The sequence below is a fragment of the Schistocerca nitens genome, chromosome 2 (genome assembly GCF_023898315.1).
Source record: "Schistocerca nitens isolate TAMUIC-IGC-003100 chromosome 2, iqSchNite1.1, whole genome shotgun sequence".
NCBI lineage: Eukaryota > Metazoa > Arthropoda > Insecta > Orthoptera > Acrididae > Schistocerca > Schistocerca nitens.
This window is the reverse complement of record NC_064615.1, coordinates 279,561,175-279,849,532: the sequence shown is the minus strand read 5'-3', so window position 1 is coordinate 279,849,532 and position 288,358 is coordinate 279,561,175.

Here is a 288,358-nt window from a genome sequence, read left to right as displayed (position 1 = left end):
CGTCTGGTCCATACGTAGGAAATGTGTTAGGATATGCAGAATGCAAAACCTCGGGTGAATACCCTGTCTGTAAGGGAGCGGTAAAAGGTGGATGGCGGGCGAGCGCGGGAAAATGCACGCGGGCACTGCGCGGCACAACGGGCTCAGCGGTACTTGGAGTTTGGCACTGGTTTGAGCAACACCTTCTGGAGCGAGGAGGCTCTCCTGGAAGACGTAGTATCACTGAGCCTCGGGTATGTCGTTCCAACGCCCGCACAGCATGGCAAAATTCCATAGGTACTAAATGGAAAAGTATTGCGACGCTATGATGAATTAAAGTGCCGATACGTCAAGACCCATAGCTGTGGTTGTATGTGTGCTCTGTGGTTCGCCATCTCGTCGCCTGCCAACCGCCGCATCGATACAAGCAGGTTGAAACTTTTAGTACTGTATTCGTATGGACCATAGAATGAACTGTTTAATAATAACCTAAATTTTACCAGAACTTTCCCCTCATTTAATTATCCTTACAACTAACCTAGATAGGGTCCTTTCCAAATGTTGTGCAATCCGAGTGTCCCGAATTGAAAAATTAAATTTTGTGTTAATAATAATTACTTGCAGACCTAGCTATGTTAGAATGGTGTTTAAAGAACTGATTTGTTAATGAACCAGTAAATGAATAACGAAGGTCTAACGAAGTTGAAAGATAACTTTAATATTGATATAGTAATGAAGTTTAATTATTTCGAAACAGATATAAAGGTATTTAAATAAGCAGTAAATAAGATAAAAAGAGTAGTAACTCATATACTGGAAATCTTGAACGCATAATAAAATCAGTAATCATTTTTTTAATATAGTTTCAGGACCCCCCCTTTTTTTTCATTTGAATTCTGAAGTGTTCTAAATTGAATTGACCAGCAAAAGTTAAAGTCAATATAAAAGCCAAAATTTATCAGTGTTTTATCTTTATCAACATTGACATTTTGTGTGTGGCTCGAAACTACTATTTCTAGGCTAACTTATGCCCGATTTTGATCAGATCAATAGACAGTACGTAGTTTTGTAGTATACATTATAGTGTAGTGTTATGTATTCATGGTTTTTCCATTTCAGTACAGAACGTGAAATCATCAGTTCAATAGATTTTCTGGTTCTAAAATTTTACTATGTTATGCAGTGTTACTACGTGTTGTTTTGCATGAATATACACCAACTTGTACAGGGAAGAAACTCAGTTAATGCCTAATTAGGCTGGCGACCGCATTATTATTAAATTGGTAGCATCTTCAGTGTTCCTTTTGTTCCTTACTGACGTTAATTGCATTTTGAACTTACTTGACGGATCATTGTTATTACAGAGTGGGTGCAAGTCTGATTTGCCAGCATTCAGGTACACGCGGTCGATATCTATACGAAAATCCTTTCTCATAAGGTGAAGCCCGTTCACTTACCATAGGACAGGCTTTAAGGAGCATTGTGTGTGTCACTTGCACGTTACAAGTGGCTCCCGGTGACAGGACATCCAGTTGTTTTCGGTCACAAATTAACGTGAATACCGAACAGTGGATGTTCAGTGGCACGAATTGAAATAATATTCAGTAAAGTAAATAGCAGTGAAGGTCAAGTACGGTAGTGGGGTGTAATTTGCGTTCAGTATGGACAAGAACGTAGACAGAGGCTGGCAATGACATGAGTTTACGCGGCCAGATAACAGATGGCGTTAGTGGTAGACAATTGGCGTACATAGAATACCACGAACATGTTAACGAACAGATAGAAATGTTGAGATTGCCTAGAACACAGCAAGGAATAAAACATGAAATAGAGGGTGACTTTGTAGATGATAGTGCGTATGTGAATGAATCCACTGACATGTTTGATTCACTACAGATAAAGAAAGAACCGAAAGAAAATTTTGAAGAAGGATCGGAACACACCGATTCCGTAGAAGAAAACAGTGTGAAAATTTTAAGCATGAACGACTTATTTGAACGATTAACCAAGCAAATTGCAGGACAGAATGATCAGCTTAAAACACACGTTGACGAGCTTAAAGTACAGGGCGAAGAACAAGGAATTAAAATTAGTAAACAAATAGAACAGGTAGAACAAAAAGTGGGTAACTTAAGTTCTGCAGTAAATTCTATGAAGTCTGAAATTGACACAATTAATAAAAATATGAATACTATGCAGGGGGAAATTGACAACATTAACAGTAGGTTTGATGTTGAAATTCTCAACATCCAAGAGAAAGTAGAGCCTCTAGTTGAAACAAAAGTAGACGGAAAAGTTTTCGGTCTTAAAACTGAGATCGTAAGCGAATGCCAACATGGAATCTCACAGTTGAAAAAGGCAGTTTCAGATACTGAAAGAAATTTAGGCGAAAAAGTTATCGGGTGTGTGCAAAAGTGTGAACAAAACACATCGAAAATTCAAGGCAAAATTTTCGATCTCGAGAGTAAAATCAAAGATAGGTGTTGTCTGTAATGGCACGCCACTTACGAAGCTGTTAGAAGGTGAGGAGCGCTTCGATCCCGCCAAGAAACATAACGGATGGTATCCATTGGATTTCATCAAAAATTGCGAGAGGATGTTTCCTGAACACTTGTCTGGTTAGGAGAAGATAAACGTAGTAATTAGCGCCTTAGCAGGTGACGCTAAGCGCTGGGGAATTAACTTGAATACCGAACTAATGACGTTCGAAGAGTTTAAACAAAAGTTTACGGAAGAATACTGGTCCGAACAAAAACAGGATCATTTGTGGTGCGGGTATATCATGGCCAAACTTCATGATAACAGGGGCAGGAATTCTTTGAAAGATTTCTGCGAATATTGGTACCGAAAGTTGACACATTTAAGAGGGAGAAGATCCGATTCTGAAATCGTATGGGAGCTATATAAAAAGCTTCCAGAAGATTCGAAGAGATATGTGGGAAGCAATCATCGCAGCTTCCAAGCGTTTCTCGAAAGGGTCGAAGACGAAGATCACTGGCGCGAAAGTCGTGCCAATTATCAGAATTTTAGTAACAGGAATAACCGCAATAATGACGAGAGAAATGACGGCGATGGGTTTTGCGTCAACATGTTACAGAGAGGTAGAGGCAGAGGAAGAGGAAGAGGGGGTTATCCAGGTCGAGGTAGAGGGTACACCGCGCAAAATAATAACGACGTGGGAAACTGATTTCCGCGAACGTTGCGGGCCAAATGGAAGCGGACAGAACATACCGGCCCCGCTTTAAGAAACATTACTGGACTGACAGTGAAGTTATGAGACAGGTTAGGGACAGGCGTGGAACGACGCAGCGTGTTGTGGCGAAGCAAGCGTCAGGTGCGTGCGCAGATGAGTCATCTTCGCTGCGCAGAGCAATACATGTTAACAGGCGAGTGGAGCATCAGAGGGCAACGGCCCAGCCTAGCAGAACAGCTGTTCGAAGAGAAGCCGCTAGCAAGGCGGCAGAATTAGGTATAAATATTGCCGTGAGAGCTGGTAAACACATTACGAGTGGTAATTCCATGGCGAAGGAAATAGTAGATGGAACAGTGGATACACAGAGAGGTGCGGTTAGCAGTGTTAGCAATGAAGTAAATGGCGAGAATGAATTAGCAGAAGTAACTGATTGGCGTGTGCAGATCGACGATCTGTACAAGGGCCACAAGCAATGTGATTCGGAGGATTTTAAGAAGGAATATGAGGCAAGGAGGTTAATTAGTGAAAAAGGAAATAGTAGGGACGTCGATAAGGTGACGTGGCCCGAATTTGAAGAGGAGAGAGTAAATAGCGCCGCGCAAAGTACGCGTGTTGCCGATAGGACGATGGTTAAAGATAGGAAGGAAATGGAGGATGAAATCCTAAGTATTGACGAGGAAGCAACTTCTGTTAACGATCAGCCAACAGTACAAGCTGTTACCGAAAGGCACCATGGGGAAGGGGCAGGTAATTACCTGAAAGTAATTGAAGTCCACGAGGATTACACTAAATATGAAGTAACAGTGGATGTGAGTAAAGCTGATAATGAGGTCGTTTTGCCTAAAGAGGATATTGAGTTAAAATCAAAGCCTGACGAAAATGCAGAGGAAGAACTTAGTGCCTGTCTCAGAAAAGTTTTTATGTTAGAACCTGAAAGCGATCCAGAATGGTCGGATTCGAACGATAGTTCAGACGACGAGTATTTCGGTACTAGTGAAAATAATGGGAATACAGCTAATTGCGATATTGTACCTACCGATGACGAAGTTTCAAAACAAAACCCAGATGTTGAGACCGAACACAGGAAAAAGGAGCCACCGGACGACTCGGTGTTATTGTTACAAAGAGTTCAAGTATTTAATGACTTTGAGCTCCGGGAACCAAAGAAACCGTCAGATATAGGTGATGTGCAGATCAAAAGCATATCTTGCGACGATGTTATCGTCGACCCGGATTTTCTTAGGGAAGAAAACAACAATGAAAAGCATTTGACGGTTAAACAAACTATAATACCAGTTGAAATTTATAATGTGAAATTGCAAGTATTTCTTGACACAGGATCTCAGATAAGTGCGATCTCCCAATAGTTTTTCGAACGCATCTGTGATAAGCCTGGACTAGTGATTATGTCAGTGACTGGTGTAAAAATTGTTGGTGCTACTGGCAAGACTAGCAAGCCGGTAAAGAACCAGATATTGGTTGAATTTAGTATAAAAGGACAAAAGTTTGAACACGATTTTTTGGTTGTGCCAGACTTGATTACTGAAATGATTCTGGGTATAGATTGGCTAGATAAAGAAAAAGTTATTATTGATTGCAGCCAGGAAGTGGTCAAAATTAATAATGCATCTACGAATTTGGAAATAAAATTTGAGGAAAATGGGAAGGTGGTCGATTCAGAAATTGGTTCTTTATTGTTGGAGATCGACGAAGGGAATGATGGTTTGACAAACATGTATGAAATGTACCATGTCCAGAGGTTAATAGATGAGAGTAACAGGCAGGGGCATGATTTTAAAGAAATTGTGGAAAATTTGAAGGAGATATCTCATGATCAAAAAATAGAATTGCTTGACCTTTTAGACAGTAATAGCACCGTATTTTCGGACAAACCTGGCCTAGTTAAGAACTTTGAATACCAGATTCAGACATTAGAGCATAAACCTTTCTTTGTAAGACCGTTTTCGGTACCCATATCAAAGAGGCAGGCTGTTCAAGTAGAAATAGATAAAATGATAGAATGGGGTGTAATCGAACGGAGTAGCAGCGAATATAATAGTCCCCTTATCATCGTGAATAAAAGGGATGGGGGAGTAAGAGTAGTCATTGATGGCAGGATATTGAACAAAATTGTAAAGAAGGAAATAGACAGACCTGAAAATCTGGACGAAATGCTCCAAAAGTTTTATAATGTGAAGTATGTAACCAGTCTGGACATGACCGCCGGATACTGGCAAATCCCATTGAGCAAAGAATCCCGTAAATATACCGCTTTTCTATTCGCCGGGAAATGCTATCAGTATAAAGTAGTGCCATTTGGGCTTAGCACTTCTGTGGCGGTATTTATTAGGGCACTGGACTTTGTATTAGGGAGAGAATTGAGTTCCCGGATAACCATTTATGTAGATGACTTACTGATTGCTACTGAAGAATGGCAAGAGCATTGTGAATTATTGCAGAAAGTTTTGGTTGCTCTACAAGCAGGGAGCATGACACTTAAGTGGAAGAAATGTGAATTCGTGAAGTCAGAAATAAAGTTTCTGGGGCACATTATTACTACGACCGGTATTGGCAAGGACCCGGAAAAGTTAAGTGCAATAGCAGAGTGTCCAGCTCCTAGAAATAGAAAACAGTTGAAGGCCTTTTTAGGCTTATGTGGGTTCTATAGAAAATTCGTAAAGGGGCAAGCTTTTAATAGTCCTCATTTGAATAATCTCCTTAAGAAAAATAGTGCTTTTGTTCGGACTGAAGGGTGCATGAGAGATTTGGAAAATTTAAAAAGTGTACTCTTGAATGACAATATTTTGCATCACCCCATAATGACAGAACCCTTCCACATGAGTACTGACAGTAGTGCTTATGGGTTTGGTATAGAAGTTTTTCAAGAAATCTGTGATGGCAAAGAAATCGAACACAGGACTATCGCATTTGCAAGTAGAACTCTAACAAAATACCAGAGAAACTACACTATATCGGAAAAGGAGGCTTTAGCCATTATATGGGAATTAAAGAAATCCGCCCGCATCTCGTGGTCGTGCGGTAGCGTTCTCGCTTCCCCCGCCCGGGTTCCCGGGTTCGATTCCCGGCGGGGTCAGGGATTTTCTCTGCCTCGTGATGGCTGGGTGTTGTGTGCCGTCCTTAGGTTAGTTAGGTTTAAGTAGTTCTAAGTTCTAGGGGACTTATGACCACAGCAGTTGAGTCCCATAGTGCTCAGAGCCATTTTTTTAAAGAAATCCAGTAATTATCTGTGGGGCCATAAGCTCATCACACATACTGACCACAAAGCTTTAACTTTTCTTAAAGATTGTCGTTTACTTAATGGCAGGCTAACTCGTTGGGCTTTGTACCTACAGCAGTTTGATTATGAGATTTGCTGTGTTAAGGGTACTGAGAATTACGTGGCAGATGCTTTATCTCGATTGCTTAATGGTATGAGTGAAGTGGCCGATGAAAATGATGAAGAGGATACTTTCCAGATAAGGTATATGAAAGAAGTTTCAGGAAAAAGGAAAATTGAGCAAATATGTAAAAATATGAGGTACCATCAGAATGAGGATCCGACATGGAAATCCGTGAAGGTAAATTTTGACAGTGTGCAGAATCCTCAAATTAAGAAATACTACAAAATCTTTAAGGGCATTTTATACAGGAGAAAAGATTTAGTCACTGAGGAATGGAGAGTATGTTGGCCACACCAGTTTGATACTGATGTTATAGACTATTTTCATTTAGCATTGGGGCATAATGGGCCAAAGAAATGTTTGGATAAATTTAATAATGTAATAGTGATTGTTGGTAGTGTCAGTAAGAAGGTAAACGAACGAATTAAGTTTTGTGATGTCTGTCAAAGGGCCAAAGTACCTAACAGAACTAGTAGAGGTCCAATGCAAAGTACATTACCTGAGGACACCCTAGAATTATTATCAGTAGATTTGTATGGTCCCCTCCCGAAGACTTCGGGAAACTGTGCATATATTCTAGTAATTTTGGAAATATTCTCAAAGTTTGTGAAATTATACCCCTTGAAAAAGGCAACTGCAAAAGCTTTATTTAATAGGATGGTCGAATACTTCAGAACTATCGGGAAACCCAAGTCAGTCCTATCTGATAATGGACCCCAGTTCATATCCAAAATTTGGAAAGAAGGAATGGAGCAATATGGTGTGGAGGTTAAATATACCTCAGCCTACCACCCAGCTAGCAACCCGGTGGAAAGGTACATGCGAGAAATTGGGAGATTGTGTAGAACGTACTGCAGTCATAACCACAGAGCCTGGGGCAGATTTATATCGGACTTTGAGAATGTCATGAACACCTTACATCATGAAACTACTGGATTCCCACCGGAAGAAATTTTGTTAGGCAGCAGAAGTAAAAGTTTAATTGAGGAAAAACTAGAGTTTCCACCTTGTACAAGTTTGGGGTCGAGTCAAAAGAAAGAATTAGTCAGAAAAAGGGCAACGTAGAAAGCTGAATCTAGATCTAAAAGACACGATAAAAACCTGAAAGTTTCAAAATTTAAAATAGGAGATTATGTTCTTTTAAAAACCCACGAAAAATCTAGTGAACTGAACCATGAAATTTCCAGATTTAAATATATTTATAATGGACCGTATATAATACAGAACATTCCACATGATAATGCTTACTACCTGACCTACCCAAAATCCAAGAGAGCTTTAGGTGTAAGAAACTTTGTGGACCTGAAACTGTACGTTCCTAGGAGTGAGTGACCTAAGTACAATCAGAAAGCAATTTGCAGTAAATGTGCTGTATCTTATGCTGAAACTATTTTGTTTTTAATCTAACAAATTTTTGTAAATGTATGTATACTAATGTCAGTGTGCTAATGTACTTATGTCAGTTTCAGATCACCAAATGTACTATAAATGTAAAGGTGTATAGGAAAAAAGGGCTGAAAAGAAAAAGCAAATGCTGCAAGCCAAATAAAAGATGGGACTGCCAAAAAATCAAAGTGGGCAGTATATGAGTCATAATATAAAGTACTGCCAAACACCAAAGATGGCAGATAAATAGACAAAGGAGAATTGTAAGTGTGGTGCAGGTGATGTGATAAAATGATGCAAAATGGACTGCCCAAATCTGAATAATAGGCAGCAAATAGATGTAGTGATTTTTCTAAATAATATTGTGAGTTTATTAGGAAATAAGGAAATGACTGCCATTTAATGCAAGCAGCAACAAATTGTTCTATAGTGTATATAGGCATTTGTATCTGCCTTGAAGTTAAGTGTTGTGTTCCAAATTTTGATTTTTATTTATCTGAAAAATTTAATAATAATGAGTAGTTTGCTACTTAATTTATGTTGTGATAGGAGGTTGGACTGTGCCAAAGGCACTTAAGTAAATGATAGGTAAATGTTCTTGATATGTTAAAAAGTATAGATCTATATAATGTGAGAGAAAGGACGTTTTGTGATATAAAATTTTATGATGGCGCATTCACACAAAGATTCAGAACCCCTGTGTAAATATAAAGTCAGTGTTCCCATCAAATTTACACTTCGTGAAATTAACTAGAAACAGGGGCATGTGTAACAACAACGACGCTGTACTGTTGTACATATAAGTAAATTTTTTCCATCTGATTTGTCGATAAATTATTGTAATTGGTGTTCTGATTTTATTTCTTTTTTGTTTCATGTCATTGTGTTAAGAAAACTGTAAACAATTTTCAATGTAAAAATTAATGTTTATGTCAAATGTCAAGCAATATTGTAATAGAATAGAAATGTAACAAATGTTGAAACTGTTGTAAGATGTTTAAAATTGTAACTGTGCGTCTGGTCCATACGTAGGCAATGTGTTAGGATATGTAGAATGCAAAACCTCGCATGAATACCCTGTCTGTAAGGGGGCGGTAAAAGGTGGATGGCGGGCGAGCGCGGGAAAATGCACGCGGGCACTGCGCGGCACAACGGGCTCAGCGGTACTTGGAGTTTGGCACTGGTTTGAGCAACACCTTCTGGAGCGAGGAGGCTCTCCTGGAAGACGTAGTATCACTGAGCCTCGGGTATGCCGTTCCAACGCCCGCACAGCATGGCAAAATTCCATAGGCACTAAATGGAAAAGTATTGCGACGCTATGAAGAATTAAAGTGCCGATACGTCAAGACCCATAGCTGTGGTTGTATGTGTGCTCTGTGCTTCACCATCTCGTCGCCTGCCAACCGCCGCATCGATACAAGCAGGTTGAAACTTTTAGTACTGTATTCGTATGGACCATAGAATGAACTGTTTAATAATAACCTAAATTTTACCTGAACTTTCCCTTCATTTAATTATCCTCACAACTAACCTAGATAGGGTCCTTTCCAAATGTTGTGCAATCCGAGTGTCCCGAATTGAAAAATTAAATTTTGTGTTAATAATAATTACTTGCAGACCTAGCTATGTTAGAATGGTGTTTAAAGAACTGATTTGTTAATGAACCAGTAAATGAATAACGAAGGTCTGACGAAGTTGAAAGATAACTTTAATATTGATATAGTAATGAAGTTTAATTATTTCGAGACAGATATAAAGGTATTTAAATAAGCAGTAAATAAGATAAAAAGAGTAGTAACTCATATACTGGAAATCTTGAACGCATAATAAAATCAGTAATCATTTTTTAAATATAGTTTCAGGACCCCCCCCCCTTTTTCTCATTTGAATTCTGAAGTGTTCTAAATTGATTTGACCAGCAAAAGTTAAAGTCAATATAAAAGCCAAAATTTATCAGTGTTTTATCTTTATCAACATTGACATTTTGTGTGTGGCTCGAAACTACTATTTCTAGGCTAACCTATGCCCGATTTTGATCAGATCAATAGACAGTACGAAGTTTTTTAGTATACATTATAGTGTAGTGTTATGTATTCATGGTTTTTCCATATCAGTACAGAACGTGAAATTATCAGTTCAATAGATTTTCTGGTTCTAAAATTTTACTATGTTATGCAGTGTTACTACGTGTTGTTTTGCATGAATATACACCAACTTGTACAGGGAAGAAACTCAGTTAATGCCTAATTAGGCTGGCGACCGTATTATTATTAAATTGGTAGCATCTTCAGTGTTGCTTTTGTTCCTTACTGACGTGTAATTGCATTTTGAACTTACGTGACGGATCATTGTTATTACAGAGTGGGTGCAAGTCTGATTTGCCACCATGCAGGTACACGCGGTCGATATCTATACGAAAATCCTTTCTCATAAGGTGAAGCCCGTTCACTTACCATAGTACAGGCTTTAAGGAGTATTGTGTGCCCCACGCGCACGTTACAAACACAACACTAAACTCACAGAACCAGTATACAATGAAAGGGGCGTGCTCATGTGTAAAGTGCTTGAGAAAGCCAAAAATCATTCATCCTGGTGCACACACGACAACTACATACTGCTCCACGACGACACATGTGGAATAATAATATCACAAAATCTTAAACAGAAACAAACAGTAATTTAACGTTGCTTCTTAAATACAACAGTAAACAAATAACTGGAAATTGTAATACAGTAATTTAATTGGAGTCATTATAAACGGAATTATTACATACATAGAATAAACACATATCGCAAGCCACTCAATAGGCTTGTTGGAGACTTAAATGCACAAGTCGGCAAAGAATGTTATTATAGATATATAGCAGGAAAATTGCTTCCTCATTACAGAACCAACGCAAACTGGCAGAGACTCTAAGATCTAGCCAGACAGCATGAAAGCACTAAAATCTAGTTTCTTCAAAAAAACTTCATTAAATCTAACTATATGAAAATGGTACCACCAAATTCGAATTGTTGTGCAAAACAACTCGATCACGTTGCTATAAGTAGACATTCAGCAATGGAGGAACTCAACGTAAAAGATTTTAAAGTTACCAGTTAGGATCCACACTACTACCTGTCATTAAGTTTAGACCAATATTTATAAGAAAGTACTAACAGCAACACAAAAAGTGTTATGGCGTACAGTCAAGCGCCGGCGCGCCATTCGGGAACGAGAGGGCTGTAAAGGAGACGTCAGCCAATGGCACGCTGACAGACCGCTCTCCAATACGACAACGCGACAGCCAGCGGCCTCTATGCGAAAACAGAAGTGCCGCGGTCAAGAATAGCGACCTGAATAGAAGCGTCAAAGCTCATTACTTCCCATGTAAATTCTATGCAGCTCATACGAGGAATTGTTATACTGAAGAACATTTATTATTTTGCATGTCGCCCTTTGCTTGCAGCATATCTATGTAATTCTCAAAATTAAGTATTGCCATTTACATATAGTAATAAAATTCATTAATACGCTTTGCTTGAATTGTTGTCCAGCATCAGAGGAAACGGGTTTCCAATACACCCCCTACTCGATGACTAGGCAGAAGCTTTCAAGAAGAAACGATGGCAAAATTCTTTTTGAAAAAAGAACACCGAAATGTTGGGAACAACTTCAAAAATACACTATACACACTGCAAAAGAAACTATTTCTGTTGAGAGTAAATGGATACATGGTTGGTGGAATGATGGGTCTGAGGAGTTAATTATAAAGAAACATGGGCTTCCAATATCTGTAACGCAAATGAAGACGACAAGAAGAGGGAAAATTTCACAAAATCCAGGAAACTTCCAAGAAATCAACTAACGTGAAAGGAATCGTATTTCAAAAAGAAAAACACAAGGATTGTCTATAAATATTCAAACACATTTGAAAGTAAGACAACTATCAAGTTAACAGTCTTCATAAATAACTGAAAAAACAGTGCAGCAGGGGAGGACGATATATTTGCTGAATTATAGAAACACTGAAAAATTTCTCGGGTCACTTGTCGCATCAAATTCGGATTGAATTCCTATTTTTCGATGACATCCACCATCATGTTGGTCATATATTAAAACAAACTGTCGTGAACTGGCAGTGTTCCCTCCTTTACTCTCACACAACGGCATTCGACTGGCTGGATAATGTCATGATGGCGCGGACATAGGTCGCACGTCCTCAAGTCCATAGATTTTGCTTGCGCTCTGTATGTGGAATTGCTTGCAACGCCAACCATCGCATCAGGCGGTGAATTGCGAAAAGAATTCCTCTGCGTTTTTTCCTTCTTTAGCGCACGCTTCCACGCATTTGTAAGTGCCTAGCTGGTGTCTCTGTTGAAGTTGTTTTCACAAAGTCTGATTGCAACAGTATCTTTGTTCACAGAGTCCCAATAGTCCGAAGAGCGAGCAATAATTCTAGTTTGTTCAAACAAAATCTTGTGCTTATTTATAGGGTGTGTTCTCCCACTACACATTTATCGAAATGCCTGTATTTAAAGTGACACTGCCACTCGATGCAACGATCGTCAACTGTCCGTATAGAGTGGTCTAATGCTAGCGGAACTGAAAAGTAACGACTGATATCGTTGGAGAAGAATAAAGAGTTAGTTGTCTTACCAGCTAACAAGGGGTTTGTTACTGGAGCATAGTACTTAGTAGATTCCAAAACGGGATCCCACATCGGCTACTTAAGAGTGCGGGTTTCACTGACGAAGAATTTAAGGTCAAGACCACAGAGGCCACCCAGGTTGTATGGTTTGCCTAAAATACACAAAGATAGCATCCCATTAAATCCAATTATTAGTGCTATTGCCTCTCGTACACACAGGCTGACAAAGCAACTGACTAAACTGTTGGTGCCTGTAGTCGATCGCTGTAGACGTCACATTAAAAATTTACAAATGTTTTTTGATATCATAAAGCAGATGAGGACTGACCCGAATGAAGTCATGCTTAGCCTTGACGTGGTCTCCCTGTTCACGAAGGTACCAGTGGAAGGTACGTTAAAACTGTTGGCCACTCACTTCTCTCCTGAAATTTTGAAATTATTTCGAAACACTTTGACGACCACATACTTCTTTTACAGTAGAAATTACTATGAATGACTGACGGAACAGCCATGGGTTCGCCACTCTCACCAATTGTAGCTTCTTTTTCATGGAAGATTTTGAAGAAAGATGGTGGAACAACAATGCTACCTTCCAGTCATATTACTTCTTCAGATACCCATCTGGCCACGTGACAGTGGGGCGTAACAGCAGTTCGTTTATCGTTTGAATGGTATACATCCCTACGTAAGATTTACAGTGAAGGTGGGGAAGGGCCTGGGCGAAAGTAATTCAGATCGACGACTTAGCCATTCTGTGTACAGAAAACCGACGCATACAGATTTGTATCTCAACGGGAGTAGCTTTCACCATCCAGCTCTAAAGAGCCATAACTGTTTCGGACATCGATCACTTCGGTTCCGAGATTAAGCATATGATGACGGTGTTCAGAAGGAACGATTATTCCATCCGTGACATTAGATCAGTGCTGTTGAGGAAACTAAGACGTGACGCCGTGCAAATGAGCCAAGAGGACCAACACTAGCGCTGCTTCCATTCTGCGGTGCAAACACAAGCAAGATAGAGTCCTAAACAGGCAAGGAATCATATCAGTCTTCCGGCCACTCATAAAAATTGAAGAAATGTTGCAACCCACTAAAGATAATCTTGGCCTGAGAGTGCTGGTAATTTAATGAAATTCCTAGCTAGTGTGGTAAGAGTTACCTGGGCCAGTCTTATACGGACGGTCGCCGATCATTGTGTAGAGCATCAACGTCACCTTTAATATGAATGGTATAGAATACTATCTGTGCATAACATCATCAACACCTGAATCGTGAAATAAAGAAATAACACTTGTAACTGAAACCTGAAAGTGGATCTCTTACAGAAACTTTCAACAAGTTGTACATTCTAGCCGATTTCCTCAATGTAGAACAAAGGAAAGAAAATGTATATCTGTCTGCGTTTCTACTTATCTATCAATCTAACTATAATGTGGGGCCATAGTACATAAACAGGGTGTCCCAGAAATGTTCTGGAAACTGTGAAAGGTAGTAGAGGGTGTCTTGAGAAACAAATTGAGGATACGAACCTGTCCGGAAAAGTCATCCTACGACGCTAAAGGGGGTTGAAGTCATAGGCACCGGCGCCTGCTACTACGCGACCCCTTCAGCAGCAAACGTGGTTTGTACCCTGACAGACCATAGGCAGAACGTCTCCGAACGTTGTTTGTTATTCACTGACGGCTAATGATTGCCACGATCACCAGTGCAGAAGATGGAGCTAGCTGCTGCGTACACAGACCTTATCTCCTATGAATGTGATGCTCTGTTTCCTTGGTAGATGATGTTTGCAGACACAGGTTTCCATTTGAAGTTTATTTTTCTCCTGGAACCCTCTAAAATCTCAAATGTTTTGCGGTATGCAGAAGAAAATCAAAATACGAAGGAAAAAATGTGTCGGAATCCGTCATCCACCAAGGCAACAGAGCATCGCATTCCTAGAAGACAGGGCCTGTCACTCAGCAGCTAGCTCTAGCTTCTCCACTGGCAATCGTGGCAATCAGACGCTACCATGCTACAAGCGGTATGGCAAGACATTCCTCCTACGAACCGCCAGCGCAAAAGTCACGTTTGCTGCCAAAGGGGTGGCCTAATAGCAGGCGCTGGCACCTATAAGTTCTACACTCTGTAGCGACGTTGGATGACATTTCCGGACCCAGGTTTGTATCCTCGGTTTGTTCCTCATCTGAAAGCATTTGAAGTTTGTAGAAATATTTCTGAGACAGCCTTCGTACGAAGCAAAGACGCTGTCCTGACAAAATCACATTGCATCACAAATATGAAAGAAACTAAATTTTCAATTCTATTGCTTTTACTTTTTGTGCTATATATTTACCGTCTCTGACGATCTGCGCGTCTGCTTCAAGTAATTCTACGATATTTTCGCTTTCAGAGGGGACACGGCTCAATTTTGGGTCCTTTCCTCCATTGTTTATTTGCATCTTTTCCTCTACTGTTTGAATTTTTATACCTTCATCAATTCATTTTGGTGTATTGTTACTTCATTTCGTAGTTAGCGACGAGCTAACTAGGTACCTTATAAAGACGCCACTGTCTTGGGTGAGTTTTACCTCCTGTTTCTAGTTGCTGGATTCCACATGCGATTGTCGTCTATGTTGGTGAATCTGGCTTCCATCCTGAGCGTGGCTCGAACTGGTTACCTCTTAGAAGGAACAAAACTAGTTCGTTAGAGAAAGACAGAATATGAGAGAGAGAGAGAGAGAGAGAGAGAGAGAGAGACCGGCAGATCGGATTGGGAAAGAATGGTGAACGAGAGCAGTGATGCTCAGGTAAACCTAAACCCAGACGGCAAAACAGAGATATGAACCACGGAATTCATACTGCTAGTCCAGCGCGCCTAAGCGCGGGGTATCTTCGTCCGGTGATGATGTCTGCGATAGTACGTTCTTGTATCTCACAGCACGACTAACTGGGGGAGATAGCTGTGGTAGCAACTCTACTTGCATAACGCGTAAGAGATATGCTTACAGGGAACGGAATGGACTTCGCGTTATCTCGCGAGTGTTCCAGTTTTAAAGCAAATGAAGAGCCAGAACACGTAGCTCCTAGAAGATATGAGGACAGTCTGCAGCAGAACACGGGATCTGGAGAACCGCTGCGACACGCCTCTGTTCCTCCTTCTTTCCACACCGTTCTCTTCTGTCTTTTCTCTCACGCCGTCTCTTAGACGGCTCAATATAAACAAACAACCACACTCGCTGGACTGAATACTAGTCACCCCTTTAACCGAGCATATTGGTCACATCTGGATCGCTGTAAACGCTGTAGCACCGGTACCACGTGGTCATGTCGACCTCCACCTGTGACGTAACTGGTGACAGTAAATCTCAGATGGTGCAAGATGTTCGAAAACCTGAGAAAAATAGGGGTAAGCTATAGGGGAAAACGGGTTATATACAGTATGTACTAGAACAAAAAGGGAAAAATAAGGCTGGAAGATCGAGTTCGAAGTGTTGGGGTTAAAAAATGTGTAGTATAATATTGCAGTGTTTCGCCTCTACTATTCAATCCATACATCGAAGGAGCAATAACGGATATAAAAGAAAGTTTGCGAAATCGGATTTAAATTAAAAGTGAAAGGATATCAATGATCAGATTCGCTGATGTTACTTTCTTAAGTGAATGTGAAGAAGAATTACAGGATCTGCTGAATGGTATGAACAGTGCAAAATATGGACTGAAAGTAAGTTAAAGAAAGACGAAAGGAATGGGGAGTAGCAGGAATGAGAACGGGAAGAAACTTATCATCAGAAATACTGATCACGATATAGACGAGGTTACGGCAATATACTACGTAGGCAACAAAATAACTCATTATGGACGGAGGGAGAAAAACATAGAAGTCAGGCTAGCACTCACAGAAAGGGCATTTGTTGCCAAGAGAATTCTGCTAGATCATACACAGCCATTAACGAGGATTCCCTCCACCCGCACAAGTGGAATGCCAATAATTAGGATTAAAATTAGAAACGTATTTGATGCGTTGAAGTCATACTCCCGTCTCGGCCTCCCTACATATTTACGACAACACAAGAATGTGTACAGAAAAGTGAAGACCAAAATATTTAATGCAAGGACATTGCGAGAGTCATAAGTTAACTGTCTGAAAATAAGGTAAATCGCGATAATGATAAAACGTGTACCTCATTTTAGATGTAAATTAATTTAACATAATTTAAGAAGACCGTCGCTTTAATACACTTTTTGTAATCATCGTCCATTGCAAATAACGTTCTGTTCACCTCTAGGAGAATTTGTTCGGTCGTCGAAACTCTATTGTGAATTACATCACGATGCAACTGCATGCAGCACTACACCAGACAAAGAGGCACTTTGATTACAAATGCAACGCTTCATTATCACATGCATGTGGTTTCGCAGGCAGGGAAATTTACCATCAGGTTCTGTGGCCGAATACAAACGAGCAGCGGCAATTTATTTTCAGCTTTCGTGTACAATACAGGAGTCATGTTTCTAATTAGCGCTGTGTAAAATACGCTAAAAGTCCAGCAGTTCCTTTCCACATTAAGCTGTCGCTGACTAGGTTCTACACAGAGACCATAAATATCATCGGAAAAGAGTTAAAATTGGCAAATCCAGCAACACATGCGGAACACCCTGGAAAAAGATATTTGTCGAAAACGTGAACTCACATAACACTATGCGGGACATGCAATTTCCTCCCTGGTACGTGAAGGTGTTCAGAAAGCTCACATCTGGTCTTGTACAATGAACATGCACATAGATTATTTCGTGCTTCGTATGACTCTGAACAGGCGTTCAGCCTACACCAGAAAGTATGTTATGGGAGTGCTCAGCATAGAAGTTTTCATTATCGGAAAGCACAAGCGCCTTTTATAAAATTTTGTCACGAAGGAAATGTGCCATTCAATAAATATCAATTAGGAATATAAAACGACAGTTTTAAAGGACGTCAGAGTATAATACACAGAGAAGAAACCACAATAGGTAAAACATAAATGTAAAAAATCTTTACATGCGTCAATTATAAAATTGAGATTATTGCAAAAAATTTAAAATATTCTGAACTAATTAAAAGAATAGGGAAGGAATTACGAAACCTGGAGTAGACTGTGGTATATTCAACATGTTTTTCCACATACTTTTTAATGCGACTAATTCGGCAGCATCAGATTATAGTGAAACCAATGAGGAGATAACCACTTGTGTCAAACTAATGGTTAGTCAGTTTGACACTTCAGTTAAAATATGAATCTAAAGTTCAATAAACCTTGAATTTTAGATGTTAAAACGCTCCAGCATTCCTAACTATGCAGACTAATAAAAAATTGACATGGAAAAGTTATGTTGGTGTAATGGTAAAAACCTCCGTCTTTCTTTTGCTATGACATTTTATATCGAATTAAATGTTTAAAAAACTGTGTGTCATGTATATACTATATCACTTGTCATTTGTCTTCAACGGCTTGGAAATAAACAAATGTACTGTGATCCACTCTACAGAAAACAAGAAATCAATTAGGCAATGACTGGAATAAAGAAGAGGCAACCATGTAAACCTCTGTTTAAAAGCCGTGATGTAATTACAGTCCTTTCTATCTATATATGTAAAACAAATTATGTCTGCTTGAGTCCTCAACTGTCGTAGAAAATTCCTTTGAACGTGGATATCATGCGAAACACATGTCAGATTTTAAACTCTCACATTCACCCACTGTTCGACAGTACTTTCTATTACAAAACAATGAAACTGTACAATAAAATTAGAAACAAATATAAAGGATCCTCTGAAACAAGAAAAAATATTTTTGTGTACTGAAATGTTATTATAATGCAGATGAATTCATGATTGATACTTACTCATAATCAAAATTGTAATTTCTGATGAACTGATATAATTATTGTAATTTATTACTTGATTTACTCCGATTGTATGCATTATTACTGCACAAAGCATTATGCGGATATTAGTATGTTATGTAAGAAATGTGTATTAAATTAAGGAAATATCTGGATGGATTTTGGAAAAATAGATGAGGCAATGAATACGCCTAGAATCTAACAACAATTCCGCAAATGATACAACTGAGAAAGATACAACAGTTAAATATGTAGCCTTCAAGAAAGCGTGCGAAACACTCGTGAAAGAATTCAGTTTAGGTGAAATAAACATTAAGAAATACTTCGTCTTAAGTCAGGTGTTGTGGAGAATTCTCCAAAAACATTGAAATAAAGCATGAGTCAGGCAGGAGGAATGGAATGCCACCTTTCCTTTTTGATTGAGTTGTGGAAAAGGCTATCAGAGAGTGGAGGAACCCAACATGAAAGGAATCAAAAGGACAATATCTATGTGGGCTACCTGGCATTCTAAATGATATTTTTGTGGTGACAGACGCACCAGATAATGTCAAAATCCAGGTGGAAAGACGAATTGTGAAATTAAAAAATATCGGTTTAGAATATTCTTCCCCAAGGGCAGAATTACTAACAATAGCGACAGAGGGGTACAACGGCATAGTCACTAGGTGGCGCCACACACACTACAATCATGCTGACAACCAGCCTAACCCAAGAAGAACAAAAGAAACACAGTTAGCTATATCTAACTGAAAATTAAGTCGTCAGGGACATTGCATTGTCTTACCTAGTGCAATGGCTGAGAGGTTAAATTATTTGAACATATTATGGTACATAGTTGGCCAACGTATAAGACATTTCTGCCGCGCCGGTAGCCGCACAGTCAGAGGCATGGGTGTGTGTGTTGTCCTTAGCGTAAGTTAGTTTAAGTTAGATTAAGTAGTGGGTAAGCTTAGGGATCGATGTCTTCAGCAGTTTGGTCCCATAAGACCTTACCACGAATTTCCAATTTCCAAGACATTTCTATAAAGAGAAACAAAGCGAATGGCCATAGAAATGTCAACCGTCAACCTACGATGACGATAATTATTGTAAGGGGAAGAAAGAATAAATATAATAGAGTAGATACTACTAGAAATATAGGTACATTACATACAACCATGTGTAAAATCTAATAATGCCATTTAAAACAGAAGTGGACAGCAGTATCAAAATATTAACAAATTTATTAAAGTGGGAAAGTGGTTGGGGAGGAAGGCAAAGGGGGAGGGTATAAGGTAGGTAGAGGAAGGGGAGTGGTATGTGCTGAGGGGAGTAGGGGGACGCTGGGGAGAGAAGGAAATGGTTGAGTGATTATTAGCGAATAACAGAAGATCGTAGTCACATCAATAACCAATCGAGGATACAATCCCCATAAAATGAGACAGTATAAACCACGATAATTTCGTATGTAGGAAATTGTAGCGATGCAAGAGGTACCAAATTTGTCATAAAAGTCCGTAAATTACTCAACTGATAGTATTTTTCAGTACAAGTATTTCGTTCATTCCAAGCACGTATCAATTCGTGGCGTCATCGTGCAGACATGAGTTGACAGTAATCTGAATCCGTTTTCGCAGACTAATAGTTTCTTTCACAGAATAAAATTTTATTGATTACGAAATACAAGTTCTTAAAGTTTATTTAGAACAAGATATGTTTAACTACTCATTGCATGTCATAATTTATCTGTTTAACATAAAAAGTGTTTTGATTTTTGTATGCATGTAAAAATTGTGAATTCATGTGCGGCTTTTACTCTTAGACGAGTTACCACTTAGAGTGCTAAAAGTGCACATGTACGGTTCGCTGACCTATGCGGTGAATTTCATTTTGTGATTTTGAGCGGAATAGAGATAAATCCAGTTTCATTTTGACTTTACGTGAGACAGGCACATCATGTTATTACAAAAAGTTGTTTAGCCCATCAGGGAAAATTGAAGCCAGCGCGCTAGATTTGAAACACGTTACACGCTAGATCGTGATTGAGCTTTCCATTAAATCACGTATAATAATTGGAAACGTGCTTGGACTTAATGCACGAAGTCTGAAATTACTTTTCGAGACAAATACTGATTTTTGATAAAAACAAACCGAAAATTTATTCAAAATATCGAGGTTCTGTTTTAAATAGGACACATATCACCTTGTTGGTCACGTTGCTTAGCAACACTGTCATGCAAATCAATTCATTCATTACAACGATTTGAGACGTGATAAGTCCCATTACACCCACAAACTGTTACACGGAATTTTCTGATCGAGTGATGGTATAAGAGTGTTCTTTTCCAGAAATGCCAAGAAACCAGCGGTTTCAAAAGTTAAATTACCAACTGTTGTGTAGCTTCATTGATATTGCATTTCACTGACGAACACTATTCTTACTGATAAATGAACATCAATTGCAAGCAGATTTTGTATACTCACCAACACTGCCAAGCAGCAGTTCACATCACAACCAGTAATAAATGCCAGTATAACCTCATTAAAACAGAGCAACAGCTTCCAATTCTAGGACAAACTGTACCAGGTAAACTGTACCAGCTGGTATGTGGGGTCATGGCAGCAAGAACAATTGTGGGTAAAATGTTTATAATGTACAACAGAGGAAACCAGTACAACAATAATAATTCTTTAAACAGGAAATCATTGAATACATTCTAAAACTGTCTGCAGTTTTAGTTAACGTGTTCATTTAAAACAATATGTGGGTAAGCCAATCGATGCCTATAAACCTCCAACTCTTCCAAAATGCCTAATTCTGTACTCTTGTTTCGATATGCAAAATAGCTAAAGATTCATCAGTAACGACTAATGGATGAATCTTGGTGGCGAAGTATTATTCTCATAACTGTGTTCTCTGAAAGAAGTTTAGAAAGCTCGACCCGTTAGTTCGTTGTATAAGCAGTCACAAGAGCCACAAATTATTCTGAAAACTCTTGGAAGTGAGTCCCTAATTTACTGACGTGCGTCGAGCAGAAAATAATTTCCTCTGCGTGTGAAAATCAGTCTTTACATTCGCTTTCTTAAATGCATGTCCTATGTGTTCACAAAAGGGGCCAGAATATGACAGTGAAAAGTAAGAGTTGCAGGTGGAAGAAAAAATACTAACGGGCTTACATATATTATGCATAAACCCTTCAGTGTCTACCCTTATTAGGTGCCTACATCTATTTTTCCTTGTCTATGCATGCCCTACTTGGGTTTAACTTTGTTAATCCATAAAACAGAGAAGAAGAAAGCCTCCTTGTGTGCACCCGTATGGCTCGAATTCGTAGTTACAATAATAGCTGCAGGTGTCGCCTTACGATAAATGTCAGGCTCGTACAGCGACATACTTTATTTGACTGCAAGACCGAGGAAATTTAGGCTGTTATCCCTCTCAAATTCAGCTATGATGCTTATGTAGATTAAACGTATCTAACAAATCCAGCATATCTTGCTCATTACTATTTAATACTGTGAAAATATCTTCCACATACCGCATATAAATTAAACTGATATTCTTCAGTGGGTAAATACCGCCAATTTTTTTTCTCTAAATGGTTAATAAAAATGTCTGCCCACCATGTCTCATGTCTGAATGCCTGACAAACTGGACCCCATGGCTAGGCTATCTTCCTAATTATACGGCTTGTTGTTCAATGAGAAAAAATTAAACGAAAGTGTTAGCTGGATCAAATCCTACAGTTCTGCAACTTCCCCTACATCCATTTTTCTATACATACAACGAAGGATGTATAGAACCTCTTTAATAGCGATTCTCATGAAGAGGTTCGCAATATCGAAAGAAGGAAAAGTCGTATCACATTGAATTTCTGTATTTTTAAGCAACTTCAGCATCTCATGACTTTTCTTTGCAGACAAGTATTAGTATAAGTGAACCCAGACTTACGCTTAGAACAGCAGAAGCTATGAATGAGATAATCCGGTCCCTAACAACCATTAGCCGAAGGGTGGATAGACTGATTAATTTTATGCAACTTCATTTACGGGCGGAATACAGGAATTCCATAGGAAATTATTTGAATTTTTATTACCTTTTACAGCTAACTGAAATGTTTCTGTAATGGACACCTAGTAACTTCTAGTGTATTATTTGCGTGAAAGAGTGCCTTAGTTTTAGACACATATTCCACATATTCCACATCAAAGTAGCAGAGCTACCTTTATCGTGCAACGACTACCTTCTTATCAAGCAGCCTGTTATACAATTTACTGAAAGTAGAAATAAGAGAACCAGAGAAACGTCCAATATCTACAATAGCAGTTTCCCAAAATTTGTAATCTGAAATTAGGCGCTTCAGTTCAAAAAACAGGAAATCTGAGAAGGAGCATGATAATGTCTACAATTTACAGTACCCGCAGCCTCCGCCATTTGCTTAGTTCTTTAGGCCATCCTAATTCCTTTCTTCAAATATATTTGATAAAATATATTCTTGACATATAGGGCACTGTTGGGGAAATTATTTAGCCTAATTAGTGCATACTTCGGTACCACATCATTAACTAACCACTCACTTTTCTTTTTGGTACACCTTAGTTGAAATCCGACACACCACAACCTAACAAAGGTATGTATGAACAGGTACAGGACATAATTTCCACAATGCACAATCGAAGACTTTCATTCTACGGAAATTTGGATATAGTGGAATATTACACTCTGACGAAGCAAATCTTCGGTACAGTTATAATTCTGAAAGGATAACCACCATGGTTCGACAAACACTAAATGACCTGGAAGAAACAAACTGCGACATATTAGACGCACATATCAGGAATTTATTTAGGTAAATATTTGAGAAATCAGTCTTCAGGAAACAGAAAACAGCCCCATAACATCAAACATCTTCGGAAACAGAGTTCAGCATCTACGGAAGAAAGTGAGAGCAATGAAATGATCGTATTGCAAGTCTTTTTGAGGGAGCAGAATACATGCATCAAGAATTGAAATATTTATTTAATCTCCTCTGTAAAGGGGCTGTTGTAATAAATAAATAACAATAACAATGAGGCATATAGTAGTTCTGTACTTTAAGAAGACAGCTAGTAGAATTTGTCGTTATATTAGCTAAACACCACTGACGAGTCGCCAGTGTCTCGGTCTCATAATCTTCAGGGACGACAGTAAAACTATCAAGTCAAATCAAGTCACTGTGGCATTGTCTGAATTAGTTAAATCTATACTCTGAATAAAGATGACTGTTCTATAGCACTGCCTGAGAGACTGTTTGCTTTATTTATTTCCAGAAATTCCGCTGTGCTTCGTCTCTTAACCTTACAGTGACACTCTGTTTGTAGCATACATTAACAAACATCTGAGAATAGTAAATCATCACCGGAGTACCCAAATAAGGCACAAATATCTGTCTTTATGGCACATAAAAAGTATGTAAAACCATTTACCACTCGAGGGAGTTAAAGAGTTACAGGCGTTTGCATCGGCGCAGGCGTCGATACCAGCTGTACACTGTAACGTGGTGTTAATTCATAAAAAAAGTTGGAGTGTGGTGCCAAAGACAGCAGCTTTCGTCTCATCGGCGTGGTCTGGAAGACGTAACTGCAATATTTGTTTTCTAAGAGTTAGTTGTTTAAATTTTCAGTAGATCATTCGAGCTTTTTTCTTTTTTTATCGAAACGATGTGGAGCGAATTGGTTGGCGGAATATGTATACATTATTAGTCCTGGCACTACTGAATACATTAGTTTTCAGTCCTATTCACGCAATTTCAGTTGAAGCTAGTGTTTTCCGCTATTAATGTAGGGACTTGTGAAATGGCCGGTTAACATAACCTGTTCCAAGCCAGTGTGGTGTCGCGGAGCTTGTACCAACTTCTCTCATCGTCTCTCTCTCTCTCTCTCTCTGTCTCTCTCTCTCTCCCTCGCTCGCCCTGTGTGTGTGTTTTGGTGTATGTGCGCTTGTAAGTTCAAAGGCCAATAAAGGCTACACGTGCTGTCGGAGTTGCCACGTGGTGTTGCTGTGTGCCGACAGTTCTCGCCCGAACAAAGGCGCCGCTAATGGCACGTGTCACGTCACGAAAATCTTCCGCCGCTGCCAGAAGATCAAAGCTGGTTCCTGACAGCTCTTCATAACCAAGGCACAAGCAAGGAGGCATCATGTGACATAGACAAGCCTGCCGCTTAATGTTATATTGTGCCTGTTTATGTCTGTCTACATCTACATTTTTATGACTGCTCTGAAGGGAGTTCATCGGACCACGTTTAGGGTATTTCTCACTATCGAATAGCACGCGCTGAACGAACAAATAAACATTTCCGTGCGTACTGTGACTTCTCTTCATTTATGACAATGATGATTTCTACCTATGTAGATGGACGTCAACAAAATTTGGAGGAGAAAGTTTGTGTTTGAAATTTCGTGGCAACATCTCGCAGCAACGAAAAACACCTTTCTCTTAATGATGGCCACCCCAACCACCATTTTAAATCCGTGACAAACTGTCCCCTATTTAGCGATAATACAAAAGTAGCCGTCCTTCTTTGACTGCATCGGTTCTAGTAAAGGGCGATTAAACGTAGTTTAGGGCTTGCTGATAAGTGATGCCTCCGAAATTGTTATCCTTTTCTCAGTATCAGATGAAGTATCTAAATGTCATCGGTATCACTCGGTCGACTTTCCTGCAGAGCGACGCAAGTTGGGAACCCCTGGCACAATAGGGCTCCGAATATGGCGGCGTGTAATGCTGCAAAGCCAGAGAAACAGCTCAGAAAACTGATTGCACGAATTCGAATAGTTCGTTCACACGTGTTCAGGCTATTTCAGCATGACAATGCCAGGCCACAGAGGAGTGCTGCGATGTATACAATAGTCCGACGCCTTCGTTTCGCTGTCATCCATCATTCTCCTTACAGTCCCAACTTGGCCCCATCCAAGTTTCGTCTGATTCCAGAACTTAAAGATAACCTTCGAGGACTCCACTTTCATTGTGATGAAGCGGTGCAAACAGAGTTGAAATTGTACCTCCGTCAACGAAGTCAAACATTCTACATGAAGATATGAATAAACTAGTGTCTCGTTGGCAGAAATGAGTTCGTGACCGTGTTAAGAAATAACAATGTAGACATGAAGAATAGAGATGTATAATGTACACATAGATTTTTTTCAAAAATCTTTAAGAAGTTCCACATAAAAACTTCTGAGGCATTACTTATTAGCACACCCTCGTAACACCTACATGTACATCTACATCCATACTCCGCAAGCCACCTGACGGTGTGTGGCGGAGGGTACCCTGAGTACCTCTATCAGTTCTCCCCTCTATTCCAGTCTCGTATTGTTCGTGGAAAGAAGGATTGTCGGTATGCTTCTGTGTGGGCTCTAAACTCTCTGATTTTATCCTCATGGTCTCTTAACATCGTTGCATCTTCTAAGTGTTTGTCAGTGCAACGCAGTCTTTGATTCCCCTTCCCCATTAAATATTCTATGTGACCGTTCCAGCTGAAGATGTTCGTATTAGTAGGTATTTAGCCGACCGACCGTCTTTTGATTTGTGTGACTTACCGTGTGATCGCAATCGAACGTATTTCATTTCGTACTCAGGGGTGTGACTTCATACTTTTCACTGGTCTGTTTAGAGTCGATTGACACTTTCCCCACTATACAGACAGCTTGTCTATATCAATTTGCAGTTACATTTTGTCTTCTGATCACTTTACTAGACGGTACGCAACAGCATCATCTGCAAAAAATCTAAGACCGCTCCTCATATGGTCTTCTAAATCGTTTACGTAGATTAAGAACAGAAAAGGACGTATGACACTTGGCGTCAATTACTACAAACTGTCACCTTTCTGAAAGGAAATCGTGAATCCAGTCGCACAACTTACATGATATTCAATAGGCTAGCAGTATGATTAGAAGCCACTTGTGAGGAAGGATGTGAAAACCTACTCTAAATGTAGAAATATGGGATTAGTTTGAGATCTCCTGTCGATAGCGTTAATTACTTTGTGGAATAAAGAGCTAGCTGCTTTTGAGAATAGGGGTATGCTCTGAATCGGTATTGACTAGGACTATGTGTCAATAGCTCGTTCTTTTTGTGGTAACTCGTATTTTTCGAACAGTGTATTATTTTCAGAATCGTACAGGAAATCGAAGTCAGTGATATGAATCTGTAATTCAGGTGATTAGTTCTATTTCAGTTCTTAGTCCTGGTGTGACCTTGCTCTTTCCTGTGTTTACGTACGGTAGCAGCGTTTGTATACGATTGCTAAGTATGGTTCCATCGTATCAGCACACCATGAAATGAATCTAATTAATGCACAGTCTGCACCGGATAATTGCCTTACGCTTCTCAAAGTGCATTGCAGTACTAACTTCTACGTTTAATGCTGTATCACAAATTAAACTGGCAAGATAATGTTGCTACTAACATCTGATGATTAATTGTTACTGTATTTTCACGTTGGCATTTTTGTAAGTGACATTCAGTTTACCTATCTTGTGCCACTCGAGTTCCCGCGGGAACTGTAGCACTCGACCCTATGTAGCAATATGTCTTGGTAGTCAAATCAATTTGTTGTTTTACTTTCATGTGACATGAGGTAACGGCATCATCGTGAGAGGCAAGACAGCCTTCTATGGAATTTGGCCTCTTGTGAAGAAATATTTCGCTCTACCATTTTTATTGCCGAATGTTCCAAACGTGAATTACAAATTTCATTACCTTTGATACTGCGACCTTACCAGCTCTTTCAGATTCTGCGTTGAGTATCTTCTTAATCGTTCTGTAGTTACTCACCGTAAATATCCTGCTCATTCCATCCATTTAATCTTAATGGAAGTGACAACGTGTCGTTTATTATGTAGATTATGTAATTCACATTAGAAGCTCATCAACCAACGCCAGTTTCTTTCACTGACCCAAGACTTCATCGACTGAGACACGATTCATACACGCCCAAGAACGAGAAATTTTACGATTACAGACAGATGGCTGTGAGGGTAAAGCAGACGGATCCTCCAACAACTAGTCCGTACTCGTAATAGAGCAGGATCGTCGGGGGTCGTTTCACCTTCGCCTCTGGGAACGAAATTTCTTGAAGTACTCGATTCCATTTACTTTCGTTGGACAAAAACGCGGCGGATGTGTCAGTAGAAGTATATAGAAAGTGGAACGGAAGTATAATTAATTTTGGAGGGGAACTATAAGATCAGTGAAGATATACAGGGTGGTCCATTGATAGTGACCCGGCTAAATATCTCACGAAATAAGCATCAAACGAAAAAACCACAAAGAACGAAACTCGTCTAGCTTGAAGGGGGAAACCAGATGGCGATAGATGGCGCTGCCATACATAACGGATATCAACTGCGTTTTTTAAATAGGAACCTCCAATTTTTATTACATATTCGTGTAGTAAGTAAAGAAATATGAATGTTTTAGTTGGACCACTTTTTTTGTTTTGTGATAGATGGCGCTGTAATAGTCACAAACGTATTAGTACGTGGTATCACGTAACATTCCGCCAGTGCGGACAGTATTTGCTTTGTTATACATTACCCGTGTTATAATGGACCGTTAACCAATTGCGGAAAAGTTCGATATCGTGTTGATGTATGGCTATTGTGATCAAAATGCCCCACGGGCGTGTGTTATGTATGCCGCTCGGTATCCTGCACGACATGAACCAAGTTATGAAACGTCCCCTTACAAAAATTAATGAAGTACTGTGCTGATAAACCTCTTACATTATTTGATTTTCAAACAGCTGAGCAAAACTGAACGTACTCAGACATTTCTCTCTTTACTTTTTCTGATTAACACTAAACTGACAAACAGTATCTTTAGCGCGACGCAATCTGACTTTCAAAAATCCCTACAAAAGAATGGTCCTGACTAACAATAACCTATGCCTTTCATGAATGACTTACCTCACAGCAATCTTCGTTACTCGAACTACTGCAATACAGCGAGCGCCAATACTGCCAGCTAAATAAAAGATTCTAACTACTGAAGGCACTAACTACTGATAGGCATAGTCAGCAAATGAAAGACTTTCATAGAGAACAAACAATATATTTACCGTAATAGTGTTCAAAGGTCATAGTATATATCAGTTCATGACATCCAGTCTTATAAATTTACTCTCTCTGATGGACACACGTCCAGATCATCCGCTCTCAAAACTCCGCCATCTCTCTCCCCACATCCACCACTGCTGGTGGCTCACCTCCCATTGCGCAACGCTACGCGCTGTTCACAGCCAACTGCCCAACACTACAATGTGCAAATTCCAACAACGCAACCATCCACAGACTGCACACAGCACTGCCAGTGATTTTCACATATAGCGTTACGTGCCGTTACCAACATGAAAACCTAAACAGCCTACTTACATAGCCCCCATGCTCCGCACAAAAATTGTACAAATTGTTTTGGGCAGTGGCCAATACAGATTCGAAAAATTTTTTCATAATGAAAATAACAAAGAAATCAAATGCACACACTTATTGATACACTGTTGGTCAAAAGCAAAAATTGTTCTCATAAAGACAGCCCTGATCATTTATCACAATAGTAACTACAGTTTTTTTTACAAAGTCTCATTAGTAAAAGAAAATGCACATGGAAGTAGTGGATTTCCATGCAGTCTTGAAGAAGTAGTGTTGTCCTTCCAACGGAAAGAGAGTGCTGACTCTTAACATGCAGACAGGTAATGGGCCACAACAGTGAAAACCCACAGCAGAGTCAGTCGAAGTTTTGAAGAATATTGGTAGGTAGGTCATCACAGAACACACCCACTGTAGTCCTGGTAGAGATTATGGTATTAGTGGGTCACCAGAGGTGCAGACCCACTGCAGTCCTCGTAGAAATAATGGTACTGGTGGGCCATCAAAGATGACACCCACTGTAGTCCTTGCAGAAATAATGGTATTGGTGGGCCATCAAAAATGCAGACCCACTGTAGTCATTGCAGAAACGGCCAGCAGCCAACTTTTGCGACTGTGCAGGTGCACAATCACCATTGTAGAGTCTTGTGAACAGTATAGCAAGTCCCTAAACCACCACTTGTGCCCTCTCAAACTTTTTGGTATGTCTTTAGAACCAGCAATGCTGTTAACCAGTCCCTTGCTGAATTATTAACACATGTGCAAACAATAACAGCCCCAACTTCTCACATAATGTACATATACTATGACCAACAGAAATGTGTGCACTGAAATGAAACTTAATTAGAAGAACTGGTGACTATTCAATTATAAATTTACATCATAAGAATACAATTACAAAGGTACAAAATACATCATTAAAGAACATAACAATACAGATAACATTTGTAGTAGTGTTACAGGAATTATGACATAAGTGAAGATATAAATAATGGAATAGTTTTCGAAACATTAATTTCACACATGACCATTAAAACAGAACAGAATGAATAATGTGTAAACACCTTTACATAGGAAATTTACATATTATTAAAAAAAATCTACATCATAACTCTTATCAGCAAAACACATAAAGACAGGAAAAACACAAATACACAAGAGTACACAAACACATAGCGGAATAACATAAAAAAAAATTTGGTACTGCAGTCAAACCCAAAACTTCATTCCATAGATCTTTCCTCTTATTTCAACATTTGCTCCTGCAGAAAAAAAAATCCTATCTAACCCTGTTATCCCTAAACCCTGCCGTTTTGTTTGCATCCTCTTTCAAAATAAATATTTCTCATTGTACAATGCTCATTTCTTCCAATTCATCACAACTCGTTCTCTTATATAGCCTACCCCATCTTAAGGTAACTTCAATCAACTGAGCTCAGATACATAAACTAAGGAACGAGGAAATGCTGCAGCACAAAACAATTAACACAAAAAATGCAAATTGGCAATGCAAGAAACAGTATATCTAAATTAGCAAAGCAAATGACACATTACAACTAATATGAGCCAATATGTAGCAACAATAAAAATAAATCAGCAGTAAAACTGGCTTAACAGAGTATTACAAAGTCTAATTCAGTAACACTATGCCTGGCAAACAGCAGCAGCAAATGCCATGACTTATACCTAAACATGACAAAGCTCAAGCGGAAAAAATAGTACACTAAAGACAACAATGCAGTATCGGAAATGTCTATTCACATGTTAATGTCTATGTAATTAAAGTGGTGCACCACAACAACTTATTATACAAAAATATTACCAAGTACTTTAAAAGAAAGTTATGTATTCAGTTACTGTTATTAGTCCCTTCTTGTTGTTGTTTCCTTTCAAAGTACTCCTTTTTCGAAGAATGTGGATCATAAAATTATTATTCAATAGATCTGTTGTGGAGTTTGCTGGTCTCCCATCGGGCGCCTCCCCAGGTGGCGGATAGGGGAATGCTCACCAAATATGGTGGGTACCGGGGAAATAAAATACCTGGGGTGGACCAAAACTAGCAACTGCTGCCTTGTAGTATGATATTGGATTATCAAAGGCTAAAGGAAGAAAACCTTGAGTAAAAATTACCTGGTCCTCCGGGTTGGGGGTTGTGCAGTGGGCCAGCTCCTCACTCGCATAAAAACAAAAAAATGCTAGAAAACCTAATAATATGCCTCAGAAAAATTGGAACTTAGGACGGCGAACTGACGATGAGAAACGGAAAATGATGTTTGGATGCTGGAATGTGCAAGGTATTTCCACTAAAATAAATTTACTACCAGCAGAATTTGACATGTTCAACATGGATGTTGTCGTACTCTCTGAAACAAAGAAGAAAGGCCAAGGAGAAGAAGAACTGGGTAATTATGTACATATCTGGAGTGGGGTATCAAAAGCAGTAAGAGCCACAGCAGGAGTCTCCATTATGATAAAGAAATAATGGAAAGAAAGAATCACAAATTGGACATTCATCAATCAACGTATTATAACTGTGGAAATGACATTATTTGCTAGAGAAGTTGTGATTATTGGCGTATATGCACCCACAAACGACACAAAAGTTAAGGAGAAAGATAAATTCTGGGCCACCCTCAGGGAGTCTATTGAAAAAATCCCAAGAAGTAAGGAACAGATTATCATGGGAGATCTGAATGGTAGGGTAGGAATTAGAGAATCCTGTAGAATAGTCGGAAAACATGGAGAGGACGAATATAATGACAATGGGAAACGATTGATTGCAATTTGTGAACAATTTGATTTAAAAATTACCAACACATTTTTCAAACATAAGGACATTCATAAATATACTTGGCAACAGAACACTAACGAACTTCGTTCTATAATAGATTATATTATCATTAGGCAAACAAGTAGTTACAAGGCAGTGGACGTCAGATCTTATAGAGGCGCCCAGTATGGATCAGACCACTATCTAGTAAAAATGAAGTCTTTCTGGCCATGGAAGAATGCAAGGAATGATACAAGTAACATAAATAAAACGAACCAGGCTGAGAAAGGTGAAAATTTACCTTTTAATATTGACAGCCTACGAGACGAAAGTATGAGAACACTCTTTGCGGCCAGGATGGAAAGGAAACTGGTTGAATCATTTGACGGAAGTACAGAGGAAATATATGACTATATAAAAGCTAATGTGAAAATCATAGCAACGGAGGTGTTGGGTAAAAAAGATAGCAACCACAACTGTGCAGCAGAGTGGTGGTCAGAGGAACTGAAGGTCCTCGTTAGAGCAAAACGAAATGCGTTCCTTCAGTGGTTGAATGATAAATCAGAAGAAACAAGATCAATATACAAGGAACAGAAGAATGAAGTGATGAAAAAAATAAGGATGGCCAAAAATGAAGCATGGGAAAGAACATGTGCCAAGGTGAATAGCAAATTAGCATTTGGGAGAGCAAAAGGAGCATGGTCAGTATTAAAAGGACTTCGACAGGATACAAAAAGCAGAACTAATCTCCAACTGATAACACAAAAGGAATGGGAAGAGTATTTCCGAAAATTATGAAATGAGGACAGAGAAGAATATCTAGAAGAAGGAACAGTGGAAGAAAAAGGACATGAAGATGATGAGATCTAAATTTTAGAAAGTGAAGTACTTCAGGTGTTGAGAACAGGAAAGAATGGTAAATCACTGGGACCAGGCAATACCAATCTGGAGTGTCTGAAATATGGTGGTGACAAAATTGTGAAACTGATTACACAGCTCTTCAACAAAATGATACATGGAGATTCAATACCCAATGAGATGAAGCTAGGTTAGATTAACACAATATTTAAGAAAGGGATCGCAAAATTTGTTCAAACTATCGAGGAATTTGTGTTACAAACACATTAATGAGAATTTTTGCGAAAGTAATTAAAAACAAACTGGAAAAAAATTTTAGAACCCAAGAAGAACAATGTGGATTCACGGCTGGGAGATCATGTGTAGAACATATTTTCACATTACGACAGATTTTAGAGAAACATAGGGAAAAATAAAAAAATTTACGATTAATTTTCATAGATCTAGAAAAAGCGTACGATACAGTTCCAAGAAAATTACTTTGGAGAGCACTACATATGGCAAACTTAAACCCTTCCTTGATTAAAATAATACAACAGATGCATAAAGATAACATTTGCCAAGTGAAAGTTGGTAATAAACTTTCAGAGAAATTTAGAACAAGCAAAGGCCTTTTACAGGGCTGTCGCATGTCACCATCATTATTTAAAATCTATATAGATATTAGCCTTAGAACATGGTCTCGTAAATGTAATAGTATAGGATTAGAAATAAGAGATGGAGTTTACTTACATCATTTATCGTTTGCTGATGATCAAGTAGTCGTAGCACAAGATGGGGAGGATGCTAACTATACGTGCAATGAACTAGCAGTAGCATACAAAACTTGGGGTTTGAAGATTAATTACCAAAAAACAGAATACTTAACCAATGATTCAGATGAGCTATACATTGAAGGAAAGAAAATCAAAAAGATAAACACTTTCTGTTGTTTGGGATCCATTTTAGAAATCGAGGGAAAATCAGAGTTAGAAATCATTAAAAGAATTAGTAGCGGGTGGAGGGTCATTGGGACGCTTAACTCAGTTTTATGGAGCAGGAATGTAATGAGCAGAACTAAAAAATTAATATACAAATCCATATTAGAGGGTGTGGTTCTGTATGGAACGGAGACCTGGACAATCAACATGAAGCACATTAAAAAATTCCAAGCTCTAGAGATGGACTTCTGGAGAAGATCGGCAAGAATGTCCAGGAAAGAAAACATAAGGAACACCGAAATAATAAGGAGAATGGAAATAAAAGAAAGAATATATGACTTAATGGATAGGAAGAAATTACAGTGGTACGGGCATGTACGACGAATGGAGAAAACCAGAATACCAAAATTGATACTGGAGTGGGAACCGGAGGGGAGAAGAAGAAGAGGACGACCTATGACAACCTGGCTCCAAAATGTACAGCACACAATGAGGAGAATGGGCGCAGAAGAAGAGGACACACATGATCGAAACACCTGGAGGAATATTTTGAAAATATAGTTTATGAATGTTTATTGTTTGTATTGTAATTTACAATTAAATTATTATGTTGGAGATAAGCCTCTGTAATGAGGAAAAGCTCAAAATAATAATAAATAATAGGCCTGTTGACAGAAAGTGTTCACATTAGCAAATGCATTTAATTTTATTTAATATAACCAATGCTGCAACACAGCTGGAAATCCAGATATCAAATGAAATAAGCAACTATGTACAAAGCAAAGCACAAAAACATCATTCAGTACGCATGTGTGCATTTCATAAGTCAGTAGAAATTCACTCAACTCTCGTAGAAGACACTTGTCATACTCAGGTGTGCAGATGTAAGAATATTTTCCATCAATTGATAAGCATTTCAGTAAGTAGCACAAAGTACGAGCTCCACATGATAATCATATGTTTCCAAGTAATAGCGTGTCATATTTGCGATGCTTTCTACAAAAGAATGTCAATAGCGAGGTTAATGACCTCTCTTTTCTCCACCTAATGGCTTTTCCTCCAGGCAGGTGGGCGCCCATAACGCACTACGTCGAGGTCACTTAGCTTTCTTACCGAAATATTTATGACAGCAGTTTGCGCTACAGTGACAGTCTCATATAAAAAATTTCACAGATCAAAAAATTACAGTATAAATGAGTAGAAACGAAATCTTATGAATAGCAGTGTTGTGATACATTCACACAAGTCATAACTCTCAAAGTACAATTCTTGTTTTCCAACATCCTTTTTCACAAATCAGAGTCCCTAACTTCTATTCATTATTCATATACATATAAACACGTAATCACATTCCTCATACACGGTAGCATCATCTTATTGATCATAAACATACCTCAACAGCATAATGCACATCGTCATCGTAATAAGAACATCATAAAACCATACCTCAACAGCATAATACACATCATAAAACCTCAGCGAAATCTCAAAAACGTCGTAGCTTTCTGAAATAATTTCAAAAGCTTAAAAAAATCCTTTGCTGATTTCAGTAGTGTCATCTACCTCAAACGTACTTTAAAAATCATGATCGCATACCAAATACATCACTCAAAGCTCTCATAGTATCACAACAGTTCCGAAAAAATATGAACAGTTCATAAAGTACAGACAAAATACAATTTCGTAAGTGTGAAGTTATGCATCTGTATAATTACGTAAACATCTGTCACTGATGTAGTAAAATAAATGTTTGTCTCTCTCAGTTAAATGATCAGATAGCAGTGTAATTCTGTGTTAGAGAAATATGGTACCGATTTGTGAAGTTGTATAAGCAAATATCATATTAGCTAGGGCTCCTAGCGCTCGCTACACACTTAGTACACAAAGTAGGCGTGTAACCCCCTGAGGATTAATGTAATTATACCCTCAGGTGTTACCGATTACAGCAATGGAATGCAATGTATCAAGGAAAACCTTTGTATCTTTGTATTTCAAAAATCTTTAAACATAAATGTTTTAAGTACAAAATTAATCACTCAAATACGTGTCCTTTAGCGCTAAATGTGCGTCTTGCTGTAAGATAATTCTGTGGAAGTGTCGTAGTTATCGTCCTCCGTAAGCTAAGTTCTGCAGAAGTCAATGTACTTACCTCATCATAAACAAAAGTGAAATCCTATGCATATAGATATCGTAGTTATTACGTACATTACCATGATCAAGAAAGTACTAGACTGTGACGTATTGTTGTGCTACGAAAAAGACTGTCTCATTGTAGCTATACCACAAAAGTTACTACAAAAACATGTTTTACTTTCCAGAAGAATTCAGAAAAACTGTGCAGATATAAAACAGATACAGCACAAAAGCAACAATGTAAATTGTGTCACACATTAGTAGCGTCGTGATATAATTGTGTAGCTGTCAAAGAAACCAAATGCAAAGTCATCTTTAATCTCACAGAAAGTACTTCAAATAAAGAACGTCTTTTCGAGTAAACCAAAATGTGGCATTAAAATCTCATTAGCAGTATATGTTCTAAGTATGTAAGCCTTATAATCGTTACATAACCGGGCAACTAACAAGCAAGAATGTACACACAAAATAACACTCTGTCCTCTGTTCACTATAACAATGCATTTGTAATTACTTGTCTAAATAAGTTCCCTAGGTTCTTGACTGGCTAGTTAACTTTAAGACATTGTTGCATGTAAACAGTTTCTAAGTGTGACAAAGCGTACTGGTAATGTGAAGTGAAAAATTTTATGGCAGAGACTAAGATAGAAAGCAGATTATCTCTCAATAAAAGGTTTTACATGTGAAATGTGGTACAATCTTTTACCTTTCCTAGTGCGCAGAATTTCAACGTCAAAGCAATTATCATATTGTATACGTCGGTAAGGAATGCTAAAATTTTTCTCAAGGTTAGCGTCTATGTTATTTTTTTCTGAGCCAGTCGGCGCATGTGGCTGCCTGCAGTGTGAGTGATTGTCTGTTTCTTTGTTGGCGCGCGTCGTTATTGGGATTAGGAGACCTAACTCATACAAATTCACCTTGTAGAGAGTGCCCAGATCTGTTTGAAGCCCGCCAGTTCTGATTGAATTCTGGTCTATTGTTAGGGTTATATCATCTGCCATCAAGTCGGTAGTTGTAATTTTTTTCTTGTCGGTCATGTGGTGGAGAATTTCTCCATGAGTCCTAACTGCGCGGTGGACAGTTGCGTATCAAGTTATTCTGTCTCCTTTGATAATAAATATTTTGGTTCCCACAACATCTGTTTCTCTGATTGTCTCTGTCATATTCATTACTTTGGAAATGCCATCTTTCCGTGTAATAATTACTACTCGGCCAACGGTTGTTATATGGGTAGTGCCTGTTTTGGTCACGATTTGCATTGTAAGAATAGCCTAGTCGTGTCCAGTTATTATTTATTTCTTCGAGTAATTGTGACGGATGTGACCTTTAATTGTTGTGTTCCTGTTTTCGCGTTCCGCGGTTGTCAGTATCGATTTCCAATTCCTGTAACAGTCCCTGAGAAGCTTCAATGTCGTCTTTGCAACGTCCTGCCAAAATAATATGTCGTAAATTTTCAGGCAATTTGATTAAACAAATGCGGGTGAGTTCTGAGGGGCTGTATGGGTTTGACAGGTGCTGATTCTTGTGCAACATGTCTTCAAAATATTTCACAAGACTGGAACATTCAAATTGTTCGAAATGTTTCATCATTATGAGTCTGTTTTACTCGTTCTTGTGTAGCTTGAGACCAATATGCTGAGAGGAAGGCATGATAAAATTCTCTTTCACTGTGACAATCGTGAATGACAAATCGCATTCTTACAGCTGGTTCATTCTCTAAATAGCCACACATAAATTCTAACCTGTGCTCCAATGATCAGTTGGGAGGAAAACAATGAGAGAATTGATTATGATGAATGTCGTTGCCAGAATTCTTAAATGTTTTGAAATTAAGTGTAGTAATGAACAGCTTATAGTAAAAATCATCATGTCGGCGAGTCGCATATCGGTCATTGTTACTTCGTTTCGGCGGTTCCATCTCAAAATTCAGTGTGCCTTCCCAATTTCTTTCATAATTTCCGAAATGCCCTGTGTTATTATTTTCTGACTTTTCCGTATTTCTAGTCCTTCTTCCAGTGTTGGAGCGCGAGTCTCCTCTGAAATATGTAATTCTTGTATTACCTGTGTCAACGGATCTTGTACTTCCTGGATTTCTATTTTGTAGTGTGTATTGATTTGATTTTGATTTTGTTTGAATTTTCTAATTTGTTCATACTCTTCTGTGTCAGTGAATGCTATGGGTCTTGCGTCATTCAGATCGTCATCTACCTTTGTAGATAAGTTAGTGAACTGATCCGAAAGTTCGGTTACTTTCTCCGATAGTGAACTGATTTCCTCAGTGTGTTTTTCTGAACCAAGTTTCTCAGTGTCCATTTGTGTTGAAATCGTATCTACTGTGTCCTTTAAGATTTCCTGAGTTTTTGCAAGTTGCGTAACCGAATTGGTAGATGCAACTCAGTCAATTTTAGCTTGCAAGGTGTCGTGATTTTCATGAACAATAGTTTGCAGTTCTTTTATGGCTGCTTCGTGATTCTGTAATGTATTTTCATGACGCGAAAAAATAGGTTGGAAATGCTCACAAATTTGTGTTTTTACGTCATTACAGACTTTTTGGCAATTCGATTCGATTCTAAGTAACTGAGCATTTAAACTTTCACGTGTTTGTTCAAGCATTTCTTCCATTGAGTCTAACTTTTGAAGCTGTTGCTGTGTTTGTCTCTGATTTTCTACCATTGTGTCTAACTTTTGAAGATTTTGTTCCATTGCGTCTAACTTTTGCTTTGTTTCTCTCTGATTTTGTTCCATTCTGTCTAACTTTTGAAGCTTGTGTCCCATTTTTGTAATAACAATGCAGTGATATCCGAAACATGTTCCTCAGTGCTTTTCGGTAGTGCATTAGAACCGGCAGTAATCGCAAATCTGAAAAGCAGAAAATGTGTCTTGAATTATTTCAGAAAATGGTGAGGATGCAAAATCTGAATCTACAGTATTTGCAAGATTGTGTCCTGTCATTTCGGATTCCTGAGGAGATATGTTGCTGACTGATCGATCGATAATGCTTCCCTGTTCACTAATTGTTTCACTGTCTACACCATTATTTGCCCCCCGCTCCATTTCCCTATGCACAGTTACCAAATAACTACTTTGAATGTCTGTTAATTCATTACACGGTGGTGCTGACAAGTTACGCTCATCGTCACTATCATTTCTCAGTTTACTTTCGAGCCTAGTGTTACGTTTTTCACACGCCATAATTATCACGTATTTCACACGATAACAAGATGAGCACAATTTTAAGAGCAAAAATAAGAAAACACATTCACATAGCACTGAAAATAATATCCAATTAATAGGAAGCGCGGCTGCGAAATACTTGGTGCAAATATACATGCATGCCACAATTGTTTTACTGTACAACTATGAAAAACTACAACTACAAAGGAAATTTTCTCTATAATTATGTGGTAGCTATAAACAAAAGCTACACTAATTACACCAACTACAAGAAAATATCAGAAGATTCCAGTGAGGTATCCTGGGAGGGTCGCCATATGAAACGTCCCCTTAGAAAAATTAATGAATTACTGTGCTGATAAGCCTCTTACATTATTTGATTTTCATACAGCTGAGCAGAACTGAACATTCTCAGACACTTCTCTCTTTACTTTTTCTGATCAACACTAAACTGACAAACAATATTTTTAGCGCAGCGCAATCTGACTTTCAAAAATCCCTGCAAAAGAATGGCCCTGATTAACAATAACCTATGCCTTTCATGAATCACTTACCTCAGAAAAATCTTCGTTACTCGAACTACTGAAATACAGCGAGCGTCAATACTGCCAGCTAAATAAAAGATTCTAACTACTGAAGGCACTATCTAGTGATAGGCACTGTCAGCAAATGAAAGATTTTGATAGAGAACAAACAATACATTTACCTTAATAGTGTTCAAAGGTCATAGAATTTACTCTCTCTGATGGACACACGTCCAGATCATCCGCTCTCAAAACTCCGCCATCTCTCTCCCCACATCCACCACTGCTAGTGGCTCACCTCCCACTGCGCAACGCTACGCGCTGTTCACAACCAACTGCCCAACACTACAATGGCAAATTCCAACAATGCAACCATCCACAGACTGCACACAGCACTGCCAGTGATTTTCACACAGAGCGCTACGTGGCGTTACCAACATAAAAACCTAAACAGCCTACTTACAAGGTGTCCGGACCGTTCGCCGGATAGTTACGTTAGTTAGGGAAACGTCAACCACGACCTGCAACAAATGATGAGACCAAAGTAGGTGTTTTAGCTGCTGTCGCGGCTAATCCGCAAATCAGTAGCAGACAAATTCCGCGAGAATCGGGAATCCCAAAAACGTCGATGTTGAGAATGCTACATCAACATCGACTGTACCCGTACCCTATTTCTATGCACCAGAAATTGCATGCCGACGATTTTGAACGTCGTGTACAGTTCTGCCACTGGGCACAAGCGAAATCATGGGACGATGACAGATTCTTTGCACGTGTTATTTTTAGCGACGAAGCGTCATTCACCAACAGCGGTAACGTAAACGGGCATAACACCCACTACTGGGCAACGTAAAATCCACGATGGCTGCGACAAGTGGAACATCAGCGAACTTGGCGGGTTAATGTATGGTGCGGCATTATTGGAGGAAGGATAATTGGTTCCCATTTTATCGATGGCAGTCTAAATAGTGCAATGCATTCTGATTTCATGCGTAATGTTCTACCGATGTTACTACAAGATGTTTCATTGCATGACAGAATGGCGATGTACTTCCAACATGATGGATGTGCGGCACATAGCTCACGTGCGATTGAAGCAGTACTGAATAGCATATTTCATGACAGGTGGATTGGTCGTACGTTCACCGCATCTCACTTCCCCGGATTTATTTCTGTGGGGAAAGTTGAAGGATATTTCTATCGTGATCCACCGACAACGCCTGACAACATGCGTTAGCGCATTGTCAATGCATGTGCAAACATTACGGAAGGCGAACTACTCGCTGTTGAGAGGAATGTCGTTACATGTATTGCCAAATGCATTGAAGTTGACGGACATCATTTTGAGCATTTATTGCATTAATGTGGTATTTACAGGTAATCACGCTGTAACAGCATGCGTTCTCAGAAATGAGAAGTTCACATAGGTACATGTATCACATTGGAACAACCGAAATAAAATGTTCAAACGTACCTACGTTCTGCGTTTTAATTTAAAAAACCTACCTGTTACCAGCTGTTCGTCTAAAATTGTGAGCCATATCTTTGTGACTATTACAGCGCCAACTATCTAAAATCGAAAAAAGTAGTCCAACTGAAACATTAATATTTCTTTACTTAATACACGAATATGTGATAAAAATGGGGGTTCCTATTTAAAAAGTCGCAGTTGATAACCGTTTGACCTAGGGCAACGCCATCTAGAAGGTCAACCTTAGCGCCATCTGGTTTCCCCCTTCAAGCTAGACAAGTTTCGTTCTTTCTAGTTTTTTTCATTTGACGCTTATTTCGTGAGATATTTGGCCAAGTAACCATCAATAGATCATCCTGTATATACAGAAAAACGCTTAGATTCTTCATGAATTTCTCCCGTTTATTGTTGAGAAACGGATATACACGAAATGGCGATTTGGTTACCGAATAATAGAGGGTGTCCGGGAATTAGGGACCAATATTAGAGTGCTATAGAACAAATAAAATTTACTGAAAATCTAATGTGTTTCTTACGAACATATTAAGTTACTTCTCCCACTTATGTATGTATAATTGTACACTCCACATGAGCACCGTTAATAATCCTTTTAATTTCATCCTCCAATTGGTGCACTGTTTGTGGTTTTTTCACGTACACTTTTGATTTTACAGATTCCAACGAAAAAAAATAAATATCACTAGGTGTAAGATCGCATGATTTGGCAGACCTTTCTTGGTTGCCACGCAAACATATAATTTTTAGAGGAAACTTTTCATTCAACAGAGCAATCGTTTCACGTAATGTGTGACATGTCACACCATGGTTCGAATGGCTCTAAGCACTATGGGACTTAACATCTGAGGTCATTAGTCCCCTAGACTTAGAATTACTTAAACCTTAATAACCTAGGGACATCACATACATCCATGCCCGAGGCAGGATTCGAACCTGCGACCGTAGCAGCAGCGCGGTTCCAGATTGAAGCGCCTAGAACTGCTCGGCCACAGCGACCGGCGTCTTCTCGCACCATCTTTTGAAACCAAAAATCATCATTTTCATCGATAAGAGGGAAAACCAACCTGAAAGCTTGTTTCAAAGTGACGGAATTTTCAAAAAACTACGGGGTTATCACGCCGCCTGCCCGAACCCACACCACACAATCGTGGGTTGTGGATATATCTTATATTCCAGTCACTCGTGTATTTTCGTTACCCCAAAATCTGCAGTTCCCTTTCGTGAACTGAGGTGGAAATGCGCCTCATCTGAGAAAATTATTCTTTTTGTGAAGTTCTTATTCTCCGCTTCTCGAGCCAACACCCACTGGGCAAATCGATGTCTCTTTCCATACGCTACAGGTTTCAACTCTTGTGTAATTTGAATCTTGTACGCATGAATTTTCAGATCTTTTGACAGGATCTCATGCAGTGAACTTAGTGATAAATTCAATTGTTGAGCTCGTCAGCGAACCGATATTCTGGGGCTAACTGTCATATTGTCAAGCACGACAGCAATGTCTTCTTGTGTTCGAACAGAACGCGGTCGTCTTGTTCTCTTATAGTTTGAAACAGGACCCGTGGTCTCAAACATCCCAATCAACTTCCGAATTGATGATTCGGTTGGAGCAGCATTATGTCCGAATGTCACAGATAATTCACGAACGGTTTCCTTGGGATTTTCTCTGTTTTTGTAATAACTTTTCATCACTTGGGTAAGTTTCTCAGTTGTCCTCTGGTAAATGACGAAAATAAACATCAAGAAACAGTGCTCACCACACAAAAGCTATCAGGCTACTAATGGAAAGGACCGCAGATAACAAACATGAAAAAACCGCGGCTGCCAACCGTCATATGACGAAATGGCTCAAAATTCAATTTCGTGCTTACTTTCCGGACACCCCGTACACGCAATTTGAAAGTGGGTTCGGTAATAACTCCAAAGTAGCAAAATAAGAGGCATCCTGCCGTGGCAGTCAATTATTGTGCCATAGGCCTGGTTTAGAGCTGTGCTTTACCACTCAACTCTGACTATCCGATCCCTATATCACGGACTACTCGTGTGCGCTACGTGTGAGTCGTAAATATTCCACTACGTACCACGAAGAATTTTTTTAACCATCACAAATAGTGGTCCTACTAGACATTCTTGTGTTGTGTTGTTCTATAGGCACAAACATGCAAAATAGTTATCAAGTCCATACTACAGGTACATCCTGGCAGACACAACACAGTTTCATAATAAATTGTTTTTTCCTTCTAAAAGCCTCACTAATTTTACACACACAAATATATTCAGACGGGTAGTCATAAAATATATCTGTTGTGAAAAATTCCTGATAAAGTTACCAAAAATAATTTCTAGTGAGAAAAAATTGTTCAAGCCACGTTCAATAATTCAGACTGCTGGCCTAAATATCATGTAGGGCTTATATGAGCAGGCCGCGTTTTCCTCGAACATGTACACAACACACCACTTAAGATTAATGTTTGTTGCTTACAGCAGACAGTCTGAAGAGTTAGTAATAGTCAAATGTGCTAAAACCGACTAATTGTATGTCTAATATCTACAGTTCCTTGTGCTCCTCCGTAGAACAAACGGTCTGCAACATATTTGTGCCATTACCCACAAACTTTTGTGGATCATCGAGAAACATTGTCACCGTCGAATGGCTGTATATCCCTGAGATTTCACACGCCTAAACATCTGTGGCTTGAGGAATGAGAAATAATTCTCTTACGTTACTGGATGTCTGCAACAATCTACACTGATAAGCTAAAATGATTTAGACCACTGCACAGTGCGAAGTTGGATGCCGCTTGGTGATGTTGCGTGCACGTGACAAATGGCTCTGAGCACTATGGGACTTAACTGCTGAGGTCATCAGTCCTCTAGAGCTTAGAACTACTTAAACCTAACCAACCTAAGGACATCACACACATCCATGCGCGAGGCAGGATCTGAACCTGTGACGGTAGCGGTCGCACGGTTCCAGACTGTAGCGCCCAGAACCGCTCGGCCACATCGGCCGGCTAGACACTGAACTACCTTACAACCGAGCACATATGGCATTACATGGTATCTGCAGTCTATGAGGTGCATAATCAGGGCTTATATTAACGGGAGTACCAGTATAATGATACGACTGCTACGAGTGAGAGAGGCGCCAACCCTCGTTGGAACACACCAGGAGTGTAGACTGTTTGTATGTGCAACATATCTTACGAGCTTCTTAGTAGAAGCGAGTTGCTTATTTACCTTTACCTATGCGCTCTGTAGTTTAAGCCTACTTTCGCCATGTGTTTTTGTAGCGTAGATATACACATCCATTAATACGGACAGGCACTGTGAATGCTGTCTTCAGATGCGAGCTGGAATCCGTTCACACAGAGCTCCAGGCAGTGCTAACTTCTTAAACACAGTTTAAAGGTGCGTCCAAACTACTCTTGTGGCTCGTGTACTAGTGAGACTTGCGAGCCTTACGAGTAATGTGGACGGAGGTAGGCTCCGAGAGCTAGCCACAAAATAGGCTTGTGAGCCCCCGAGCTTATGGCTATGTGGCTCCGGCTGTCGTCGGTACATCAAAGGGATGCGCGGCGAGCCGCGCGAGTGGTGTGGAGAGCTACAAAGTACTTACCTGTTGGCTCGCTGCACTCATACACTTTGGTCTTGGTATTATTCTTTTTCTGTGTTGTGGACATCGGTTTTTCTTTTGAAATGGAGTGGACCGACGATTTTGTAGTTCAATTCATAAATACGTATGAACAATACCCTGTGCTGTGGGATGCAACAAACTCCGAATATAATATAAAATTTTAAAAAATGAAGAGTCGGATTCCATCGCGCAGAACTCTTGCGTGGATGTGGTCGAATTAAAAAAAATGACCAGCTTTTTAGCCACTTACAGGAAAGTCCACCAGAAGAAAAATGAGCCTGGGAAGTCTGGCGCTGGGGTTGAGGAAGTGAACCCTCCAAAGTGGTTCGCCTTCAAAGCATTTGAATTTCTGCACTGCAAATATCAGCCACGGAAGAAGATCAACTCAGATATAAGTAAAATATATTTATTTTTGGAAATGTATAAACAAACTATTAACAAACTTAATGGGGTTCAGTCCCTTTTTGGTTCTGTCTCCACGGCTACCTAACTTTTATCTTTCTCAGCTTACATTTCGGTCCCTTCTCATTTGTTAATTTTAAAATTTCTGGTGTTATTCCCTTATATACCATTAATCATATCATATCATATCATATCATACCTAGTATTTGCTTATAGTTTTCAGATTTTAAAATTAAAAGAAAGTTCTAATTGTGATAAAATTATAAGGTTTATGGCGTAATGAGTTCTGAACGTCACAGAGGGGAAAGGATTGGAATACATACTGGGGCAACGCTGGGTACTCAGCTAGTAATAAATAAATAATAATGAATAACATTTATTTTTCTAACACAGTATATTGAAGCACATGTACAGTCGTGGACGAAACGAGATAGACCCCTCGCCTTTTCGTAATGCTGATCCGCACAGCATTAAAGTCCTCTACACAGCATAACAGGCAAGGCGACGAACTGCTACCATCATACCATGCACAGGCGTGAAATTGAAAAACTATCCGAAATTTGTCAGACTGTTTTCAATCATGTGTAAGACTATATTAATGCTGATTAGTGTGTTAACCACAACACCTAAACATAAGATATAAATGAAAGCAGAAACACTAATTAGTATGAACTGTACTAATAAAAATGAATTTCAGCTTATCGAGATAGCATAAATGTTTTAGTAAGCCAAGGACCCCAGATCGTTACGAATTAGCAAAACATTATGCGCATTTGGCCCCAAAATGGTCTGTTTCAACGTTCAGACCAGTTGTACTGGATTACCGTTGCTGACCTACCATGAAAGTGTGCAAATTTAGCAATTCGTGAAGGTTCATAACGAAATTCAGTAAAAAATCATTCACTGCCACACGTAAATCAATTCATTTATTGACCGAAGCGGAAAAAGTAGGCAGTGACAAGTATGAAATTCTACAAGTGTTTCATATCGACATCCACAGTGCGCCGGTACAGAATAAAGGTACCACAGTCTGGAACCGCGCGACCGCTACGGTCGCAGGTCCGAATCCTGCCTAGGGCATGGATGTGTGTGATGTCCCTAGGTTAGTTAGGTTTAAGTAGTTCTAAGTTATAGGGGACTGATGACGTCAGAAGTTAAGTCCGGTAGTGCTCAGAGCCATTTCCTGTACAGACTGTAAAAGAGATAGGTTCCTTTCGGAGTATGCTGATACAACAGCGCCGTTTTTAGTAATCAGATACAACCGCTCGGTCGACAAAAGATCCGTCCCTAAGCGCTAGAAAGTTCCACAGGTAAGGGAAAAAAGGGAATTTGCTCAATTATAGACCCTTACCATTGGCATCAATTTGTAGTATTTTGGAACGTAGACTGTGTCTGAACTTTACTGAATACCTCAAAGACAATACTCTTTTGAAAAAACGGAAAGTACTATCCTTATGATACTCAACTAGCTCTTTATTCACAAGAAGTAAAGACATCTATAGACACGGATTTTCAGAAGGCTCTTGACATAGTTCAACACAAGTGGCTTCTAACCAAACGGCGTGCCGGCCGATGTGGCCGAGCGGATCTAGGCCCTTCAGTCTGGAACCGCGTGACAGCTACGGTCGCAGGTTCGAATCCTGCCTCGGGCATCGGTGTGTGTGATGTGCTTAAGTTAGTTAGGTTTAAGTAGTTCTAAGTTCTAGGGAACTGATGACCTCAGCTGTTAAGTCCCATAGTGCTCAGAGCCATTTTAACCATTTGAACCAAACGGCGTGGCTATGTACTATATCAGCTGTGAGAAAGGATTTCAGATTAGCTTTCGGAATAATCACAGTTTGTGGTAATTTATGGTAACTTATCAAATGAAGCAGAAGAGATAGCTATGGTTCCCCAATGAATTTGTGGAGTACTCTGATGATTTTAAACTGAAGAAATCATTTAGGAGACAAACTGATCAGGCCTCTTATATCATCTGCGGATAAAGCTCTCACAACATAATTTTGGTGTGATACCTGAGTGGTGCGAAAAGAAATGGCTCTAAGCTGTATGGGACTTAACATCTGAGGTCATCAGTCCCCTAGACTTAGAACTTCTTAAACCTGACTAGCCTAAGGACGCCACACACATCCATGCCCCAGGCAGGATTCGAACACCAGCAGTGTAGTTCCGGACTGAAGCGCCTAGAACTGCTCGGTCACAGCGGCCGGCTGAGTGGTGCGAATAGTGGTAATTGACTCTAAACAATAACAAGTTTAAAGCCTTCCGCATAAGCACTAAATTATATATTTTGAATTTCTGTTGAGCGTTTAGTTGCACAAATTTTACAGTTGTCGATTCAACTAAATACCTAGATGTAAAAACTGAATACAACTCAAATTGACGGCGAGCCAAAGACTGCGTTTCATTGGCGGAACACTCGGAAGTTGCAACAAATCTAGTAAAGAAATTGCTTACCCTACATTGTCCCATCCTCTTCCGGAGTACTGCTGCGCGGTGTGAGATGGTTACCATGTGGGATTGAAGGTGGACATCGAAAAATTCAGAAAAAGGCATTTCACTTCATAATGTCGTGAAAGTGAGGCGAGAGTGTCATAAATATAATACACGAGTTGGTGTGGTTAACATTACAACAAAGAAGTTTCTCTTTGTAGTGAGATTGTTTCTCGAAATTTCAGTCACCAAATTTCTTCTCTGAAAACAGAAATATTTGTAACGGAATTTGATTCGCAAATTGCGAATATTAATTGATTTGAACTGTATCATTTATCTGCGACATAGGGGCTGCGAAAAGTTGTGCCTGACCGGGGCTCGAACCCGGATTTCCCGCTTAACACAAGCCATCGACTTAAAGACTTTGGCTATCGGAGCACGCTTCCAGAAGTGAGCCAGAAGTGAGCCAAACCTACTCATGTCGCACTTGTCCACAACTAATGCCTGTCTGAAAGAACGTTGAATACCGAGAGCTGTCAACACAGACATTGTGTAGTAACATAATAAACAAACGAAAATATTTTGTTGACTCGTACATATACAGTTTGAAATAACCATCGCAATAAAATAAGAGAATTATAGCTCGTATTAGAAAATCGACGTGTTGTTTCCACACACGTTTTGTTTGAAAGTGGTATGATCGTGTAATAGCTGAAAGTGGTTGTTTGAACAATTTGCCAAGCATTTATGTGTGAGTTGGAAAGGAATCATTTAGACGTTGTGAGTTTTTAAGCTTGATTGTGTCAGGACCACAACTGATTGGTACTAACATCAATGATGAACGGAAAACCACCACAGCTTTATTATTTCACAGTTTACTACGTCACATCCGATTTCATTCTTAGAGCATCATCAAGCTGCCGAATTTTACCAATATTATGATATAAATCGTCTCATTGTGATACGTAAGCCTGTAAATAGAACATATGACAAAAATGTCATTTACCGCATCACAGGTTGGCAATGTGATGATATTCTAAGAACGAAACCGATCGTAGCGCAATAAATACAGCTGTGATGGGCTTCTTTAATTACTGATATCAGTGCATGGTTTCTCTCATGTGTGTAGAATCGGTGGTGCCGGCAGCAGTTCCAACGACACACCCGCTTCCATTACAGTCTGTGCTAGTTGTACCAATACCACTCAGTAGTCTCAAACACTTCTGATTTCAGAATAAAAGGGATGTCAGTAAATATTAACACTGTAACTCTGAGTAACGTACTTTTATCTGCCTTCAGGCAGTTTCTCTGTCCTGAATAATGGTAACATGCCCATGACGTTGTCGTTAGTGTATTTCATGTATTCACTTAAAACAGTAGTTGCTAAATAGCTGCCCACATGTTTTCTGGTTCTCAGCTGAACTGTTACTCAGAAACGCGATGCATTGAACCTGACAACTTACATTACACTTATGTAGTATTGTAACTGTTGCATTATGTACATCAGCTTGTTGATTGCAAAGCTTAATTTTGTACTTGGGCTGACAAGAATCTGTGAAATAATGTTTTTCTTGTCTTTCACTTTGAGTGCCGTGTTTTGTGTGACGAAACGTTTCTGCACTGTATGAAATATGACGTCGCCAATCAGCACTGTAAACACATGTATTCGCTGTAAAAGTGGTACAGTGATACTGGGTGTTCGTGGGTATATTGTTTTTGGGGAGGAGCTATTTAGTGTGCGATTAGTGTGTCTTCGTAGGTGATGCATAGCAATAAGCGTTTTCCATGTCATAACCAGTACCAATTATAGTTCTGTACAGACAGCAGCCAATTTCATCGAGAAATTATCGATTAATGTGTGTCGCTGCAAACGCATTACAATACGGTGGTGACAAAGACAATAGCTTTAGAGAGTATTGTCACAGTTTAGTGTGACATTAACAGGGTCACTATATTTTTCTTAGCGAATGCAGACGAAAGCCGTATGTGGCAAATCCAATTTTTATTTTGTACCTCAACTCTGGATAAACATCGATGCACTTCTGACGGAACGCAACGGCGATAAATTCTGCAGCGCGTTATAAACAGAGGCATTCACACAAGTCGGACAGGACAGCAACGTCAACGTTTTTGGTAGAAAGCTACGATGTTGACGTACTTGCGGGGATGGTGACGTCTCCTGCTAACATAATGAGTTGAAATGCTGTCACCATAGAGTATAAATACCTATGAAGTGAGCATTCGGATGCGCAGAGGAACAATTCCGTCCACATCATATCCTACAGGCCAAGTCACATAATTTTGGGAGAGCGCATTTTAGACTATAGAGCGCTTAGCATATTTTGAGTGTGATTACTTCATTGCCACAGATACATTATATTCAAAAGTACCGTGAAACAGGCATTTTAACAATTTGATATCAGGAACTGAAGTTCTTTTAACCCTAGTAAGGTGATAGGTTCTATTTTGAACCGCATGGGTTTCTGATACTCAATAATTTTCAAAATATTTGGTTTTAATAAATTACCCTCACTGACTTTGTTCAGCTCTTAGCAAAGTATGTTTTGACTTTAAAAAAAAGTTATTTAGGAGCTTCAGTTTGTCATCCACAGAAATAGTACTCCTCAAGCTGATTTGATCTTTTTAGATCCTGTGTATTTTAACCTTCATTATTAGACAAAATTCTGACAATACTCAATTTACTAACAATGAAAAGTGTATGGATGTAGTAAGGTGGGTATAACGAAGTGAAATAATTTTTGTTTTGAACAGTGGAATGTCTACTTCTCGAGAATGGAGGGAAGGGATATTGCAAGTCATTGTTTTTTCCTGTAACCAAACCAGTTTGTAAAGTGGTTCACTTGTAGTCAGTTTTTTTTTTTTTTCACAAGACAATGGCCTCTTTTCAAGATTGGGAAATAGCAGACATACTGATGAAAATATCTGATAGTGATGAATTAGTTTCGGAGGATGAAGATCATGTTTCAGAAAGTAGCTCTTCGTCTTCACTAGCAGGCGCAGGTGATACGTCAGAGCAGCAAATGGTAAGCAGTGCAATTATGACGTAAAAGAATGAATCAACTGAATGGAAGACGGACCCCCACCTCAAATGGGATGCCATGCAGCATGTAATATAATTCACCTGACTCCAGAACCAACAAGATATGCCACCTCTCACATTGCAAATGAATACTCTGTTTTCAAATTGTCCCTTCCTCTATCAATTGAAAATATTATACTCACCCTTTCTAATGCGGAAGGAACTTGTTTATGGAAATAAGAGAAAAAAAATAGATGTTATTGACCTAAATGCTTACATAGGTCTCTCGTTATTGGCATGAGTTTATTAGTCATGTAATGAGTCTGCTGAAAGTTTATGCGATGAGTACAAGGGTAACATAGTTTCAAGAGCTACAATGTCACTAGAAACGTTCAAAGAGATATCAAGGATCATTCGATTTGGTGACCGTGAGACAAGACTACAAAGACGTGAACAAGGGAAGTTTTTGTGTATAAGGGACTTGTGGAAGAAATATGTAGAGATATTACCCAAATTATACAATCCCAATATATATTAAAGTAAAGGAACAACTTATTGCATTCATGGGAAACAGCCCTTTCCGCCAGTATATGCCTAGCAAACCGGCAAAGATGGGCATCAAGTTTTGGGTACTTTGTGACTACGAAACAAGTTTTCTATGGAATATTCAGCCATATAAAGAAAAACGACCAGGTAGTGTCAGTGAAAGGGCGTAATATTACGTGAGTCAACTTTTTCACCTCCTACGAGCTAGGAAAAATGCTGATGAAGAGAAATATCGCAATGATTGGAACTGTGCGAAAAAACAAGCCTTCCATCCCACCAAAACCACTGCACACCGGGGGGATCGCTAATAACACATCAAAATATGCTTTCACAAACGACACAACGCCTGTACAATACACTCAAAAGAAAAGTGTTAGTGTGCAAAGCACTGTACAACACGATACAAAAGTCAGTAAAAGCATGAAGAGGAAACCTCAAATTATTTTAAACTACGCCGATACGAAAGGAGCTGTGAACACAGTCGACATGATGGTGGTGAACTGTGCAGAAAAGAGGAAGACAATTAGATTGTGTTCTCATATATCATCGACATATCTACTTGCATCTCTTCTGTGTTATATAAGGCATTTTATCGGCAATGGAAACAGCCTACAGCGAAGAACTGTTCCTAGAAACTGTTGGCGAGCAGCTAATTAATGGGGGTATGAAGAGACAAGGACATCTTCCAAGAGGAAATGCTGTAAGAGAAGCTGCAGAGAGAAAAACATCGTTTGAATCTGTACCAATCTCATCGGAAGAAAATGATCGTAGGAATAGAAATAACGGCAGATGTCATTTATGTGGAAAAAGTTCAGTGAACTGCGTCAAGTTCAAAAAATTCACTTGCAAGGAACATCATACATGCATGTGTAAAATGTATTAGTGCAACTTAGAAAAGCTGTAGTAAAATCAACACACACTTAATTGTAATATTCTGTTATTATATTGTTGTACCATTCTCTTATGAAAAGTGAATGATTAATACATTAAATTTTACTTTTGATTTCAGTACATAAATGTGTCAATGTATACCTACAGAAAACCGAAAAAAACATCTTTTTTGATCCGAACATCTTAAGTATGTGTGCAAAAGAAACACCATAGTAGGGTTAAAGAAGTGAAGAGCAATGGTATTGTGTTTTTTCTCCTGAGTGTCATAGTTTAGTTATACCTTATTTACGTTTTTTCGATAACGGGGTAAGAAGTGATAGCCAACAATATTGTTATACGTTTTCTGTCGCACTTATTCGTATTGCCGAATCCCCGTTCTAATTAATTATGTTAAAATGACACTGTAGCCGCCGCGAAGTGCAACTACAAAACAACGCATTTAGGACTATGAAATTGTTACAGTGAACACGGTAACCTATTTGCACCACCTGCTTGTACATTGTTATATTTAGTTGTTCTTTATTTACCCCTCTGCTTTTTACAGACAGTTAAAATATCAATAACATTTTATCGCCATTTCATCAGAAAAGTAAGGCGACACACTAAGCACAAAAACGTATAAAATTACTGCTCGAATTTTGGAGTGATAAAAGATATTATAGCCAAAAATATTCTGTTATGTGTTCCATCGCAACGATTCATCTTGTCCAATCTCTTAAAATTAGTAACGTTACAATGATACCATATATGAAACAGCCTCATGCAGAAACAGATACACACAAGGATTTGGAAACCTACATAAATTGGTGGAAATTTATCAGACTGTTATGTATAAGTATTGTCTGCATATGAACATAGCACCAGTATGTAGACACTGACTGAAAATTTATTCAGACACACTTGCAAATTTATTTAGCACTTGGGCATTAAATCGCAGAGATTATCCCAACAATACAACACTTTATAATGCAGTGTCTCGATATGTTTCAACATATAAATTGCCTCATACCAGTGAGACATTTACGATTATACATTTGTTGTATATACCCGTGAGACGTAACAAATCGTCCTTCCACGCACTTCTCTTCACACCTGTAGCTACGACGACACTGCACCATAGCTTTCACTAAAACTCAACTGTGCTGAAAGGTACACTAATCACCCAAAGCATTATGATCAGCGATCTACTGTCGACATAAACTCTTCCAGGCGATAGCAGCGTCACCTGGCGAGAAACGACTGCTAGTCAGACACACGCATGCCGCATCTAGTATCAGTGAGCGTGCTGTCTGTGTGTACAATGGGCAAGGCGCGCGATCTATCTGAGTTTGGCTGAGGGCAGATTGTGATGAGTCCGAGGCTCGGAGTGTTTCGGAAACTGCATGACTTGTCGGGTGTTCGAGGAGTGCTGTGTTGAGTACCTTCAACATGTGGCGAAAATCGGGTGAAACCACGTCCAGATGTCGTGGGTTTGGGCGGCCACCCCTCATTACAGACGTAGGACGGAGTACACGGGCAGACTGGTAAAACAGGAGAGGAGGCGGGTTTTGGAGGAAATACCATCAGACCTTAATGCTGGGCAGACTGCAAGTATGTCTGAACACACAGTTCATTAAACACTCCTAAGAATGGGTCTCCAGAGCCGACGACCCATGCATGTGCCAACGTTACCACAACATCAGGAACTTCGACCGAAATGGGTACCTCACCATCGAGAATGGACGTTGCCACAGTGGCAGGCAGTTGCAAGTCTCATGAATCCAGATACCTCCTTCATCGTGCCGATGGGAGGGCGCAAATCCGTCGTCTTCCAGCAGAACAGCTGCTTGACGACTGTACTGCGGGACGGAGACAAGCTGACGGCGGCTCCATTATGCTCTGGGAAACATTCAAGTGGACGTCCCTGGGTCCAGCGGAGCTCGTGGAAGGCACCGTAACGGGAAACACTAGTTTCAAACCACCTGAGTCCCTTCATGCCCATAATGTTTCCCGACGGCAGTGGTATTTTGCAACAAGGTAATGTGACATGTCTAAAGGCCAGGAGTGTGATCGAGTGGTTCGAGAAACTGAGTGGCGAGTTCCAGTAGATGTGTCGGCCTCGAACTCGCCAGATCTGAGCCCCATCGAATACATCTGGGATGTGATTGAATGTGGCGTCGGAGTTGATCGCTCCCTGCTCGGATTGCATGAGATTTAGATGATTTGAGTGTGGAGATGTGGTGGCAACTACCCCCAGCAACGCCTCATTGCTTCAATGCCATGACGCGTCGCCGTTGTTATACGTGCCAGAGGTGGACATACAGGTTATTAGGTAGGCGGTCATAACATTGCGGCTGGTCAGTGAATATAAAACAAGGTGAATATGTGTAATATTCAAGTTTCGCTGTTACCGCAAATTGCAGACAGGCAGCGTCCTCCCAAAATCACGTGATTAGCTCGGTTTGATTTTGACAACATGCGCGGTAGACTATGCTCACTCCATAGGTACATGACCAGTGTGGCTGTTATTGTGCCCATTCATGTTGATTTTGTGTCTTTTTTGTCTCTACTTTTTGTTGTTTGCTTTTGTTTTCGAGACGCATTGCAAAAGTTCCATAATGAGAATTAAATATTTCTTTTGAGTGTTCCTCAAAGAAACAGGACAAATATCCGAAATCGGAAATAATTAACATTTTACAGTATCTGGATAAGCAAAGAGTTCACACCGTGCATAAATAAGAACATAAATTGATAAAAGAATTTGCATAAAACAACCTTTACTTAACAGTGAAAAACTTAACGGTATTGTGGTCGGGTGGGCGGGAAATGGGGGGGGGGGTGATACAGTTTTTTGGGCGTTGTTTAGCGCTTATTAAAAAAAGAGAAACGCAATGGAGAAAACAAAAAGGCTCAATGTATTGCCGGGTATACAGTGTGTGATGGTTTTTGTACTTCCCCTGTCAGAGAAATAACGATGTTTCACTTCTCAGCCGTGAACCAAACAAATTGTGTGAAGAACAGCCGTTAAGAATTTACCTGTGGCCAATTAATAAATTTTAATACGGTTATGTTGCTAAGTTTCTTACTATATTTGCAGCTTTTGCTGCACAGAAAGCATCACACTGGACTACGCGAAGTGACGTTTAGTTGATGTTCGGCCTAGTGTGAATATACCAGTACTAGGCGATTACGTTTCCTTTTGTTTTCCGTTAGTGACCGTTGTGTATCGGAATCAAGTAGTGTCTGCACGCATTGGAGAATATAAAGTACAATAGAAACGTGTCTAATAATTTAGGCCATGTTGTACCAGGTTACTGAAACAGAAATAGGTGCAGCAGCAGAGAAAAGAAACTCAGACTCAGCTTTGTGGTACCTCGCGGAGCTCTCGTGGGAAATCACGGAGAAGCCCCGCGGATATCAACTCCGCCATGTTAGCGGAAGTCCTCATCCTGCCCTGTACTGAGGGAAGCTCCTGCAGTAGAGGTACAGCGTGTAGCAGAGTAGTCTGCAGTGTTCACCGCTAAACGCTGCAAAGTATTTCTCAACCGGTTATAAAACTCTTTCGGGTTAGAACAAACCCAAGCTGTGGAGCACGTCTGACACAGACCTCTCGGTTTGCTGTGACAGGTAAAAAGAATTTCGCAGCAGCTCATAAAAATTTTCCAAGTTTTTATTATCTACTAACCGTGGTTGCAACCAACAGTACTATAAATGATTGTATTTTTTTGTCTCATTCTGACAATATTACACAACACTATGCCCTATACCGCTTTACGAACGTCTGATTCGAGATCTAACAAGATTTCGAACACATTATGATCGCATTGTAAGTTGTATTCCATTTCAGTATTTTGTGTAAGTAGTTCTCTATAATCAAGGGATCACAAATTTAGCATTGGAGGGCAGCGTGGAGGGTAAAAATCGTAGAGGGAGACCAAGAGATCAATACACTAAGCAGATTCAGAAGGATGTAGGTTGCAGTAGGTACTGGGAGATGAAGAAGCTTGCACAGGATAGAGTAGCATGGAGAGCTACATCAAACCAGTCTCAGGACTGAAGACCACAACAACAGTTCTCTATAGCTTCTAAGTATTTGAAGAAAGTCGTTGTGAAACACCAACAACATCCTTCCAAATTAAGTAAATGTTTAAGTTTAAAATTTATTATGTTCCACCTTAAAAAGCCAAAAATATTCTTGTTATCAATCGTAGAAATTTCTTGAGATCCTGTAGCACTTATAAACAGTGTGTTTCTAATATACACTGCCTTACAGAAAAAGTAAAGTGAAGGAGGCAGAAGACATGATCGGTTCTCATTGTAACGTCTTACACGAATGGAGTATTGGTGGGTATGCAAATAATTGGAGTTGCAGTTCATCTTGACAGGTAGAAATGCCACCAGAGTGGTATCACTCAGTAGGGTAGATAATGGGCGCGAAGAGCGACGGATTTTGAGTGATCATTTTGAAAGACATCGAGATGCGAGAAACCCGTGTGAGACAGCGATATCAGCATTTGAAGAATTTGCAACACGCCTCAGTATGAGTGTTGATTTGCCAGTCCGGTCGTATCGTGCTATTCCGAGATTTGCAGCGCATTCGGATGTTGCACTGCACTGCAATACGAGGGAAGGACTGGATACAACAAGGGAGGATCGCCGTCCTGTGCACCCTGCACGTCGTAACCCCTTCATACCTGCGCTTGTTTTTAGCAAACAGAACACAGAATGTTGTTCTCAATGGAGAGACGTCTACAGACGTTAAAGTAACCTCTGGGACCATTGCTTTTCACAATATATATAAATGACCTAGTAGATAGAGTCGTAAGTTCCATGCGGCTTTTCGCGGATCATCCTGTAGTATACAGAGAAGTTGCAGCATTAGAAAATTGCAGCGAAATGCAGGAAGATCTGCAGCGGATAGGCACTTGGTGCAGGGAGTGACAGCTGACCCTTAACATTAACAAATGTAATGTATAGCGAATACATAGAAAGAATTATTCTTTATTGTAAGATTATACGATAGCGGAACAAACACTGGTAGCAGTTACTTCTGCAAATTATCTGGGAGTATTCGTAAGGAACGATTTGAAGTGGAATGATAATATAAAATTAATTGTTGGTAAGGCAGGTGCCAGGTTGACATTCATTGGGAGAGTCCTTAGAAAATGTAGTCCATCAACAAAGGAGGTGGCTTACAAAACACTCGTTCGACCTATACTTGAGTACTGCTCATCAGTGTGGGATCCGTACCAGGTCGGGTTGACTGAGGAGATAGAGAAGATCCAAAGAAGAGCGGCGCGTTTCGTCACAGGGTTATATGTTAAGCGTTATAGCGTTACGTAGATGTTTAGCAAAGTCAAGTGGCAGACTCTGCAAGAGAGGCGCTCTGCATCGCGTTGTAGCTTGCTGTCCAGGTTTCCAGAGGGTGCGTTTCTGGATGAGGTATCGAATATATTGCTTCCCCCTACTTATACCTCCAGAGGAGATCACGAATGTAAAATTAGAGAGATTCGAGCGTGCACGGAGGCTTTCCAGCAGTCGTTCTTCCCGCGAACCATACGCGACTGGAACAGGAAAGGGAGAAAATGCAGTGGCACGTAAAGTGCCCTCCGCCACACACCGTTGGGTGGCTTGCGGAGTATAAATGTAGATGTAGCCATCCAGGAGCAAGTAACGGACTCACTGAAACACTCTGTGCCACCCCGCACCACTTGGACACTAGCAGTAGCCGGACTAGGGAACTACTGCCCCAAGCGCAGGCTGCAGTTGACACCACAACACAGGCGTCTGCATTTGGAGGAGTGCTGTGACCGGGAAGCACGGACTGCTGGTGAATGGCGTCGCACTGTGTTCAGCGATGAACGTCACTGCAACATCACTCTGCATGACATCTGTGGGTGTGCAGTCGACTAGGGGAATCGTCCCATGCTCCCAATGTTCTGAATAGATTAGGCGAGTGATCGTGTATGAGTTCACACGTCGGGGCCGGTGGCGACTGAGGGGACATACGAGGCGACGTCACGTCATGGATTCCCAGCTTTATAATGTGTTACCTCTCCTGTTACAGTACCGTGGCACCATTTTTCAAAAGTGCAATACAAAACATGGCCCGTGTCTCTATCAGCTGTTTGGGGGATGTTGAGGTACTCCCGTAGCGAACAGTATCCCCAGATATGTTCCCGATAGAACATGTGTGCGACCAGCTTGTACGTCTCAGTGGCAGTATAGAAGATATGAACGGTTACAGCAGTGGGCCATATTGCCTCGCCAGGGGCTGCAGTGGCTTTCAGACAACCTTCACAGTCGAAAGGCCACAATGGGTGCAACGTCATACTGATAAGTTATAAATGCCAGTTAGAATGTAGACGAAGAGGTTCTTGTCAGGATATCGCTCTCTGCACAGTTCCGCTGCCTGCATAGCATTTCGCCTACCTCCTACAACAACACCAATAAAAGAAACGTTATAACGTTATGTAGTGGCAGTTTGTAGGAAGGACAGCCTTTACTCTATGCCTACTCTAAACAACAGTATTTAAAAGGACTGAACTACTGTACTAAATGTACCCGTGCAAGAAAAACAGTACTGCAATTAATGTTCTGCTAACTTACGTTCCCCATAGATGAGTAGCATTCCTACCTGCTCTTTGTTGGTGTACATTCTACTCACACAACTCTTCAACTGGCGATGGTTGAAGGAATGACGGGTGTGCATTCTACTTATGTTCACATTTGTCCTCTGTCAACGTCAGTACATGGATGTGTTTCATTACCCCGAGTACTTGCACTAAACGCTGGGAGCGTCAATGTTGTGTTATGTAATTAATAACGTTGTGTTTCAGTCAATGGTGCACTCCGATACATTAAAAAAATGGTTCAAATGGCTCGGAGCACTATGGGACATAACTTCTGAGGTCATCAGTCCCCTATAACTTAGAACTACTTAAACCTAACTAACCTAAGGACATCACACACATCCATTCCCGAGGCAGGATTCGAACCGTAGCGGTCGCGCGGTTCCAGACTGTAGCGCCTAGAACCGCTCGGCCACTCTGGCCGGCTACATTTTTTTAATAGGCCGTTAGGAGAGGAACCGAGCGAGGTGGCGCAGTGGTTAGCACACTGGACTCTCATTCGGGAGGACGACGGTTCAATCCCGTCTCCGGCCATCCTGAATTAGGTTTTCCGTGATTTCCCTAAATCGCTTCAGGCAAATGTCGGGATGGTTCCTTTGAAAGGGCACGGCCGATTTCCTTCCCCATCCTTCCCACATCCGAGCTTGCGCTCCGTCTCTAATGACCTCGTTGTCGACGGGACGTTCAACACTAATCTCCTCCTCCTCCTCCTCTTTAGGAGAGGAAATGAAGTACCGAATAAAAGATACAGGGTGCCATTTAAAGAAGACGTACTGTTGATCATATCTTTGTAAGAAACAAAGCTACAACGAAGGCAATCATGCTGATTGATGTCCCCCTCACGGCTAAAGAACTTTTGATTGGAACATTTTGTAATATGCATGTGGGCAAACAGTTATTTAGGGTGGTCAAGATGAATGGGACACCCTGTACATATATATTGTCACAAGGACATACTTACGAGCCGTGAATTATTTTTTCCGCCTCTCCGTCTACATTGTAACTGGCATCAGCAAGAGAGTGAAAATGAGTAAGTGGTTATATGGACCTCTAAGTAAGAGATATGTGTAACAAAGGTAGGCAGGATACATGGAAAGTACGGTTTTTTTTTGTATGCTCGCTCTATTTCCCTTGTTGAGATTGTTGTAAAAGGTTTTTATCTTTTATTCATTTCTGTACATTGTAGTGGTACCTTCTTATTTTATGAAGTAATCACGTCCTATATACCATGTACTTAAACTATTAATTACATTGGAGTTCATTACCAATTAGGGTCTGAATTTTTCATTAGCTTCTGTTCTTCCTCAGCACATGAAATTTTAACTTGTATGAAAGATGCGAAAGATACTGAAAGACTTAATCAAATTGGAAGAAGAGGAAACCAAAGTTCACATTGAAGCCTTAGAAGCTTAGGGTGAAAACTAATTATAATAGAAACTAATGAATAAATTGAATATGATAAAAACGAAGCACACTGAAGAGGAGGGATAAAGGAAATGAAACTCCACAGATTGACCTCAGTATGCGATGTTATTTCTGTGATTACTCATATATCGAGTAAAATTTACAACGAACTTGGCAGTCGCAGCTCATTCACCACTTACCAGTATGACGTTGAACCCACTGTGGCCAGTATGCATGCAGCGGTTCGATTGGAAAGGCTGCCTTAAACCCATTGTAACCTCTGGTTACATCACACAGCTGTAGCTCGTTAACTGCAAGGTTAAAAATTCTGCACACATCTTCAAGCCTGCGATACCATATGGCTGTAATCTTCACTCAACAGATTCCTTAATAAATGCACCTTCGTCAAATGAAATGACAAGCAATCTCACAAAAGTAAGTGTTAACACATAAAGAACATTTCTCCCTCCCTCTCTCTCTCTCTCTCTCTCTCTCTCTCTCTCTCTCTCTCTCTACCTCTCTCTTTCTCTTTTACAAACGCGCGTTTATTAATGAGTCTGTAGACTGAAAATAACAGCCGTATGGTATCGCAGGCTTGAAGATGTGTGCAGACGTTTGAACCTTGTAGTTAACGAGTTATAGCTGTGTGATGTAACCAGTATTTTACTTCGATGGAAGATGTGGTGGTAACATTCTCAGCGGTTAGAAAATAGGGGTAAATAATATTTTTAAACATGTATATTTAAGTAATGCTGAAATCGAAAAGGTCAAAAGAACAAAGAATAATGTAGTATCAGGGACATGAAGCTGTCTGTTGCGTATCGTTTTTGTATTGTTTCAGTCTCTGGTGGTCAGCTCTCCGACAGCTACACTTCCGCCCTATTTTTGTTACGGGCATGAATTTTGGTAAGAGATCAATATAACTGTTTTAAAAGAAAAGTTAATTTCCACCCCGAGTTATCAGAAACAAAAGCACTAGGAAAATAGCTCCTAAAAAGGAGTTTGGTGTATGAACCAATTTAACTGCTTCTGCGAGCAACAATTAACATCTATGGTTGCCGCGACGTAAGGCTGTGAGGACGGGGTCTTGAGCCGTGCTTGCGTAGCTCAGTCAGTAGAGCGCTTTTCCGCGTAAGGCAAAGGTCCGACGTACTGTTTTAATCTGCAAGGAAGTTTCATATCAGCGCACACTCCGCTGCAGAGTGAAAATTTCGTTTTAGTAGGCACCTATCGTTATAAATGCTGAGTTTTACGGAATTCTCGTTTAACTTGTGGGGAAACTAATATGATGACAATTACGAAACTGCGTTTAATTTAAAAGGCTCAAAAGTATTAACAAAATATTTTGAAAAGTAATTTTGATTTCGGCAAAGTTTCTTCCGTAGAACTATATGCGTGTGTTACATAGTGAATACACGCCCGCCGTGGAACTTCACCTTACAGTGACAGTTTCATTTTAAGATCTAAATAGTAGAAGACTCATAACTGGTCTGTTCATCGAACAGTCCTGGCGGGCACAATATTCCGGCCGTCAGACATTTCGCCATCGTCAGCTGTACCGACGGAGTGACCTCCTGAGGGCGCACGGCCGACTTACATCCCCTACCCTAGCCCTCTCCGTACAAGGCGACTACGTCTGCGGCTGTGACCGTCAAGGAGCAGAGGAGTGTCGTGGCCGCGACCACATGGATTGGGCTTTCCGTCAGCCTTAGCTCTCTGCTCATTATCTTTGCTGAGTGTCTTCTTCTTCTTTAATTTGTATATTAAGCAAACTCCCTGATGCATTACTCCATCTTCTGTATTCCTTTTTCCAGTGCCTTTATAACTGAAATCTTTCTGCAATAGTCTTCCTCCTCCTACATGGTCTTCATGTTCAAATGGTTCAAATGGCTCTGAGCACTATGGGACTCAACTGCTGTGGTCATAAGTCCCCTAGAACTTAGAACTACTTAAACCTAACTAACCTAAGGACAGCACACAACACCCAGCCATCACGAGGCAGAGAATCTTCATGTTCGTCCCATTTCCTCCTATTCCCTTTTATTTTGTCGTATAGGTTTTATGTTACTGTTGAGTGTCTCCTCCTTAATTCTAGTCCCCAAGCCTTTCTGAGACTGTACCCGCAGTCCCAGTCTATAAAGTCGTTCCCGGTGAGTATTTGCATGGGCCCTGTAACGACGCTATTCCTGTATTTCGATGTTTGTGGTAAAATCTTGGTGCGTCTGCGTTCCTGTGACTCGGGAAGACAACGGCCTGCGATGCGACTACTGACGTTCTGGGCTATATCAGTCAAATGTGCCAAAGCTGTGCCGGCAGTGGTCTTAGATGATGCTCGTTCTTTGGCCAAAGTATGTCTTGCCACTGTGGTATAGAATCTGGTGTGCCCTGGCCTTAGGTAAGCCAGAGTCATCTTTTACGCTCCACAGTAATTCGCGTGTTGTATTGCGCTAGCACAAGGCGGATTTTACTCGGTGGTTTTATAGTAAGCGCCCGATTTTTGCCTATACAGTTCCAGTGACAGTACAGAGGCTGGAAGGCAGTGGCTGCTTCTTTGTCTGCAGACTTCGTGTGCACAGGTTGTGCTGTAGCGGTGCGAAGCAAGAGTTCGTCTATTCCGCCATTTCCGTTCTGTAGTGTTCCAGTGCTCGGGCAAGAATATCCCTATCTGAGATAGTGCGTACCTCGTTTACTAGCAGTCTGAATAGTACAGTTATCTGAGCAGGGTGCTGGCAGATACAGGCCAGATTGCGTTTTCCGTTTTCTTTTAATGTACAGCGTGGTCCAAATAGCCAACCGCTCTTCTCTCATCCATGACATCCAGAATGGTAGTCATCTCCCAGCATAGTCACTCTGATGTTGGGATGTATACAGTTTAGATGGGCGGGAAAGTCATGGAGTTTCTCTTTTCCTTGCTACGAGATGACAGACGTGTCCTCAATTTAACTGCAAGAGAAAGTAGGTTTCTGTCTGTATGACTTCATAGCTTCTCCCTCAAAATACGTCATACGTACATGGCGAGTCACAGACGAGTGTGGGCTCCTCACTGTGACCCCCTCCGCCTGTTCATAATATTCCCTGTTAAGTAAAAAATTTGCTAAGGTGCGTTTCTTCAAAAGATCAGTAGTCTTCGCGTTAGATTTGTGACCAGGGAGATTTAGTAACTCTTGTAGAGGCATCCTGGTGAATATGGTAACAACATCAATCTGCACACAGCTGACAGCCTGATGTTGTTGAGGAATTTCTTAAAATCCACAGAATTGCGGATGTGAAGCGAGCATCCGCCCAAATAAGGGCTCAGTATGTCTTTGAGGTATTTTGATAGCAAATACATAGGAGGTCTGATACTGCTGACAAAAGGGCTTAATGGCTTCCTATCTCTGTTGACTTTACGTAGCCCATAACGTCTAAGCGGTACAGGTACTTGTAGTACCAGTTTATAAGTCCTAGCAAGTTTTCTGAATCTGCACTGGATCTGTTTAAGAAGACATGTATGCATATTGTAGTATCGCTGCCTATCCCACGTGCGGATGTCGATAGTCGCCTCTCTGTTAAGTGCAGAGCTTCAGTTTAGCGGCCTCGTTGTTTAACTTCCGTGGTGTGTGAGCGTTATGCACTGTCGTTGCAGCGGCTGCAGAAGGCAGTTTACAGCATGTTGCCGAAGTGATTAATATTCATACCAATATACTTGTGCACTTCATATCGCTGTTGATGGACCGGTATTGCTGATTTATTGGAGAATCAGAATTCCGAAATCGTGTGTCGTGTCGGGAGAACAACAGCATCGGTTTCGTTACGGGAAAAATAACTGGACAGGACAAGTATCTTTCCGAACAATGAAAGTTAGAGAGGGATATATAATCGGTTTGACAAAATGAAACGGACGTAGACACTTTCTGCTCGGATACCGTACGGCTTAATCATCAAACAGCATCGTCACGATCGATCACGTTTATGCTCATGAGAATAAGTATTTACGTCACTATTTCTTATTAATGCCAATTGCAGAAACTTATAACAGCCTATTTGAGCACTAGAATCCGTGTGTTTCTGCTCCGGTTATTTGTACTGACCGATTAACTTTTCGACAATAGACTTTCCAATGACAACGTGGCAGGAATACCAATGAATGACTACATCGACTATTTAATATAGAAATTGTGAACAGTTATTGCTTTCCCAAGGCTACTTTTGAGAAGTAAGTATAAAATGTAAAAGCTATTTGCATTTTTGTTAAAAGTCGAATATTATTCTGATACTAGAAACAATGATGAAATTAGTAATTATATACATTTAGTAAGTATTTTTTTATTGTTGCTGAAGGCTATGATAAGGATGTGTATAGTAGAAGTCAACATGTAATCACTGGTTGCTATCATTTAATATATACAGGATGAGTCAATAACTATTGCCACCAAGAATAGCTCCGAAAGTATGATAGGAGCTGAAAAGTTTGTGGGACAAAAGTTGCCTTGGACCACGGGGGCGATAATATGACGCTGGTTTTTTGGGACGAATCCAATGATGTGTAACAGTAAGGTCTTTGAAGGTCAACGAAAGTCACGAAGGTGGCATGAACGTCCATTTACAGAAGGTGTTCGAAGTAATGACCATTGGTATCAATGCAGTGCTGCAACCTTCTTATCATGGACTGAGTGGTGTAGCGTGTAGGGTGAGTATTATGAGGATACCCTTCAGTGTATAAGTCTCTAGCTCTCACTGAATTTCGTTGGCATTCTCCGTAAATGAGAAGCATATCGACTTGCTCTTCGAAGGAATACGTAATTCACATTCGCTTGATTCGACGATACTAGTCTTACCGTTCCTATTAGTGTCGTATTGCTAAACCGTCGAATGGTGTTTACATGACAGTGGCACGTTAGGTGGGTACTCGGTGTTACTATTTGCACGATATGTAAGAGAGAATTGTCAGAGCACATGCTTCGATAAGTGCCGATGTGATAAGGAATACCATTCAATCCGTAATAAGAAGATTGCAGCACTGCATTGATACCAATGGTCATCATTTCGAACACCTTCTGTAGATGCACGTTCATGCCACCTTCGTGACATTCGTTGATCTTCAAAGACCTTACTGCTACACATCATTGGATTCGTCTCGATAGCCGCTCTCAGAAATAAGTACCAAACTATAGCAAACCCTTTTTTAAAAAAAAAGTTGCCTTCATATATCTGACGCGATCCCACCTAGCAACAAAAAAACCAACGTCATATTATGGCCCCCGTTGTCCCATGCAACTTTTGTCCCACAGACATTTCAGCTACTGCCATACTTTCGGAGTTATTCTAGGTGCCAGTAGTTAGTGACTCACGCTGTACAATCGTGCGATAATTATCTTTTGGGTTCTGTTCGTGTTTGTTCTATATTGCTACTGTTTTTTCCTTTTGTTCGCTTGGTATTGATCTGATGTACTCGAAGCGAATAACACCGGATTTCTGTACTCAGGTCTGTTGTTCTACAAAGGGCGTTCAAAAAGTTTTGCACAGTCGTCACTATTTTTTTTTATTTTTTGCAGGAGGAGAATGAAATTATTGAGCCTACTCAATGTAGCCCCTACCAGGATTATCCCAAGGATGGACTAACCCCAGCTTGTGTCGTTCAGTCAAGTGGAATTACGCGGTATTAACCTACGGTACCCACACATTTGGCACGGCGCGAAGCATGTTCTTTCAAGCGACAAAATTAGGAACTAGGCGTGAGGAGCATGTTACGCAGGAAAATTACTGGTACTGAACTTACTATCACTTTTTATTGCTATGTCTGCGCTTCTGTGCCATATTTGTGTGCATGATCAGTAATTTAAGTGCGTTCGCTCTTAGTTGCTATGTTAGCGAATTTCGATATTTTGGGAGACTTTTAGCTAATACAGTGTCATCAAAAGTAATATTAATACCAAACATTTTATACGAATCTTAATCTCCCGAAAAGGTATATAAAGTTCTATGAACCACTGTCCTAGTACGTAGCTGCATGCTGTAGTGGTTTTCTAAACTTCCACTTTTCATTCACTATATAGGGCTATTCAACAAGAAGGAAAAGATTTCGAACATTTATTACCTCCAAACTGCAAAACATAGAAATACAATTCCAACGTTCCTGCAAAGAGAGAAGTTCAAATTTTTATGCTTCCCATGTGAGCACCATGTGTTACACAACAAATATCAGAATGGTGACTCATTTCCTGCCACACAAAAACCAGACGGTCCCTCGTTATCATATTCAGAGCCCCAGCAATGCGATGTTGCAGATATTTAAGAATTTCAGGCATAGGGGAGATGAAAACGCGGTCTTTTACATAACCCCACAGATAAAAGTCACAATGTGTGAGTACTGGGACGTTGGACTGGAAGAGGTGGCCTCCCAGGTCTCCAGACCTCACTCCTTATGACTTTTGTCTGTGGGGTTACGTAAGAGACCGCGTTTTCATCCTCCCTATGCCTGAAATTCTTCAATGTCTGCGACATCGCATTGCTGAGGCTCTGAATTTGATAACGAGAGACCATCTGGTTCGAGTGTGGCAGGAAATGGGCCACCGTTCTGATATTTGTCATGTGACACATGGTACCCACTTTGATTGCATAAAAATTAGAAATTGGCCCCTAGCAGGAACGTTAGAACTGTGTTTCTACCTTTTGTAGATTGGAAGCAATAAGTGTTTGAAATCTGTTCCTTTTTTTTTTTTTTTTTTTTTTTTTTTGCATTTACAATTCTCCGAGACTAATTAGTTTAGAATGCCGTGGAATGAGTGTTTCTGAATAATGTTTAAAAGGATAACTATGCGGTTATCACTAAATGGTATATTTGAGGGGTGACATTTCGCTTGTAAAAATCTCTGCGTCATATAAAACAGTCATTTAATTTTCTAAAGAGCGTCCTATGTTTATCTTATTACATGTTCCGCGCTTTTCCCTTTTTTGATTATGGACAATGCATGGAAACTACTAGTGTAGCTGTGATAAGTAGAACTTAGTGATGTAAAACTTGACTTACAGCACTTAGAGCACTTCAGTTTTTGCATTAAGCGCACTGCTAAACGTGTTATATTCTTATAGGTACCAGAAAGCACACCTTTCACCCCCGTCTCCCGTTAGCACTGTTCAGTTTTGTGGCACTGCCTGTTTTCTTAGGGACGCCTGTACTGTATCTTGCTGCCGAGAATGGAACCACGTGCGGAGAATTACTCCCGCCTGCGGGAATCTAGCTGGAGCTATATCTCACTGGCTACGACATTTGTAGCGAACAACATGTCTACAGAATCCCTCTGATGTGGCGGCTTTACGTTTCCACAAGGATCGAACACGTCGAGAAACGCATTAGCCGTACTTAGGTGGAGACGCGACCCCCAACAAAGAAACGTATTGCTTCTGTCACTGGTAGATGTACGGCGGGCCACCATCGATACCAAAATCTGAAACTAGAGGGAAGTTATCCTTGTCCTCTTTCTCACTGTGAGCCATTGAGGTAGAGAAACAGGGTATCTGTGTCATCTTTAGCGGCTACATTTTTGACTGTATTGTTATAGGTATTACCTGGGACGAGTAAATTTACTGTGCACTGCAACAGCTAAATTTTTTTCTGCCAGTTTTCCCTTTTAAATGCGAATACATGCATCAACTCTTGAATAAACTGCGTTGTGTCGATCTACCTTCGTACATTGCATTATAATTACGTTGTTGCTAAGTTGTCTATCAGATTTAATGGGGATGGTGGCAAATTCCTAATATAATTCAGAATCAGGTAAGGAGCTAATGTGATATGCGTGGTGGAGGTAATACATTTATAAGATTATTTATACTATGTACACAGAATAACCGAGTCACAAATAACTTTGAGTGCTGTTGGTTCACCTGTGATTCTGACTTACGTGCAAATGACAATATTATTCTGTAACTCTTCAGGCTTTCCCGGCGATCTAATGACATCTTGGGTTGTCGGGTGTTCTGCCGGATATCAGCGTCGTACTTGCACGATATTTCGGTCACGTAGCTCGTAACCTTCATCGTTGGTGGAGGGGGAAGGCCACAGGCATAAATACTGGACCAGGTCCACTCGAGGAGCATTCTCAGGTCGCACCTGATGAAGGTTACGAGCTACGTGACCGAAATATCGTGCAAGTACGACGCTGATATCCGGCAGAACACCCGACAACCCAAGATGTTAATATTATTCTGGATCGAACGAAATAGTCTTGAGTGCTGATCCACAAATGTGAGTCTCTGAATGCTACTAAATTTCAGTATCGTTGTGCTACTTCGACGTATTGTTCCTCATACATGTTCGTTTGTGTACAGATGCCCTCTGTCTGCGGCCAAGCACTGAACTGTGGCTGCCGATCACAGTTGTTTGCAGTAAGGTGCCGTCACTTCGGCATCATCTGCTGGCGACTATTTGTGGCGTCCCCTCTCTTCGGACGCAGCGAGCGACTGACGGGCAGCCTCTCCCTGCGGCCCGCCGGTGGGAGATTTAAAAGTGCCGTCTCTGCACTTAAAGGGGCCCCAGGTGAGGCCGACGAAGAAGCTGTCGATACCACAGGTAACCTATCACCGTAGCTACTCTCTACAGATTTCGAGTAAGTTTTCAGTTCTCTAAAATCAGGTATTTTACGGCTGCGTGCCTAAACCCCTGGTACCTCGTTACCCTGCGTACTACCAGCCAGCAGCTGAATACTGGAATATTGATGAATTAGCAGGCTGAGGAGATCCTCACGTAATCACATCCAAATTTATCTGACAAGATACAAATACATTCCGACCATCAAACTGCTTCAGTTTTTGACTGCACTGTGTAGTGTCTTAGAGCAAAATATTACTATATTTTTTGTGAGTTAGCATCTTTTGGAATAAAAAATTATTGTTGTTACGGACACCAAATTTTTGCAAGTGCTGTACGTTGTAAATGTTTAAAGACTGTACACTCTTTAAGATCAGCAAGTTTAATGCTTCGTCAATAAATGTGAAAGTAACTGGAGCTGAAGTATTTGAAAGTATTCTGGCACAAGTCAAAATGTTTTATTCCAAATATGTAAAAATGGCTCTGAGCACTATGGGACTTAACATCTATGGTCATCAGTCCCCTAGAACTTAGAACTACTTAAACCTAACTAACCTAAGGACAGCACACAACACCCAGCCATCACGAGGCAGAGAAAATCCCTGACCCCGCCGGGAATCGAACCCGGGAACCCGGGCGCGGGAAGTGAGAACGCTACCGCACGACCACGAGATGCGGGCCAAAATATGTAAGAAAGCGTGTATACCTACGTGCCCATAAAGTATGAATTATGTTGTGGCGGAACCACAAACACCGGTACGAAGAGGCGGAACGCAAGAGCAGAGAAGGCTGTGAGGAAACAGCGGCCAATGGTGCCCGGAATTGGACCGTTTCACGACAGGCGAGCCCCCTGCAACAAGTGCATATAAACGCAGCTCCTGCTTGACTCGGCCGCTCAGATCGGCCCGAGTCTGCAACGGGATTAGTGCTACACTTGTAGTGATCAGTATCAAGTGTTTCCTTGGACTCTGTGTATAGAAAGAACTGTACTGTTTTCGTGTCGCCTCTCGCTAGCGACATTTGCCATAGTCAAGTTCAATACTGTCGGTTTGCTTCCAGGAAATAAGACTACAAATGTTATTTGTTTGAGTCGTATAGCATTCCGAGAACGCTGCATCCCGTACGCACCGTATTAGCGACGAGTGGGCGAAGACCCCATAAATTAGACCCCAGCAAAACACAGTTTCAGTACTGCAAAATATCCTCCATAAATCAGTAATTTAAAGGTTCTACATCTTTCACTTTCATGTCAGCATTAACTGAGAATCAATTATTTTACCTTAAGCCTCAAGCACAGCCATTATCCATTCTGGACTTTTTACTTACATCAGTTCTATGCCTTTGTGGAAAAGTATTTCTGATATTCAGATCCCAGGTCTCCTGTGGAATGATAACATATCTGTCTGCGCGCTTTAGGTTGCAGTGTTTCATAAATAGTTACTGAAAATTAAAATTTCCAAGTAATGGCGGACAAGGAGACCAGCGATGTTACGTTAAACCCGCAGCAGCGTGGTCTGAAAATGATGAAAACTCAAGAATCTGGCAAAATGGAATTACATTTCCATAACGGAAAACATGCAAAGACAATTAACTGCTTAATCTCTATTTCACAATAAATTAAATTTAATACAAAGTGCGTTCAAAGAGTTTTGCACAGTCGTCTCTAATTTTTTTTATTTTTTGCTGGAGAAGAACCAAATTTTTTGTGAACATACTTGCAACATTTAGCTATAAGTTGGTATATAAAAGTATTTTCTTTTATTTATAGGTGGGCCATAACGAACAGTGAAGTAGATGTCAGGTTGCGACAACGTTCGGTGATTGAGTTAATCTTCAAGACCGGCGACGACTCTGCCACATCGATTCACAGCAAGTTGCTCCCTGTTTATGGGGAGGACGCAGTGGATCGCACCGGTATCCAGCGGTGGTTCCAGAGGTTTAAAGAAGGTGATTTCTCTCTACTGGTCAATCCACGTTGCGGTAGACCATCGACGGCAGTGAGTGATGTGAAGCAACGAAGTGTGACCATGGACGATGGTCCTTGACAAAGTCTTTTTAAAACAGTACTGAAGGTAAACAAATCGCTTGGAAGTGTTCTATCAGTGTTGGTCACAAAGTAAAGAAGTTGAAGAAATTATTGTAGTAACTTTTAACATAGTGCTCAGAGCCATTTGAACCAAGTAACTTTTAATTAGATGTAAACAGACTTTTCACAGCTCATAACTGTCTGTTGCACAGATAGCTTCTTCAATTATCGATGCTTTTGTAATCTGTACATTTGTTAACCTCCAAATATCTGCTGTACCCAAACGCACCCTTGGTGAGTGGCAGAGCGGACACATCCCCATATTTTAAAATAACGCTTCCCCCGAACATTGCCTGTGATGGACAAAATTAATTTATTCCTACTTGCCTAGTAAGTACAGCCTCTCCCGTGGGTGTGAAATGAAATATTAGAATACCAGTAACAGGGTTCAGGCGACGGACTTCTCGGACAATGTAATGAAGGAGGCGATCGAGATGACAGTGTCAGATAATTTAATAGACGGGGGCGAGACTTCAAGGAAGGCGTGAGATACGGCGCTCAATTTAGCTTATACCTCGTTGGAAATCACATCATTTTGAGACGGAGAACGCCTCTGAAGGGAAACTGTTAAGTAGCATCAGTATCGGCATCACGACAATATCTCTGACATACAAATGAAAGGCAAAGCTCAAAAGGCACGGGATTAAGTCAGTTTTGACAGGCAGGAAGTATTACTCGGAGTTCAAGTCAGCAGAAAGTGCCTAAATATGAAGAGAAGCTGAAAAGAACGGCATTAGGTATTCACTAAAAATGCAGCAGATGATTTAAGGTACCCTGTACGCAAACTGGAACACATACGACGCAGTTTTAACCACACACTAGCGATACATGACCATCCAAAAACTTCCGAGACTCATTTTATTCCTGGCATGCAAGCAACGTCAGAGCAGTATGTACGGTGGCACCTCGAACTAACAACTATAAACAACAGATGTGCACTCAACTATTCAGTTGTGAGCAGGCAGTGTCACGTAGCAGACGTGCGGCCATAGTGTTCCAGAGATTCCCCAGAATGTTTTGAACAAGAGGAAAGGATGTGCAAAGTCTGCACCGCACACCTTGACTCCCGAACAAAAGGATAGACGCCTGCCGCAAGTTGATTGAAACGCAAAACACGCTCAATCATTTTTTGGAAAAAAACGCCACGGATGACGAGACTTGGCGCTATCAATACGATCCCACCACCAAACTGCAAAATACAGAGATTCACATGAAGAGTCGGCTCTTTGACAACATTATCGACATTCAGGCCAGCGTGATACAACATTCCAAACAAGGTCTTTACGGTCGGTTTCCCATGGTTGCTGAACATTCTGTGTGCTGTGTGCAGGTAGGTGGAGACTATGTGCAGCGTCTGAAGCATTAAAACCGCTTCTTCACCTTTCTAGACGGCTGGTGTGGCCGTGTGGTTCTAGGCGCTTCAGTCTGGAACCGCGTGGCCGCTACGGTCGCAGTTTCGAATCCCGCCTCGGGCATGGATGTGTGTGATGTCCTTAGGTTAGTTAGGTTTAAGTAGATCTAAGTTCTAGGGGACTGATGACAAACAGATGTTAAGTCCCATAGCGCTCAGAGCCGTTTGAACCATTTTTCACGGTTCTCTAGTTTTTCATCAATGTAAATGAAAGGAAAACTGTGGTTGAGGTGGGAGTGAGACAGGGCTGTAGTCTATCCCCAATGTTATTCAATTTGTACATTCGGAAAAATCTAACGGAAAGCACAGAAACATGTGGAGAATGAATTAAAGTTCAGCGAGAAGAAATGAAAACTTTGAGCTTTGCGGATGACATTGTAGAACACTCAGGGAGAGCAAAAGAATTGGAAGAGCAGTTGAACGGTATCGACAGTCTCTTGATAGATGGCAGAAGATGAACATAAACAAAAGCGGAGCAAGAGTAATGTACTGTAGTCGAATTAAATCAGGCTGTGCTGGAGGAACAAAATAATGTTCAACTATGTAGTGAGAGTATAAAATGTAGACTGGCAGTGGCAAGAGAAGCGTTTGGGAAGAAGAGAAAATTCTTAACATCGAATATAAATTCAAATGTTAGGAAATTTTTCTGAAGGTATTTGTCTGGTGTATATCCTTGTACGGAAGTAAAACGTTGACGATAAACAATTTAGGCAGGTAGGGGATTTAAGCTTTTGATATGTGGTGTTACAGAAGAATCCTAAATATTAGATGGGCAGCTCATTTAACCAATGAAGAGATACTGACTATAATTAGAGAAAAAACTGTGCACAACTTGGCTAAAAGAAGGAATAGTTTGATGGGACACATTTTGAGTCATCACTGTATCACCAGTTGTAGTGAAGTGAAGTGAGGGAGGTATTAATTGTCGAGGGAGACCGAGAGATGAATACAGTAAGCAGGTTCAGGACAGAGTAGCGTGGAGAGCTACATGGAACCAGACGACATCAACAACATATGATGTAACGATGAAAACACAACCTGAGGTTAAAGAATGACACACGCCACGAGATTACGCGTACACCGCGAATAGGATCTAAAGCTGCACCTCGTTTATTTCGTGAACAGTTCAGATACCGAAACGAGGTTTTAGAGAAATGATAATTGGCAGAGGGGGACGTAATACTGTATTGTGGTTTAGGCCCATAAGTCTTGTATCGACCGTCATATGAGCTAAGTATTTTCAATAATGGAACGATGTACTCACCTTTATTCGAAAACTCTTGAAATGACGAATGATACTGCGTTCGCCATTGTTTGCTTAGAAACTCTTAGCAAAAAATATGTATCGACACGGGAACCTGAGACGGGCAAGCTGATTAACAGTTACGTTTCCTCACTATATATCTTTGTCTTTTGTGTATCACGAAGCTGATCTCTGCTATAATCTACGATATCTTACTTTCACCAATTTCGATGTATCGATACGTGGTCGATAGCAACCTCTTTTCTGCTTCACCGTGAAAAACCTGAAGTCTTGGACTACTCTATACGTTCCCGACCAACAGTATTACTCCGATGACATGGAACATGTGGTTCCTTTTGATCTAAAATAAGTTCCTGTGAATTTACCATTGCTGGTGGCGACTTTTGCTCTGGAACTGATATCGTGTAGACGAAGGGCAGTTCACACTGTCTTTCTAATGTTGAGGGGAGAGTTAATTTTTTCCGGAATAAGTTTCCACCATTCAGCAGATATTGCAGTGCATAAAGTGCAGGCAAGATCTAATCTCTTTATTTATTTTAAGGTTAACTTTTCGAGGCGAGCTTATTCTGCGAATATTTGGTAGTACTAGTCGTCCTGTAGCAATGCGTCCACACGTATCCCTGCAGACCGTAATAGGCTCTTCCATCTGCGTCCGCAGTGGGGACAGGAGGGGGCAGCTGCCCCCCTCCTGGTGTCTGAGCTACTGACTCTTCATCCATTATAGAATTTTAAAGTATATGTTGTAACGATTCGTTGTAATTCCGCTGATCTGCAGATAATTATAGAATTACCGAATGCAGATGAAAAGACTGTTACTTTAGGCTGTTCAGGTTAATTTCATGGTTCTCTCGTCCCCTTGGCTATTTAGACGCTTTTTTGCAGTCTTGACGAATGTGAATATAGGAAGAACATTGTCGCAATAGAATCCCCTAAGTTTTCTGTGTCGCTTCTTTCCACAGTTCTTACTGAGGTACAGAAAATGACAGTTTCAACACCTGGCACAGTATAAAGATTAGTGGAGTTCATCTGTCTGCCACCCATACGCAACTGTCACATGTACATCGTCTTCCCCTCCTACCCACCGTAGTTTACTGTTTGTCGAGGACAGACAAGATCTGAGAAGGTTCGTCGAGAATGCGTCCTGTTTCACACTGCAGAGCGATTATAGAAGACTGTAAAGGAATAGCGTAGGACTGGTAGTCTGTACCACATATGTGAGCCCAAGCGCATCATTCGAATAGAAGAACTACTATTTTCTGCACTAGAAAAGAGGAAAATATATATTATGAAGATAAGTCCTGATCGATACTTGGTACCTACTTAAAATATACGAGGTGCAACACATTGCAACTTCAGGTGATTGAGTTAGTTGCCATAGCTGCACATTAATGTGTCAAACTGGATAGGGGAGGACCATATAGGATCAGTCCTTGCGTGACGAAACTTTCTTCCACCGTCAAAAGTCGATATACTGCAATAATCTCGTCGAATACTTCCCTGATTTATACTTTACTCAAATAAACGTTGCTTTCAGAATATACGTTTTTCAACCTTCGTTGTATGCTTTATCGAATCAGTTGTTATTGTCCTGACCAACACAAAAAATTAGATCCTATGTAACAACCATTAATATGATCGTGTTTCAAGTTCTAATAGAGAAAATAAAAGGTGGTGTGGATGGTATTAAATTCGAATAACCACTTTCAGTTTACTTTCTATCCTGCTATTTGAGAAGCATTGTTATTCGTATGTTTAGCTACTTGTTTTTGTTAATATTCAACGGCAATTACTTAACCGTACTTCTTTTTTTTCACTTCCGTGTTTCCAATATCATTAAACCTAACATTTATGGGATGTGACTGAAAATATTTTTCTTGCTATTTTATAGCCTCATTTCGTAACTAAAAGGATAGACATAGTTTATTGATATCAGAAAGTAATAGCAGCTCATTAAATTAAAAAGGGACATACATACTCACAGATTACTAATGGTATAGTAATGAAGCAGCGTTACCTTTTAGATATTGAAATGCTCTACTTCCCAATTACTCACTGGACAACTATTGAGCATATGAGATACAGTATGTTTTGTATATTTCCTGCCAATTTGTTGAAATTTGCAGTTTCGTGATCGGGCACCATTTTGAAAAAGTTCCTGTGGACGCCCGTTGGCGATTCGAAGTTGGTATCACGACGTGCTTATAAGCTAAGTATTGCATTCGTTTATTGCTTTGTTCATTCCGTACTATCTTAAATTCGTTGATCTTAATTTTCATAGAGTGCCATATTTGATTTTAAAAATGCCACAGCGGACTTTTTAAGAAAATGTTGCATTGGTCTGTAAAGTTAAATGTACGGTCGGAACCACCTACGTACTATTCTTCCTGATGCTTTTGACGTCAATACATTTGTTCTTAAATCCCGTCTCAGTCATTTACCTCTTGTGATATCGTCTTCTTATTGTTATTAACCTGTGTCAATCTGTGTGCCCGTCACAAAAACGAAATCTCATACGATTTTATGCATACACGGGAGGGGCACTGCCCAAGTGCACTGCTGGATGCTGCAGGCGGTAGGCTAAGACATGTAGAAGGTAGTTTACGAACTTTTTCAGTTTTTTTCTATTCACAGTTGCAAGATATGACGACTCTCATTGTGCTAATTGATGAAAGTGTGTGTTCTGCGGCTTCTTTTTATACTTCTCCTACTTAAGAATTATTACAACCTGTCTTGGTAGAACAATTTCATATATAGGGTTTCATAACAAGAAAAATTGTTTCCCTTCTTTTTTTAATTTCTAACTAGTTTTTGGCTTATTGGGCCATCTTCCGGAAACAACTAACTGCCGTCCGCAAGGGACACTAATTCTTAGGTACCAAACATTGTAAGCACAGATACAATCCACTTGCACAAAATGGCGTGCATCAAACTTGCTTTTTTAACGCTGTAAATTACATGTTAAGCGATGGACAATATTAGATGCAATAAGTAAGTAAACTACACAACATTACACTATTACAGGTTACCGTATTTTACGGACTATAAAGACGCACCTTAACTTTTAAGCAATTTTTTTAAATAACGTTTTTACCTTTTTATTACTAGACTCTAAGGCCAGACTAAAAAATTTTCAGTTTATAAAACCGAACTGACCTTTACAATCCCTGAAAATCATCGCCTGAACTTTCTTCTTCTTCTTTTTCTTCCACCTCCTCCTCCTCATCGTCGTCATCGTTGTTCTCTCTACATGTAAGATGGTCTTCGTTGCCATCGAAAGCTTTACGTATGCCGCACTTCTTTAAATATTTAACAAATAATGTCTTCTGTCACTCTAGACCACCCCTGTTTTATCCACTGACACACTTGTCTGATTGTGGTCCATTTTAAAGCGCCGTTCGGTGTGAATTCACTTCATAAACCTGTAGCACCAACCTACTCCACCCTTAAAGTCTGTTAAGTTCATTGTAGCTGTAGCTAACGAGCGGGTATTTGAATTATTTTTCTATTAATTTCAGTGCTATTTTTATGGTGCCCTTGAATCCATTTCAATACGCCATCTTCTAGTTTTGGCCAATTTGTGTTCAGTTCTCTATTTGCACATTTAGTCTTTCTCATTTTTTCAGTTATTCTTTACTAGCCCAGAAATGAAAAATGTTTCAGCCTCTAACACGTCACAGCATACGCCACATTCTGAACATTTGTCACACTCACATAGCCAGTATAATTTAGGTAACTTACAGAGAGTACGTGACTTAGATTCCGAACAGACACAGACAAATAGATTCTCATACAATTCTGATCCTGCACAGACAAAATCAAATTTATCGTCTCTGAATAAGTACTTTCTGTCCGTGAGAAAATATAAAGTATTTAAAAATGACTGTCATGACAAACGTAAAAATAATGAGCACAGTTTTCAGCGTGCATTTAATAACAGTAGGTATTATCAACAGCAGAATCATCCACAACAACAGATTGTCACGAATGAACCAGACAGTCGATATCATCCCGAACCTAATACGTCAGGACGAAATAACAGTACAGTACAAATAGTCGAAATTCCACAGCATCCTCCTGCAAATAACAGCACGTCAGAAAGAATTTGACTACATACAGCACAGGTTGCATCTTCCAGCAACGTAAGCAATACTTTTGACACAAAGAATCTTGTTCACGAAAATGTTACTACTTTTAACGACATCCGAAACACGCTTTTGCATGAAAAACCAGTTATTCAAAAAGCCATTTCCCACCCTGTTATTGAAGTAAGGATTGGATCATCGACATCTTCAGCAGTAATCGATTCTGGACCACCTATGTCAGAAGAAACTTCCAATGAATGCAACAAATAAACACCTATCCTATGTTACCATTAGGCAAATCTGAAGTAAAAGGAGCAGTATCTGGTAAAGAAGTAGATGTAAAATTACAAACACACTTATCATTTTGTATTGCAGGTCATTCGTTCCAATCAAATTTTTGGATTGTTCCCTTATTGACAACAGACGTTATTTTAGGTACGAATTTTTTGGTACAGCAAGACGCAATTACTGACTTTCAAAATTCCTATTTAATGTTAAAGGATGAAGAGCTACAACTGGCATTAGAATTTCAGCACGCTTTATCTGCAGAAGAACAAGCAATTAATCGAACAGAGGTCATTTCTACATCGCGTAACATAGACTTTCATTCCCCATTGTTCACAGATACGTATGTACATAACTACAATACACCAGACGAAGCTGACTATGACGTTATGCAAATGATTTCTGATAAAGTAAAACAGATCAACGCAAATACAGATGACGAACGTACGCAGCTACGCAAAATTCTTTTACAGCAAGCTCCAATTTTTAACAACATACCTGGTACTATGTCCGGTTTCCTGTATGAATTTTAAGTTAAATAGCACGACACGTTTTAAGCCAAACATTATCCTATTCATTATATCCACAGAGAACAAGTTAAGAAATAATTGCAAGCTATGCTTGACCAAGGAACTATTGAATCAGCAGTTCGTCTGTTCATAAACCAGCTCCATGTTGTTAAGAAAAAGGATGGTTCACTTCGCCTCGTATTTGATTCGCGTCATGTCAATGACATTATTATTAACTAAACAGCTCGTCCACAGACACTAGAAGAACTTTTACAGAAATTTCAAGGTACTGCTATTTGTTCCACATTACATTAGAAACCGGGATTTTGGCAAATTCAGCTCCATCCGAACTGCAGAAAGTCACAGCTTTTCTCTGTTTTGGTGATTGTTATCAATTTTGCAAATTGCCGTTCGGTCTAACAATTTCTTCAGCATCATTTATTCGCGGTTTGAATACTATACTTCCGATAGAACTTAAAGACAGAATCACAACGTATGTAGACGACATCGTTATTGCAGAAGCTAACTGGTCTGAACAGAATCTGAGTCTGGAACAACTGTTGCAAACTTTTTGTGCACAAGGACTCACAGTTAATCTTAGCAAATCGCACTTTGGCAAAACTTCTATAAATTTCTTGGACATGTAATTTCAGCGGAAGGCATTGCGCCTGACCCGGAAAAACTTCAAGCTTTACGTGAAATTACTGTTCCAACGACGAAGAAACAACTACGCAGCTTTCTGGGATTAATTAACTTTTTCCGTAAATTTATTCATTACGCTGCTTTAGACACCCCTAAATTATGCCAATTGAAAGGTAAAAACGCTGGAATAGCCAAGCACAGTCTGAGTTTGTTACTCTGAAACATGCCTTATTGAACGCACCACTTTTATCACACCCAGATCCTACCAGAAATTTTTCCATTGCCACCGACAGTTCTAACACGGCTTTAGGCGTACAAATTTTTCAGGACATTTAAGAAGACGGTAGTACAGTAATTAAAACATCGCCTTTGCAAGTCAAATTCTGTCACCTGCTGAACGCAATTATTCTGTTACAGAACTTGAAACATTATGTGTTGTATGGGTATTTACCAGATTTAGGGATTTTCTTTATGGAAGACATAATACCGTATATACAGATCATAGAGCTATACAGTTTTTACTTTCCGCTAAGTTTACACATGACAGGTTAAGCAGATGGAAGCTTCATTTACAGGAATTTAATTTTACAATCGTTCGCATTCCCGGTACACAAAATATTGTAGCAGACGCACTATCCCGTTCTCTCAGCAACAATCAGTATGACATCGCAACCAACTTCAGCCAAGCAAATTTTACCATCAGGTATATTCAACAAGTTGCATTTGAAAATTTCATTTCGTCGTCATTACGAGACATATCACAAGAGCAGAACAAAGGCAACGTATGGAAAGAAATTAAACACCTTTGGCAAGATAGGAATAACGTTACCATTAGAAACCATTATACTGTACGCAATAACGTTCTGTTTCGCCGCTCTAACCCTTACAGCAACAACTGGTAATTATTTGTTCCTGACGAGCTTGTTAACAAATTAATTTGGTATACTCATTTAAGTTACGCACATTATAGAGATAGAAAATGTTTTCTTATACTGAGACAGAACTCTTATTTTGCGAACATGGAGAAACGTATTAGCTGGCTCTTGTGGCCGAGCGGTTCTAGGCGCTTCAGTCTGGAACCGCGCGACCGCTACGGTCGCAGGTTCGAATCCTGCCTCGGGCATGGATCTGTGTGATGTCCTTAGGTTAGTTAGGTTTAAGTAGTTCTAAGTTCTAGGGCACTGATGACCTCAGATGTTAAGTCCCATAATGCTCAGAGCCATTTGAACCATGTTTTTGAGAAACGTATTCGACGAGTTTTAGCATCATGTAAAATCTTCCAGAGAGCTAAATCACACATGACTTCTCATATTCCTCCGCTACATCCCATTGTACCGATTAAATTAAGACATATGGCCGCTGTACACATTTTTGGACCGATTTCCAGATCTAACGGTTTTTGCTACTTCTTTGTCGCTGTTAAACTCACTTCGAAATTTGTTACCTTCACTCCGTTACGCCAAGCTACTGCTAAATCTATTTAGAATGCATTTGTAAAACATTTTCAATTTCATGTAAGGCATGTACTGAAAGTAATTTCCGACAATGGACCACAATTTCGATCTGCAATATGGACACGTATGATACGAGCTAGAAACATTTCTCCGATCTATATATCCAGGTATCACGCTTCTTCGAACCCTTCGGAACGACTGATGAAAGAAATTGGTAAACTATGTAGACTATACTGCCATAAAAGACATATTGATTCGGACAGACACTTACTCTCATTCCCGGATGTAATTAACTCCATACCAAATGAATCTACTATGCTATCTCTGACTGTTATATTGAAAAATGTTGAACCACCCAACAAATTTAAAGAATTATTATCTTTTCCTACATCTCGTCGACTACGCTACCATGAAGTAATTGACATTGCACTCAGTAACATCAAACGTGTCGCAGAGCGCCGGAGAAGACAGCAAAAACAGGTTTGTACATGCCGTCACTTCCACATAGGACAGAAGATATTAGTGTGCACACACTATTTATCCACCAGAGGAAAGAGTAGATGCAGTAAATTTCAGCTTCTATACGCAGCTCCATACAGAATTCGCAGCATTCGTCACCGCAATGTAGTACCTGTCGAAACTCTGAGAACCAGAAAAAGCAAGGGCAATCACCATATTTCCAATATTACACCCTTTATTGAATAAACATACCTTATGATTTATCACACTGTAATGCCATTTGCAGATATTTATATGAACACTCACTGATGATGATCATATTTTTTCTTGGCAAGTTCCCGGCAAGGTAAGGTTAGCAGGTCGCTTTTCTTGTCGTTATATATCAGACCGTGCTCATTTTCCATTTTTTAAATGTATGTATGATGGTTTTCCTATCGAAAGTAGAATTTTTCTGTATGCACAATGAAATCTTTAAGATATAACAAACACCAGTTGACTTTGACATTTTGCCTTTGATATCTCAATATCTTGACTATCCTACATTATGATATTTTATCTACATTTTTGGGCTTGAAAATTGTCTATGGTTTTGACCTAATAAGTTTTCTGTCATGCTATGCTGTATGATTAGTTATACCTCTAGAAACAAGTTTTCATTTAATGAGTATATGATTTAAATGTAAGGTATTATTCCATATTCATCATTTTCAGAAAGCAATACCGTATAAAACAAATAAATTAAACAACCACAGTGGTTTACTGTGAAATGAAAATTTCACAATTGGACTGGACGAAAGAAAATGCAATACCTTGTCATGAAGAGTAAATGGATCAGAATTATCAACCATTAACAAGAATATGCTATACACACTGTATGATAGCAGTCTTGACTAATTATTTTTCTTTCAGAATATCTGGCGATTATTGCAGGCTGTCAGACAGTACTACAGATGTTAATTTTAGTGATGAAATGTGCTAGAAGTAAGAAACTCTATAATATATGAAATAATGTATGAATAATTAATAGTTGAATGAGGAAAATGGTAATATGAATGTGAATAATGAATAATGAAGTGTCTATTTTTTGCAGTTCATAATAAATTATGATTAATAGTTTTATGAAGAATATGGTAAAATTAATAATGAAGGTTTCCTTTGGAGATGATGATAATGATGAAGTTTATATATTTTCTATTAGTTATGAGATGCTATGTAGTTATTTAAGCATTGGTTCTTTTTGACAGTATGTCATATGTCGCATAGTATAATGAATGAATGTTTTGTGAAAGACAGCTAGAGTACATACATATTAAGTACATGTTTATTACCTGTTAATTCGAAGTTTACTACTTTTCAGCATAACACACATTCGTTCTTTCAGCTCAATAATCCACTTTCTATTTTTTCCAGGAGAAGCTTTTCATGATATTAATTTGCTACAAGCACTTAGTTATTAAACCTGTTCTAGTACTTGCATTTTTTTTACCCATCTGTGTGTATCATTCATGAATGTTATCACATATACTCTACTTGTTTCATACCCTGGCTACAGCTGACTCATGACGAATGACTTTATTACTCCTTATTTCCAGCAATAAGTCAAAAGCACATATTTTCATGCCCCAGCATTTCACTATCGATCCCAACGCAAGCATTGCTAGCACAAAAAAGAAATATTATTACCAGTCCCAACTATTACCAGTATACAACTAAATAATGCTACCAGTTTAAGATATATTTCCAGTCCTAAATATAATGCTAATTTTTCTGATGTATTGATTCCATTACGTCTATGTATTATTGGAATAAACACCTTGAATACTAGTTTCAATGTCTTGCATTTTAAATACGACTTATGTCACTTGCATGATATCATATATAAACATTACAATACATCATCCATAAGTCATTCATTACAGTACTTATGGGCACTCGTTGGCCAGTTACAATGCATTTATGTGGTAATACAAAGCATTATTCAGTATTATTCAGAAGTCATCACTCAAAACAGGAGTTATTGCATGTAGCATCAGCTTGAAGCTACATGCAATAACTCCTGTTTTGAGTGATGACTTCTGAATAATACTGAATAATGCTTTGTATTACCACATAAATGCATTGTAACTGGCCAACGAGTGCCCATAATTACTGTAATGAGATGACTTATGGATGATGTATTGTAATACTCCACACATACTACATAAATGTTTTGTAACTGGCCAATGAATGCCAATGATTGCTGCAATGAGACGATTTATGAATAATGTTCTGTAATACTCCATATGTACTATATAAATGCTTTGTAACTAGCCAATGAGTGCCAATAATTATTCAAATCGGCTGATACACTAGTGTAATTCTGAATGATGACTAGCATAAGACTTAATGTATCCTACACCTTCTGACCTAACTACCACCAATTACTGCGATATCAGTATGTCCTGTCCATCCTCATGATCATGGAGCACTCTATTTGGTTTTTGCACTGATTCTATGTTGATGTAAGAGTATGTATTCTACAAGAATGTGGTGTTGACATATCAAGCTGTCCACCACTTCGAACGATGGAGATGTCATTATGGACCTACTGTTTGGTGTACCTAATGTACTAGCACAATGATGTCATACAATATTTGTGCAACATTTCAGAGTTTTGGCTACACTGATAAATACTTCAGGAAAGAGAACTTCAGATTGTCTCACTTTGTGTTGTGCTTCTGTAGAAAGATATGGACTTTTAGTGCAGCTATATGCAACTCACTGTGCTACAACCATGTTGTTATCCTTCCCATTCCTTTACTAGTTCTTATAAAATGGCAAGGACTTATACAGTGCGTGTGCACTTTATTTCATTTCTCAATGTGTTTAAATTCTTGTAAAATGGTAAACACTTATACAGTGCATGTGCACTTTATTTCAGTTTTCAATATGTTTAAATTCTTGTAAAATTGTAAAGACTTGTACAGTGCGTGTGCACGTTACTTCATTTCTCAATATGTTTAAATTCTTGTAAAATGGTAAAGAATTATACAGTGCGTGTGTACTTTATTTCATTTCAAAGTATGTTTAAATTCTTGAAAAATGGTAAAGACGTATGCAGTGCATGTGCACTCTAGTTCATTTCTTAGTATGTTCTATACTCAGTGCGTGTGCACTCTATTTCATTTCACAATATGTGCTGTACTTATACTATTTATCAGTAATGTTAATGTTATATATATGTATATTCTCTGTGACTGTAGACTTAGTAAACTAAATACGTTATATAAAAATATGTTGCTCGTGGCAAGTCCAATTGACTCACCATCACTGCCAAATTTTTGCCCCCCCCCTCCACCCCCCCTGTGGAGGGTGATGTAAGAGGTCCATGACTAGGGAACTTATTGCTAGCGCACTCGAGTAGATGTCATTTCGATGGATTGCTCACGCGCTGCCTGCGATATGTATTCTACACTCCTGGAAATTGAAATAAGAACACCGTGAATTCATTGTCCCAGGAAGGGGAAACTTTATTGACACATTCCTGGGGTCAGATACATCACATGATCACACTGACAGAACCACAGGCACATAGACACAGGCAACAGAGCATGCACAATGTCGGCACTAGTACAGTGTATATCCACCTTTCGCAGCAATGCAGGCTGCTATTCTCCCATGGAGACGATCGTAGAGATGCTGGATGTAGTCCTGTGGAACGGCTTGCCATGCCATTTCCACCTGGCGCCTCAGTTGGACCAGCGTTCGTGCTGGACGTGCAGACCGCGTGAGACGACGCTTCATCCAGTCCCAAACATGCTCAATGGGGGACAGATCCGGAGATATTGCTGGCCAGGGTAGTTGACTTACACCTTCTAGAGCACGTTGGGTGGCACGGGATACATGCGGACGTGCATTGTCCTGTTGGAACAGCAAGTTCCCTTGCCGGTCTAGGAATGGTAGAACGATGGGTTCGATGACGGTTTGGATGTACCGTGCACTATTCAGTGTCCCCTCGACGATCACCAGTGGTGTACGGCCATTGTAGGAGATGGCTCCCCACACCATGATGCCGGGTGTTGGCCCTGTGTGCCTCGGTCGTATGCAGTCCTGATTGTGGCGCTCACCTGCACGGCGCCAGACACGCATACGACCATCATTGGCACCAAGGCAGAAGCGACTCTCATCGCTGAAGAGGACACGTCTCCATTCGTCCCTCCATTCACGCCTGTCGCGACACCACTGGAGGCGGGCTGCACGATGTTGGGGCGTGAGCGGAAGACGGCCTAACGGTGTGCGGGACCGTAGCCCAGCTTCATGGAGACGGTTGCGAATGGTCCTCGCCGATACCCCAGGAGCAACAGTGTCCCTAATTTGCTGGGAAGTGGCGGTGCGGTCCCCTACGGCACTGCGTAGGATCTTACGGTCTTGGCGTGCATCCGTGCGTCGCTACGGTCCGGTCCCAGGTCGACGGGCACGTGCACCTTCCGCCGACCACTGGCGACAACATCGATGTACTGTGGAGACCTCACGCCCCACGTGTTGAGCAATTGGGCGGTACGTCCATCCGGCCTCCCGCATGCCCACTATACGCCCTCGCTCAAAGTCCGTCAACTGCACATACGGTTCACGTCCACGCTGTCGCGGCATGCTACCCGTGTTAAAGACTGCGATGGAGCTCTGTATGCCACGGCAAACTGGCTGACACTGACGGCGGCGGTGCAAAAATGCTGCGCAGCTAGCGCCATTCGACGGCCAACACCGCGGTTCCTGGTGTGTCCGCTGTGCCGTGCGTGTGATCATTGCTTGTACAGCTCTCTCGCAGTGTCCGGAGCAAGTATGGTGGGTCTGACACACCGGTGTCAATGTGTTCTTTTTTCCATTTCCAGGAGTGTATAAGAGAATCTCAGACCAGAGAGCAGTGTTGGCTGCAGTAAGAGCAGTGTCAGTAGGAGTAAGTAGTAGCTAGCAGTAGGGTGTATGGAGTTGGTGGCGCCGGTCGTGGGGAGGGATGGCGGTGCCTGAGCCATGTAGTATAAGGTAAAAGCAGCCGCGCGCATATGTAGTTTGTTACAACTAAATTTGTAGTATTGTAATACCAAGTCTCATGTAAATGTTTTAAAAAAATCTTTTGATAATAATCTTTTTTTTAAATTAACTTTTTGACAATCATTCATCTGAATTTAAAGAAATTACTAATTTCTGCAATCCATCGTCATCCCGATTATCGTAAAGAAAAATAATTTGTTTCTTTTTATACATGACAAATCTAGCGGCCAGCATTGCACTGGGCTGTGCCAGAAAAATTTCTTATAGGATCGGATATATACGCGTTATCCGGCGACTTCATTGAGGTAAGAATTTTCAATTTATTCAGAATGATCTATCAGGGCCATGACGCAGCACTGCTGACGTCCCCACTTACCAGTTTAGATTCACAGTCAGTTAATTATTGAAAGGTTATATATGTACCACAATTTTATTGAGAGGTTAGTCACATTGTTATTGCGAGATTACACAAGTAAACTATTGGGAGGTTTCACTAAAATGTGAATGAACTAAAAAAAATTTTCTGTTGGGAGGATACAAATATACAGTATAAACAGCAGCAGGTTGACCAAATTGATTTGATTTTTAATTATCTTTGGGACAAGGAGTCAACAATAGCTTGGATTCAAGAAGTTAGGAAAGATTTGGAAAGAAACAACATAAGTGACAAACATGCAACAGAAAGAGAGATTTTCAAGAGGAAAGTTTTAAAAAGGGAAGATATCCAAGGCAGGAGGGAGAAGAAGACAGGGTTAAAATGGTCCGAGGAGAGCAAAAGGATACATAGTGAAAAGATGAAAGAATACTGGAGGAAAAAGACAGAACAACACAGAAGGAATCATTGAAATTGGTGCGTGGTCCTTAGATGACCCAAGCGAAGAAAGAAGAAGAAAATACGCAATATTACAGCATTAGGGCTTCTTGGTTATTTGGTTATTGTGATATTGTCCGTTAGGTCGTGACATTGGTCGAGAATCGTCTCGGTACTAATCGCTTAAGCTGTGTCATAAATATGTTTCACATTCTAAAGTACAGTTTATGTAATGGACAGTACGAAACACAGTACATGAGTCAATACATATTTTTAAATCAGACCACGTTTTCGGATTTGCCTTTCTGATCCTTAGAAACTTATTTTCCGCGTATCTACAAATATATGTGTCATCTCCCACGACGTATGCCAGTTGTGTAAGGTTTGGTATAGTCTGACGTAATAATTCCCAACGTGGCACAAACTGGAAGTAGTACTGTTCAAGCCTCACACAGTAGCGGCTGGCGAGCTTGCTTCCTTGTGAGACGTATCGCGGGTTGCGTTAAAACTGAAACAGCAGAGTCCACAATATTAACTGTGTATGTTATCAAGCGTCAGAATGTAAAAACCGTTGGTTACTGAGAGCTACATGTTAATAAATGAGCATATTTGTGATTAAAAACGTTTGTCGCTATCAGTGAAAACCACATTCGGTTGTGACTGGCACAAATCCTCGAACCTGACAGCAATGTTTCCTGCCAACCTGAAATTCATTAAATAAATTAAATTTGTGTATGTACCGCAACCGCGAGTATAGACAGAACGGAAAAGTAAGGTGTGGTCCTTACAGTGGTGGTGTGTCCCTACACGCATACATTCCTTTCATACTGTAATAGAAAAACATCTTCCGACTGATTATGAGTAGTAATAATCTAAACTGGTGATAATACTGAAGTTTTTCATGACAGCTCACGGGGATAAAACATGATTTTCACCAAATATCTGCTAGCTTCTGGTACGAATTACTGAAATATTTAAATAAATTTTGCATTTATAAGCTGTTGGTTCGAAATGTGTGTCTTGGCTAGCTGACGAGCGTTAGTGTTTTAAATAATCTGTAGTGGTGAGAACGAAGTCTTTCACGACGGCACTGCAGTATGAAACGTTCTCGGAGTTCTAGCCGCGTCAGTACAGAGTGAAATCTCGAGTGGCCTACGGTTACCTTCATCGTCTTCGTCAGGAGCAACTAACTGTGCAGCTACACACGGAGGTCTAGTCTGGCCGTAATTATCGTATGGCAGCTACATTTGGAAGATATGATAATGCTTTAACGCCGAACCTATTTACACCGGAGAACACATTAGTATCAATTGTGGCCACCAGTTGCAAGACTGGCGCTGTACACTGCCTGCCTGACCTATGGCATCCACGCTGCCATTTGACAAGCTGGTAATTTCGTGAACAGTATGGCTATCGAGAAGATAGACCGTACGCTGTTTGTGAAACTTCTTTATGTGAACCGCAGCATTTCCAGTGATGCACTCGTAGAGTATCGCCGACTGAAAGATCTGAGGTAAATGGATTTGAAAAGATGATAATGACGTTGGAAGAAGCGGTGAGAGTCTTGTGGCACACGGAAGAGGAAGGCGTTCTATACTGGTGGAAATCAGTGACGAGGTTGCTGTTGCTGTACGTGACCACGCAGCACGTGGCCTGGGTAGTGCTGGTGCTTGCGCAGTGTCACGAGTATTGTCCGTCCCATAGTAACCAGTACGGGAGTTACGCGGTCTATATGACACCTGATCCCGCACAAGATACAGACTTGGAAACAACTGATTTCTCGTGAGCCACAGCAACGTTCTGAATATGCTGTTCGGTTCCTGGCGCGGATCGTCGCTGATGACATGTGGCCAGGCAATATTCTACGGAGTGACGAGGCACAGTTTGCACCACATAGTGCAGTGAATATGCAGAAGTGCCGAATTTGGTGTACTGTTAAAAGGCGCGCTCTTCATGAAAAGACATTGCACACGTCGTATGTGGCCGTATGGTGTGGATTCACAGACACCTTTATGCCCAGTCCGGTCTTCTTTGAAGAGAATACACCCAGAGGGCCTGTCAGTTGTACCGTGACGCCTGCACGTTATCGACTTCTCCTTGTACAGAATCTGTTTCCTGCTTCGGAAGAGCTCAACACTGTGGAAACCACTGCTTTGATTCAAAACGGTTGGTAATGAAATTAATATTATGCCTTTCTCACTTGTCTGACTCTCTGATCAAGTCCAGTTCCTAATCCACATATCGAAATTTGGAATAATCAGGAATAATCAGGAATTTGTTTGGAGTATTCTAATATTTGTTGGCGATTACATCCCCTTGGAACTACAAGTTAACTAGCCGAGGATGCCGTTTCAGTGCCCCTGTAAGCTATCCTTTCATCTAGCAACAATCTTCCGTAACGCTCTCTCGTCATACATGGAGTACCTCTTTATTTCGTACTGCGTCCTTTTGTCCGGTTTGCAACACTCTTCTATTGTACTGCGTTTAAAATCTTTCCAGTCTGCTTCTTCTCTATGTTTACGATTGTGAAAGTTTCAGTTCTACACAATCATGTTTTGTACTCATACACATTCACTTCAAGCTGTGATACCAGTAGAGCACTTTTATTGGGGACAGGTTTCTCTCCCTGTACTAATGCACTTCTGATAACTCCATTTTTTGGCCTTTCTTGCTAACGTAGCATTCTAGATAGAAGATTTCCGTCAGTTACATCATTACTGCGTGGCTCCCCCCCCTTTTTTTGTTAAGCAAGTTACAATATTCCTTTTCAGAACAGCCGGCCGTTGTGGCCGTGCGGTTCTAGGCGCTTCAGTCCGCAGCCCCGCAGTTGCCACGGTCGCAGGTTCGAATCCTGCCTCGGGCATGTATATGTGTGGTGTCCTTAGGTTAGTTAGGTTTAAGTAGTTCTAAGTCTAGGGGACTGACGACCTCAGATGTTAAGTCCCATAGTGCTCAGAGCCATTTGAACCTTTTCAGAACACCTCATCCCCTTCCCCTTTCTTTGTCTATTCTTAATCTAAATATCACGATAGGTACGTTGCCCATTTATTTCAGCATATCTTGTAAGTCTTCCTTGCAATAGCCCAATACTGTTTGGATTCTGGCAACATTAGCACTTGTATGCTGCGCCTAACACTATTTTTCCTGTTGGCAGGATCAAGATAGCAACCTTTATCCTCCAGCCTGCAATCAGATATGTTCACTACTTGCCAACTTTTACCTGCAAAAAGCTTGCGTCTGTCGTGCATCTGCTATCTTCAATGCGGACGTAACTGATTTTAAAACCAAGTGTTTTTTTTTCCTTTGTTACTAACTAAGGTAAGTGTTTTTCAGCTAACAGCCCATCCTTTTCACATTCCTCCCGGTATCTATAACTTCTGCCCTACAAATATATAGATGATTAATGTTATTGTACAATAAAATGCAGTTTTTGGCTGATACGTCCATGTGCTGGTCACGACCTTCTTCAAGCTGACAAAAGCTATGATCATGATAAGTGGGGTAAAAGTGAAGAAATATAAGCTGTTAGTTTTTCGCATTTATAGGACCCGTTTAGAGTATCAGCAGGAGACCTTGGTTTTCAGTAGCATTGCCAAACAACACTCGCCTAAATTACCGTACTTGCCGTCGCCGCTGGATGCAATGACTATTGGAACACGGTACCTATTGCAGGTCCATTAGGACATCAGAAGCCACAGAGCGAGCTCCGTCACCCCCTGAGCCGTGGTGAGCAGGCGCCAGTGTTATTTTGTTCGATTGTGGTTAAGCTAAGTTATCTTTGCTTTTCCCGTGTCTTACCTTCCGGGTTCGCGGGCGACGGGTAACCCTTGAGATCTCGTGACTTTCGCAGGGAGACGAGTGTCAACGGCTGCCGAACGAAATGTGATGACGGTTACATGTTGCGGTGTGAAATTGGTTGGGCGTATTTGCTTGGAGATACAAGTTCTGTGACTTCGCGGGGAACAAAATTTGAAGGGAAGCGGTGAAGCTGTGGAACTCGCTCCCTCGTATTGTGTACCTCATATGAAGTAAGTCGTCGTAATTATGTTTGTTCACCGACGCACTCAGAGCCATTTGCCGGCCGCTGGTGGCCGAGCGGTTCTGGCGCTACAGTCTGGAACCGCGTGGCCGCTACGGTCGCAGGTTCGAATCCTGCCTCGGGCATGGATGTGTGTGTTGTCCTTAGGTTAGTTAGGTTTAAGTAGTTCTAAGTTCTAGGGGACTTATGACCTCAGCAGTTGAGTCCCATAGTGCTCAGAGCCATTTGAACCATTTTTTTTCAGAGCCATTTAAACTTTATTATTGTGGTGAGACTCTCATAGTCAAACCTTAAGCCTGTGTGGAAGCGTTCAGTTTGCCTAGTTAAATGGTGGCTGTTATTTGGAAGTTTTCTCAGAAGTTTTACTAGTGCTTGGTGTCTCTTGCAATCGAATGATTTTATCTTGCCGTTTTTAAAGTCTGCAGTTTATTAATACAGTTGTCCATGTGTAAGTGAGTCAAAGGTTCTGCCGAGTGTTTCTATGTTTCAGAGTTATTGGAATGTCTTTGCGACTCGGGCAGAAACTTTTGATTGTGGCAGCGCCTCGGTGGGGAGTGAAATGTCATCCACGGTCTAGACGTTGCCGTGTTTAAGAACCTGGCCACTACCGGGAGTTGTTCACATATCGCCTTCCAAACTTTAGTATTTATCTTCCTTCCATCAAGGCGGTTTAAGCTGGTGGAAGTATAAATACATATTGTATGTAACCTGTTCGTATATGAGCTATATTTCTTAAATATTAGGTAGTGGCAACTGGCTAAACCTTAAACTGAATAGCATCTGCTGAGCTTCTTGAGCTGCCTTTTCTAGTAATTTTTTTTTTTTTTTTGCTAACACGTCTGAGCATGTGATCGTTGAGTTTTATAGATCAATGTTTCTGCTGTAGATTTTTTATTTAAGTGTTTCTATCATGTTATGTAATTGGATCTTAGCTTGGCATTAGTGTTCAAATGCCATTTACTTGTAATTGTTTTATTATATGTATTTTCAAGGAAATCTTATATTGGAGTTTGAATTTTTGACGTCTTTCAGTAATTCTGTTTTCTTAATAAGCGACTGGTTGAGTACTGAGTACGTTGGTTTTCTAACTGTATTTGCAAAGCTTTATCTAGTGGGTCATCTACAAAATTTTTTGAAAGGCGTTAAGTCAATAAATTGTCTTAATTATAAAGTGTGACTACCAACCACGATTCCAACCCGCTTCCTCTTTTATCGTATTTAAGAATTGGTGTGTATGTGTGGTACGACTAAGGAAACACGTATCACTTGGTTGCATAGACAGAAGGGAGGTAGGGGGGGGGGGTTGATTTTCCCATCCTCTCTTAAGGTTGGTAGTCGTGGCTTACTTGTAAAATTGTCATTAATGTGTTTTGAGACTTGTCTGCCTGTTTCAGGAAGTTACGTAACATTAATCTCCGACCCTTCCCCGGCATAACTTATTTACGGAAAGAGCAGTTGATGTATGAACTCTGTGTGCGCCGGCTGACTGTAGACGGAAATGTGTCTGATGTGGTGGTCAGGCTTCGTGCAGCATTTGGCATTCCCGTCGCCCTACCGATAGACATCGTTAGCGCGGTAGGTGATTTCTTGTCGCATATCGAAACAGCTTTAAGTGATGTAGGGGGGACAATTGAATTTGTGGCGTCTACTCAGCCGACGTACTGTATCAACAAATTTGTCGCGTGCAAGTCCATTTAGCCCATTACCGTAATTGTTTATCGGATATCGCTTCAATCGATCTCAATGATGCAATGGGTGCTCTCCGTCATAAGTTGCTTGGTGTTGCCGGAGGTTTGCAGTCACCCGCCGTAGCGCTTGCTCCAAGTGCGGGAGAATTAAGTACTGATTCTGAGCCGGAAAATGCGAGTGAGATCACACGCGTTAAGTGTAAAGAAGAATATTGGAGTTTATTTTTCAAGTTACCTAATCCAGTTATGAATGTCTTGAAAGATATATCTGTCTTGTATATGGAAAATTTGAGCCAGATTAAATCCATCCTGTGGTTGTGAGGCCGTCTCCAGATTTACGCTGATGCGTTGCAGGCTCCACAGTCTGTCGTATTAGCATTATTATATCCGACGGCTAATGGTGTGCTTAGTAGCACGACTGTCTAGTAATTGGAACAACAATGTACCTTAGTTCAGCTCTGTTAGCGTATTATTAATAGAAGTCTCTCGGCGCGCATGTGTGTCGAATTAGAGCGGGAAAGTTATTGGAAGGTCCAAGCGTGTAACAAAACCCTAGCCCAGTATTTTGAGGGGGTTCGCATAGCGGTAGTAGTTTTGGATATGCGTGTGTCCGATCTTGATTGTATCGAACATATGGTGGAAGGCATACGGTTACGGCATCGCGCGTGGTTGAACCTTGTACAGCGCCCTTGCTCCATGGAACAGTTTCAACATTTGGTTGATTCTTTCCACGCTATTTCTTGGGCGGATGAAAAGCGTTCCGCCGCACGAGGGAAAGTGATATCTGAGGCACCAACGGGTAGTAACTCTATTAATACCAGTTCTAATTCAGTACTTCGGCGTTGCTACCGTTGCCATGCGGTCGGTCATTTAATACTGGATTGTCCGGTATTTAGGAGCCATCGTTCAAATAGCTGACGTCAGAGGATGGGAAAAGGGGGTGAGTTTACTAACTGGCCAGTGAATAGTAAAGCCATTCATGCGACGCACATCCCGGCGTTCCCTTTTGTCTGTGCTAGGGTAGGACAGGAACCAATGTGTGCATTGTTGGATTCGAGTAGTTCCGTATCCTTAGATGATTATGACTGGTACATAAAATACAGATATTTGTGCAGGTTTTCGTCTGCGAGGTCTCCGGTACAGAGATGTCCTGTCGCCGATGGGCAAGAGTTAACCTCTAGTAGGGGAGGTGCGGGGGTGGTTGTATGTCGATTAATTTTCATGGCCTCATAGATTTTTCATAACTAAGAATTAGAGGGTCCCTTTGTTGCTCGGGTGTGATTTCATCCAGCATGCCGGTTTGGTATTCATTTATGCCGGGAGTGTCTTTAATTTTAAGTTTGCGCCTCACCACTTCTTGTGCGCCTCACAGCCTCTTTGTGTTCGTGCCAGCAGTCTTGTGCAGGGAATGTGAGCTATGTGTGCAATGTGCAGGTTGACACGGGTTGTCTTACGAGGCATCAAGTGCAGGCTCTCAACCTGGTCTTGGAGCGCCATCCTCAGGTCTTATCGGATACATTGGGGGAGACAGAGATCCTTAAGTATGACATCCAATTAACTGATAGTGTGCCCGTCCGTCAGGCCCCTTATAGTCTGTCTCCACCGAAGATGAAGATTTTGAGAGCTAAAATCGATAGGATGCTACAAGAGTGGGTGATTAGACCATCAACTTCGCCCTATGCTTCGCCTGCATTTCTAGTGCCAGAAGACCAGGGTAGCGATTTTCGTATGGTAGTTGATTACCGGAGGCTTAACAAAAAATGTGGTGTTGGAGTCGGTTCCCTTGCCTGATTTACACAGTTGCTTTACCTGGTTTGCTGGTGCTAACGTGTTCACCATCTTAGATCTCAATCAGGCATATTACTAGATCCCCCTTGCCGAGTCATCCAAGCCTGTGACTGCATTTTGGACAGCCGGCCGAAGTGGCCGTGCGGTTAAAGGCGCTGCAGTCTGGAACCGCAAGACCGCTACGGTCGCAGGTTCGAATCCTGCCTCGGGCATGGATATTTGTGATGTCCTTAGGTTAGTTAGGTTTAACTAGTTCTAAGTTCTAGGGGACTAATGACCTCAGCAGTTGAGTCCCATAGTGCTCAGAGCCATTTTTTTGCATTTTGGACAGACTGATATTTGAGTTTAACCGGGTCTCTTTTGGGTTGGCCACTGGTGCGGCTATGTTGTCCCGTTTGTTGAATGTGGTATTAGAGGACTTGAATTTAGTCTGTGTAAAACTATTTAGATGACGTAGTTATCTGGAGTCGCACCTTTGAGGAACACTTTGTTCACATGGAGCAGGTTTCCCTAACGTTGCGTTCGGCTGGCCTCACCGTCAAACCATCTAAGATCACCTTGTGTAAACAACAGATTTCTTTCTTAGGCTATGTGGTATCAGCAAAGGGAGTAAGCATCGACCAGGATAGGACCAAGGCGTTACGGGATTTTCCCACTTCCCAGAATAAGAAAGATGTCGCCTGCTTCATTGGCATGGCGAAAAAAAGAAAATGGCTCTGAGCACTATGGGACATCTGAGGTCATCAGTCCCCTAGAACTTAGAACTACTTAAACCTAACTAACCTTAGGACGTCACACACATCCATGCCCGAGGCAGCATTCGAACCTGCGACCGTAGAGGTTGCGCGGTTCCAGACTAAAGCGCCTAGAACAGCTCGGCCACACAACCCGGCGGCATGGCGAATTTCTTCCGTACATTCATTGCCAATTTCGCCCATCTTGCAGCCCCCCTTAATGATCTTCGGAAGAAGAATAGCGATTTCGTATGGGGAGAAAATCAGCAGCGAGCCTTCGCACAGATTAAGACTGCAATTACTAATCCCCCTTGTTGGCTGTTTAGTAGTACGTTTATGGTACAGACCGACGCCTGTCACACCGGGGTAGCGGCAGTTTTACTTCAAGAACATGAAGGGCAGAGGCGACCTCTAGCTTATCCCTCACGGCGACTGACTGCTCCTGAATCCAACTATTCTGTATATGAATTAGAGGCTCTGGCCACTGTCTTTGCCTTGGAATAGTTTTGTTTCTATTTGGAGCATAAAGAATTTGTATTAGAGGCGGCCAACCAAGCATGAAGTTGGGTCTTGGCTAGATCTAGGAAGACTGGCCGAATTGCACGTTCGACAGTCCGTATGTCTGCCTTTTTTCGTCCAGTCAGACATATTAAAGGCATGGATAATGTAATTGCCGATGCTCTGAGTCCTATGTTAACACCCGACTTCCAAAAAGGTCAGGAGCAAGGCGAGCAGGACATTAGTGTTGGGGTGATTTTGTCCAGCCTTCCTAGGATGTTTGGTGCGTTTAAGGAGAAGCAGGCGCAGGACCCGTGTTGTGGTCCGATTCGAGTAAAGGTCATGGCTGGGGTTTTGGTGCCGGGTTATTGCCTCCAACAAGGGGTATTGTGTTAGCAGGGTAGTGGCGATCGACAATGGAGGGTGTGTTTACCAATTGAGTTAGTACCGATGGTCTTCCGGTATTATCACGATTCTGTTCTTGGCGGCCATTTGGGCCTGTATAAGACCTTGGCCAGGATCCGCGAACACTTTGTGTGGCCCTCTCTTTATCGCGACATTAGGCGACTGGGCGGGAAAAGTGATCTCTGCAAAAGGGCGAAGCTTGATTCCGGGGTGTCTCGTGGGCTTCTAAACTCACAGCGGGAGCAGTATCCCCTCGATAAAGCTTTTATCGACTATATTGGACCGTTGCCCCGGACAAAAAAGGCAACATCTTGGTTGTCGTGGATGCTTTCTCCCGGTGTACATGACTGCTTCCTATTCAGGGGGTCACTGCGGAATTCACCACCCAGCAATTGTCGAATGTTGTATCTTGGTTCGGACCGCCGAAATCATTGGTAAGCGACGATGCACTCGCCCTTCTGTCTCGTGTGTTTAAGTCCTTCTATTTTAATCAGGGTATTAGACATATTACCACCACGCCTTATTATCCTAAGGCGTCATTTGGCGAAAGAGTAATCGGAATTTAAAAACAGCCCTAACCATCTACCACTCCCAGTCACCTGGTAGATGGGATATCACCTTGCCCTGGCTCAATCAGGTGTTTAATACGGCCAAAAAGCCGGACGGAGTGGCCGAGCGGTTCTAGGCACTACAGTCTGGAACCGTGAGACCGCTGCGGTCGCACGTTCGAATCCTGCCGCGGGCATAGATGTGTGTGATGTCCTTAGGTTAGTTAGGTTTAAGTAGTTCTAAGTTCTAGGGGACTGATGACCTCAGAAGTTAAGTCCCTTAGTGCTCAGTCATTTGAACCATTTTTGAACGGCCAAACATGAGACAACCTGGATGACACCTGCTGCGTTAATGTTTGCCTATACCATTAATTCTCCTTTATCAAACTAGTGGAGCATAAACGACTTCTTACCAGCGTCCATCACCCCTCAGAGCCTCCGTGAGAACTGGTAAAGGTCCAGACAGAATATCCGGCAGCCCACCGGCGACACCAGCTTCCATACAACAAGGAAAGACTCGGGAAAGATTGGGGACCTGGTTTTCATCCGTAACTTGGCGGCTCCTGTAAGTAGGCTGTTTAGGTTTTTTTATTGGTAACGCCACCTCAGTATGAAAATCACTGGCTGTGCTGTGTGCAGTCTGTGGCTGCTTTGCATTGTTGTAATACTCGCCATTGTAGTGTTAGGCAGCTGGCTGTGAACAGCGCGTAGCGTTGGGCAGTTGGAGGTGAGCCGCCAGCAGTGGTGGATGTGGGGAGAGAGATGGCGGAGTTATGTAATTTGTCATGAACTGCTATATATATGATGATATCAAGGTAAATACATACTATGTTCTCTATTAATATCTTTCATTTGCTAACTATCCCTATCAGTAGTTAGTGCCTTCCATAGTTTGAATCTTTTATTTAGCTGGCAGTAGTGGCGCTTGCTGTATTGCAGTAGCTTGAGCAGCGAAGATTTTTGTGAGGTAAGTGATTTGTGAAAGGTATAGTTTAATGTTAGTCAGGAAGTGATTTGTGAAAGGTATAGTTTAATGTTAGTCAGGGCCATTCTTTTGTAGGGATTTTTTTTGAAAGTCAGATTGCGTTGCGCTAAAAATATTGTGTGTCAGTTAAAGCACAGTCCTGTAAAATTGTTTAAAAAGGGGATGTTTCATATATCGACCCTTAGCCGAGGATACCTCACTGGAATCTTCTGATTTTTTCTTGTAGTTTGTGTAATTAGTGTAGCTTTTGTTTATTGCCAGCGCGTAATTACAGAAAGAATTTCCATTGTAGTTATAGTTTTTCATTGTCGTACAGTAAAACAGTTGTGGCATGCATGTAGATTTGAACCAAGTATTTCGCAGCTGCAATTAACTAGATATTATTTTCAGTGTTATGTTAATGTGTTCTCTTATTTTTGCTCTTCAAATTGTGTTTTTCTGTGTTGTCGTGTGAAATATTTTGACAATAATGGCGTGTGAAAAACGTAACACTAGGCTCCAAAGTAAACTGAGAAATGACAGTAAAGACGAAAGCAGTGTGTTAGCGCCACCGAGTAATGAATTAACTGATGTTCAAAGTAGTAATTTGGTAACTGTGCATAGGGAAATGGAGCGGGCGTCAAATAATGGTGTAGACAGTGAAACAGGTAGTGAACAGGAAAGCATTATCGATCGATCGGTCGGCAACAGCTCGCCTCAGGAATCGGGAATGACAGAACACAATATTGCAAATACTGTAGACTCAGGTTTTGGGTTCTCACCGTTTTCTCAAATGAGTCAAGACACATTTTCTGCTTGTCAAAATGTGAATGTTGCCGGTGAAAATGCACTGCAAAAAAGCGTAGAGAAACAGATTCCAGACACTAATACATTATTATTGCAATTAATGCAACAAATGGAACAAAATCAGAGACAAATGGGACAAAAGCTTGAAAAATTAGACACAATGGAACAAAATCAGAGACAAACACAGCAAAAGCTTCAAAAATTAGATACAATGGAACAAAATCTTCAAAAGTTAGACACCACACTTGAACAAACACGTGAAGATTTAACTACTGAGTTACTTAAAATCGAATCGAAATGTCAAAAAGTCTGTAATGACGTAAAAACACAAATTTGTGAGCATTTCCAACCTATTTTTTCGCGTCATGAAAATGCATTACAGAATCATGAAGCAGCCATAAAAGAACTGCAAACTATTGTTCATGAAAATCACGACACCCTGCAAGCTAAAATTGACTCAGTTGCATCTACCGATTCGGTTATGCAACTTGCAAAAACTCAGGAAAACTTAAAGGACACAGTAGATACGATTTCAACACAAATGGACACTCTGAAACTTGGTTCAGAAAAACATACAGAGGAAATAATTTCACTATCGGATAAAGTAGCCGAACTTTCAGATCAGTTCACTAACTTATCTACAAAGGTAGATGATGATCTGAATGACACAAAACCGGTAGTCTTTAATGACACAGAAGAGAGCGAACAAATTAGGAAACTGAAACAAAATCTGAATCAAATTAATACGCAACACCAAAGAGAAATCCGGGAAGTACAAGATCAGCTGACACAGGTAATACAAGAATTACGTATTTCAGAGGACACTCGCGCTCCAACACGGGAAGAGGGACTTAGAAATACGGAAAAGCCGCAAAATAATAACACAGGGCATTTCGGAAGTTATGAAAGAAATTGGCAATGTGCACCGAATTTTGAGATGGAACCGCCGACACGACGTAACAATGACCGATATGCTACTCGCCGACACGATGATTTTGACTATAAGCTGTTCATTACTACACGTAAATTCAAAACGTTTAAGAATTCTGCCAACGACATTCATCCACAAGCGTGGCTTCATCAATTCTCTCATTGTTTTCCTCCCAACTGGTCGTTAGAACACAGATTAGAATTTATGTGTGGCTATTTAGAGAATGAACCAGCTGTAAGAATGCGATCGGTCATTCACGATTGTCACAGTGAAGGAGAATTTTATCAAGCCTTCCTCTCAGCGTATTGGTCTCAAGCTACACAAGACCGAGTAAAACATAGCATCATGATGATGAAACACTTTGAACAATCTGAATTTTCCAGTCTTGTCAAATATTTTGAAGACATGTTGCATAAGAATCAGTATCTTTCAAACCCATACAGCCCCTCAGAACTCATCCGCATTTGTTTAATCAAATTGCCTGAACATTTACGACATATTATTTTAGCAGGACGTTGCAAAGACGACATTGAAGCGTTTCAGGGACTCTTACAAGAATTAGAAATTGACACTGACAATCGCGAAACGCGAAAACATGAGAACAACAATTACAGGTCACATCCACCACATTTCCATGATGACAGAAATAATAACTGGACACGACAAGGCTATTCTCACAACACAAATCGTGACCAAAACAGACACCACCCTTATGACAACCGCTGGCACAATAATAGATACAGAGAAAGATCGCATTTCTGTAGTAATGAATATGACAGAAATAACCATAGAAACAGACAATATGGGAATCAGAACTATTCTTATCAAGGGAGACAGAATAACTTCAGACGCAACAGTTCAGCGCGCAGTTACGATTCAGGAAGAAATTCTTCACCACATGACCGACAAGAAAGAAATTATGAAATCTACCGACATGACGACAGACGATATATTCGTAACGACAGACCTGAAATGCATCAGAACTGGCGGGATTTAAACAGAGCTGGGCCCTCTCGGCAAGGCGAATTTGTAGAAGTTAGGTCTCCTAATCCCAATAACGACGCGCGCTAACAAGGGAACAGACAATTACTCGCACAAGCAGGCAGCCGCGTGCACCCGCTGGCTCCGAGAAAAATAACATAAGACGCTAGCCTTGAGAAAAATTCCAGTATTCTTTACCGACGTATACCACTTGATAATTGCGTTAAAGTTGAAACTCTGCGTACTAGGAAGAGCAAAGGTTTACACCACATTTCACATGTAAAACCGTTTATTGAGAGATGATCTGCTTTTTAACTTTTTCTTTGCCATAAAACTTTTCACTTCGCATTACTAGTATGCTTTGTAAGACTTAAGAAACTGTTAACATGCAACAATGTTTGAAGTTGAACATCCAGTCAAGAACCAAGAGAACTTATTTAAACAGAAATTACGAATGCATTGTTATAGTGAACAGACGACACAGTGTTGTATTTGTACATTCTTGCTTGTTAGTTGCACGATTACGTAACGACTATCAGGCTTACATACTTAGAACATTTACCAGTACTGTTAATGAGATTTTAATGCTACATTTTGGTTTATTTGAAAATACATTCTGAAATTAAAGTGCTTTCTGAGAGATACCAGATGACACAGAGGTTAGTTTATGTGACAGCTACACGATTTTATCACGACGCTACTAATGTGTGACACAATTTACCTTGTTGCTTTTGCGGTGTATCTGTTTTATATCTGCACAGTTTTTCTGTATTATTTTGGAAAGTAAAACAGGTTTTAGTAGTAACTTTTGTAGTATAGCTACAATGAGACAGCTTTTTCGTAGCACAACAACACGTTACAGTACAGTACTTTCTTCATCACAACAATAAGCGTAATAACTACGATATCTATACGCAAAACATTTCACTTTTGTTTATCATGAGGTAAGTACATTGACTTCTGCAGAACTTAGCTTTCGGAAGACGATAATTACGACACTTACACAGAGATTATCTTACAACAAGACGCACAGTTTAGCGCTACAGTACACGTATTTGAGTGATTAATTTTGTACTTAAAACGTTTATTTTTTAAAGATTTTTGAATTATAAAGAAAGTTTTCCGTGATACATTTCATTCCATTGCTGTAATCTGTAACACCTGAGGGTATAATTACATTAATCCTCAGGGGGGTACACGCTTACTTTGTGTACCATGTGTTTGGCACACACAAGGAGTCCTAGCTAATATGGTATTTGCTTATACAACTTTACACATCGGTACCGCATTTCTCTAACACACAAATTACACAGCTATCTGATTATTTACCTGAGAGAAACAAACATTTTTTTTACTATATTAGTGACAGATGTTTACGTAATTACACAGTTGAATAATTTCACACTTATGAAATTGTATTTTGTCAGTACTTTGTGAACTCTTCATATTTTTTTGGAACCATTGTGATACTATGAGAGCTTTGAATGATGTATTTGGTAAGGGAGCATGATTTTAAAGTACATTTGAGGTAGATGACACTTTTGACATGAGCAGAGAATTTTTTTAGGTTTTAAAACTATTGGAGGAAGCTACGACGATTTTGAGAGTTGACTGAGGTGTTATGATGTTATTTTTATGACGACGATGTGTATTATGCTATTGAGGTATGTTTATGATCAATAAGCGGATGCTATATAAGGAATGTGATTACGTGTTTCTATGTATATGAATAATCTAGAAGTTAGGGACTCTGGTTGGAAACCGAGAATTGTACTTTAAGAGTTATGAAATGTGTGTAAATGCGTGAATGTATCACAATGCTGACGAAAATTTTTTTGGACACTGTTATATCAATAGGATTTTGTTTCTACACATTTGTAACCAAATTCTCGACCTGTAAATTTTTATATGAGACTGTCACTGTAGCGGAAACTGGTGTCGTAAATATTTCGGTAAGAAAGTTCAGTGACCACCTGCACGTAATGCGTCGTGGGCACGCAGCTGGGCGACAGCCGCCTGAAAAAAAAAAAAGGCCATTAGCCTTCCAGCGGCACAGGTAGAAAAAAAAAGGGGGAAGCCATTATCCTCGCTATTGACGTTCCTTTGAAGAAAGCATCGCAACATTTCATGGCTATTGTCGTGCTAGTTGAGAGAAATGCCATATGGCTTGCTTTATGTATTTATTTACTCATTTTGTTTAATATCTAGTTTCTAGCTGCACTGCAGCACTGGTTAAAATAAAATTTTATAGATGTACTAATATAAATATTTTCTGTCTCTAGATCCAGTAAATAATAGATTTGTGATATATTTCCAAAAAAAATGAGGGAGCATAAAAAGATATTTCCCTTCACAGGAATTGCATACGGAATTTTCTTTTCAACTACTGGGTAATTTTTTTTGGTAGAATAACTTCTTGTGGTGCACCACTTTAATTACTTAGACATTAAGATGTGATTATACATTTCCCTTATATGCATTGTTGTCTTTAGTGTACTATTTTTTCTGCTTGAGCTTTGAGTTGTTTAGATATAATTTATTGCTTTTGCTTCTACTGTTTGCCAGGCATAATGTTACTGAATTTGACTTTGTATTACGCTGTTAAGCCAGTTTTTACTAATGATTTATTTTTATTGTTTGCTGCACATTGCCTTAGATTAGTTGTAATATTACAATTGCTTTGCTAATTTCTTAATGCTGCTTGCTTCGCAAATCTGCGTTTTTTTTCATTGCTGTTTATATTAATTGTTTTATGTGATGCTGCATTGCCTCGTCCCTTGGTATATATATCTGAGCTCAGTAGATTTAAGTTAGCTTAAGAGGGGGTAGACTATATAAGAGAACAAGTTGTGATGAATTGGAAGAAATACATTGAAAATCTATAAGAAAATGGTTTGGCCAAAACAGTATTTTGAAAGAGGATATGAACCAAAAAAAGGTAGGGTTTAGGGACAACAGGTTTAGATAGGATTTTCTTGGAAATAAATGATGAAGTAAGATAATGGAAAATAAATAATGAGGTAAGAAATATGTGAACATATATATATACAGAAAGCATGATTGAATAGGATTTTTTTGGTGGAAACAAATGTGGAAATAAGACGAAAGATCTATGGAATGAAGTCTTGGGTTGGACTGCAGTACCAAAAGTTACACTGAAAACGAACCCTGTCCTTTCCATTGTGTTATCCAACTATGTGTTTGTGTACCCTTGTGTATTTGTTTTCTTCCTGTCTCTGTGTAGTTTCATAGAATTTTTTCTTCTTCTAATACTAAGCTACATTCACTATGATGAGGAATACTGTTATCCTCAAATATAATTGGCATTAATAATATGTCATTTAACTTGTAAATATGCTTAGATATTATTTATTCTGTTTTATTTTAATGCTCATATGTGATGTTGATGTTTCAAAAGTTATTCTGATCTTTTATGTATGTACTTATGTCATTATTTTTGTAACACTGATGTATATGTTTATTTCTATTCTGTTGTAAAGCCTGTACTACAAATGTCATCTGTATTGTTATGTTCTTTAATGATGTATTTTGTACCTTTGTTATTGTATTCCTATGTTATGAAATTGTAATTGACACCAGGTCATCAAATTAAGTAACTTGTAAGTTCCATTTCACTGCACACGTTTCTGTTGGTCATGGTATATGGACAATATGTGAGAAGTAGGGACTGTTAGTGTTTGCACGTGTGTTAATAATTCAGCAAGGGACTGGATAACAGCATTGCTGGTTCTGAGGACAATTCCAAAAACTTTGTGAGTGCACAAGTGGTGGTTATGGACTTGCTAAATTATCCACAAGACTCTTCAATGGTGATTGTGCACCTGCACAGTCGCAACAGATGGCTGTTAGCCGTCTCTACAAGGACTACAGTGGGTCTGCATCTTTGATGACTCACCAGTACCATTATTTCTGCAAGGACTACAGTGGGTCTACCTCTTTGATGATCCATCAATACCATTATTTCTGCAAGGACTGCAGTGGGTCTGCACCTCTGGTGGCCCACCAATACCGTAATCTCTACCAGGACTACAGTGGGTCTGCTCTGTGATGACCTACCCACCAATACTCTTCAAAACGTCGAATGACTCGGCTGTGGGTTTGCTCTCTTGTGGCCCATTACCTGTCAGCATGTCAAGAGTCAGCAGTGTCTTTCCGTTGGAAGGACAACGATACTTCTTCAAGACTGCATGGAAATCCACTACTTCCGTGTGCATTTTCTTTTACTGCTCAGACTTTGAGAAAAACACTGCTATTTTACCGTCATGAACGATCAGGACTGCCTTTATGGACTGTGAGAAAATTTGAGCTTTTGACCAACATTGTATCAATAAGTGTGTGCATTTCATTTCTTTGTTATTGTAATTGTGAAAAAAAAATTTTAACAAATATGTATTGGCCAGTGCCCAACAAAATTTGTAAAATTTTTTGTGGGTAGCATGGGGGCTATGTAAGTAGGCTGTTTAGGTTTTTTTATTGGTAACGCCACCTCAGTATGAAAATCACTGGCTGTGCTGTGTGCAGTCTGTGGCTGCTTTGCATTGTTGTAATACTCGCCATTGTAGTGTTAGGCAGCTGGCTGTGAACAGCGCGTAGCGTTGGGCAGTTGGAGGTGAGCCGCCAGCAGTGGTGGATGTGGGGAGAGAGATGGCGGAGTTTTGTAATTTGTCATGAACTGCTATATATATGATGATATCAAGGTAAATACATTCTTTGTTCTCTATTAATATCTTTCATTTGCTAACTATCCCTATCAGTAGTTAGTGCCTTCCATAGTTTGAATCTTTTATTTAGCTGGCAGTAGTGGCGCTCGCTGTATTGCAGTAGCTTGAGCAGGGAAGATTTTTGTGAGGTAAGTGATTTGTGAAAGGTATAGTTTATTGTTAGTCAGGAAGTGATTTGTGAAAGGTATAGTTTAATGTTAGTCAGGGCCATTCTTTTGTAGGGATTTTTTTTGAAAGTCAGATTGCGTTGCGCTAAAAATATTGTGTGTCAGTTAAAGCACAGTCCTGTAAAATTGTTTAAAAAGGGGATGTTTCACTCCGTCTAGCCAAGATACTAATGGAAAATTAAAACCGAGATATAGAGACACTTGCCGTATCTGTAAAATCTTGCGGCCGCTTAACTTGGAGATAAGAGAGATCGCTTAGGGCAAGCGGTTTAGGGTACATCTCAGCCAGGTTAAGATGGGATGAGTATGGAGGGTCACTTCCGCCCCTGGGTGGTGCCCTCTCGCTTAGGAGGGCGAGGTTGAGCCGTGTCGAGCCGGCGCGAGTGTTATTTTGTTCATGTATCTTTGAGATCGATTTTGGACGAGCTAAGTCATCTTTGCTTTTCCCGTGTCTTACCTTCCGGTTTCGCGGGCGAAGGGGGTTGGTTGTTAGCCGCCGACGGGTAACCCTCGAGATCTCGTGACATTCGCGGGCAGACGATTGTCAACGGCTGCCGAACGAGCGTGATGACCGTTACATGTTGCGGTGTGAAATTGGTTGGGCGTATTTGCTTGGAGATACAAGTTCTGTGACTTCGCGGGGAACAAAATTTGAAGGGAAGCGGTGAAGCTGTGGAACTCGCTCCCTCGTATTGTGTACCTCATATGAAGTAAGTCGTCGTAATTATGTTTGTTCACCGACGCACTCAGAGCCATTTGCCGGCCGCCGGTGGCCGAGCGGTTCTGGCGCTACAGTCTGGAACCGCGTGGCCGCTACGGTCGCAGGTTCGAATCCTGCCTCGGGCATGGATGTGTGTGTTGTCCTTAGGTTAGTTAGGTTTAAGTAGTTCTAAGTTCTAGGGGACTTATGACCTCAGCAGTTGAGTCCCATAGTGCTCAGAGCCATTTGAACCATTTTTTTTCAGAGCCATTTAAACTTTATTATTGTGGTGAGACTCTCATAGTCAAACCTTAAGCCTGTGTGGAAGCGTTCAGTTTGCCTAGTTAAATGGTGGCTGTTATTTGGAAGTTTTCTCAGAAGTTTTACTAGTGCTTGGTGTCTCTTGCAATCGAATGATTTTATCTTGCCGTTTTTAAAGTCTGCAGTTTATTAATACAGTTGTCCATGTGTAAGTGAGTCAAAGGTTCTGCCGAGTGTTTCTATGTTTCAGAGTTATTGGAATGTCTTTGCGACTCGGGCAGAAACTATTGATTGTGGCAGCGCCTTGGCGGGGAGTGAAATGTCATCCGAGGTCTAGACGTTGCCGTTTTCAAGAACTTGGTCACTACCGGGAGTTGTTCACATATCGCCTTCAAAAGTTTAGTATTTACCTTCCTTCAACCGAGGCGGTTTAAGTTGGTGGATATATAAATACATATTGTATGTAACCTGTCCGTAAATGAGCTATTTTTCTTAAATATTAGGGAGTGGGAACTGGCTAAACCTTAAACTGAATAGCATCTGCTGAGCTTCTTGAGCTGCCTTCCCTAGTAATTTTTTGTTAACACGTCTGAGCACGTGAACGTTTACTTTTAAAGATCAATGTTTCTGCTTAGTTTTTTTACTTAAGTGGTTCTATCATGTCATGTAATTGGATCTTTGCTTGGTACTAGTGTTCAAGTGTCATTGAGTCACCTTTTACTTGTAATTGCTTTACTATATGTATTTTCAGGGAAATCCTATATGGGAGTTGGAATTTTTGAAGTTTTTCAGTAATTCTGTTTCCTTAATAAGCGACTGTTTGAGTACTGAGTGCGTTTGTTTTCTAATTGTATTTGCAAAGCTTTATCTAGTGGCTCGTCCACAATTTGTAGTTCTCAAAATTTTTTAAGAAGCATGATGTTAATAAATTGACTTCATTATAAAGTGTGACTACCCACCATGATTCCATACAGCTTCCTCTTTTATGGTACTCAATATATGGTGTGTATGCGTGGTAGGACTAAGGAATCACGTATCATCCACATTTCATCTGATTAATACGAATCAAAGGTTTCCATTACCTGATTCATTCTGTAGGGACTGCCACGAATGGTTTAAAAATAACGTCACTGAGTTTAAAAGGAATTTTTGAAACGTTCATCTGCAGCACAGCACGTAACTCTGTTAGTTGCTAAGTTGTTGACACTTCCATAGATCATTTTGTAATGATTCTAGAAATTTCGGGTTAATACAGCAATAAAATTCACTTGAAAGTTAACAAAGTTTCATGCTTAAAATTACCCAAAGTCCCAACTAATGCTCACTGTTATTGGTATTTAATAACCAGTCAGTTACGAACACTCCACTCATTGCACAACATACACATACAACCATACGGTCTGCAGCAGGACCATGATAACACTGCAGTGATCTCAGATATCAGGAGGGTAATTAATAATGCTTTAAAGTAGTTTGATATTGTTCTGTCGTTTTTCTGTACGGTTTCATTCCTTCGTGTTTTTAAGTCCCATTTCGTTCTTATGTCGAGTGCTGACGAATGGCTTTAAATGGATACTTCACAGCACTTTTATTTCGTGCTTTTAGTAACATCATAACATACTATATTACGAAGTGTACAGTAGTTGAAAAGGAAAATAATAACACTTTGTTTTCTGTTTTCTCGGTACAACGTTCTATCCTTACTACGAGGAAACAACCTTCTTTACTGGCCAGTATATTAGCGACTTCAGAGACGCATAATGGACAACATATAGAACCATCATCCGAAGAGGGAGAGAGAGACTAATGTTCTGAAAATATCGTTGTGTGAGAATAAGAAAAACGATAAAAGTTTGAAGAGGTTAATGTATCTAACAAATTATATTTCATAAGGTGACAGACCTTTTGGCCTTGAATGGTAAAACACTTGAAAGTCTGAAAGAACTGACATATTTTGGAGCAGTACTCAGTGAAAGGAATGAGACAGACACCAGGAAATAATGGTAAGAATTGAGGCAGGAAACAGATCATGGTTTTCACTCAGAGAGTTGCTCATGTCAGGTATTCTATCGAGGTTCATGAAGATTAGAGTCCACAAGAGAGTAATACCACCTGTGGTCCTACTTGAAGCAGACACCTGGACTCTAGGCCCGGTCTTCAGGGAGGTGGTGGAAGAAGACATCAGAGGCAACAGATCGAAGAGAAGAACACGGTGGAGATGGACTGACGGGATCAAAGAGGATAAGAGTAGGGCGGGACTAGCTGGCCAAGAGTACGTGGACAGGAGCAGACGGAGGGGCTGGTAGGTGAGGTGAAAGACAAACTACACGTGGCTAAGTAAGTAACGCGACGGTCATTACGTTAGTTAACGACAACTATTACGTTGTACGGAGAAGGGAAGTTTAATTTTACTTCATCCTTATCTTTTTATACTTCCTGGGCTGGTGTGAAAAGTCAAAATATATAGTACTCAGAGCCAGAATGAGACATTCAGTTCCGGAAATTTGTAGGCAACTCATTATTCCGTGATACACAGTGTCAAGAATATCACATTTGAGACATTATGCCGGCCGCAGTGGCCATGCGGTTTTAGGCGCTACAGTCTCGAACCGCGCGACCGCTACGGTCGCAGGTTCGAATCCTGCTTCGGGCATGGATGTGTGTGATGTCTTTAGATTAGTTAGGTGTAAGTAGTTCTAAGTTATAGTGGACTGATGACCAAAGAAGTTAAGTCCCATAGTGCTCAGAGCCATTTGTACCATTTGAGACATTACCTATCACTACGGAGGACGCAGTGGCCGACGGCACCCACTTAACGACTGAGAGCAGCAGCGTTTGCGTAGAGTTGTCAGTGCTAACACAAGCAACACAGCGTGAAACAACCGCAGAAATAAATGTGGCACGTGCGACTAACGTATCCGTTACGACGGTGCGGTGAAATTTCGCGTTAACGGGCTGTGGCCGCTGAAGACCGACGGATGTGCACGACATCGCCTGCAGAGCCTCTCCTGCACTCGTAACCATTTCGATTGGACCGTCGACGCCTGGGAAACCGTGGCCTGGTCAGATGAGTCCCGATTTCAGTTGGTAAGAGCTGATGGTAGGGTTCGAGTGTGGCACACAGCCCACGAAGCCGTGGACACCAGTTGCCAGCAAGGGACTGTACGAAACGGTGGTCGTCCCACGATGGTGTTCGGCTGCTTGGAGACTATTTGCAGCCATTCGTGGACGTCATGTTCCCAAAAATCGATGGTATGTTTACGGATGACAATGCGCCATAACACCGGGCCACAATTGTTCACTATTTGTTTGAAGAACATTCTGGACAATTCAAGTCAATGGTTTAGCTACACAGATCGCCGACGAGATTCCCATGAAATATTTAGGGGACGTAGGATGTCGGTTCTTCCACAAAATTCTGAACCGGCAACACTTTCGCAAGTGTGGTCGACTGTAGACTCAACACAGCTCCGTATTTCCCCAGGGGTCTTCCAACGACTTCTTGCGTCTATAACACGTCGAGTTTTTGCACTACGCCGGGTAAAAAGAGGTCCGACACCAGATTAGCAGGTATCCCATGATTTTTGTTTCAAATGGCTCTGAGCACTATGGGACTTAACATCTTAGGTCATCAGTCCCCTAGAACTTAGAACTACTTAAACCTAACTAACCTAAGGACATCACACACATCCATGCCCGAGGCAGGATTCGAACCTGCGACCGTAGCAGTCGCGCGGTTCCGGACTGAGCGCCTAGAACCGCGAGACATGATTTTTGTCTCCTCGGTGTATGCGGCCTATGAGCTACGATTCCATTTATATGACTTCGGACGCACAAACATGGGGATAGTTCACCTCAAAAGAAAAAGAGTTAATGAATGTTCAGAATTTTATATCAAGTGCACTCCCAATTATACTTTCAAAGTTGTTTCATTATTTTATGCCGAACTGTCATTCAGTTTCTGTTTGGCACCAACAACAATCATTTGAAAAAACTTCCTGGCAGATTAAAACTGTGTACCGGACCGAGACTCGAACTCGAGACCTTTGCCTTTCGGGAGCAAGTGCTCTGCCAACTGAGCTACCCAAGCTCAACTCACGCCCCGTCCTAACAGCTGTACTTCTGCCAGTACATCGTCTCCTACCTTCCAGACTTTACTGAAGCTCCCTGCGAAACTTGCAGAACTAGCACTCCTGAAACAAAGGATATTGCGGAGACATGGCTTAGCCATAGCCTGGGGGATGTTTCCAGAATGAGAGCTTCTGCCAAGTTTGGAAGGTAGGAGACGAGGTACTGCCAGAAGTAAAGCTGTGAGGACGCCGCGTGAATCGTACTTCGGTAGCTCACTTGGTAGAGCACTTGCCTGCGAAAGGCAAAGGTCCCGAATTCGAGTCGCAGTCCGGCGCATAGTTTTAATCTGCCAGGAAGTTTCATATCAGCGCACACTCCGCTGCAGAGTGAAAAATATCAATCATTTGAAGTGTTTGTAACTTTCGTTTGTTCTCGAATTATACACATCTCTTTGAAGTAAACAAAACAATGAGTTACACGAAACAATTTGATAATGATAGTTTTCAGTAGGAGCAGAACATTTATTTGTTCAGTTCTGGGAGATCCGCGGTATTGCGTACGATTTATTACCTATTTTAACTTTCTGGGTTTTCAGAATATTAAGCTTTTAGTTCACATGGTACAACTTCCACCAAGCCTTCCGAAATTAAACATTATAGTAACCAAAGGAAAGTGCCGGCCGGTGTGGCTCTGGCTCTGAGCACTATGCGACTTAACTTCTGAGGTCATCAGCCGCCTAGAACTTAGAACTAATTAATCCTAACTAACCTAAGGACATCACACACATCCATGCCGGAGGCAGGATTCGAACCTGCGACCGTAGCGGTCACGCGGTTCCAGACTGAAGCGCCTTTAATCGCACGGCCGGCCGGTGTGGCCGAGCGGTTCTAGGCGCTACAGTCTGGAACCGCGCGACCGCTACGGTCGCAGGCTCGAATCCTGCCACGGGCATGGATGTGTGTGATGTCCTTAGGTTAGTAACGTTTAAGTAGATCTAAGTTCTAGGGGACTGATGACCTCAGGAGGTAAGTCCCATAGTGCTCAGAGCCATTTGAACCATTTTTTGAACCAAAGGAAGAACCAGAGGTCTAGAGCACTATTATATGCAGGAAATGCTCTATTTACATTCCTACGTTTCTTCTAGTTTTTCGTTATGATTTGCCTGGAAGACATTTTCATAAATGGAGACGCCTGAGAACCGCTTTATTTCGATGCTGACATAAAACGACGTTACTATGCCTCAAGCAAAGCAGGCTGATACAGAGAGATTAGGAATACTCATTGGACCAAGTGACTTCGATTGACCACAGTCCAATGATTTTGCGATGGAAAAAAGAAAGCACTGGGCACTTCACTTTCGATTACAACCGATTACACCGATTTTAATTAAATTACGACCTGTCTTTGGCTTTGACGAGACATTTACACTTAATAGTACTTCGAATGACCAAAAGTATAAAAAATTAGAATAATAACTAATTTATAGGTTATCATTAATTTTCAACCAGCGTGAGGGAAACACCCGCCAATGGTTAGTGTTCAGCTTAACGCGAATCTGTTTTCGGAAACTATCGACACAATGTCCTTGCCTATCCATTATACTGTTTGTGTGTCCCTGTTTGCCTGTCTGAGAAACGGAGTCATTATCTCTCAATAGTGAAGGAAATGTTGAGCTCAGGAAGATACAAGTAAGTGAGCATTTTCTCTCACAAATCTTGAGCATGCAACTTCCACTTATACGCGTTGTACTCTGCAGGTATGCTATGGAATGACAGTGAATTTTCTATTTTTAAGCAATTCTTTAACGTAAAGAATACAGTATTTATCCAATGTGTTTCTTCCGCTATTTGAAGCGTCTCCTTATTGGTCATCCCACGAAGCACTGCTTACCTCATGTGTCACAAATATGAGCAGATCTTAAATTATTTGTTAGTAAACTTTAATTGATTTTGTGTAGTCCCCTGTTCCTCCCCCACTGAGTGAGTCACGCTCTTTTCCAAAAAAATTTTCATTCCAAAAGCATTCGTGAGTAATCTTAGTTTTCTGATATCTGCCTCAAATCTGCTAACTCTGAGTCGTGTTAGTTTATAAAACATATGAGGTTCTCTCGTTCTATCGATGATAAGACCATTAACGTGGTGCAAGCATACTGCAAAATGACTATGTGGTTAAATCGGCCGATTACAATATGAAATAATGTACACTGCCTGACACAGAACAGACGCACACAGAAGACACAATCGGATGTCGGTGTAAGATACACTGAAGCGCCAAAGAACCTGGTATAGGCATTCGTATTCAAATGCAGAGATATGTGAACAGGCGGGCAACAACTATATGACGCAACGAGTGTCTGGCGCAGTTGTTAGATAGTTTACTGCTGCTTCAATGGCAAATAATCAAGATTTAAGTGAGTTTGAACGTGGTGTTATAGTCGGCGCACGAGCAATGACACACCCAATATCCGAGGTAGCGATGAAGTGGGGATTTTCCGTACGACCATTTTACGAGAATACCGTGAAACCGTGAATATCAGGAATCCGGTAAAACATCAATATCGCTGCGGCAGGAAAAGATACTACAAGAACGGGACCAACGACCACTGAAGAGAATCTTTCAATGTGACAGAAGTGCACCCGCTCCGGAGATTACTGCAGATTTTTGAATGCTGAGCCATCAACAAGTGACAGCGCGCGAACCATTCAACAAAACATCATCAGTATGGGCTTTCGAGGCCGAAGGCCCACGCTTGTATCCTTCATGACTGCACGACACCAAGCTTTACGCATCGCCTGGGCCTGCCAACACCGTTTTGATGACTGGAAATATGTTGTCTGGTTGGACGAGTCTCGTTTCAAATTGTAGCGAGGGTCTGGACGTGTACGGGTATGGAGACAACTTCATGAATCCATGGACCCTGTATGTCAGCAGGGGTCTGATCAAGCTGGTGGAGGATCCGTAATGGTGAGGGGAGTGAGCAGTTGGACTGATATGGAACCACTGATACGTCCAGATACGACTCTGACAGGTGTCACGTACGTAAGCATCCTGTGTGATGAGCTCCATCCATTCATGTCCATTGTGCATTCCGATGAATCTGGGCAATTCCAGCAGAACAATGCGACACCCCACACGTCGACAACTGCTATAGCGTGGCTCCAGTAACACACTTCTGAGTTTAAACATTCCCAAATTCCCCATACATGAACATTAGTGAGCATATCTGGGAAGCTTTGCAACGTGCTGATCGAAGAGATCTCCGCCCCCTCGTACTGTTATGGATTTGTGGTCAGCGCTGCAGGATTCATGGTGTCAGTTCCCTCCAGCACTACTTCAAACATTAGTCGAGTCCATGCCACGTCGTGTTCCGGTAATCCTGTGGGCTCGCGGTGGCCTTACACGATATTAGGCAGGGGTAACAGTTTCTTTGGCTATTCAGTGTATTATCCGTATACAACATGGGTTGGTTTGTAAGCGGTTAGAGTTTCAAATCTCTGTGACTTACAGAAGTACACCAGGTGGATTGGTGTTGTTCATGTTTAGTGTTATTGCCAGACCTGGTAGGACATATAAAGGGAACGAACGGTGGCAGATGACGAGTGATTATTGTGAAGACATGGAGCTACTGTGTACTAGTGGGGTAGTAATATAAATACATGACAGAGTCTGGAAGGGGCCCTTTGTAGATCACTTGGCCGGCTGGTCGAACAGTGCAATATCGAGATACGTTCGTCATTCTAGTGTGATGGTGGACCAATGCCTGAAACATGGGCAGATATACCCGTCGTCAAGATACCAGTCAACCACGTCTGACCACCACGAGGCAGGATCGCCTTTCTGTGCCACTAGAACGTCCCAGCCCCTTCACGTCTTCGACAACCGTTTGAAAACAAGTAATGGACTCCTTGCAACTTGCTGTCATAGCGCACCATTCCTTGGAGACTGGCGGCGGTCGATCTGGGGAATTACCGTCCTACGTGTAGGTTGCCGTTAACACCACAACACAAACAGCTGCGTCTGCAATGGTGCTATGACTGCGAAGCGCGGGCTGCTGATGAATGGCGTCGCATCATGTTCAGCTATGAATCGCGGCTCTGCACTATCCCGGATGACCATCGTCGGCGGCAGCTGTGGTGTCGGCAGCCATCCAGTCTGGCCATGGCTGGTAGCGATTGATGGAACTCTGGAAGAACAAATGAACGTCACGGACATCATGTGTCCTTATGTGCCAACTAGTGAGTTCTGTGACCTCGTAAGGATAAGGATTGCAGTTACAGGTAGTTTAGTACAGATTACTCTGTGAATAAGACTATTGTATGCTTTTTAGACTCACCATTAAGGATTCCGCTTTTCTTTACGTAATATTCCAGAAAACGTGGAAAGATCGTACAGTCTGTTTGTTGCATTTTTGTTTACCTTTGGCGCAGGAAACTTGGAGAATCTCTTTTAACTGTTCCTTTATCTTTTTACCAATGTAGGTAGAGTGTATGCCTTTATCATTTAACGAACGTATCCGGAAAGTAATGAAAATTTTTAGTCATTTATCTAGAAACTTTCCATTAATAGTTTGGTTACATTTATCTGCCTGTAGGTCTAATGTTTGTAAACGTATTTTCTGGTCTATTAGTGGTTTTATTGACTTATTCTTTTTATAGTATTACTAGCTATACCCAGCGAACTTCGTTCCGCCTATGAAAATCTTTATATGTTATAGCTGACCCAACAAACGTTGTTTTGCTATATAAATTCTCTCTAGTCAAAAAGAACAATGTATACGTGCAACACAATGTATACATGTAACACAATAGCCGTTGTTGGCGGGAGGTCGTGACACAAAAAATAATAATGGCTGAAAACCGTGTAAGGAGTGAGAAAAGGCTTAGGGGGAAGTCCGGAAGTACCGGCCACTATTAGTTCCAGCGTCTCTACGGTAGATCGCGCGCATTTAACAATTGCAGCCGATACACGGCTCTTCCATGAGCATACAAACATGGCGGCAATTTCGTGTCGAAACGTGTTCGCCAGCATTAAGAATGAGGCCAAGCGCACACGCATCCATTTTTATCGCACGTAAAAATATTGTACTATTAAATTAATTTAGAGAAACAAAGGAGCGCATAGTAACTTCTTTGTTCCACTAAAAGAATTTGATCGTATGATATATTTCCGTATGATAAAAATCGATGCGTGTACGCTAGTACTAAATGTCGGTTAGGCGAATGACACGTGCTACCTAGTTAAACTTCTCGGACTAGTTACGTCGATTCAAAGAGGGATATTCGAGTCGTTGTTTTGGTACGTTTTCTCCAATTACATATCTATTGATTAGTTAAAGACTATCACCGGTAGACACCTGGCGGGGATAACTGGTCAAGTGATAACTGATCAGTTATCAACCGGGGTTGAAAATTATGGTATTACTAAAATCGCTATTAAAAAATAGGGGTTGGTGGTAGAAGGGTGAAAATTTAGGGTTGCGTGTCTTTTGTAATTCCACATCATACAAAAATAAAAATAAAAAGTTCTGTCCAAAAAATAAGAAAAAAATTTTTGGGCTGGACCATCCTTATCACTTTGGAGTATGAAAAATAGATTACGACCGATTCTCGGACATACCGAATATACATGTAAAATTTCATCAGATCAATCGAGCCGTTTCGGAGGAGTATGGCAACTAACACTGTGACACTGAAATTTTATATATAAGGATATTTATCATGAGTCAAAAGTGCCTGACTTGCCGTAGAATTGTTAGCTCTGGCGTTTGGTGTGATGAGCGCTGCAGTTCTTTTCCATTTCGGAGACAGTAGTGGCGAGTTTACTGGGGAAGTAACTGAGGCTATTCAGTGGCTTTTCATAATACGTAGTACTGACAGAAGGATTGTAGAACAGGAGGGGAAAGTTGTCGACCTTCAGGCAGAATAAGATAAGGGTAGGGAAGACATGGACAGGTTAAGGGGTGAAAGAGTAAGCAGAGGATCGGTGCGAGAGGTGCGGGGGTGGGGGTATTGGCAAAAGGGAACGGGAATAACTGGCTTAGTACTACGTTTCACAGCTTTGTGGTGAATGATCTTGATCTGTTGCTACAGTTAGAAACTGATGAGCGTGAAGCAGATGCTAGTGTAGACAGTGCACCATAAACTTTCAGCAGCGTACTGAAAACTAGGAATGTAGGAAAATCATTAAAGAGAAAAACGTTTTGTTGTTAAGTGGCTCTCATGGTAGAAGTGTTAACCAAGAGGATGAACTAGGATCAGAATACCAGGGCAATAATTTTCTTAAAAGAAGACACCATGGTTACAGTTGGTGGGCCATTACTAATACTGAAGAGATACTGGGTACACTATACAGTATGACCAGGGAAAGGCGGCATCATCATAGGGGCATAAGAATGTTCAGTTTGTATCTCCTTTGAGACGTCATAACTGACCATATTTGACTCCTCCTCTCAGCAAAGTTAATTTGGGGCAGGAGCAGTTGCTTAAATCGGGTTTGCCATGTCACATATTAGTACAATCTCTGTTGATCCCCTCAATAGATGGAATTATACCAAGCAAATCTGGTTTCGCACGGCAGAGCGGATCAGGTTGTGGAAAGGGGCCAAGGTCAATTACTGTTAGTTAGACAGGAACACATACAACTTTATTCCTCAAACCAATGCACAGGTTTCTCGTTAAAACAGCAAAGATCAATTCACGGCTGAGGGCCTAAGTAACTTTTCCAGATTAAGTTTAAATTATTGCTTTTAAAACATCAGGATTTAGAGTAATGGCTGAAGGCCTAACGTAACTAAAATTACAATATCTTCTCGGATAAAGGCCGAAATAATATTTTAGATCAGCTCAGGAAATTTTTTAAAGGCCAAGAATTTACAAATTCTGGTTAAAGGCCATATTAAGGAAAATTCAAGTTAATTATTCGGATGAAAACCCAATTTAAAAAAAAATTCTTTACATAATAAAAGAGAGACTTTAAAATTACGCTCTTACACAGTACAACAGAAAAACATCTTAAGAAAACTTGAAGTGTCTTGTCGGCTGAAGGCCCAAAAATTACTTAAGAATAATTAAAGACAACCTAAAGATAAACATTTACCAAACACGACTGAAGGCCGTTTCAAGAATTCAAGATTATTAAAGAGAAAGCTTACAAACAAGAATTTACATATTAAAGCCACAGATTCTGAAACCAATCCGGCTGAAGCCATAAACACAGAGCAAACAAGAAATTTAAATAAAACACGGCTGAATGTCTAATTTCAATCATTAAAACAGCATTAATACACTAGAGAAGGCCAAGCACAGTACTTAGAAAATTACAAAAGGGGAAAACACAAATTAAAACAATCACAAGTGGTGTTCAGAAAATACTCCAGGATCGGCCTGAGAAGGTCCCTTAAGGGTGTAGTGAAGTGGGACAGGCAGCCAAGGCTTAAGGGCAGATAAGACAAGGCAGCACAACCTAGGGATGGTTTACAAACGACCGACAATCCGACCGATTTCCAACCGTCAGATCCAACTGCACAAATAATAGTAAATACCGGCCAATGACGAGTAAACCAAGATACCTATAACTTTCGACACGGCCTCACCAAGATCATCAAACACCACTCAAGGCAAGTTTAAAATAATACAGAAAACACAAGTCAGAACTGTCAAATCACTACGGAAGAAGGCTATGGGTTCTTGGGAACAACACCCACCACTTGTTATTACACGTGTCAACGGCTGAGGAAAGAACAATCCACAACGAAGAAATCGTAACCGTCGAGTTTTAAGAACAGGCAACCTTTACTGAACTTGTGGATCCTGCTTCGGAGGAAAGCGAAAAGTCGCTCACACTGCTAGCGCCTCCAAATGCAACAGCGCGTGCCCGCCGCCAAAAACCGCGGCCTGGCTCCGCGCTGTGGCGACTACGTCGCTGCTCAGTTCCAACGAACCAACAAGGTCCAACCACATCCCGACTTGGAAAATGGTGTTTGTCCTGAGGATCCAAGACGTCGTCGAGAGAGACGACCGGCCGAGCAAACGACCAACGGCAGCCCATTTTCACCAGCAACGGTCCCGGCGAATACTAACACTGTACGGACCCGACCGTTGCTGGTTGCCAACTCTTTCCCGACTGATACTGGTGTTAGTGCTCAGCAGACCACATGTCACCATCCGACGACCAGCCGACCGACCAACTTCCTTCCGTGTGCATCGACCCCGGTCCCGGCGCGTACTTACACCGTACGGACCCGCCTGCTGCTGACTGCCAACTCGTCCAACAGCTGAGTAACGACGACCCCGACTCAGTCCACAACCCAAAGGGGACTGAGACTCAGAGCCGACTAACATGCGACTGTCTGCCTTCCGACTCAATCCATCGACTCACTCCTCCGACTCCCTCTCTCCTTTCAGGGCAAAACCCGGAATTACTCGCGGTCGCTCCACAGGTAGTAACACGAAGCTACTATCGATAGCGCTGGTGCTGCCACTCACGGACAGCGAAGGCAGCAAGGACAGTGGCGCCAGAAGACATTAACACAGAACAAAAAAAAATTCTCGCAGTTTCAGAAATGCAGGAACGACAGGTCACAATCATGAGCCACGCACCCCTCAATACTAGTTGAAGCAACAGTATAAAATTTAAGGGGAGGGGGAGTGGAAGAGTGGCACTGTCACGAGCGATAAAATACTAGTGGTTGCAGTATTCAAACCAGCACATTTTCTACTGTACGATGGACGGGAAGAAACCGAGTTTTAATAGAGCTTAGAAGTGAAACAAACATTCAAAAGGATACTAGACTTCTGTCATACTGCATCAGCAATTAAAAATTTTCGACATACGGTAGAAATCACATGTAAACACATTTTACTCCAGTTAATGTGAAATGTCAGCCATCTACATTGCAGCAAAATATTGGAGAACTATGATCTCAAATTCATGAGCTACTTCCTTTCACTGATGCATTAGTGTCATCCAACCCAGTAAATATCTTCTGACTCTCTCGAAATTATGTGACCATTGGTATAGTTAGGTGTTACTGCACTTACGTTAACATCTCGATTTTGAGAGCAGAAATGGAGAACGGAGGAGCTGCCACATTCATAAGGAATTTTAATAAAGACATTCATATATATTTGGCCTAGGGTAGCATGAGGAGGTATGCGAAACAGAAGAATTCCATAAGAAATCCTTCATGATTATAAGTATGTACCGAGCAGTTGCAGGTCGACTGATCTACCAATAAACCACTTTGTGCTGGGCTGGCCTATTTCCAACAAAAAACGAAGACATGGTGGTCGTTGATGATTTGGATGTAGATTATCTTAAAAGCTCCTCCAATAAGAATTTATTAGAATCTGTAACGCTATCATTTACCTTACCTCCTAAAATTTACTTCTCAAATAGGGTAACTAATTATTCACAAAGAACCATTGATAATATCTTTATAGAAATGTCTAATGAACAAAATTGATTTACCAAACTAGTAGCCAATGGAATCCAGGCTTTCACAGCAGTTACTTTGGTAAATGTCAACACTGAACAGAATACAAAATCTATTAAATCGAAATTCTATAGGGTTAGTCAGTAAGCCAAAAATGTATTATTTTGGGACACTCTTCCAAGACATGAACTATAGTGGTGTATACAGTGCTCATAGATTGAATGAAAAATACAACAATTTACTAGTAAACCACTCACCTTACTTGAATATTACATTGCCCCAGTACTAATCTAGATTATGTTTTTGTACAGGGAATCACGGCTGTTCAGGATTGTAGTTTATATCGAATTCTACAAAGAAGCCATGGATTAGTCACATAGCAAAGGTATGTTGTAAAACCAAAATTAAACTATATCCGTCAGAAAAAGTTCTGTTGCTAATACTATAGCACATCACAAGACAGTGCAAAATATTAAAGATAACTATGCGTATATCAAAGCAAATACATTATGAGAAATAGATAATAACATCAAATAACAAAATGAAGACAATATGGGATACAGTGAAGGCAGAGGCCGGTAGCTTGGTAGAGGCTGACAAGAAGAGGGGCAGATAGCTTTAAGAGTGAATTATACATTTGTAACTAATGGGTGTTGTGTTGCAAAACTTTTAACAAGCATTTTCATAGCTGTTACTGAAAAGATGAGACTCACGTTCATTAGATGCTGCTATCAAGTACCTCAACCCAGTCATTGCAAATAACTTGAGCAATATGAACATGACCCCCTCACTACACTATTAAAAGTAATGTCCACCATAAAGTCTTTAAAATCAAAAAACTGTAATGCTTACGATTAAATATCAGTAAATTCTGCTTCCTAGTTTATTAATCTATTAAGTACAGTGCAACCAGTCATTTATCGGTGGAACATTGTCTGAACTGCAGAAATACGCTGAAGATAAAGAAGTAGGTCAAATTTCCACACAGGTTCACTTCGCAAGCATTCTCTAAAATCTTAGAAAAGGTAATAGACAAGTAGCTTCTTAACCAACTGGCAGATAATAATGTATTGTCAAAATCAAAGTTAGGATTTATTTAGGGGTCCGACACTGAGAAGGCTACCTATATATACAATTACAGTATACTTAATTGATTAGAAAACACATTACAGGCTACTGGTATATTTTGTGGTCTAGCAAATATATTTGACAGAATAAATAGCAATACGATTTTAAGTCGATTCGAATATTATTTTGTAACAAGAAATGTTGCAAAATGGTTGAGATTTAATATTTCTGAAGGAAACAAGGGTTATCATTTGGAAAGATATATGTTTTAAGCTTTCAGGCATCATCTAACTGGGAAGAAATTACATGTGGTGTCCAATAAGGCTATATTTAGATTGCTATCCTTTTCTTGTGTATATCAATGACCTTTTATCTGTAACATTACCAGATGCCAGGTTTTTTCAGATGATACATATGTTTGCAATAAATATCAAATAAAATACAGTTTTAGAAAGATCGGTGAGTGAAATTTCCATAAACATTGATAAATGGTTCCTACTCAGTTAATTGTCACAAAACCTTTAACAAAAACACAAACTATATTTTGTGTAGAACTTACGTTTCTCACAGTACAAGCCTAAAACATGACGACAAAAAGACAGAAAAAGCTGACAGTATTACATTCTTGGGATTACAGCTTGATAACTTGATAAAAAAATTCGACCAAGAGGAGACGACAGAACCTCTGAGGCTCATAACATGGCTCTATTTGCCGTGCGATTGTTGACAGACATACATTATATAAAAAAAGGTTGCATACTATGTTTACTTTCATGCCATAATGTCATATGGGATTATCTTTTGGGATAACTCATCAATCCAAGCTGAAGTTTTCTGTGCCGAAAACCATTTAAGGAGAATTATTTGCAGTGTAAACACAAGAATGTCCTGCAGAGGCCTGTTTATGGAGTTAGGGGTACTAACTACTGTTCCTCAGTGTATTTGTTCCTTCATGAAATTTGTAATTGAAGACCAACAAGTCATTTAATTGAATCAGCACTTGAAATAAGAGTAATATGTACAGACATTTAAAGTCACTTAATTTGGCCAAGAAGAATGTACATTATTCAGGGACACACATTTTTATGACTTTCTAAAAGCCATAAAAATTTTAACTCTTAATATCCTTCAGATTAGCTTGAGCGCAAAGGATTTGTTGGTGGCCAACTCCTCTTACTCCACTGACAAATTCCTTAGTGGAATCAAATGATGTGTTACTAACAACATAAAATACAGCGATTAACAGTACAGTCTGACTTCCGTATAAATTCAGTGCTGTAAATACGTGTTGTAAATCCAAATGGTTCAAATGGTCCTGAGCACTATGGGACTTAACATCTGAGGTCATCAGTCCTCTAGAACTTAGAACTACTTAAACCTAACTAACCTAAGGACATCACACACATCCATGGCCAAGGCAGGATTCGAAACCGCTAGGCCACCCCGGCCGGCAAATACGTGTTGTAAGGTTATTCTTTTCTTTGATGATGCGTGTCTACAATGATCCATGCCCACAATAGCCTAACAACCGTCAGGTGCACCTGAGTGTATTGAGAATTTACGTTTCGTAACAAGATATTATTGACTTTTAAACTAAAATATGTTCAAGATTCATTTTACTTTCTTCACGTCCATGAAGACAATTTCACTTGGGACCTGCGTAAGGTATATTACCATATTTGTTTTCCTCTATAAACATTTACTGTGCATTCTCGTTTTTCTGACACGTTCTAAATCTTAGACGATCTCCTTACTATGGCGGATTGAAAATTACATCTAATCTAATCTAATTTCTCAGGTGAATGTGTCCCATTTTCCAACAGGACGATGCTTTTTCACACATGGAATGTGTCTCCATGTAGTGTGTACGAGATGTGGAAGTACTCTCATGGCCTCTGAAGTCATCAGATCTCTCCCATTGTGGGCCAGCGTCCTTCAGAAGAGGATACAATGGCTTTGTGACGACTTCGCAAATCGAATCAATGCGTGTATCCAATTGAGAAGGAATGCAACTTCATAAACACAGGTGGGCTCATACTATCAAGCACATTTTAAAACTGACTCGGTTTTGAAATCACTAAAATGACATGACATACCCTCTCAAACAATAGTTTTTCATTTCGTTTCCTTCTGCCTTTTTGGGAGATCTGACTTTCTTCTTCAGGCAGTGTAGTGTACTTATTCCATACTGTCGACAGCCTAACCAGAAATGCTTTTTCCTTAAGGAAACCGTTGTTATTGTGACTCATGGCAGTTGCTGACATCGTAACAGGTTGGTAACTGGTTATAAGGACACAAATGTAGGACATGATTCAATCTTGGATCCTTCTAAGGACACAGTAAACAACTACCGTAATGAAATAAAGAAGAATTGGAGGTAGCTATACAAGTGAAGTAATAATGTTGTATGCGGCAGGAAACTAACACGATAGCGGATGAATAGCTTAGGGAGCAGAAATGTCGATTCCAGTAGCCAAAGAAATTCTCTCAGCGCTGACAAGCAAAAGCTAGTGAAAACTTCTGCTGAAATATGTAAGCAGTACTTTCCGTGAAAAACAAAGAATTATTGCGGCTCGTTTTTATTACTTTCTTCATCATCTCTCCTCTTTAACGAGCAACGAGAAAACCTCTTTAAGAACTTCCGTCTTCTGCGTAGTCGGACACCACTGTGTGACATTACAGCCTTTATCACTGCGATTTTTAACATGTAAAAGTTTTTTTTTCTGTATTCGCGTCAGTATGTGCGAACTTTTAACATATACCAATGAATGTTGTAACCAGATATCTTTGCCGCGCTCCTGAAAAGCGCAGAATATCACGATAGCTATAAACTGTTATACGCTGCTATCGATCAGTAAGAAAACGATGCACCTATGTCTCAAAATAACAATTGCCAATTTTTACTTCTGCAGGGAGCCGCGCCGCTCTCTAGCTGTTCTTCTGTGAATGTGTTGCGAGTCGGACGCAAAAGTATTGTGCTCCATACTGATATAATAATTTTATTGTAAATTTAAGAGTTTAAGTGATTAAAAATATATGTTGCCACAAACAAGTGAGATTGTGTATCATGAAAATTCGCTCCACCGCCACAATGGGTGGCCATGTTAATGTAAGTTTCCGTTTCATAATATAATACTTGAAGCCTTGAAGTTTATTTAATTTCAAAGAAAATCTCTCAACCTTGTTTTCATTAATTATACTTGTGATAATCTTTTCTGTTTAAAAGATTTATGCAGCTTATGATCCAGCGTGTGTTCTGTCGGAACAGGAGGCTGTCGTGACGACATCGCTATAGTGTTTATTCCAAGTTCTTTCAGTTCCGTTTATATGTTCGTACAAATCCAATTAGTTGGTCCCTTAGGTTTCTTCCATGTAAATTCTGTCTGTTTTCTCCGCGCGATCTTCCTCCGAAAAAAAAAATTCTGTTCATTTTTTTGTAATTTTCGATATCGCGAATGAGAAAAGACAGCCGCCTCCTGCTCCAAACGGAACACCACGACTTTTCTAACGTCGGAGAGTACCGCACGAATTTTCCGCTAAAAGGTAATAGAATTTCTTAAAGCTGGATCAATTACACATGTTGCTGCTGTTCTCCGACAAATCTGGTGTGATTAATAGTAATTTATTCTGTCACTACAAAAAGAACCAATTTTATTTTTACCAAAGCAACAAAGCTTTCAATTAAATTACGGAAAAAAGAAATCATACCAGAACTGGAACACTCTCTCTTTCTTCTATTTTACTCACCCTCCTTCCAACGTTTAGTGCTGGTCGCTGCTTTCCTTTAATAACACATTAATTCCTGCTACGTCCTGTACCTTCTATACCGCATACCCCCAACTTAAAATTTACCCAGTTTCCATTTTCCTGGCTTCACAGCTAACAGCATCTCTGCTGTAGGGGAAAGCGCTATACCTCTGAAACATTTCCGGAATTTCGGTTCTAGCTAACCTTTAGCCGAACTTTAATATCTTGTATTATTCCATTTGGAATTGTAGTATTCAGTTTATGTGTTTTAGAGTTGTTTTCTGAAATTACACAAATTTCTCCCGAAAAGGAAGGCTGTTTGAAAAGTGAAAACTCTCAGAAGGTACAGCATGGTCATGCCCCTAGGAACAAATATTCTTTTACAGCGTAAAAGTACAAAAATCGTGAAAATCATTTCAGTATTGTATTTAATGGTCTATGTATTATTAATGTATTACACCAGTAATAATTAACTGCAAGCAAGTTACGAAAAAGTATTATGAGAAACCAGTTACAGGTCACATACTTTTCGAAATGTTATTGGCAACTAAGCTAGGGAAAATGGTTAAGACATTAAAGAAACTTTGTTCATTTGCAGGTATCAGGCACAGGACAGAGCACGATCTACGAAGTGCGACTACCGTGTCCACAAGCAATGCAAGCATTTTTAAAAATATACTGAACTATACTCACCATTAATCTCTTTAGCTGAAGAATTAGCAACAACCTGCAGGTAGCTATGATATGTTACACAGACCATAAATACATAGAATTCGTAATATTTGCAAACGATGCACAAAACTGAATCTCACGTACAGTAAAAAAGGCTGAAAATTGCTTATGGCAATCTCTAGTGCGGATTCCGTCATGTAATCCTAAAATCAGTCACCAGATAGCAACACCGACCAGCAGACAATGTTCCTAGGTGCACTATCTTCCAGGTACAGCCCTCTCCCCCATATTGTGCGAGGATTCAGAACGTCGCAAAAGCTGTTCTCTCATACCAGGAAACGGTGTTCTTTGTAGATCGGCAACTGACCTCAGCCACTTGAAATGTGTTTCATGTTATTCTACTAACTCATTTGTAGTTTTCGTCCTCATCAGCCCTTTCCGACACTTCTGTTACTTTGCAAGAGATAGCTGCTCTCTATTTAACTAGCTCTCAACACATCGTTTACACCAGAACGCTAAATTATCTACAAGCCGCTCCGATAGCGGAACTTTCCTTCCCATACTCCTATCCGTTCTTCATGTCATTTTTAGCACTTGGCATGCGACTGTCGTAATATTACGGCGGTGACGCAAAATGGGAACGTACGTCAGACGTAACGTTACGTTGGCTAGTTACAACGATTTTCCGCGGTGTCTGACTCCCACTAACATCTGGTACAACTGCAGGCTTCATACACTCCTGGAAATGGAAAAAAGAACACATTGACACCGGTGTGTCAGACCCACCATACTTGCTCCGGACACTGCGAGAGGGCTGTACAAGCAATGATCACACGCACGGCACAGCGGACACACCAGGAACCGCGGTGTTGGCCGTCGAATGGCGCTAGCTGCGCAGCATTTGTGCACCGCCGCCGTCAGTGTCAGCCAGTTTGCCGTGGCATACGGAGCTCCATCGCAGTCTTTAACACTGGTAGCATGCCGAGACAGCGTGGACGTGAACCGTATGTGCAGTTGACGGACTTTGAGCGAGGGCGTACAGTGGGCATTGGGAGGCCGGGTGGACGTACCGCCGAATTGCTCAACACGTGGGGCGTGAGGTCTCCACAGTACATCGATGTTGTCGCCAGTGGTCGGCGGAAGGTGCACGTGCCCGTCGACCTGGGACCGGACCGCAGCGACGCACGGATGCACGCCAAGACCGTAGGATCCTACGCAGTGCCGTAGGGGACCGCACCGCCACTTCCCAGCAAATTAGTGACACTGTTGCTCCTGGGGTATCGGCGAGAACCATTCACAACCGTCTCCATGAAGCTGGGCTACGGTCCCGCACACCGTTAGGCCGTCTTCCGCTCACGCCCCAACATCGTGCAGCCCGCCTCCAGTGGTGTCGCGACAGGCGTGAATGGAGGGACGAATGGAGACGTGTCGTCTTCAGCGATGAGAGTCGCTTCTGCCTTGGTGCCAATGATGGTCGTATGCGTGTTTGGCGCCGTGCAGGTGAGCGCCACAATCAGGACTGCATACGACCGAGGCACACAGGGCCAACACCCGGCATCATGGTGTGGGGAGCGATCTCCTACACTGGCCGTACACCACTGGTGATCGTCGAGGGGACACTGAATAGTGCACGGTACATCCAAACCGTCATCGAACCCATCGTTCTTCCATTCCTAGACCGGCAAGGGAACTTGCTGTTCCAACAGGACAATGCACGTCCGCATGTATCCCGTGCCACCCAACGTGCTCTAGAAGGTGTAAGTCCACTAACCTGGCCAGCAAGATCTCCGGATCTGTCCCCCATTGAGCATGTTTGGGACTGGATGAAGCGTCGTCTCACGCGGTCTGCACGTCCAGCACGAACGCTGGTCCAACTGAGGCGCCAGGTGGAAATGGCATGGCAAGCCGTTCCACAGGACTACATCCAGCATCTCTACGATCGTCTCCTTGGGAGAATAGCAGCCTGCATTGCTGCGAAAGGTGGATATACACTGTACTAGTGCCGACATAGTGCATGCTCTGTTGCCTGTGTCTATGTGCCTGTGGTTCTGTCAGTGTGATCATGTGATGTATCTGACCCCAGGAATGTGTCAATAAAGTTTCCCCTTCCTGGGACAATGAATTCACGGTGTTCTTATTTCAATTTCCAGGAGTGTAGTTCTTGCTAGGTGGTGGTAGCGGTATCACTGAAAAAATTCGTCGTTTTTGAGGTCTTTGTTATCGTCTGCAGTTTCATAGGCGTTAGCTGATGTTAGAGTTCTCGCTGTTCCATGCTTTTTGTGTGCTTTTGTGTTGATTTTGTTTTCAAAATGTGCAACGGAGAGCAGAAACGTCTGGAGCAAACGAGTTACAACAAATTCCTTGACGTGTCTGCAGAGAACGAGAACGAAATATTTGATGACGATTGATTCGCAGATTGTATTGTTACGAAGAAATTTCCTGCCTATAAATCAGGAAATCAGTCTGAGCATGATTCCACTGAATATAATGTTGGACTATGTATCTCTCCATGTTTCCGTTTCTTTCACGCTGTACTACTTTATAAACGCTAAATTTCACCTTGTTCTTCTATTTTGTGTGGTTCTTAAGATTTAAATGGACTGTAAAAGAAATTTAAACAAAAAGATCATTTGTTTGCTTACCGGGGTATGAGAACAAAAGATATCGCCATTTCTAATTTAACTATAACCCTCTGCTCAGTATATCAGTTTGGATGTTTACCTAAGTGACACGATCATCACGACATAGTACACCAAAGAACCAACTCGTGGCCCGGTTAGCTACGGAATACCAAAGAACAAATAGATGGTGATTCTAGATTTTGATAACTCAAGGACATACGTATTTTTGGAAATTTACGTCACTGATAGAATGAAGCGCCCCAATCGTATTTTCACGAATACAAGTTAATATTGATTTTTCTCAGAGAGGACGTAGAGAATTACTGATTTCGCATTGCATATTAAACACTTAACGACATTGTTTTTCTTCCTTCAACATTTCTAATTTGTATTCTTTGCTTCGAAGAACGAATTGATTGAGTTTGGTTTATGATTTGGGTGCCTACACATTACATTTAGATCTCGTCTTTAGTCTGTTAATAAGAAAGCCTGAAAAACAGTCGAGTCTTTCTGAATACACCAAACGGCTGAAAGACTGAGGGCTATGTGATCTCAAGAATTCCCCAAAGATGGCGAGACGAGACTTGCTGCGCCTCGAGAACACAGGCTTTAACTCGCTCTTTGGATACTCCCTCCAAAAGTGAGGCGCGAAGTGAATCGAGAGTGCCACGCAGTATCTCGCAACTCAGAACCATCCTTTCACTGATGAAACCGACGAAGCTCTCAGCACGTTCCCACAGCTGGAGCACGGTCTCTCCAATTAACTCAAGAAACTTTACAAGTCAAATATAAATTCTACACGTACAGAGTTTGGGGCACAGCTATAAAAGAAAACATCGGGGCATTGCTGGCTTTCTCAAACAGTCTGTATTACTGGAAGGATAGAGTGGCCACCCAGTCGTCATGCCATGGTTGCAGGTTGCCTGCCTAACGGCAGCAAGGGCCAACACTAACCTAATTTTCAGTGGTTCATACAACAGCTGGGGTCAGCGGAAGAATGTGCTAACCCACGAGCGTATTCTGAGTCACTGTAGATTGAATGTTTCGTTAAATTCAAAGATACGAACAAAAGTACAGTGGTATAAGATGACTTATACAATAGAAAGTGCTTCCTAACGACACATATTGAAAAATATTCTCTTTCAGCTCGTGGAGGAGTTTGCACACAGTACCCATACATACCACTGAACGTATGTGCAAAATTGTACCATTCTAAACCACACAGTTCAGGAGATACACGTCGCGAACAGTGAGATGCGTTAAAAAGCAGCTTCTCTTAAAATGAAAAACAAGTTTCCCAGACAATATTTTACATTGTCTTCACTTACCGTTTTCCAACAAACATTAAATGTACTATGAAACATTTTCTAACATTTTCTTGCCTACAGTTCTACAAAATAATGAAAGGTAAATAGTTTACTGGTCATTAAGTTTATCCCGTTCATGCGGTAAAATATCTGTATCAGCCATGGCGTTTCAAAGTATTTTTTTTTTACTAGTGCATCTGTTCTCTGACAAATTTGCAGACAGTATTGGCACGAAGATATATAGCTACAAATTATTTTACTAATCAACGAATAGTTTAAGAGGAAATCTTACATGTCAGAAAATCTAAATAGTGTTTGACATCGAGAGTTTAAATGATTACAGAGTTAAAAACTTTCGTTGGATCGCTCGATTTTGATTTTTTCAATATGCAGTGGGTGGTTAATCCCAAAATAATAAAACCAGTTTAATTAAGATTTTACGCCTCAACCATAAATATTTTACATACATAACATTAGATGTTTAACACCTCAACTCATTTATAAAGAAATCACGCGTTTGAAGCTGTTTTGTACATGGAAGTTCGATTATATAATGAACATAGGTGGAGAAATTACTCGTCACACAAGATTACTTACGCTCTACTATTTACAAGTAGAAGCCAGCCATAGTCCAGAACTTCAGGCAGTTGTGTAGTACTTCGCTAGTCGATTAACTAGAAAAGTTTACCAGAAGCCAGTAGCAGCCCCTTAAAACTGATTGATCTTTCCTGCTTATTAGTTCTATCTCACAAAGACCAGCACTTCTGTTACAGCTGATGTAATGAATACGTGGAGTACCCTACAGAGAAAAACCGTGCAGGCAGTCCGCTTAACGAGCAGCCCCACCTGCTGCGTGGTGCGGGAAACTAAATTTCGCCTCACGTCGCTGGCAGGGGAGCGGCAGTTGGTTAAAACTTGTGCGGCAATCTCCAGGCGGCGCTTCCAGTGGCGACCGGGGATTACGACGCCTCTCCACGAATAAATTTTTGCGCCCCCCGTCGCAACGGGGCAAAGAAGAGGAGCAGTTCTGAGTTTTATTTCTTCCTCCCTCTTAAAATTCTGATACTCTGTCTTAGACCTGTCGGGCTATTAAGTGAGGAGAAGATAGGCACTGGAAGAATATCGGTGAGTGAAATTACTGGAGCTAACTGACCTCCTGAGCTTCAGTGAGCGCAGTCACAAACAGAACAAAAGCAGTGAAACCGTTGGGAAAAACCTTGTTTTCTATTACAACGTGTTCTTTCTAGCGGACTCAGATACGTAACAGCACAGAGACATACAGTTACGATTCAGTAGATAGTATTCGACGTTAATATTCACACCAATTATCTTTGTGGTAAGAAAGGTTTGTATCCTAACTGAAATGCTACTAAATCACAGTGAATTTGGAATATTAAAACTTGGAGCATTTTTGAATGAAAATACAGTGAAAATTAGCTATTTATTCGGAATATTACCACTTTAAATATATTTGCATGCTAAACACATGAGCGATACACAGTGTTTTGCTTACAGAGATTGCAGGCTACTGGGTAACCACTCAGTCGATTCGCAGACTTTCCCAGTAGTAGTTGTGCTGTCGTGGTGGAGAGAGGGCGTTCTATTGTGGCACAATGAGCAGCTTGGATAGCGGATGTGCCTCTCAGAGATTCCTATGTGAGATGTCCTCGATGTGTAACCTAAAGATGGAGGCTGATTTATAAGATGATTGTATAAAAAGATAGCAATTCAGAAAAAGACCACTTATTTTGGGTTTTTTAGTTGCAAGTGCGAGTTGAGTATTTATTGTTGTGCAAGGATTTCACTGTCTCTAATAATATATACATGCTGGTAATCAGGGAGACCTATCAGTCATGTGCTCCCCATTCTGATTACAACCCCCCTCCCCCAATCTCCTTCACATTAGTCAAATAATGTTGTATTTGGAATTAAAGGAAACAGATTTTTGTAATATTATTATGATTATTCACGTATAGGCCGAATGGGACGACACTAGGTACAATCAATCAATATCCCTTTTGATTTGTGTCCAAATTCGTTTCCTCCTTTCGGAATGAAGTCTCTTTCTTTCATCAGACCACGGTGTTCCAGTCCGTTTTCTAATTTCCCTCTGACCAACTTTCCAATGAAATATCTTTTGTCTGAATGTTTTTTCTATCTGTAACGTCTGCCTGAGTTATACAGGCTACCTTAAGATCCTCCTTAATCGCAGCGATCTATTTAATTGGCTCAGTTTTAATCTTACTTCTGTTTTCGAAGAATTCTATTTGCAACCTAGTTGGTGCCATTCTATTAATGTGCCCGTAAAATTTAAGTCTTCGTTATCTCATGTCACCATGTATGTATTTTAATGCGATTATGTCTGTTTTAATTATTCGAGAGTTGACCGTCTGGTTTTAAACTTTCTTTGCTTTTTGCAGCTAATTTGATTGGGAAACCGTTGAGATTGAACTTAACATATACATGGATGGACATGAGAAATGAAAGGTTGCAATAAATTTATCATCTGTGATTATTACTTTACGTTTGAAATATTCTGTTGCAGATTAATAAAAACGAATTTCTTTGAATATTCCAAAATAATTATTCAAGTTTTACTTTTATTCAAGTACTAAAGCTGTTTGTGCAAGAATGAAAATATTATTGTCCATCGAACTTAGCAAACATTTTCACGTTGCAGTGGATTTTTGTTTAACGGGATATACCTCCAACTAGCTTTGAAGCATAAGACTATCTTCACTATATGAAAATGTTTTCTTTTTATATTGCTAAGTTCTCATGAAAATTGTCCACTTTTAAATACACTTGACGATATGTTCAGAATTTATCACATTCTGAGTGAAAATTTACAAAAGCTGCAGCTTGTATCCACCTGTGAATGCACAAGATAAAATCTACTATCTCTCTTTATTCTGCGTCTGGAATGCTGTGAAAGAAACACTTTATTATTTTCGTTCATCTCTACCTGTACCCTTTTTAGGATGTGGTCGTTATTGCAATCATATATTTAAATCTGCCGCTGCTGCAGACTGCTCGCTCGCGGCACAGCTCCGTACCGCCAGCGATATCCAATTAAATGCTGAAATTTCTTAAATAAAATGGGTAATGTCCGGTGCGAACCTTGCAGTAATTGTGACAAACAGATTTTACTATATAAATCTATTTTAACAGAAACAATTAAAATTTTTACACACCTTTTACAATCCCAGCTTCAAATGGCGTAGATCATCGACTTATGACAAATGAAAATTACGTAAGAGCCTAATGCAACGTCACGGGTTCCTCTCCCATTCAGTCCGTGCAGAAGATAAGCGATTCTATTACAATAATTGCCTATTTATATCTTAACTAATTCTTCTACAGTCTTTGTCACTTCTCATTACATATCCTTTCTTCTGTGGCGGTTTTCACATCCTCGGCCACAGATAGTATTTCACACTCTTTGAATAATCATTTATAATAGCAAAATTCGTAATTATACTTTTCCTCACAAAATTATGTGTCCTTTGAATTAACAGAAATACATATAAATTATTTGTTACAGTGAGCATTATAGATCGAAATGTTCTTTTAACTTTCACTTTGGATGAGTGCTGCCAGAGAACGTTATAGTATGTGTATTCATCTGTTTTCTTATTACTTCTCAGTCTGCAAGTTTCTCCATCAGTAATTTTGGGGCCTCTATATGTTTTCCTAATAATATTTCTTTCTTTCATTTGAATTTCTTCAATATACTTCTTTCTATTTAAAATTAAAATTTCTGCTCCATAAACAAATTCAGGTTTGATTACAGTGCTGTTAAGCCTAAGTTTACTGAATTTAGAAAGCGACTTTTTTATTATTAATGTTTTGTGTTAATCTGAATGCAGTTGGCATTTTTTGACAGTGATATTTGTTTGTATCTTTATCCAGACCATTTTCTTGTGTGATTTCCCCCAAGCATTTAAACAGAGGAACCCTTTTTGTTTTTCCATATTTTGTATTATAAAATTTTGGTGCTTGTTTGTTGCAAGTCATATATTCGGTTTTTTCGATTGATATCTGTAGTCCTATTTTTTCCGTAACTCCTTTAAGAATTTCAATTTGTTTTCGAGCTGTGGCAATGTCCCTAGTTAAAATTGGCAGATTATCTGCAAAGGCGAAGCAATCTACTCTAATTCTACTTCTGCCGAAGTTGATTGATTGATCTACATCTTAAATTGACTTTTGCTCTAGCCATTCTGTAATCACCTTTTCCAAAAAAACAGTTAAACAATAAATGGTAGAATCCATCTCCTACTTCAACACCAGTTTTTATATCAAGTAGTTCACAAGTTTCTCCCGTGGGTTTAAGTTTAAAGGTAGTGTCACTTAACTTTTACTTAATCAGTGTTAGAATTTTATTATCTACCCATTGCTCCTTTAAAATTTGGAAAACAGTTTCATGATCAACTGTGTAGTACAGCTTTTTAAAATCCACAATCTACGTACAATATTGATATCAGAAATCCTTTTGTGCATAAGGATTAGCTTTAAATTAAGAATTTGTTCGGGACAGAATCTGTTTGGTGTACAGCCTGCCTGGTACTCACCAATTTTAGGTTCTAACTGTTCTTGGGCTCGATGAAGTAACCATTGCTAGAAAATTTTGTATGTGAACGTGTGACGGTACATCACATAAATGGACATTTGGAGAAAGGGAAAAGAAGTTTAATTTTTTTTATGAGACGTGTAAACCATAAATTATCTAAAGACTAAGTACTTCTGCACGATGTATAACTAATAGTAAAGAACGTTAATTATTATTATCCAAACACAAATATCGATGTATTTGAAAAAGAACAGGTTTTGTATTATCTGTGTAACATAGGCCATGAAGATCAGGGACAACGCTTTGATTGAAATCGCTCTCCTGTGTTTGTTTCGTCTAGATTTAGGCTGCCATTGTAGCGCTCGATAATATTTAATGTAAGATTGGTTGTAACTTAGTAAAATATACTTATAATTGCTATTAGAAAGTGTTTATTATTGACTTATTTTTCACCTCTCATGGTCGCAACCACTAATTCTCATTAACCAAGTTTTTACAGAACTTCATAGTGCAGGGAGCTCATCTTCCCTAGCAGGATTTAGTCGGCCATTACGCTGACTGTATTATCTAATTAAAATTTCATGTCATAATATTAAATGTAAATGCGAGAGACTTCTCAATTTTGATCTTTCAATAATTTCAAAGTTAAAAAGCGTAGTAATAAATTTCATTTACTAAAATCCACAGCACTGAATGAGTTCAGTATGTTTAATTTTGGGTGCCTAACGCAAACGAGATTGTCTCCAGTTTTGCCTTGCAAATAATGAACAAGAAATATTGAAAATCATTACACCCAATAATCTCCGTAATATCTCAGCTAATCTTTGTATAGTTTGGTCCATAAATAACCAGTAGCCCCTGAGACTCATATTAATAATTACAGTTTGGGTAGGAATACGCATATTTTCTTTTCTAAATAGCGGCGTTCACGCAAACTATTTATCAGAAAGCGGTGAGTCACGTGTTGTGTTTAAAAAATATTATATCGTACGTACTTCGAGGCAGTCGATGTCCGTACGAGTTTTATCGCGGTATAAGTTAACTAAAAGTCTTACGATAGCCCACAATAGTTAAAGCCACCCCAACGAAAATCATAAAATATAATTATAAAAATAAAATTATATAAACATCCCGTAAGTGGCTACACATACATATATACTGCTATGCCGTGATAAACGGCAAAGAGATTCCTTGGTAATTATTAACATCCCTTTTATCCCCTTTTTTATGCAACGGATGAATTAGGGCAGGTTTTCAGTCTTCAGGTATTTTCTCAGTTTGCCAGGTAGGTCCTCTTAGTTGAGTGATCTCTTTCGTAGTGTTAGTGTCACCTGATCCAAGCAGTTCTGCAATTATACCGTTTTCTCCGTATGCTTTATTGTTTGTACGTCCCTTAATTTCTCTAGTTATTTCTATTCGTCAGGTTCTTTACAGTTAGGGTTGATGTTATTAGTTTCCTGTGGTAGGAATTTATTTGCTGGTTCTGGACAGTTCAATAGTTTTTCAAAGTAAATAGCAAGTACCTTACAATTTTGCTGGCTGTTAAGAACCTAACCGCTATTTTCATTTTTAAGCAAAGACTTCCAGGTTGGTAAACGGTTGGTTTTGTTTTGAATGTTTTATACAGGTTTCTTGTATTGTTCTTTCGCAAGTCTTTTTCGATTTCTGAAAGGTGGGCATTTTCGTAGTTTATTTTAGTGTGTCGGAAAATTAAGATGTTTCTTTCGTTACAGTTAGAAAGGTGTAGTATGTATTTTCAATTTTGTTACTATTCCAGTTTTTGAGTGGCTCATGCCTAAACTTAACTGATGTTTCTCAATCTGCATTCCGTCAAGAATGTTTTTGTTTCCTTCCAAGTGAAATTGAATTCTGTGCTGTTTTGATGAATTTTTCTCTTACGCGTTGACAATTGTTGAATTATTTTTTGTCACGTTAGGTTGTTAGAGTAGAGGTCATTTTCTGTCTCAAATTTTGGGATAACATTTTTTCTTTTGAAGAGTTTTTGAGGTTAAAGTTTTACTTTTATTCGCATTAAATAATGGTCAAAATCAATGTTATTCCCTTTCTTTAGTTGGACGTCTAAAATTTATTTGCAGTGAAGGTGTGAAATTGCTACATGATCGATTTGAAATTCCCCAATAGATGTTTTGGTGTCCGCCAAATCTTTTGTTTAGAGCTCTTTTTGAAACGTGTTGGCAAGACTTTAAAGTTAAAATTTTTGCACGTTTCAACAGGTCCTTGGGCATTTTTGTTTGTCCAATTATGCGCAGGAAATCCAGCCACCGTTTTCTTATATTTTTTCTCTATACCTAATTGAGCATTAAAATCACCCATTACAATTTTAGCATGGTTTGAGGGAATTTTCGAGATGATGGTTTCTAACGGTTCATAAGCTTCATTAACTGCTTCAGGTTTCTTAAGATTATTCTTATTGACTGGCATATGGGCATTAATTAAGGTGTATGCTTTATTTGTAATTTAAGAGAAACTGTCATTCTGTCATTAAAAGGATTTCAAAGTACTTTGTTATCTGGCTTATAACTGTTTCACAAAGCACATCCTCAGAGTTCAAAGCAATATATTTGACAAATTTTGCGTTGTCACGCCTTGCACGTCTGCGTGAAAAAAATGACAATTTTTAAAATGGAATCAAAAAATTATTTGCTAAATCATCAGTTTAAAAGAAAGGAAGAATAAGAAGCTAAACTGGCGAACAGTGATTTATTTTACATGCTCATTTGTAGTTCAGCCAGAGTGGAGTTATCCATTGCAAGGCAAGAATTAGTTGTAAGGCATTTTTGACAGAATATTATGAATATTTTTCAATTAGTCAATTTCCATGTAAATTGCTTAGATTCATTTTGCAATAGAGAACATTTAAATTAAGTAAAAATTAGAGTAATCTTCTGAATTATTGTTTTATGCAATCTAATTTACAGATAGACAGGTGCATTTCAGACTAATTAAAATCACTTTAATTTGCTTAAATAAGCTTTTGTTCAAAAGTAGGGCAGCTATGCCGATTCTAAATCTGAATCTGTAATCGCCATTTGAAAATCCAGACAATTTTTAGATAATTAGCGAGAAATTTAGTTACAGTTTCAGCGCACAACTCGCAACAGTATAGATAACATTTATATATTACAGTCCATTTGTAGCTGCAGACGCATCACCGTCTCGCCTCACCTCAGCCCTTGGACAGGCATTTAACCCGTTAAAAGCTATAATTGGAATAGTGTGACATTATTTGTGATTTCAGCACAGTACGCCAGGATCCACATAGATCCGTTGAGTCAATACAAAAGTTTAATGCAGCGGTACTGAAACTTATAAACTATCGCAAACACAAAAAAAAAAAAAAAAAACGATAAACATACCCAAGTCAGTTCCCTCAAAATCTAAAGTCGTAGAGACGATGTACCTAGCTTGTGAGAAACTTACATATGTGCATATTACAGTAAATATTGCAAAGATACTAGCAGTGGTAGGAAAATAGTACCTATATGTGAATGTAGACTCTCCTCCTAGAAATGTCACGCTCTCTTTACACTGCCGCCTGGATGGAAGTACAAGAGACTTTCACCAAAGAGTTCTAAACTAATATTCAAATGCAACGGATATATCAAAGTCCAGCGAGATCTCTTAGCTTGCGTTTGCAGTCTGTTTTAAGCCGATAAATGAGCAGACCTGGCGAGGAGGATGAAAGCGTCTTCCCTATGAATGACCCACACCTTGCGCAGCCAAGCATCTTACTGTGAGTGCGTGATGGACGGCAGCTCGATCGGCAACGATATTCCACTGTTAGCACGTGACAGCTGTACTCACTTCACCTTAAACTGCAGTACCGCTAAATTGCAAAGCATATTTATGAAGAACACTGTAACACCAGTTACTCTTGGAAGCATCAATGGTCAATCACTAACGCCCTCACTAAAATGTTTATGGAGAACGTTTAGTCCAAGTGGAATTCTGGTGGAAACAGCACTTCACCAAAATACAAACCATTTAAGGTAAAGTTGTGAAATAGATCATTAATTTAATTGTGCTATTCACATATTTTGCTTATTTGCGAAACATGGTCAGATGGTGGGATTAAGGTCCTTGATTATATCCGTCAAGGGTTTCACAAATAGAAATATGTTTTCATTACAGTTTAGTTAAATAATGTTAAACGTAATATCCGTAGCAATGACAGTGAAGGGATTATACCGATAAAATAGAGTACACTTCTCTATCAATGTATACCTACAGGAACCGTCAATGTCTTGTATATTAAGAAGTTTTATTCCAAAAGCTTACTGCTCTATCCACATTTTGATCGTCACAAGTGATCAGTCACATTGTCATTGGGTATTCTGTCCGTGGGTAAAATATAGTTGACTCATGTAATACCTTCCAACTTGTCTGGTGTTTGTACGAGAGACACCAGCGAAAAATTATAACCATAAAAAGGCATTTCAATATGCTGCTCCAACCATCAATACCGTTATTTGACTGCTGTTCAAACTCGTAAATGTGTTATATTTAAAGAAGCACCACAGATATTGAATATCAATTTAAATCACGTAAAGCGAGCAAGGCGCAAACCCCTGGCGAAATTCCTTTTACATAGCAACTCAGTAACGCTGCAGAGTCAGCCCCATTCGTAGCTTACAACAGTAATGAACTTCTCACTCATTATACGCCGACCCAGATTTGTAATAAGAGCAAAATAACAGATGCGCAGAATAACAGACCAATACCTCTGGTGCTCACGATTTGCAAGAGGTGAGACATTCAGGGAGGAAAGAAATTTTCCTTCAGAAATCAACACGAAACTTGTTTATCGCTCCTAAATTAGCTCAGGCGTCTGTCTAGCTCTCATAATCTTTCAATTACTAGGTGCAAGCAAACAAGTTCCGTCTTCCAAGATTATCAAGATCGTTCGACAATGATCTACACTGCCGAATCATAATGCAGAATCCATTCATATCACCTACCAGAGTAACCTCATTAATATTAAGCAATTTTGGCCAATAGAAGGTGTTGTGTTATAACAACGATTAACGTTCATTACACGCCAGTTATCTCCATGAAGGCAGTTTAGACTGAGTGTTGCCGATTCTGTTATTTCCACAAACTTACATTGGCTCAGTGGTTGGGAAGAAGTTCAAAGTAAGTAAATAGTATGTTGACCTTCTGTGAGGTCCCAGCACAGACGGATGGTGTGTTGTAAGATCCTGCCGGACGGTCGATGAAGGCAGCTCTCAGCCGCGGAGTCGCTATTCGCTATAAACAGTGGTGACGTTTTGGAAACTGCTACAAGATGCCTGACTTCGTGCTGAAGCAAACATTGGTGGCTGCAGCAATGTACAGTGCAGTTTCTAATAAACCATTCGCGGTTACAGGCTTGAGTCTGTGACAACTGGCAACAATTGCCAGTGCATATTTTGTTCACGGACAGGAGTTTAAAATTTATTAATATAAGTGATACTCCCTGAATCCGCATCCGAATTGCTATCTCCAACAAAAGGCGGCTATCCTAATGACCACGGAAACCTGACATCTGGTGACCGTGACAGGCTGTAGACACTGTCAACAAAGAAGTCACGCGTCACAAGAGACTTCAATGTTGCTACAAGAAATATGTCAGCAAATGAGAGGAAACGTTTCTTTTGAGAGTCCGTGTGGCACCCTCATATTTCACTCACATTTTTTCTGAAGTATTCTTTCTTCTTCCTCTTTCTGAAACATTTCTGGATACGCTGGTCATTCACAGATCATCTTCCAAGTTTCTCTTGTCCCCCACAGTCTTTCATTTAGCATCTCCTCCCATTGCTGTTCTCTTAGAATTGCACCATACTTTACCTGACCCCTCCACCTTGTTTGTGGTCTTGCAACAGTCCTTCGTCCACATTCTGTCCATTCTAGAGCTCTTCTCAGCAGTCTTCCTGCCTCCAATCATTTAACATGGCCAAACCACTTAAGTCCATTACCCTTCATACTTTGTTCTAGGGGTTTGATCTGCAGAGTATTACATATTATATCATTCCTTATCTTGTCCCTTCTCGTCTTACCAGGTATCCCTCGAAAGTACACGTCTGTTTCTTGTATTCTGCTCAGATCAAATCAAACATTCTGACCCGTTGGTCAGAATTGGCTGGTAATATGACTTTTAAATAATGAGCTTCTCTCGACAGTGCACCTCTGTTCCTTGTATTCTGGTTCGATCTTTCTTTGTCCAAGTCCAACATTCTGATCCATTGGCCAAAATTCGTGGATAATCTGGCTTTGCACGTATTTTACAATTTATAATTATGTCTGTTATACAATTACAGAATTTCGAATAATTTCCTGTCCTCTCTAAAGTTCCATCCACGATGTTTCCTTTCTTCGTTAATATACTTCACATATGAAATCAGTGAAAAAGCCGTCTTGGTCGTGGGGTTATTTTATAAAAATGACCAGTTTCGGCCTATGCTCATGCCATCTTCAGACAGCACGATTAGTTGAAGGTGACGATGTGTAGAACAGTCAGTTGACCTCAGTCGCTGAAACTGTTCAACTTCAACTTCAGCTGATGGTGCTTTCTGAAGATGACCTAAGCCTAGACCGAAACCGATAATATTAATAAAACAATCATCGCATCAAAACTGTTTTTTCGCTGATTTTATATAGATTTCCCAAACATATTGCCAAAAATTTTGAATACTTCTTAGATACTTGAAAGCATCAACTTGTTCAATAATTCCTCCATCCAAAGTACATCCTACATTTTTTCGTTTTACCTATAGATCTTCATTACTTCACTTTTTGATATGCTTATTTCAGTGAATGCTTCTTTAGTCACTCTATGCCAGGTGTGTAGATGTTCTTCCAATTTTTACTCATTTTCTTCCAACTCATCCCATCATCTGCATATGCTATGAGCTTCACATCATCTGGTGGTGATCCTTGGCGAAATTTCGTTATGATGTTGCCCACAACATTATTAAAAAGCATTGTGAGAGCACTGTTCATTGCCTAAGCGCTCTGTACGTAAGAAGCACTTCTCTTCTTTGGGCCGTTAGCTATGGGGTCCACTGAAGTGTAACAACACTAATATTTTGTGGGATAACCTATGGGAATATGCCTAGGTTGGGAGGAGTGATCTCGAGGTCCCAGGCACGTTCCACCACAGCTGAAGCAGCTGCCGCTGCGTCTCCCACCACACTCCGCTATGCAGTCAGCCACCCTGGGGCTGGCTACCACGGCGAGAATGCCAGCAGCCTCTGTCTTCAGCTGATGCCGTGTGCATCCTGGGTCCGTGTCTCATACTGGGCCCTGGCGGGAGCAACCCTGTGCTTGTGTGTCGCAACCAGCTTGCCAAGATGTGTGTGTCTGATATGCTGCATCGGCACAATGCACATATCTGAGCAAGATAATGTGTTTATTTTAACAGACGTGTTTCCATTGGCCGTCGCCAGCATGCAACCCTACCACAACAGAGGACGTTTGGTTCATTATAGGGAGGTCACTCAAACCATTTGGGGATTTTGACGATGTAACGCGCCAATTGGACAGAATTTGGTACGAAACGCCTCAGGAAAACATGCAGCAACTCTGTCAGTCAACGCTAAGCCGTAAACTTCTTCCATAATGCCAGAGTGGACTAACACATTTTTGAATTGCTCAATTTGTGAAGCTCTTTCTCTAAAATAGATCAGCCAAATCTCCTGATACTGTAATAATCATTCGTTTGTTTGTATATGTAATCACATCTACTGATTTCCGTCGCAGTCAGATAATTCCTTCCTGGCGCGATTTTCTGAGTGTGTGTCTGTGTGTGTATGTTTGTGTTTTTGTCTGTGTGTACAATGGAATTTTTATGTCGTACAATGCTCAGGGACGTGGCGGTTCCTGTGGTGCTGGTAAACTGAATTATTACCATTAAGGCAACACAGGAATACCTATTTCTCGTATGTATCTAGTAACCTGAATGAACTCATCGTTCTCTTCTGTTCTTTGCTGTTAGGGATTATTCATAACATTGTGGCGTTCCACGAGTATGTGAACTATTCAGCTGCGAGAGGCTGTAATTATAGTTTATGCGGCCTTTTATCCTCTCAGATTGGAATGATTGTTACAGTGCTAAGAGTACCTTCTAAGAGTAACATGGTTGAAATTTGCTTTATATTTGATATTCACAAATACTCAGAGGTTCAACCGCTGTCCTCGGCGTGAAGTAATAAGGAAAGTATTAACGAATACAACAATATTTCCACTACGTAGACACCACAGTCCGTTTTCCTTATCTTATTACGTCAGCAGTACCGGATTTTGTTCGACTTCGTTCATTTAGCCTTCCTATACATTATCGGCACACATTCTATAGTCTCTATTCATTTAACTTATCAGCCAAGTCCTTTGTCGTCACTGACAAAATTACTATCTCATCGATGAACGGCATACTTAATGGTCCTTACAAATACAGGAATTTTGCGGTAACCAAAATTTTATTTCCGGCTAATGTCTCAACTGTAAATCATCCAGCCATGTTCGGAGTGAGCCGTAAAGAGTAAAAGTAACGCATGTCCTTTCATCATATATGTCATGCCACTGTTTTAACATCACGTGAAGTCTACAGTTCTAACGCGTATAGAACGCTGAACGTATTTACTCACTGCGAGGTCGATAAAAAACACACATACTACTTACTTCGAGTGTCGACCCAACTACTAAATGGTCGTCCTTACTACAAGGATGCTGTAATCAGATTTGAAGCCCATGGCACACTTTCGACGAGATTATGATATGCCACATTATTCGGAATTTAGCAGATTTTATCGGCAAGGTGAGGACTTTGAGGCCCGATAGACTTCGGTGTAAAAGGGTCCATAACCACTTCGAAACTATTAAGGCAATCATTTTTAAAATAAAGACTATTTCATTGTTTTACCCTATTAATCAATTTCGCCCTCTTGCGATTTACAAGTCACATGTGCTGTTCGTGTCACAGCGAAAAACTGTGGTGACATACAGTAGTATCTTACCTTCCACATGGGTGCGTGAAGGAAGCTCCATTTGATGGTGTCTTTCACATAAATCTCTTATGATCTAACACCATAGGCTCGACTAAAAAATTCATTAAAATTTTTCAACCAAACCATGACTATAAAAAGCGATATATAGAAGTATCAGTGTTTTCAAATCTTGTTAAAAGTGTTGATTTTTCTAACGATGTTAAATGTTTTTGACAGTTGTTAAAAAGTAAATGGAATAATAGAAATTGTTTAAAGAAGCTAAAGCCGTAATAATGATTTATTCATATATTTATACAGACTGTAATATTCACACGTTATTAGAATATGTATCTTACTTTTGACAAAGCAAGTCAGAAAGTCGGGAATTCACTTTGTGTTTTCAGTTCCTGGTTGTGTGGGTGACCTTGGCGCCAAGTGGCGGGGGAAGGAGGAAAGAAATGAAAACACAGCAGTCGTAGGTTGCGTAGCCTGGTGAGTGCCACGTTTGGCGATGTCACAATTTTGTGAGGGCTAAAACTGTGCGTAATCGAGCGAAAGATAGGGTGGCAGCAGGGGTTTGTGTCTTAAAGGTGTCGCCAAAATGGCAGTTTGTGGAAGCCAAGGTGGAATTTGGAGCCGACGCAACGGAGGCGTGAATACCCTAGCCATTATCTTTCTACAGTCTTCAACTGCTGCACGACGACAACCACGATAAACGAGGCAAGACTTATTTTTTACAACTAAGTAATCAGAAGTGTAACGAATATTACAGCCACAGATGTCACATCCTTTTGTTGTATACATTAAGTTACTTAAACGTATCTGTTAAAGTGATTATCCTGAATAATCGATTCCATATAATTGTTTGTTTAAATAATTTTGTGTAAACCTAAACAGTTAGATGTTCGTATGAATAGTATCAGAATCATGGCGATGAAAGTTTGTCAAAAGTGCATTCAACTGGAAAGCGCAGTTTTAAAATTGTTTGTGTAGGAATAAAATAATGTTGTCAGATTGCTAATTCACTTAATACTTCAGAATTTCAGAATGCTTTCACGTGATCTTAAGTCATTCAGTGTTCATTAGTGCATCACTACGAATTTTAAAGATAGTAGCCATTGAGTTACGTCAATACCTCACAGCTTGTATACATCTTGGTTCTATGCAGAACATTGAAAATTAATTGTAACATTATAATTTCATTGCAGTGAAAGTTAAATAATATGTGAAAGAATGCAGCGAAACTGCTCTTTCATAGCTGGGGATGACAAATTTGCACATAATTAGTATCGTCGAACAGCAATATTATACCAGTCTACAATCCGTTCGCTACTGTGGTGAAGATAAAACTCCAACTGCTGCAACTGCCGGCTGCTGTGGCCGAGCGGTTCTAGGCGCTTCAGTCCGGAACCGCGCTGCTGCTACGGTCGCAGGTTCGAATCCTTCCTCGGGCATGGATGTGTGTGATGTCTTTAGGTTAGTTAAGTTTAAGTGGTTCTAAGTCTAAGGGGCTGAAGCCCTCAGATTTTATGTCCAATAGTGCTTAGAGTCATTTGAACCATTTTTTGAAAACTGCAAGGAAGGCAGAGAAGTGTTTATTTAATGTAATATCCGTTTTAGTCTGTCGAAATTATTGCAAATCGAACTACATTATACCCACAGCGCGTTGGAGATAGATCCAAAAGAAAAACAGGTGCCTAAAATTTACGATATTCCGTTAGGTTACACATTGTCAATTCAGTAATTAAATATTGTTAGAGTCAGAAAATAGCGACAGTTATATAGCGCAGATTAAATACAAACTGTCAGCTGAGCGAAGATTAGGCTTTCGGTATCTGGGAGCTGAGAGTGGCGATTAAGAGAGTGTTTTGTTACGATACGCAAGGCAGCAGTTACGTTGTGCGTTAACCGATCGTAAAACAAGACGATAGAGCGCTTGTTTTCTAGTAGCTCGTTAGGCATCAAAGAATTGTCTTTCCAGTAACTTAACACGTTATTGTGTACCATGTTAAGCGTCATAGAAAGCAAACACATCTAATATAACAGCTAAAATTGCTATTTTCTCAGTTAAAAAGAGAAACTATCAATGCTACAAAAACATTCCAAAGTTCTTTGGCATGAGTTTGTTGTACTTTAAAAATAAAAGATTAATCGATCACACATGGAATCGGTGGATTCGGTTTCTCGTGGTTGCCGTGGCATGGTTTTTAAGACTTTTCTGTTGAAAAGGGGCTTGACTTCTAATATTCTAAATTTAAAAAAATAAAAGGCGAAATGCCAGGATAAAATACATGACGACAGCTAGTAAAGTAGTGGAATGATGGCAGTTCAGGACCACACAACAGTTGGTACTACATTTTACTTGGATAAAAGTGAGACTGAAGTCATTGTATAGCGATATGAACAATACTGATGGCTGTAGTATCGCATACTCAGTTCGCATTGTTAGAGGTGTCATTTGTGCTCAGGTAATTCATGTGAAAGGGTTTTCAACGTTATCACGGCCATACGACAGACTTTGAATGTGGAAGTATAATTGTAGCTAGACGCCTGTGACATGTCGGATATCGTTAGGGAATTCAATACTCCAAAATCTTCAGTTTCAAGAAATTGTCAACAATTACAAATTTCAAGCACTACCTTTTACCATGGAAACGTTGTGGCCGACAGACTTCACTTAACGCCAGAGAGTAACGGCGTTTGCGTAGAATTCTCAACCCTAACAGAAAAGCAATACTGCTTGAAATAACCGCAGAAGTCAATGTGGACGTACGACGAAGCTGTCGTTAGGGAAGTGCGGCGAAGTTTGACGTTAATGATCTATGGCAGCAGACGACCGACGCAAGTGCCTTTGCTAACAGCACGACATCCTGTGCAGCGCCTCTCCTATGTTCGTGACCATATCGTTTGTACCCTAGGCGACTGGAAAAGCATAGCTTGATCACGTGAGTCCCCACTTCACTTGGTAAGAGCTGATGGCAGGGTTTGTGCGTGGCGCAGACGCCACCAAACCATGGACACAAGTGGCGTTGTGCAAGATGGAAGTGCCTCAGTAATTGTATGGGCGACGTTTACATGGAATGGACTGGGTCCTCTGGTCCATCTGAACTGATCTCCGACTGGAAATGATTATGTTTGGCCACTTGGACACCGTTTGTAGTGCTCCTTATGTCGTGCAAAAATCAGGGCTATTGAGCAAAGAGTCTAAATTAAACGCCAAACCAAACAGGGCGGCTAGCATCCGACGGATTTCATAAAAAAATGTGAACACGTACAACTAAAGAGCGTGAGAGATCGGGAGAAGATTCATTTAACAGTTAGTGCTATGGCTGATAGTTCAAAAACAAGGAGTTTGAACTCAGACTCGTCAAACATGACGTCGGAAGAGAAGTTTTTAGAGAATTTCTGGTCTGTGAAAAAACACGATAAATTGTGGCAAGAGTTCGTCGCCGCAAAAATGCCAGATGGAGGAACAGAGATCATAGGTCAGAGAGAAGATGGTTCTCAAGGGCTGAAGGAGGATCTTATTGTCGTGGATAGTAACAAAAATGGTTCAAATAGCTCTAAGCACTATGGTACTTAATACCTGAGGTCATCAGTCCCCTAGAACTTAGAACTACTTAAACCTAACTAACCTAAGGACAGCACAAACATCCATGCCCGAGGTAGGATTCGAATCTGCGACCGTAGCGCCTAGAACCGCACGGCCACCACGGCCGGCCAACTGGTATGAATGAAATCTTGAAAAAAGGGAAATAATGCCTGTAATATTATAAGTCATTTTGTCGATTCTGATAATATTCTGTGACAAATACTGTAAATATTTTCCATTAATCGCAAAGATAAACGATACTATATTTCAATATGATCCATGAAAGCACAGAACTTGAATTGTAATATACACACATCAAAAAGTTTTGCATCACCCCGGTTCCCAGAACTCCTGAAGACACACGTTGACTATGGATATTGTATCACAGACACTGGCCCTTTGACTGTTCAGAGATGTCACTAAACTCGCCCAAAGATGTAAACAACCATGCATGGGCACCGCCTATTAACCGAGCGAGGTGGCGCAGTGGTTAGCACACTGGACTCGCATTCGGGAGGACGACGGTTCAATCCCGCGTCCGGCCATTCTGATTTAGGTTTTCCGTGATTTCCCTAAATCGCTCCAGGCAAATGCCGGGATGGTTCCTTCGAAAGGGCACGGCCGGCTTCCTTCCCCGTCCTTCCCTAATCCAATGAGACCGATTACCTCGCAGTTTGGTCTCTTCCCCCAAACAAGCCAAGCCACCGCCTATTAGACGGAAAGGATCTGACAGTCGATCAGATCTAGTCATTCCATCAGGAAGGAGGTACACGGCTCGTGTTGTCTGTAGTTTAACCATGCCTAGAGGGTCAACACGCAGTTAGATTGCGTCCGAATTGCTACTTTGTACCAGGAAGGGCTCTCAACAAGGGAAGTGTCCAGGCATCTCGGAGTGTACCAAAGCAAAGTTGTTCGGACATGGAGGAGATACAGAGAGATAGGAACTGTCGATGACACGCCTCGCTCAGGCCGTCCAGGGGCTAATACTGCAGTGGATGATCGCTACCTATGGAATATGGCTCGGAGTAACCCTGGCAGCAACGCCACCACGTTGAATAATGTTTTTCGTGCAGCCACAGGACGTCGTGCTACGACTCAAACTGTGTGCAATCGGCTGCATGATGCGCAACTTCACTCCCGATGTCCTTAGCGAGGTCCATCTTTGCAACCACGTCACCATGCAGCGCGGTACAGATGGGCGCAACAACAGGATTTGCTTCACGTTCTCTTCCCCGGTGAGTTTCGAATATGCCTTCAACCAGACAATCGTCGGGAAGGTGTTTGGAGGCAATCTGTTCAGGCTGAACGCCCTAGACACACCGTCCGGCGAGTGCAGCAAGATGGAGGTTCCCTAATGTTTTGTGGTGGCATTATGTGGGGCCGACGTACGCCGCTGGTGATCATGGAAGTCGCCGTAACGGCTCTACGATACGTGAATTCCATCCTCCGACCGATAGTGCAACCATATGGGCAGCATATTGGCGAGGCGTTCGTCTTCATGGAGGACAGTACGCGCTCCAAAAAAGGTTCAAATGTGTGAAACCTTATGGGACTTAACTGCTAAGGTCATCAGTCCCTATCCTTACACACTACTTAACTTAAATTATCCTAAAGACAAACACACACACCCATGCCCGAGGGAGGAATCGAACCTCCGCCGGGACCAGCTGTACAATCCATGAATGCAGCGTCCTGGACCGCTCGGCTAATCCCGCGCGGCCGTTCGCGCTCCCATAGTGCACATCTTGTGAATGACTTCCTTCAGGATAACTACATCGCTCGACTAGAGCGATCAGCATGTTCTTCAGACATGAAGCCTATCGAACATGCCTGGGATAGATGGACGACGTGACCCACCAACCACTCTGAGGGATCTGCGCCAAATCGCCGTTGAGGAGTGGGACACTCTGGACCAACAGTGCCTTGATGAACTTGTGGATAGTATGTCACGACCAGTACAGGCATCCATCAATGCGAGAGGACGTGCTGCTGGGTATTAGAGGCACCGGTGTGTACAGCAATCTGGACCACCAATTCTGAAGGTCTTGCTGTATGGTGGTACAACACGCGATGTGTGGTTTGCATGAGCAATAAAAAGAGCGGAAATGATGTTTACGTTGATCTCTATTCCAATTTTCTGTACATGTTCCGGTTCTCTAGGAAGGGAGGTGATGCAAAACTTTTTTTGATGTGTGTATGTACACAAGAGCCATCCATGTTCCTCGCCCCTGTTTGTTGTCAGTTTATCGCCTGTTTGTTTTATCTCTCCTGTGGATCGATATATGTATAACTACTGTCTGAGCTTTAAGGTTACAATATATTGTTAACTGAAAGTATCTTACGTTTCCTTTGTAAAATGCCTCTCCCTCCACGTGAAATTTATTTAAAGTTAATAATAATATTGCTGTCGATTGTCCATCTGGCTTGACTGTTTAGGTGGCGTTGAGTCCGCCATTACGTGTATTAAAATATATTTCAGTGTTTGCGAGCTTCACTTGCAAAGGAAAATAATTCTAAGAGCTTTTATGAATTTTTACAGTCGGCTTTCAACATTAAAGTTAGTTAATATTTTTGATTACGAAACTTATTCAGAAATGTAATACCGCAAGGCTTAGGTGAAGTTTCACCTTTGGTTTAAGATATTTTCAGCTAATTGAAAGGATTAAAAGTTAACTCAATTCTTAGAGCGATAAAGTTAAAGAAATTCTTCGCAATTATTTCAAAAATACGCAGGTGTCTGTACCATTCTTTCTTTGTGTGTAACATTTGATTAATTTGCCGGGAAAATAAATCATTTCATACTCTATATTATCGCTGGGTTAGCTGCAGGTTACGCTATGTTATCATTAACTGAAAGAGAGCGTAATATTTCCATTAACAATAAATAAATTTTTGCCTTCGTATTGAGATTACGTCACGCTGCGTATATTTAAGACGCATTTACTCGCGCTCAAAATGTACGTGGTGTTCCAAAAACAATATTCAGAATTTAAACTGCTAAATTACATTATCATCGCTGTTGGTTGCTAATGACGCCTGTGCGCGTATGTAAAACAGCATGTAACAATGTGCCCTGACTTTATAACACTACTGGGCTGCGTGGTGGCGCAATGTTTACGTAGCTTGCGTAATCAAATACCAAGTTTGGTATATTACTTATTATGTCCTAACAGAAAAAGTAATCCTGTCAAAGAAAAGCCACGTATAACACTACACTCTGCTACTATTACACCATAACCCCAAAGTAGGAGTCAGTTTACAAAACAAGATTATTTTGTTATAGTAATTATGGTATAACGCACTCAGAACAGTGTTACCCTCTGAGAGGAATTTTGTTGTTTGACCATGTTGTACCTAACGAAAGTGGCTTATCGGAAATGAAAGTCAGAATTGCGTAACTAATTAAACAGTGACTAACGAAGAAATTGCCTTCCTGCACTGTTAAACTGATAATGGTAAAACGGCCGCCAGCCTAACTAGGCAAAAGAATGATCAACATTCTCGTTGAAGAAAATAGTAATTAATAATTTTAACAGATAAACACAACCTATACTTGACCACAAGCGAGTGCAATTAACTCTGATACATACATATACATATGATAAAGTTGAAACCAACAATTAGAGCAGCAGAAGCAATTTGCAAAATTATAACATCTACTAAAAACACACTATTACTTTACACAAAGTGACTTGTCTTTATAACGTTATTATTAATATGCACTTCTAATACACGAGAGAGAGAAAGAGTAAACCTGAATATATAATTTCCTACTATTGCAGTTTTCCACTTTTACTGCAGTGAGACACAAAAATAACATATATACAAGACACTGACTCAGCTTCTGCGATTTGCAATAATAAGCAGTAATGTAATCATTTACTAAGCAAGAAACATTATAAGCCTCAGTCTTAGGAACTTTTACTTGAAGTTGGCAACAACACGTTAATAAGCAGTTTTCACTAGGAAAATTATTTTTCAGTTCAAGAGGCTTTAATTAACAAAATCACTCTAGGCTCCAATGTACTTTCAGTAAGGACACTCGGTAATCAGTATAGTCCAAACGGTGAGGATCCTAAGAGGTTATGATGAGGAGAAAAGTCAAGGTAGATACACAAATTCAGATATAAATTACCTTATATTTCAGCACATTAGCACATCCTTTAAGCTGATCCTTCACCGTACATCATAATGTCACTATGAAGCAATGATTGCGCAATGTGGTGGCAACTGCATGCAGGTAGGTGGAATTGCAGGCCGATTTCTTGATGGCGATGATAGAGACAAATTCCAGAATATTTCCAACTATTCGAGCCCTTGGAGAGAAACATGAAAATCCTCTCTTGGAAATCAGCACAATATGCGTCTTTCCCATGGAATAGCACGGACTCGTAACTCGTGTCCGTCTGGTGGCTCGTCTCCGACGGCTTCCGTCTCCGTCTCCGTGTGCTTTCCGACTGACTTCCTCGTCTACTTCCGTGTCCGTCTCCGACCGGTGGCTACCAGTCCCACCTTTTTCCGCAAGGCCAAACACAATTTGCACATTCTGATGCAATACCGTTCCCGTGGGGAACCACTACACCTTATGGTGCAATAATTGCTAAGATTCCTAAGTGAGGATCAGCAGTTTACATAACAACAAACAAACGCATTGGATAACACAGAACTTTTGCACATATTAACAAATAAAGAAATATACAGTTATGTGTTACCCATTCAATCACACACATTTACAGAAGTAACATTAAATAAATAAAAGCAAGATAAATCAGTAGATCATTAGAGCTATGGTGTTACACATGCCCCATGTTTCGTTGAAGTTTCCTGTAAGGGACACTTCAAGGAAACATCCATAACACCTAAGTGGTGGTGGCTACAGAAAAGAAATTATATCATCCAACTTCAGTTGGGAAAAAAAAAATATACATATTACAGACATACAGCATATACATTAAGAAAAATTGAGACATTTACACTAATTTTCATCCACAGACTGGTTTAAGGAAATTAATTTTCATCATTACACAGGATACCTTTAAGCATGTTCATTTCACACACATATAGTTTAAATAAAAGACAAACAGTACACAAAATAATCTATACATTAGTAGAATAGGTATAGCTTTCAAAGAAAATAAACACACATACAATAGCACAGAACATTTTAACCTAACAAAGCAGAAATTTATCATTCAATATTTTTAAAGGAATGTAAATATTCAAACACACAAGCATGTTAATGATTATAGTACTTTTTCAAGGTTTTCTCAAAATAGTTAACTTTAAAGCTGCTCTTCATTAATAGCAGTCCAAAATGTTTGTTGCACATAAACACATTAACCTATTCAGATCCTATCTTTAATCATCACTGCTGTAATTTTAAAACAAGGCAGTCCAAAACAAACATCTACGTCCATTTGAATTATAATCCATTTTTATTTTATAATAAGTTCTCACTGACTGCAGAAAGAATAGTCAGTTCATAGCTCATTGAGCAAAAAACCTAACTTACTTCACTGCTTGCCTCAGCACTAGCAGTCCAAGTTATACACATTCTGCCCATTATTGTTTTGGCAGTCTTTATAAACATTTAGGCACAAAAACACACTTTAGGTTTGGCAGTTCATGCCCACGTATCAGCTCCTTGCCCCACAATGGCAAGTCCTTTGGCTACTGCTCAACACAGCATATTTGGTAGTCCTTAATTTCAGGACCACAGCATTTTTATTCATTTATCTTGTTTCATTGCCCAACAACATATTTTTGAGCAGTTCATTATCATCATCTTCATGTTTTTCATCATTCTGTCACACTTTTGGTACAAATTGCATTAATGGTATAAAACATGATACCTGCAACTTTGAAACAGTTATTAGACACTGGCAACAAAACCATTTCTTTTTCAAATGACAACATCAGGTAACATATACATTAATTAAGAAACAATCAAATGTCATACTTGGGATCAAGACAGGATTAAGAATTTCTTACTACTTCTTTACCATTGTTTTTCCACACACAGTTAGGTCATTACATACATCAAGTCCTGGACAATAATTTTATATCTTACTGTAAGTGATTTCTGCCTACTCTTTGTGGCACTAGACACATATATCTCATATATACTTTACACATATTAATCAGGTTTCTCTCCTCAATTTTGACACAGAACATTTTTCAAAACATTTGCATTTAGTCATATTGTGGCATTTATTTACCTTGTTTTCAGTATTCTTACCATTTCTCATCCATATTTTTCCTTTTAATTACTTTTCCATTACTTTTTTTTTACAATACTCACTATACTTTCATTATTCTTGGTCATTTTCTATTGTACCCATATTATTTATTCATTTCTATTTGTTCACAAACAATACACAGTATGTTACATTATTTCTACACTTTTCATTTTACTCTGATAGAGAAGAAGGAAAGAAGATAGTAAAAGTTCTGAATGATGAAGAGGAAGATTGGCAGCACGAAAAGAAACGGAAGTAGTGCTGGCAACAACTCGGGTCCCTGGTGCTCGTCAGACACCTGACAATGCAAAGAGTGCATGTCCCCTGAGGCTTACTACATTTTATTCATCATTGGTTTCTGTGTACATACAATTTCAGGTCGACTATATTTCTAACTCCTAAAGGCTTCCTTGACCTAGGGTACACAAGAAAATAAGCATTTGCATGTGGAGTTCCTTGCACTTCAAAAGGCCCATTGTAAACGTATTTGAATTTAGAAATTTCATTATTAATTTCGCTAGATTTTTCATGTGTCTTCACTAAAACATAATCTCCAAGCTTAAATTTAGTTGTTTTGAGATTATGATCATGCCTTTTAGATCTAGCGGTCGCTTTATCTTTCATTCTTTTCTTAACTAACTCTTTTTTATCATGCAGGTTAATTCCTACAATAGGTGGGAATTGCAAGATCTCTTCAATAATACTTTTACTTTTACGGTCCAACAGAATTTCTTCAGGGGTAAAACCGGTGGTTTCATGGTATAAGGTGTTCATGGTCTTTTCAAAGTCATTTACAAATCTGCCCCAAGCCTTATGGTTATGGTGACAGTAGGTTCTACCTAACCTTCCTAATTCACGCATATACCTTTCGACAGGGTTACTAGCCGGGTGGTAAGCTGAAATATATTTAACTTGAACATCATGTTGCTTCATGCCTTCCTTCCAGATTTTTTAAATAAACTGTGGTCCATTATCAGACAAAACAGCTTTAGGTTTACCAGTGGTGTTAAAATACTCAATCATTTTGCCAAAGACTGCTTTAGCAGTGGCTTTCCTAATTGGATATAATTTAACAAATTTGGAGAAAACTTCCAACACTACAACAATGTAAGACCAATTACCTGACGTTTTAGGTAAAGGACCATACAAATCCACTGACAGCAATTCTAATGTGTCCTCTGGTACTGTATTCTGCATGAAACCTTGATTTACTTTATTTGTCACTTTTGCCCTCTGACATACATCACAAGATCTTATTCTCTCAGTAATTTTCTTAGTAGCACCTACATTAATTATAACTACATCAGTCAACTTTTCAATACACTTCTTGGGACCACAATGCCCTAAGGCAAGATGAAAATAATCAATCACTTCAGTCTCAAATTGCCTAGGCCAACACACTTTCCATTCTTCTGTACTGGTATTCTTTCTCCTGTACAAAACTCCATTAAATATCTTGTAAAATTTATTTATTTGTGGGAAATTAGGGTTACTAAAATTAACTTTCACTGATTTCCAAATTTCATCTTCATTCTGGTGGAACCTCATACTTTTACAAATTTGCTCAATTCTTTTTCTACCTGGAACCTCCTTAATATATCTTATATAAAATTTGCCATCTTCATTACATTCCCTTGGTAAGTTGTTCATACCCTCAGGCAATCGTGATAGAGCATCAGCTACATAATTGTGACTACCTTTAATGTATAATATCTCATAATCAAACTGTTGTAAGTACAGGGCCCATCGACTCAACCTGCCGGTAAACAGTCGACAGTTTTTTAAAAAAGTTAATGCCTTGTGGTCTGTATGAATTATGGTTTTATGCCCCCATAAATAAATCCTAAATTTCTTTAATCCCCAAATGATTGCTAAGGCCTCTTTCTCTGAAATAGTATAGTTTTTCTCATATTTAGTTAAAGTCCTACTAGCAAAAGCAATAGTCTTATGTTCTGTTTCCCCAGTTTCTGTGTTTTCCTGAAATAATTCAACACCAATACCATAAGCACTACTGTCTGTAATGATGTGGAATGGCTCACTTAAAACTGGGTGATATAAAATGTTTTCCCTTACCAACTCAGTTTTCAAATTTTCAAAATCTTTCTGACATTCAGATGTCCAAATATATACACTATTTTTCTTCAACAAGCTATTCAAATGTGGGCTGTTGAAAGCTTGCCCCTTCGCAAATTTGCGGTAAAACCCACAAAGACCTAAAAACGCTTTCAACTGTTTCTTATTCTTTGGAGGAGGACACTTTTCAATAGCATTAAGCTTTTCTGGGTCCTTGGTAATCCCAGGTGTGGTTACTATGTGCCCTAAAAACTTAATTTCTTGTCTCACAAATTCACACTTTTTAAACTTTAAAGTCATGCCCCTTGCTTGAAGAGCAATAAGGGTTTTGTTTAACAGGTCACAATGCTCCTCCCAGTTATCAGTAGCAATCAATAGGTCATCTACATATACAGTCAATCTGGCACAAAGTTCTTTTCCTAATACAGAATCCAAAGCCCTAATGAAAACAGAAACAGAAGTATTCAAACCAAATGGTACAACTTTGTATTGGTAACATTTTCCTGCAAACAAAAAAGCTGTATATTTCCTAGAATCTTTGTGTAATGGGATCTGCCAATATCCAGCAGTAAGGTCTAAACTGGTTAGATATTTTACATTATGGAACTTTTGTAATAAATCATCTAAATTTTCAGGCCTGTCTACTTCTTTCCTGACAATTTTATTCAAAGTTCGTGCATCAACAACTACTCTTACACCTCCATCCTTTTTATTGACTATTATAAGTGGACTATTGTATTCGCTATTGCTTCTTTCTATTACCCCCCATTCCAACATTTTATCAATCTCAGCTTGTACTGCTTCTTTCTTAGCTATAGGTATTGGATATGGTCTGACAAAGAATGGTTCATGTTCTAGGATATCCATACGGTATTCAAAGTTAGTTACGACACCTGGTTTATCAGAGAAAACTTTCTTATTATTATTCAAGATATTAAATAAATCACCTTTCTGTTCACATGATATTCCTTGGATAACATCAACAATTTCCCTAAAGCTGTCAGTTTTTTGATCATCCTGCAATAATCCTCTCACATGGTATATTTCATATAGTTGGGATAAACCATCATTTTCAGATTCTATTTTTAACAAAATGGGTTCTACATTCACAGCTTGGACCTGGTTGTCACCTTCAAATTTAATTTCTATTGTTTTGGTTTCCCTATTTATCTTAACAGTTCCACTACCGCAATCTAAAATTACGTTCTCCTTGTCTAGCCAATCAATACCTAGAATCATTTCAGCACTTAATTCAGGAATCACTAAAAAATCATGTTCAAAGTTTTGGCTTCCTATTTCAAAGTCCATCAATACTTGTTTTTGAATAGGCTTGCTGGACCTACCAGTAGCTCCTATAATTTTCACTCCACTAACAGACATTATTACTAACCCTGGTTTACATGAAATATGATCAAAGAATGATTCTGATATGGCACTGATTTGGGATCCTGTGTCTAAAAGTACTTGCAGTTCAGTGTTACAAACATTTACAGGTATTATAGTTTGTTTAATCATCCTCTGTTCCTTTTCCTCCTGTTCTTCCCATAACAAATCCTGCTCAACCATAATGTCTTTCCAGGAAATATTACCTACTGATTTCAGTTGTATATCAGGTGGCTTTTTGGGTTTTGGAATTTCAAAGTCTTTAGCAAGGTACAACATCTCCTGCTCTGCTATTATTTTATCAGGTGGTCCTTTTTGTTCCTGTAATTCACACTCAGTTAAAACATTTATTAAGGCTTGCCCCAGTATAGTATCATCTGGGGTTTCCTGTAAATTATGCCCCTGTGTTACATTATTGAATAATTCATTCGGTTTCTGCCCAGTTCTACTTTCTATATCTTGCTTTGGAAAAATGTCACTAATTTTCTCATACCCTCTTTCAGTAAAAGTATATTCACTTTCATTTACACCTGAAAATTCATCTTCACTGGAGTCATCACTACTCCCTTCCTCACCATCAGATTCACTTAAGTACTCAACTTTTGAACAATAGAGAAAGTTAGTATATTCATTTTGATCTATATTCATATACCCTTCATCATCTGAACTATCACTGATTTCATTTTCGTTATCAGATTCTAGCAGGAAAGCAACTTTTAAACAGTGAGGCAGATTATCACTAGATGTTTCAACCACTTCGTTTTTCGACTCATTTTCTACATAATGCACATCATTTGGACAGTCAGACACTTCTGTTATATCACTTTGAACGATTTCAGCCTTAACTTCATATTTAGTATAATCGTCATATATTTCGATAACTTTCATTTCATTTTCCTCTTTATTATCATTCTCAGGTAATTGTGCGAAATATTTACTAGACCCTTCTGCATTAGAATCATAAAATACCTTTCCATCAACAACAATTTCGTCTGCACTGCTTATAATGTCATGTTCACTAACGTCCTCCTTTACATCATTTTCACGTATTTTTCGTTGTGCACACGTCTTTTGCGTGGCATATTCTACCTCCCTTGCCTCTTTATTCATCATAACTTCCCTCATATCTACGTCTTTTACCTCACACACATCAATAACAGTGCCAATATTTCCCTTTTCACTCGCCTTTTCTGCCTCCCTTTCGTTCTTTAATAAAGTCTTTTCGCACGATTCCGATACTAAGTTATCCTTATTATATGACATATTAACTTTATTTTCATTTTTACACTCATCTACTACTGAAACCGGCCATCGGAAGTGTCCGATCCCGCCTCTCCTGTTTCTCTCTACGGCAGCCATCTTGTTCTGACGTCTGCTGTTTGTGTCTGCTGCCAAATACAATGTACGCTGCTCCGGCAACCGCTGGCCCGAGGACGAACGGTCACGCAACTGCGTACTGGGAATGCCACTACGTAACATTTCGCGCCCATCTGCTATAGGCGCGGCCTTAAACTTCCTGCCCCGTAGTTTACATCTTTCCTTCTCGAATCTAATATTTGACATCTTTTCTTTGGGCCCAAAACCGGTTTCCGCGTGAATCCGACCCGTAACACACGCGGTTTTCAGTTTTCCATTTCGTCTCTAGTTTGGAAATTCCGCGTCATGTACCCTCTGCCACGCATCGTATAATTTCCTCTACCTCTCGCGCGACCTCTTTGAACCGTATTTACACGAAATTTATCATTTTCGTGTCGTTCAGCTTGGTCATTACTTTCTCGCGAATAATTGTTGTTATTACGTGGACGGGAATCGCGATTTCTTCGCCAGTGATCTTCATCTTCTACCCTTTCCAGAAATACAGAAAAACTACTGTGGGTACTCCCAACATACCGTTTAGAATCCTCAGGCAGTTTCTGCCAAAGAACCCAAACGATCTCGGCTTCAGTCCTTCTTGCTTTCAAATGTATCAGTTTCCTGTACCACGATTCGCAAAACTCTTTCATAGTTTGTCTACCCCTGGTATCATACACCCTGGCCATTAGGAACTCACGCCACAACTGGTCTTGTTTTCGTTCTGACCAGTACTCGTCAATAAATTTTTGTTTAAAGCTTTCAAAAGACATCTGGTTTGTATCCAGATTCAACCCCCACCTTTTTGCTTCTCCTGTTAATGCACTGATTACAACATTAATTTTTTCCTGGTCAGTCAAATATTCAGGAAAATTTCTTTCGCAATTCTTTACAAAATCAAGAGGGTGCCAACCGATATATCTCTTTGCAGGGTCGAATTTTTCCTCGCCCTCTAATATTTTACTGAAAGGCATTTTTTCAGTAAAATGTGTAGGTCCTGTTTGTATTTTTATTTCCAAGTCATGCACTTTGCCTTGGATTTGTGAAGTGTTATGTTCACACTTCTTTTCGCAAGTAACAATCTGTTTGGTTAATTCTCTACTTGTTTCTGTTACAGACTGTTTAATCTGCGCAAATTCCACGTTACATTCAGTTTGTATTTCGGATTTAATACCGAATACCTTTTCGTCCACTTTAGTGATGACTAAGGGTTCTATTTGATCTTGTATTTTAATTACTTCAGTGTCAAATCTTTCGTTAATGTCATCGATTTGTCCTTGTACATTGGCAATATTGCCATTGATGACAGTAATTTCGCTTTTAAGGTTTTTAATTTCATTACTCACAATGTCTACTTTTACATCAACCTTCTCAATCTGTTTACTAAGATTCTTTCCTTGCTCTTGCATTTGTTTACTAATATTGTCATTTTGCGCAGCATTTTGCTGTCCCTGTGCTGCAATTTGTGCAGACAACATTTTTAACAATTCTAACATATCTGAATTCTTTTCACTTTTAGGTTCTGCTACATTTTTCTGTTCAAGATCTACTTTCCTTTCAGTTTTTGGTGATTCAAACATATCCCGCGATTCATTAGCATAGCCACTGTCTTCCACAACGTCGCTCATACTGTCTTGCTTAGAACGCGCGACACACATAGCTTCGATCTGTTTATTGACGTCTGCGTGAGAACGTACGTAATTTAACTCGCGTGTAGTGGCATCTGTTGGTGTGCTGCCTGAACTGCTTTTGGTTACATTCTGATCTCGCGTATCTAGATTCATTTCTAGTTTCCTGTCCATTTTAATTACTGTTCAGTACTGATACTTTTTATTTTCGATTTAAACTGAACTTTCACTATCCGGTCTCTCAAATAATGCACAGGTTCGTGCCGCTGGACGTTTTATGTTCACTCTATGTTAGTAAAAGGCTAACTACTTATAATTTTTTTTTTTCGTCTGTAGGTGCAGACTGAACAACGTCCTGTCACGGTCGCCACATATAACACTACTGGGCTGCGTGGTGGCGCAATGTTTACGTAGCTTGCGTAATCAAATACCAAGTTTGGTATATTACTTATTATGTCCTAACAGAAAAAGTAATCCTGTCAAAGAAAAGCCACGTATAACACTACACTCTGCTACTATTACACCATAACCCCAAAGTAGGAGTCAGTTTACAAAACAAAATTATTTTGTTATAGTAATTATGGTATAACGCACTCAGAACAGTGTTACCCTCTGAGAGGAATTTTGTTGTTTGACCATGTTGTACCTAACGAAAGTGGCTTATCGGAAATGAAAGTCAGAATTGCGTAACTAATTAAACAGTGACTAACGAAGAAATTGCCTTCCTGCACTGTTAAACTGATAATGGTAAAACGGCCGCCAGCCTAACTAGGCAAAAGAATGATCAACATTCTCGTTGAAGAAAATAGTAATTAATAATTTTAACAGATAAACACAACCTATACTTGACCACAAGCGAGTGCAATTAACTCTGATACATACATATACATATGATAAAGTTGAAACCAACAATTAGAGCAGCAGAAGCAATTTGCAAAATTATAACATCTACTAAAAACACACTATTACTTTACACAAAGTGACTTGTCTTTATAACGTTATTATTAATATGCACTTCTAATACACGAGAGAGAGAAAGAGTAAACCTGAATATATAATTTCCTACTATTGCAGTTTTCCACTTTTACTGCAGTGAGACACAAAAATAACATATATACAAGACACTGACTCACCTTCTGCGATTTGCAATAATAAGCAGTAATGTAATCATTTACTAAGCAAGAAACATTATAAGCCTCAGTCTTAGGAACTTTTACTTGAAGTTGGCAACAACACGTTAATAAGCAGTTTTCACTAGGAAAATTATTTTTCAGTTCAAGAGGCTTTAATTAACAAAATCACTCTAGGCTCCAATGTACTTTCAGTATAGTCCAAACGGTGAGGATCCTAAGAGGTTATGATGAGGAGAAAAGTCAAGGTAGATACACAAATTCAGATATAAATTACCTTATATTTCAGCACATTAGCACATCCTTTAAGCTGATCCTTCACCGTACATCATAATGTCACTATGAAGCAATGATTGCGCAATGTGGTGGCAACTGCATGCAGGTAGGTGGAATTGCAGGCCGATTTCTTGATGGCGATGATAGAGACAAATTCCAGAATATTTCCAACTATTCGAGCCCTTGGAGAGAAACATGAAAATCCTCTCTTGGAAATCAGCACAATATGCGTCTTTCCCATGGAATAGCACGGACTCGTAACTCGTGTCCGTCTGGTGGCTCGTCTCCGACGGCTTCCGTCTCCGTCTCCGTGTGCTTTCCGACTGACTTCCTCGTCTACTTCCGTGTCCGTCTCCGACCGGTGGCTACCAGTCCCACCTTTTTCCGCAAGGCCAAACACAATTTGCGCATTCTGATGCAATACCGTTCCCGTGGGGAACCACCACACCTTATGGTGCAATAATTGCTAAGATTCCTAAGTGAGGATCAGCAGTTTACATAACAACAAACAAACGCATTGGATAACACAGAACTTTTGCACATATTAACAAATAAAGAAATATACAGTTATGTGTTACCCATTCAATCACACACATTTACAGAAGTAACATTAAATAAATAAAAGCAAGATAAATCAGTAGATCATTAGAGCTATGGTGTTACAACTTATACGAAATAACTAAATTAATTTTAGACCACAAGAGTTACCCAGAAAGGAGGTAATGGTACACAGCGCAGCTCAGTTACAGACGACAATTTTTGAGGCTAAGTGTAGTGCCACCATCCATCGGAACTTCACGAAACTGTAGGCGCTGAAGCAGTAATACTCCACGATGTCTCACAACAAATTCCGCATTTCTTTAGCTGAAACTGACGGATAAAAACATGGGTTGCATTACTTACTGCAAGCCCCTCCTAAATATTTATTATCTTCATAGTGGGCCTGAAAATAGTTTCAACTCCTTATATCCCAACAGTTTCACAATGGGATCTGTAATCTTACTAACAAACAGAAGAACCAATTCCCCGTTGGGCGTTTTTCCGATTTCGCTCACTATGCGTGGCTTATGCACATACCTTAAAGCCAACGTACCAGCCACTTGTTTGATTATATACACATCCAAATAATTACGTTCTACATCTACATCTACATCCATAATCCGCAAGCCACCTGACGGTGTGTGGCGGAGGGTACCTTGAGTACCTCTATCGGTTCTCCCTTCTATTCCAGTCTCATATTGTTCGTGGAATGAAGGATTGTCGGTATGCTTCTGTGTGGGCTCTAATCTCTCTGATTTTATCCTCGTGGTCTCTTCGCGAGATATACGTAGGAGGGAGCAATATACTGCTTAACTCTTCGGTGACGGTATGTTCTCGAAACTTTAACAAAAGCCCCTACCGAGCTACTGAGCGTCTCTCCTGCAGAGTCTTCCACTCGAGTTTATCTATCATCTCCGTAACGCTTTCGCGATTACTAAATGATCCTGTAACGAAGCGCGCTGCTCTCCGCTGGATATTCTCTATCTCTTCTATCAACCCTATCTGTTACGGATCCCACACTGCTGAGCAGTATTCAAGCAGTGGGCGAACAAGCGTACTGTAACCTACTTCCATTGTTTTCGGATTGCATTTCCTTAGGATTCTTCCAATGAATCTCAGTCTGGCATCTGCTTTACCAACGATCAACTTTATATGATCATTCCGTTTTAAATCACTCCTAATGCGTACTCCCAGATAATTTATGGAATTAACTGCTTCCAGTTGCTGACCTGCTATTTTGTAGCTAAATGATAAGGGATCTATCTTTCTATGTATTCGCAGCACATTACACTTGTCTACATTGAGATTCAATTGCCATTCCCTGCACCATGCGTCAATTCGCTGCAGATCCTCCTGCATTTCAGTACAATTTTCCATTGCTACAACCTCTCGATACACCACAGCATCATCCGCAAAAAGCCTCAGTGAACCTCCGATGTCATCCACAAGGTTAAAAAAAAAATGGTTCAAATGGCTCTGAGCCCTATGGGACTTAACTGCTGTGGTCATCAGTCCCCTAGAACTTAGAACTACTTAAACCTAACTATCCTAAGGACATCACACACATCCATGCCCGAGGCAGGATTCGCACCTGCGACCGTAGCGATCACGCGGTTCCCGACCGTAGCGCCTATTACCGCACGGCCTCTCCGGCGGGCTCCACAACGTCATTTATGTATATTGTGAATAGCAACGGTCCTATGACACTCCCCTGCGGCACACCTGAAATCACTCTTACTTCAGGAGACTTCTCTCCATTGAGAATGACATGCTGCGTTCTGTTATCTAGGAACGCTTCAATCCAATCACACAATTGGTCTGATAGTCCATATGCTCTTACTTTGTTCATTAAACGACTGTGGGGAACTGTATCGAACGCCTTGCGGAAGTCAAGAAACAAGGCATCTACCTGGGAACCCGTGGCTATGGCCCTCCGAGTCTCATGGACGAAAAACGCGAGCTGGGTTTCACAAGACCGTCTTTTTCGAAACCCATGCTGATTCCTACAGAGTAGATTTCTAGTCTCCAGAAAAGTCATTATACTCGAACATAATACGTGTTCTAAAATTCTACAACTGATCGACGTTAGAGATATAGGTCTATAGTTTTGCACATCTGTTCGACGTCCCCTCTTGAAAACGGGGATGACCTGTGCCCTTTTCCAATCCTTTGGAACGCTACGCTCTTCTACAGACCTACGGTACACCGCTGCAAGAAGGGGGACAAGTTCCTTCGCGTACTCTGTGTAAAATCGAACTGTTATCCCATCAGGTCCAGCGGCCTTTCCTCTTTTGGGCGATTTTAATTGTTTCTCTATCCCTCTGTCGTCTATTTCGAAATCTACCATTTTGTCATCTGTACGACAATCTAGAGAAGGAACTAGAGTGCAGTCTTCCTCTTTGAAACAGCTTTGGAAAAAGACATTTAGTATTTCGGCCTTTAGTCTGTTATCCTCTGTTTCAGTACAATTTTGGTCACAGAGTGTCTGGACATTTTGTTTTGATCCACCTAGCGCTTTGACATAAGACCAAAATTTCTCAGGATTTTCTGCCAAGTCAGTACATAGAACTTTACTTTCGAATTCATTGTACGCCTCTCGCATAGCCCTCATCACACTACTTCTCGCTTCGCGTAATTTTTGTTTGTCTGCAAGGCTTTGGCTATGTTTATGTTTGCTGTGAAGTTCCCTTTGCTTCCGCAGCAGTTTTCTAACTCGGCTGTTGTACCACGGTGGCTCCTTTCCATCTCTTACGATCTTGCTTGACACATACTCATCCAACGCATATTGTACGATGGTTTTGAACTTTGTCCACTGATCCTCAACACTATCTGTACTTGAGACAAAACTTTTGTGTTGAGCCGTCAGGTACTCTGTAATCTGCTTTTTCTCACTTTCGCTAAACAGAGAAATCTTCCTACCTTTTTTAATATTTCTATTTACGGCTGAAATCATCGATGAAGTAACCGCTTTATGATCGCTGATTCCCTGTTGTGCGTTAACTGTTTCAAACAGTTCGGGTCTGTTTGTCACCAGAAGGTCTAATATGTTATCGCCACGAGTCGGTTCTCTGTTTAACTGCTCAAGGTAGTTTTCAGATAAACCACTTAAAAAAATTTCACTGGTTTCTTTGTCCCTGCCACCCGTTATGAACGTTTGAGTCTCCCAGTCTATATCCGGCAAATTAAAATCTCCACCCAGAACTATAACATGGTGGGGAAATCTACTCGAAATATTTTCCAAATTATCCTTCAGGTGCTCAGCCACAGCAGCCGCTGAACCAGGGGGCCTATAGAGACATCCAATTACTATGTCTGAGCCTGCTTTAACCGTGACCTTCACCCAAATTATTTCACATTTCGGATCTCCGTCAATTCCCTTCGATACTACTGCACATTTTATCGCTATGAACACGCCTCCCCCTTCACTGTCCATCCTGTCTGTGCGGTATACATTCCAACCTGAGTTTAGGATTTCATTACTGTTTAAGTCTGGTTTCAGCCAACTTTCTGTCCCTAGTGCTATATGGGCATTGTGACCGTTTATTAATGAGAGCTGTTCTGGGACCTTTCTATAGACGCTCCTGCAGTTTACTATTAGCACATTAATATTGTTATTCCCTGTTGCATTTTGTCCACTCCTACCTTACCGCGTCTCAGGAGGCGTCTTGTCGTGTCTAGAGAGGGAATTCTCTAACCTAAAAAACCCACATGTGCACTCCACACGTACTCTGCTACCCTTGTAGCCCATACTCTCAGTCCCCATAGTGAACTGGAGTTTTAATAGCGGTCAATTTACTTTTTGCCTATATATTCGGATCTCCCTCGAATTCTGATTTGTTCGCCGCTTCACCTTCGAGGACGTCTCCCGTAGGCGGAGACGAAACGTTAGGGGAATATTTTACATGTTGATCACGGCCTGTTAGTCAGAGGGTTTCAAGTCAAGTTAATAAAGCCTTGAAAGCCTACACTGTATAATCAGAAAAACCACACTTTTTCTTTAAGAGCTGTCAGTTTCTCACTTATCAGTTCAATCCAGGGGAAAAGATTTTAGGCTAGATCTAAAACTTGCCATGTTACCTGTGAGATATTTTACGTCATCTGGAAGAAGATCGTAAATTTTAGTTCATGGGAACTGAAATGATGTGTGAGTCACTGACACCATTTATAGGACGACGAAGTTGGTTTTCTGTTAGCGCTGTACGTATGAAACTCACTATTCCTCTCAAAATGTGATGGAATACTTATGACTGTTTTCATTAGTGGCAAAACTCCTTGTAATCGCAGTAGACCTCGCGGCCTAACAGTGCAGTGGCGCAGGTTTCGTGACAGAGGCTGCTTCATACTAATACTGTGTTGCTTCGTCGAAATGTCACGTGTTGGAGGCTGCTTTGTATCTGCAATACATGGCACAGGGTCTTTCATAACAATGTTCCGAGGGTGCTTTCTGGCGAATTTGTATTCCAGACGGTGCTTCATGGCACGCACAAGATGTTTCGTAACTCTTTCGCGTGGCTGGCAATGCTGTGGAACCAAATTACGAGGCAGAGGGTGCTTCGAACCAATGTTGCAAAGCAAAGAGTGCTTAATACCAGTGTTACACGGCAGACACTGGTGCTGCTTTGTACCGATATTGCATCGCAGAGGTTGTTTCGTACCGATGTTACATGGTAGAGGATGCTTTATAATGATGTTGCAGGGCAGAAGGCGTTTCGTAAAAAGATTTTTGGTTGGGAAATGCTGCTTTGTAACAACATTACGTGTGTGAGGGTGCTTTTGAATGATTTTGAACGGTAGAGGTTGCTTCGTAATGATGTAACATGGCGTGGGGTAATTTGTACTGATGTTGTCTGGCAGTGGGTGCTACAAAAAGACTGCTTCATGACGATGCTGTGTTGCAAGAAGACGGTACTTACGAATGTTGTGTGGTATACGGTTGTGCATACTCATACTGATGTTGCGTAGCACAGGACGTTGCTTGTCAGAGGTAGCTCCAGAACTACGTTCCGTGGCAGAGAGTAATTCGCAATGAAGTCGTGTGTGGGAGGGTGCTTTCTCAGGGGATAGGCAAAATAATGTTAGCACCTGTACTTACTTGCTAATGGTTTATTAATAAGGAGTGGGACCCCCTTTTGCTCGTATTACAACTGCGATACTTTTTGAAATACTGGTATATTATAATTGTATAGTCTCCAATGGAATGTTACGCCACTCTTCGATCAGAACCTCTTCTCACTCCTGTATTGACGAGGGAGGCGAAAATCTGCTCCGGAGTCTGCGCACCAATACCACCCACAAGGATTCGGTAATGTTCAGGTCTGGAGACTGTGCTGGCCAAGGAAGACGCTGCAGTTCAGTTGCATGCTCCTCATACCACCATTGTACTGTCCTGGCTGTGTGTATGGGTGCATTACCTTCCTGAAATACGCCATAATTGTTGGAGAACATCATTTTAATCGTGTGGTGCACCTGAGCACCTAAAATGTTCATATAATCGTTGTCTGTAACACGGCCTTTGGGAGTAATGATGGTACCAGCAGAATACCATGCCCACACCATTACACTTCCGCTTTCATGGTTAGCCGTTGGAATCAAACAATCCGGATTGTAGGCTTGTTTTGGCGTTCTCCAGACGTAAACCCGGCCCGCTGTTGGAAATAACATAAACGTTAAGTCTTCAAACCATACGACGTGTTTACACTGATCAGCCGCCCGGGATTTATGCTCCTGTCACCATGTTTTACGCTTTTTTGCGTTGTTTGTCGTCACTAATGGTTTGGGTACAGCAGCTCGCCCATGAACATTCGCTTTATGGAGTTCTCGGCGGACAGTGTCGATAGACACGTGGTCTCGAAGATGACTATTGACATCTGCAGTTACTTTAGCCACCATAGTTTTGTGTTGTTTTGACACGATTCATGTTAGCGTAAGACGATCTCTGTCACTTAGTTTTGATGTGTGACCACTTTTACATTTGCAGGATGGTGTCTTTCCATGTTTTGTGTAGGGTGCAAGACTATTGGAATAGTTGCTCTTGAAACATTCAATAACTTGGCAGTCTTGGTTACTGTTGCTACAGCCAATCAGGCCCCCAGCTATCCGCCCTCTTTGAAACTCTGTTAGGCCTCAGAATGCAAATACGAAATGCGCACTACTCTTAAACAACCTTCACTGATTCGTAGTCCGTACTGAACACGCACAGTCCAAGGCGACACGTGCCTTACATGGCGTTGTTGACTGTCAAACGCAACCACCCCATTACTACCACGTTCACATTATTTTGCGTATCCCCTGCATGTTACATAGAAGACAGTGCTTCGTAACAGTTGTACATGGCAGATGCTGCTTAGTGACGGCATTGCGGGGCTTAAAGTGCTACGTGACGTTATGTAACGATATGCTTTGTACTGATATTACTTAGCGGAGATTGATTTGTACCATCGTTGCATGGCAGAGAGTGCTGACCGCGCGTCGTACTGATTTTATGTGTCAGAGGGTTGTTAGTAACAATGGCACTAGCAGTGGGCACTTCATAACTCTGTTGCGTGGCAGAAAATGCTTCGAAACGATGTTGCCTGGCACAGACTGCTTCAAAACAATGTTGCATGGCTGAGGGTGCTTCGTTATGATGTTTCAGGACAGAGGCGCTATACAGAAACACTGTGTACGATAGGATGTTTTGTGACGCTACGGTCTGGGGAGGGTGCTCCGCAAGAATGTTGCTTGCTGGTGTTATGCGTCAGGCGTCCCTTCTTACCGATATCATGTGGCAATGGAAGTTTTGTACCAGTGTCACATAGCAGGGAACGCTTCGTAACAGTGTTGCGTGGCAGAGGGTGCTTGGTGACAGTATTGACTGGCAGAAGCTGCGTTGACAAACTACATGTCGGCGTCTCGGTCAGGTTCTGTAACCGGTGTTTGTTAGACGATTTTTCTCAAATTTCACCAGCACGAGTGGCTGTTATTGCGAATCCTTCACCCCCCATTGATGATGGAGGACTAGAGTCGAGCTCGGTGCTGCAGATTATATGTGCCTTTCGTGCCAGCTTCTTAGGCCTTCCGTGTGGCGATTACAGCTGTCGTTCAACTCTTCCTACCTGCATCGGTCGATCATTGCTGGACGGGAATCAAGGAACCATTCAGCTTCAGGCTCTCCTCCTTCTTGTAGATATTGCTGTTATGTTTGTAAATCTCTAAGGCTTCACTGAACAAGTGGGCGTTTTAGCTCTTCTCCAGAGCAAGAAGTGGATCTAACGGAAACCTACACAAACTGTCAAATCGTCACCCTATCCGGGAAACAGGAATGATTAGTATGCTCGTAACTCGTGCAAACGAATGTCTGAGCCACAGTGAGGTGCACCACCGGAGAAAACTTCTGAGGTGCGATGGGTACACCGCCAGTAACATAAGAACTGTGACGGGATCTCTCACTCACCGAAGTGACACATCAGATGAAGATGTGTTGGGTACAGACTCTGTGCGACACATTCCCAGGGAGGTGGACAGAATTGGCCGTATGTTGCACACATCCCCAGGAAAGTGGACAGAATCGGCCGTATGTTGCGCAAAGACAGTTTCAGATTGGTACACATTTCGTGTACATGAGGAAAAGACTGTATTGGAATGGCAGGATGATCCATCATCACCAGAAGCGTCGAACACAAACGGCACTGCAGGATGGGACAGGTCGAGGAACTGATAGTTGCAGAGCACGCATTATGTGAGAAAGACCGAGAAATAAAATTCGCCTACACGCGTGTTCTTCCTATGGAGAGGAGCTGTCGGGTTTGCTTCTTCAGGGATCCACAAACATGACAACCACTTCAACAAGAAAGTGGAAAATCTCAAGGTGAACGAATCCTGGATCCTCGTGCTGCAGCGAATAACAGTTGCAGGTAGCATGGGGAGAAGCACAGCTGGAATGACCCGGGAAATCCCTTCAGATGTTGGCTCGAAGTAATGTAATTTGCTGCCGCGAGATCGACTCCAGTGCGCCATCAGCAATGAAGGGAGAGGCTTTGGCTATGTCGGCCACTCGTGCTACCGTAACGTCAGAAAAATCATGATACAAACATTATACCAAGAAGCCAACCCGCAATTAGTCAACAAGTGGTCACGACAGCCTCAATGATGCAGATGCTGCTTTGTCGTTATTTTGCGTCTCATAGCTTGATTTTCAACAGAATTTTTTTGTGGAAGTGGTGCTTCATAACCGAGTTACGTGCCAGACGGTGCTTTGTAACGATTTTGAGTGGCAGAGACTGCTTTGTGTCAATGTTGCATGTCCGAGGATCCTTTGAAACGATACTGCGTAGCAGAGTGTCCTTCATACTGATGTTGTGTGGCATAGGATATGTGGTGTCACCGCCAGACACCACACTTGCTAGGTGGTAGCTTTAAATCGGCCGCGGTCCATTAGTACATGTCGGACCCGCGTGTCGCCACTGTCAGTGATCGCAGACCGAGCGCCACCACACGGCAGGTCTCGAGAGACTTACTAGCACTCGCCCCAGTTGTACGGACGACTTAGCTAGCGATGCACACTGACGAAGCCTCGCTCATTTGCAGAGCAGATAGTTAGAATAGCCTTCAGCTAAGTCCATGGCTACGACCTAGCAAGGCGCCATTAGCTTACATTGCATTTATCTACAGAGTCTCACTTGTATCGTCAAGAGCGATGTACAACAATGATGGATTAAAGTTAAGTATTCCAGAAGCTACGTACTTTTCTTTATAGCATTCATTACGTATCCTGTTTCAGACCTCTCTAGCCTGCGTGAGTTTGAGCGCGTGCCTTTCGGTTACCCGTCACTGTGGACTGTCTGTCTTGTCAGTTCACAACAGGATACTGCATATCGAAGTTGCGTAATATAGTATGTTTCACATGCAGGTTGTTTGTTCATAATGATATCGTGAGGCAGACAGTGTTTCATAGTGATAATGCATGGCAAAGGGTGCTTGCTACCTATACTACGTGGCAGAGTGTGCTTCGTGACGCCTTTGCGTGCCAAGAGGGTACAGAGTGGGCTTTGTACAAATGTTACGTTGCAGAGGGTGCTGTGTACCGATTCTGAGTGTCGGAGAAAGTGCTTCATAACGACATAACGATGCTCCTTGGAAGAGGGTTCCTCCTAACTATGTTCATTGGCAGATGGTGCTGAGTAACGTTATCAAATTGCAGTACTGAATGGCAGAGAGTGCGTCGTGACAACGTCGCGTGCCAGATGTTGTATTGTAACGATGTTATGTGACAGTGGGTAATTCGTAAAGATGTTAGGTGACAGTAGAAGCTCAGTACCAGTGTTACTTGGAAGAGATTGCTTCCTAATACTTTGCGTTGCAGAGTGTGCTTCGTGTAAATGCTGCATGGCAGACAGTGCTTTGTACCGATGTTACATGACACAGAGTGCATCGTGACTGTTTTGTAGTGGACGGTTCTTCGTGGCCATGTAGCGTGGTAGAGGTTCATTCTTAACGATTTGGCGCGTGGAGGGTGGTTTGTGATAATATTCCGTGTCAGTGAGTGTTCCCTACCAATGCTGTGCTACAGAAGGTACTTTGTACCTTCCTTACATGGCAAAGGGTGCTTTGTAACGGTATTTTATGGCAGAGAGTGAAGATATATGGTGCGTGACGAATTTGTATCGCAGTGGCTGCTTCCATAATGGCGTTGCCAGTCAGAGTTTTCTACAAAACAGCGTTGCTTCGCAAATCATGTTTCATAACGATGTTACGTGGCAGAAAATGCGACATAACGTGATTGTGTGGCTGAGGATGCAGCGTACTAATTTTTGTTGATAGTGGCTTTCTGTATTGATGTTTCAGAGAATAGGATGTTTTGTAGATTTATTATATGCAAAAATGTGCGAAAATATCACAGAGAAAATGTAGCTCTTGCTGGGCTGCCTCTGGACTCAAATACTGACAGCCGACCTCCACTGCACTCGGGCTGGCTACGTTGCACTGGTTCTGCAGGCTGGGGGCAAGCAAGTGTCCACAGCTGGCGTCGAACTGGCGCTAGAGTCAGGCGATCTAGGCTGTCCTGTAGCTGACAGCTTCGTAGTTGCCTTCATTGGCACGAGATGTGACTCTAAACGACAGTTAAACATGGGGCAGATAACTTTCCTGCTTCGTGAAGTACTTCTTGGCATGTGCTGTTCGAATTGTTAAGTTATATGAAACTGCAGGTATTCAATTAGATAACTCTCTTGAACCGCGTGACTGCTACGGTCGCATGTTCGAATCCTGCCTCGGGCATGGATGTGTGTGATGTTCTTAGGTTAGTTCGGTTTAAGTAGTTCTATTTCCTAGGGGACTGATGACCACAGATGTTAAGTCCCATAGTGCTCAGAGCCATTTGAACCATTTGATAACTTTCTTCTCCGAATTTAAATCGTATTTCCGTATAACGGGCTTTAAACGTAATTATGGTCGTAGATACACAGTGACACCTGTGTAAAGGGGTGAGGGGGCGGGGGACTCATTAGGGTTTACAGCATGACTCGAAAGTACGTTAACATTTGAAAATTCCACACTTCATCGAACAGTGTAGCCAGAGAGGTAAAAATTGATTCACATGCTTGAAATGTCACAGGGTTTTACTGAAACAAATATAAAAGTGTACAAAATGACCAACAGCTTGGGCACGATATGGTACAAAAATAATAGCATAACTACTGACTTTTAGCAAAGCCGATGTTATTTATAACATATGCGCAACACGTCGTCCGTCATTCATGACAATCCCTGTAATCGAACAGCACTGTACAGCATTTGCTGGCGCGCATGTGTCCCTTTTCCATTGCACCTCATTTTATACACGATTCTCACGTGGCGCGACTAACATATTGCTGCCCAACGCCATCTGTAGATCATTTTATACACTTGTTTCTGCTTTCGGTGAATCCCTGTTTCATTTCGGGCACTTTTGTCAATTTTCAAACCTCTACATTTTCAAGTGTCAAGGGATTTTGGCGTCACCTTGAAGAGGCGCCTCATCGTCACTTCTGGTCAATCGATACCGTCTTCGTACGTGACTGCCAGTTCTAGTGGTATCCTGAGCTGTCACCATATCTGATCCATTCTTTAGCTTTGACAACACACGTTGACCAAAGGTACGAAACTATAGTCATGGATTTCCTCTCGAAAATGATCGTTTAACGGTACTAGTTAGCATTCTCAGTGTTCCAGAGGTACAGTCCTTGTCTTCCCTTTTCATTTTGTCCCCTCTTTTTGATTTGGAATTATCAGAGAAGAACACAACTGTCAAATCTCCCATACCCATCGCAAAACGAAACAGATCAACTGCGTAACACTAAGCAGTGGCTGAAACGGTGATAGGCTGTAGCTCATAGGAAAGAACCATAATGCTCCCTTCCACAGGTGGAGACATGAAACTCCTCACAGTAACCTAAACCCTACAGGGACAGAACGTAATTTCCGTTCAGTGACACGGAATCTAACCTCTAATAATTTAACTTGTGCCACCTTTCCCGTTTCGCCGGTTTCCAAGACCCAAATCTGGAATGTAAGGGGGAGTTATGCCAAATTATGGCAACCCAGTCTTCTGTCGCCGTTGTGGTGCTGGAGAGGTGGATTTCGGAAACCCAGCTCCATGTTGTTTAAAACTTACATCGCCTACTATAAAAGCCATGCTACAACTGATGCGCCTGTATCTTTGGACACTTTCAGCAAGAAAATGTCCTGGAACACCGCCCACCTGTGCATTGGGGCAGCTATACCTGATAACTATTTAACCATAGATAGAGATACTGCTTATCACTGCCTGATGAATCTATTGCAAAAGCTGCCACCAATCTTTCTCCTACACAAACATTATAGTAAATACATTTTTTTCTCTGATTATAGCCTCATGTTCTCGTGTTAGTCGTCGTACTTAATGGTGTTTTACTGTTAACAAAAATCCACTGCAAAATTATTGATGTTGAACAAACATTGCGTAGTGTAACATCAGTACTGATCACGAAATAATTTTCAGCAACCTTTTGAATAACTGTTCTCTTTATAGAAAGCCAGATCCAGAATAATAAGGACATAATATATTTCCTTTTGTTGAAAATTAATGATCCAAAGAAAGTCGCAGCACAGCATCCCTAAAAAGTATTTCAGGGCTCTTTTTGTAGCATCATATTAATCTCATCCATTTATCAACGTATTAGTTGTTACGCGAGCAATAACAAAGAGAAAGCGAAAATGTTGTTACGTGGCTTCCGCTGGTTATCCTGTACACATCCCACCGGAAGTCAATTTCTTCCGAAACTCGCTGCAGCATTGCAGGTGTAACTTGCTCAGTGTCGGCGTAAATTCTTGCTGTAAGTTCAGTTAAGAGAAGCCGGCACAGGAGGTACAAACACGACATCCTTGATGAAGCCCCATAAAAAAGGCGAGTGGTGTCAGGTCTGGAGAACGTGGGGCTATGAAATTGGCGCATCACGGCCAATCCATTTACCTGGAAAGCGGTCACTGAGAAAATCCGGATATGTCAAGTAGTGGGTGGTACACCATCACGCATTAAGTCTTTCGTTCTTGGTCACCTTCATCGATCTGTGGTATCATAGCTTGTTGTAAGATATCCCCGTTACTATCCCGTTGATGGTTCTCTCATAAAAAAAAAAAAAAAAAAAAAAAAAAAGAAGAGAGGCTGTGCACTTTGATCTTGCTCAATGCGCAAAATACGTTCAGCTTAGGCCTATCACGAACACGTTGCGATGTTTAATGTGGATTTTCACTGCCCCAAATCCTACAGTTGTGTATGTTAACCTTGTCATTTAAGTCACAAATCGACTTGTCAGAAAATATGATTTTGTCCAAGAATTGTTCATTTCCATATAATAGATTTCATATATCCGCAAGGAAGGTCTTGCGAGCAATTTTATAAGTGTCTTTTATTCCTTGTAGGATCTTCAATCTGTACGGTTTCAAATCCAAACGGTTTCTCAACTCACGCCAAACAGTCGTATGTAGGATTTGCAGTTCACGAGATGCGCGCCGAGTCGATTGTCGTGCAAAATGATGGGTGGGTTGCGCAGAGAGTGTCGCCGCTTCTTTCGCAAAGCTGGTCGTAGGTTATGCTCCAAACACGAACAATAACACTGTGCACTGACGGTCTGCCGTGGAAGAACGTAATGCGTTAGGATAACACCATCATAGTCGTACACGAGAATCACCATAACTTTAGACCGCGCCATTCGCACCATCAGAAGAACAGACTCTGCTAACGGTATACTACGGCTTCCACATCGATGGCAATGGGTTCTTCACAGCGCTGGTGACTATTTTGAAGGACAGTAACAGGTGCAAACCTGTAACTCTTTTGCATCGGTTGTAAATAAATAGGAGCCACTACTTAAGTTCCAACCCTCGTATATGAATTTTCAAAGATTTAAAGTCCTATTTGAAACACCCTGTACAAGCTGTAATTGATTTCAAGACACTTAGAACTAGGACTCACTAGTTTACCGAAAACTTCAGCCATTGAAGGACCCCAAAGCAGAATATTCTCCTTTCCTTTTATGATACACCCAATTCACTCGGCTTCCCTGGGGAAGAGGAGACTGATGATCAAGAAATTTAATCACAATAAACCCATAATCATATTCATCTAACCCTTTGTGGAACAGGCTACATTTTCTCCATGACACAAATCGCATATGAAAGTAGTGCCGAGAAATGATGTAGTATACATATGTCTACATTTCTTTTTAAGGAAGAATTATTTACACGGAAGTCTACAACCCAATAATAGACTGATGCCCGTACATCTTATGTCTTCCTCAATATATGAAGACATGATGGAACGTACACTGAGATCACAAAAGTGGTAGTGTACATCCTATTAATGTGTCGGACATCGTTTTGCCCCACGAAGTGCAGCGACTCCACGTGGCAGGGACTCAAAAAGTCATTATGAGTCCCATTCAAAAGTTCTGAGCCATGCTGTCTGTATAGTAGTCGAAAATGGCGAAAGTGTTGCCCGTGCAGGATTTTGTTCATAAACTGACCTCTCGATTATATCTCATAAATGTTCGAGGGGATTCATGTCGGGCTATCTGGGTGGCGAGATCATTCACTCGCACTGTCCAGAAAGTTCTTCAAACCAACGTGAACAGTTGTGGCCTGATAACATGGCGCACTGTCATCCAGAAAAGTTCCTTCGCTGTTTGGGAATATCAAGTCCATGATTGATAGAAAACGGTTTCCAAGTAGCCAAACATAGTCATTTCCAGTCAATGGTCGGTTAAGTTGTACCAGAGCATTCAGTTCATTCCATGTAAACGTAATCCATACCATTATGGAGCCACCACCACCAGCTTGCACAGTTCCCTGTGGACAACGTGGGCCCGTGGCTTCGCAGAATATGCGTCACAATAGAACCCTGCGCCAGCTCTTACCAACTGAAATCGGGAGTCATCTCACTAGGCCGCGGTTTTCCAGTTTATTGGGTCCAAACGGTAATGTCACGAGGCCAGGAGCTATGCTGCAGATATTGTCGTGCTGTTAACCAAAGCACTCTGGTTGGTCGTTAGATGCCGTACCCCATAAACGGCACGTTTCGACGCACTGCCGTAACCAATACGTTCACCATTCGTCCCACATTGATTTCTGCGGTTACTACTTATAGAGTTGTTTGTCTGTTAGCACTGAGAGGTCTATGCAAACGTCGCTGCTCACAATCGTTAAGTGATTGTCGTAGGCCATTGCGTTGTCCGCGGTGAGAGGTAATGGCTGAAAGATGGTATTATCGGCACTCTCCTGACGCCTGCGGATCTGGGAATACTGAATTCCCTAACGATTTCCGATACGGGATGTCCCATGTGTCTAGCTCCAACTACCATTTAGAGTTCAAAGACTTATAATTCCCGTTGTGCGATCATAGTCACGTCGGAAATCCTTTCACATGAATCATCTGAGTACAAATGACAGCTCCACCAAGTCAACTGTGCTTTATTCCTTGTGTAGCGTTGCTACCGCCATCTGTATATTTGCATATTGCTGTATCATGAATTTCGTCACCTCAGAGTAATGCCTCCGAATTTTTAAGGCTTTTTTAATAAGACAAACTTTATTAACATTCTACACATTTATTCTTCATATCTAAGCGCTGTATTTACTTTTAAATACAGTCACCTGGGCGAAGAACAGATTTCTTCCAATGAGAATCTCTTGATTTCGTCACTGTAGAAGGTTTGACTTTGCTGACGGAGTCACAACGTCATCTCCTCTTGCACCACAACATCATCTCTGCTTCCACGGCTTCACCACTGTCAAAGTGAAGTCTTAAAAGGTGTACTTTAGGTTTTGGAAACATATGAAAATCGGAAGCGCCCAAGACGGGATTGAATGGAGGATTATCGATAACACTGAACTGTGAGAGATATCACAGCGTCGTGTGTGGTTTGGCATTGTCATTCAGGAGAGGAGGCTCCATGTGTGAGCGATTTACTAGAATTCGAAACGCGGTTGAGGCACACGCTTATTCACGCAATCACGTAGGTAGTTTACCCATCGCCACGTTACAAGTCAGAGCCCTCTACAGGCAGAGGGCTGCAAATATGTAGACGTGAAGAATAAAGATGTAGAATGACAATAAGTCCTGCTTTATTTACAATCACTTTTCATCGAGCATTCTATATTTGAACACCAACAGATTCCGTTCGGTCCATTGATATTGTAGTAGTTCCTTTTAACTTCCAGCTATGATCGCTTGCTGCATTATTGCCGAGCAAATTACAAGATTCCGTGGAGAGCTGTAATTCGGACTCCAGAAAACTTAATGGGTCACTGAATGAATGTAGATAATGTCGTTAACTAACAATAGCAATGTGTTTTAAATAATGTATAGATAAAATATAATGTCCAAGAATGTAAAACTCAAACTCTGACTGAACCTTGATTAAAACAAGAAACCCAAAAAGTAAAAATCCAAAACAAAGAGAAAAATTAATTAATAAACGAAAGGTTTTTCATTTCTGTATTATGAGCTTTAGGAGCTTTTACAGAAAAAATTCGAAAAGATTACTTTTTAGAACACCCTCAAATGAATGAACTTAAAATATATTAAGTCATGGTATCATTTCTAGAAAATCTACAGCATCTGTTCCATTTTAAAGCTGAATATTACATAGAAACCTGATGTAAAATGTATTTTGTGGGGACTTAACGAAGATAATGTGACTTGTGAATGTAAAATACTAAGACAATATGTGAGCTACACAAGTAAATATTTAAGCAGGGTAGAGCACCTTGTATATCCAGTGAATAAAAAAGTAGAAAAATATCAAAATGAAGGAGATAAACATCAGGATTTTATATAAAGTTCGATTTATTATCAACTCCTTAATTTTGAATAATATAAATGCCGCATGGCCAGCGAGTAATACAATAATTTGGAGAACACTGAGATTGGTGAGGAGCATGCTGATAGAACACTAGCCAGAGTCGCGGTCATCTCTGAGGCACCCCTGACTGCTGGATGTCGAATAGCAGGAACGGTCTGCGGCCCAGGCAGATGAGAGCCTATCAGATTTTACACATTTAATGGGATTGAGCACCTCCTTGCCGGCCTGTGCTTTGAAACCCGGAAACGGAGGTGGTCCAATAACACGACGTCCCCTTAGTTTCACTTCTCGCTGCGAAGACTGTAGTGAAGTCGTGGGGGACCGGGACCCAAAAGCTCGGAAAGGGGGAGGTCCAGTAATGAGACAGCCTCTTAGTGAAGCTTCAGTAGGTATGGAGTGTTGCACGTCCCTGTGAGCCCGTGCCCTAAACGCCGGAAATGGAGGGGGTCCGGTGACAAGACAGCCCCTCAACATTGCATCACTCTGTGAGACATTTGATATGTACCTGGCGTCCCCAGGGACTTGTGACCTGAAGGCGCCGAATGGTGGTGGCCCAGTAATGCAAAAGCCCCTTAAAGTTGCCTCCCTCTGAACGGCTTCTGGTATGGTCCAGGCAGCCTTACTTGGAAATGCAGGATACGGTGGGGGCCCAGTCAGGTCACGACCCCACAGATACATAAGTCTCTGAAGATCGTCACTAGATTCTGATACCTTGTCCACTGGTTCATCACCCAGGTTTGAATGCAATACTTGATTCTCACTGTTTGCTTCGAGCTTACTAATTCGATCAGTTTCGACCTCTGAATATTGGCTCTCAACATCCTCACCAAGGGATCGACTCAGAGTGATCTGTTCCTTATCCTCATCTGAATCGGGTCTTGCAAACTTCCCATCATTTCTCTCAAGCTCCTTCATCAGCTGGGGCACTTCATTCAAGTGCACGCTTGAAGGCACATCGCCCACAGCTAAGAGCGCACTATGGTGAACACTTTGTTGATTTCTATCGAACTCTTCAGACTGCTTCTGAATGGCATGGAGACTGTTTATCTCACTGATCTTATAGCCTTCCTCATTTAAATCGGGGCTTGCAATCGTTCCATTATTTGATTCAAGCTCCTGCATCAGCTGGGGCACTTCATTCAAGTGCACACTTGGAGGCACATCGCCCACAGCTAAGAGCGCACTATGGTGCACACTTTGTTGATTTCTATCGAACTCTTCAGAGTGCTTCTGAATAGCATGAAGACTGTTTATCTCACTGATTTTATAGCCTTCCTCATTTAAATCGGGGCTTGCAATCGTTCCATTATTTGATTCAAGCTCCTGCATCAGCTGGGGCACTTCATTCAAGTGCATGCTTGGAGGCACATCGCCCACAGCTAAGAGCGCACTAATGTGCACACTTTGTTGATTTCTATCGAACTCTTCAGACTGCTTCTGAATGGCATGGAGGCTGTTTATCTCACTAATTTTATAGCCTTCCTCATTTAAGTTGGGGCTTGAAATCGTTCCATTATTTGATTCAAGCTCCTGCATCAGCTGGGGCACTTCATTCAAGTGCACGCTTGGAGGCACATCACCCACAGCTAAGAGCGCACTATGGTGCACACTTTGTTGATTTCTATCGAACTCTTCAGAGTGATTCTGAATAGCATGGAGGCTGTTTATCTCACTGATTTTATAGCCTTCCTCATTTAAATCGGGGCTTGCAATCGTTCCATTATTTGATTCAAGCTCCTGCATCTGCTGGGGCACTTCATTCAAGTGCACGCTTGGAGGCACATCGCCCACAGCTAAGAGCGCACTAATGTGCACACTTTGATGATTTCTATCGAACTCTTCAGAGTGCTTCTGAATGGCATGGAGGCTGTTTATCTCACTGATTTTATAGCCTTCCTCATTTAAATCGGGGCTTGCAATCGTTTCATTATTTGATTCAAGCTCCTGCATCAGCTGGGGCACTTCATTCAAGTGCACGCTTGGAGGCACATCGCCCATAGCCCCGAGGGCACTATGGTGCACACTTTGTTGATTTCTATCGAACTCTTCAGAGTGCTTCTGAATAGCATGAAGGCTGTTTATCTCACTGATTTTATAGCCTTCCTCATTTAAATCGAGGCTTGCAATCGTTCCATTATTTGATTCAAGCTCCTGCATCAGCTGGGGCACTTCATTCAAGTGCATGCTTGGAGGCACATCGCCCACAGCTAAGAGCGCACTATGGTGCGCACTTTGTTGATTTCTATCGAACTCTTCAGAGTGATTCTGAATAGCATGGAGGCTGTTTGTTTCACTGATTTTATAGCCTTCCTCATTTAAATCGGGGCTTGCAATCGTTCCATTATTTGATTCAAGCTCCTGCATCAGCTGGGGCACTTCGTTCAAGTGCACGCTTGGTGGCACATCGCCCAAAGCTAAGAACGCACTAATGTGCACACTTTGTTGATTTCTATCGAACTCTTCAGAGTGATTCTGAATAGCATGGAGGCTGTTTATCTCACTGATTTTATAGCCTTCCTCATTTAAATCGGGGCTTGCAATCGTTGCATTATTTGATTCAAGGTCCTGCATCAGCTGGGGCACTTCATTCAAGTGCACGCTTGGAGGCACATCACCCACAGCTAAGAGCGCACTATGGTGCACACTTTGTTGATTTCTATCGAAATCTTCAGAGTGATTCTGAATAGCATGAAGGCTGTTTATCTCACTGATTTTATAGCCTTCCTCATTTAAATCGGGGCTTGCAAAAGTTCCATTATTTGATTCAAGCTCCTGTATCTGCTGGGGCACTTCATTCAAGTGCACACTTGGAGGCACATCGCCCACAGCTAAGAGCGCACTATGGTGCACACTTTGTTGATTTCTATCGAACTCTTCAGAGTGCTTCTGAATAGCATGAAGGCTGTTTATCTCACAGATTTTGTGGCCTTCCTCATTTAAATCGGGGCTTCCAATCGTTCCATTATTTGATTCAAGCTCCTGCATCAGCTGGGGCACTTCATTCAAGTGCACGCTTGGAGGCACATCGCCCACAGCTAAGAGCGCACTAATGTGCACACTTTGTTGATTTCTATCGAACTCTTCAGAGTGCTTCTGAATTTCATGGAGGCTGTTTGTCTCACTGATTTTATAGCCTTCCTCATTTAAATCGGGGCTTGCAATCGTTCCATTATTTGATTCAAGCTCCTGCATCAGCTGGGGCACTTCATTCAAGTGCACGCTTGGAGGCACATCGCCCACAGCTAAGAGCGCACTATGGTGCACACTTTGTTGATTTCTATCGAACTCTTCAGAGTGCTTCTGAATAGCATGAAGGCTGTTTATCTCACTGATTTTGTAGCCTTCCTCATTTAAATCGGGGCTTGCAATCGTTCCATTATTTGATTCAAGCTCCTGCATCAGCTGGGGCACTTCATTCAAGTGCACACTTGGAGGCACATCGCCCACAGCTAAGAGCGCACTATGGTGCACACTTTGTTGATTTCTATCGAACTCTTCAGAGTGCTTCTGAATAGCATGAAGACTGTTTATCTCACTGATTTTATAGCCTTCCTCATTTAAATCGGGGCTTGCAATCGTTCCATTATTTGATTCAAGCTCCTGCATCAGCTGGGGCACTTCATTCAAGTGCACGCTTGGAGGCACATCGCCCACAGCTAAGAGCGCACTAATGTGCACACTTTGTTGATTTCTATCGAACTCTTCAGACTGCTTCTGAATGGCATGGAGACTGTTTATCTCACTGATCTTATAGCCTTCCTCATTTAAATCGGGGCTTGCAATCGTTCCATTATTTGATTCAAGCTCCTGCATCAGCTGGGGCACTTCATTCAAGTGCACACTTGGAGGCACATCGCCCACAGCTAAGAGCGCACTATGGTGCACACTTTGTTGATTTCTATCGAACTCTTCAGAGTGCTTCTGAATAGCATGAAGACTGTTTATCTCACTGATTTTATAGCCTTCCTCATTTAAATCGGGGCTTGCAATCGTTCCATTATTTGATTCAAGCTCCTGCATCAGCTGGGGCACTTCATTCAAGTGCACGCTTGGAGGCACATCGCCCACAGCTAAGAGCGCACAAATGTGCACACTTTGTTGATTTCTATCGAACTCTTCAGAGTGCTTCTGAATGGCATGGAGGCTGTTTATCTCACTGATTTTATAGCCTTCCTCATTTAAGTTGGGGCTTGAAATCGTTCCATTATTTGATTCAAGCTCCTGCATCAGCTGGGGCACATCATTCAAGTGCACACTTGGAGGCACATCGCCCACAGCTAAGAGCGCACTATGGTGCACACTTTGTTGATTTCTATCGAACTCTTGAGAGTGCTTCTGAATAGCATGAAGACTGTTTATCTCACTGACTTTATAGCCTTCCTCATTTAAATCGGGGCTTGCAATCGTTCCATTATTTGATTCAAGCTCCTGCATCAGCTGGGGCACTTCATTCAAGTGCACGCTTGGAGGCACATCGCCCACAGCTAAGAGCGCACTAATGTGCACACTTTGTTGATTTCTATCGAACTCTTCAGAGTGCTTCTGAATTTCATGGAGGCTGTTTGTCTCACTGATTTTATAGCCTTCCTCATTTAAATCGGGGCTTGCAATCGTTCCATTATTTGATTCAAGCTCCTGCATCAGCTGGGGCACTTCATTCAAGTGCACGCTTGAAGGCACATCGCCCACAGCTAAGAGCGCACTATGGTGAAAACTTTGTTGATTTCTATCGAACCCTTCAGAGTGCTTTTGAATAGCATGGAGGCTGTTTATCTCACTGATTTTATAGCCTTCCTCATTTAAATCGGGGCTTGCAATCGTTCCATTATTTGATTCAAGCTCCTGCATCAGCTGGGGCACTTCATTCAAGTGCACGCTTGGGGGCACATCACCCACAGCTAAGAACGCACTATGGTGCACACTTTGTTGATTTCTATCGAAATCTTCAGAGTGATTCTGAATAGCATGGAGGCTGTTTATCTCACTGACTTTATAGCCTTCCTCATTTAAATCGGGGCTTGCAATCGTTCCATTATTTGATTCAAGCTCCTGCATCAGCTGGGGCACTTCATTCAAGTGCACGCTTGGAGGCACATCGCCCACAGCTAAGAGCGCACTAATGTGCACTCTTTGTTGATTTCTATCGAACTCTTCAGAGTGCTTCTGAATGGCATGGAGGCTGTTTATCTCACTGATTTTATAGCCTTCCTCATTTAAATCGGGGCTTGCAATCGTTCCATTATTTGATTCAAGCTCCTGCATCAGCTGGGGCACTTCATTCAAGTGCACGCTTGGAGGCACATCGCCCACAGCTAAGAGCGCACTATGGTGCACACTTTGTTGATTTCTATCGAACTCCTCAGAGTGATTCTGAATAGCATGAAGGCTGTTTATCTCACTGATTTTATAGCCTTCCTCCTTTAAATCGTGGCTTGCAATCGTTCCATTATTTGATTCAAGCTCCTGCATCAGCTGGGGCACTTCATTCAAGTGCATGCTTGGAGGCACATCGCCCACAGCTAAGAGCGCACTATGGTGCACACTTTGTTGATTTCTATTGAACTCTTCAGACTGCTTCTGAATGGCGTGGAGGCTGTTTATCTCACTGATTTTATAGCCTTCCTCATTTAAATCGGGGCTTGCAATCGTTTCATTATTTGATTCAAGCTCCTGCATCAGCTGGGGCACTTCATTCAAGTGCACGCTTGGAGGCACATCGCCCATAGCCCCGAGCGCACTATGGTGCACACTTTGTTGATTTCTATCGAACTCTTGAGAGTGCTTCTGAATAGCATGAAGGCTGTTTATCTCACTGATGTTATAGCCTTCCTCATTTAAATCGAGGCTTGCAATCGTTCCATTATTTGATTCAAGCTCCTGCATCAGCTGGGGCACTTCATTCAAGTGCATGCTTGGAGGCACATCGCCCACAGCTAAGAGCGCACTATGGTGCACACTTTGTTGATTTCTATCGAACTCTTCAGAGTGCTTCTGAATTTCATGGAGGCTGTTTGTCTCACTGATTTTATAGCCTTCCTCATTTAAATCGGGGCTTGCAATCGTTCCATTATTTGATTCAAGCTCCTGCATCAGCTGGGGTACTTCATTCAAGTGCACGCTTGGAGGCACATCGCCCACAGCTAAGAGCGCACTATGGTGCACACTTTGTTGATTTCTATCGAACTCTTCAGAGTGCTTCTGAATAGCATGAAGGCTGTTTATCTCACTGATTTTGTAGCCTTCCTCATTTAAATCCGGGCTTGCAATCGTTGCATTATTTGATTCAAGGTCCTGCATCAGCTGGGGCACTTCATTCAAGTGCACGCTTGGAGGCACATCGCCCACAGCTAAGAGCGCACTAATGTGCACACTTTGTTGATTTCTATCGAACTCTTCAGACTGCTTCTGAATGGCATGGAGACTGTTTATCTCACTGATCTTATAGCCTTCCTCATTTAAATCGGGGCTTGCAATCGTTCCATTATTTGATTCAAGCTCCTGCATCAGCTGGGGCACTTCATTCAAGTGCATGCTTGGAGGCACATCGCCCACAGCTAAGAGCGCACTAATGTGCACACTTTGTTGATTTCTATCGAACTCTTCAGACTGCTTCTGAATGGCATGGAGGCTGTTTATCTCACTGATTTTATAGCCTTCCTCATTTAAATCGGGGCTTGCAATCGTTTCATTATTTGATTCAAGCTCCTGCATCAGCTGGGGCACTTCATTCAAGTGCACGCTTGGAGGCACATCGCCCACAGCTAAGAGCGCACTATGGTGCACACTTTGTTGATTTCTATCGAACTCTTCAGAGTGCTTCTGAATAGCATGAAGGCTGTTTATCTCACTGATTTTATAGCCTTCCTCATTTAAATCGAGGCTTGCAATCGTTCCATTATTTGATTCAAGCTCCTGCATCAGCTGGGGCACTTCATTCAAGTGCATGCCTGGAGGCACATCGCCCACAGCTGAGAGCGCACTGTGGTGCACACTTTGTTGATTTCTATCGAACTCTTCAGAGTGATTCTGAATATCATGGAGGCTGTTTGATTCACTGATTTTATAGCCTTCCTCATTTAAATCGGGGCTTGCAATCGTTCCATTATTTGATTCAAGCTCCTGCATCAGCTGGGGCACTTCATTCAAGTGCACGCTTGGAGGCACATCACCCACAGCTAAGAGCGCACTAATGTGCACACTTTGTTGATGTCTATCGAACTCTTCAGAGTGATTCTGAATAGCATGGAGGCTGTTTATCTCACTGATTTTATAGCCTTCCTCATTTAAATCGGGGCTTGCAATCGTTGCATTATTTGATTCAAGGTCCTGCATCAGCTGGGGCACTTCATTCAAGTGCACGCTTGGAGGCACATCGCCCACAGCTAAGAGCGCACTATGGTGCACACTTTGTTGATTTCTATCGAAATCTTCAGAGTGATTCTGAATAGCATGAAGGCTGTTTATCTCACTGATTTTATAGCCTTCCTCATTTAAATCGGGGCTTGCAATCGTTCCATTATTTGATTCAAGCTCCTGCATCAGCTGGGGCACTTCATTCAAGTGCACGCTTGGGGGCACATCGCCCACAGCTAAGAACGAACTATGGTGCACACTTTGTTGATTTCTATCGAAATCTTCAGAGTGATTCTGAATAGCATGGAGGCTGTTTATCTCACTGACTTTATAGCCTTCCTCATTTAAATCGGGGCTTGCAATCGTTCCATTATTTGATTCAAGCTCCTGCATCAGCTGGGGCACTTCATTCAAGTGCACACTTGGAGGCACATCGCCCACAGCTAAGAGCGCACTAATGTGCACACTTTGTTGATTTCTATCGAACTCTTCAGAGTGCTTCTGAATGGCATGGAGGCTGTTTATCTCACTGATTTTATAGCCTTCCTCATTTAAATCGGGGCTTGCAATCGTTCCATTATTTGATTCAAGCTCCTGCATCAGCTGGGGCACTTCATTCAAGTGCACGCTTGGAGGCACATCGCCCACAGCTAAGAGCGCACTAATGTGCACACTTTGTTGATTTCTATCGAACTCTTCAGACTGCTTCTGAATGGCATGGAGACTGTTTATCTCACTGATCTTATAGCCTTCCTCATTTAAATCGGGGCTTGCAATCGTTCCATTATTTGATTCAAGCTCCTGCATCAGCTGGGGCACTTCATTCAAGTGCATGCTTGGAGGCACATCGCCCACAGCTAAGAGCGCACTAATGTGCACACTTTGTTGATTTCTATCGAACTCTTCAGACTGCTTCTGAATGGCATGGAGGCTGTTTATCTCACTGATTTTATAGCCTTCCTCATTTAAATCGGGGCTTGCAATCGTTTCATTATTTGATTCAAGCTCCTGCATCAGCTGGGGCACTTCATTCAAGTGCACGCTTGGAGGCACATCGCCCACAGCTAAGAGCGCACTATGGTGCACACTTTGTTGATTTCTATCGAACTCTTCAGAGTGCTTCTGAATAGCATGAAGGCTGTTTATCTCACTGATTTTATAGCCTTCCTCATTTAAATCGAGGCTTGCAATCGTTCCATTATTTGATTCAAGCTCCTGCATCAGCTGGGGCACTTCATTCAAGTGCATGCTTGGAGGCACATCGCCCACAGCTGAGAGCGCACTGTGGTGCACACTTTGTTGATTTCTATCGAACTCTTCAGAGTGATTCTGAATATCATGGAGGCTGTTTGATTCACTGATTTTATAGCCTTCCTCATTTAAATCGGGGCTTGCAATCGTTCCATTATTTGATTCAAGCTCCTGCATCAGCTGGGGCACTTCATTCAAGTGCACGCTTGGAGGCACATCACCCACAGCTAAGAGCGCACTAATGTGCACACTTTGTTGATGTCTATCGAACTCTTCAGAGTGATTCTGAATAGCATGGAGGCTGTTTATCTCACTGATTTTATAGCCTTCCTCATTTAAATCGGGGCTTGCAATCGTTGCATTATTTGATTCAAGGTCCTGCATCAGCTGGGGCACTTCATTCAAGTGCACGCTTGGAGGCACATCGCCCACAGCTAAGAGCGCACTATGGTGCACACTTTGTTGATTTCTATCGAAATCTTCAGAGTGATTCTGAATAGCATGAAGGCTGTTTATCTCACTGATTTTATAGCCTTCCTCATTTAAATCGGGGCTTGCAAAAGTTCCATTATTTGATTCAAGCTCCTGCATCAGCTGGGGCACTTCATTCAAGTGCACACTTGGAGGCACATCGCCCACAGCTAAGAGCGCACTATGGTGCACACTTTGTTGATTTCTATCGAACTCTTCAGAGTGCTTCTGAATAGCATGAAGGCTGTTTATCTCACTGATTTTGTAGCCTTCCTCATTTAAATCGGGGCTTGCAATCGTTCCATTATTTGATTCAAGCTCCTGCATCAGCTGGGGCACTTCATTCAAGTGCACGCTTGGAGGCACATCGCCCACAGCTAAGAGCGCACTAATGTGCACACTTTGTTGATTTCTATCGAACTCTTCAGAGTGCTTCTGAATTTCATGGAGGCTGTTTGTCTCACTGATTTTATAGCCTTCCTCATTTAAATCGGGGCTTGCAATCGTTCCATTATTTGATTCAAGCTCCTGCATCAGCTGGGGCACTTCATTCAAGTGCACGCTTGGAGGCACATCGCCCACAGCTAAGAGCGCACTATGGTGCACACTTTGTTGATTTCTATCGAACTCCTCAGAGTGATTCTGAATAGCATGAAGGCTGTTTATCTCACTGATTTTATAGCCTTCCTCATTTAAATCGGGGCTTGCAAAAGTTCCATTATTTGATTCAAGCTCCTGCATCAGCTGGGGCACTTCATTCAAGTGCACACTTGGAGGCACATCGCCCACAGCTAAGAGCGCACTATGGTGCACACTTTGTTGATTTCTATCGAACTCTTCAGAGTGCTTCTGAATAGCATGAAGGCTGTTTATCTCACTGATTTTGTAGCCTTCCTCATTTAAATCGGGGCTTGCAATCGTTCCATTATTTGATTCAAGCTCCTGCATCAGCTGGGGCACTTCATTCAAGTGCACGCTTGGAGGCACATCGCCCACAGCTAAGAGCGCACTAATGTGCACACTTTGTTGATTTCTATCGAACTCTTCAGAGTGCTTCTGAATTTCATGGAGGCTGTTTGTCTCACTGATTTTATAGCCTTCCTCATTTAAATCGGGGCTTGCAATCGTTCCATTATTTGATTCAAGCTCCTGCATCAGCTGGGGCACTTCATTCAAGTGCACGCTTGGAGGCACATCGCCCACAGCTAAGAGCGCACTATGGTGCACACTTTGTTGATTTCTATCGAACTCTTCAGAGTGCTTCTGAATAGCATGAAGGCTGTTTATCTCACTGATTTTGTAGCCTTCCTCATTTAAATCGGAGCTTGCAATCGTTCCATTATTTGATTCAAGCTCCTGCATCAGCTGGGGCACTTCATTCAAGTGCACGCTTGGAGGCACATCGCCCACAGCTAAGAGCGCACTAATGTGCACACTTTGTTGATTTCTATCGAACTCTTCAGAGTGCTTCTGAATTTCATGGAGGCTGTTTATCTCACTGATTTTATAGCCTTCCTCATTTAAATCGGGGCTTGCAATCGTTCCATTATTTGATTCAAGCTCCTGCATCAGCTGGGGCACTTCATTCAAGTGCACGCTTGGAGGCACATCGCCCACAGCTATGAGCGCACTATGGTGCACAAATTTTTGTTTTTTATTGAAGTCTTCAGAGTGCTTATCAATAGCTTGGCGTCTGTTTATCTCATTGATTTTATAGCCTTCCTCATTTGAATCGGGTCTTGCAATCTTTCCATTATTTGTTTCAAGCTGTTTCAACGGGTGGGGCACTTCATTGAAGTGTACTCTTTGAGGTTCATCGCCCACAGCTATGAGCGCACTATCGCGCGCAAATTCATGTCCAACCAATCTTTCTGAGTGCTTAGCAGTTAATTTGAGGCTGGTTGTCGGATTGATTTTATATTTTTCGTCATCTGAATCTGGGATTGGATAGTTTACATCGTATGTTTCGAGCCCCTTCATCTGCTCTGCAACTGTATTTAAGTGCTTGAGTTTAGGCTCATCACCAATAGATCTGATCTCACTTACTTTCGCTGATAGTTTTTTGAGATCTAATATTTGAACGTGTAATGCCTTAGGTTTCTCATCATTGCTCATGGTTGTTGGCTCTCCACAGTGTTTTCCGTCCCTAACGTGGGATGATACACTTATGTTCATGATGTTCAGCACTGGGGTCCCGTTGTTTTCGCTGCAAGATGTTACTGCTGCGTTCCGGTCTTCCCCGGACCTCTGTTGTGAGAAAAAACAAGGTATAAGGCTCTGCATGGAAAAATGAGAGTTTGTGTAGCGTTAGTCGATTATTCCTCAATAGTATTTTGCGTTGCTTTATTATATGGTTCTGAGACTATTTTTCCATATATTTTTCTACTGTAAGCGGATTTATGTGTAATTTCTTAGTTATGTCTAATCTCTAACACAATACTGCACCAAACCCCAACTGTGTTACGGTTTGTGTGATGAATGTTATGAGTTATGTCCTCATTTCTTTTATTACGTTTCTCTTCGACATTGGCCTGAACTGTGGAGATTGGTTGCAGCATTTACCTGAAGTGAATAACTACTCAACTTCCAATAACCGTGATCAACTCAATAGCAGGGCCTCATGATCTACATATTGTGCATTGTTCCTACTGTATCTGTGCTAGGGCTGGTCTCACATCCTGTGCACATTAAATGACTTATTAATTCGTTGATTCGTCGCATTGAGCATAACCTGTCGTTAGAGAGAATCATATGGTATTTGCTGTACACCACTGTACACAATGAGGAAGAGACTCACCTATCAGCAACTACTTCTGTTGCATGTATTGTTACATTGTAGTGTTATAATTCCGTTTAGGGACACACTGAAAAAAGTAGATGCTAATTCCACTTCCTTGAAAATATAGTGCTTATGCAGCAATAATTATAAGTGGTTGCTGATTTTCGTGCACGGTTTGCTTTATAACTCAGATTGGTGCATAATTTCGGAACGTTTTTGTTTTGTGTGTTGGGCTTTGGTTGCTATGGGTTTATTCATCAATTGTCATTTCTTATTTGTACCTGACTGTACTGAGGTTACGCATTGTGATTTTGTCACCAGGAGGTAGTGAGAGGAGTTGTGGACGCCATTAAGCGGAGTGCCAAGTGAAGAAATCGAAATATTTCTCACATATTCTCCTGTTCCAGTTCAGTAGAGATGTGACAGCAATGTGGGCAGCCAGAAAGATTTGCGTCGTGTATGGTGACGTTTTAGGATGATAGGTATGACATTAGTGACACCCCACGTTCAGGAAGGGTTTGATGAAGATCGTTTAAACGCATTAATCCTCAATAACCACATCAGGTTACTCGAGAATTGGGAAATTGAATGAACTGCGGATATTCCTTGACGAAGATCGTTTAAACGCATTAATCCTCAATAACCACATCAGGTTACTCGAGAATTGGGAAATTGAATGAACTGCGGATATTCCACCTCCGTGCGTCATTTGCATGCTGTGTTGAAGATTCAATAATCCGGTGTGTGGGTGTGCATGCTTTAGGCCAAAAGCACAAAAATCAGCGGATGGCCGGCCATAACTACATCTCTGCTTCCTCGTCATCAACGAGCTTGTGAACAATACCGAATATTCATATCCTGTATCGTTACTGGTAATGACTAACTGCTTACGTAACAGAAAGAAAGGAATGGCTGAGCGAAAGAAATGAGCAACTTCTTCTAGAATGACAGCGAGCATTCACAAAAGGTAATGTTATTCATCTTCTGCAACAGCGACGATGTGGTGTACTATGAATTGCTTCCAGCAGATGTAATCATCATTGTTGACATTTATTGTCTTGCAGACGCATTTCGGGTACAACGACCAGCACGACTTTATGAAGTTTTGCTACTCCTCGGTAACGCACGCCGGCATCCTGCTGGACCGATGAAAAACACTATGCAGAAGTTGGTCTGGGAAGTCGTCACGCACGCAACCTATTCACCTGATCTTGCGCCCTGGGATTTTTCACCTCTTCCGCCATCTGTCGAACAACCTACGAGGAACTTCGTTTCCGGATGAAAGTGCGCTTGTCGTTCGGTTTGAGGCGTCACGTCACGGACTTGGCGGCTCCTCCTGCCGGAAGTTCGAGTCCCCCTCTGGCATGGGTGTGTGTGTAGTTCTTAGCATAAGTTACTTTAAGTTAGTTTAACTAGTGTGTAAGTCTAGAGACCGATGACCTAAGCAGTTTGGTCCTTTAGGAATTAACACATTTGAACATTTTTTGAAAGTGCTCTCCGAAAATCACTCGAAGAGTTCTTCATCTCAAAAACACGTGATTTCTGCAGTAGCAAAATCGACAAATTGCTCCAGCGTTGGCAGACTGTTGTAAATGGTGAAGGAGAATATATTATTGATGACTAAGGTCTATGTTAAGTCCCATAGTGCTCAGAGCCATTTGAACCTACTGACTAAGGTCTCTGTTATGCATATCTGTCGTGCTAACTGAACTTACGGAAAACGCTACGAATTTATGCACCTAACCAACATAAGATTATCAAATTTAAAAATGACTTGCGTTTCAGTTAAGGTGCAATATCCGTAATTATTCCGTAGAACACCAGAGAATAAAGTTAGCAACGTCAATAAGCACACTTCCATTGAAGTCAGGTCAGGAAAACAGTACATTATTTGAAAGTTGCTTCTGCGCGAGTGTCTTAGCTAAGTGCACAAGCATTCGGCTGGCAGCGGTCGGTCGCCTTGGAGGGCTGCAGATTGTACTGGGTACCATGAGGTCACGTGACGGTCCATTACTGACGTAGGGCACGGAAACGAGGAGGTGTGCATGCTGCAGTCGGGTGCCTGGAGTCGGCGCACAGAGATGGGTCGACATGGAACGCGAGACACAGGCTCACAAAAAGCTATCGTGTTTCGACCGGCCCATATGCAAAACGTCCAATGAAGTATCTGGCTATGTAGCAATGGGAGCAATGAGGGAAGGGTTTCATAATGACTTTGGATGCAAAATTTTGCCACACTATCAGAGTAAAACCCCTAAGTCGTTTTAGCATTACGTAAAATCAGTAAGCTGATCCAAGTCACTTGTTGAGTCACTCAGGTACCATACTGGAGCAGAATCTGAACTCGACAGGGAGGAGGCCGAAATAATGACTTCAGCTTTCCGAAATTGTTTCAGGGCGATAGATCGTCATACATCACGTCCATTCAGTCATCCTACGGCAACTAAACGGAAGATTTTGATATAAGTGATTGCGGAATTGTAAAGCAACTGCAGTCGCGCAGTAGTGGAAAGGCATCAGCACCAGGTCAGATACCTGCAAGAATGTACAGAGTCGATGCGGAAAAAACTTGCTCCTCTTCTAGCAGCAGTTTATCGTAGGTTTCTGAAGCAATGAAGTGCATCTAGTTACTGGAGAAAAGTGCCGGTCATTTCCGTTTGCAGGAAGGGTTGTAGAAAAACATCGCACAATTATTGACCTGGTAGTGGAGTACCCTACTTTTCCCGAGCGTGTAATTATTCCATTTCTTTTTATTAGCCCATCATCTCGATCCCCCTCTCTTTGTCCATCTCCTCCAAACTCCTCTCTGTCCGTATCATTCTCCTCCCACCACCCCTCGCCACTTCTGCCCACCTTCTCCACCAAGCACTCTCTGCCTGTCTCCTGCTTCCATCTCCAGAACTGTGTCTTGTACAGTGATGTACTTTTGTAAGTACATTCAGTAATATAGGTGAATATTGTCCACAAAATTTGTCGTGAATACTGTAAGTAGTTAAGTAGTAATAAATTAAAACTTCATTCATGTCGCAGCAGGTTTCACGCATATAGGTGTTTATTACGTCATATATCCTGACCTGTGTGTTGTACAATGGTGTAATATTATAGGTACATTGATCGGCGTATGCGGATAATGTCTGCGAAATTTGTGGCAAATAGAGATAGTAGCAGCTAAAATACATTTAGAAGTCACAAATGATGCTGCAGTTTTACTGTATTATCAGCGAAAATGTAGTAGGCGATAGTTTTTCCTGTATGATCAGCGAAAATAAGTAAGCGATAACCTTTTTTTCCTGTTGTCTATTTATGAGGGTCGTCACCGAGAAGAAGTTTTGTAAGGGCTTGAATTTATGTATGTATAAAGTTTGTTGGAAGTCAGTAAGTTCTCTCATTCTCAAACACTGAATGAATCAAGTCTGTCACTCGTGTCGTGAGCTACACAACTTTTTCACTCGCACCCCTGCTCTTTCCCTTTCATAGGTATATTATTCTTGTCCCCACAGCCATTCTTTCCATACAGCAAGTTATATGTGTACCACGTATGGCTGAAATCGGTTCAGTGGATTAGGAGGACATGTGGAACATTCATACATACTTACATATGTACATAAATAGATTCACAGGTACATCCAGTTTTATAACATGTATGTATATTGCTGACCTCAGTCTGTTGCAGAATGATGGAACATATCTTATGATCACTTAGTATGACATTTTAGAGAGCAAAACTATCCTCTATAAAAATTAAAATGGATTATGCAAACAGAGCTCCTGCAAAAGTAAGGTCGTTCTTTTCCTCCATGAGATCCACAGTGGTGTGGTTTCAGCATGATGTCTTCAGGAAAGCACTTCACACGGTCCCGCTCTGCTGTATATCGGAAAAAATACGAGCTTACCAAGTATCGGACTAGATTTGGGACTGTATTCAAGACTTCCTAGCAGAGAGAGCTGAACACGTCACTCTTAACGGAGCGAAATCGACAGATGTAAAAGGAGTTCTTGCCGGAAATTACATAAGGCTATTCGTAGATGATGCGGTTCTCTACAGGAAGGTAGCAACGTTGTAAAAGAGTACCGAATTGCAGAAGGGCCAGCAGACGGTTAATGAATGGCGCAGGCTCTAGCAGTTGTCCCTGAACGCAAATAAATGTCATGCTTGCAGCATACATGCAACAAGAAATCGAATGGTATACAACTAACCCATTTATGACATATTGCTGGGTACCACACTCACTGTAAAACCATCCAGAGCGACCTCAGGTGGAATGACCACATAAAACAAATTTTAGGAAAAGCAGATTGCAGGCTGAGAAAGGCAGGATAATCTGAAGGAAATGTATGTCATCCATGAAACAAGTGGCTTGCAGCACACTTGTTCCACCGATCCTAGAGTGCTGTTCATCATCCTAAGACCCTCATTAGCTAGGAGTGATAGAAGAAATAAGAAAACATCCAACAAAGAGCCGCGTATTTCGCCACTGAGTCATTTAGTCGGCTGGAGGGCTTTGGCAGACGCTAAAAAGAGGCATTGAGCATCATGTAGCAGTTTGCTGTTGAAATAGCGAGAGAGTAAGTTCCAGGTGAAGTCGGATGACTTGTTGCCTCCTACCTCAGATGTATCGTGCAGTGACAAATTAGAGCTAATATAGCGGCTCATGGACAATCATTTTTCTCTCAAGCCATTCACAACTGGAAAGGGAATGGGGTTGTAAGGTAGTGGTACCAGATGTGCCCTCCGCCAAACACCGCCAGTTGGTTCATGGAATATTCATGTGGGTGTAGGTGTATCAGTGCCAAATGCCCAATGCGTCTACAAGGAATGGACTGACATGGGGAAACGTGTGACAAATGGCGTACGAACAATGGGCGTAAGAAGATCCGTTCCTGCAGGGGATGGGGAAGAATGTGTCAAGCATTCCCAATGACCACTGGTTTGCAACTGGACTGAAATGGCCGTTGCAATGAATGCAGGGCTGTATCAACGTCTTTCCAGTGATCACCAGAAGCGCTAGACGTTAGGAGTCTGGAGCCTTGCAGAAGGCTGTTGCTTGCAGTTTCACATGAAGCTGTACATCTTCAGCGTGCCAAACAGCGAGCAAGTAGAACAATGGCTGAATGGGGGAGTACACTCTGGTTCGAGTGCCTAACGTTTTCTCCTCATTTCAAACAATGCAAGCCATCAGGAGTATTTGAAGGCCAGTGGATGTTTAAGATTCTGTATGTGGAAGGTGTTTTCCAGGCCAGAACTGGTACTGTAATGTTCATTTCAACTTCTCGTCGTGTAATGAACTGTCTATTAAATTTCAGGCATTCATCTGCGCAAATAAAATTTGCTCCTGTGATATTTCGACCGCGTATCGTCAGGCCATCCTTAGAGTGACAATAAGGTTAATTTTTACATTTGTTGTAATTTCGTGCCTCTGCCCCATATGGGCAGGGGAGGGCTGGCAGCAGCACAGTCCGTCGCTCTTCAGCCAAGTGGCTTTACAAAATATATAAAAAGGGAACTCCAACAGAAAAAGGGCGAGAAAGGGGAATACAAAAACACAGTAAAGGAAGTTAAAATATACACCAACACGCGGACATTCACGGGGGGACAGTTAAAAACTCGACATAGAGTTAAAAGAAAACAGCTGACAATTCGTGGGGCACTTACAACACTGGAGTCAAACAAGTTAAAAGTCGGCCAACATATAAGAAAACACACAGAGTGAGATGCACTTCAAAAACAACTGTAAACAACAGAGCACACACGAAGAATAAAAACCGCTGATTGGCACCCACTGAGGGATGGGAAGCCTGAGAAGAGGGAAAAAGATGGGTGGATGGTTTGGTGGGGAGCTGGGGAGGGGGATGAGAGGAAGAGGAAGAAAGGGGGCAGGGGGCGCACCAAGAGGCAAGACATGGGTGAGGTGGGAGATGAAGAAGGAAGACAAGGCAGGTGGGAGCACAGACACACAGAAGGGGGAAACGTGAAAGGGAGGGGGCATGTAGGGGGGAGGAAACCACTCAGGGAAAGGGGAGGGGAGAGGGAGCCTTGAGGAGTAGGGGGGGAGGTGGGATTAGAATTGGTAGGAGGGGTAGAGTGAAGCTCATCATCTGGGAGGGGTAGGTGCTGAGAGTTGCATTGGGAAAGGAGTCGGAGGATGTGGAGATGGAGAGAGGGCGGGACACAACGGTAAAGGTGCAGCAATAGGCTGGGCGTGGAAAGGAAGGTGGACACCTGAGGGTGGAGTGGATGGAGTCGGCGGACGAACAGACATTTGATTTGCTTATTCGGCAGGAAAATGTACACGCTATAGTGGAAATCAATTTCCAAGTTTGTTTCTTCGATCAATGTTTGGTGCTGCATCACCAGTAACGTGTTAATAAGTCCAGTCATTTGAGAAAAGCGAATGATGTGACTGAATGATTTCCATTTTTTGAAAAATTCGTTTGTTGAACACCTTGAAGACGTGGAACGCAACATACTTGCAGCATTATGGAGCCCCTCGACATTATATTGAGGGAACACCTCAACCGGATACTCTAAAAAATGGTTCAAACGGCTCTGAGCACTATGGGACGCAACTGCTGAGGTCATTAGTCCCCTAGAACTTAGAACTAGTTAAACCTAACTAACCTAAGGACATCACAAACATCCATGCCCGAGGCAGGATTCGAACCTGCGACCGTAGCGGTCTTGCGGTTCCAGACTGCAGCGCCTTTAACCGCACGGCCACTTCGGCCGGCTCCGGATACTCTAACCGCTGCTAGTGCAATGAATAGGTCACCAAGATCGCCAAACCTTAACCATCAGGTTTTTTTTGTAGGGTTAGATTAAGTCTGATGTGCAGAATCCCGAAGTGAGAAAGGCGAGATGAACTGCTTGGTCTCAGCATGGATGCTACTGCCTCATTAGGGGACGTACAGAGGCACTCAGGCGTTCAACACCACATGTATCAGGTGGAACTTTGAGCCCAGTTCCCGCCCTTGCAAAGAATTATAATGAACTAATATAGATCACGTTCTAGCAAGTACACAATTCTTATTTTCTTTAATACCCTAGATCGCCTCCATAGTCGTTTTACCACAAATGTGGCCATCTCAATGTGTTTTTGTCTTCTAGTTTCTTCTTTTTCTTCTTTTCAGAAAAATAAAAGAAAAAAGCCCACTCAGGATGCACAACTGCGGTGAAATATGTTTGGGTATTATAAAAAATTATATACTTTTAAAAAGTATGAGTCATCCTTAATTCATTCCAACTCACGAGTGCAAAAATGCATTGATGTTGATATTGTGATACACAAATGCTTATTGTGAACTGTATAGAAGTTGAAATGTGACGTGTACAAAAATGTTTAAAGATGAGTGTGCTAAAAGAGGTATTTTTCAATAGGTACTGTGTAAAACGCATATTGTTGTGTTTGCTGTCATACATTGTAGGACTCACAATGTATTGAATAATACAGAAAATAAATGAAAATGTATATTAAATGTGTTCTATGTCGGAAACCATTCTGAGTAGGGAAACTGCCCATATGAAGCTTTTTACTTCAAACGATCGTTCCTGTGATATCCTTGAGTATTGATCATTGCTCTTGGAACCACCAGTACGTCTTGAGGCAGCGCAATCAGCCGCATGCAAATTTCCAGACTTCGAGAATAATACTACCTTGCAGTAGATTTTGCACATAGCTGCAACGTTTATCGAACTTTTTGCCCATAACACCGCCCACAAAACAACGAAAGGAAACTAGTTTGTAGGGTGCTATATTTCAACCTCTATTCGCAGAGCATTTCGCAGACAATGTCCAAATATACCACTGAAAAAACTTGCAAAAATGTATGACACTTAACGTGAAATATTTATCACATTATCTCATTAGTAAAGTAATCAGACTGATGACGCTGTTGCATATATAAGTGTGGTCTTAATTTAGAACAATGCACAAACACTTCCAACGAAAAGCTAAGTTTGAGGTTGTGACTGAGGTCTTGTGGTCAGCACAGTGGGTGTGGTAGACATGTGATATTTACATATACAGGGGAATCACGTAAGACGTAACACCACTTTTATTACTCGAGTGGATCAAGATAGCCCAACTAAGTTTCCAACAGACGTTGGTACACACTGGTGCATGTAACGTTGTTGTACTCGTATGTTCGATCCTTTTAAGTCTTAGACAAGCCAACACTAAAGTGAGTACACTACTGGCCATTAAAATTGCTACACCACGAAGATGACGTGCTACAGACGCGAAATTTAACCGACAGGAAGAAGATGCTGTGATATGCAAATGATTAGCTTTTCAGAGCATTCACACAAGGATGCGCCGGTGGCGACACCCACAACGTGCTAACATGAGGAAAGTTTCCAACCGATTTCTCATACTCAAACAGCAGTTGACCGGCGTTCCCTGGTGAAACGTTGTTTGGCCGGCCGGTGAGGCCGTGCGGTTAAAGGCGCTTCAGTCTGGAACCGCGTGCCCGCTACGGTCGCAGGTTCGAATCCTGCCTCGGGCATGGATGTGTGTGATGTCCTTAGGTTAGTTAGGTTTAAGTAGTTCTAAGTTCTAGGGGACTGATGACCACGGAAGTTAAATCCCATAGTGCTCAGAGCCATTTGAACCATTTTTGAAACGTTGTTGTGATGCCTCGTGTAAGGAGGAGAAATGCGTACCATCACGTTTCCGACTTTGATAAAGGTCGGATTGTGGCCTAATGCGATTGCGGTTTATCGTATCGCGACATTGCTGCTCGCGTTGGTCGAGATCCAATGACTGTTAGCAGAATATGGAATCGGTGGGTTCTGGAGGGTCATACGGAACGCCGTGCTGGATCCCAACGGCCTCGTATCACTAGTGGTCTAGATGACAGGCATCTTATCCGCATGGCTGTAACGGATCGTGCAGCCAGGTCTCGATCCCTGAGTCAACAGATGCGGACGTTTGCAAGACAACAACCATCTGCGCGAACTATTCGATGACGTTTGCAGCAGCATGGACTATCAGCTCGGAGACCATGGCTCCGGTTACCCTTGACGCTGCATCACATACAGGAGCGCCTGCGATGGTGTACTCAACTACGAACCTGGGTGCACGAATAGCAAAACGTCATTTTTTTCGGATGAATCCAGGTTCTGTTTACAGCATCATGATGGTCGCATCTGTGTTTGGCGGCATCGCGGTGAACGCACATTGGAAGCGTGTATTCGTCATCACTGTACTGGCGTATCACCCGGCGTGATGGTATGGGGTGCCATTGGTTACACGCCTCTGTTACCTCTTGTTCGCATTGACGACACTTTGAACAGTGGACGTTACATTTCATATGTGTTACGACCCGTGGCTCTACCCTTCATTCGATCCCTGCGAAACCCTACATTTCAGCAGGATAATGCACGACCGCATGTTGCAGGTCCTGTACAGGCGTTTCTGGATACAGAAAATGTTCGACTGCTGCCCTGGCCAGCACGTTCTCCAGATCTCTCACCAATTGAAAACATCTGGTCAATGATGGCCGAGCAACTGGCTCCTCACAATACGCCAGTCACTACTCTTGATGAACTGTGATATCGTGTTGAAGCTGCATGGGCAGCTGTGCCTGTACACGCCAACCAAGCTCTGTTTGACTCAATGCCCAGGCATATCAAGGCCGTTATTACGGCCGGAGGTGGTTGTTCTGGGTACTGATTTCTCAGGATCTATGCACCCAAATTGCGTGAAAATGTAATCACATGCCAGTTGTAGTATAAAATACTTGTCCAGTGAATACCCGTTCATCATCTGCATTTGTTCTGGGTGTAGCAATTTTATTCGGCAGTAGTGTATGTTATTTCAAAGGAACGATATTCCCTAGAGATATGCCTAAGATCTTGAAAAGACTGGTACAGTGACGAAACGCCTGTTAATGCATCGACGAGAGAGGCATACGCTACTAAAACTAAACATATTTTCTTTTCGACGTGCAGCAGGTTGACTAAAACTGGTACTTGCTAACGTCCAGCTTGTCGGAAGGAACCAAATAAAATTATTTCTCATGTGTGTACACTGCCTGTCAAAATCAGTGGAGCATCGAGAAGGGAAGGAGCTAATGAAATGTATGTTCATAGGTCAAGGGAATACGTTACTTCATTTTAGTGATTAAGATAACGAATAAAGTTTACAAAGACATTGGCACTATGAGCCCACCTGCCAGGTCCCGGTTGTAGCCCCTTGTGGTCTGGTAGCATGCACTGATACGGTTCGGAGAAGGTACCATAAAGCCGATGTATACCGTCCTGAGGGAAGCTGGTCCACAGCTCTGGAAATATATCTTGGATATCTCGGACACTGGCACTCGGACGGAGCTGATGTGTGTGTTAATCACTCGCATATTCTATTGGGGTCAGATCTTTGGAGCTAACAGGCCACGAGAGTACCTCACCATCAGGCAGACCTGTGCACTGAGTGGACGAGCCGTGCTGTGTTGGAAAATGGTGCCACGATACTGTCGCACGAATGGTGTCGCATAACAACGCATGACATTCGTGAAAACCGTTGTGCAGCCAAGTGTTCTCTCAGTCAGTACTAACGGTGACCTGTGATAACCAATGGCTCCCAACACCAAGATGCGAGGAGTATCGCCAAGGTGTGGCTCTCCAAAATATTGGCGTAGTGAGAGATATCCCTAGATCTTTGCTACAGCTGTTACTGATTGTCATCAGCAGTCCGTGCCCCCTCCCCCCCAAAATGGTTCAAATGGCTCTGAGCACTATGGGACTCAACTGCTGAGGTCATTAGTCCCCTAGAACTTAGAACTAGTTAAATCTAACTAACCTAAGGACATCACAAACATCCATGCCCGAGGCAGGATTCGAACCTGCGACCGTAGCGGTCTTGCGGTTCCAGACTGCAGCGCCTTTAACCGCACGGCCACTTCGGCCGGCCCCTCCCCCCCCCCCCCTCCCCCCTCTCGGCGAAACTGCAAACGCAGACACTTGCGTTGTTATGTTAACAGCAACCTAGCCGTGATACGGCAGTTACCTACAGCGACTCCTGTAATTCTCCGACCGACGGTGCGGGGTGACACAGAGAGGGGCAAGGAGTCTATTACTATTCTCGGATGACAGATAGGGATGTGTAGTGGCTACAGTGTGCATGGTGCACAACACAGCTGTCGTTCCTTGTGTTAGTCAGACGAGAACAACCGGAATCTTGACGACAAGCATGATTACTCTCACAATCCCGATAAACGCAAGATATCTGAATGCCCCACAATCGTGGCTGTGGTACTTTTCGGCCAGCCATCCAAATGAAAACACAGAATAAAGAACCATTCGAACTCTCGGGAGCTGATAACTCTGTCTCACATGCATTCACAGAAACTGAGTGCCTTGCATGGTGGTTACTCAACAAGTGATGCTCTTCACGCCATTTGCATAACCTACTAGGTCTGGTAGCAATTCTAAACACAAACAGCACTGACTGACTCTGGACACTGTTCTAGTCTTTCACGTACCTAGGATGGTTTCTACGTTCACGAGGTTACACTGACATCCGATCACGTCTTCTGGGTGCTTCACCTTTATTGTCACGCAATGTACATTTAACTGAAATTATTTTGTGGGAACAATCAAATTGTCGAAATGCTGGATACAACGACGGAACATGCTATGAGATTTCACCTGGCATTGTTTAAAACCCAATAGTCGATGTTGTTACGTCTTAGGCGACGCTCCCCGCAAAGCTGCTGCTCTTATCGGTACTCACCTGCTGAGCCGTCTGGTTCTTCATCGGCAGCTTGCTGCGTCTCCGCTTCTGCTTCTTGCAGGCGATGAACGGACAACACGCTTCACATAAACGCAGCATCTTCTGCAGACAAAAGCGCGTGTCACTTGTTACCCACTGATATACGGTATGATATTAGCTGTTTCAGACCGTGCTGGAGGAGTTACCTCTACCCTATTAGGTAAAAAGTTTTCTCACTGAGAATTTGCGGGAGAGGTGCAAAAAGATGCGACAGCAGTCATCACCAAACTGGTATATCCTAACGCCTAATCTGGTTCTGCAGTGGGCACCTTAGGCCAGTACCTCATACGGCAAAAAATTTACACTGAAGAGCCAAAGAAACTGGTACACCCGCCTAATGTCATGTAGGGCGTCTGCGATCGTGCGGAAGTGACGCAACACGACGTGGCGCTGACTCGAGTAATGTCTGAAGTATTGCTGGATGCAACAGAATCTATGAATCTTGCATCGCTTTTCATACATCCGTAAGAGTATGAAGGGGTGGAGGTCTCTTCTGAACATTACGTTCGAAGGCATCCAAGATATCCCCAGTAATGGTCATGTATGCGGAGTTTGGTGGCCAGCGGAAGTGTTTCAACTCAGAAGAGTGTTTCCGGAGCCACTCTGTAACAATTGTGGACGTCTAGCACGTCACATTGTTGGACACAGTTCATCACAAAGATGCTTATTTACGTCCACCTGTCCGAGTCGTATCTAGACGTATCAGCGGTCCCACATCACTCCAACTGGACACGTGCCACCCCATTACAGTGACTCCACCAGCTAGAACAGTCCCCTTCTGACATGCAGGGTCCATGGATTCATGAAGTTGTCTTCCTACCCGTACACATCTATCCACTCGATGCAATTTAAAACGAGACTCGTCCGACAAGGCATCATGTTTCCAGTCGTCAACAGTCCAATGTCGTTGTTGACGAGCGTAGGCGTGGCGTAATGCTTTGTGTCGTGCAGTCGTCAAGGGCACACGAGTGGGCCTTCGGCTCAGAAAGTCGAAATCGATTATGTTTCATTGAATGGTTCTCACGCTGACACTTGTTGATGATCTAGCATTGAAATCTGCAGCAATTTGCGGAACGGTTGCACTTCTGTCACGTTGAACGATTCTCTTCAGTCATCGTTGGTCCCGTTCTTGCAGGATCGTTTTCCGCGCTCATCGATGTCGGACATTTCATGGTTTAACGGATTCCTGATATTCTCGGTACACTAGTGAAACCCCACTTCATCGCTACGTCGGAGATGCTGTGTCCCATCGCTCGTGCGCTACTATAAAACCACGTTCAAACTCACCTAAATCTTGATAACCTACCATTGTAGCAACAGTAACCGGTCTAACAGCTGCGGCAGACACTTGTTGTCTTAGACAGGCATTGCCGACTGCAGCGCCGTATTTCTGCCTGTTTATATATCTCTGTATTTCAATACACATGACTACACCAGTTTCTGTGGCGCTTCAGTGTATTACGAGATACGCGGCTTGTTCGCTGTGTCCTGGACGTGAACTGGGCGCCTGACAGGCGTTTTCAAGTTGTCGCTATTTCATTGTCACTGATCAACTCGTCCACTACCATCAGCGCGTTCTCTTCGCGGCAAATACGAATAACGACATGAATTAGCAAGTACACTGGCGACATTTTAAAGGCTTCCATCTCAGCTGTTGTTAACCATTATTGACTTTTTTGAAGCTCACACGAAAGCCCAGTTTCGTCCCTATGGGCCGTTCAAAAGTGCAGTCTACAAAAACAGAGCAAAGGTACAGCAACTTTATGTTTAGCTTATTGACATGCAACAAAATTTTTTACATAAGCCAGCATAAAAATTATACTTACAGGTGCCAATATATTGTCCGATTACTGAATGACTGCATAGCAGATACGAGATCGCTCACACAACGTGCAAGAGTCAGAAAATTAAAAGCAGGAAATTTACTGAGCGCTGTAACAGTCATCCTCAAAACTGAAGCCACATTTTAAGTCACTGCATGCGCTGATTTGCGTCATTGAGCTCCAGTTATGACTTCTGCTCCCGCGGGAAACAGATACAGCAAAGACCCAACAGTATAAATTAGTGTGTCCCTGGATCCATAGATCTATTACAGGTATAGCGAACTATATTTTATTATAGCCGTATACTGGATAGTCGAAATTTTATCAAACAAGACCAGTTCGAACAGTTGCGCGGTTCCCTCCGTCCCTTTTACCGTCACCTACCTGTGAACTCGTCGCAGCAGGTCGCCGGTAGGAAAGCCGAGCAGAATTCTACCGAACTGCGACTCGTACCAGGCTGCATAAAACGTAACTATTCTAAAAATCGGGAAAAGGTCTTAATTTTTAATGAAAGGTGAAAATACTGGCAAAACTTCGGTTTATTCTTAAGTCGAGAATTACACGTTCACTGTCAAGCCCGTGCTGATCTTAACACAGTCATGCACAAATAGTTTCGTTCACTTTAGCAAGTTTATGGCAAAGGATTTCCCGAAATCAGAACAGCTACTAAGCACGGATTGTTCTTAAATGAAAACGCTCGCCACTCTATTAAGTTTATCGGTGTATAGTGCACTCAAGTTTTTTAGTCACCGATCTGCTCAATATGCCACGCAGAATTACTGTCTTTTCGCATACACAAAATTACTTAAAAATTCGTACTTTCTAAAAAACGCACACACCGGCATAAATATGCCTTCACTTTAAACCACTTTTGAGGTATGTAGCACAACTAAAACCGGCAAACTATGACTTCCTTCGGAACTCATGCTACACACGACCTTAGCATTGAAAGGCTGGGATCGACCACTTAGACTGCTGTATGCAATGTATATCTCCAAGAGAAAAGACGCGCGAAGAATATTGCGTGATGATTGGTTAGTTTTCTTTAAGGTCAACAGAAAAACATTATTCTCCCACGTTAGTCCGCGCTTTTCATGACTAACCAATCAATAAATTACACACTTTCAAATTGCACTTTTTCCGAAATAAATATTTAACATTCTGATATTTTGTTTATACTTTACGGTATTAACTGGCCGAGCGGTTCTAGGCGCTTCAGTCTGGAACCGCGCGATCGCTACGGTCGCAGGTTCGAATTCTGCCTCGGGCATGGATGTGTGTGATGTCCTTAGGTTAGTTAGGTTTAATTAGTTCTATGTTCTAGGGGACTGATGACCACAGATGTTAAGTCCCATAGTGCTCAGAGCCATTTGAACCATTTTGAACGTTATTAACTATTTTCATTGGTACTCGAATTTGGTTTTCTTTTACCACAAACTTAATAAACATACTATGATACAAAATTCCCCGTCGTTTGCATTCACACTGTCTTAAAAATTTCTCACTGTGTTTCGTACAGCGTTTGTCAGTATAGCAATGATCTGCGTATTTACTTTAGATCACATTCATACATCACTCACAATACTAAAAACATATACAAAACTGTAGAAACATAAATAAAGAAGCCCTCAAGAAGTTAACACAACAATTCACAATAAAGTTCTCTTGACCTGTTTGTTGAATATTACGTGGCCGCTACTGTCCTCTAGCAGATGAAAACTAGAACTACGTACTCGACTGAGCCCGCTTCAAACCATCTGTCACTGTACACGCATGAGTCATTCTCCCGATACACAGGCTCCAGACAGGAGCGATATAAGGCGCCACGCCTCACAGTCTGCCAAATCGTATTGCATTTTGTAAATAAAATAATTAAAAATATAAGGCTGCAAGATGGTACGTCATAAGATAAAAGCCGTGCGGGATAGCCACGGGCATGGGGGTGTCTGTTGTCCTTAGCGTAAGTTAGTATATGTTAGATGAAGTAGCGTGTAAGCTTAGGGGCCGATGACCTCAGCAGCTTGGTCCCATAAAATCTTACCACAAATTTCCAGATTTCCATAAGATAAAATAGGTGCCTATTGTAAGATGGTAAAGTGAGGATTTTATTTCGGACAGGAAACACTATTAAGAATACCATTAGGAACATAATTAACAGGACACATCAACTAACAAAATGAAGTATATATTAATTAAATAGCGACAGTTGTGGAGCTATGCATTTAGGGCAGACTGGGTTTGACGAACACACAAAAACATGGTGAAAACAATCCGTCCACTGCCGCGTCACACCTCAGGAACAATCAACACCCCGCTTCAGATATTTATAAATCTCTAAAACTTCTACATCATGAAAAGAAAGGGAAGAAGATGAATGTGTCAAAAGAGATTGTGACACGAGGGCGTGCTCAAAAATAAAGTCTATGAATATTTTATGTGGAAAATCTTTAAGGCTTTTTAAGCAAAACAAAGTTTATTAACGTTTTACATCATTATTATTCTTGTCTACGTATTTGCAGACCTTTCCCACCAGAGGGTTCCGAATTGTAGCGTGTGACTTTGCGGTATGTAAGGTAACATTGTCGGTCTCAGACAAACAGCGTACTGTTACCGCGTTTCGAATTCGTAAAGTTCATCCACATGGAGTATCCTCTCCTTCGGCATGGCAACGCCACAACACGCCCGAGCGCCGCGACGTCTCAGCAATCCGTCACCTTGGGTTCCCTGTCAACGACCTTCCCGCATACAGTCCCAACTTCACCCCATTGGATTGTCACCTGATTTTACAACGTAAAGAACACCTTCTAGGACTTCGCGTTGATAATGGTGAAGCGGTGCAGGCAGAGATGAGGTTTTGGCCAAAAAAGTCAAACATTTTACAGTGGCGGTATCAACAGACCTGTATGTCGTTGGGAGAAATGTAGTTGTCACCAGCGTGACTACAATTGAAAGATAAATACAGTATGTAGACATAAATAACAAATATGCAACATGTTAATAAAGTGTGATTTGTTTAAAAAATTTTAAGAATTTTCAAATGCAAAATTAAAGTCATTAGTACTTTTCAGTACGTCCTCGAATCTCAATCTCCTATAACATATTTATCTTCCTTTCCTTTTCAAGGTGTGGAAGTTTTAGAAATAGTTGAATAACTGAAGCGTCTGTTTATTAGTCCTGAGGTGTGACATGGAAGTGGATTGATTGTTTTCGCTATGTTTTGTGTGTTCGTTGAATCAGTTCTGAAAGTCCCCCCCAGTCTGTCCTCTCTACATTTCTTCACAACTGTTGCTATTTAGCTCATATATCCCACATTTCGTTAGCGGATCTATCTTGTTAACTGTATGCCTAATGGCATACTCAGCAGTGTCTCCCGTTCGAAATGCAAGCCTGACTTTAATTACAATGAGTAGGCTTATATTTTGTTTTATCTTACGACATACCGTCTAGCAGAGTTACATTTTTACGGCAGAATTGCAGTAAAAAAGTTCAAATGGCTCTGAGCACTATGGGACTCAACTGCTGAGGTCATAAGTCCCCTAGAACGTAGAACTACTTCAACCTAACTAACCTAAGGACAACACACACATCCATGCCCGAGGCAGGATTCGAACCTGCGACCGTAGCGGTCGCGCGGTTCCAGACTGTAGCGCCAGAACCGCTCGGAGAATTGCAGTAAAGACTGCCATTTTCCTTTTCGATGGCACAACATTTTGCAATGCCTTTTACGGTTCTGCACACTATTCGTACTGTTCTTGTTTCATAGAATTTCGACTTTCCCGAATGTGGCCATAATAAGCTATACTCTGTTATGTCTGTGATAGATTTATGGATTTATGGACACTCTAACGGTTTCGGCGACAAGAGAAATGGTGCAAAACTGGATTGCAAACTTCGCGCTTCCCTTACTACTGTTGGCTTACTTGAAACGTTTAGCCGATCCTCTTGTCTGGATACGCGGCTGTGTCGATCTCCACAACTTCTCCTCCGAAGAAATAATGCTGGTTAGAAATAATAAAAAAGACTTTCTCTCTCTCTTGAAATAACTCTGTGCCCTCATAACACTTTCAGTTCAATTCAGATATATTTTCATTTCCACAAGTTTCACATAAGCATACAAACTCTTGCAAGTCAACTGCATCGTTAACCATTAGATACTATTAAATACAATTACGATGTGGTGGGTTTAACAACCACCAGAAATTCAAAGACAGGTCATGCTTCTAGCAACTCTAACACCAAGATTAAGTCAGAGTCTCTACACAAATCATGTTTCAATTGTCTATAACAATAATAATTCTTCGACCACCAAGGAATAAATGCTCCTTGTACTTTCCATACAGGTTCTATGGCGTGATCGGCAAACACTTGTCAGCATCGCTCGTCCAACGCAGCTCCTGTCCTCCTATGCCCAACGTCCATCCTGCACACACAGACATCTGTTGCGTAGTAAATTGGGTCTGTCTCACACTTATCTTTAAAACATGTTCGAGGTGGCAGAAGGTCGAGTGGTTCCAGAATTTATGAGGAAATTCTCGAATCATTACCACACATTGATTTAAACTGATGTATCTCTGCAGTATTTGTTTCCCGTGGCATGAACAGAAGTGACAGCTGGTGTTCAACAACAAATGCGAACACATGCAGTTATTTAACACGTGGATTCAGCTTCGAGATTGACTTTTACTGTCCTCACTAATTATTCGACTTTTAATTTTCTGAATCTTTCACGTTATGTTGTAAGGCGTACACATTTTTCAGACTTTACTTGAGCTTCATAATTACGGTACAGTATAAAATCCCCAGAAAATGACTCTATATTGTTTACAGGAAGCAATTGTAATAATCTCATGTATAGAATAACAAAACAATATGTATCCTTATAACGACAGGAGCATGCGTAAATGAGATAAAGTGAACGCAGTTTGGAGGTAGACTGTGGATATGGTTAATGGCATTGGGAAACCCCAATTAACATTAACAAAAGAAGAACCAGCTGCAGCACAGAAAGAAATAAGGTGACAACAGTGCAATACCTTTTAAATAAACACAGCCGAGACAATGGGTAAGTGGCAAGACAGCATTAAAAAGGCTAGCGGCGACCTGCCAAGAAAAATTAAAATTCACCTATACGAAAGAAGCGGTTGGCTGAAGCCATACAGTGTGATATACAAGAGACGTTGTGAGAAGAGTCACGTCATATAAAAGCATTCTTGAGAACTAAATTAACAGAGCTCTCTCGTCTCGCAACAGGCCACACCTATGTGTGGAAAAATAGCGAAGACATTGAGACCTTTGCGTCTGCGAAGTGAGGGTGGTACGCTTCATGTATCATGGAGAAAGATGTCAAGCGGTAGTTCATATTCCTGCGAGAATTTTTGGGGGCAGAGCATTACGAACATCGCTCCATTCCTTAGCGACTGTGCAATAGCCATTATTTCGACTAGGAAAAATTTAACGTTCTACGGAACGCAGAAAAGTTGAGACTGAGTGGTTCAGTCAAGGCCAGAGTAGGGAATTAGCGTTTCAGATCAGGCACGGAGACAACACCGCCACAGTTCCCGATTGCTAATTACGAACGCGCATTACAAATGGCAACGAATTAACAGCATATTGATAGCCTGACAGGATAGAAATCTGACAGATTGAGGGTAAACAAGAACCTGATGCAAATTGGAGAATAATAAATTCTATAAAAGTAAATGTGACTCATATGTTTAGTAGTAAGTAAATAAGTAAGTAAGTAAGTAAGTGTAGATAGAGATGTATTCACTGTATGTTTAATTGCTGGTGCAATATATTGTTGAATTGGGTTGTGTTGAGTTCTGTCTTAACTCCAGTAACTAAAAACGCTATATGAAAGGCGAGGAAACGGATTGAATATAGGACTGTGTGAATGATATTTTGCGGTAGAGTCAAGTCTTATGATCTGATGTTAACACACAGTCAAGTTCGAAAATTTCACGAACAGCAATGCTTAGAGGAACGCTCATAAATGACAGAAAACAATAGGTAAAGGCAGAGAGAAGTAATGGCAGATCTTCATAGGATCGAGCTGGACATGCATCAGCTATATCAGCGTGAACAATACGAAACAGAGGACGTAGAAATACCGAATGAGACGGATAATGCAAAACGTGGTGTTCAATCTGGTCAAAAGAATGGATATGAGAACAGCGTTGCAAATGATTCGGATTTAGAATCCGTTGCCAGTGATTTACAGTATGTAGAACCGAATGTGATCATATTGATTCAGACCGGTTGGTAATCACATGAAAGAACGAGTGTTAGTTCTACCATACTATGTTCGGAAGAGAAAGAAACGGCTCACGAAAAACTAGATAGGGAGCGGTTACATCAGATGGCAACAGGCGATAATGGTGTAGGAGTAGAAAACGCCAACATATTAGGAATGTTACAGCGGTTATTACAACAATCTCAGGAGTCAGAGAAGCGTTTAGAAGGGCACATAACACAAGGGCAAAAAGAGTTAACATTGGGGCTGAGAGAAACTAATAGGGAAATACAAAAAATACGTGATAATATACAAGGACAATTAGATCAAATTCGAGCTCAAGAAGCACAAATTACGCTTCAAACGCTTGTTACAGGACACACACAAATGAGAACAGACATTGACACTGTCCAAGCAGACATGAATACGTAACGCGAAGTTACGGAACAAAGTGTCCAAAAAGTTAAACAACAGGTCGAAGCTTTTGCCATCAGAGCGGCGACGAAAGCGAGACATGTAATTGCTGAGACGATGTCCTACAAAAGAACAACCAAAGCTGTATTAAAAAAATTCGATGTTCGTATTTTAAATACAAGAGAAAACCGAACATAAATTTCAGCAGATCGGAAGTTTTGCGTTCAACAGAAAGTCGAGGAGACGCATAAAGCGTTAGTGAGGAATAGCAAACGACGACAGAATCCACGTTAATGTCGGTAGATAATACTGTGAATACGGCAAAGTCAACAGTCGCCGATAACATGACAGAAAGAGAACGCGAAAGTACGTGTGACGTAAGACGGAAAGCACATGTGAATGTCAGTCCAGAAACGCAAACAGAGAGCAGGACATTAGTCCAAAACAAAATATCCCAGAACAGTCCGGCAACAGTAGGGGACAGAGTGGACCACTTGTTGACGAAAGAATAACAGGTCAGCCGGTAAGAAGCGTGTGTGGTTTGCAGCAAGATTCCGCACGTCAAGCACAAAGCGTCACATACAGAGATCACAACGTATAAGACGAATATCGATGGGTTACTATACGGTATCTAACGAGCCAGAGTTGCTTACACGACAAGATACAGAGCTGGTAGCGGGTGTTATGGGCGCATATTGCGCCATGTAATAGTAGGTAAATATGGATTGGGGCTATGAAATGAAAGAGGAAGCCGCTTGATAGAATTTTACACAGAGCACAACTTAATCATAGCTAACGCTTGGTTCAAGAATCATAAAAGAAGGTTGTATACATGGAAAAAGCCTGGAGACACTCACAGGTTTCAGATATATTACATAATGCTAAGACAGAGATTTAGGAACCAGGTTTTAAATTGCAAGACATTTCCAGGGGCAGATGTGGACTCTGACCACAATCTGTTGGTTATGAACTGTAGATTAAAACTGAAGAAATTGAAAAAAGGTGGGAATTTAAGGAGATGGGACCTGGATGAACTGACTAAACCAGAGGTTGTACAGAGTTTCAAGGAGAGCATAAGGGAACAACTGGCAGGAATGGGGGGAAGAGATACAGTAGAAGAAGAATAGGTAGGTTTGAGCAATGAAGTAGTGAAAGCAGCAGAGGATCAAGTAGGTAAAAAGACGAGGACTAGTAGAAATCCTTGGGTAAGAGAAGAAATATTGAATTTAATTGATGAAAGGAGAAAATAGAAAAATGCAGTAAATGAAGCAAGTAAAAAGGAATACAAACGTCTCAAAAATGAGATCGACAGGAAGTGCAAAATGGCTAAGCAGGGATGGGTAGAGGAGAAATGTAACGATGTAGAGGCTTATCTCACTAGGGGTAAGATAGATACTGCCTACAGGAAAATTAAAAAGACCTTTGGAAAGAAAAGAGAACCACTTGTATGAATATCAAAAGCTCGGATGGGAACCGAGTTGTAAGCAAAGAAGGGAAAGCAGAAAGGTGGAAGGAGTATATAGAGGTTCTATACAAGGGCGATGTACTTGAGGGCAATGTTATAGAAATGAAATAGGATGTAGATGAAGATGAAATGGGAGATATGATACTGCGTGAAGAGTTTGATAGAGCACTGAAAGACCTGAGTCGAAAGAAGGCCCCGGGAGTAGACAACTTTCCATCAGAACTACTGACAGCCTCGGGAGAGCCAGTCCTGACAAAACTCTACCATCTGGTGAGCAAAATGTATGATACAGGCGAAATACCCTCAGACTTTGAGAAGATTATACTAATTCCAATCCCAAAGAAAGCAGACGTTGACAGATGTGAAAATTACCGAACTATCAGTTTAATAAGTCATGGCTGCAAAATACTAACGCGAATTCTTTACAGACGAATGGAAAAACTGGTAGAAGCCGACATTGGGGAAGGTCAGTTTGGATTCCGTAGAAATATTGGAACACGTGGGGCAATACTGACCCTATGAGTTATCTTAGAAGCTAGATTAAGGGAAGGCAAACCTACGTTTGTAGCATTTGTAGACTTAGAGAAAACTTTTGACAATGTTCACTGGAATACTCTCTTTCAAATTCTGAAGGTGGCAGGGGTAAAATAAAGGGAGCGAAAGGCTATTTACAATTTGTACAGATACCAGATGGCACTTATAAGAGTTAAGGGGCATGAAAGGAAAGCAGTGGTTGGGAAGGAAGTGAGACAGGGTTATAGCCTCTCCCCGATGTTATTCAATCTCTATATTGAGCATGTAGTAAAGGAAACAAAAGATAAATTCGGAGTAGGTATTAAAATCCACGGAGAAGAAATAAAAGCTTCGAGGTTCGCTGATGACATTGTAATTCTGTCAGAGACAGCAAAGGACTTCGAAGAGCAGTTGAACGGGATGGACTGTGTCATGAAAGGAGGGTATAAGATGAATATCAACAAAAGCGAAACGAGGATAATGGAATGTAGTCGAATTAAGTCAGGTGATGCTGAAGGAATTTGATTAGGAAATGAGACACTTAAAGTAGTAAAGGAGTTTTGCTGTTTGGGGAGATGATGGTCAAAGTAGAGAGGATATAAAATGTAGACTGGCAATGGCTAGGAAAGCGTTTCTGAAGAAGAGAAGTTTGTTAACATCGAGTATAGAATTAAGTGTCAGGAAGTAGTTTCTGAAAGTATTTGTATGGAGCGTAGCCATGTATGGAAGTGAAACACGGACGATAACTAGTTTGGGCAAGAAGAGAATAGAAGCTTTCGAAATGTGGTGCTACAGAAGAATGCTGAAGATTAGATGGGTAGATCATATAACTAATGAGGAGGTATTGAATAGGATTGGGGACAAGAGAAGTTTGTGGCACAACTTGACTAGAAGAAGAGATCGGTTGGTAGGACAAGTTCTGAGACATCGAGGGATCACCAATTTAGTATTGGGAGGGCAGCGTGGAGGGTAACAACCGTAGAGGGAGACCAAGAGATTAATACATTAAACAGATTCAGAAGGATGTAGGTTGCAGTAGGTACTGGGAGATGAAGAAGCTTGCACAGGATAGAGTAGCATGGAGAGCTGCATCAAACCAGTCTCAGGACTGAAGACCACAACAACAACAACATTGAGCAATGAAACCTGCAAGTGATTCTGCGGCACAAATGTCACAGAATGAGCCAAATTATACACGTTTGGGTAGATGTGATACAAACCTGGGACAGAATTCCAGTTTCCAAAACACAGACGATATACCACAGAGTGAAGCGAGAAATATTGATGGTAACCATTTTCTGACATTGCGCAAATACCAGCACTATATGGAAGATGCAAATAGTCTTTATCCTCGCACATTTATTGGTCAATTCGAAGTAGGTATACCAGCTTATTGGCCTTTGAAACATAAATTAGATTTCATTTGTGCACACATGGAAAGAAGTATTGCTGGAGCGATGCAGAAGATAGCGGAAACTTGGGATTCGTATGATTCGTGTCGAGCAGCCTTCATAGCCAGATATTTGTCACCTGAGGCGCAAATGAGAATAAAGTATGGTTTATTACAAAATGTCTCATTTGAAAATTCGCGAGAGAAAACAGCAATCAAATTCTTTGAGAACATGGCTAAATTGAACCAATATTTAGACAGCCCGTATAGTGACAGAGAATTGATAAAGATATGCGAAACGAAACTACCGATGAAGTATCAACAAGCATTAATAGGACGTGGGGGCGATAATGTAGAAACCTTCAAAGGAGTTTTGCGAGAAGTCGATTTCATGTATGAAAACTACGGTCGAAGAAGTCGTGATTCAGGACACAAAAACTTTGAAAGAACAAATAATAATAAGGGCAATAACAGTGAAGGTAGCAATCGTAGGCCGGTATTGGGAATGAATTCGGGACGAAACGGAGATAGTTACGTAAATGGGAATAATGGAAACACGAGACCACAACGTAATGCATATGGCTTTAATAATAATAATGGAACAGGGCAAATAGGGACGAAAATAGGAATGGAAACTGGAGAACTCGGGAAAACCGACAAACTGATTTTAATCAGTGATCGCCAGGTCAATGGAGAGGAAGCATATGGGGAGGTGGTGCAGGAATGCAGCCACAGCCAAATACTTCAGGTACTTAGCGGAGAAATAAACCACAGAGTGAAGTTGAATTACGACCATCAAATCCCAATAAGCGTGTGGAATAACAGACGTTAGGTATTGTAGGGGCTCAAGCAGATAATACACTTTCTGCAGAGACGGATAACAAAGTAACCGCAGCGAGAAATAGGTTAGGACAGCAATCGGAAGTGGAAATAGGAACGCGAGAAGGATCGTCGAAAGTATCCGTACAGATACCGCAGATAGGCAGAAAATCACAGCTGAAGTGTTGGGACGAGATAAATTGGACGATACTAACGATGAGGACAAACTGCTAGCTTTACGTAATAATGAAATATGTAATAATGAGGAAGAAGTGATGTATATGGTGCAGATGTTTGATTCTGCACAGACGACAGATGATTTTCTGCAGGATAATACATATCCTAACGTAATCAGTCACAGTACGATTGATCCAGGCGACAAGAGTAACCAACAAAATACGACTAATATAGGTAAGAAAAAAAGATGAAAGTAGGAATAAGTACACCTGGATCGGAAAACGAACCAAATCACAAAGTATCTGAACAGGCAGATAAATCAGAGTCTAATGTATACAATTGTGGTACATATGAGGACATAGTACGGCAATATTACCGAGTCCACGTACTCATCAAACCAGATACAGTAAACAGCGTCGTAATAAATGAAGTCGAAGCTGAAAGTCTGCATCTGCGACCCTCAGTGGCAGACAACAAAGATGAAAACGAAGTGAATCAGGCTGCGAGTACAGATACACCTAATGTAGAATTTGACGAATCCCCAGAATCTAAACGTGAGGTACTATCACATTTAAAGAATACGTACCATGTTTTAAAATCCAAATGAAATTCACGCGGATGTGTGACGACACATCTACAAGAGAGAGCAGGGTGTCAAAATGAGCCTTTAAAATCTAGATTGGTTACGGTAGAAGCTGCTCTAAAAGCGGCAAGAATGCAGTTAGACAGTTTAAGAGGAAATACGTCTCCCCAAAATATCGAACCAACACAAACAAAAACGAGGGTACTTCTGAGATAAGTCCAATACTGCGTGTAATAGTAAAGAGTATTGTTGTTGACGAAGTAATAGATAGTGAGAGTGAGTTAATGGCGATACCAGAGTCGTTATTTAATCGTTGCTATAGTGAAAGTGATTTGTTAGTGTTCGAAACACGAAAGGTTAAAATACACGGACTAAATATGGGACGTTTGTCGAACGTCAAAAGGCAGACAAGACTTGCATATGACCACCAGCGTCGTATAATATAAATGAATTTTGTCATAGTACCAAAGATGTCAGTCGATATGATTATTGGAGCTGATTTTCTCAGTCAACATAAAGCTGTGTTAGACAGGGGCAGAGGAAGTGTCACTTTCGGAGAAATCACTTTAAAATTCGAAGTCAACCTGAGTCATGAAGAAGTATGCGGAAATTATACACAGTTACAGAGGCTAGTTGATGGAGATATTGCGTGTCAGGATAATCCGCGATATCTAACGATGAACGAATCAGGGCCTATGAATGTAGAAATACTTGAAGCCATTCATGCAGAGACCGAGAAAAAAATACAAAGTCAAGAGGGGTTAACAGATCAGCAAAAGTTGGATTTAGGTGGAGTATTACGCAAGCATGCGATGGTATTTGAACCGAAACCCGGAGCAATTAAAAATTTGCAATACAGATTCGAGGTTAAGTACCACAAACCTTTAAGAGTAGCTCGATATAACATTCCATTGAGTTACCGACGAGCTGTATTCTTGGAGTTAAATAAGATGGCACAAGAGGGTGTTATTGAACAGATACCATCAACTTATAACAGCTCGTTACGTGTTGTGGAAAAGAAGGATGGAACAATATGTTTAGTGTTAGATTCCAGTCAAATTAACACAATCATAATTCTAGAAACAGATCATCCCGAGAGGCTAGAAGATATACTACAAAAATTTCATAATCTGAAGGTATTCTCATCACTCGATTTACGAAGTAGTTTTTGGCAAATTGAACTATCACCAGAATGCAGGAAATATACTGCATTTACAGCTTTTGGAAGGTATAGATTTAAAAGACTCCGTTTCGGATTGAACTTTTCAACCGCAACTTTTATTCAAGGTCTACGAAGTATTTTACCTAAGGAATTACAGGAACGATTGACATGTTATGTAGATGACATCCTCATAGCAGAGTCATCATGGGAGAAACATAATGAAATTTTGGATACATTACTGAAAACACTTAAAGAACATGCGGTAACGGTAAATTTGGAAAAATCCCCATTTGGAACATAGCAGATAAATTTTCTAGGACATGTTATATCTGCATAAGGAATAAAGCTGAATCCAGAGAAACTGGAGGCAATAAGAAACTTTTGTAACACCATATAATAGGAAAACACTCAGAGGGTTCCTGGGATTAGTAACGTTCCTTTAAAGGTTCATCAGTATAGACACTCTAGCTACACCCCGAATATGCAGTTTAACTGGTAAAAACACTCCATGGATATGTGATGATACGGCAGAACAAGAATTTCAGAAGTAGGAAAAGGCGTTAGTGGAAGCACCGATTCTGTCAGACCCAGATATTACTCAAGATTTTTGTATGGCAACAGACAGCGCCAAGACTGGATTAGGCGTATCATTATTGCAACGCTACGAACAAGATGGACAGATAATACATCAAAAATTGCATTTTAGAATCGTGTCTTATCAAATAGCGAGAGGAATTATTCCATTACAGAGCTGAAGCTTTAGCAGTAGTCTGGGGTTTCCGAAAGTTTAGATATTTTCTATTCAGGCGGAAAACTATTGTAGACACAAATTATAAAGTTCTCGAGTTTTTACTCACAGCATACTGGAATCATGGTAGGCTAGCAAGTTGGATTTTAATTTTGCAAGAGTATGATATCTGTGTAAAACATATTCCAGGCCAGCTAACACCTTAGGAGATTTTCTTTCCCGGTGTCCACATGTTGCAACCCCAGGTAAGTTCGGTACAGATCAGGACCAAGTTGGCATATACTGTATAGGAGGAGTTCCTTTTGAGAATTACATCACAACAGCCTTTTCAAACATTGCGAACGGACAGAACAAACATCCAGAAGTGTTAAGGGTCAAACATAAGTGGAAAGACAAGAACTCGGTTGACATTCGACAGTATTATTTTCTGAAGAATAATGTACTGTTCCACAGACGAGACCCAAGCACTAGTTTGTGGACAGTATGTGTTCCTGATGAATTAATAAACAAGTATATATGATACAATGATTTCAGTAATGGACACTTCGGGGCGAAGAAATGTTTTATGAAACTTAGACTGCACATTTCCCCATCATGGACAGACGAATTCGTCAAATACTTAAAAAATGTAAAGATTGCCAAATAGCCAAATATGTTACATTTCAGACTAGACCACCATTATCACCTATAATACCGAAAAAAACGTAAACATGTAGCATCATCGGATTTGATGGGATTGTTACCAAGGACACGGAATGGGAACACATTTATTTTCGTAGTTGTAGAATTAACATCAAAGTATGACACAATGACCACTTTGAAACTTGCAAGGGGTGTTACAATCAGTAAAGCACTTCAGTATGATTTCACCAAACACGTAGGACCTGTAGAAAGGTTGATTTCAGATAATGGGAACCAATATAGATCTAAACCTTGGTTGGCAACTTTAAAAAGACATAAAATTAAACCCATCTTCATATCGAGATACAAACCAAGCGCAAATAGTGCAGAACGAACAATGAAGGATATTGGGACATGGTGTCGGTTCTACTGTAGTTCACGACACTACATGGTATGCAAATTTATATCAGTTACAAACTATCATTAACGAAATGCCACACAGTTCTACACGCTTACCGGCAATCACTGTACTCAAGAATGGAAGACCAATGGATGGGGTAAGAGAAGTGTCACAGTTCCCACCACCCAGAAGACCATCACACCAGCAGATAATAAAAGCGGCACTTGAAAACATCGAACGAGCAGCGGAAAAACGGAAGCTCAAAGCTGACAGAGGTGCGTCCACACGAGTATTCCAAGTGGGACAGTTGGTTCTCGGTAGAACTTACTTGTTATCGAATAAAGGGAAACAGGTTTGTCATAAATTTTATCTTGTGTATAAAGGACCTATGGTAATTAATAAGGTAGTTCATGCCAATGCAGTGGAATTGGTGAACCCAAGAACGGGAAAGACTATAGGTCCACACGGCGTCAGTCCTCTTAAAGCATATTATGAATAAAATTTATTACAGTAATCATATGGCCATTAGTCAGGAAAATGGAAATAAATGGATCACAGATAATACAGAAAAACCGTAGTATGTTTCAGGAAGCAGCAAAAATCAAGAGGCAAATAAAACGAGCAACAAACAAGTAATTATTCTAAATTAAGTACCATAATACTAATGAATTGAATTGTTAAAGTAGATCAGAAGAAAATAATAAAGGGGAACTATTAGCATTAAGAACTAACTAACACATCCACATATCACCAATCCATACTCATTCATGAAGTCAATGAATCGTTATAAAGAAGTCAAAATAACAGTAATCTGAAGTATGTAAATGTTAAATTCGTGTTAAGTACTGAGGATAAAATTACTATCCATCATGTAATTCACTGAATTATTCAGGCACTAGGTTATTCATGTAATTATTCGATGTAAAATTTCATATTTGTTATGTTATCCATGTAATCCCCCACCAAGAACGATGTCCGTTGGTGGCGAGGCTTGCATCCCTCGGCGATACAGACAGCAATACCGTAGGTGCTACCACAACAGAGGGGTATCTGTGGAGAGGCCAGGCAAATGTGTAGTTCCTGAAGAGGGCCAGCAGCCTTTTCAGTAGTTGCAGGGGAACAGTGTGGATAATTGACTGATCTGGCCTTGTAACACTAACTAAATCGGCCTTGCTGTGCTGGTACTGTGAACGGCTGAAAGCAAGGGGAAATACCGCTGTAATTTTTCCTGAGGGCATGCAGCTTTACTGTATGGTTAAATGATGATGGCGTCCTCTTGGGTAAAATACAGGGTGATTCAAAAAGAATACCACAACTTTAAAAATGTATATTTAAAGTTGTACATCATTACAAAGAGTATTTAAAAAGGTTTTTTTTTCACTCAAAAACAAGTTCAGAGATGTTCAATATGGCCCCCTCCAGACACACGAGCAATATCAACCCGATACTCCAACTCGTTCCACACTCTCTGTAGCATATCAGGCGTAACAGTTTGGATAGCTGCTGTTATTTCTCGTTTCAAATCATCAATGGTGGCTGGGAGAGGTGGCCGAAACACCATATCCTTAACATACCCCCATAAGAAAAAATCGCAGGGGGTAAGATCAGGGCTTCTTGGAGGCCAGTGATGAAGTGCTCTGTCACGGGCTGCCTGGCGGCCGATCCATCGCCTCGGGTAGTTGACGTTCAGGTAGTTACGGACAGATAAGTACCAATGTGGTGGCGCTCCATCCTGCTGAAATATGAATTGTTGTGCTTCTTGTTCGAGCTGAGGGAACAGCCAATTCCCTAACATCTCCAGATACTGTAGTCCAGTTACAGTAGCACCTTCGAAGAACTGACGCTGACGCCTAGTCAACAGCGCCTCAAGCGAACAAATGTACAACTAAATGAAACTTTATAGCTCCCTTAATTCGCCGACAGATAGTGCTTAGCTCTGCCTTTTGTCGTTGCAGAGTTTTTTATTCCTAAAGTTGTGGTATTCTTTTTGAATCACCCTGTATTCTGGAGGAAAAATAGTCCTCCATTTGGATCTCCAGGCGGGTACTACTCAGGAGGACATCATTATCAGGAGAAGGAAAACTGGCGTTCTACAGATCGGAGTGTGGAATCGCAGATCCCTTAATCGGGAGGTAGGTTAGAAAATTAATAGGTTAAAGTTAGATACAGTGGGAATTAGTGAAGTTTGGTGGCAGGAGGAACAAGACTTCTGGACAGGTGAATACAGGGTTATAATGAATAGAAAAGTAGGAGTGAGGGTAAGCTTCTATAAACAGCATAGTGAACACATTATTGTGGCGAAAATGGACACGAAGCCCACGCCCACCACAGTAGTACATGTTTATATGCCACCTAGCTCCGCAGACGTCAAAGAGATAGATGAAATGTATGATGAGATAAAATAAATTATTCAGATTGTGAAGGGAGACGAAAATTTGATAGTCATAGGTGAGTGGAATTCGATAGTAGGAAAAGGAAGAGAAGGAAACGTAGTAGGTGAATATGAAATGGGGTAAGGAATGAAAGAGGAAGCCACATTGTAGAATTTTGTACAGGGCATAACTTAATCACAGCTAACACTTGATTCAAGAATCATGAAAGAAGCTTGTATATATGGAAGAGGGCTGGAGATACTAAAAGGTATCAGATAGATTATATAATGGTAAGACAGAGATTTAGGAACCAGGTTTTAAATTGTAAGACATTTCCAGGGGCAGATGTGGACTCTGACCACAATCTATTGGTTATGACCTGTAGATTAAAACTGAAGAAAGTGGAAAAAGGTGGGAATTTAAGGAGATGGGACCTGGATAAACTGAAAGAACCAGAGGTTGTACAGAGTTTCAGGGAGAGCATAAGGGAACAATTGACAGGAATGGGGGAAAGAAATACAGTAGAAGAGGAATGGGTAGCTTTGAGGGATGAAGTAGTGAAGGCAGCAGAGGATCAAATAGATAAAAATACGAGGGCTAGTAGAAATCCTTGGGTAACAGAAGAAATATTGAATTTAATTGATGAAAGGAGAAAATAGAAAAATGCAGTAAATAAAGCAGGCAAAAGGAAATACAAATGTCACAAAAATGAGATTCACAGGAAGTGCAAAATGGCTAAGCAGTGATGGCTAGAGGACAAGTGTAAGGATGTACTGTCATGTGTCACAAGGGGTAAGATAGATACTGCCTACATGATAATTAAAGAGACCTTTGGAGAAAAGAGAACCACTTGTATGAATATCGAGAACTCAGATGGAAACCCAGTTCTAAGCAAAGAAGGAAAAGCAGAACGGTTGAAGGTGTATGTAGAGGGTCTATACAGTGGCGATATACTTTAGGACAATATTATGGAAATGGAAGAGGATGTAGATGAAGATGAAATGAGAGATACGATTCTGCATGAAGAGTTTGAAAGAGCACTGAAAGATCTAAGACAAAACAAGGCCCCGGGAGTAGACAACATTCCATTAGAACTACTGATAGCCTTGGGAGAGCCATCCATGACAAAACTCTACTATCTGGTGAGCAAGATGTATAAGACAGGTAAAATACCCTCAGACTTCAAGAAGAATATAATAAATTCAATCCCAAAGAAAGCAGGTGTTGACAGATGTGAAAATTACCCAACAATCAGTTTAATTTATCACAGCTGCTAAATACTAACACGAATTCTTTGTAGACGAATGGAAAAACTGGTAGAAGCCGACCTTGTGGAAGATCAGTTTGGATTCCGCAGAAATGTTGTAACACATGAGGCAATATTGACCCTCCGACTTTTCTTAGAATATGGATTAAGGAAAGGCAAACCTATGTGTCAAGCATTTGTGGACTTAGACAAAGCTTTTGAGAAGGTGGCAGGGGTAAAATAAAGGGAGCGAAAGGCTATTTACAATTTGTACAGATACCAGATGGCAGTTATAAGAGTCAAGGGGCATGAAAGGAAAGCATTGGTTGAGGAGGTAGTGGGACAGGGTTGTAGTCTATCCCTGATGTTTTTCAATCTCTATATTGAGCAAGTAGTGAAGGAAACAAAAGATAAATTCAGAGTAGGAATTAAAATCCATGGAGAAGAAACAAAAACTTTTAGGTTCACCCATGACTTTGTTATTCTGTCAGAGACAGCAAAGGACCTGGAAAAGCAGTTTCACGGAATGGACCATGTCTTGAAATGACATAATGAGGATACTGGGATGTGGTCGAATATTAAATCGGGTGATGCTAAGGGAATTAGATTACGAAATGAGACACTTAAAGTAGTAAATGAGCTTGCTATTTGGGAAGCAAAATACCTGATGATGGACAAAGTAGAGAGGATATAAAATTTAGATTCGCAATGGCAAAAGAAGTATTCCTGAAGAAGAGAAATTTGTTAAAATCGAGTATAGATTTGTCAGGAAGTGGTTTCTGAAATTATTTGTATGGAGTGTAGCCATGTATGGAAGTGAAACGTGGATGATAAATAGTTTAGACAAGAAGAGAATAGAGGCTTTTGAAATGTGGTGCTACAGAAGAATGGTGAAAATTAGATGGGTAGAACACATAACTAATGAGGAAGTACTGAATACAGTTGGGGAGTAGGGAAATTTGTGGCACAACTTGAGTAAAAGAATAGATCGGTTGGTAGAACATGTTTTGAAGCATGAAGGGATCACCAATTTAGTATTTGAGGGCAGTGTGGAGGGTAAAAATCGTAGAGGGAGACCAACAGATGAATACACTATGCAGAATCACAAGGATGTAGGCTGCAGTAGGTACTGGGAGATGATGAAGCTTGCATAGGATAGAGTAGCATGGAGAGCTGCATGATACCACTCTCTGGACTGACGACCACAACAACAAAAATCTATGTAATAATGTGATGTAAACTTTGTTGAAAATTTTGGACAAATACTTGCAAGTAGTGGTCACAACGTGATACAGAAGACGCTGGACCACATCATTACCATCTTCTGGGGAAGAAAGAAGTATCCAAGCTGATGAAAAAAGCACCAAGTCGATGGGAAGCTACAGGTCTGAGTTAGAGAGTAAATAATTGTACAACATGGTATTAGCAACTAACCAGCGATCGAAGGAAAGATTTCACTGACTCACACCTTTTCATTAGGCCAGGTGGATGTTAAAAAATGTGTCGCACTCCTCACCCGATTACCGAAAGGACAGGGGAAATCCAGCGACAGCACAGGAGAAGGGCCGCACACCTGCACAGAAGGCAAGCGAACCCCATTAGCGATGGATAATAGCAGCCCCAACAATAGCAGCGACCGGAAACCAGCTCCACATTACCATTACGACCGCCTGGTAAAAATAAACACGAGAATATTTCTCTTAAATACCTCATGGAGAAATGTATACCTGAAGACAGATTATCACTTCCGTGATCGATTCGAACTTCATATCTCATACCAAACAGAACTGGTAATCCTTTCAAATAATTTTCATGCATATTGGGGACTTCATGCATCAACCTGCAACAATCGTTTAGGAGTTACTCTCAACCACCTCGATGGAAACTGAACCAAAAAAGGGACAAGGACACCTCAGTCATTATATCATGACAGTGCCTTGGATGAATGGACCATGCAATACCAGTCCTAATTAGTCACTCAGGACTGTAGATGCCAATGATCTTCAGCAACAGTAGAGTCTACAACTGACTATCCACATCAGCCACCAATAAGCAACAACAGAACCATTGAGAAGAAACCGTGCCCAAAGTTCAAGGGAAAGTGTAATGAAAATAGTGAATGGTGGCAAAGTCATTGTAATAATGTAAAAATAGTGAGAAAGGCTCTCACCTGAACAAAGTATTGAAATACCAGTAAATAATAAATCACCTGTACCACTACAGATTTGCATTATTGTAATTCATTGAATTTTATAATTCCACTTGTTAATTGTAATTTAATTCAAAATTGTATCATGTTTCTATATTTTGTATTTAATATATATAGTTAAGTAAGTACTCTAATATATGAGTATTGAAGAAATAAAAAAAAACATCTTTGTGAAGATACATAATGTGAATGAATGTTAAGTTTGTATCATACAGAAAATTATTAATTATTTTAGAAATGATAACAATTTAATTAAAGTAACAGATGTGTTGAGATTATAGACAATAGAAACAAACCCTTCCTTAACTTCGATTCATATTCCATGAACAATGTGATGAGTGTTTGATAACTGTGGAATGCCTGGAATTATTAAAAGCAATAGGACAATATAAAGAGTGGATGAACCATTTGACATAAGTTAACAACAAGACAAAGGAAATATTGTAGGATTAAATTAATCAGAACTGCTATAGAAGACTGTAAAGAAAAAGCAGTAATCAACTAGATAGACAATACCGTGTAAAGCCAGATTTCAAATTAAAAAATTAGAATATTAAGGCAAGATCATCTAGAATAAGCTAGACAAGTAGCTGAAAAATGATCAAAATTTAATTGAGCTTATAATTTTGTACTGCAATTACCAATGCCTCAACCATTGCTCACAGATGCACAAAATCAAGTCGGAAGGGATGGCCTGTGTAAGGCCTCTGCATTCTTCAGACCTTACATAAGCTTTATAATTACGATACCGAATAAAATCCCCATAAAAAGCAATTGTAATAATTTCATGTATAGAATAACAAAACAATATGTACCCTTATAACGACAGTGGCATGCGTATATGAGATAAAATGAAAGAAGTTTGGAGGCGGACTGTGCTCGTGGCTAATGGCATTGGGAAACCCCAGTTAACATTAATAAAAGGAGGCCCAGCTGCAGTGCAGAGAGAATTGAGGCAAGAACAATACAATACCTTTTTAATAAACACAGCCAATGTCGTGAATAAGTGGCAATGCAGCATTAACAAGGCTAGCGGAGACGTGCCAAGAAAAATAAAAATTCACCTATAACGAGGAAGTGGTTGGCTGAAGCCATACTGTGTGACACAGAAAAGACATGGTGGGGAGAGTCACGTCATATAAAAGCATTTTTGAGAACTAAATTAACAGAGCTCTCTCGTCTCACAGCAGACCACACCTATCCGTGGAGAACTAGCGAAGATGTTGAAAACCTTACATCTGTGAAGTGAGGGCGGTACGCTTCACATATTGTGGCGACAGATGAAAGCGGTAGTCATATTCCTGTGGGAATTATTGCAGGCAGAGAATTGTGCACATCACTCCATCCCTTAGCGACTGTGCAATAGACATTTTTTCGACTAGGCAAAATCTAACGTTCTATGGAACGCAGGAGTGTTGAGACTGAGTGATTCTGTCAAGGGCACAGTAGGAAATTAGTGTTTCAGATCGAGCATGAAGACAACGCCGCTGCAGTTCCCAGCTGGAAATGTACCAACAAGCAATAGGCAACATTAAATGTTGCGTAGAGAGTTTATCACTCCAACCTGCATACATTTAAATATAGAATTTCAAGAGTTGAATACTAACAAACCCTCCATTGAGTCCATGAGGGTTTGATTAGTTTCATTCTCCACCAACTTAGTCCACTGAACAGCTACAACAACGTGGATGTAAATTTCACTGATGAAGGTTTAATTGCTTTGCTAGTTATAACATTGTCATATATAGAGATAAAGATTTATTAAAAAAATGGTTCAAATGGCTCTGAGCACCATGGGACTTAACATCTATGGTCATCAGTCCCCTAGAACTTAGAACTACTTAAACCTAACTAACCTAAAGGACAGCACACAACACCCAGTCATCACGAAAAGATTTATTAATCACATATTCAATGTCTAAATGTTAATTATTTTGTTGAGAGTTGAAAGTAATTGAACTTGCTTGTCATGTATCACTTGAACCAAGAAAGCAGTGATAAATTAAATGTAGAATGAAAAAGCAGTAGAAAAAGGCAGTAGAATGAAAAAGGCAGTAGTGGCCTACTGAGACAGATGCAGCTTTTGTGACATTTACGAGTTCCTAACCAGTAGCGAATTTTATTATATCATCTGTGTGCTTCAATAGTTTAGTTTCTTCGGTTTCTGCATGACAATTTAGTATCTAATAGCCACTGGCCTACTGAGACAGATGCAGCTTTTGTGACATTTACGAGTTCCTAACCAGTAGCGAATTTTATTATATCATCTGTGTGCTTCAATAGTTTAGTTTCTTCGGTTTCTGCATGACAATTTAGTATCTAATAGCCACTGTTCTCGCGTTTTCATTTGCGCCGGAAAGTAAACCGATTTTGTGACATATTATACTTAGTTTCACCTGAGTGCTTCGGTAGTTATGTTTTTCAATATCTGTGTATTACTAGACACAGTTCGTGTGGTTTCGTCAAGGTCTACAGTAGATTTCCGTAGCGTCAGTCGATAGTCCGTTTATCTGCATAGTTTAGTTTTCCACGGCCTTTATTATGGGCAGGGACTGCGATTGTTGTGTGCGGATGCTAGCCGTGGTGGTGACACTTCGCTCTCAACTTCAGGCTGTGATGGCTTATGTTACACAGCTTGAGGCAGCAGTGAATGGGTACCACCGTTGTGGGCCAGACGTGGGGATCCAACCGACGTCCAGCACATCTGAGTCCTCCGATCGGTCCTCACTGGGGGGGGGGGGGGGGGGCAACCCAGTTACTGGTCGGATTGAGGCTGATTCCTCATCTGTGGTCGATTGTGAGGTCGCACTCTGGCGGAGCAGTCGGCGAAAGACTGCCCAGGCGGCCGCACGTAAGGTCTCCCTGATCTGTCTGACAAACAGGTTCCAGGTGCTGTCTGTGGCTGACACTGTCGCTGATCCAGATGCTGTCGCCTGTCCTGTTTCAGAGGGAACCACTCAGCCTGTAAGATCCAGGCTATCACGGAGGGTTGGATTATTGGTAGTTGGGAGCTCCAACCTTAGGTGCGTTATGGAGTCCCTTAGGGACTTGGCTGACAAGAAGGGTAAGAAAACCAATGTGCACTCCGTGTGCATACCGGATGGAGTCGTTCTAGATGTGTAAAGGTTCCTCCTGGATGCCATGAAGAGCACAGGGTGCAGCCAGCTGCAGGTGGTTGCTCACGTCGTTACCAATGATGTCATTTTGGATCAGAAGAGGTTCTCTCTCGTTTCGAGCGGCTAACAAAAGTGGTAGAGGTTGCCAGTCTTTCTTGCAAGATGAAAGCAAAGGTGACCATTTGCGCAGCGTAGTCGACAGATCCAATTGCAGACCTCTGATACAGAGCCGAGTGGGGAGTCTGAATCAGAGTCTCAGACGGTTCTGTGACTGTGTAGGTTGCAGACTCCTCGACTTGTGCCAAAGGGTGGTTGGGTTTCGGGTTCCACTGAATAGTTCAGGTGACCACTATACGCAGGAGGCGTCTACACTGGTGGAGGGGCTGTGTTTCCTCTCGGTTATGCTCTTACTCTGGGGGATCATTATGAACAACACTCATTGCCGACTGGCTGTAGTGTTTTTACTCCCGAGCTGGACACCATCTTTTGCGCCCTAGAGTATATCCGCTCCTGCTCAGGTGAGTCCTTCCTTATCTCTAACGACTACTGGAGCGGTTTACGAGCTATTGACGAGTGTTTCCCTCGCTCTCGTCTGGTGATGGCTATCCAGGAGTCCCCCCTTACTCTTGCCCGTTTCGGCCGCCCTGTGGTCTTTGTGTGGAACCCGGGTCATGTAGGCATCCCGGGAAATGAACGTGTTGACACACTGGCCAAACAGACTGCCGCTGCACCAGTCTTGGAGATTGGCCTTTCGAGAGTGACCTCAGGTTAGTTTTGCGGCAGAAGGTACTTCGCACCTGGGGTGAAGAATGGCGCTCCCTGCCTTCACCCAACAAACTTCTGGCCATCAAGGAGGTTACCCGTTCGTGGTGCTCCTCCTTGGGGGTCTCTCGCAAGGACTCTGTTGCCCTCTGTTGGCTTCGCATTGGCCACACCTGGATAACGCACAGCTATTTACTGCGCCGTGAGGACCCACCTTTATGTCGCTGAGGGTCAGCTTTGACTGTGGTCCACATCTTGTTGGACTGTTCGCTTTTAACTCCGCTCAGGCAGATGTTTGCGCTGCCTGATCTGCTTATTGCACTTTTATCAGATGACGTTGCGATGGCACATTTAGTTTTGAGTTTTATTCGTGCAGGGGTTTTTTATCGCTTGTTATAAGTGTTTATCCTTTTTTAGTGTCGAGCCTGGCCTTTGGCCTACGATTTTAGACTGGGGTTTTTATTGTTTTTCTTGGTGGTTGGCTTTTCCTTTTTTGTTTCTATGGTCGGCCAACCACTGTCACATTCGGTGTGATTTTAATTCCTTTGTTCTGGTCTCTGTCTATGTCTTTCTTTCCCTGTGTCGTCTCTTGTTATCTCCATTGTTTGTTTTTATTATTTGTGGGGATTTCAGGTTCATGGAAAAAGGGACCGATGGCCCTAGTAGTCTGGTCCCTTCAATCCCACCAACCAACCAATCCCCTCAATAAGGTGTGGGCAGTTTTTTTGGTTAGAGGGTCTTGGGAAAACACAAGGAGAGCTTCAGTCACAAAGGGTGCAGGCTGAACACAAGAAGAACGTAGATACAGGAACCATCAGTATAACAGTTGTAAATTATCGTAGCTGTGTTGGGTAAGTACCAGAGCTCCAAGCGCAAATACAGAGCACTGATGCTCAAATCGTTATAGGCACTGAAAGCTGGCTAAACCCGAATATAAGCACAGCCGAGATTTTAGCGAAGAACCTAACGGCGTTCCGAAAGGGTAGGCTAAACACGGTTGGCGGAGGCGTGTTTGTAGCTGAAAGAAGTAGTCTACCTTGTCGCGAAATTGAAGTGAATAATTCCTACGAGTTAGTATGGGCAGAGGTCATTGTTGGCAACCAGATTAAAATAATTAGACCCTTTTACTGACCTCCCAATTCAGATGATAGTTGCTGAAACGTTCAAAGAAAACTTGAGTTTGGAAAATATTTCGAGTAGATTTCCCCACCATGTTATAGTTCTGGGTAGAGATTTTAATTTGCCGGATATAGACTAGGAGACTCAAACGTTCATAACGGGTGGCAGGGACAAATAATCTAGTGAAATTTTTTTAAGTGCTTTGTCTGATAACTACCTTCAGCAGTTAAACAGAGAACCGACTCGTGGAGATAATATATTAGACCCTCTGGTGACAAACAGACCCGAACTATTTGAAGCAGTTAACGCAGAACAGGGAATCAGCGATCATAAAGCGGTTACTGCAACGATGATTTCAGCAGTAAATAGAAATATTAAAAAAAGGTAGGAAGATTTTTCTGTTGATCAAAAGTGACAAAAAGCAGATTACAGAGTACCTGACGGCTCAACACAAAAGTTTTGTCTCAAGTACGGATAGTGTTGAGGATCAGTGGACAAAGTTCAAAACCATCGTACAATATGTGTTAGAGGAGTATGTGCCAAGCAAGATCGTAAGAGATGGAAAGGAGCCACCGTGGCACAACAACCGAGTTATAAAACTGCTGCGGAAGCAAAGGGAACTTCAAAGCAAACATAAACATAGCCAAAGCCTTGCAGACAAACAAAAATTACGCGAAGCGAAATGTAGTGTGAGGAGGGCTATGCGAGAGGCGTTCAATGAATTCGAAAGTAAAGTTCTCTACACTGACTCGTCAGAAAATCCTAAGAAATATTGGTTTTATGTCAAAGCGGTAGGTGGATCAAAACAAAATGTCCAGACACTCTGTGACCAAAATGGTACTGAAACAAAGGATGACAGACTAAAGGCCGCAAGGACCTGATTGGATACCAGTTCGATTTTACACAGGGTACGCGAAGGAGCTTGCCCCCCCCCCCCCCCCCCCCTTCTTGCAGCGGTGTACCGTAGGTCTCTAGAAGAGCGTAGCGTTCCAAAGAATTGGGAAAGGGCACAGGTCATACCCGTTTTCAAGAAGGGACGTCGAACAGATGTGCAGAACTATAGACCTATATCTCTAACGTCGATCAGTTGTAGAATTTTGGAACACGTATTATGTTCGAATATAATGACTTTTCTGGAGACTAGAAACCTACTCTGTAGGAATCAGACGGTCTTGTGAAACCCAGCTCGCGGTATTCGTCCACGAGACTCAGAGGGCCATAGACAGGGGTTCACAGGTAGATGCTGTGTTTTTTGACTTCCGCAAGGCGTTCGATACAGTTCCCCACAGTCGTTTAATGAACAAAGTAAGAGCATATGGATTATCAGACCAATTGTGTGACTGGATTGAAGAGATCCTAGATAACAGAACGCAGCATGTCATTCTCAATGGAGAGAAGTCTTCCGAAGTTAGAGTGATTTCAGGTGTGCCGCAGGGGAGTGTCGTAGGACCGTTGCTGTTCACGATATACATGATGATGGTGTGGTATATCGAGAGGTTGTAACAATGGAAAATTGTACTGAAATGCAGGAGGATCTGCAGCGAATTGACGCATGGTGCAGGGATTGGCAATTGAATCTCAATGTGGACAAGTGTAATGTGCTGCGAATACATGGAAAGATAGATCCCTTATCATTTTGCTACAAAATAGCAGGTCAGAAACTGGAAGCAGTTAATTCCATAAATTATCTGGGCGTACGCATTACGAGTGATTTAAAATGGTATGATCATATAAAGTTGATCGTTGGTAAAGCAGATGCCAGACTGAGATTCATTGGAAGAATCCTAAGGAAATGCAATCAGAAAACAAAGGAAGTAGAATACAGTACGCTTGTTCACCCACTGCTTGAATATTGCTCAGCAGTATTCACCCACTGCTTGAATACTGCTCAGCAGTGTGGGATCCGTACCAGGTAGGGTTGATAGAAGAGATAGAGAAGATCCAACGGAGAGCAGCGCGCTTCGTTACAGGATCATTTAGTAATCGCGAAAGCGTTACGGAGATGATAGATAAACTCCAGTGGAAGACTCTGCAGGAGAGACGCTCAGTAGCTCGGTACGGGCTTTTGTTGAAGTTTCGAGAACACACCTTCACCGAAGAGTCAAGCAGTATATTGCTCCCTCCTACATATATCTCAAGAAGAGACCATGAGGATAAAATCAGAGAGATTAGAGCCCACACAGAAGCATACCGACATTCCTTCTTCCCACGAACAATACGGGACTGGAATAGAAGGGAGAACCGATAGAGGTACTCAAGGTACCCTCCGCCACACACCGTCAGGTGGCTTGCGGAGTATGGATGTAGATGTAGAGCTAGATGTAGGGATTGATTTCAAACACGTAGCCGACTCACACGATAATAGTTGGTGGTGACTTTAATTTACCCTCGATATGATGGCGAAAATACATTTGCAATTTCGGAGGTGCGCATAAAATATCATCCGAAATTGTGCTAAACGCATTCTCTGAAAATTATTTCGAGCAGTTAGTTCATGAACCCACGCGAATAGTAAACGGTTGTGAAAATACACTTCACCTCTTAGCAACAAATAATCCTTTAGTTGATAACGAGCATCAAAACAAATTTAGGAACTATTGAACACAGGTTTGTAGTAGCGAGATCGAATATTGTAATCCCGAAATCCTCGAAAAATATGCGAAAAATATAGCTATTCAAAAAAGCAAATAAAAATTCACTTGATGCCTTCCTGAGAGACAATCTCCTCTCTTTCCAAATTAATCATATAAGTGTAGATCAGATGTGGCTTGGATTCAAAGAGATAGTATCGGCAATAATACCTAGATGTATATCGAATAAATTAACAAAGGCCGGAGCTGATCCTCCTTGGTACACAAAACGGATTAGAACACGGTTGCAGAAACAACGAAACAACCACGCCAAATTTAAACAGACGCAAAATCCCCAAGATTGGCGATCTTTTATAGAAGCTCGAAATTTAGCGCGGACTTCAATGCGAGCTTCTTATAACGGTTTCCACAATGAAACTTTGTCTCGAAACCTGGCAGAAAATCCAAAGAGATTCTGGTCGTATGTGAAGTATGTTAAGAGCAAGAAACAGTCAATGCCTTCTCTGCGCGATAGCAACGGAGATACTATTGACGACAGTGCTGCAAAAGCAGAGTTACTAAACAAAGCCTTCCGAATTGTCTTCACAAAAGAAGACAAAGTAAATATTCCAGAATTCGAATCCAGAACAGCTGCCAAGATGAGTAACGTAGAAGTAAATATCCTCGGAGTGTGAAGCAACTTAAATCACTTAATAATAGCAAGTCTTCAGGTCCAGACTGTATACCAATTAGGTTGCTTCCGCAGTATGCTGATGCATTAGCTCCATACTTAACAATCATATACAACCGTTCGCTCGACGAAAGATCCGTACCCGAAGTTGCACAGGTCACGCCAATATTCAAGTAAGATAGTAGGAGTAATCCACTAAATTACAGGCCCATATCGTTAAAGTCGATATGCAGCAGGATTTTAGAACACATATAGTGTTCGAACATTTTGAATTACCTCGAAGAAAACGGTCTATTGACACACAGTCAACACGGGTGTAGGAAACATCGTTACTGTGAAACACAACTAGCTCTTTATTCACATGAAGTGTTGAGTGCTATTGACAAGGGATTCCGTATTCTTGGATTTCCGGAAGGCTTTAGACACGGCACATCTCAAGCGGCTGGTATTGAAATTGCGTGGTTATGGAATATCGTCTCAGTTATGTGACTGGATTTGTGATTTACTGTCAGAGAGGTCACAGTTGGTAGTAACTGACGGAAAGTCGTCGAGTAAAACCGAAGTGATTTCTGGCGTTCTGCAAGGTAGTGTTAGAGGCCCTTTGCTGTTCCTTATCTATTTAAACTATTTTGGAGACAATCTGAGCAGCCGTCTTCGGTTGTTTGTAGTTGACGCTGTCGTTTATCGACTAATAAAAGTCATCGGAAGATCAAAACAAACTGCCAAAGGATTTTAAAAAGAGATCTGAATTGTGGAAAAGTGGCAGTTGACTCTTAATAAGGAAGAATGTGAGGTCATCCACATGAGTGCTAAAAGGAATTCGTTAAACTTCGGTTACACGATTAATCAGTCAAATCTAAGAGCAGTAAATTCAACTAAATACCTAGGTATTACAAATACGAACAACTTAAATTGTAAGGAACACAGAAAATGTTGCGGGGAAGGCTAACCAAAGACTGCCTGTTATTGGCAGGACACTCAGAAAATGAAACAGACCTACTAAGGAGACTGCCGACACTACGCTTGTCTGTTGTCTTTTAGAATACTGCTGCACGGTGTGGGGTCCTTACCAGATAGGACTGACGGAGTACATAGAAAAAGTTCAAAGAAAAACAGCACGTTTTGTAATATCACGAAATATGGGAGAGAGTACATCGAAAAAGTTCAAAGAAAAACAGCACGTTTTGTAATATCGCGAAATATGGGAGAGAGTGTCACAGAAATGATACAGGATTTGGGCTGGACATAATTAAAAGAAAGACGTGTTTCGTGGCGACGGAATCTTCGCACAAAATTTCTATCACCACCTTTCTCCTCCGAATGGGAAAAATTTTGTTTACACCGATATATATAGGGAGGTAAGATTACCACTATAAAATAAGGGAAATCAGAGCTCGTACGGAAAAATATAGGTGTTCGTTCTTTCCCCGCGCTGTAAGAGATTGGAATAATAGAGAATTGTGAAGGTGGTTCGATGAGCCCTCTGCCAGGCACTTAAATGTGATGGGGCAGAGTATCCATGTAGACGTAGATGTATATGTATAAGGGAGAGGTTGTGTTGTCATTTTAAAAAAAATCCCAAACTCTCATTTATATCAATTTGTGCTTTCTTGTTATGTCACAACAGAACTTATAATTAATTTGAGATGATCCGCACCTAACATTAGCGATATTACAGGGCTAAAATTAATAGTTATGTAGAATGTCTGTTTACCACACTGCTTGAGAAGACAGTAAGATAGGTTATCCACTTGCGGCCGATCACAAAATAGCTTTACCAACCAGCACTTGACAAAAAATAACACGTTAGTATGTGATCTAGGATAGTATTAAAATATACTGAAAAATATTTTCACCGATATTAAAGTCCACGTTTCCGGTCTGATATTTGACCGGAAACGGTATGAGAATATCCAGTCGGCTGGAATCAGATGCATATGGCAGGGAAAGAATGCCACACTAACGTTATTTTGGAAGATTTTTTTTCTGTTTTTCTGTTACTAGTGGATGAGTGCTTCAATTTATTAAATATCTTAATGAGTCAAGTAACACTCTGTTCCATTTAGGATTTCAATCGAAAGTGTTTTTCCGCTTTAAATATTACAGACAGTAACTTCCCGTAATTTAAAATAGCACTTTTTGACTGTACTAGAGAATTATGAACTTGTTGGCTTCCTCTACGATGTACAAGCGGTGCAAAGTACTGTTGTGCTTATACCACGCAGTGTTAGTCTAACTCTTTGTGGGCATTTCAGTGATGATCAGTACACTATTCGAATTCTGTTTTTCATTTGAACATTCCCTGTGGTCGACTGTTGATACACCGACCTTTCATTTGGCGCAGAAAAGCCAATCCGTCCCTGCTTGTCAATGTATTTTGCGCCAAGCCATGAGAAAATCATGGGGCGATCATACCATGATGGAAGCCGACAAAAGTGAACTTCTACTATCATTTCTACAACGTATAATGTCGACCTTTGACATTGCTGCACGTTAGGAGTTTCTTCACAACCTTGTTTTGATATCCACAGTAGTTGAATTCACCAAACAATGACCACGTCATCACATTCCAGTCAAACTTAAAAGATAGACTGCGCTCTCTCGATATGTTACTGTAATCCCCTTTTGGGTTCCTGTTTTGTTCCGTCAATTGGCAACTAACTTATCATATTCCAGTCCAACTTATACCTTGTGCTACACAACAAATCGATCTGTCACCACAGTCAAGTTTACTGTGGGATTTCCAGGGAGGGTGTGGGGGCCGAGGACGGAGCAAATTCTAAAAAATAATCTTGACTAAAATGTTTAGCCATACCATTTGCTCCCAATATAACCACAAGCTTGGAAATTTCGAAACATTCGTAATAAATGATTATGGACACTCATTACTGCCTGATGAATAACAGTTAATGTTGCGCTCTCCTTATCGGAACCAAAAGTTCGTATCCTTCGCCAAAACAAATCATTAGATTGAGCGATTTTCACTGGTCACCGTGAACAGTAGGCTGAAGTTTAAGGCATACTTCGGACATCGTCAGCGTGGGGGCGATCTTTAGTATAATGAGCACTGAATCTGAGCTGCCTAGATCGCTACAATCATTTATTCACGTAGAACACCGGTTTTGGAATTCTCTGTTGCCATCTTCAGACCTGCAAACGATGGGACCGAAAATGATAGGATATACGAGTAGATACTACCGTAACAGCACACATAATAGTGTCCAAAATTTACAATACATGGAACAGCAAAATACGTTACATAGTCTCCTCCACCAGTACAACAGCTGCTGCTGTACAATTTACGTCCATGGTGGTATCGTCACCTACAGTTGGAACGCCAGTTATAAAATAACAGCTATGTACACACATATTATTCGATTATTACAAGTTGAAAGTTGGCTTTCATTTGTGACATTCATTTCGCAGATTATTCTGCATATTTGGAGTAAATAAACCCATATAATGGTTAATTAGTCTTATTAGGTGGATTAGAAAGAGAGATACGTGATGATTAGACGCATGTCTGAAATAATACGGCCTTTGGTGATGATAATATTTAGTTGCATGCTTTAGGTGTAAGCAAAGTGGATTTGCCAGTGGAGGCGGGGAGGCGAAGGCCGGTGAGCGCCGGAAGAGCATTGTGCAGGGGCCGGGGGTCCCACGGGATGCAGCCACTCACCTGCAAGCATCAAAAGGAACGCCGCCGAGTGCCAGGTGAGAGAGAGAAGGGAAATGTCGAGCAGACAGAGAGCGTCCAGCGTACGCGCTAGCGCCGCCCGGTCACGCTCTGTTTTAGCGGCAAACGGGCTGAGCTCTGGGTGGGCAGTTAATAAGAAAGTGCGGGAAACGCTGAGGGTGAAGGCCCGCTGTTTGGACAGAGAAATTTTTGGATAGGTGGAGATATTGTATCACTCCGCGAGGGAGTTTGGGAGGCCTTTGCAGCGTCGGGATTGGCTGATTAGAGTTTGGCGGCAAGATTGTCGCAAGAGCATCGTGCATAGGGCGACAGGGGAGAGAGCGTCTTGTGCCGCAAAGTTCGGTAGCTCTGAGATGGGGACTTAGATTCTGAAGAATGTGCTGTGTGTGATCTAGAGTCTGCAGCCACAGTAGGACATCAGCGTCCACGATAGGCATTTCATTGACTACTAGTATAATTGCAGTTGATTTCCGCCTTATAGGCTGGCAGTCACCATTGAACGTAGTCAACCAGTGCACAGAGCTATCATACTGGTATTGCACGTTAGTACAAGACACACTGGGCTGCACCTTAAAGGTTGTTGAGCCAGTCTTGAAAGTGTTGTATACGATTTAGAGGAAATATAGGGCTTGTGGTATTAGTAGTTTCTGAGTAGTTTATTCTGCTCAAGATATTTGAGATACTTATCTTAATTCAGCGACTACGCAGCTGCAGTCGTCGCCCCAGCAGTATCGACGGAGCCAGCACGCTGGTAGATGGTATAGTAAAACTTGCAGCAGTGGCAGTAAAGTTCAGAAATAGTTTTTGGATCGTGTTCTTGCCATCCACTGAGCATCCGTGTAGTTTTGCTTACGATTCGTTATTGGTTATTTGTCTTTTTGCATGTTGTTTGATATGTTTCTTGGTGGTGGTGTTCGAAGTAAGATTATAGGAACGCAGTCAGATCGTATTTACCATTTGCTTATCCAGAGGCATAATTAAATCTAAATTCGCATCAACTTAACATTGAGATTATAGGAACGCAGGCAGATCGCATTTACCATTTGCTTCTCCAGGGGCATAATTAAATCTAACTTCGCATCAACTTAACATTGAGATTATAGGAACGCAGCAAGACCACATTTACCATTTGCTTATCCAGGGGCATAATTAAATCTAACTTCGCATCAACTTAACATTAACAGCTGAGAGCCAATCTTACCAGTTAGTATATTTAAGAACAGTGTACAATTTGTTTAATTTGTTTTCATTCATGATTTGTTCAATATGATGTAAGTTCTATCGTGAGATAATATACAATTAAAACAAGTTATTTACAATATCGATTTTGATTGAGTAATCAGTGGTAGTTAGCCGTCACTGGCACAAGATAATATACATTATTCATGTTTAATAACGGCCGCTACCCCAATAAGAAATCCTCCAAAGCGCACAAATTCATCACTATTTACAACTAACAGGCGCTAGCGTAAACATTCTTAGTGGTATAAAAGTTCATCGGATAGCGTAGTGATAGTACAAATCGATACTATCATTCCACATCAGATTACGACTGGTATCTATAATTTCATACAGTTAGAGGTACCATAATTATCAACATTATAGCCAAGTCAGAAATCAACATTTTTAAACAGCCGTAGAACAATGTACACCATTCATAAAACTCAATTTATCTATAAAACTCTTTATATCATTTTAGAAAATTACCAAATACATTTTATAAACGTTCTTACTAATTCTTTTTCAAATTTTTCTTTATACAAAATCACAACGAAAAACTGTAACTACTTAAATACTCGACTAATGTACAGCTAATGGTATCATATGCAGGTTGACTTTAGTACATCCACAAACAGCTCGATGTCTACAAACAAAGACACAGTATGTGATCAAAAGTAGCTGCATACTCACAAAAGCCCGCATCTCGTGGTCGTGCGGTAGCGTTCTCGCTTCCCACGCCCGGGTTCCCGGGTTCGATTCCCGGCGGGGTCAGGGATTTTCTCTGCCTCGTGATGGCTGGGTGTTGTGTGCTGTCCTTAGGTTAGTTAGGTTTAAGTAGTTCTAAGTTCTAGGGGACTTATGACCACAGCAGTTGAGTCCCATAGTGCTCAGAGCCATTTCAACCATTTTTACTCACAAAAACATGCGTTTTTCATATTAGGTGCATTGTGCTGTCACGTACTGCCAGGTGCTCCGTATCAGCGATCTCAGTAGTCATTGGACATTGTGAGAGAGCAGAATGGGGCACTTCGCGGAACTCAAAGACTTCGAACGTGGTCAGGTGATCGGGTGTCACTTGTGTCACACGTCTGGACGCGAAATTTCCACACTCCTATACATCCCTAGGTCCACTGTTTCCGATGTGGTAGTGAAGTGGATACATGAAGGGACACGTACAGCACAAAATGGAACAGGCCGACCTCGTCTTTTGACTGACAGGACAAGACACCGCCGGCCGTTGAAGAGGGTCGTGATGTGTAATAGGGTGACATCTATCCAGATCATGACACAGGAATTCCAAACTGCATCAGCATCCACTGCAGGTTGTATGGCAGTTAGGCGGGAGGTGAGAAAACTTAAGATTTCATGGTCAAGCGGCTGCTCATAAGCCACATATAAGTCCGGTAAATGCCAAACGACGCCTCGCTTGGTGTAAGGAGCGGAAACGTTGGACGATTGAACAGTGGAAAAACGTTGTTGGAGTGACGAATCACGGTAAACAGTGGGGCGATCAGATGGCAGGGTGAACGACATCTGCCGGTGTGTACTGCCAACAGTAAAGTTCAGAGGCGGTGTTGTTAAGGTGTGGTCGTGTTTCTCATGGAGGGGGCTTGCAACCCTTGTTGTTTTACGTTTACGTGGTACTATCACAGCACAGGCCTATGTTGATGTTGTAAGCACCTTCTAGCTTCCCACATTTCAAGAGCAATCCGGGGAAGGCGATTACAAAAAATGGTTCAAATGGCTCTGAGCACTATGGGACTCAACTGCTGTGGTCATTAGTCCCCTAGTACTTAGAACTACTTAAACCTAACTAACCTAAGGACATCACACACATCCATGCCCGAGGCAGGATTCGAACCTGCGACCGTAGCAGTCGCACGGTTCCGGATTGCGCGCCTAGAACCGCGAGACCGATGGCGATTACATCTTTCAACACTATAGAGCACCTGTTCAGACTGCACGGCCTGTGGAGGACTGGTTACACGACAATAACATCCCTGTAATGGACTGGCCTGCACAGAGTCCTGACCTGAATACTATAGAACACCTTTGGGACGTTTTGGAACGCCGACTACGTGTCAGGCCTTACCGACCAACATCGATACTTCTCCTCAGTGCAGCAGCACTCCGTGACGGATGGACTGCCATTCCTCAGGAAACCTTCCAAAGCACCTGATTGAACGTATGCCTGCGAGAGTGAAAGCTGTCATCGAGGCTAACGGAAGGCCAACACCGCATTGAATTCCAGCATTAACCGATGGAGGGTGCCACGAACTTGTAAGTCATTTTCAGCCAGGTGTCCGTATACTTTTGATCACATAGTGTATATTTCACCAGGCATACATTCAGGGTACGTGTATCAACAACTGAACTATTTCATGTTTGTGCTTTTATTGTTGATTGCAATGTTTACGTGAGCTCTTGCAAGAGAATACACTACTCGAGTTCCATGTGAAACCTCATCGCCTGATATCTGGGTGAACACTTCCGAAGTTTAATATAACCAATGTTCAATTATTATACCATGTGGGATTGTACTCGCTTTTAAGCTGACCTCATGCTCTAGCATTACCAGCTCACTCTTACATATGCCTGTGCTAGAACAAATTTGTTCATACAATATTAATCTTAGATGACTAATGTCTAAATTCCATCATGTAATATAATATAGACAATGTACAAATCGTCATAATTTTAGAAACACTTTTGTACAACAAATCTTTAAGGCATTTCTTCATACAGAATTACATTAGATGCCAATCACCAAAATTATTTCTCTAAAGATAGTTCAAAAAACTTATTTTAAATTCCTAATACCAAATTGCATAAAATGAATCTAATACTATTTTAAAATTCTTATGCATATCTTATAACTCCATATTTGAGCTAGTTGTACTACATCAATAATTACTCCGAATTAAAGGTGCAGTTACTACATTATAATTTTCATCTGAAAAATATGTGCTGTACCTCTTTATCAAGAGAGCTGAACTTAAAGTTTTGCGTTTTTGTTACCAAACACGCTGTTTGTACTAGCTTGTACACGACAATGGCTCGTTTGATACCTAGATGAGAGCTCGTTACCCGATGTCTACAGGCAATATTGTCAGCCGACGTCTGAATGCAATGGCTTTACTTGTTAGATATGATCAACGCACGATTACAGGCCCCTTTAGGTTACAAATACTTGTCAAATAATCCATGTCTAATCTTGCTAATCGTTCATAGCTAACTGTATATAATCATTATTATATTCATAGATATTCTGCCTGGATGACAACCATCAATGTATCATCGTATTTACCTAATAATCTCATCTACATTCACTTTATTCTGTCCAGTATTACTCGGAATCAAAGTAAAAAACGTCGAAAAAAATAAAATGTGGCTATAAAGTGTTCCACTTTTTTTTAACAAATATCCTTTTCGTACGAGCTTATTTACGACAGTCCGTAATTCGACGTTTAGATGAAATCTCACTACCCGAAGTCTACGTGTAATCTCGTCACCCAATGTCTATGTAATCGGGGTAATAATAATATATGTGTACACATATGTTATTTTAAAAGTGGCGGGCTGACTTTAGCTCATGTTACCAACAAGGATATCCATGCACCACTTAATTTACTAACAGAGGAGATTATGTAATGATGTAAACATAGGTATGTCGGTATTCCATATACTGTAAAATATGGACATAGCTATGTGCAGTCTTATGTTAGGAGTTGTATCCTAGCATTGGGTCTCATCTTCTGCAGATCCGAAGATGACAACAGAGAACTGCTGGAACTGGTCATCTATATGAATAAATGATTTTACTGATATTGGCAGCTGAGTTTATTCGGTGTTCATGAAGTTTAAGAGATTAATCTGGAAGAATCAATGCGTAAAGTGGGATACAGAAGTCCTAAGGAATGAAGAGATACGCTAGACTTTCTCTGAAGTTATAGATACAACGATTATGAATAGCTCAGTACGCAGTTCAGCTGAAGAGGGATGAACATTTCTTAAATAGGCAGTCACAAAAGTTAGAAATAAAAACACAGGTAGAAGGAAGGTAACTACAAAGAAAACAAGGGTAACAGAAGTACTTCAGCTTAGCTGAGAAGTAAAACAATCTTCAAGGTAATTCAGGTATACAAAAATACGACCTCTTTGGAATGAAATAAATACGAAGTGCAGGGAAATGGTTACATGAGAAATTTGAAGAAATCGAAAAGATATAATTGTCGGAAGGACCGTTCCTCAGCATACAGAAAAGTCAAAACAACCATTGGTGAAATTAAAAGCAAAAGCGGTAACATTAAGAGTGGAGCAGAAATTCCACTATTAAATGTGAGAGCGGATGGGTCTCTAAGAGGTGGAAGATATGTCTGACGACCTGATAGAAGATGGAAAACGAATCGACAGGGATGATATAGGGTATTTAGTACTATTAAAAGAGCTTTGAACGACTTAAAATCAAATAAGGCAGAAGGGATGAATAAAATTCCAACAATTTCTAAAATAATTGGGGGAAGTGGCGAAAAAAGGATTTTCACGATGATGTTTGGAATGTATGAGACTAGTGGTATACCTTCAGACTTTCAGAAAATCATCGAATTCCGAAGATAACAAAAATCAACAAATCGAGAAATATCGCACAATCAGCTTAACAACTTATTGATCCACGTTTCTGGCAGGAATAATGTACAGGAGGTTGGAAAATGGAACTAAGGCTCCGTTAGATGGCGATCAGTTTGCTATTAGGAATGTAAAGGCGGCAAATAAGCAGCTCTGACGTTGTGGTTGATAACAGAAGCAGGACTACAGAAACATCAAGACATGTTCGTAGAACTCGTCTACCTGAAAAAATGGTGCAAGACGTTAGGAATTCTGAGATAAATTGGGATAAGCTGTAGGGAGAGATGGGTGACACACAATATGTACAGGAACCAAGAGAAAACAATAAAACTGGAAGGCCGACAATGAAGTCCTCCGATTACATACGGTGTAGGACAGGGACGTAGTTTTCAACCAGTACTGTTAAATTTTTACATCGAAGAAGTAATGACGGAAATGAAAGGTTCAGAAGTGAAATTAAAATTCAACGTGAACGGACTTCAATCATAATATCGGCTTATGGCATTAGTATCGTCAGTGAAAGTGAAGAAGAATTACAGGATATGTTGAATTGTATGTACAGTCCAACGAGTAGAGAATATGCTGTGAGAATAAATCCAACATAGGCGAAAGTAATGAGAAGTAGCAAAAATGAGCACACCAAGAACTTTTACATCAGAATTGGGTATCAGAAAGTAGATGAAGTTAAGAATTCAGCTACCTAGGCAGCAAAATAGCCCATGATGGATGGAACAAGGAGGACATTAAAAGCAGACTAGCACTAGTAACGAAGGCAAGAGAATTCTACATTGTATCTAGGATAGGCCTTAATTTGTGTAAGAAATTACTGAGAATATAACTTTTGAGTTTGGAATTGTATTGTAGTGAAACATGGATAGTGATAAAATTGGTGTTGAAAAGACTCCAGGCAATTGAGATGTGGTGCAACAGAAGAATGTTCAAAATTAGATAGGCTGAGAATGTAACAAATGAGGTGCTTCTCGTAGAATCTGCGAGGAAAGGAATTTATTGAAATCACTTGCTAGAGGAAGGGATAAGACGATAGAACATCTGTTACTGCATAAGGGAATATTTTCCATTGTTCTAGAAGAGGCTGTAGAGGGTAGGAATCGTAGAACACAGACGGGAATACATCCAACAAATAACTGAGGACGTGGGTTGCAAATGCTACTCTGAGATGAAAGACACTTTTAGCCACTTTCCCCACTGAATTCCTTGACTCGGTTTGGATTAGAACTTCTGCACACATTTTTTTAACTAGCCAGGAGGATTCAAACAAGCACGCACTTCGCTACAGTGGGAAATACATATAGCTAAACTATTCTTGATCGCAATTCTTATACAATACTCACTGCAAAAGCTGCAGAGCTGTAAAAAAAGCGGGTGCTGTAGACATTAGAGGTGTAAGCATTACCACTATAGCCAGTTGTCGAATTTCTCTTCATGTACATCCGTTCAACCCATCTCTTATAGTTCGTTTAAAGCACGCTGGCTGGAAGCTTTGAAATTACTTTAAAAGTGTGCTTCAACGTATGTGCATAGTATTCCATCTGAATCGTGCCAGCCGGCCGAAGTGGCCGTGCGGTTAAAGGCGCTGCAGTCTAGAACCGCAAGACCGCTACGGTCGCAGGTTCGAATCCTGCCTCGGGCATGGATGTTTGTGATGTCCTTAGGTTAGTTAGGTTTAACTAGTTCTAAGTTCTAGGGGACTAATGACCTCAGAAGTTGAGTCCCATAGTGCTCAGAGCCATTTGAACCATTTTTGAATCGTGCCCTACACCTTAATAGCTACATGTGTAAGGTGGAAGGATAATGTTTACCACCTAACATGATAATTTACTCGTTATTTCGAGTCCAGCCGTTAAGCCGATTCGTTTGATATTTCACAAGCCACACTTTGAACACAATTAGGTGATTTGCATAATACAAAGTACCATAAGAACATCCGTTTCTTTCTTCCATGTACACGGTACAACCAGTTCCTACCTCATTAGCATGCAGATAGAAACGCAAAAGTGTGATAGCGAAATGAAATTGCAGTGAGAAAGGTTTGCCAGTTGACAACACAGAAGTGCGACAGAGAAACACACTTAGCGAATTACAACAGAGCGACCCTCGCAGCACGATGTCAAGTAATAGGCTATGGTCGTGGCCCTTGGATTTGCACGAGACGAAAGAACAAAATGTAGCATCATTTCGTAAACAGTAAAATAACGGGGTGCTACTGCGAACAGTGCACGCTGCTTCACTTGCTGAGTACCTGGTCTCGTGGAGCTTTCAACGCAAGTACGGGATCTCGAACGCTGGTTGCACGGAAAGAAGCGAAGTTGTGGTACAGTGGGGGACGTTAGCGGCAGTATAGTCAGTTACTTAGGGATAACTGAGGCCAATATCCCTCCGGAGGTGTCGTGTGTTGCATGGACCACCTAATGCTCTGTGGTTACGCCAAGAGAAATATATTTCTCCTGCGAACATTTTGTTGATTCAGCTTCGTGTCAGGCCAATTTGTGCTGGATTTTACGTATTTCTCCATAGTGCAGGACACGAAAAAAGCTGTCATAGTTAACGCTCTTGCTATAATTTTTTAGGGTATCATTGTACACATAGTGCAAACTTGGTGAGTGTACAAAGCCATTTGTACGTACGGAAACATAGGGAGTTCTTAGACCATTAAATTTAGTCACAAGCCAGCATAGTTCTGTCAGGTCAACAAGTGCAAGAGGCGAAACACGGCGACTGCTGCCGGGATTATCGCTGCATTCTGCGAAAGGTAAAGGACGCATTGCTCAGGCGTTAAATGTTGAGGTCATCAGCGTGCTTTCTCTTCAGGTATGCATAAGACAGGAGTAATTATTCGCATTCTCAGGTCCAATTCAGCCAAGTAATTCACGTGTTATCTTGAGGTTTAAATTTCAGGAAGTGGTCTGGAAGATAGAAAATATTGCCTGGGTACAGAAGTTTAGTTTATATTGTCACTGTACACAGATCTGTTCTGACAGGATTGTCAATTGAAATACTTTTAGTAGTCGCATGCTCATAAATTAAGGATAATTGTAGAATGTGGTGCCACACAACGTGGCACTACACAAAACTAGCACTAATAGAATAGGCACACAGGGAACACACACGACACATATCTAGGTGATAAGTTGAGAAAACCGTCCCGAAACACATGTGCTACAAAACGCCACTGTTACCCGCGCATGTACCCCGACATCAATATGGGATATGATCACCATGCACACGTACACAGGGCGCACAATGGGTTGGGATACTCTGGATCAAGTGGTCGAGCAGATGCTGAGGTATGGCCTCCCATTCTTGCACTAGTGCCTGTCGGAGCTCCTGAAGTGTCGTAGGGGTTTGAAGACGTGCAGCGATACATCGACCGAGAGCATCCCAGATGTGCTCGGCCGGCCGGAGTGGCCGAGTGGTTCTAGGCGCTACAGTCTGGAACCGCGCGACTGTTACGGTCGCAGGTTCGAATCCTGCCTCGGGCATGGATGTGTGTGATGTCCTTAGGTTAGCTAGGTTTAAGTAGTTCTAAATTCTAGGGAACTGATGACCACAGCAGTTAAGTCCCATAGTGCTCAGAGCCAGATGTGCTCGATGGGGTTTAGTTCTGGAAACAGGCAGGCCACTCCACTCGATGACAACTTCTGTTTCAAGGTACTCGTCCACGATGGCAGCTTGGTGGGGCCGTGCGTTATCATCCATCAGGAGAAAGGTGGGACCTAGCTGCGCCCCTGAAAAGACGGACATACAGGGGCAAAATGACGTCCCGATACACCTGACCTGTTACAGTTCCTCTGTCAATGACTTGCATGGGTTTACGTGCACCAATCATAATCCCATCCCACACCATCAAACCATGACCTCCATTCAGGTCCCTTTCAAGGACATTAAAGAGTTGGTATCTGGCTACTGGTTCACGCCAGACGAAAACCCGGCGATAATCACTGTTCAGACTATACCTGTAATCGTCCGTGAACATAACCTGGGACCACTGTTTCAATGACCATGTACTGTTATCTTCACACCAGGCTTTACGGGCTCTCCTCTGACCAAGGGTCAGTGGAATGCACCTTGCAGGTCCCCGGGCGAATAAAGCATGTCCGTTCAGTCGTCTGTACACTGTGTGTCTGGAGACAACTGTTCCAGTGGCTGCGATAAGGTCCCGAGCAAGACTAACTGCAGTACTCAGTGGCCGTCTGCGGGCACTGATTGTGAGATATCGGTCTTCTTGTGGTGTTGTACACTGTGGATGTCCTGTACTGTAGAGCCTGGACATGTTTCCTGTCTGCTGGAATTGTCGCCATAATCTTGATCACACTTTGTGGCACACAGAGGGCCTGTGCTACGACTTGTTGCATTTGACCAGCGTCCAGTCTCCCTAGTATTCTACCCTTCATAACGTCATCAATAAGTGTTCTTCGAGACATATTCAACACAGTCACCATTAGCACGTCTGAAAACGTCTGCACACTTACTTGATGCACCGAACTCTGACATGCAACAACACACCTCTGCCTATGTGGACTGCTGCCAGCGCCATCGTGCGATGACCGCAGGTCAAATGCACCGCATGGTCATACCCTGAGGTTGTTTCACCATGTATCAGCATTATCCTTAATTTATGAGCATGAGTGTATATTTCTCGGTATTAAGTTGCTAGTGACATTAAAAAATATTTTCTTTTTATTCATTTTTACATGGAATCTTTCTAGATTTTCCTACCATTTCCGCATCTTGAACCCAAGTGTGTATGGCAAATTGTCACAAATTCCTTTTTTGCAGGGAATAGACTTTTGTTTGTACTGGACCTTCCCCCCCCCCCCCCACGCCTTACTCACTGAGGTGTTTTATTTACACCAACGGTAGCTGTTCTTCTGTTATTTAACACTCGGCGTGGCTGGGATCTCGACACCTGGCAGGACCTGGGTTGACCGGCTTAAGATCTAATTTTCCGTTTCAGAGGATTCCTTGCGAGCTAATTTGTTGGATAAATCATACCAAATCAGCACGAGTTCTTCAGACATTATATTTCAAATAATAGGCAAGAAGTTGTAAATTTGTACTGCTGCTGGTAAAATCGCATTACAGCGGCCTTCACATAAATCGCATCTGCGACTGGTACTGCCTGGATGAGGAATAAAACTTTAATTCATGTAGTTTACATCGCCCTCTCTCTACAGACTGTTCCTCTCATCACACAGATCCATAACTCAGACCGTGCGGTATTAAAAATTAGCTGTCAGCATAGGAAGACAATAAATCTAAAGGTATTTGATGCTTACGGTGTCTTTTAGGAGTCTTCACCGCGGTAACTGGAGGAATTCTCGTAACTCGTACTCGAATGTATTCCGTATCCACTCAGACTGTTGCCAGGAGACGGTACTCGATGCTTCCAGCTGCAGCCTGTCACTAAGGGCTCCATCCGTCTAGAGGAGAGAGGGAGGGTTCTTCGCCGTCACAACAGATGCCCTTTTCCACTCAGACGTTACCTGACGCTCTCAGACACAGTGACGTAGATCTCGACGTGAGAACAAATGGAAATAAGCAGTCTTATTATCATTGCTATTTGCTATGTATTGGACTTTAGTTTTATGGTAACTCTAACGAATGCAGTGCGTGCAGTCATGCTGATAAGGACGTTAGAGCTGAGAGTATGTGCGTTTGATAGAGAGTAGCTAGTTACCTATTTACTTTCCATCCTATATCCACATGCATACGCGGCAATTATTATATAAGTGTTTTGCCTAGAGTTCACAGAACAACATTCAGACCGTTTATCGTTCATTCCGCTCTCATCTAGCATGTGGGACTTGGGAGGATGACAACACTAATATTTCCATGTGCAGGGGATAACACTTGTAATTGCTTCTACAGCTACATCTACATCCTGACTCCGCAAGCCACCCGACGGTGCGTGGCGGAGGGTACTTTGAGTACCTCTACCGATTCTCCCTTCTATTCCAGTCCCGTATTGTTCGTGGAAAGAAAGATGGTCGGTATGCCTCGTGTGGGCTCTAATCTCTCTAATTTTGTCCTCATGGTCTCTTCGCGAGATATACATAGGAGGGAGCAATATACTGCTTGACTCCTCGGTGAAGGTATGTTCTCGAAACTTCAACAAAAGCCCGTACCGAGCTACTGAGCGTCTCTCTTGCAGTGTCTTCCACTGGAGTTTATCTATCATCTCCGTAACGCTTTCGCGATTGCTAAATGATCCTGTAACGAAGCGCGCTGCTCTCCGTTGGATCTTCGCTCTCTCTTCTATCAACCCTATCTGGTACGGATCCCACACTGCTGAGCAGTATTCAAGCAGTAGGCGAGCAAGCGTACTGTAACCTATTTCCATTGTTTTCGGATTGCATTTCCTTAAGATTCTTCCAATTAATCTCAGTCTGGCAACTGCTTTACCGACGATCAACTTTATATGATCATTCCATTTTAAATCACTCCTAATGCCTACTCCCAGATAATTTATGGAATTAACTGCTTCCAGTTGCTGACCTCTACATTGTAGCTAAATGATAAAGGATCTTTCTTTTTCGCAGCACATACACTTGTCTACATTGAGATTCAATTGCCATTACCTGCACCATGCGTCAATTCGTTGCAGATCCTTCTGCATTTCAGTATAATTTTCCATTGTTACAACCTCTCGATATACTACAGCATCATCCGCAAAAAGCCTCAGTGAACGTCCAATGTTATCCACAAATTCATTTATGTATATTGTGAATAGCAACGGTCCTACGACACACCCCTGCGGCACACCTGAAATCACTCTTACTTCGGAAGAATTCTCCTCATTGAGAATGACATGCTGCGTTCTGTTATCTAGGAACTCTTCAATCCAATCACACAACTGGTATGATAGTCCATATGCTCTTACATTGTTGATTAACATTAATGTAGGTTGCTATTTCTGCACCATACAAATATTTGTGCTAAGTAATTTCGCTATCGTTTTCAAATTCTGATCACATTACCGGTCGGTTAATGACAGTATCATCCGGAACATTCTAAGACAGCAGTTCATTTGGTCACCTAAATAATTTAGGTAAGTTAGGAACAGCAGAGAGTCTACACTCTCCAGAGGAACGCCAGCTATCACTCCTGTTTGACTCAGTTACTTCCCGCTATTTGCAACGAACTATGTTCCTTCTGACAGAAAATGACGAAACCAGCTCCGAAACTTCTCGCTATTTACAACAAACTGTGATCCTTCCGAGAGAAAATGATGAAATCAGCAGTGAAACCAATTTGATGCTCGACAGGTATGCAATCTGATTAGAAGTTGCTGATGAGTAACGACGTCAAGTTTTCCTAAAACCTAGAAACATGGAATCAGTTTGAGATCTCCATACGATACCATCTGTTAGCTTATGCGAATAAAGACTCAGTTGTGTTTGAAAGAACCTTAAGGCGGACTCACTTTCAGTATTTAATGTCGTGAAACTAATGCTGTCCGAAACAAATTTAAAGGAAATAAGAGAAAAATTAACAGACATGTACTTATCGAAAAGTTGGACTAATTTCTGGAAATATACGCTGAGTAACCTTCATAAATTCAAGGTAATACACTATTCGGAGGAAGGGTTTGTTAAAATTCTGCTGTTGCTCAACAGACATGCACGAGCGCCCCCATACACACACACACACACACACACACAAGCACACATCCTCTCCCTCCCTCTCTCTCTCTCTCTCTCTCTCTCTCTCTCTCTCTCCCTTTCCCTGCAGATAAATTAACATAGAAGCAAGAGGGCCAACAGTCGTAACAGTCTATGTCCCACAGTTACACTCCATTGTGGGAGAAGTGAAACATTGTGATATATGAGCTACCTAGTCTTGAGACAGAAGTTTAAATTAACAACAATTCAGACGCAGGATTTTAGGAAAGACATGAAGATAAATAATACAAGAGACGAAAGAATGTTGGAAGAATTTTTAAGCAAATAGTTTTCAAACCAGGAAGGATTATCTTCAGGAAGGGAATGAGAACTCCTGCAAAGTTTTCTGAAAAGAGGAGAAGTGAAACATTGTGAGAAATAGTGGTATAATGAAGGGACACTGGAAGAAAGGTGAAAGAACAGGAAAGCATTTAGCATTGAAATCGTAATGTCACTAGAAGGCCTTAAGCCAAGAAGAAGAATAATTAGAACATAAAATGTCTGGAAGGAAAACGAAGTTACCTAGTAATCTGACAAAAGTAAAGCTGCCAGCATGATGAGGTAAATGGGGATCACTGCAAACTACTGAATTACGGCTTCTACTTCTATTCTTTTTAGCATCTGCCTTGCATGTGTTGATCAATAAATCAGTCTAGCGGTCTGGATATCGAAAAAAAGCAATCAGTTCGTATCTTCCGCTGAAAGAAATCATCAGATCAGCTATTTCTCTGGCTACCGTATATCGCGATCAGATTGGTTACGACTAACTATAGGGAACTGCCAGCAGCCCCACGAAAAGTAATAGCTACGGAAACTACACTCCTGGAAATGGAAAAAGGAACACATTGACACCGGTGTGTCAGACCCACCATACTTGCTCCGGACACTGCGAGAGGGCTGTACAAGCAATGATCACACGCACGGCACAGCGGACACACCAGGAACCGCGGTGTTGGCCGTCGAACGACGCTAGCTGCGCAGCATTTGTGCAACGCCGCCGTCAGTGTCAGCCAGTTTGCCGTGGCATACGGAGCTCCATCGCAGTCTTTAACACTGGTAGCATGCCGCGACAGCGTGGACGTGAACCGTAAGTGCAGTTGACGGACTTTGAGCGAGGGCGTATAGTGGGCATGCGGGAGGCCGGGTGGACGTACCGCCGAATTGCTCAACACGTGGGGCGTGAGGTCTCCACAGTACATCGATGTTGTCGCCAGTGGTCGGCGGAAGGTGCACGTGCCCGTCGACCTGGGACCGGACCGCAGCGACGCACGGATGCACGCCAAGACCGTAGGATCCTACGCAGTGCCGTAGGGGACCGCACCGCCACTTCCCAGCAAATTAGGGACACTGTTGCTCCTGGGGTATCGGCGAGGACCATTCGCAACCGTCTCCATGAAGCTGGGCTACGGTCCCGCACACCGTTAGGCCGTCTTCCGCTCACGCCCCAACATCGTGCAGCCCGCCTCCAGTGGTGTCGCGACAGGCGTGAATGGAGGGACGAATGGAGACGTGTCGTCTTCAGCGATGAGAGTCGCTTCTGCCTTGGTGCCAATGATGGTCGTATGCGTGTTTGGCGCCGTGCAGGTGAGCGTCACAATCAGGACTGCATACGACCGAGGCACACAGGGCCAACACCCGGCATCATGGTGTGGGGAGCGATCTCCTACACTGGCCGTACACCACTGGTGATCGTCAAGGGGACACTGAATAGTGCACGGTACATCCAAACCGTCATCGAACCCATCGTTCTACCATTCCTAGACCGGCAAGGGAACTTGCTGTTCCAACAGGACAATGCACGTCCGCATGTATCCCGTGCCACCCAACGTGCTCTAGAAGGTGTAAGTCAACTACCCTGGCCAGCAAGATCTCCGGGTCTGTCCCCCATTGAGCATGTTTGGGACTGGATGAAGCGTCGTCTCACGCGGTCTGCACGTCCAGCACGAACGCTGGTCCAACTGAGGCGCCAGGGGGAAATGGCATGGCAAGCCGTTCCACAGGACTACATCGAGCATCTCTACGATCATCTCCATGGGAGAATAGCAGCCTGCATTGCTGCGAAAGGTGGATATACACTGTACTAGTGCCGACATTGTGCTTGCTCTGTTGCCTGTGTCTATGTGCCTGTGGTTCTGTCAGTGTGATCATGTGATGTATCTGACCCCAGGAATGTGTCAATAAAGTTTCCCCTTCCTGGGACAATGAATTCACGGTGTTCTTATTTCAATTTCCAGGAATGTAGAAGGGCACTCTTAGTTCCATTTCACGCTAATGGACAGGTTCGAGTTCGAATTCTGGATCTGCACACAATTCTAACCAGCCAAACAGCTTCGGACCCGCACACAGAAAGATTAACTTAGGAATAATTACCGAAATCCTGTATTTCTAAGTTCTAAGAAATACTCGTTGCAACGGATGCAGGTCTGTAAGTACACGCCGTTATCGTTGGATTCATTCACATTCACTTTATAGCGGTTTGTCTAGTTTCCCTTCATCTACGTCCTCTTAACCCATTCCTGAATTAGATTTATTGCGTGCGAACTGGTAGCTCTGAAATTTGAATACAGATATATTTCAATAGATGTACGTGGTATGCCCTCAGAATCGTGCCTTGTACCTAGGCACTCTTGGAAAATAAATTTCACACCATTATGTGTTCCATGACGGGCGAACAATTACAAATTATTTCTGACCTGGACGCGCCCACATTATAGCGGTGTTCACATACATCCCCAAGGCCATTTGTACTGCTCAGAGGCAGAATAAAGATGCATTTTGTGCAGTTCAAATGGGCATTGATCACGGACTGCGTCGCTTATCACGTAAGAGTTATCTTTAGAAAGTAAGTTACATTCGTCGTCCCACATTGATACCGGTGCGCAACAGGAATGCCTCATAGTCAGAAGAGAGTTCATATTACCGGTTTCGTGCACGCACAGTTTTGCTGCTGTCCGAATAATAGGTGCAGCACAGTAGGAAACTGGAAAACGCGGGACAGCACTTTTTTGTGCCCAAATTGTCTAAACTACGCACAGGTTCACCGTGTTATTCCGACGGTACATGAACGAAATGAAATGTTGCGTCCAACCCAAGCGAAACTGTGCCAACAATTTAACCACAAGGGACGATGTCCAGGCAGAAGAGGAACTGATTCGAAAGGAACACGGAATTTATTACGATGTAGACCTTCACATAGCGGATTCTCATTTGTCTCTATATCCGAAGGGCAAATTCCTGTCGTCGAGGAACTGAACGATCGGTAGAACGTTACGATATTGTTAGCATTGTCTACGTTGAAAACTAGTGTCATATATCTTTGTTACTTTGAAATGCCAGTTAGCATTCGGTCGATGTTACTTCGTCTGCCAAAATAATGTGTATTTCACATTATCAAGTCCCTTCAGAGTGCCAACTAATTATTGACAACATAGGAAGACAATAAAGGGAAAGTTATTTGGTGCTTACGGTATCTTTCAAAGAGTCTTCACCGCGGTAACTGGAAGAATTCTCGTAACTCGTACTCGAACGATTTCCGGACCCACTCAGACTGTTGTTAGGCAACGATAAAAAAGCCTTCTAGCCACGGGCTATTGTTGAGTGCTCTGCTCATTGGTGATGTTCAGCAGTAGAGAAGGTGTTCCTCAGCGTCACAAGACAAGCCCTTTCCAACTCTGACGTTAGATACCGAGCTTGGCAGTCGCAATTACTTCTACACTGAAGAAGCGAAGGTCCTAGTACACCTGCCTAATACAGTGTAGGGCCCCCTCGAACAGGCAGAAGTCCAGGAACGCAACGTGGCATTGAGTCGACTAATGTCAGAAGTAGTGCTAGAGGGTACTGACACCATAAATCCTCTAGGGTTGTTCATGAATTCGTAAGAGTACGAGGGGTGGAGATCTCTTCTGAATAGCACGTCGCAAAGCATCCCAGATACCTACATCTACATTAACATGGATACTCTGGAAATCACATTCAAACGCCTGGCAGAGGGTTCATCGTACCTCCTTCACAATTCTCTATTATACCAAACTCATACGGCGCGCGGAAAGAATGAACACCTATATCTTTCCGTACGAGCTCTGATTTCCCTTATTTTATAGTGGTGATCGTTCCTCCCTATGTAGGCGGTGTCAACAAAATATTTTCGAATTCGGAGGAGAAAGTTGATGATTGGTATTTCGTGAGGAGATTCCGTCGCAACGGAAAACGTCTTCCTTTCAGTGATGTCCAGCCCAAATGCTGTATGATTTCTGTGACACTCTCTCCCATATATCTCGATGTTAAAAAACGTGCTGCTTTTCTTTGAACTTTTTCGATGTACTCCGTCACTCCTAACTGGTAAGGATTCCACAATGCACAGCAGTATTCTAAAAGAGGACGGACGAGCGTAGTGTAGGCAGTCTCCTTAGTAGGTCTGTTACATTTTCTAAGTGTCCTGCCAATAAAACACAGACATTGGTTAGCCGTCCTCACAACATTTTCTATGTGTTCCTTCCAGTTTAAGCTGTTGGTAATTGTAATACCTAGGTATTTAGTTGAATTTACGGCTTTTAGATTAGACTTACTTATCGCGTAACCGTAATTTAACGAGTTCCTTTTTGTACTCATGTGGATGACCTCACACTTTTCGTTGTTTAGGGTCAACTTCCACATTTCGCACTATTCCTATATTTCTTCTAAATCAATTTGCAGTTTGTATTGATCTTCTGATGACTTTATTAGTCGATAAACGACAGCGTCATCTGCAAACAACCGAAGATGCCTGCTCAGATTGTTTCTCAAATCGTTTGTAAAGATACGAAACAGCAAAGGGCCTATAACACTGCCTTTGGGAACGCCAGAAATCACTTCTGTTTTTACTCGATGACTTTCCGTCAATTACTACGAACTGTGACCTCTCTGACAGGAAATAACAAATCCAGTCACATAACTGAGGCGATATTCCATAAGCACGCAATTTCGCTACGAGCCGCTTGTGTGGTACAGTGTCAAAAGCCTTCCGTAAATACAGAAATACGCAATCGATCCAAAATCCCTTGTCAATAGCAATCAGCACTTCATGTGAATAAAGAGCTAGTTGTGTTTTAGAGGAACGATGTTTTCTAAACCCATGTTGACTGTGTGTCAATAGACCGTTTTCTTCAAGATAATTCATAATGTACGAACACAATATAAGTTCTAAATCCTGCTGCATATCAACGTTAACGAGATGGGCCTGTAATTTAGTGGATTACTTCTACTACATTTCTTGAATATTGGTGTGACCTGTGCAACTTTCCAGTCTGTTGGCACGGATCTTTCGTCGAGCGAACGATTGTATATAATTGTTAAGTATGGAGCTAATGCTTCAGCATACTCCGAAAGGAACCTAGATGGTATACAGTCTGGACCAGAAGACTTGCTTTTATTAAGTGATTTAAGTTGCTTCACAACTCCGATGATATTTACTTCTACGTTACGCATCTTGGCAGCTGTTCTCGATTCGGATTCTGGAATATTTACTTCGTCTTCTTTTGTGAACGCATTTCGGAAGGTTGTGTTTAGTAACTCTGCTTTTGCAGCACTGTCTTCGATAGTATCTCCATTGCTATAGCGCAGAGAAGGCATTGATTGTGTCTTGCCGCTAACATACTTCACATACGACCAGAATCTTTTGGGATTTTCTGCCAGGTTTCGAGACAAAGTTTCGTTGTGGAAACTGCTATAAGAATCTCGCACTGAAGTCCGCGATAAATTTCGAGCTTCTGCAAAAGATCGCTGATCTTGCGGTTTTTGCCTTTGTTTAAATTTAGCATGTTTGTTTCTTTGTTTCTGCAGCAGTGCTCTAAGCCGTTTAGTGTACCAAGGAGAATCAGCTCCGTCGTTCGTTTATTTATTTGTCATAAATCTCTCAATTACTGCCGATACTATTTCTTTGAATCGAAGCCACATGTGGTCTACACTTATAGTATTAATATGGAATGAGAGGAGATTGTCTCTCAGGAAGGCATCAAGTGAATTTTTATCTGCTTTTTTTGAACAGGTATATATTTTGCTTATTTTTCGAGAATTTGTGGATTAAAATATTCAATCTCGCTACGATAACCCTGCGTTTTCTAATCCCTGAATCGGTTTGTATTTTCGTTATGGTCTTTCTAGATCAAAACTATGTATGTATATGGTTGTGGTAGCTATAAGATTTCCGTGTCTTTCTCAGAACCATATCCTCAAAGTTATATTTATTTGTGAAGTTATATTAGGGAACAGCAGGAAAGTAGATCAGATTTACTTCTTCTGCTTTCCTAAAACTTATCCGTTCTTTGCCTATATAGGCTGGCGACTGTAAAACCTTCAAACAAACCACTTAATGGACTTGTTACAGAAAGGTCCCAGAACACTATTCCGTTTCTACTGTGTTTCTTTCTAACACCCAGAAATCTCTTAGGAAAGGAACTAATAGACTGATTTCCATATCCATTAATCATACATAGCGCTCTCATGCTGTAAAAATGTAACATTATACTATATGCACAATTTGCCATGTAATAGGGTTACACGTAGCTCCGCATGACAGGACTTTCGGTAGCTTCTTACGCAGTAAAAATTCTTTCTCAGGTGTAACATTTTCTGAATAGTACTAACGTTATAGCAGCTGGTAGTGTTACATGTGTCGAGTGTGACACGACCTTTTACAATACTAAAGTGTCCAGAAGTATCTTAGTACTATTGTACATATCACATATACGTAGGATTCTTTGAAAGAAGTACAAAGGTTTCAGGGACACGAGTTTGTTGTAGCAGTTTGGAAAAAGAGAGAGCAGCAGAATAGGTAATACAAGTGGTAATTATTGAAAAAGGACAGAGAAAAATATATGCAGTATAGGGAAGTAAAACAGGAGGACAAGGATCAGTAAACTCCTATAAAAAGTGACGACGAGTAGCACACGGATGGATCTGTTTTGGAATTAGAAAAACAGTTAGGGAATGTGGATCACGGGGAAGAACCTTTATACTGTTAAGCCCATCTTAATAATGTTGATATCTGGGGAGCTTGGTCGTCAGCAGAAGTTTTTAAGTTGAGAAGAGTGTTCCTGGAGAAATTATGTAGCATTGGGGTCCATTGGGGTCCGAGGCTACTCATACAGCTCAGAGGCAGAATACAACTGCATTTTGTGCAGTTCAAATCGCGCATTCATCACGGACTGCGTCTCTTATCACGTAAGAGTTATCTTTAGAAAGTAAGTTACATACGTCGTCCCACACTGATTCCAATGCGCAACAGGAATGCCACATAGTCAGAAGAGAGTACATATTACCGGTTTCGTGCATGCACAGTTTTGCTGCTGTCCGAATAAAAGGTGCAGCACAGTACGCGACTGGAAAATGCGGGACAGCACTTTTTTGTGCCTAAAATGTCTAAGCTTCGCACAGGTTCACCGTGTTATTCGGACGGTACATGAACGAAATGAAATGTTGTGTCCAACCCAGGTGAAAGTGTGCCAACAATTTAACTAAAAGCAATGATGTCGAGGCAGAAGAGGATGTGATTCAAAAGGATCACGGAATTTACTACGATGAAGACCTTCACATAGCGGATTCTCATTTGTCTCTGTCCGAGGAGCTAATTTCTGTCGAGGGACTGAACCATCGGTAGAACGTTCCGACATTGTTTGAAGTGTCTACGTTGAAAACTAGTGTCATATATCTTTGTTACTTTGAAATGCCAGTTAGCATTCGGTCGATGTTACTTCGTCTGCCAAAATAATGTGTAATTTCCTTTATCAAGTCCCTTCAGAGTGCCAACTAATTATTGACAACATAGGAAGACAATAAAGGGAAAGTTATTTGGTGCTTACGGTATCTTTCAAAGAGTCTTCACCGCGGTAACTGGAAGAATTCTCGTAACTCGTACTTGAACGTTTTCCGGACCCACTCAGACTGTTGTTAGGCAACGATACAAAAGCCTTCTAGCCACGGGCTATTGTTGAGTGCTCTGTTCATTGGTGAAGTTCAGCAGTAGAGAAGGGGTTCCTCAGCGTCACAAGACAAGCCCTTTCCAACTGTGACGTTAGACACCGAGCCTGGCAGTCGCCATTAATTATATACTGAAGAGCCAAAGGACCTGGTACACCTGCCTAATACAGTGTAGGGCCCCCTCGAACAGGCAGAAGTTCAGGAACGTAGCGTGGCATTGACTCGACTAATGTCAGAGGTAGTTCTGTAGGGCACTGACACCATGAATCCTACAGGCCTGTTAATGAAACCGTAAGAGTACGAGGGGTGGAGATCTCTTCTGAATAGTACGTTGCGAAGCATCCCAGATATCTACATCTACATTAACATGGATACTCTGCAAATCACATTCAAATGCCTGGCAGAGGGTTCATCGAACCTCCTTCACAATTATCTATTACTCCAATCTCGTATAGCGCGCGGAAAGAATGAACAACTATATCTTTTCGTACGAGCTCTGATTTCCCTTATTTTATAGTGGCGATCGTTCCTCCCTATGTAGGTCGGTGTCAACAAAATGTTTTCGCAATCGGAGGAGAATGTTGATGATTGTTATTTCGTGAGGAGATTCCGTCGCAACGGAAAACGTCTTTCTTTTAGTGATGTCCAGCCCAAGTCCTGTATCATTTCTGTGACACTCTCTCCCATATATCGCGATATTAAAAAACGTGCTGCTTTTCTTTGAACTTTTTCGATGTACTCCGTCAATCCTAACTGGTAAGGATTCCACAATGCACAGCAGTATTCTAAAAGAGGACGGACAAGCGTAGTGTAGGCAGTCTCCTTAGTAGGTCTGTTACATTTTCTAATAGTCCTGCCAATAAAACGCAGACATTGGTTAGCCTTGCCCACAACATTTTCCATGTGTTTCTTCCAGTTTAAGCTATTGGTAATTGTAATACCTAGGTATTAGTTGAATTTATGGCTTTTAGATTAGACTGATTTATCGCGTAACCGAAGTTTAACGAGGTCCTTTTTGCACTCATGTAGATGACCTCACACTTTTCGTTGTTTAGGGTCAACTTCCACATTTCGCACTATTCCTATATTTCTTCTAAATCATTTTGCAGTTTGTATTGATCTTCTGATGACTTTATTAGTCGATAAACGACAGCGTCATCTGCAAACAACCGAAGATGCCTTCACAGATTGTCTCCCAAATCGTTTGTAAAGATAATAAACAGCAAAGGGCCTATAACACTGCCTTTTGGGAACGCCAGAAATCACTTCTGTTTTACCCGATGACTTTCCGTGAATTACTACGAACTGTGACCTCTCTGACAGGAAATAAAAAATACAGTCACATAACGGAGACGATATTCCATAAGCACGCAATTTCGCTACGAGCCTTCCGTTAATCCAGAAATACGCAATCGATCTAAAATCCTTTGTCAATAGCACTCAGCACTTCATGTGAACAAAGAGATAGTTGTGTTTTAGAGGAACGATGTTTTCTAAACCAACTTCTACTACATTTCTTGAATATTGGTGTGACCTGTGCAACTTTCCAGTCTTTGGGTACGGATCTTACGTCGAGCGAACGATTGTATTTAATTGTTAAGTATGGAGCTAATGCTTCAGCATACTCCGAAAGGAACCTAGATGGTATACAGTCTGGACCAGAAGACTTGATTTTATTAAGTGATTTAAGTTGCTTCACAACTCCGAGGATATTTACTTCTACGTTACTCATCTTGGCAGCTGTTCTCGATTCGGTTTCTAGAATATTTACTTCGTCTTCTTTTGTGAACGCATTTCGGAAGGCTGTGTTTAGTAACTCTGCTTTTGCAGCACTGTCTTCGATAGTGTCTCCATTGCTATAGCGCAGAGAAGGCATTGATTGTGTCTTGCCGCTAACATACTTCACATACGACCAGAATCGTTTTGGATTTTCTGCCAGGTTTCGAGCCAAAGTTTCGTTGTGGAAAGTGTTATAGGCATCTCGCATTGAAGTCCGCGCAAAATTTCGAGCTTCTGCAAAAGATCGCTAATCTTGCGGTTTTTGCCTTTGTTTAAATTTAGCATGTTTGTTTCTTTGTTTCTGCAGCAGTGCTCTAAGCCGTATTGTGTACCAAGGAGGATCAGCTCCGTCGTTCGTTTATTTATTTGTCATAAATCTCTCAATTGCTGTGGATACTATTTCTTTGAATCTACGCCTCACTTTGTCTACACTTATATTATTAATATGGAATGACAGGAGATTGTCTTTCAGGAAGGCATCAAGCGAATTTTTATCTGCTTTTTTGAGTAGGTATATTTTTCGAGAATTTGGGGATTTAAATATTCAACCTCGCTACGATAACCCTGCGTTCTCTAATCCCTGAATCGGTTTGTACCTTCGTTAAGGTCTTTCTAGATCAAAACTATGTATATATATGGTTGTGGTAGCTATAAGATTTCCGTGTCTTTTTCAGAACCATATCCTGAAATTTATATTTATTTGTGAAGTTATATTAGGGAATAGCAGGGAAGTACGCCACATTTTGTAATGTCCCCATAGCAAATACCCTCTACGACGCACCAATTAATCATTTGCAATCAAACCATCCACATTCATTCACTTTGGAAAAGTTATCTGATCCGATTTTCTCCTAATATATGCGGCGACAGCTCTTCGACGCCAAAGTATTTTCTAGTGTTCTCATTCTTTGAAATAACAGAGATGCTTGTATGCATTCTCCGTGGTTGTTAGAGTGGTAACGAGGACAGCTTCTGGAGTATCTGTTGAGGGATTTACATGTTTCTGAGAGATACATATTCTGCTTTTCTTCTCGCTAAAGCGAGCCAATTAACATTTATGCCGCTAGGGGTTTGTTTTGAAGAGAAATAGATTGTAAAAGGAAGAATAACTAAGGCGTGGAATCACCGGAGATCTGGACATGGAATGGAGATGGATTTAATACATGATTCCCTCCATAAATAAGGTTTGTGACTTTTTTGTTCTGGAGTGAATCAATGAATGATTTTTTTCTAGATTATTTGTTGATCACGTTGGCCCTGTAATTAGTGGGGAAGTTTCAGATGTGTCGAAGAGAGCCTGCAGTCACTACGTTTGTGGTAAATAGTCCAAAAAGGCTTCGTATACACCTGGAATTCGCAATCTTTCGTAAAAGGAACAAATTGTCCAAACGATTGATTCTCCCGACTGACTGCAGTGTTTAACAGTAATAATAAATATAAAGATCTCTTACAGCAAGCCAACTGCTGACTACCAAGACGAAGGACTCAATCAGATTCTATTTGACTTATTCTTTTTATCACTATATCAAGTAACGAAATCTTATATTAAAATGTATACATATATAAAGGAGAGAAAGAGAGAGGGCGAATGAAAATAGAGATAATACTAATAATCCTCCATTTGTCTAATTTTTCACCTGTCTTATCACGGATCAGCCAAGAACTGGGAGGGCCTTACTTCACTGTATAGACTTATGTGTGAAGGTGAAGGGATCTTAAAGACAACAGATGCACGTATATACAGACAAGACATTACACAGAGATAGCGGCTAGCTGCATTGATCATCTATACTTAGATTAAAGAGACGGCAACTTATTATCCGAACATCAAAATGCTAAAATGGCTAATCCGTGACGGGACACGTTTTTGGACGTTGCTAAAATAATTTTGTTCTCTGTTTCATGTCAACTACGACGAGCTAACCTAACTAACGCTTGGAAAAGAGAGAAAAGACTGGAAGGTGATATAATTAGATCCACAAATATAGCCGATAGACAGCACGCCGGGCGCAGAGAAAAGGCCAGATCTATATTTTTATTATTAAAGCTTGCTAGTACAGTTGAAGTATACGCTTTTCTATTTAGTGTTATTTGATATTTGAACATTGATTATTTGTGTTCATGTTAGATAAAGGAAGTGTTTTGATTGACCTGTCCCAGTTGCATTTATCTGTATGTGTACATTAAGAAATTAGACACAGAAGTACTCTCGTGTGAAGGAAGTTGCATATAGTGACAGTAGAACATTTATATGGTTTTAACTGGGGCAATGTTTAGGATGAGTCAAGCAGAGCAAAGCAGCCCGCATCAGCCTTCAGCTGTTGGCACTGATAATAACGAAGCAGTAAGAAGTGTTGTAGGACCGATGGCTAGAGATAGCGCAACAGAACGCCCTGTAGACATGGCTGCGGGTGTAACAGCAAGTACGCAGCAGGTATTAGATCCATTGGTAATTATTATGAGACAGATGCTGATGATAACCGAGAGCATGAATACTTTTAAAACCGACATTAATGCGAAATTTGCCTCAGTTACTGAAGGGAAAAATGATTTGAATACGAAATTAGCCTCAGTTACTGAAGGGCAAGGAAATCTGAAAACCGATCTTAAAGCACAATTAGTGACAGTCACTCAAACTCAAGAAGAGATGAAATTAGTCCAGACTGAGATTAAGTAGCAGTTACAAGACAGTTTTTTCCGAATTAGAGCAGCGAATAGAGGCGAAGACCAAGGAACTCAAAGATCAGGCCGAAGAGACGGAACGAAAATTAACTGCACAAATAGAATTGGTGAAAGCACAATGTGAGGAATCTACTCAGCGCGTACGTGTCGAAATGAAGGAGTATGTGGCTATTAAGATAGATACCGTACGGGAACAAGAGGAAATGGTTCCGCAATTAGTACAAAAGCAAGGCGCCATGGCATGTGCAATGGCTCAACTTCCTGAATTGGCACGCACACAGACTAACCTAAAGGAAAGCGTTGAACATGTGACAGAGCGTCAAGACGTTATAGACCACCAAATTAACGTATTAACAGGGTAAATTATCCGAAATCACATTAGAAAACAAAAGGCTAATGTGTGAAAACGTTGAGCAAAATGTTAAAGCAGCATTCCAGAATTTATCTGGCAGACAGGAAGGGAATTTGTTTGCGAAAGGACTTGAAGAGGTGCGACAGCAGTTAGGTGCTGATTTTGAGCATTGGAAACAAACGATAGAAGAGTCGATGCGCGCTTCGCAACAAAGCTCAGAACAAATGAATACAGGGAAGCAGCAGAAGTTGGCAACGACTATAGAGCCAGTTACTGCACATTCGCACACAATACCAACTTGTGCAAGTAATTCAAACATTAAATTGCTACAAGCTGGTTGTTCGCGTGAACTCTTATCTACCGGAGATTACGAAAGCCTTTGGCATGCCCTAGAAAAAATGATAAAGCATCGGCAATTCCAGATTTTTAACCCTGACAAAAGGGGGGCCCATCCAATTGTTTTTATTCGAAGTTTCAGAGGAGTGCTACCCAGAAATTGGTCGGAGTGGCAGAAGATCAGTTTTGTTACAGGATATATACAAGGTTCTGGGGCGATCTGGGCCTCGGACATGACTTCTGTTTGCCCGACATATGACGATTTTGATAAGGCGTTTTTAGCAAAGTTCTGGTCAGAAGGGGTACAGGAACGCCTAAGGTAGGAGGTGCTCTACCCAGAGCCTTTCTCCTTTTCGAAAGGAAGCCTTAGAAAGTATTTCGAAAAATATATAAATAAAACGAGATACTGGGACAGACCTACGCCCTTGCCAGACATAATAAACATACTTAAGGCAAGACTACCAACTATCATCCGGAATCAATTTATTTACGGCAACGACAAACACTTGGAGTCGTTCCTCACGACGTTAGACCATATAGATATTATCGAAGAGAACAACCAGAAAGCCCGTAATAACAGATTTCAACATAGGGCGATAGAACCTCCGCCAAACGGTAGGTAAGGTGGAAGTATGGGTTATACCAATGGCGATCAATCGACACTTAGAAGGAATGAACATAGATCGTTAAATAGTGGAGGAACCCCTCAAAATCTCAATAGTAATCCCGGCAACGGTCTTGCGAGGGGCTATTCAAGGAACAATAGGAACGGGGAAAGATACAACCCCGTGTGGGGGAACGAAAGACATTTCAGACCCCAAGCCTGGAATAATAACAATAATAGAAAGTGGAATCAACCGGGAGGAATGAATTCAAATAGCCAACATCAGTGGGGACGGACAAAAATGGTTCAAATGGCTCTGAGCACTATGGGACTTAACATCTATGGTCATCAGTCCCCTAGAACTTAGAACTACTTAAACCTAACTAACCTAAGGACATCACACAACACCCTGTCATCACGAGGCAGAGAAAATCCCTGACCCCGCCGGGAATCGAACCCGGGGACGGACATCTCTGAATCTACCGGTAATTACCGAAGTGATGGATGATGTCAACCAGCAGACAAATCAAAATCCAACAAACTCGTAAAGACCCACTCGTGCCCCGGAGCAGCAGTCAACAATTGGTTGAGGGGCAACAGGATACGTGTACCCATGATAACGTACAATGGTGGACGATTACTGGCAGATGAACTGACCGAGGACTTAGAACCACAAGATGAGGATAAGGAACAGGTGGCAGTAGCCGAAGTGCAAGTCATTATGGAGACCGTACCTATAGCGGCGGTTTTAGACACAGCTGCAACCACAAATGTTATTTCGGAGGCACTATTCAACAGGATCAGAAATATAAGACGAGTACCAGTTTTTCCAGTACAAAATTGCATAATAATAGGAGCCGTTGGGGCTCGATCGGCTAATGTAAATGTGCAGTCACTATTTGGTGTGGAATTCGGAAATGGAGCAATATTAAGTACATTCCTTGTTGTGAAAAATTTGGTGGTAGATTGCATTATCGGAGTCGACAGCCTACGCCAATACGGATGCAGAATAGATTTCAAAACAGGAAAAATTTGATTGAATGTTAGTAAACAAGAAATTGAGTTGGAGTTGTTGAAAAAAAAGCCTTACGAGAAAATATAATTGTGGGATCAGTGTGCAAGTAATCAGGATGGCCAAAACTTTTAAACAGCACGTAATTAATGGGTTCCAAGTCAAAGAAGATTTCGGTCTATTAGTGTTTGAAAAGTTAAATGAATCCGACTGCATTATCGAGGATCAGAAGAAGCAGCTCAAGGAATTATTATTAATGTATGAAAACGTTTTTGATGAAAGGCCAGGAGTTATTAAGGGATACATATGCCAACTCTATGTTAAGCCGCACGAAATATATTGTAGAACTTTCTATCGTGTTCCCTGGAGGTTAAAGGCTCAAGTTCAAAAGGAAATAGATCGCATGTTCAAATGGGGTTTGATCGAACCCTCTACAAGCTCATACTGCTCCCCATTGTTAGTCGTGCCAAAAGCAAATGGACTGTTAGACTGGTACTCGACGCCAGAGAAATAAATAAAATCTTAATTCCAGTGAGAACACATCTGGAAAACATAGACGAACTTATAGAACGGTTCCAGGATGTCAAATATTTGAGGAGCATTGATTTGCGGAGCTTTTATTGGCAAGTCAAGCTGGATGAGTCATCAAGGAAGTATACGGCTATCATTTATCCTGGAAAAAGTTACCTATTCACCGTAGTTCCTTTCGGACTCAACATTAGTGCTGGAATCTATATAGCAGCTCTAGATTATGCACTAGGCCCAGAACTCAGAAGCAGGATAGCAGTGTTTGTTGATGATTTGCTTATTGCATCGAAAACTTGGGAGGAGCATATTACCTTACTGAACCGAGTGTTGGACGTGTTCAAAACCACGGGAATAACTGCTAACCTACAGGAATCCCATTTTGCAGTAAACAGAATCAAGTTCCTGGAGCATATAATTGACGCAAAGGGAATTTTACCAACCAAGGAGAAGCTAATTGCAATTAGTAAGTTTCCAACACCCAGGAATAGGAGGCAATTAAAAGGGTTTATGGGCCTTGCCTCATTTTTTAGAAGATTCATAACAAATCAGGCAATGAACGCAGCAAATCTAAATAGTTTGTTGAAGAAGGATGTGCCCTGGCTCTGGACGTTAGAGTGTCAAGAAGCATTCGAAGAGATAAAGAAGCAATTAGTAAATGCACCGCTTTTGTACCATCCAGACACGCTAGAAGAATTTTACTTGTTAACAGATTCTTCGAATGTGGGTATTGGAGCGTGCCTTTTCCAAGTACGCAAGATAAATGGACAACTCACCTTCTGTCCTATTGCGTTTGCTAGTCGTGTTTTGTCCAACTATGAACGAACTTACACGACGACAGAATTAGAGGCTCTTGCGGTCATCTGGGGATTTAAAAAATTTCATTATTATCTATATGGGTCAAAGACTGTCGTATATTGCGATCATCAATCATTAACATTTTTACAAATGTGTAAACTGTTACACCCCAGACTGGCTAGATGGACTCTCGCTCTGCAATAATACCAATTTAAGATCGTGCATGTCTCAGGACAGCAAAACATTATTGCTGACGCTCTATCAAGGTCACCACAGGCTTTGACTAAAGAGATTGAAGTAAATAATAACTCAGATTTTTCTGTATTGCTGCTGCAGGAAAATCCATATAAGACGTACTACGTCAATGTGTGTGCGCATGTGGCACAGTTATAGAAAAGAGATACTCAATGGGGAAGTGTCATTCAAAGGTTACAACAGCAACCTTCGGATGGAAAATGATTACAAGCAGGTAAATGGCGTATTATTTTTCCGATGTGGAAGGCCAAACAAAGTCCGTTGGTGTGTATGTATATCTGAGGCCCAAATAGAGAAACTCGTATGGTTCACCCATTTAACATGAGGTCATTTCGGTGCGACAAAATGTGCAGACAAGATAAGTGTGTACTGTTATTTTCCCAACATAAAGCGCAGAGTGCATGAGGTCTTGAAGAAATGCATTATCTGTCAAAAAGCAAAATCTGATTCAAAAGGGACTAAGCACCTATTATGCTCTATGTTAGTCCGAGAACCAAAAGAATTAATTTCGTGCCATCTGTGTGGACCGTTACCTACTTCAAGAGGATGAGTTAGATATGTGTTGGCATTTCTTGATGTGTGTACGAAATACGTAAAGCTATACCCGATAAAGGCAGCTACAGCCAAAGTACTTGTAATAAGATTCAAAAGGGATTATCTTCCACATGTTGGTATACCTAAGGCGATAATAATAGACAATGCTAAGATATTCACGGGACTCCGATGGAAAGAGGCTTTGTCGCAAGTCGGTGTGAAATACATACTAACATCATTTTACCACCCACAAGGCAATTAGGTTGAGAGAATTTTTAGAGAGGTCAATCGCTTTATGAGGACCTATTGCCATATTAAGAAGACTGCGTGGGCAAATTATGTGGAAGAATTTGAGCAGATATACAACAACATGCCCCACTCCTCCACTGGTTATACACCTCATGAATTGATGTTCGAGGCAAAAGAAGAAAACTTCTGGACTGAACATATGCCCAAAACTCAGGAAACTGAGATGCCTTGGGAAGAAAAAATAAGACAAGTCATCATAAATATGACGCAAAAGGTTGATCAGAGAAAACAACAATATCACAAATGAATCAAGAGGGTACAGGCGTACCACGTCGGAGAGAAGGTACTAGCCAAAAGACATACCAAATCATCCTTAATAAAGAAGAGTATAAAGAAATGGGAGTTATTATATACTGGCCCATACATCATTCTACAAATTCCGAACACTGGGGCTTATCTGTTAGCATACCCGGGATCCAACAAAATTAAAGGGTTATTTTCCCATAACGACTTGAAAAAATGTTATGGAGATTAGAAGACAGGGATGAATGGTGTTCGGAGTGACAGAGATGAACGCTCGTAAAAACATAACAATAAACTGTGTGTGTTTAGTGTTAGAAAACTTTAAACTGAAATAATTAATCAGTGACACAGATTGAAAAAATAGTGAATAACTATAACTATCGAGTGCTGTAAAGGAGAGAGTGGAGATAGGCTTCACTTGTGTTTGGGTAAACATAGAACTTTAGCATTGCTAATGTCATCAAGAATTATAAAGGATCTGAATGATCTTCAAGAAGAAAGAAATATTTCCCGAAAATGACGCTGCGCAATCAAAAGAGGTTCCCAGTGAATGTTCATATATAATTTCAAGTGCACGCTTAGATGTGTAAACGTGTGAAGTGAAGTGATGCGTTTAGGCAGTGAATCATGAGTGACGGTTAACGCCGCAAAGATAATTTCCCGCGCAAAACAATTGACGGCGCGAGAGTTAGAATCGATATAGACGACACAGACATGCTTTGTAAGAGACTCGCATCAAACGCGAGGGGAAACTGATTGATGTTCAACTTCAAAAAAGTGTCGTAATTTGAGGTTAAGAGTTCTTGATTTATTGTTGAATGTCAAAAGAAGTTAATATTCATGGAATCAGTAGTTATTTAATGGGTCTTGTTCACTTTGGAATTTTGTTTGAAAATCCATTTCCATATATGTGCATGTATGAATGCCGGATGAATCAGAGAATAAATGAAAGAAGTGTATCCACATTCCTCGCCACTAACAACTTGTACATTACAGCAATCAAGCGGAGAAATATATGTATTTAGGATTAAATTTTTATGAGTATAGATAAACGTATGACTTTTCAAGGAAATGATGGATTATGTCTTTGTATAAAATGAACCACACTTTCCATTACTCGATGATTTGAATCCAAAATCTACTGCAAGTTGCATGAATCCTTTGAATTACGAAGAGTAAATCATTGACAGAAAATGTGTCAGAATTTTTGGACTTATAAGTACAAGTGGTGATTAAGTGATATGAAGTCCAAAAGAAAATTCAAACACGAGCAAATATTATGATGTTTTCGGCAACAGCATTAGTCAGTGGATAAATGGAAACCTTAAGTCAATGGCTAAATTCCTTGCAGTACGTCGTAAGAAAAAGGATGCATGAATCCATAGGGGTTTTGTTTTCAAAAAGGAGAATCTTGGACGGTGCAACCTAACCAGATCTTTTACAGGAAGAGTTTCCCTTTCGGTCATTGCTAATTCTTTTGGAATGAATGTTGCATGTAAAATATGGTATCCCTGTCCCTTCTACTCTTCCCATTGTGGGCCGCGTAGAAGGCCGACTACAAATGTGGACGTCGGGGACATGCAAGATCCGCGGGAGTTTCAGCACCGCAAGATATTGTCCTGGGAACAAGACTGTAAAAAAAAAAAAAAAAAACACTTGAGTTATTGATTGTAAATTTTTTTAGCTAGAGGCACAAATCACTCTTCTCCAAATAGTTATATAAATCGATCCCTAACTTTCCTTTAGAGATCAATTTCAAAACTATTTTTTTTTCTTCTGTAGGCTTTCTTATCTTCTATGTACCGTAGGCTGGGGGTCTAGGCTTAAGAGGTTTTCCAAGGTTTCCCTGCTTAAGAAAGTTCCCAAATGGGTACACCCTGATAATAGTTTCATGAAAGATCATCTTCCTTGGTAGTGCACAGCAGACATAACACCTTGATGCACGTAAAAGCAATACAGCCGCGGTACCTGCCTCTTCATTTCTTCTGTTTTCAATGTTTCTTTTCTTCGTCTGTCTTATACATAATTTTTTTTCAGTAGGAGGACTGACACTCAACACTTCCGGTTACCCACACTAATAGATAACTCGCGAAGTGTGTTCGGTAAATCAAAATTAGGCTCACAAACTTCGATCGCTGCGAGGGGCATTGTAATGTCCCCACAGAAAATACCCTCTACCACGCACCAGTTAATCATTTTCAATCAAACCATCCACATTCATTCACTTTGGAAAAGTTATATGATCTGATTTTCTCCTAATATATGCGGCGACAGCTCGTCGACGCCAAAGTATTTTCTACTGCATTTATTCTTTGAAATAACAGAGATGCATATATGCATTCTCGATGGTTGTTAGAGTGGTAACGAGGACAACTTCTGGAGTATCTGTTGAGGGATTGACATGTTTCTCAGAGATACATATTCTGCTTTTCTTCTCGCTAAAGCGAGCCAATTAACATTTGTGCCGCTAGCGGTTTGTTTTTAAGAGAAAGAGATTGTAAAAGGAAAAATACACTGCTGGCCACCGTAAATGCAACACCAAGAAAGACAAGAGGTAGCACAACAAAATTTATTTTGTGGATAACATGTTGACCAAGTATCCAATGATTACGTTTACAGACGTCTGTGACATGTGGTTCCTGCCAGAATCAGTAGCCAGAGTAGCCGCCATTGTTGGAGATCACCACTGCCACACGTCTCTGCATTGAGTCAAAGAGACGTTTGATGTGTTCCTGGGGTACAGCAGCCCAAGTAGCTTCCACACGTTGCCAAAGATCATCTGGTGTGGCAACTGGGGATGTAATCTGGGTCACTCGTTGAGCAACCATGGACCACATGTTTTCTATCGGCGAAAGATCCGGAGAGCGAGCCGGCCAGGGAAGCAAATCAATCTGGTTATTGACGAAGTACCTTTGGACAATGCGTGCCACGTGTGGTCGCGCATTATCCTGTTGAAATATGGCTGTGGCCGAGCCCTGAAGGTAAGGAAGGGCAACTGGCTCCAGCACCTCGGATATGTAGCGCCGGCTATTTAAAGTACCGGCAATGCGTACTAGAGGCGTGCGAGAGTAATATCCAATACCGCCCCATACCATAATACCCGGTGCAAGACCAGTGTGGCGGTGCATAATACAGCTGTCCAGCATCCTCTCTCCACGGTGTCTCCACACTCGAATCCGACCATCGTGGTGCTGCAGACAGAAGCGTGCCTCGTCAGCAAAGACAACGTCATTCCATTCTGCCGTCCACATCCGTCTGTATCACACCATTGGCGACGGAGACGTCTGTGGTTCTGCGTCAATGGTAGACGAAGCAATGGACGTCTTGCGGACAGACCACTCTGCTGTAAACGGCGTCGAATGGTACGCGCAGACACTGGATGATGTGTTACAGACGCAATGTGCTGTGGTATGGTTCGGGATGTCACTGAGCGATCCGTCACTGCCATGCGCACAATTTGCCTATCAGCACGTGCAGTGATGCACCGAGGTGAACGCGATCGACCACGTCGGTCCGTCGTACCCTCCTGCATCCAACGGTCACATATCCGCATTACAGTTGTTTGGTTTCGTCCAACACGACTAGCGATTTCTCTGTATGATAATCCACAATCTCGGTAAGCCATTATCCTTCCTCTGTCGAACTCGGATACTTGATCAAACGATGTTCGCTGTTGTCTACGAGGCATAACTGATCGTCTTGTGAAACAACCACAAGGTAAATACACGTGCCGAACGTACACTCGTCGAAATCGCCAAGCCTTAAATGGCGCTATGAGGTGGCGCCACAGGCGCGCGTGATGTGCGGCTGCGCTGAAATTCTAATCAGTTGCATATCTCATCGCTGCAAACCCATGGTGTAAATTTCACTTGATTCGGATACTTCCTTCAGGGTGTTGCATTTACGGTGGCCAGCAGTGTAATTAAGACGTGGAATCACCGGAGATCTGGACATGTAATGGAGATGGATTTAATACACGATTCCCTCCATAAATAAGGTTTGTGACTTTTTAGTTCTGGAGTGAATGAACGAATGATTTTTTTCTGAATTATTTGTTGATCACGATGGCCCTGTAATTAGTGGGGAAGTTTCAGCTGTGTCGAAGAGAGCCTGCAATCACTGCGTCTGTGTTAAATAAACCAAAAAGGCTTCGTATACATCTGGAATTCGCAATCTTTCGTAAAAGGAACAAATTGTCCAAACGATTGATTCTCCCGACTGACTGCAGTGTTTAACAGTAATAATAAATGTAAAGATCTCTTACAGCAAGCCAGCCGCTGATTACCAAGACGAAGGACTCAATCAGATTCTATTTGACTTATTCTTTTTATCACTATATCAAGTAACGAAATCTTATATTAAAATGTATACATAGATAAAGGAGAGAAAGAGAGAGGGCGAATGAAAATAGAGATAATACTAATAATCCTCCATTGGTTTAATTTTTCGCCTGTCTTATCACGGGTCAGCCAAGAACTGGGAGGGCCTTAATTTACTGTATAGACTTATGTGTGAAGGTGAAGGGATCTTAAAGACAACAGATACACGTATATACAGACAAGACATTACACAGAGATAGCGGCTAGCTGCATTGATCATCTATACTTAGATTAAAGAGACGGAAACTTATTATCCGAACATGAAAAAGTTTAAAATTTACTACTTCTGCTTTCCTAAAACTTATCCGTTTCTTTGCCTATATAGGCTGGCGACCGTCTATCCATTAGACAAACCACTTAATGGACTTGTTACAGAAAAGTCCCAGAATACTATTCCGTTTCTACTGTGATTCTTTCTAACACCCAGAAATCTCTTAGGAAAGGAACTAATAGACTGATTTCTATATCCATTAATCATACATAGCGGTCACATGCTGTAAAAGGGTAACATTATACTGTATGCACAATTTCCCATGTAATAGGGTTACACGTGGCTCCGCATGACAGGACTTTCGGTTGCTTCTTACACAGTAAAAATTCTTTCTGAGGTGTAACATTTTCGGAATGGTACTAACATAATAGCAGCTGGTAGTGTTACATGTGGCGAGTGTGACATGACCTTTTACAATACTAAAGAGTCCAGAAGTATCTTAGTACTGTTGTACATATCACATATACGTAGGATTCTTTGAAAGAAGTACAAAGGTTTCAGGGACATGAGTTTGTTGTAGCAGTTTGCAGAAAGAGAGAGCAATAAAAACAGTAATACAAGTTGTAATTATCGAAAATGGACAGAGAAAAATATATGCAGTATAGGAAAGTAAAACAGGAGGACAAGGGTCAGGAAACTCTTATAAACAGTGATGGCGAGTTGCACACGGATGGATCTGTTTTGCAATTAGAAAAACAGTTCGGGAATGTGGATCATGGGGAAGAACCTTTATACTGTTAAGCCCATCTTAATAATGTTCATGTGTGGGAATCTTGGTGGCCAGCAGAAGTTTTTAAGTTGATAAGAGTGTTCCTGGATAAATTGTGTTGCATTGGGGTGTCGCATTGTCCTGCTGGAATTGCCCAAGCCCGTCGGAATGTACAATGGATATGATTGGATGCAGGTGATCAGACAGGATGCTTACGTACGTGTCACTTGTCAGAGTCGTATCTAGACGTATCGGGGATCCCATATCACTTCAATTGCACTCGTCCCACACAATTACAGAGCCTCCACCAGCTTGAACAGTCCCCAGCTGACATGCGGTGTCCGAACAGACAATATGTCACGAGTCATCAGTAGTCCAATGTCGTTGTTGACCGGCCAAGGCCAGACGTAACGTTTTGTGTCGTGCAGTCATCAAGAGGATACAAGTGGACCTTCGTCTCCGAAAGCCCATATCGATGATATTTCGATGAACAGTTCGCGTGCTGGCACTTGTTGATGGCCCAGCACTGAAATATGCATAAATTTGCGAAAGGTTGTAGTTATGTCGCTTTGAACGATTCTATTCAGTCGTAGTTTGTCCCACTTTTGTCAGATATTTGTCCGGTCGCAGCAATGTCGGCGATTTGATGTTTTACAGTACTCCTGATATTCATGGTAAACCCGTGAAATGGTCGTACGGAACACGCCCGCTTCATCGCTACCTCGGAGATGCTGTGTTCCATCGCTCGTGCGCCGGCTGTAATACAACGTTCAAACACCCTTAAACCTTGATAAACTGCCATTGTATCAGCAGTAAACGATCTAACAACTGGGCCAGACACTTTTTGTCTTATATAGGCGATGCCGACCGCAGCGTCATGTTCTGCCTGTTTACGTGTCTCTATACTTGAATACGTTTTCCTATACTCCAAAGGACGAACAAGCGTTGCGATGGCAATTTCTTTAGCAAGTCTGTGGCATCTAAGTATTCCGCCAATAAATGTCAATTTTTTATCAATTTTCGATACTGCGTTATCTGTGTGTTGGTTCGAAATACTTAAGCTCTTAATTGTTCGAACTCCTAAGTATTAAACTGACCCGACAAGCTTTTCATTTTTACAGGACAAGTGCTACTTATCGAACTATATACATCTTGTATTAATCATTTTGCAATTTGCTATTATCTCTGTTGACCTCACTAGACGGGAAACCGTATAATAATCCGCAAACTCTGTAAGAGGGCTAGTTATGTGTGTCGTAAATCGTTTATATAGCATCTACATCTACATCTACATCCATACTCCGCAAGCCACCTGACGGTGTGTGTTGAGTACCTCTATCGGTTCTCCCTTCTATTCCAGTCTCGTATTGTTCGTGGAAAGAAGGATTGTCGGTATGCCTCGGTGTGGGCTGTAATCTCTCCGATTTTATCCTCATGGTCTCTTCGCGAGATATACGTAGGAGGGAGCAATATACTGCCCTTTTACACTATCCTAAGGAAACTCTAACATCACTTATGATTCAATAGATTATAACCCGTCAGTTACTATAAAAAATGACGTATATGAAAGGAAATCAATAATACAGCCCCACTACTGAAGCAATGCTCCACAGACATGCCAGATCATTGGGAGCGACCTGTCAGGAATGGTGTTTTTTTAAAAACCTTCTCGAAACATAGAAATGTGAGAGTAACTTGAATTCCTCCTGACAGCAACACTCGTTATTTCGAGTGAATGGACAATTCGGAGTAACATCTGGACAGACACACACACACACACACACACACACACACACACACACACACACACACACACATATACAAATACACTCACTGTCTCTCAGTCTACTACCAATACTGAGGTGTAAGAATAAGAATTGTCACAAACAGACAGTTTGAACTGTAAGTAATGTAATCGAAGAAATGGCTCTAAGCATTATGGGTCTTAACATCTGAGGTCATCAGACCCTAGACTTAGAACTACTTAAACCTAACTAACCTAAGGACATCACACACATCCATGCCCGAGGTAGGATTCGAAGCTGTGACTGTAGCAGCAGAAATGTTCCGGACTGAAGCTCCTAGAACCGCTCGGCCACAGCGGCCGGCGATCGAAGAAATATGTGCAGTCATATTCCGTTGTAGACCTTCATTGTGATACATCAGGAAGTCTCAAAGAAGAGACAAAGAAATGAATGGAATAAATGAAGAAAGATCTGAAGAGAATTACCAGGCTTTCTAGAAAGTTGTTAAAACTGAAGCTGCCAATGTGACGAAGTAAATGGGGACCACATTATAAAAGTTATATACAGTAGCCGCTTGTATTCTCTGCAATACGGTTCATTCGTTGCTCGCGATTCGGAGACGTAATTTGTACTCTTGAGTGAGAAACATAGTTAGTATACGCCATATAGGACGCAGAGATATCTTAAAATTGTGATAAAACTGGAAATGTGAGAGTTGTTCCATCTTGTGTAACCAAGTCTTTATCGCATCGAAGATTTGACTTCCGGACTGATTATCGTAGTGGGTAATATCTTCTATTTATGAACGTTAATCAGTAACCGAGACCTCATTAAAGCAGAACCAAATGTGACACAAGGAAGTTATTTCTACTATCAGCAGTGTTTCCAATTGGCGGAAGCGAGATGAGGTTCGGAAAAAGGGGGGGGGAGGGTTTGGGGGAGGGTGCAGAGTATTAGCGAGATAAGTGTTTTGAGCATTTTATTTACGTGGTCTCGTAAACTAATTGGCAATGACTGATGCCACTCGTTTACGATTTTCAAGCAAATCCTGATAAGTGCAAAATAAGGCAAACGAAGTGTAATGTTTCAGCAACTTACGGGAAACGTCCATACTTCTGCAAGAGATGAGAAGGCGAACTAGCGAGGTACTGACAGCTCCAAATGGGTTGCTCGAGCGACGCCGATGCACAAACACAACTCACGAAAGTGTTGGCCATCACATGGAATTCACTGCATCCCGTCTGTGATTCACTGTGTCCTTTGGCAGTATCAGAGGCGTAAATTTCTAGGTCGATACGATCTAATCTCTTCTGCTGACAATCCTAACCACTGCAGAAATCATTTCTGTCAGAAACTCAGTAATGTTATAGACATTTCAGTAACAACCGACAATTTTAGTTCACCATTTTTCATTTTTATGTCTAGTTCAACCGATTTTGTAGTTCCTACTCCATTCTCAAGTAGCGCATCTTATTGGGTACAAGAGGGAGTCAAATGACATTAAATGCATCACTAATAAACATGACTATTAATAATGCGGGAACAGGCCTTCGTTACTCTTAGGAGGTATTAAACGAACCAATAGGGTTGATCCCAACGTTCGGTCCATATATTAATACATTCAGTCAATGCATTAAAACCACCGAGCTGCCGGCCGCGGTAGTCTCGCGGTTGTAGGCGCGCAGTCGGGAACCGTGCGACTGCTACGGTCGCAGGTTCGAATCCTGCCTCGGGCATGGATGTGTGTGATGTCCTTAGGTTAGTTAGGTTTAAGTAGTTCTAAGTTCTAGGGGACTGATAACCACAGCAGTTGAGTCCCATAGTGCTCAGAGCCATTTGAACCATTTGAACCACCGAGCTGTTAGACGCCGTAGGGCAACATCTTTAATGGTTCGCTTTGTGTGGAACAGGAATCATTTGGTTGACTACCGAGCTACGCTGCAAATAGCTTGCGGAATTGGAAACCTCTGTTATTCGGACTAAACATATTACTATTCTCACATAAGAATAGGACTGCTAATTGGCAATAATGAGATGAGACCCCTTGTGGCAGTAGTCAAGAAGCGTCCAAAGCTAGGCGCACTGACCCCAGACTCTGCCAATTAAAAATACTCAGACCTTTATCAAAGCAGCTGTGAGCGTGACTCTACAGAGGTTAGCAGTCAGAGTCTTGGGCCCGGGAAGGCCAGGGTATGATTCAATTACGCTGATGGTATCATGGTTGATAGGTGCGATTTGGAAGGATGGCGGTCGTCCAGCTGAAGCAAAACCGTATTGTATCTGCCCAGCAGCAGTTTCTGTTTACACACCGGATTTAGTACAGTTTTAAGGGGAGTACGTATGGCGGAATTGGTCCAAAAGTGACATTTCCTGATTGTTATCTCTTATTAATATTTGATCTCTCCTGAATAATTTGATGCATTATTTGTCAAAAAATTCCAATTGGAAGTGTAGTTTTTATCATTTCAAAGTTAATAGTGCGTGTTTAAAATCATCCGGTCGTTCTGCACTGACTTGCCTAAGTATCTCTATCTCTTGAACTATTCAAACTAGAAGGCTGTGGTTTTCAGCTATTTATTCCTTGAAATCATGTTAATCTTCATGTTAAGAGGTTGGATGCACTGTGTAAACAGAAATGGTGGGATAGCACATGCTTTTTGTTCATTTACTTTGTGGTTGTCGTGTTTCATAAGTTTTGAACTGAAAACATAGTGGTTTGGTGTGTTATTATACGCTCTTATACCTCTTTTCAACATGACGAATAGAAAGGGTTGTTTTAAGAAGCGACATTTCCATGGAAATCAGCATTTCACAAAATCTGAATGCAGTGTTGATCCTGAAATAGATTTTTCACAGACCCTGAAAAGGACACGCCTACTAGTGCTTCGAAGAGGAAACTTGGAGATCATGAGGATTTATTTATTGGCAAAGATCAAAATAGTTTACGTTATGTTCTTTTAGATGTGAGTGTGTTAGGACAAGTTTTGCAAGATGCTGGGTCATGTAAGGTTTGTGGAGGCCAAATTAGCATCTCTGAGGACTCATCTGCAAGGACTGGATTGGCTAACAAACTTGATATTCAGTGAGAAGTTTGCACGCTCTCGACATCATTTTGGACTTCCGAAAAGTGCAAGAATGACTTGTTTGAGAGCAATGTTAGATTCCTGTATGGATTGAGGTGCATTGGGAAAGTATTGACTGCAGCTGAAGTATTGTGTGAAACGCTGAACTTGCCAAACCCACCAACCAGATCAAGTAAGTACATAGAAGTAATTGGTGAATGAGTCAAATCTGTTGCTGTTGCTTCTATGAAAGCTGCTGCTAAAGAAGCAGTAGAATTAAATAACTCAACAGACTTATCTGTGGCAGTTGATGGCACATGGCAGAAGAGACGTCACACACCAAAAATGCAGTTGCAACTGTTACTAGTAATGACACAGGTAAAGTTTTAGACATTGAAGTGCTAACTAAATACTGTCATCAGTGTAAATCAGTTGATGAAACAAGTGAAAGCCATGAAACAAATTGTGCTAAGAGCTATGAGGGAACTAGTGGGAGTATGGAGGCTACTGCAGTTGTTTCTATGTTCAGACGTTCACAACAGGTTCAAATGGTTCAAATGGCTCTGAGCACTATGGGACTCAACTGCTGAGGTCATTAGTCCCCTAGAACTTAGAACTAGTTAAACCTAACTAACCTAAGGACATCACAAACATCCATGCCCGAGGCAGGATTCGAACCAGCGACCGTAGCGGTCTTGCGGCTCCAGACTGCAGCGGCTTTAACCGCACGGCCACTTCGGCCGGCGTTCACAACAGGAGAGAGGTGTGTGTTACACAGAGTACTTGGGGGATGGTGATTCAAAAGCTTACAAATCAGTAGTGGGAAGCCAACCTTATGGTAATAAGCAGATTTTTAAGACTGAATGTGTGGGCCACGTTCAAAAACAGATGGGAACACGTCTCCGAAAATTGAAGCAGACAAAAGGAAAAGAGAAGTTATCAGATGGAAAGACTAAATGGTAAAGGAAGACTTACAGACAAAAACATTGATGAACCCAGCATTATTATGGAATTGACACTTATCCATTGCCATAAGCAGAAGATCTCATGGACAAATTAGGCTCTGGATGCTTATTTTCAAAAATTGATTTGCGCGATGCGTATCTTCAAATACCGCTGGATGAGGAATCTCAAAACGTTTGTTAGTGAATACTCACTTGGGCTTATTTCAATATCTGCGTTTGCCTTTTCACAGTGCTTCTGCACCCGCCATTTTCCAGCAGTATTTGGAACAGCCGACTGTGCAAGTGTAACTCTTCAAATTATTTGGATAATGTTGCCGTAGCAGGTCATACACCTGAAGAACATATTTGAAATTTATGTTCTTTGTTTCGTGTGTTATCTGATGCAGGACTAAAGTGTTTACTGGGCAAGTGTGATTTTTTTTAAACCTGAGTTGCAGGATCTTGGCCATGTCATAAAGAGTCTAGGTGTACATACTCTTTACTCGGATTTGTTAGTCATACGAGATTTTCCAGTTCCTCGCAATGTCAGAGAATTGCAGTCAGTCTTATTGAAAATGGACTACTATATTCGGTGCATACCGAATGCTTCACAAATCGCAGCTCCATTGCATCGCTTGCGTCCGTGAATGTCTCCTTTGTTTGGACTGACGAGTGCCAAGTAGCTTTCCAAAAACTTAAAGATGCATTGCTCAGTGATCGATGCTTAGTTCACTTTGATCATGACAAATCAGTTGTCTTGCAAGTTAACGCTTCCTCTTACGGAATCGGTGCAGTGCTTTCGCGTAGAATTGGAGGTAAAGGCAAGAATATTGCTTTCGCATCAAAAGTCCAAAGCTCAATGTAGCTATTCGAAAATTAAAAATGTGGGTTTGTCTATTGTGTATGGTGTAACCAAATTTCACCATTATTTCTATGGTAGAAAATTCTACTTAGCAATGGATCACAAGCCTTGGCAGTCCTTGTTTCATCCGACGAAACCAGTCTCTGTACGAACTGCCCGAAAATTGCAAAGATTTGCTTTGTTGTTGTCTCAATATCAGTACGAGATTCTCTATCGTCCGACAGCTCAACATGGTAATGCAGACGCTCTTTCACGTCTTTCGATTGGTTCTGATACAGACTTTGACACATCTGCTGCATTTTGTTGTCACATCGATGCTCAGGATTCTGAACTGCTTAATTCTTTTCCGTTGAATTATAAGAAAATTGGATAGGCCGTGGAAGCTGATCCAGATTTGAACATTTTGCTAACCTACATTTGCTCATCTTGGCTTCGTTCGTTGCATAGCATAAAAAACTCTGTAGTGCACCGATACTTTGCACGTCGGCATAGCCTCGCAGTACAGAAAGGTGTAATTCTGGTTCAAAGTGACAGTAGACAGTCACGTATGTTGATCCCTACAGTTTGCATAAACAAGTGTTGCAGTTACTTCACCAAGGACACTATGGGATTGTTTCTACGAAACAGTTAGTGTGTCGACACTGTACTTGGCAGGGTATGGACTCCCAAATAGAACAGATGACGTCACAGTGTCACGCATGTGTGAAAAATCAGTCCGCTCCGCCACAAAAATTCTCTGCTTGCCCTACGTCGCAATCGCCATGGCAACGTGTGCAGATAGACTTTGCGGGTGCCTTTTGGGACACTCACTGGTTGATTGTGGTTGTCTCGCATTGTAAGTTTCCTCTTGCTGTGCCAATGAATTCGACAACGTCACGTAGCACAATTCGGGAGTTGTCATCGATATTTTATCTTGAAGGTTTAACTGAAGTCATAGTGTCAGACAATGGCCCTCAGTTCACTTCAAATGAATTTGAAACATTTGTTTAACGCAATGGCATATAGTATCTAACTAGTGCACCGTTCCAACTAGTCAAACGGGGAAGCGGAACGTTTTGTCAGGACTTCTTAGCAGCAGACGCCCAAACTTCGATCCGCACACAACAGGGATCAAGTCTTGCTTCATATCGTTCGCACCCACGAGATGGGCCATCGCCTGTGGAACTGCTTCACGGCCGCCGCCATCGCACACTGCTCCACCTGCTCCACCCTCCTAAGCATCTGACGCTGAAGGAAGGCCACAAGTATCGCTTTGCGCCACATGATGTTGTCTTTTACAGGGTTTTTAGTGACAGCAGACGGTGGGTGCGAGGCGAGATCGTCCGTCGACTTGACGCTTGCATGTATCTTCTTCCAGGTCCAGATTGCTTGCAGCGCCGCCATCAAAATCAACTTCACCTCTGTCGTGTACACGATGATCGATTAATCTCTCTTCGCCCGGAGTCACGCACCCAGAGGACACCGTGGGCACAGGAGCCGCCAGAGGGTGTCATCACGACACTGCTGGACGACCTCATGGAGACGGAGCCTTCGCCTCCTCCGCCTCCTCTCGTCCTACCGACGGAGCAGGACCCACCCACAATACATCAGTCGCCACCTTCTTCATCTGGTTCGTGGCAGCAGGACGTGGACGCGTACCCTTCTGGTCGTTTTCCGGGGACTTTTCCATCAGAGCGCAGGCCAGATGGCAGGGTACGGCCGGAGGCTTGACGTCCCCCGCAGCTACAGCTTCGGTCCCGACGTTACGCTCACACTCCTGCATCGCCCGATGTGGTCGCACTCCCTACATGACGACGGTCCGTCGGGGGAGGGGGTGAGGGGGGTGGGAAAGAATGTTCTGGCGTAACCACACGCGACGGAACGAAGATGAAGAAGGCAAGACCTGAGAAGGCGGTGAAACGACGTCGGCCAATGCGCTGATTAGGACCGCACCACGACAGAAGCGACACCTGCAGAAAGTGAATACAAGCGTCGCTCTTTCCAGCCTCGGCCGTACATTAGTGGACAGTGTTAGCACGGTCCAGCAGAGAGTGCTACGATATAAGATTGTAGTCGTGTGACGAGGGCCTCCCGTCGGGTAGACCGCTCGCCTCGTGCAAGTCTTTCGATTTGACGCCACTTCGAGGACTTGCACGTAGATGGGGATGAAATGATGATGATTAGGCCAACACAACACCCAGTCCCTGAGCGGAGAAAATCTCCGACCCAGCCGGGAATCTAACACGGGCCCTTAGGATTTACAGTCTGTCGCGCTGACCATTCAGCTACCGGGGGCGGACTCAGGTTGTAGTGATCGACATCCATTGCTTGTTTGAACATTGTGTATAGCCAGGACTCGGATTTACGAGGGCAGTTCAATAAGTAATGCAACACATTTTTTTTCTCAGCCAATTTTGGTTGAAAAACCGGAAATTTCTTGTGGAATATTTTCAAACATTCCCGCTTCGTCTCGTATAGTTTCATTGACTTCCGACAGGTGGCAGCGCTGTACGGAGCTGTTAAAATGGCGTCTGTAACGGATGTGTGTTGCAAACAACGGGCAGTGATCGAGTTTCTTTTGGCGGAAAACCAGGGCATCTCAGATATTCATAGGCGCTTGCAGAATGTCTACGGTGATCTGGCAGTGGACAAAAGCACGGTGAGTCGTTGGGCAAAGCGTGTGTCATCATCGCCGCAAGGTCAAGCAAGACTGTCTGATCCCCCGCGTGCGGGCCGGCCGTGCACAGCTGTGACTCCTGCAATGGCGGAGCGTGCGAACACACTCGTTCGAGATGATCGACGGATCACCATCAAACAACTCAGTGCTCAACTTGACATCTCTGTTGGTAGTGCTGTCACAATTGTTCACCAGTTGGGATATTCAAAGGTTTGTTCCCGCTGGGTCCCTCGTTGTCTAACCGAACACCATAAAGAGCAAAGGAGAACCATCTGTGTGGAATTGCTTGCTCGTCATGTGGCTGAGGGTGACAATTTCTTATCAAAGAATGTTACAGGCGATGAAACATGGGTTCATCACTTCGAACCTGAAACAAAACGGCAATCAATGGAGCGGCGCCACACCCACTCCCCTACCAAGAAAAAGTTTAAAGCCATACCCTCAGCCGGTAAAGTCATGGTTACAGTCTTCTGGGACGCTGAAGGGGTTATTCTGTTCGATGTCCTTCCCCATGGTCAAACGATCAACTCTGAAGTGTATTGTGCTACTCTTCAGAAATTGAAGAAACGACTTCAGCGTGTTCGTAGGCACAAAAATCAGAACGAACTTCTCCTTCTTCATGACAACGCAAGACCTCACACAAGTCTTCGCACCCGAGAGGAGCTCACAAAACTTCAGTGGACTGTTCTTCCTCATGCACCCTACAGCCCCGATCTCGCACCGTCGGATTTCCATATGTTTGGCCCAATGAAGGACGCAATCCGTGGGAGGCACTACGCGGATGATGAAGAAGTTATTGATGCAGTACGACGTTGGCTCCGACATCGACCAGTGGAATGGTACCGTGCAGGCATACAGGCCCTCATTTCAAGGTGGCGTAACGCCGTAGCATTGAATGGAGATTACGTTGAAAAATAGTGTTGTGTAGCTAAAAGATTGGGGAATAACCTGGTGTATTTCAATGCTGAATAAAACAACCCCTGTTTCAGAAAAAAAAATGTGTTGCATTACTTATTGAACTGCCCTCGTATATCGCGTGTCGCCCATCGCTTGTGACATCTTTCTACATTAAAGTTAAGTATTGTCAATCTGCTGTATAGAAATAAAACTACTAAAGTTATTTGCTTGAATTTTGTAGCATTCAGAAAACGCAGGATTCCTTAGACACCCTATAGGAGATGATTGGGCAAAACCCAACATGTTATAAATCATTTTTGGGTTGTAACAAAGTCAAACTGTGGAGTCTGAGTGTCAAACATCTCTCGGCTTCCTGTGACAGGTAAAAATAGTTTCATAGCAGCTTATAAAAGTTCTCCAAATTTTTACTATGTACTAACCGTGTTTCCAGCAAACAGTACTATAAATAACTGTATTTCTATATTAACAGAATCTTCCGTCGGTTCTTGGCAGAACAACATTATAATAAATGAAAAGCACCCGTTTGCTTTTGCTCTACAATATTGTAGAACAAAAGCAAACTCGTGCTTTTCATTTATTATGACCGTATTTTTGCTATCTTACAATGCCAGTATTACACAATACTATGCGTATCACCCTCTTACCAACCTCTAAATTCATATACCTCTAATAAGATTCTGACCACATCATGATAAGATTGGAAATTAAACTCCAGTTTAATATTTTCAGTACGTAGTTCTCCATAGCCTCTAAACATATGAAGAATGTCGTTATTAAACAACGACAATATTCTTTCCAATTATGTAACCACTGGAGCTAAAAATTTATTGTGTAGCACCTTAGAAAGCCAAAAATATTCTTATTTTCAATCGTTGAAATCTGCTGAGATCATGTAGCACTAAATGAAACAACACGTTTACTGTTACGAGTCACCGTTTTATTTATTTCCAAGACGCGTTTCAAAGGTTTAAACCTCCATCATCGGGTGGATTTTCATTATTTAGTATGTCATCTGTGTTACGATTTTTGGAGGAACTAGTGGAGAAACAAGACACTATTTCATAACATGGTTTTGAATTTCTTCTGACAAAAAATTGAACTGATATCTAATGGTAAACATAAAATAAGTAAAATAGAGTACCTCCAGTGGTCACAGGTTCCTATTCACTGTCTAACACACCACGTGTATACTGTTACATTTGTAAACAAATATAGCGTCTGCAATCTGCTGGGTGCAAGGTTCGTATAGCAGAAGAGAGGACATAATTGCAAAGTACATAGAATATACATCGTAACAACATTATTACAGAATAATTGTTTAAAGGATTTGGAGGTGTTTGTTTTGAGGTGTCGAATATATGTGTGCCTACTTCAGGTGACATATAAACACGATTTTGACTATTTAAAACAGCTTAACATTCGTACTCGTTTATACAATCAGGTGAAATGGCCTTATCACTGTAGCTCTTATAAACAATGTGTTCCTAGTATATACTGACTGACAAAAGAAAGTGTAGAGAAGAACCCATAACACATGGTCGGTTGTCACTGTAACTTCGTACACAAACACAAAGTCAGTGGGTATGCAAATAATTATAGTTGCGATTCTGTGTGGGGTGGGGTGGGGGGGGCGGGGGTAGAACTGCCACCAGAGAGCGTTCCCAGTTGCTTTACCAGTAGGGTATACGACAGGCGTCCAAAGCGACGGATGAAGAGTGATTATTTTGGAAGACACGGAGATGCCAGGTACTCGTGTGAGACAGTGATAACGTCGCCTGAAGAATTTTCAAGACGCCTCACTGGGAGTCTTCATTTGGCACCCTGATCGAATCGCGCTATACTAAGATTTGTGAGGCATTCGAATGTGACACCAGCCCGGAGTTAGACTGCACTGGAGTACGAGAGGAGGTTTGGCAATCACAGGTGAGAATTGCCGTACTGTGCACCGTACACGTCGTAACGCCAACACACCTGTGCCTGCCGTCAAAGAATGAGTGATAGACGCCCTGCGACAGTCTACGGTATGTCATAGCGCACCACTGGTCGGACGCTACCAGCAGCCGGCCTGGAGAATTAGCGCGCCACGCGCAGGCTGCCGTCAACACCACAACACAGGCGGCTGCGTTTGGGGTGATGCTGTAACCGCAGGAAGCATGGAATTCTGCTGAATAGCGTGGAACGCTACGTTCAGCGGTGAACGTCGCTGTGACACTACTCTGGACGACATCTGCCGGTGTGGAGTCGACTTGGGCTGTCGCCCCTCTCTCCCGATGATTTGGAAAGATACAGCAGCGTTTTTCCTGCCGTCCTAATGTGGCGAATCATCTTGTACGACTTCAGGTCAGGACTGGTAGCGATTAACGGAACTCATGTCACGACGGTATGTCATGGATATCCAGCGGCCTAGTTCGTTACCTTTCATGTTACAGTATGACGGCGCCATTTTTTCAACGGCAAGATGCCACACTTGGCTCGTGGCTCTGTCAACTGTTCACAGGATGCTGAGGTACTCCAGTGGTGAACAATATCCCCAGATATGTTCCCGACAGAACATGTGTAGGACCAGTTCGTACGCCTACTGCGCCTCAGTCCCGTTACCGAGGATATCAGTGGTCAGTTACAACAGCAGTGGGTCAGCTTGACTCACGAGAGGCTACAATGGCTTTATGACCGTCTTTCCAGTCGAACCGCCGCCTACATCCAGGCTAAGTGCGTGCAACGTCATACTGCCGAGTGGGTTCACACTGCAAAGTTACTTGTAAATTTTTGTCCATTACGTAATCGCTGAAATAACATCGCATACCCAGCAAAACCTGTAAAGTTTCATTGCCTCTATTCCTCACTTTCTGTGTGCTTCACTTTTTTTTGGCTCTGAGTACTATGGGACTCAACTGCTGAGGTCATTAGTCCCCTAGAACTTAGAACTAGTTAAACCTAACTAACCTAAGGACATCACAAACATCCATGCCCGAGGCAGGATTCGAACCTGCGACCGTAGCGGCACTTTTTTTTTTTTTTTTTTTTTTTTTTTTTTTTTTTTTTCCTCAAGTAGTGTATTCATCACATTTTATTCGAATTAGTTTCCACAGTAAGCTTCTAATGCATTACTGTAAACTTCTGTTCCTTTTTTTCCAGTTGATTAAGTATTCAAATCTATCTAGCATCTTCAAACAATTGAAAATTTCGTGTTCTGACGAAATACAAAGACTAATGATATAATCAGACCGTAATTTGTACTGAGCTCTTGTATAATTAAGTTTTTATGTTCTTCGTATATATATGACGTTATTATTTCACGAAATGGTGTACAGAAATGAGTAATAAATAACGTCTTTTTACACCATCTCTACAACATAAATTGAGTATACAAAAAGCATCACTTTCAATTTATCCTGTCTACCTTTGTTACATATATCTCTCACTTAGAGGTTCACATGAACACCTACATTAAAAATCTTACTCGTATTTCACTCTCTTACGGATGCCAATTACAATGTAGATAAAGAGGTGTAAAAAAAATAATTCATGACTCGTAGGTAACTCTTTCTGGGAAGAAAGAAATAGAGAGAGAGACCGACAGACAGAGAGACAGAGAGAGGTGGGGGATAAGGAGACAGAGACAGTGAGAGAGAGAGAGAGAGAGAGAGAAAGAACACCCACACCCCACACACACACACGCATTTTCTTTAGTTATTAATGCTTGAATTTGTGAGACTGCTTCTCATTTCACTTGACGATGGTGTTTTTATTAAGGAAATTGCACATTGAAAATGACAGTTGTGTGGTATCACAGACCTCAAGACCCACGCAGAATTTTGAATCTTGTAATCAGCAACACTATGTAATTAAAAGTACTCTGATACCTGGCTGAAAATGACTTACGAATTCGTGCTGTCCCCCATCGATAATGCTGCAATTCAATATGGTGTTGGTCCAGCCTTAGCGCCGACCGGGGTGGCCGAGCGGTTCTGGGCACTTCAGTCTGGAACCGCACGACCGTTATGGTCGCAGGTTCGAATCCTGCCTCGGGCATGGATGTGTGTGATGTCCTTAGGTTAGTTAGGTTTAAGTAGTTCTAAGTTCTAGGGGACTGATGACCTTAGAAGTTAAGTCCCATAGTGCTCAGAGCCATTTGAACCATTTTTGAACAAACCATTAGCCTTGATCACAGCTTCCACTCCGGCATGAATACGTTCAATTAGGTGCTGGGGAACGGCAGCCCATTCTTCACGGAGTGCTGCCCTGAGGAGAGGTATCGATGTCGGTCGGTGAGGCCTGGCACGAAGCCGGTGTTCCAAAACATCCCTAAGGTGTTCTGTAGGATCCAGATCAGGACTCTGTGCAGGCTAGTTCATGACAGGGATGTTTGTGTCGTGTAACCAAACCGCCACAGGCCGTGCTGTTGGCACTACACACGCTGGGAGATGACGATCACCAGGCATTCGCCAGACCCACTCCCTGCATCGGATGGCCACATTATGTACCGTGATTCATCACTCGACACAACATTTTCCTCTGTTCAATTGTCCAATGTTTACGCTTCTTCAAACACCAAGAGAGCCGTCGTTTGGCATTTACCGGCGTGATGTGTGGCTTATGGGCAGCCGCTCGACCATGAAATCCAAGTTTCTCGCCTCCCGCCTAACTGTCGTAGAACTTGCAGTGGAACCTGATGCAGTTTGGAATTCCTGTGTGATGTTCTGGATAGATGTCTGCCTATTACACACTACGATCTTCTTGAACTGTTTGCGGTCTCTGTCAGTCAACAGACGAGGTCGGCCTTTACCCTTTTATGCTGTACCTGTCCCTTCACTTTTCCACTTCACTATCACACGGGAAACAGTGGATCTAGGGACGTTTAGGAGTCTGGAAATCTCGTGTACAGACGTATGACACAAGTGACACCCAATCATCTGACCCCGTTCGAGGTCCGTGAGTTCCGCGAAGCGCCCCATTCCGCTCTCTTACGATGTCTAATGACTTCTGAGGTAGCTCATAAGGAGTACCTACCAGTAGCTGGCAGCACAATGCACCTAATACGAAAAAAGTATGTTTTTGGGAGTGGCCGGATGCTTTTATCACATAATGTGTACCTGCGTGACGCAACCATTCCTTCATTTCGATGGAAAATGTGGTGCTAAGATTCTAAGCGATTAGAAAACATTAGAAAACATGGGGAAATAATGTTTTTAAAATTGTACACTTAAATAATACTGAAATCCTATAGGTCAAAAGAACTAAGAGTAATATAGTATAAGGAACATGAAGTTGTCTGTGTTGTATTGCTTACAGATTGTTTCACTCTCTGGTGTTCAGTTCTCGCGCTACCACATTTCTGCTCTCTTTTTGGTTATGTTCGTTTATTTTGATAAGAGAAAAATTTAACTGTTTTAAACAAGTTAATTTCTACCCGATTTATCAAACAAAAGTACAGAAAAATGTTTTGGTGTACGAACAAGGTTAACTACTGCTGCGAGCGAGAATTAAGATCGCTGGTTGCATTCACAAGCTTGTCAGCGACTGAAACCTTGCATATTAGGGAAGTATGCCGGACAGAGACTCGAACTTGGGACCTTTGTCTCTCGTGGACAAGTGCTCTACCGACTGAGCTACCTAAGCCCATGTGTCCTCACAGCTGTACTTTCGGCAGTACCAGTCAAATTAAAACTGTGAGGACGGATCGTGAGACGTGATTGGGTGACAGGAGCTCACTGCAAGCAACTCTGATTGGCAGCCACAATTCAGTCCTTGACCCAGACGTCGGCATCTGTGCACAAATAAACATGAATGTGGAAGACTGCAGCGACAGACAGTACGCCGGAGTAACACGAGGATAATGAAAATTAGTAACATTCAAAGACTTATATATGTCAATCAGCATTCAAGACTATTTGGTTCGATCCAGAATAATACTACCATTCGCATGTAACTCTGCATCAAAGACGAAACTACAATACTCAAAGTTATCTATAAGTCAGCTATTACGCGTACACAGTGTAAATATACTTATAAATGTGTTACGTTCTTGTAGATGTCTGCTTGTATTTATTTCCCACCTCCGCTGTCTATATAAACTCTCTTTGCCTGATTCTGAATTACACTACTGGCCATTAAAATAGCTACACCACGAAGATTAGGTGCTACAGACGCGAAATTTAACCGACAGGAAGAAGATGCTGTGATATGCAAATGATTAGCTTTTCATAGCATTCACACAAGGTTGGCGCCGGTGGTGACACCTACAACGTGCTGACATGAGGAAAGTTTCCAACCGATTTCTCGTAGACAAACAGCAGTTGACCGGCGTTTCCTGGTGAAACGTTGTTGTGATGCCTCGTATAAGGATGAGAAATGCGTACCATCAAGTTTCCGACTTTGATAAAGGTCGGATTGTAGCCTATCGGTATTGCGGTTTATCGTATCGCGACACTGCTGCTCGCGTTGGTCGAGATCCAATGACTGTTAGCAGAATATGGAATCGGTGGGTTCAGGAGGGTGATACGGGACGCCGTGCTGGATCCCAACGGCCTCGTATCACTAGCAGTCGAGATGACAGGTATCTTATCCGCATGGCTGTAGCGGATGGGGCAGCCACGTGTCGAACCCTGAGTCAACAGATGGGAACGTTTGCAAGACAACAACCATCTGCACGAACAGTCCGCCGACCTTTGCAGCAGCATGGACTATCAGCTCGGAGACCATGGCTGCGCTTACCCTTGACGCTGCATCACAGACAGGAGCACCTGCGATGGTGTACTCGACGACAAACCTGGGTGCACGAATGGCAAAACGTCATATTTTCGGATGAATGCAGGTTCTGTTTACAGCATCATGATGGTCGCATCGGCGTTTGGCGACACCGCGGTGAACGCCATACGAAGCGTGTATTCGTCATCGCCATACTGGCGTATCGCCCGGTGTGATGGTATGGGGTGCCATTGGTTCCACGTCTCGGTCACCTCTTGTTCGCATTGACGGCACTTTGAACAGTGGACGCTACATTTCAGATGTGTTACGACCCGTGGCTCTACCCTTCATTCGATCCCTGCGAAACCCTACATTTCAGCAGGACAATGCACGACCGCATGTTGGAGGTCCCGTACGGGCCTTTCTGGATACAGAAAATGTTCGACTGCTGCCCTGGCCAGCACATTCCCCAGATCTCTCACCAATTGAGAACGTCTGGTCAATGGTGGCCGAGCAACTGGCTCGTCACAATACGCCAATCACTAATCCTGATGACCTGTTGTATTGTGTTGAAGCTGCATTGACAGCTGTACCTGTACACGCCATCCAAACTCTGTTTGACTCAATGCCCAGGCGTATCAAGGCCGTTATTACTGCCAGAGGTGGTTGTTTTGGGTACTGACTTCTCACGATCTATGCACCCAAAGTGCGTGAAATTGCCAGTTCTAGTATAATACGAATACCCGTCTAAAATCTGCATTTCTTCTTGGTGTAGCAAGTTTAATGGCCAGTAGTGTACATTTTTATTTTGCCACTATCCGGATTAAATCTAATAGACAAGGTAGCAACTAGGTAATTTATATGTAATTTACTAACGTGGGTTGGTACATCCCAGTT